The sequence below is a fragment of the Coturnix japonica genome, chromosome 19, assembly GCF_054131305.1.
Source record: "Coturnix japonica strain WE chromosome 19, WE-NBRP24, whole genome shotgun sequence".
NCBI classification, from domain to species: Eukaryota; Metazoa; Chordata; class Aves; order Galliformes; family Phasianidae; genus Coturnix; species Coturnix japonica.
This window is the reverse complement of record NC_140681.1, coordinates 12,694,448-12,980,147: the sequence shown is the minus strand read 5'-3', so window position 1 is coordinate 12,980,147 and position 285,700 is coordinate 12,694,448. Positions and strand designations below refer to the sequence as shown.

Below are 285,700 nucleotides of genomic sequence, written 5' to 3'. Positions count from 1 at the left end.
GCATACCTGTGGCCTTCCAAGGGTAAGCAGGTGTTTTTTCCTTTGTTTCTGCATCCATGGCTGCTGTGTTTGGGCTTCTATTCCCTTGCTGCAGCTTGGGACCTTGCTACCCTGTTATTATTTCTGTGCTTTCCATTTTGTTATTGCGTTATAGATGCACTGATCGTTTAAAAAGACGGAACAAAAGTTCATGGTGTTTTTTTTGCCAACTCACGATATATTCAGTTAATAACTGAAGCAGGTTATTGATCTTGGAAGTTAAGCCTACGCTGGGTGAGAGCAGCGCCCTTTTTGACCCAGGAGCTGGCCAGGTCAAATAGCCCAGTTGGACCTTAGAAGACTTGCTGATCCCATTTTTGAAGCTATCTACAATGAATCCATTCACTTGTTACGGCACTGGGGAAGTTGTAAGGCAATCAAAGCTGAATACTTTCCCATCTATCTCCACTTAAAGTTTTTCTTTTCCTTTTTTTCCCTCTTTACAAAACCTTTTCTGTTTAAGCTGCTGTTTTGCTTTTTGAATGCCTAAGAACTGTGTAATGGAAGTACAAGTTAATCATGCTGAGTACATCGATTCTGACTACAGTTAATAAGGTATTTGCGTAACCCCGGTGACTCCAACAAGGCCCATTGGGAGTTCTACCATGCCTGCTACAATTTGCACAGACAAAAAAGTATTTGAGGGAAGAAAACAGGTATTGGCAGGAAGTTAATTAGCATGAAGTTAAGCGTATTAGGCTTCATTCAGTGAGACGGTAAATTTGGTGGCTGGGTTCTGACCCACTGCAGAGAATACTTAGCCAGAAATTACAGGCTCAGCTCTGAGCTTTGACTGCACTCAGGTCTGAAGTTCTTACATGGGGTGCAGGAAGGAGGTGAGGAGACAGCAGCTCTTTGGTAGGATATCAATCTGGTGTTTTTTATGCTGATACTGGAAACTTGTGAAAGTTTAATATGAGATTTGTTCCATTTAAACATATAAATTCATAAATTAGCTTGACATGAAAAGCCCACTTTTGTTCCTTTGAGACTTTGTTCTGAATAATATTTCTGTGGTTATGAAATGCCAGCAGCTCAGACAGCTGCCTTCCACCCAGTGTGCTTTAAGCCAGCGGATGCCTTACTGGATATCATTTCTATTTCTGAAAAATTAAAGAGTACCTGAGAGGTTCTGACTGCTACAGAATTCATAATGGTTCAGTTCTGCACTGACTTCCTAACTTAACGAGTGCTTATGAACACTGACAAAACTTTGGATAGAGGAAAATACTCTTTCTCAGGAAAAAATCCATCATGGGGTTATTCTGAAATCCCACGGTAATGAAGTTTTGAATGTAGGTTTTGTGAACCTTAAACAGAAACAAGTTCCCATTAGAGAAGCACCAAAAAATAGTGTGGCAAATAAATTAAAAGGAGGGTCCTGGTGTAGTTTGTTTCTTCTGAGGGGTGGAGCAAGAGCCATTAGCACTGTGCACTAAGCTGACTGCAGAATGAAATCAAGATATTACTAGCAGATAGGTGTATAGCTGTCTTATTGCTCTGCCTAATATAAGTAACAGTAACAACAGAATGGCATGAGATGAGAAGGCTCCTGAGGGAGCCCCTTCTAATCCAAAGTGTTGTGAATCAGAGGGGTAAACTCTCAGATCAAGGGAAGATTAAAAAGTCATGAAAATAACCCACTGAGATGAGAACAGCTATACACAGGAAAACACAAATAATTAGTTAATTAATGAGCTTTTGAAAAGTTCATTTGGCCACCAAAATACCAAGGAACATAATCTATACGCTTTCTATTCTTTTTGTTGCTAGAATTAATTCAGCAGACACGCAGATCGGCAGTGCTAGACAGGTGGTGTATCAGCCAGCTCCCACACAGTTATCATCACATACTGTGCAAGCTGAAAATGCAAGGTTTCTGTTATAAGCAGCCTTATTAATAAATAAAAGCAAGGAACAGTTTATCCAGCTCAGGTTTTAATTAAAGAAGTAGTGAATTCTGGGACCCCCTCTGCTCACAGCCTGTTCACTGCACATTGTGTTCCTTGCTATGAGACTGACTCCAATCTCAGACAATCAAAAATGTTTCAGAAGGGCTCTGTTCCCTCCTCTAAATACCAACACAATGCTATTCACCTGGCAACTAAATAGACAAACTTCTCTGACTGGCCTCCAGATCCCTCTCGTGCCTTTTTGTCAGGGTGCTCCTCTTGGGAACAGATTTCCCTGTGCCTCACAGAGAATAACCTGAGGATGCTGAGTGGGCCTGAGACACCCACAGAACAAATTTGCTCTTTCTGATAGCATTCATGTGCTTAGCTTTCCACTAATAGTCTTCTAGTACTCTGAGTTGCGCTGTGGGTTTATTCTTTGCTATCACCCACTGACTGCATGCTGCTGCTAGGCCCCTTGCATTCACTAACATGGTTACACTGATTCGTTTAAATGGGTTATATGGGCAAGTAATTCATCTGGGAGGTAATAGGTGACAGATGTTTTGAGTTGGGCTATTTCTCACTTAGTTAAGCATTTCAAGCATACTAATGACCATTGGGATTCATCCTGATAATGTGCATACACATACATAAATGCCTTAAAACAACAGACATTAAAGCTGTCTCATCCTCCCAAGGGAGGCAGTTGGACTTTGAGAAGTATGGGGGGATATCTTGCTGAGATGCATCTCTCTTGATGGATGGCAAAAGATTTAATGTTTCTAGTTTAGTTTGTACATGTGAGGTCCTAGTGCCATGATACTGATAGCACTTCACAGTTTTCTTGATATTTAGTATTGAATACATGGATTTTTGTTGACTCAACTGATGTAAAATCAGATTCTTGTTAATCTGAAATGACAGTTGGATGGTATCTCAATTTTGCTTGTGATCCAGCTGTCTACTCTTTGCATTTGAGCTGTATATAGGATGAAAATCTGTTTACTTCTGAACCTAGAGATTTAAAAACAAAACTTGACAGGCAGAGATTATATGATAGGGGCTGGGGGGGGAAAGGTGCTTGTGTCACAGAGCAGGTCAAAGTACAGCCAGTAAGAGGACTTGTGTCCTCTTGGAGATGTTCAGTACCAGGTTGGATGGGGCCCTGGGCAGTCTGATCTGGTGGGTGACTCCCTGACCCATTGTAAAGGCGTTGAAAGTTGGTGATCTTTGAGGTCCCTTCTACCCCAGGCCATTCTGTGATGTTTAGTCTCCTTAGATAAGTTATTTACTGAGTGTACCGATGTTTGGAATTACTTTCTGCTCCACAGAGGGGGTCTAATTACTCTAGCCTGCATCACTGGTGAATTATGAAGCCATCTGTATCTCATGAACATGACTACCTATAAATTCCATTCTCTCCAGTGTAGTTCTATAATAAGGGGGGTGGCATATCTCATAGATGGGGAAGGATGGAGAGACATTCCTCTCTTTAAAAAAAATTTAAAAATCAGAAACAGTTTTCTGGCAATGCAAATGATCAGAAAGATTATTTCCTTTTACCCCTGCTGATGTGAAATATGTCAATTAGAACATTAACGTTTATTTAGTTCAGCAGATGATTTTTCACTTTGCCTTATTTTTTAATAATCCCTTTTAGCTGCCTGAAAGAAATGTGGGATATTGATTTATCCCCTGAGCCAAACTGGTGACCACTGAATGAAATGTTTGCTCCTATCCTCTGATCTTTTGCCCCCCAGACTAACAGTGCTGTAAGCTCTTACTCTCAAGAGACAAAAGCATTGCAGAAAAAGGAGATTTTATATATAATATAATGTTATAGCTTCCAATGTGTCCAGTACCTGGTGTGTATAGGGCATCTGATGCTTCATTCTAGTTCTTGCTGCTGAGAGACCATCAAAACTCAGTGGTACAATTGAGCTCTAACCATTATGCTGGAGATGCACTATCTTTTGAAAAATAACCGGAAGGAGGGGCTGCTTTTATGCAGTCTTTTATGTGAGAAAGAGGTTAATGACAATAGAAGTTTCCAGGCATTAGAGTAGGAGGCAAGGAGATTGGATTCTTAGCTGAAACTGCCTGATCTGAGGCAAGTAGGGAGCTTGCTTTGGACCTTTGTGTTTTGAGAGGTGAGAGGATGCAGATTTATCACCTCATAGAACATGAGAAGAAAAGTCTGTTTCTGCTCCTGTCTGCAGTCCCTTACAGCCTTTTAATTTGTTTATTGCTGACTCACTAAGACCAGTGCTGGGCTGACATTTTCCAGGACAGATTTCTGAAGCTGTGCAGTGAGTTGGCACTGAAATAATTGGCCTAATTTTTCAGAAGTGACGAAGATCCCACTGACATCTTCATTACATCCTGAGACTTTTAAGAAGATAACAGTGGGCTCCAATATCTGAAAAATCCTTTTACCTCACTGGAGACTTTTACCTCAGGAGGAGCTTGTGAAGATTACTGTGTTCCTAATGCCTTTTTGAAATCCTTATTATAAAGGTTCTGCAGGCGAAGAGTAAGAACTGCAGTGGTGCTACAATACCATCTTCAGTGGCTCTGTTTACTTTCCAGGCTGAAGCCAATGCTGGGCAACCAGCGATACCACTGATGAGAACTTCTGGGGGATTAGACTATAGAGAATGAACCACCCACAGCATTTATGTACAAAAACTTGCATGTTCTGTGATGAACTGTTTTGTACTAAACGTTGTAGTGATAATGCTAAATGTAAATCTGATTTCAAAGGGATAATTATGCCTTCTTTGTAGACCTAGAAGCCAAAGAGAAGTAACTTGCCTCAAATGTGAACAGAGTATGCTAAACTGCCTTCCTTCATATGGATGAAGGATATTGAACTGGAAGTATCATAGTGAAATAAATAACAACTTCTGTGAATTTCCAGCCAGCTCTGAGTTATCTATGTAGGGTTTATTTTACTTCCTTGCATGTGAAATAGTTTCTTTCCATTGCTTAATTTGCACAACTGAGTAGAAGCTTCAGAATTTACATGATCTAAGCTGGAGAATTCTTGTTTCCCGCTTATAGTTTTTGGAAACCAAGATATTATTTCCAATCTGTCAATTACTATTTATATTCAAATAACATTAATTAAACCAATGGACGTCTATTCCCACCACTTTTCTCAAGCAGTCTGCACTACAAGCAAATCACCCTTCCCGAAACTTGAAAAACCAAACACAGATTTCTCAGCAAACTTGGACTGAACCATAGTTCACTTTTAAAGGCAATTATGAGGATTCCTGACAGAAGTAATATTGTAGTTGTGATCTCATTAGTAGAAGCAGCAATGGTAAGATGACTTGCAGTCTGGGTGAACTTAGTGCCAAGGCTAAACTATTTATTTTCAGTAATATCCATCTTTCAAAGAGCAGATGGTTTAATTTTCTGAAACAGCTGCTAATAAATAGGAGAAGGAAAATCAGAGTTGGACAATGAATTGTTACCCACCCTTCAAAACTCAGCAGGATTTAAAGGTATGCAAGTATTTCAACTTCAAGTAATAGATTTTTCTCTTCCTCAGACTAAAGTACTTACAGCCTCAAGTGGTATAACATAATGAAGTGTGTAAAATGGCCGTGTCTTCAAAGTTAGTTGAAAATACTGAGTTTAGTTGTGCAGAGTGCCAGAATTTTGGATCTTGATTTTTGTGGTTAAAACTTTAAGCTTAGAAGGTGCATCTGTTAAACAATTATATGGTGTTTTCCTTTGTCACTGCACCTCGTAAAGACCGTTTGCCCCCTCAGTGCACATTCTCTTAGCTGGTTCTGAAGAGTTAAGAATGCTGTTCCCAGCAGTAGCAAAGACAAGACCTGTGCTGCTTTCTGCTTCATGTGCTGTCACTCATGACTCAGGGGCTGATGAGGAGGGTATTGCTGGTGCCTATTAGGATGGAGACATTTTTCCTATCCTGTTCCTTACTCTGTAATTTTTGGTAGTTCTTGGCCATGGAGCAGAACTAAACAGCCCACATCTATACATCAATTCAGCCTGTAGCTGTAAATGATGTTCTTATGATTTAGAACAAATCGTGGACTCAGAACCACCTTTGTAAAGAACGAACAGTACTGAACAGGGCATCCTGGAAGCTTTGGGTGTTCTCAGAGTAGTGCATTACCTCATGTAGTTCATTTCTTTTTTGCATCCTTATTCTGGTTGGAGATTTGAGTGTTCAGGAGCATGGTGTGTTTTGTTTCTACTTTTATTTGTTGCTGTAGGGAAATATGTAGGAAACAAGAAAATAGGTTCCTCCTTCTTACTCTGTTCGGTGAAATGTCGTTACTCAAGAGAAATCTGTATGTGTTGAATCATTGCTTCAATGGAGTTGAAAGTGTTTATGTAGTTTTTTGAATCAGGATTTAGATTATTTGCACTTTAAACATCAGTTGCAGTGGATGAAGATTCGAGGTTTCCTTCCTTACAAGCAGTGAGTTTTTGAGATGACACAGATTTTCAGTTGTGTTGATCTTTTCTAATTAATATTAACCATGAGACGCCATCACTGAGTTGAGTCCGAATCCAGTGGACAGATTTAGATCTAATGTGCAAAGTGTCCTTTTCTTCAGAGCGGAGATAGTGATGCCAAATTTAAATTCTCTTTCAGCAAGGAAATAGCAAACACAGACTGCATCATTTCTGCTACTCCTTTTTGCCAGAAAGCCATATGGGAAATTGAGCAACAATCCTATCTAGATACTACTTGCCTTCCCAAGCATTTAATTTTGTGAATTGTGTTTGCCATGTTTTTAAACAAATTGTATCTAAGACCATAATGCTAGCATAGACTTTCATTCTCTCTTCTGGATGCCTTTCTTCAGCTTAAATGAATAGCAATCTAAACCAGTGAAGAGTACTTTAACCTAAATAGCATGTTTCCCTATCAAATGTTTATCTGTGCTCCTTGATAATAAGCAAACCTGGTACAAATGAAGATATTTTATTGTCCATTAATCCAAGTAGGACACAGCATCAACCAATGTTTTAAGGCTTTACTCAAACAGCACACTAAGGCTGCTCCTGATCACTTCTTCATACTCACCTGAATTGATTAGGGGTGTTTAGGAAAATGAAACTGGGATTTTTAGCTGAGAGCAGTTCTGTAGAGAGGCACTCCTTCCTTCTGAGAGTCAATAACACTGTGATTTTCACTAGGTTGGTTAATTGCATCTCTCTGTATTCTGCCCACTTAGATGACAAAGCATGTTATGTGTGGAATAGAGCAGTGACACACCCAAGTTTTAATAGCACCATGGGAAGAAGGGCAAGAGATTTCAACCAAATTACATGCCATAGGTTATTTGATTCATTATTCTCAATTTAGGGCTTTCATAGTTGGGTGCCTGTTATAAAAGGAAAAGGAAATTGGAAAGGGTAAGATTGGTTCAAAATGAGTATTGCAGTAAATTACACTGGGACTTCCTCTGCTTCGCTGTTCTCAAACGCAGTTTTGAAGCTCTGTGGATAAGCTGGCAGCATTTCTTCCTCTTCTTCCCGAGAATGAGAAAGAAAAATGGTCTTTAAATTGAGTAAGTCTAATTGCCAGAAGGCAGAAGAACACGGACCCAGCAGTAATTTACACTCACTGACCAGTGGTGAGAAGTGCAGTTTAGAGTGAGTTCTGTGTGAAACTGCACAGACAGACTTCATTAGGAGGAAAGCTCCTGCTGGTTAAAGCCATGTGTATTCATTCCTACTCTAACTCATTGTCTCCCTGTGTTAGCACACTTTTATTGCTCACACCGTTTGTGCAGTTCTGCACAGAGGTGGGTTGGTGGTTGGTGTGCCCTTCCCCAACTAATCTGTCCCTGACTCTTGTTCCTCATCACACAAATGGCTGAGAAATGGTTTGTGTAACAGTGAAGGTTAAGCAGTTAAGAAGTAGCCACAGATCAAGCCTTTGAGTGTAAACCCATTGACTCATTCCAGGGCATTTCATCTTATTCAAGTGTTTGGGCCATTTGCCCCACTGGCACGTACATCAGTTTTTTCATCCTATAAATTAATGGGATGAAAGCCTTAACAGAGGGTCTGGTTTTATCCTTCATAAATCTTCCAAGAGAAAACCAGTGTGTTGGCAGGATGGAGCACCTCGTGGTTTGTCAGTTTTGGCAATGTTTTTGATAAGAATATATGATGAAGCTGCTGTTTAGTCTTTCTTATTTTGTTTAGATAATCCTTGATTCTTCGTTGTTTACTTTCAGATTTTAAATGCTATAATGATCATTAATCCTTATGTACTGAATAAGACATTGTTTTACATTTGACCTTGGCTGAAGCATTTCTTACCTGAAACAATATGGAACTTTTAGTCTGTGAAGGATGTTTCAATTCTTCTGAAACAATGAAAATAGATGTCTGAATGCACAGCACTGCATGGAATGCATGATTCATTTTCTCAAGATACAATGTATATATTTCATATTCCAAAGTGACTTGACTTGGAAAAATAAACATCTTATGTTTGTCTTTAAAGCATTAAAAAGGATCAGTCGGATTTGTTACTCACCTGCTGGCTTCAGCTTTTTTTCCTGTTTATTCTCCTGTGATTTAGGGTTGTTCAAAGGTTAAATCTAGATAGCAAAAGTAGCAGAACATAAAGTAACACCGCTGATGCATCACGAAGGGGTTGGCAGAGTGGAATAATGATTCTAACATCATGGTCATTTAAAAAATAAAAATGTAGGTCTTGATTTTGGCTATGGGACCCTATCAGTGCATGTGGAAGTGCCAGGTAACAGCACACATAGTCGACCAGGATTTGCAAATTCTTGTCTATAATAAAAAGTTCAGCTTCTGTGGCCAAACTTTTTCACAACTGCAGCCATATTTGGATATGTCTAAGTCTATATATAACTATTCTGTATATCTGAGTTCTGAGAATGCAGATATACCAAATATTTTACAATATTTTAATTTCTGCAAGTGCAGGAGATGGTTGTTGCTCGAGGGCACATCAGAAACAAGGTGGGGAAGCTGAGTGGAAAGAGGCAGATAGATTAACAGAAGAGCTAACATAGTAAAGTTTGTTCTCTTTTGGTGCTGTTTGCTTGGCATCCAATAGTGTCTGATTATTATTTGAATGGTGCACAGGCTTTTTCCTCTTGAATGTCATTGCAGGATGTCTTGGTCTATTTTGAAGCTGTTTTCTTTTGGTATTTGTTTTGCAGATTCTTCTCCATATCTGTGCATATTAATGGCTTTTATATCAGTTTGAATATACATCATTTGGTGCCACGGTGCAAAAGCGAAGAGAATTATAAGCAACAAGTTTCTCTAAGGAAAAAGTAGCAATCATCGTGGTAAACAATGATTTGGATGCCAGTAAATGGTGACTGATGTGTGCCAGCTTCCCTTCTCACATAGTTGTGGAAGAGGAATAAGCTGAACACATGCATGTGGGGTGTTGCACACCATCATTGCTGCTACAGCTTCCTGGTGCCTAATCTGAGACTCGTGCTCATCTCAATCAAAGTAACCATAAGTGAATCCTTTGGAGACTACTTGATGTCACATTTAAATGTGGTTCAGCTTATGCTGTGGCTTGAGCAAAGGGTTAGTAAAACATAGGAGGTTATGCAGGCGGGTCACCTCGAAGGTGGCCAGTGTGCTGCTAATTAAAAGATGCAGCATCCAGCCTTAGTGGTACCTCTAGCCTGAGGAATTGTTTGCAGCCCTGGAAATCCTGTTGTTTGTCACCAGTGCTTGGCATTCGAGATAGCCCTTTTAACCAGTGCTCAAAAACAAGACAGGTGGAGAGTAAAATGCCTTGGCCCTAACATCAGAGGACAGATCGTATGGCAGCATGCACAATTAAGAGCTAATATTCTCCATTAGAGGAGGCTGGGAGGAAAAGAGAAGTCTGTGAAGCTATGGATCTAAAAAGTGAGGAACACAGGGAGAGAGAAAGGAACATCCATCTACAACTAGTTTATGTTTCATTTCAATCTTTTTTTTTTTCCTTTGGCAATATCTGCAAAACATGGGATGCAATTCTGAAATGTCCTGAGGTTCCCAGTTTTGGTGCAAACTGTGTCAGATTCTATCAAAACTCTGCAAACATCCAGACCAGAAGAAGAAACAAAAAGATGCTCTTGCTTTAAACACAAGAATGTCTCCATGTCTTGGCTTCCCAGGAAGCAGGGAATAGCACATGGGAAATGCAGCCCTCTTATTTTTCTGTGGATAGAAGGCTGGAGAAGTAATGTATTTGAATGAATGCAAACTACTTAGAAGGGAAGTGCCAGAAACTGAAGTAAACAGCCTTGTTAAATTCTTGCCATCCAGCAAAGTGGGATTGCTCCCATCTTCAGTTTAAAAAGCTAAATAAATAATGAGGTTAGAAATTTGACTCTTTGACACCAGCGTGGAGCCTGCCTGCAAAATAACCATTGCTGCTTTTCTCTATGTACTCTTTTGGCAGGATTGCCTCATCATTAAAAAATGAAGGCTCATTTCATCCTATGAGCTGCCAACAGCCTAAGCAACAAGACAGCCCCTCTGTAGGCTTATCCAAAATGAATCAACCACATTATTTAGTTTCAGTATTTCTAAAGCTGTCACAGCATGAATTGACATGAATTACATTTAAGAACATTATACCAAGTAAAGAGTTGGAAGAGATTAAAAATCTCCTTTAAAAAGTTAGGCCTTTTTCCCCCCTTTTATTTCCGAGCCAAGCAGCAGTATAGAATTGCAGATGGTGAGGCTTCCTGCTGCTCACACCTCCACTCCGCCTGGGAACAGCAGGAGTGCTCACCCGCACTGGCAGCTGCACGCTTGTATTTAGTGCATGGCTTTTGTCAGGTTTGTTGTGAAGCTGCCCAGATCATGTTCTCCCTTCTTGGTGTGGAGAACTAAAGACCTTTCCTGTTAGTGTTCATTCCCTGTGGTGTCCCAGGACACACAACCACTGCTCCTAAAGTAATTCTTGCTGTGAGCCTGCACTGATGCCTGTCAGTGCTGCGTATCTTCTGCCATTATCTTATGTGAAGTTCTCTGGATAGCTGTCACCTAGCAGTGCAGCTGAACAGATCTTCTGTGGTGTGACTGGTCCATGAAAGTCAAAGTAACGTGGCCTCCTCAAAACTCTTCTCCTCAGGCTTCTGGCTTCCCTTGCAGTCAGTCCTTTCCAGGCAGAGGTGAAATGAAGCTGTTACGATTTCTGCAACTTGGACAACAGTTCAGAGAACCCCCTTGGGGTGTGGTGATGTCTAAATAACTGATTCATTATTTATAACACACAAAGCCTGGTTACATCCACAAACAGCTGCACTGGCATGTTTCTGAAATGCAGAAGTCAGGCAGTGCACCTAGAGAGCTTACAAATCATTCAGAGGGCGGCAGTGGTGCTGCTGCAGGAGCTGCAGCTTTGGCCTTCCCCATCCTTCTATGCTTTCTGCTGGCTTTCCCATCGTATCACTGAAATCCCACCTCCTCCTCCAAAAAAAACCCTTTAACCTGCTTTATTTGGTTAAGCAGAGCAAACTGTTCATATGGTACTGCAGTACTGAAGTTATACAGTTACTAAACATTGTAAGCAGCAAAGTGAGTACAAATCTCATGGAATAACTTCATAAAATAAAACAGGATGGGTTCCCTTGTTCTGATAATTACTGTGAACTTCTGTCACTGGTCTAAATTAATCCAAAAACAGAGTATGCTTCCGACCAGACTATTTTTATAATATTTCTTGCAAAAACTAATGTGGCATGTTCTGAATATTAGCAGGTACTTTCTCACCTGATCAGAAGCTACCAACAGAAAAGTATGAGAAGCCAATTTCAGTTCTAAGTAAACTAATTCCAAAATTGACGTTCCTTGCAGTACTGGCCCATGGAATTCTCTGGCCAGTTTCCCAAACTCCTAATCCATTCAGAGAGCTTATGAAAAGGATAAAGAACAGACGCAAACCCATGAGTATAATTTCTTTTACTGCATATAAAACGTAACCAGGCTGTAAGAGACTGGGAAAAGAATATTCTATTCCTGTGGGTGTGAGAGGTTCGTGCTTTCTCTGTTAGAATAAATCAAGAGACCACAAAAGCAAGTGAAGCAATCACTTTGAACACATGTGGATTTAGCTGATGTCTGTATCTGAGTCATATCTGCACTGTTAGGAAGAGGGCAATAGACGTAATTAAACTCTGTATAGTGTACCTTCCTCTAACATTTCATTCAGGGTATTGGTAGCTGATCCTTTCTATGCTGCAATCTCTCTGAGCAATCTCTTATGTCTGTGAACCCACCAAAGTGGATTCACCATTTTACAGTTTTTTTTCTGAGTGGCAAACTGCCTGGACCTCCCCTCTAGCCCACATATCTTCCCATTTCAGATTGCCTAATGATGTGTCCTTAGAGGGAAATAGAATAGTCTGTGATATCTCCTTGCTTTCTCAAGGGGAAGTTTTTCTAGTGCGATACGTGTGATTATTTATCTTAGTCGTAACACCTCCATGACCTCAGTGTGACAAATGAGTCCAGCTGCAATCCATTGCTATACCTGCGGCCATAGGGGAAAAAAATCCATCCAGATGAGACTACTAAACAGCTTCACTAAATGTGGACTAGTCAATAAAACTGCCTTCTTCTACAAAGGAAATTTCCATTTTTCATGGAAAAACTCAAAATACCTCTGTGTTTTGTCATCACATTGTCAAGTCTGGGGGTTTGGTTTTTTTTACTATACTGTCCTCTTTCTCTGTTCCTGAACTGTTTTGGAGGAATTTAGCGCTACAATGTTAAACTGAATTCTTAAACAGTAAGTTTTCATGGTTTTAGCTTCAGAAGTCTTGTGGCAATTGTAAAAGAAATAGATACAGTAATCTATGGCAACACAGTCTACTGAAATGTTAGCAAGGTTGTACTGCGTGGGAGAGAAAGTAACTGCAGCTGGTAGACTTGGGCAGCAATTCCAGTCAGTAACCAAATCATAGAAAACTCAACGCGTTTCTGACCCTACACCAGCATCCTCTTCCTTCTTCCACATGCCCCAGGCAATATTTTCCATTGTCCCCATTTTTTTACCTTTCAGATTTACTTTCTGACTGCTTTTTGGATGCTAAGTAGTTAATTTTTCTAGAGCATTTGAAAATCCAATTCATTATTCCCAACAGCCTCAGAATTTTCAGGCTAAACATGGGAGAAAACTGATTATTTTTAGCTAAGCCAGTAATTGGAAAAGTGATTACCTGTTAGCATCTCCAGTTTACTGCGTTCAAGAAGAGGAAAACATTGACCTTTCTACCTGTCATCGTGAAGTGACTCACGGCTGACAAATGCTTGAAGCTGATGCGAGCTTTTTGCAAGATAAATCAGTATTGCAAGTCACCCTGCTTTATTTTTGTCTCAGTACTTCCGATGGGCCCACAGAAGAGCCTCAGGCTTCTCCTGTCTCTTTCAATTACTCACTGGGTGCAGCCACGCTGCCTCAAAATAACTTACCAGACCATTTCTTGCTTTTAAGGCAAACTGAGCTCCCACGACCATGACCTGTGTCTCTCAGCCAGCACTTGGGTGAAGGTGCTGGCTGGGCACCAGGGAAAACTGCTGAGACACGGCAGGAAAATCCTCCCCAGATTCACTGTGCTGTGTCTGTAGCCCAGGAGCTTCGCTTGGCCTTTGCTGAGTGTCCAAATGGTGGTGGGTGGGAAAGCTGAAGGTCACCAGCATCACCCATGGGTGCTGTTGATGTCATCTCTCATTCGGTGATGGATGTGGCTGGGAGTTTGGAAAATAATGGCGCAGAACAATTTGTGGTGCCAGCAAGCAAGCATAACTTGTGGCGTTGAGGTGATGAAGCCATGCTGTGTCTTACAGGCAGCTGATCTGAGTGGAGTGCCCTGTTTTGTTTGCAGCAGGAACCTGGTTCTGAATGGGGGAACTTCCAGGTGTGATGCTCTGCTCAGCTCCTTTTCCCTTTCCCCACATCCAGTTTCAGCTGTAGCATAGCGCACCAAGGCTCAAGACCTCCCTTTGCAGTCAAGGTGAGGGATTCCTTGCTTAATTTCTTAACATACAACTTAATTGCAAAGTTTTGGCTATGACATTAAGCTTGGTTTGGAACTGATGGTACGGTAATGGTTTTAATTTTAACTCTCTGCTTGAGAAGCCTGACTCGTAAACACTGGCTGACGGGCATATCTTTCATCTCGCTGACAGTAAACCCATCTGTCAAAAATTCCAATTAATGTTCAGAGAGGGAGAAAAGTAATGCAATTCAAATTAGGTTAAGTCATTTGAGTTAGAATTTGGAAGTTTTTCCCTTTGAATATCTAAGATCTTTAAGGTGTTATTCTTCGCAGGTAATGTCCGGTTGCAGTGAAATGATGTCTGTCTGAATGCTGCCTTTGTGCCTCTAGGAAGGAGTGACCCATTCAGGGCTTTTGTTTTTAATGTCCTTGCTCACGGTTCTGTCTTACCAGTCAGCAGCAATGCCTCGGGCAGGGAAGCTTCTTGTTTCTTGGGGTATGTCATTCACTGGCATTTTGCAGTTCCCTCGGTGAAAATACGTATATTTCTTCCACACATTCCATTAGCTATAGATATTTGAAAGCTTCTTAATTACATTTTAAAAGACATAAAGTCAAATGCGCAGCAGGTCAGCAAGAACTCTGCACATTCTGAGGAGTGTTTTCAATATTCACAAATGAACTTGTACAGCCCCCACAGAAATGCCTGAATAACCACATTGCAATGGCATTTGAACATACAACTTTGACATGCAGAACAAAAGACAGGCATTTTGCTCATGCAGATGTACTAAACATATACTTGTGATGATGTATCAGTTGAGAATCTTTCTATTCATATTCTCACTTGATGCTTTTCAAAATCAGTATTCAATCTTAATTTGGCAGTTTAAGAGATCAATAGGCAAACAGTTTTGACTTCAGTTCACTTCCCTTTTGCACCAACCATTACTCACACAGACGTAGGAAACGCCCCTGAGATGACAGCATGAATGTGAACGGGTACATTCGTAGCTGGACTCTAAATGCAAAGAGCTCCTTTTCTCCCTCTTCTCAGTGCTCTGAGAGAAACACAACTGCCTGATTTTTGTCAGCCCTGATTCAAGTGTTTTTGATAAGTCATCTCTTTGTAATAGGGTGTCATACCTTTAACTGTATCTATTTCAATGTCAATCGTGAAAGACTGGTAAAAAAGCTGATATTACTAGCCAGTGTTTCTCCAGTGTTAGCCAGCTGATGATATGAGCCATGTGGCATTGGGTAAGAAATGACAAGTGGGTGCCCTTACATTTGGATGTCTGCTATCTGCATGGCTGGGGCTTGCTTGAACGAAGTCACTGTAATAGAAGAAAACGAAATGTTTATTCTCAAGCACGTTTTATTGCGACAGAAGGAACTGCTATGAAGTTTTCAAGTATACAAGGAAATAGGTTTTTTTTTTGTGGTTGCGGGTTTTTTTTTTTTGTTTTTTTTTTCTTGAGATTCGGAGGTGTTAGGCTTAATATAAGGAGAAAAGATTACTCTATGCAGCATACACAGCATATGTGATTCTTATTTTAATATAGTGTGATGGGGAGGATGACGCGCTAAGCACCTCCATTTGACCTGCTTCAGATTTCAAGGAGATCAAAAAAGGCTTCTTGGTGCCTTGGGAGAGGTTAAGTACTTCACAATAAAGGCAGCCTTTGTGCAAGGTGTACATATTTATTGCAGGAGTTTCCTACATAAGTATTTCAGAAGCTCAGCTTTAGTTTTACTGCTGACATTTTCCCTTGCATTTTTGTTCTTGGTGATAACCAGAGCTCTGCACCCCATTACCTCCAGTCCAGACCCTGCATTACATTCCAAATGTCACTTCTGCTGTGAACAGAAGTTGGCCTTCGCAGCCCATAGACATACTGATGCAAACCCTACCTGTGCTGTGGTGTGGAGCCATTCACATTCGGGTGTGACATTGCAGCTTTGCTGTTCGTCAGGGATATGGTCACACTACCTGGTTCACGTTCTTACTTTTTCTTTCTGGGCATGTTTTCCAGGCTGTCTCACACAGGTGAATCTCCCTCCTGTGACCTGTGAATGAGTCAGTCTGGAATTCCGTATCTCTCCATCAGTGCACAGGTAGACTGGAATATCTTCCAGCAAAGCTCTGCTGAAAAAAAAGAGTCTTAATTTTCATGCAAGTTTTTTGATAAACAAACACAAAACCCAGAGATTCCAGGTGTGAGATGGAAAGCATTTATACCTGCATTGAGCATTAATCATGTCCAAGGTCTCCTGGAGTTAGAGGCAAAAACAGGTGTGCTTCGTCTCTATAAGGATGAGCTGTTTCATTAATAATAATGGCTTCATACAAATGAAAATAGTAATCGATCTAATTTACATTATTAGTATGTAAATTATTCCATAGTGAACTGCACAGAATGCAATTAGACTAGCCACTCGAAAGCCTTGTGATTTGTCTGTGTGTTCTTGCCCTTGGTGTGAGGTACTCGCAGTACAGCTGGCTAATTCTTAACTGGTGTTTAATTTCAGCCAAGAGCAGCACTCCTTTAGCAGGTGAGGTGTAGTTTAAAAGGGTGTTTTCTGCAGCTCACCAAACTGCCAGTGAGGGAAAACACCACAACAAGAGTCAAGGAAACCAAGCGGGCCGAATTCAAACATCAAATCCTTCCCATTGCAGTAAATTGTTTAACATTCAGAAGCTGCAATGGGCCAAATGTTGTTCCTAGAATAATTCTTCTGTTCTTGTAGGACAACTGAAGGCAGAGTCTGATCCAGAGCCCTGCTGTTAATCACCAAAATGGTAAAGAGAACCCAAAGTTAGGAATGTATTAACAGTAAATGAAAAACGGCTTTACAAAGCGAGGTGGGGGGTGGATGCATTTGCTCATTATGCAGTAAATAACCCAAGCAGTTAACACCTTTGCTGGTTAATTGCTTTGCCTTCTGTTTTAGACCAGAAGTCAGATTTGAATGTAAATTGGGGTGCCATGTTCATCTGTACCATGTTTTAATGACTTTCTTCTACACTTAAACTACAAAAGCCACCTTCTCACTATTCAAAATTTCAGCAAGGGATCACAGATGATCTGAAATTCATTATTAGCCATTAAACCAATACTTCAGATCACTGAAGAACAAAATGCTACTGCAAAGACTATTTGCTGTGCAAGTGCTTGCGGAGCTCTCTGCTGTCTGCAGAGCAGGCTAATGAGGTATGGGCATGTTTATGAAGGACTGTTTGTAAGAGATCTTTCCAAGCACTCCGCTCAAATCTTTCTAATTGGAACATTTATTGTGCTTTTACAATAACAGTGGGGGTCTTAAAAGAATAATTTTATTATTGAAGATTCATTTTCAGATCAGAGGGATTTTTTTTCTTTTTTTTTCTCCTGTGAGTATCCACAAAGGTTGGTTGAATTACTGCAAATGCTTTAGCCTGGAGGAAAGCATTCATTTTTAACAAATTGTAATTGCAGAACACGTTTCCATGACAGAGCTTTTGCACCATTCATCCCTTGAACCTATTTTCTTATTTAATAATTTTATAAGATTTTTTTTTTTTCTGCTGCAAATCCTTTCAGATGTGCCAACAGCATGTGTACCCTGCCACTCCTGGGACCCATCTTTGGTTGGCAGTGAGTAGCAGTACCTGCCAGGATAGGGGGAACCTAAAGCTCCACAGCACGGTGGTGTTTGGGGGGAGGCAGCAGTCAGCCTGGCCAAACTTCCCCCTACTCTGTACTGTTCGTTCTTATTAATCACGTCCAGAATAGAAGTGGCCCTATCCCAATATTTTTATTTTCCTGTCTTTCCTGGGGAAGTTGAAGATGTAAGGAGAAAACAAACCGTTTTTTGGTGTGTCTATTACTAGCTCAATTCCATCACAATCTGTGCCAGGTATTTCCAGGTGCTTACGCAGGGCTCACCAACCTGCCTCAGTGTGCAGATGTTGTGGTGACTGCATGCCAGCTTCCTGGAATGCTTTCGTTCTCCAAGTGGGTTACTAAGACAACAGTTCCACTCAATTCTTTAACAGAAATTCATATTTTGAATGATCTTAACCAGTCCTTCTGCCACTCCTTGCATTTCTCCTGTCATTTGTAGCTCCCACATTGCCTCAGGGTAGTTGCAGGGTGCTGACTTGTTAATTATACAGTCTTTCTATTCTCAGAAATGCCTAATATGCTGGCAGATGCTGCTGTACTCAGCCTCATTTAGAACTGGTATAGGATATTGGTGAAGGATGATTACTTGATGGCCGTCTCATGGCTCAAAAGGCAAGTAGTAGGTTTCTGGTACATGTTATGTACAAATTCATCACAAAATGTAGCATCACATTGTGGTTTCAAGGCATGATAATTCCATTCACTGACACACCATTCCTCGTAATGTGAAGGGGAATGAAAATCAGTGGGCTGAGAAGAACTGGAGTTAACGTGAGGGGGATTTCAGCTTACTAAAAAACCTGTATATTAATGATCCTTAAAGAATCCATGAATGTAGCTCTGATGCAGCATGGCTGAAATTAAGCATTCATATGTAATGTTACCTTACTTTGGCTATTGTTATAAACTTTGCATTAAGGGTGCTCCATAATAACAAAGATTGTTGGCAGTAGAAAATCTTAAGACAGGAAGAGAGATTAGATCAAGAAAACACCCTAATCTCATGAATCATTACTCCAGGGCAAAATGTAATGAGTATTTCTTTAAACATGAGCTGTCTGCGCTGTGGCATCCATTTAACACCATACCATCACGTCACAGCTAGAATTTCTTAACTTTAATGAAATCCTTCTCCCTGCTCACACCACCCATGCTTTTGATTAGTCTGAAGGTATTCACAGCTACACTCAGTATCGATTTCCCTATAAAGACTGTTTCTTGGGCCCTGGGGAAAGACAAGGGAGCAAGTGACGCTTATTGTGACTGAACAGATTTCAGATTGATGGGCTGCTCTGCTATGACTAAAAGAAATGATGGGCACCTTGTGGTATCAATCACTTCGTGACAGTCTGTCTTAATTGCACTATTTTAAAATCTGTATAGAAAACTCAGCTTTCAGGGTTAAGCCACCCTATTGCTTATCATCCATCCTAGCAATGACATCTATGTTTTCAGGACAGAACGTAGAATAAAAATGGTGCAGAAGAGCAGATACTCTACTGAGGTATTTTCCAAGTTTTGTGGCACCTTTGCCTTTCGAGCAGACACAAACAAACTCCCACACAGAACATCACGACAGAAGCGTCTCTGCAGTCACAGGTGAAAATCTGGAGCAAACGAAATAGCCTCATTTGAAAGAACAATTGCAAGAAAGGGATCTGAGACACCGTATTTATCCACCTGATTGCATATGTGTGTTTACGTGTATCTACATTGGAAAAGTAGTCTGACATATTCAGCTTTTACTTCCCCACTGGAGTAATGCAATTATCCATTTCACTAAATAAATTATGGCATCTTTTCAGCTGCTTACATTTTTTCCTCCCAATCTCTCATTTGTAACTCAGTCCTGAACATGAAGGATGCTGATCACTGGAATCTTGCTAGTTCCCCACGGCAAACCAGGGTTGCTGACTTCCAGCCTTGCCAGCCAGGAGACAAATGGAGCTCTTTGTCTTACTGTGTTCTCTTTTGTTCCATGAATTACAGGTTTGATCCAAATCTCATTAAACTCTCAGTGTGTGCTGGATCATTTTCCTGTTGAAAAGCTGCTGAACTCCATTATGTGAGCTGTTAGGAGGGGGTGAAAGCCTCCACCAGCTGTGGTCTGAACTTGGTGTCATGCTCCTAATGCTCCTTAACAACTGATGAAAGGCATCTGCAGAACTGTGATAACATCAACATAGGGAAATCATACTACATATCTCCCATCTCAGTCCATTCCTGACAACACTTACAAGGTGCATGCACTTACGAGTTACTGTATGATGCTTACATGGAAAATGGCTTTGTTGGTCAGAAAGCTTTTTGTGCATGGTATGGCTGCTTACCGTTGGAAAAATGAAAGGCAGCATGTTTTCTTGGCTTGATGGATTTCTGTTATCTCTACCTGAGAACATTCCAATGGCTTTTTGCCATCCTAAGCAGGTTAAAATTGCTGTCCTTGTGGCTGAGGTCTCAGACAGTATTGCTCCCCACTCTGCCCTCTGTCCATTATATTTTATATATGATGGCATTTTATAGTTGCTAATGGTGCATCTGCTGAAGTCTGGTGTTGCTAAGTACACACCAGCTCAGTTTTTCTGCTTAGCTGGTAGCATTAGCTGAATGTCCTTAAACACTGTCAGAAGTGAAGTCAACATAAATACATATAATAATTTTTCTGCCTTTTAAATTATTTTTTTTTCTTTTAGAACTCAAGGTTAAAGTAAAACACACTCAAAAATTACAGAAAGATAATATATATATACAGAAAGTTGGAAAATGTTGCCTGGAATTATTAAGCTTGTCTGGAGCTGCGTTATCCATTAAGAGATGTGCAGACCTGGGTGAAAATGGAAATCAAAGCTCCAGTCATAAACTGTCTGATTCTAATCAGTAACTAAGAGATGGTGCAGGACCAGCCCTGTTCTGGGTCATATTATTGCTCTGAAACTAAAAGGCCTAGGAAGGTAATTTGCAAAACAAAAGAAATACTTAGTGATGATATTAAGGAGGGAGCTGGGCATTAAAAACCTTCAGATTCTCCCAGCAGTTGCAGTCCAGGCTTGAGAGATGGCATCAATTCCTGCGCATATTGAAATGGACTTACAGATTCCACTTGATATGTTGCATTCCAGCAGTGCTTTCAAGGAGCTGTTAGCATTGCCACAGTCAAGTTGCTTAATTTAAGATGGATACACACAGAAAGAAGCTCACGGGGGAAAAATGCTGAAGAACTGAAGTCAACAAATTAACAACTGACTACACTTTTAAAGCTAGAAATCTCACAACTGGACCTTTTAAAATGAGTAATTGCACATATGTGTTTTTCTCATGAAAACGGCCAGTTGGCAAGCATATTTATGAAAACAGTATGAGCAATTAGATTTGCAATTATATATTTTATTGTATTGGCAAACATTCCTCCTGCAGTTTGAAACAAAGAAGAAAATGTGATGAGTAGCTTTAGGATGACACTAAATATTACACATAAATGCTCCTTAGCAAATCTAGCCCAAGCAAATCTAATGGAAACCACTGATTTTCATAAAAGGAAATAGCATTCGGTTAAAGTTTAATGTTAAGGAAATGAACTGTCACAAAGTATAAGGCTTGAACAGACTGAGAAGGGATGACAGCAACGCCTGTTTCAGGCCCAAATGCTGCTAAAATGCCATGGTAACACTCATGCATTATTTATTTCCATGACTAAATATAAGTACTTTTGTTACCCTGAACTGAACCACAATTGGGAATTAGAGGGTGTGGATATTTTTTTTCTTCCCATGAAGCTCATCAGTATTACCAATCTATCAGTGTTACCAGGAAGGCTTGCAGTTCACCAGGTGCTCTGACCCTCTCATGCTCCACATCACCAGCACTGTGCCAGGCCAGGTATTGGGGACAGAAACCAATGCCTGTGTTTCCACCAGCTGACAGATGCTCTGCTGGTCCTATGAGCAGAGGAAAGACCTTCGAAAAGATGCAGCAAGCTGCCATAAAGAATTATTCACCTATCCAGATCTCTCTGAGGAATTTCCTTACAGTGAAGCTGGCAGAAAATAAGGTTGATTCCTAGGTGCACTGCCCTGGCAACTTACAAGTTGTTACTTGGGAACCTCCTGTATTAAAGTTTTAGATCTCATGTGAATTCCTGCAGTGAAAGGTTATTTGTGGACAATTTCTTGATGTCCTCAGTTTGCAGCATGAGTTGGGCTTGGCAGCCATGAGGATGGCTTTCAAGGCAAAAGCTAAAGGCCAACGTGTCCACTGCTGCAATATTATTCAGCTTTAGGGAATGGAATTCTGCTGGTTTAGATTCACTGAGAGTCTAAGCAAAAGCTTTCAATAAGATTACAATAAGCTGACACTTTTCTCCGTGAAGAACTCAGAACAAGTACGACTGATAGAGAATGAAATGGGCCTCAGAATTACTCATCAGCCATCCACAGAATCAGGCCCTGAAACAGCCACAGCCCGAGCACAGCAAGCACCACTACATGAGTCAGGCCATTAATTCATAACATCACTGTGGAACTGCTTTACACTGGGTTCACAGATATGGTTCTTGGTGAGTCAGGGCTGAGGCATCTTAATGGTCAGGGTCAACGGCCACCAAGAGGAGATTTGGAGATGTGCAGGAGAGAAATGACTCCTCATAAGAAACCTGTGGGGAGGGATGGGATGCAGTGCCTTCTTCCAGGCAAAGTACACTGCCTGATCAGGCAGGTGCTTTCTTACTGCCATGCCCCAAAGCCAGGCGCATTTCTGGAGCTGGGTTGTCCCTTGCCCTGCTGATGGCACCTTACAGCCCCACCTAAAACCTCCTGTGACTGCAGTAGAATGCAAAAATTCTGAATTCTCATCCTGTACATTGCAAAAGCCTCCTTCGAAGTGTAATAAATGGGCTCTTGGAGGAGCCTGGCAGTTAGGTACACAAATCTCCCTGGAAATTCATTAGGAGCTGGCTTCCTTAAGCTATTCTAGAAAGCCCAATATGTACCAACTCTTTCTGAAGCATGAAAGTGATGCCCAGTTCTGCAGCAGTGCCCAGAGCAGAACATGCTGCCAGGATTTCAGTCCTGCTTCAAGCTTTGGCAATCCAAAGGGACAGGTACTGTTGTTACAGCAAGATTAGACAACATTTTAAAATGACTTTTTCTCCCCTATTCTTTTGACCCTAGCTGGTTTTGAAAGGAAAAGGTTGAGGTTGAGTGTATAAATTCCTGAGGACTTGCTCTGAAAGACAACAATTTGCATTTCAATACAGTAAGACAGATGGCACCTTTAGTTTGATCATAAATTGTACATGAAATCCTTCCATCCAATTTCCTGTTGTTTACTGAAATGTATGGAAAAAGACCAATTAGGAGCTGAGTAGGTAATTATCAGGATGGCTGGTTACTGGCTAAAGCATAAAGTAGAAGAAGAGAGCTGTATCTGCCCAAACTACCCACACTGTACAGGAATTCAGTAGTTAAGCTTTCAAAGGATAAATGAATACAATCTATTTAAAGGAAAACTTAATGTAGTCAAAGAATGACCAATACCAAAACATAGCAAAAATGCACGGAGGATGTACTCTTCTTCAGCTTGCAGATACTTGTTTTACAAAGAATCAGTTGGATGCAGCCTGGCCTGCTCTGCTGGCCCTGAACCTCTCTGTAATTGTAATTGTATATACTGTATATTCTTTTTAATAACTTACAGCCTTCTACCTTAATGCTTTTCACCACTTGAATTCACACAATATTAATATCCACTGGACGTTTTTGATATTTTTGTAAACTCCTTAATAGAGGAGTGTTAAAATGAAGTGATAGATGAGTCCAGCCACGGATGCCAGAGTTAAATTTGAATTAATCTTATGTTTAAATGTCAGTAAGGAAATAAATACGCTGCTGACAAGACAGGTTAATGTTGTGCAGTGCGTGTCTCTCAAGTTGCATCTGTTGTTGTTTATGAATGAGTGCTCTTTGTATGCTTCTGCCTGGGCTTTTCTCCCCTTTCCTGCTCCGTTAGTCACTGTGTATATCCCCATTTAGAACAACGGATGAGTCCCTGGAGCCAGCTGAGCTGTGGCAGGCAAAGTCACCTGTGTTAATGAATACTCATTTGAAATAATTTACATGAGAGATGCAATTTACAATGTTTTCTGTGCAAATTGCATGAAAATCAAGGATAATTGGGCACTGAGTCATTCCTCTCTATTCCTTGGGGAAGTAACTGCACGAGGAAGGTTTGTGTATCCCACCCAGTTTAGTCAGATGTCCAATTTATGGAAGCTGTGTTAGAAACCTCATAAACTTTAGGCAAAGGTAAACAAATATTTTTTACTGACAGTCAGAAAAACCTGACTCCTTCACATTGCTTCGGAGTGAGCTGACATGTCATTGAAATTAACTCTTTGGCAACCATCTGCTATTTTAGGCCATCTATACCAGTGCTGGAGTATCCTCCTGTAAACCTCAAACCACAGCCCCTGGGCAGTGTAAGCAGTGTGATGGATTCCTGCTATTGCTGACCTGGAGTGTGGAAACCTGCCAAGCCCTGTAGCTTTGAGAAGCTTTCCTCTTTTCTGCACCAGACTGTGGGTGCAGTTTAGGAATAGAGACTAGGAAGCACTGCAGCTGATATTGCCACTGTATCAGGAACTGAACCCAGCCAAGTTGCCTTAAATCTTCATTAAGACTTCGGCTTCTCTGTTAGTGCAAACGCAACTAATAAATCATGTCTCACAAAGGAAGGTCAGTAGCGATGCAGTTTGAAGCACTTGCAGTTGCTGGGTGGTTAGCAGAAATTTGCAAAACATGTGCTGCAAAATGAACCTCTCGCCACGTGGTTGTGGAGTCATGCAATAGTCTGATCACTACCGCAGGAGTGAAAGAGAAATTCTAGATTTGTTCCTGTGTAAGAAACAGAACAACGTGCTGTCCTGTGTCTGCCTCATTTGAGCCAGTCTTTGCTCTTTAACAGCTGTTTTGAATTTCCATCTTCAAAGTTCACAAGGAATCCCATAAATATGGGCTGCCCTTTCAAAGAAGTGGGGAGCAGGTTCTCTTATGTGGACTGAGGGTTCCCAGTTGTACATGCAGGAGGGGGTGACGCAGCCTTTTGTCTCAGCTCTCTGCAGTTAGCTGTCTTCTCCAGTGCTGCAGTGTAGAGCTACTGTGATTCAGACATCATTCTTTCTCAGTATTTTGTCTTTCTCATAAAGGGGACAAGCTTGCTTTGGCTTTCCAGCACACCACAAAGCACAACTCTTCTTTCACCAGCTCCATGCAAAGGGATTGACGTACTGGGAGGATAACGCAGTGAATAGAATCCATCCTTCATACCTTCCCCTTTCAATAGCTCCAACATGCGTGGCTCAGCGAGAGCCCTGGCTTTTCCTACCTGCAAGTCATGCTGCAGTGCTGAATGATACTTCCTTTTGTGTTCATTCATTTTATTCAGGTGCCCAGTTCTGGGAAATGCTCACACAAATTTCACTGCATAACTGCACAGTGAAACCTTAAAATCCTGCCCCAAATCTACTGATTATAGGAGGCAGCACAAAATATATCAAACTCTGCGCTGCGAACTGACACTGTTTGATGTCTTTTCCAAATGCCATCTGCAAATACTATAATTAGAATATACAGTTATTTCTACCTCATTTAACAGCAACAAAAAAGATTGAAAAAAACTTTCAGGCATAAATTTTCAGTAGACACGCAGCAATAAAGGCTTAAATATGCACTGAGACAAGATAAGAGTTTGCCTTGTAGACATGTTGTTAACTTAGACATCAAATTATCTTGACATTAGCTCAGTAATTAGTATTTAGGGTAAAACAATGGGAAATAAATTTCACTAGAATCAATCACTATTGGAATATCTACAAATGCCAACACTGAAGTCAAATTTAGAAACAGCTCATGTTTAAAAATGTGATATAATGTTAAGAAGCTTCCACCTGAATTTTAAAGTGGAAGTCTTAATATCTGGGTTTAATCTGAAACTTGGGGGATGGTTTTCTTGCAGCAATTTGAGTCTCAAGGAAGCCTTTCACTGTCTCCAAAAAGGCTGCTTTGTCCCAGGGGTGTCAGTTTACCACCAGTGACAGTCAGGCCATTTGAAGCTTTTAGAGCTGGATTTCACCCCTTGACTGCAGAATTGGCCAAGAAATGGACCAAGAGATCCGAGCATCCCAAGTCCAAGCTCACAGCTAGGAATAAGTCCTCCCCATGCCCACGGTACAGCTATGCCCCATCATGTGTTTTGGGACCTACTCTGGGAACAGTGTTCCTGTGCTGGCTGGTACAGGAAATACCAAATATGCAGCCAGGAAGGCTGCAATTACACAGGCTCCATCACTCCAGCTCCTCCACAGCCAAAGATCAGAGCAAGCTGTCAGTCCCAGAGCTGTTCTTTGATACACTGCAGGCTCTGATAAATTACGTATAGGAACAGGAAGGATAGATGGTGACCTCATGACCTGCCACTCCATCCTGCTTAATCCCCCCAGCCATGTTCTGCAGAGGCAGGAAGGCCCCTTGATGTATGTCTGCAGGAATCCGACAATGAAAAAGTTACTTAAACGTAACTAACTGTCACTGAAATACAAAGCAAACAAAATGAATGTTGGTTGTTCAGTATCTAACATTGCCCTGTGTTCACTTTGCTTGCAGATTCACTCGCTATATATTTATTTCTATCTTAACATGCACTGCGTTGACAGTAATTTTGTTAAGGACAAAATATTACAGTCAGAAGCAGGGTTTCAGTAAACAGACACATTTCATTTGCTGTTCCCTCCTCCTGCTCCTTTTTCTGCCTCTCCCCTCCTTGCTCTGCACAAAGCAAAATCACTGGAATGAGTAGCGCAGAGGTAAGATACTGCCAGAGCCAATGCTACACTGCTGCTATGCAAAATTACTTGCTGGCCTGCTTAATGGATTATTTATTGTCATTAAATATTGATTATTGGCTGCTCACTCTGACAGGCACTTATGGTGTGAGTAACTCTGTGCCCGTGTTCTGTAATGGTGGGGTGAACTGCTCAGTCTCACGAATCCCAGCAAGGAGATGTGCCACAGTCAGGTGACAAACCCAATCCCTGCATTGCAAAGTAGGGTAAATTCCAAGTAAACTCATTTTCTTTTTTCAAAGTTAAATAGGCCAAGGTTTGCTTCATAATCCAAGGCACCTACACATTTTGCTTTGCAGGAAAAGAAGACAATTTCAAGGTTTGCAACAGATAAATAAAGCGAACAACAAAACGAAGACAGCGCTTTTTTTATAAGCAATGATCCCTTTTCATTTTTGCTCATTATCCATTGCATTTCCACGGCAAAAATAAAAATGAAATGTCAACAATTTGCCTCACACCAAAGCAGAATTAGTTCCATCTGTGTGCAGGAGGACCAGAAAATGCTGCTTCCTCCCAGTGGGCTCCGCAGCTCCCCTGCTCACGGTACATCCCAGCCATCTTTGCCACATGTCACCTTTAGGCTGAAACCACATCGCGGACACAGGGATGACACGCTGCAAATAGAGAGGGGGGAACGTGTGTTCTTTGTAAAATGTCAGTATGGCATTTGGAAAAAATGGATCCCTTCATTTTCAGTGAAAGCGCATAACAGCGATTTCTGTTTTCGGAGCCTTCAAAGGCAGGCAGCTCATTGCAGGGCAGTATGGCAACATGGCACTGAGGATGCAACAATGATCCACTTAAGCTATTAACAGCAGCCTGGTACTTCAAAGTGACCCCTGAAATAAGAAGCGTAAGTAAATAACATTGCCATTAAAAGGAGAAGAATTTACATATCAAGGAAAGCTTATTAAAAAGGTTTTGTACAGTTTGGAATAAAGATAATGGGGCAGCATTTCCTTATAGGGAGTGCTGACTGTCCATGGGCCCCCAGGGAATGGGGGAGGACTGCTGTGAAAACAACAAGAGAACGCATTTGTATCAGTATTGAAAACCTGGTCCACAGTTTTGTTTCATAGTGATAGCAGTGGGCTGAAAACCCAAACAATGAGATTTTCTGGCACATTCTTGAAAGCGCATTGCACACATGGAAATTAAAATGCATTTTCTCTTTGAACTATAGCGCGTGTGAGGGATTTGGGTTGTTCAAAGGAGAATCATAAGTGGACACTAATATCCTAATTCATCAAAGAATGAGCACAGGATTAGGTCTGCTGTTACTTAGCAGAGCTCTCAGGGATGTGTGTACCTGCAGGAGTGCGCTGCTGCTGACCAGCTCGGTGGGATGTGGCTATGGGCACTGGGGGGATTAAAAGCAGAGCCTGAACTTGCTGAAAAGACACCTAAAGTGTCTCTGTCATTTGTTTCTCGTCACAAATGTCACAAAGTAAATGCTCTTTTGTTTCGGAAGACACTTCATTTTTCCAGCATTATAATCCCTATGGTACTTGAGATTGTGAAATATGTTTGCACACTGAATGCACGCTGCTCTGCAAGGAGCAGCAGGGTGGGAATCTTAACTCCTTGAGCTTTCAGCCAGGACCAACATCCAACCAAATGGTGCCAGGGGACTGACGTTATCCACGTTCTTGGGTACAACACATTTTAGAAGATCACATTCCTTGGCGATTCTGAACTAAGGTTCATGTGCTTTGTAATATTCAATGTCTGAGGACATTTTATCTGAGTGCAAGAACTCATCTCAGAATAATCTGATTTCTGGGGTATTTTGGTGCATGGGTGTTGCAGCTTTTGCTGCTTCTAGCTGTGTTATTTTATGTGTTCTGTAAATTAGTGAAAAGGAGAGGGAAATGTAAATCAGTAAAGTAGACTCTGTTACAAGGACTGCAGGGTTGTCTCATTTATCCTAAGTGAATTAGCCCTTCAGCTAGAAAGTCTTATGTTCTATCTCCATAACCACTTGGTCAATTAAAGTCTTGTAAAACCTTGCAAAGCACAGTCACCTCTTCAAGCAAGAGCAGGAAGCACCACACTGATCCCAGAGCAGAGCAGCCATCACTGTTGTGACTGCTTCCAGACTGAAGGAGATGTGCGTTTAAATCAGAAAAGGGACATTCTCATTACAAGTGAGTTTTGTAGTAAGTGAATGACCAAGTCAAAATAGGCATCATTCCCACCTTGCCCAGTGCTCTGCTCCTGCTGCTGGTTGCTCTCCTTGGTGAGCTCTGCTCTGCTCTGCCTCCTCTCTACTCAGTATGTCATTTGGAGGGCATGATAATTGTCAAAGTCATCTGGCTGACCTCCTCCTCAGACTGCCTATAATTGGGATGCTATTAAAAGATGTGATGAAGAGATGAACGATTCCTCTTTCCAGGACACTGTATTTATAGCGTACCGCTAACAGGTAACCTACGGAGAGCAAGCAGGGTCACTGGAGCCCCAATGCTTGACAATGTTTGCACGTTCCTGGAAAAGGAGATGTGAGGCTGCAGGAGGGAACCCCCGGGCCCGGTGCCAGGAGCTCATCCCTTACTGCAGGCACACAGAGCCTGGAAAATGCAGCGCGTGTTCATGTGACATTGCCAAGACGTGAAGCGTGCCATGGGACACTGCCCTGAGCGCAGGGCGCAGCTCCGGTTACCGGCCGTCAGGAGATGCTGCGGCTGAGCCTGTTGGCAGCCGTTCAGGGATCCGAAAGACTTTCTGGGAAACTGATTTTCCTGGGAAAAACCGCAGGTCGGAGCGGTTTCCTCAGCACTTTAGGGAAGGGCTGAACCGCTGCCAGCCCATCCTCCTGCAGCCGGGCTAACGGGCACGGCGGAGCGGCGCGCACCGAGCAGGGTAGTTCAGCGCAACCCCCCCAAAAGAGACAACCCTCAATTAGAGCCCAACTGGACATCGGGGCTCAGAAGAGAAGCGAGGGAGGACGCGGGGCGGGCACTACTACAGCCCTGCCTCCAGCCCTGCCCGCCGCGGGGCCGGGGCGCTCGGTGGGGCGGAGCGGAGCGGAGCGGGCGCGGTTCTCTCCGAGGGTGCTGCTTTACCGGTCGGGTTGTACGAGCTGCCCCGGACCCCTCCAACTTTCCCGGAGCAGGATGGCCTCCAATTTCAACGACATCGTGAAGCAGGGCTACGTGCGCATCCGGAGCAGGCGGCTGGGGGTGAGTGCTGGTCCCATCCCAGCGGCACCTGCCTCGGGGATTTTTTTTTTTTTCTTCTTTTTTTCCCTTCCTGATCGTATAATCGTCTTTGTCTTGTTTTTGCAAACTGTGCTCTCCGAGTGTCTCCACGGGGGAGGTGAAAATCTAGGGGGAGATGAATCAAGGCATCTTACATGCATACATCTACGCGTCGCATATGTGCTCATATATGTATCTGTATGTAATATGTGTGTTTTTACTGTTCCTCTCCCGGTGGCCGTGCTGCTGCCGAGGGAGCGGGGCTGCAGGTGCCCTCGGGAATGGGGAGCGAGGGGGAACTTCGGGCAGGGAGGGCCGGGGCTTTGCCTTGCGGTCTGCGGCTGCTGAAGTCTCGTTGTTCCTGGGGTGGGGTCGTAGCACATCGGGGTTTTGAGCTCCGTGTGGGACGGGTGGAGACATTGTCGGTACCTTTTAGGGCTTTAAAGACTATCACCTGAGAGTCTGGTAAAGTGAAAAATCTCCAGACCCCCCATTTCTCCTTTAGTTCCCTATTTCATTTTAAACTTAAGCCTGTTCTTGTGCTTCCACGACACGCTCCAGGTTTCGGCGGTAGCCGCCCGATAGGCGATAGCATCAGGTGCCCCTTGGGCATCCACTGTGTCCCTGCAGAGCCACTGCACGACCTGCAGCTGCACCTCCTGCTCCTTCCTGCGGCGATGGGGCTCAGCCTGGAGGGACGCTTTGTGCCTATCGAGTGCTTTCATAGATGAATCTGCACCTCGGGACAGGAAGGCAACTTGTTTCTTGTGTTTACTGACAGCTGATGGGTTATTAATTTGGCAGTTCTGAATTGTTTGTGGCATGAGTTTTACATCCAGATTTATTGTGGGGTGTGTTCGGTCTTCAGGAAGTTTTTGCTGATGACAAGCTTAGTAGAACCTACAGAGTTCATCTCCCTGACTTGTTTGGAAAGTAGAAAGCTTTTTAATATGTTCCTGCTCCAAAGGAACATGCTGTTTTTCTTGTACCTGTATTTCTGGACATTGTTCTTTAAGAGCCATATCATTCAGTGACAGGTGGAGATAACGTCATTCTGAGAAAGCTTGTAGTAAATCTGGCAGGATCAGTGTACCGTGGCCATCCTTCCAGCACTGATCACGTATTGGCATCCAGTTTGTTCCTGGGTGAATAAAAAGTAAGATTAAACTTTGACACATCTCTTCATACTGTGACAGGGAAACCCAACAGGAACATGAACAACGTGCATCTACTCTGAGATGAGTGGAAGTCCTATTAGCACCTCTGGCTTCCCTTTATGAAAGCTTTCCATAGTACTTTGTGGTGGTGGTGATGAGCAAGGTGCAGGTGCTGGATCTGTGAAGAAAGGGGTGCAGAGGAGCAGCTAGCTCAAAACTGAACCTCTTTTGAAGGAAAACTGACAATACTGAGAGGCTCTGTTTGTAATTCCAAGTCCAGTGTAGGCTAATTAGTTTTGTACCTGGACTGTTTGTGTGCACTTTAAATATGTAAATTTAATTTAATATTATTTAATAGAATAGTTTCCATAGTAACATTTGCATCACGTGTGTCTTCCACAGAGCCAAATATATTCAGGAGAAAGAGCGCTCTTCTCAATTCTTTCCATCCTTATAGGGAGAAAAATTATTCCCTCAGCCAATGATCTCTCTCAGTGCTGTTATTAGCGCTGACATGGAGGAGATTGTGTTCTAGGAAACTGCTGACAGTGCAAATGCACGACCTCACGGAGTTCTGTGCAACATAACAGATCAGCTTTGTTCTGTGGGCAGCGCTTCCACCAGTGACCAGCAGACCTGTGTTTGTGGAGAGGAGATAAGACGAGATGCTGTGCCGCACTGAGTGCTTTTGCCAGCCATTACCTTTCATCTGATAAAGTGCTTTGTGTCGATGTACATGAAACACAAGTTGTTTTATGGCTTCTGAACCTAATAAAACATTTTTGTGTGTGTGTCATTTCTGTGTGACACAGGTGTGATTTTTTGGGGGCTGGGGGATTATGTTATGGGGATGTTTTCTCTCTATCTAGTCCCTGTGTTCTCATTGTAAGGACAGGTGTGTGTAGTGCTGGGGATTACACCTGGGCTTTCATTTTGGTTGAACTGGGTCAGCTGAGCATTCATTTAACAAGACTCAGATCAGGAATGGATCTGTGAAATAAAGAACCTTTGTTACACCGATGAGCCTGGCTTATCGAGCTGCTGCTGTTCTCACATCTACCTGCTAGCCTGGCTTCAGCCTATGTGCTTCATGGCAAAGTCTTCCTCTCCCCTGAGCAAGCAGGCTGTGGTGCTCCAAGGAAGTGGTGGTGTAAGGAAGCACAGGATACAGCACGGATTGTACTGAGGAGGTGTGTTGCTGGAATGAAAGCTTGCCTGAATTGCTTTGATAAGAAAAGGGCACTTGTTGCTCATGGGAGTTGCTCACCTCTCTCAGTGAGCTGGGGGGCTCCTGACAGTGTTTTTGTTGCAGTCTGACATTTTTATTGAGCTCCCTGTTGTTACGGCCTGGCTTGCCCCTGCAGCACCCTCACTTTCATTTGGGGTTCTGAAAGCAGCGTTTCAATTTGTGTAAAGGCTGCAGAAAACAGAAGCTGTCCTAGGGATATCCCCTGCTGCTCCTGACAGGGTGCAGGCAGCTGGGAGTGCTGTGTCTCCCAGGGAGGCAGCGATGTCCCTGAAGCAGCATTGAGCATGCTGATGGCACTGTATCAGAAAGTGCCCTCCTCCTGTATGGGGGGTTGAAGACGATGCTGTTCCCCCTGGGAGAACCCGGGGAGCCCTCAGTCATTTGGACTGTCCCAGACTCGTGATGTATGGCAGACTGCTGGAGTGAGATGCCATGGGGTCAGCTGTCAGCCCCTGGATCTCGGTGTGCCAGGGGCACACGTGGAGTGTCCTATTGCATGAAGTGTCTGAGCTGTCTGCAGCTAAAAGTGCAATAGTGCTGATCAAACAAAAGCACCCCAAAGAACCAGCTGAGACGTTCTAGTCAGGCACAGAGATGCTGCTGATAAGGACTTGTCCATGGCCAAACTGTACAGCATCCAGCTTGGCTCCAGTCCCTTAGCTGGAAGACACTGGCTTTTGGGAGCCTTCCATCCTCAGCTTTCTTGGAATCTGCACACCTTCTTCCTAATGAGGGTTTTGCTGCTGTGTGTGGCTGCTCCCCAGCAGGGCAGTGTACCTTTCTGAGCAGTGTGTTCATCTGAGGCTGGCATGCAGCACTATACCTTTTTCTCCCAAGTTTTGTCTGCTAGGAATGAATGTGTGTGCCTTGTGCTTTTTTATTTAATTACAACTTTGACTGCCAGGTTCCAGAAAGCACTGAAGATTGTGTGCGTCTAAAATCACAATGGAAAATACTGAAATAATTTGGGTCTGACCATTGAGATGACCGGTGTTCTAAAAAGAAGATGCCATTTTCCCCCCTTGCAAAAGCAGGGTTATTAAAATCAGGGCAGGCTAGGACAGCATGTGCTGCTGAATACTACACTTACATTACTGCTGCATGACAGAAGTACTTAAAACAGTCCTCACAATTTGTGGCTTGTTGGAAAAGCCTTACATAGCATTTATCTTTCTAGAACATATACAGCTGCTAACCAGCTATGTTGGAGGTTTACCACCCGGAACAACAGTCTGCACACTAACTTTCAAAACTGGCCATTACTTGGAGGTATTCTGATATATTTTATGGTTGCCATGATGTTGTGATGGTGTTTCCTGTGTATGGAGGTCTGGGAGGCAGCTCTGCAGTTTGCGTTACTATCACATTATTACAGACTACTAAAAATGCTCATCTGGGAGGATCCATTGACTTTAATGGAGCTGTGCAAACAGCTGAGTATCTGTTCCTAAAAGATGCATGTCTCCAGAGAGGCATCCTATATGTTTATCAGTGAATAAAGCTCCCGGAGAGGAGGAGAGGAGTAAAGTGGATTTTTGTTAACCTAGCAGTGTGTTTCTTGTACCTCAGCCTGGCAGAGAAGTGCTGCTAACAGCTCAGTGCAGTGTCCTGTCTCAGAGGTATCTTTGCTTTGCATCATCCAGGCATGGCTCAGAACAGTTCTTGCAGCCATATCGGCTGAACAACACTTGTAATTAAATCTGCAGCCCGCTCTTGGTGTGTGTGTAACCCCATCTGCTGGAGGCACCTCCTTGTCATGTGTGGCATGGTCAGATTCCAGTGTCTTGCTGTGGGTCCCCCATGGAAACCTGGGTCAGAGCCAGGACAAAGATCTGAGCAGCTTCACTGGGTTTCAGCAGCTCGAGTCTGAAAGTGCAGTTCTGACAAACTTCTCTGTCCACAGAAGGTTCCCAAGGATGCTGAGAGCATCTGACATGCTCCTGCTGTCTCATCCAGGGCTATTCTCTTGTCCTGCTATAGGAACAAATGTGTGGCCTTCCCTTCCTCACTGTCCTTAACCTTGCTGATGGGGCTGCATAACTGGATCTTGCACCTTTCCAATCCACTTGGGTGTGGATAAATGATTTCTTGTTGTGAGGGTGGCCTTGGGCGACTGGTGAGCTTTACCAGCAATGTGGTTGCTGGGTGGGACCTGCCTTCTACAAGTGGAGGGAAGGAGGGAAATCAGGAGTTGTCCTTCTGATGGCAGTGGTGTTGGTGGCATTGCTTTCAGTGGTGCGAGGATCTCATTAATGCAGGAGAAAGCGTTTGTGTGGGTGCTGCTCTGAACACTCTTCAGTGCTGATCTAAATCAGTTTAACCAAATTCAGCCCCAATGGTAGAGAAATTGGGAAATTTTACCTCCAGCTGAAACTTTTGATTTTCCAAAGCTGAGAAGAAATGAAGCTTTCAGTGTTCTCACCTCTTGATTTCAATGGCGCTGATTTCTGTGGGAACTTCAATGAGAAGAAATCGGAGCTGAGCATGGAAAATGACATGTAGTTTTTGCAAGTTGTGCATGGCGGTGTTGCTGTGAAATGCTGTGGGAGGAGAAGTGGGACGGGGAGAGACAAACTGCAGGACTGGAGCCATATGGTTCACAGGCTGGTGCTTGGGTGAGTGCGCTGGAGAGTTAGCATGGGGGGTCAGAGCAAGAGCTGTGAGAACTGGAAACCACAGTGATAGGAGACAGGAGAAGTTTTCTGCCTGTATCTATCTACGTTTCAAGCATCTTCGGTAATGACACTCCAGCATTTACCTCTATAGCTCCTTTCAGTCTGGAAGTATTGAGACAGAATAAAATGAGCAGATTTCGTATGCACCAACTTCAATGTGCAAGATATTAAGCCTGTTGGATTCGTATTTTTAGAAAACTCTTAAATAAGGTGTTGGAACATATTCACAGATACAATTTCTTGCTGCATGGAACTTGGTGGTGGCAGGGATAGGATTCAGGATGATGCTTGGAAAGTGTGAGCTTGGACAGGTGTCAAGTGGATGGGACCGGGCTCCTTCTGCGGTGTGCAGTGGCAGGGCAAGGTGCAATAGGCACCAACGGGCACCTCTAATTCAGACTTGAGCAGTGTGCCCTTGTTCTTCTGCTTTTATCTCAAACAGTTCCCTTAGCTTTTGCCAGATGTTCCCCCAGCTCTGTATCCTCTCCGTTTGCTCTTTTGTTGCTAGACTGTGTTTTCTGGGGGTGATTGCATTAACTGTTACTGAACACCGAGGGAGGATGAATGTTACCTGATGGTGCAAAGTTTGTTGCATACAGCTGGGTGGCACAGGGCTTATGGGGATGTATTTTTAGAGCTGATCTGATCTTCAGAGAGGTTGGAGGAATGAACCCCCACTGCATAGTGCTGATGTTAGGAGTGAAGGAGAACTGTGGAACTCTACCTCATCTTGGGACTATGCAGGGGACTTTGAGGCTGAGTTGAGGTGTATAGAGGATGTATATCAGGATGAGAGGAGATGCACATTGTTTGTTGAAGCAAACCTGTGATGCTTCCTGGAGCTTGCAGAGAAATTAATTGCTGTATGGTAAAGAATGACAGCAAGCCAGAAATGGCCACTTATTGCTAGTTAGGGGATTGCAGGGCATTTGTCATCCTTGGCTCTCCAAGTAGCACATATCAAGCCTCATTAGCTCCATTTCCAGGTGGACAGGTGGCAACAGGTACAGCTGAATTGCTCAATTCTTCCACTGATGTCTGGAAAATTAAAGCCCTTCTCTCATGTCTGGCTCTGGCTGATGGCAGCTCACTGTTGAAGAACATATTCTTCTGAGATAAAGGCTGCGTTTGTGTGCACCTTCTGCATTTCTTTTCTCATTTTGTGCAGTCTTCAGATTGCAAGTCCAGCTGTGAAGTGCAGCTCTGACAAATGGCTGAGTGATATGGGAGGCTGAAGCAAAGCCTGTTGCTGGGGGTTTGTGAGTGAGTACAGTTCATCTGCCAACATGGAACGAGTCCCCCTGTGCCTTCTGGACAGTGGAGCTCAGGAGAGCATCCCCCTAGCACTGCATATTAGCATGTGTACTGATTACAGCTCTGGGTACTTTGTAGCCTCTTTGCATCTGATGTACAAATTAGTGAGCTTCATGATCTGTTAATGAGCTATATCAATGCTATTTCCCTCTGTATTCCATGTAATTAAAGTAACCAATCTGGATAGCAGAAGTGGAGAGGAATTCCAAACCAGAATTCACTACAGCAATTTCAAGTTATTAAGCAATTGTCTAATTCTGGGCTAACACTGGGCTGCACTGATGGCCTGACCCAGTAGGGTGGCCCATCCAGCTTTTTCTCCCTTCAGCAGTTAAGAGTCCTAGGCTGATTTTTCACCTGTCCGGTTTCATACCTAGAATTAACTGTGCTTAGATATAAAGCTTAGCAGATGTTAAAGGAACCAAATCAGACAGTCTGACATTTTTGAGCTGTCACTGGCAAGAAAGGCTTTTTGCTGTAAATGCTTCTTGGCATATGGAGGCACTCTCCTCAGATGGCCCAGTGGCACAAAGCTGACCCCCTTTTGATGCAGACCACTCTGCTGTGGAATTTCTAAGTCCATGAAGGAAAGCCTGGAAGGGGAAGGATGCTTTGGGTAATGCTCTTTGTAAAGATACTGCCTCCAACTCACGACTTCTGCAGTGATACCACTCTTTTGTTTTGTGCACAGGTCTTGGGGGCAGTTCTGGACAGTGCAAGAGTTGGACTTTGTAACTTCAAGGGAAAAACTTTGCATTATTCAGCAATATTGTGCAGAGGGACAAGGTTACTATTTCAATCCCTATTAGCAACTGAGGATGAATTCCTACTGTAAAATATTGTTTTGAAGATGTATGCTCAGTGTGAAGGAGGGAAATTTATCTCCAGAAATGTGTTTCTCAAGGGAAGGAGAAATCTAGATTGTTTTCTTTCATCTCCCAGAGAGGATTGCTTGATGTAAGCCAACTTTGATTTATGCAGTCATTATAACCTGATCACAATGAATAATGCAATATAGCTTACTCATAACACACTAACGTTAAATAGGTATTCTGGGAATGGGAAATTGTGCCATTGCCAAGTACAGCTATATCTTTACAGACAGTGTAATCAATTTTACTGCTTATTTTACAAAGCCAGAGAACCAGTCTACGTCTCCCTGCAGTATTTAGGTCATGCTAAGCACGCTTCGGCACAAGTAAGGTATGTTTACAGCTCTGTGGCTCTTTCTAGTAATCCATCAGTTTAAACACAGGAATTAAGATCCAGACTCTTCATACTACCTGGCTAATTCTGTGTGATCAGCTCCACTCTGTAAAGATCTTTTATCCAGAACTCAGTCTTCTGGAGACTCCCTAATAAAGTTGATCCAAGATGCTCAGATTGTTTCTCCATTTGCAGCTGGAGGTGCTTTAGTGGCTGAGCTATCTACTGCTCTCAGGTAATGTGACAGCAATTTTTTGTCCTATAAAAACATTCAGGAAATACCATGATAAACTTATTTGGTTTTGTGCTGTGTCTTTGCCAGATTCTCTATTTCTGCAGGCTGTTGGTCATAAAAGATAAGTTCCTAGTAACAGCCCAGGCTTTCTGGTAGTCATCTCAAGCTATATGATAGCACTTTCATCTACTGCTTGTAAAAAAGCTGTTTGTGTTTATCTGACAGCATGTTTGGTGTCCCTATAAATGCAGCTTATTGGAATTCTCTGGTTTGGGGCAGAGCAGAAAAACACAACAGAGGAATAAAACAGGGCAGCTTTCCCAGGGGCTCACTTCTTGTTTGCAAAGGAGAAATTTGCCAGATGAAGTTTGTATTACTGACTCCCTCTTACAAAACAAATAAGGGGGTGGGATTGTCTGCTCCAAAAGAAAATGCTCTTGCTTTGCTGTAGTGTATTGGACGACAAAGGTGAAGGGATCTTAATGTTTTTACTTTTAAACTCCCCTGTCCCACGGTGTGAAAAATAGCTCAATATTTAGAGATCTGGGGGAAGGCTTTTTCCAGAGACTTTTTAAAAGGCTGTTGCTGAGCAAAGTGTTGAGGAGTAGCATGAAGTTACTGCAGACCCAAATGTAAATTTTAGTTGCTGAATTCAGAGGTTTGTTTCCTGTAGTAGTGTTTTCTCCATGAAGAAAAGTTGACATTTTAGGAACTCAAAACCTAGCTCAGTTCCTGGCTTTTCTGCTTGCTTTGGAGGCGGTGAGGTGATGCTCCTGTCTTCTCACAGCCATTCCCAGGGCAGAACAGGCTTCAGGACTGTCACGTAGCACAGTGAGCCTCTGGTTTCAGTTTCCATCTCTGCATGAGCATTCTCAAACCACATCTGAACCCTGGAATCAAGAAAGTCAAGAAATTATTCCACTGTGCTTGGCCAGATGCTGACCCCTCCCAAATGAGGTTACTACCACCTGTGCCTCCCAGTGCTCTTCCCCACTGGGAGCATGGGGATGGCTGAGCAGACCTGCCTGGTCCCAGGGCACAGCTCCGTGAGGCAGGAATCCAGATACTCAGATTGCATCGTTCCTTTGAAGTCACTCCTTGACTTCGGTTGTGGTAATGATTTATGTCAGCTGATCCTTAGAGCTAGAAATAGCAATGATTTGCCGTGACCTTGGATGTGCATGTTAGATCACCTGCCTGGGTTTCGTATGATCCACTTCATGGACAGCCACATTATTTCCTTCTAGTTTCATGTTCTTGGCTGTTGGAAGCTGTAATTTTTAGAGACCGTAGGAAGTAGATGCTAATTTTTCTACTTGAATTAAACTTCAGGTTAAGTGTCTTGTAAGACCCTGCAGGGAGAGCTTTGGGAGTTTTAGGTGTTACGCAAATGACAGCACCCACTGTTCTCTCTCATCTCATCAGTTCCTGATTTGCTGCTTGGATTATCTAATCACTGTCAGTGCAAGTGCTTGGGATGGAAGTAATTAGAGCAGTACTTCTAACTAATTCCTATTCATGTCGTAGTAGTGTAAATGTTGATTTGAGGGATAAGTGAGCTAAGTATTCATGCTGAATAGGCACCTGGGAGCTTCTGGGGCTGCTGCTTGTAGTTGCTGTCAAAACAGCTCCAACAGTGTAAACAGTTCACATACTGTTGTCAGTGTGAGGAAGTGCTGACAAGCCTCAGACACATACTCCATCGCAGTGGCATCAAAGACCTAATTACTCGCCCTGTATGTGCTCCTAACGGGGTCTGTGATTAGCTCTCTGTCTTGGGCTCATCAACAGCTCTTCTGTTCATTGGTGCTTTCAGTGCTCTGTTATTGCTTAGAGGTTGGGACTGTGCAGCTTCTGCTCAGTTAAGGTGGTGCTGGGTGTTCCACTGCAAGTTATTCACGTCGTAGGATCACTGGAATGATACTGTGATAATAGATACCCATTGCTGATGGCAGTTTTGCAGGTTTTAAGAGAGAACCCGCATCTTCTTTCTGAATTTATTTACATAAGCTGTAAGGCAAGAGTTAACAACCACAGCACTGATGTTAATGGGATTCTAAAATATACATTCAGACAAAAAATCTGCGTCACCTCTAACAAAAACAAAATACTTGACACTACTTTACCTACTATTGCAGCCCAGTATGTAAATCTTATTCGCATGCAGTCTCTAAACACTTTGTCTCTGTGTTTCCCACACCACCCATTCATGGTGGCTGTTTGCTGCGGTGAGGGATTAATTGCATCAGTCAGTGGTGTAGAGAAGGCCTAACACGGGCTGTTGATATTTCTAAGGTTTCTGTAGCTGTATGGTTTTAAAGAACTCAAAACTCCCTCTTATAAGACTTAAACATCTTTCTATCAGTTTAACATCCAGGAACCCTGATGGCGCAACCAGATTGCACAGTCAGGTAGTACACAAACATACAATTAAGTTGTGCAGTCTGGAAGGAGGCAGTTGTGTGACAGATGAGTAATGGCATTTCATTAGACCAAGTGACTGCCTAGATAACATGAAGGAGAACTGAGTATTCCTGGTTACAGTCAATGCCTTGAGAAATGCAGGCAACCTTCCAGCTGGTGCTGAGCTAACTGTGCAAGCAATACTTCATTGTCCACAAGCATTTGTATTACAAGTGGATTACGAGTGTAACTTGGGATAAGACCCAGTAGTAATGGTATTAACAAGGTGATGGAGCCTGTGCAATTACACAGGTGGTTTGTTAATCTACTGGAGCAACTACATAATTGCAATTCAGTACTTACGAGATTAAATCTTGGCTGTGGACTAAGCTGCTCCCCTGTTCTTTGGGGAATAATTCTTCTGATGAGAATGCTGCCATTAGATGCAAAAAGAGGCTTTCTTTTTTCTATGGACTGTCTTACAAATAGAGCATAAATGGGAGGGAGGTGGGTCTCAGCCATGTTTATGTATTCAAGCAGGGTTTATCTTAAGTGCTTTTCCTAATTCAGGACCAAAACAAGCAGCATAGTGCCTTAACCTGGCAGGACAGAACACAAATACTCTGGCCTTACTTAGAGATGTCAAAGAAAGGAGAGAGCTAATGCAGGAGGAGGAGGAAGTTCAGGGAGGGGAACCTTTGTGCCCTGATTTTCCCCCATTTCACTCAAATTAGTATCATGAATGTCATTTGTTCTTCATAGGCATAGTTAACTTGGGTTGGCTTGACTTTGTTCTGAAGGCAGTGATGTTTTGTATTGTGTTAGAGAATTGCTGTACTGTGGGAGCAGAACCAAAACACAAAAACTGAGTATATTTGATGCTTATTTGGCTCCTTTGCTTGTATGTAACAGGTGGTTGTTTGTTTGTTTTCCAGCTTTTTTTCCTCGATTCTGTTCTAAATCCAAAAATTAGTCTGGATTAGTTGCTCTTGAGCTACAGTAACCAATTCCAGTAACACTAATTTACAATCACCTCCCACACTTGTACTTATGTTCCCAGCAGCATTTGCAAGGTTGCACTCCTGCCCAGAGGTGGAATGAAGCTTTCTTTCCTTGGACAAGGAATGGGTGTCCTCATGCAAAGCAGAATAATAAAGCTGGGAGGAATAATATGATTCCCTGAAGAGCAAGAAAACAGTGGAAGAACAGACAGCTGGTCAGCTCAATCATTTTCATGCGCAGAAAGAGTTACGGCTACTTGGTTGTAGCTACTTTTTATGGGCATTATTGTTAGTGCTGGATACATTGGTTTAGGAAACCATCCAGGGATCCGGGGGTGGAGCTCTCTTGTCCGGTTGCTTGCTGGGCACTGGTTTGGTGGGAGGCAGTGAGACGTTCTGAGGGGTCCCATCACTGATCAGTCCTTTTGTGCTACCCTGGGGCTCTGCCAGAGCTGTGCACTACTTGATAATGGCTGATAGGAATTTTTCTTTGAAATCACACTACTTTTAGTGGCGGTTTTATTTCTATCTTACCAGGTGTTACTTCTGAATTACTGATTAAATGTAGGCTGTGAACAGTTGGCAAGGCTTAACATTTTTTTATCCTCTATGCAGACAGTATGTTATCTAAGTTGTGAATGTAATAAGATGATAGGAAGTGCAGCACAGCTGAAGACTAGGTGGGAAGATTGCAAGAAAGGAGACAGGAGTTTGATAAATGAATTGGTGGGATGCTGCAAGTGTGCAAAGGTGTTTCTTCAGTCACTCTGTGCAGACAGAATCTCATCCTAGTGACTTGAGTTTAAATATTTGGACTTGGAAAGCAAAAACAGTTGTCAGAATCCTGTATTCCTCCATTAAATGATCTGTCCATTCAGTTACCCACTATTTGAGCTCCTTTTCCCTGTGTATCCACACTTATTCTTTTACATAGTGTACATACACAGAGCTTTGCCGATCTACTCACCTGATGGAGCTTCATTTCTTGTCTGCTTTGTGTCTGTCTTAAGCATACAAGACTGGGATAAATAATGAATTAACATTGAAAAGCATATCATTTGTTTGTTTCCTAGAAAGTCCTACCTGTACAAGCAGGATGGCTGCAGCTTTTTTCGTTAGCACCCTTCATGCAAGTCATCCTCTGTCTTTGTAAGAATTTATGACTGTATTGTAATTCAAAAGAATTATGATGTGTCAGTTACCTTGATCTTCATTTTGTCAGAGCTACTGAGAGCCATTAATTGTAGTTCCAGAGCAGAATCTGATTTATAAGTCTAACTTCTATGTAAATGTTAGTGATACTGAAGTCAATGGAGATGCCAACTTTATTTTCTTGTGTTTCTAGATTTACCAGAGATGCTGGTTAGTATTCAAAAAAGCTTCAAGCAAAGGGCCAAAGAGGCTGGAGAAATTCTCAGATGAACGAGCTGCTTACTTTAGATGCTATCACAAGGTAAGGCCTGATTATATGCTTGTCTGTCAAACTTGTTTTACATACAGTCAGGAATAAGATCTGAAGTTGTCACGTATTAATTGGCCTAATAACTCGAGCTTTCATTTTCTACAACCAAGGTCCAAAACCCATTTGAATATTCCTTCAGTAAAGTAAGGGGTGATCAGAAAGTTGGGTACCAAACAGCTTGGGTCTGGTATGTGTAGGAAGGCACTAGACAGCTACAGAAATGATGGGCAACGTGCAAATCTTTCCTGCAGCAGTGATGTGAAAACCTTTGCTAAATGCACTGATATTAAAAGAATGTAGCTTTCCCTCTGATCACTTCTCTGGAGTTCTGTGTGCATTTCATATTCATCTGAGAATTTACATGTGTAATTCTCCTGGGCATGGAGATGAAAATGAGAAACCCTTTAATTTATAATCATTGTTGGCAAAAGCTTAATATATTAGAAGATTAGGATTTATGTGCATAAATTGCTGGGAGTCAGCGAGCACAGCTCAGCTCGAGGCTGATCTGCATTTATTCGCTTTGACATACGTTTAGGAGGAACTCTGGAGGGAATACTGAGTCTGAATTCAGACTTGTCACTCTGCTTGCCATATAATTTGTAACTGATTGATCATAAAACCTGTGGCTATTTGTAGTAAGTCGTGCCCATAAATACTCCATCTACATTTTGATTAAGGAACTTTCAGAAGTAATGAACAGTATGTATGAGGGTAGCACAGTGTGTATAAGACAGTGTCTAGCTTTCTGTGAAATGCTGCATTTATATCAGCGTGGCTCTGTCAATCACGTGCAAAAGTATATTTCCTCCATTGTACAAACGTAACATATCATTGGGTTCAGACCAGGTAATAGATGTGAAATCCAAAAGGAATCTAAATGAGGTTAGATTTCTTTTTGAAGAGAAGCTGAGGCTGCCCTCTAGTTCTAAAGCCATCAGCCAAGGAAGTTGATGGGCCCTGCTTGCTTATAACCAACCTTACTTGAAAGGAAGCTAATGAATATTAAATAGTGTTCTCTGGTTAAAATGTGTTAACTTACTAAGAGCACATCTGGCTTAAAATGGCTTTATCCTTTTTAGAAAAGCTTTGTAAATGTGTGAAATTCAAAGGTGGGGAATGATGCAACTTCCATCAAGATTAAATGGGAGGTGTTCAAAGAGAACGTGCCACTGCCGTTCTGTGCTGCGCTGCAGTTGGACTGATTCTTGTAAAAACAAAAACCCCAAAACATAATAATTAAATGAAAACAAAAAGAAAAACCATCTCGATATGACAGTCTTCAACCAGCACCATCTGACGACAGTCATGTGTAACTTAGGAAGTGAAGTTTTGCATACACAAAGAAAATTACTGTCTTAATTTGGTTCCACAAGGGTGAGAAAATAATCAGGATCCAAGGTGCAGAATCTGGGCAGAGAATTGCCTTTCAGGTAACTGTTGGGTTTACATTTGGTAAATAAAAATAATCATCCACAAGTGACTATACGCTTTAGCACTGTCATCTTGGAGGAAAGAAGGAATCTGTGTTTCTCCAGGTGATTTTGGCCTTTGCAGTATACCAGGATAATGCTTAAGATTCCAACACAAAACCAACTAGTTTTGTACTTCTGATGGGACCATACCAATTCCTCAAGGGGGATCTAAGTTTTGATCCCATTGTATTAATCTTGCCTTGAAGCAGCAGAAGCAATTTAAACAGTCTGTCTAGTTATGGAATAATCCAGTTGGAAAATTGAATTGTGTCATTTGTAATTGTTTTCCAGGCTTGCTCAAGCAAAACCGTACTGGTGGCAAATTAAATGTTTAAAGTATGACCACTCTGCTTATAACTGACGGTTAAACATTTATTTTAATGGATGCTATCACTTAACTCCCAATGAAATGTCTGCTTTGAGGCAGAAGAATGAAAGCAACTCGTTGGGGATGTTTTGGATGTAGGCATACATGTATACAGCTGATCTTATGTCATGAATGGAGCTGGGCTGGGATGGCTGTGCTGTATTTACCAGTGAATATCTCCTGGGATATCCTGCCTACAGCCCTCTGCTGGGTGAGTTTCCATGCAGCTGAGACAGAAACATAAAATCCTTAATTAAGATTGAAGCCAAAGATAGATCCAAACCACTGAGTGTGGCAGTTGTGTAGGCAATGAATACGATCCCTTGAGTTCTGTTCTGAAAGGCTCCCCATGTTTAAGAATTATGTCCTAATTCAAAGAGTTGTTTGAATTCACAAGGCTGCCAGGGCCTTTTTCAGTCAACTGTGTGTTTGGCACATTACAGGAGGGGATGGTAGAGAGGAAAAACACTTTTCAGAGTGTTTTTGGCCATGGTGAAGCTCTGTCTGCTTGTGCTGTTGGTGGGGCAGTGAATGTTTAATACTTTATCCTGATTCAGGATTCCTACCACACACCTCTGCAAGTTATTTTGGTCTTTAATCAAATGTACTTCAGTTGGTGTGACTGCTGTCACCTTTGATGTAAAGGAGCCCTGAAAGCAAGAGGGAGGAAAGGAGTGTGCCAGGGAAGGGCTGCAACCTTCAATAGAATAACATTCCTCTTGTCCTTTCCCTGTTAAATACTGTTAGGGGCCTGAGACTTGTGGCTCATCCAACTTCTTAGAATTAAGTTTATAGATGTACACTAATTTTGGACAAAAAGAAACCTAACAACAACAAAAACTTATTAAACTATGACAACACTTTTGCAAGTCTAACAGGAGGAGAATAGCAGCCTCGAATACTGGCAGGTGCTTGGTGTCTGCTCCTGACTCCTTTCCAAAGCTCAGGGAGGGGAAATTAGCTGTCTGCCACTTCTTAGTGTGAATTTGGTGCATATGTGCCAGACAATTTGAACCATCTGTTGCATAAGTGAGAGCAACAGGGAGGCTCTTCAGGCAGCTCTGGTAATGAGGGTACTCTTTAGCACCTTGCAGGGTGATGCAGCAGGTCAGGCACCAGACAGTCCTTGACGAGCTCTCCCTTGGGAGCATGGGTGTGCACTGGAGGCTCTGCAGCAGGATCTGCATTTTCCCATCTCATGGCTAAAACATGAATCACAAATGATTTGAGGATCAGATAAATTAATGACACAATGTTATTGATTTCAGTACATCCTCAAGATAACTCTCAAGGGATGCATCACATGCTGTGTTATTTGAGCGGGCTGTGGAACAGGGCTCTCAGAAGGAATGTATTCGCAGTGTGTGGCAGCCGTGCTTTTCAGTACAACCATTCAGTGTTCATAGAACACATAAGGTGATTCCTGGAAGCACCTGCCTGCAGTGTGCATGCTGGGGTTGCCCTCCTTTGCCTTTCCCTGATCCCAGCACAATGAACTTGGAGGTAGGGACAAAGTGGTGAGGAGAGGCTTTAGGTTAGAGTCTTGTAACAGCATTAAATAATGCCTCATTCAAATTAACTGCTGGCTGGTATTCTAGAAAGGAAGAAGAGACCACCATGAATACTGTGAAGGCGACAGATAAGGGATAAATGATGTTTCTGATAATCTGCACTGCCTACTTTGTACCACAGTGTGGTTAGAGGGAATGTGGCAATAAGGAGCAAGTGTAGGAGAAGGCTTAATCAAATGAAAATAAATGTTTGTGCTCAAAGGATGAGCTCTGGGATTTCAAGCATGAGCTGCATCTTGGAAAATCTCTGTTGGAATATATTGCTCTGCCTTTGAGATTGCTGTAGGAAAGTGCTTCTGTGTAACTATCTGGTCTTTCAGAGAAATTTATGAGGAAAGAAACCATTGCTATTCTCACTTCTAAAACAGTGAAGCCATTATGATCACGCTTATATTTAACAATTTCTGAAGGGGAATGTGGTCATGCATTATGCTGCCTTCAAGTCAGGACACCCAGCCACGTGCTTCTTTTCCCTTTGAGTTTTGCATAACTCCCTTATGGCCCAATGAAGTGACTGTAGCATAGAGCGGGGTGTTCTCACTGCAGAGAGGAGAAATGATTGCTGTTATGGGCTGCAGGGTGAGGGAACTAAGTTGTGGTAATCCTTTCTTGACTGGTAGAACAAAGAAGAAAGGAAGAATGCTGATTTACAAATATGGCTGTAGCTTCTGTCCTACTGTGTGTGGATCTTACTGGAATGACCAAAGTGGGGTGACCAGCTGGTTCTGATGTGAAGCCTTAGACCAGAGAGGATTCACAGGTGTGTGATATTTGGCAGGAGGAGATCTCAATCCCAGTGGCCAGGCTCACAGATGAGCTGGCAATGAGACATAAGCAAGATTGCAGAAGGCTTTGGGTTGGCAGGGGTGAGCTGAGGTTGGAGTCTAGGTAAAAAAAGGTGTGATCAGAATTTGCTCCTTCTATGTACAAACACAGCAAATGCTTTAATCTCATCCTTCTCATCTTTACAGCAGAGCTTTGAACATCCGCTCCCGTCTGGCCCAGAGGTGCATGACTCAGTCTGAACACAAGTCATTAGTGGTACTGCTGGCTGCTTGGTTTGTTTGTTTGTTCCCTTTCAAGAGCCAGCAGCCTCCCATGCTCCCCAGTGCTGTGTTCCCTGAGAGCTGGCAGGGAGCTGGGGCAGTGGCTGACCAGTCCTGAGCCCCCAGCTGCTACTGGAGCAAGGAGAGTCAGTTTTCTGTATAAACCTTCCCGGTTCACACTGATGAGCATCCCGGGATTCATTACAGTAGAGACCAATTAGTGTGCTGCCCAACAGCAGGAGTGTTAGACACCAGATTTTAGGAAATGAGCTTTCAATTAGAACAAATCCTGGATAACTAAACGATTCATTACCAAAATATATGGCCCAATTCTGCTTCTTCTGGCTTCTGTACTCACAGGTACTCACTCGCTCACTGGTGCCAATTTCATTAGCACATCCACTTGCAGAAAATGTGCTCGCTGTAAATGTCAGGGTAGTTATTGCCCTGAACAAGAAGTCGAACTTCAGTTTCTTTCCTTACTGCATTTGAATACTTCCTGGCAAATGAGAGCTGAACCTGGCAGCTGGCAACTTGAGCCTGACCTGTCATGTACTGAGTACGATGGGAATGAGCCATGACAGATTTGTCATATTTAACAATGAGTTTGTCAGTGTCTTGTTAGCACTGGGGGATGTGCTTCCAACACAGGATTTCCTGGAAGAGAGAAAGATCCTCATGCAGAATTAAGCACGATCAGGAAGTCATGGTTTTGACACTTTTCAATATCTTGAGCCCGGAGGCTATAGAAACCTGACTCCTAGATTTGGCAGCTCTGCAGAAGGCTTGATGTGTTCCCTATGGATGCTTCTTTCATTTTGTTATTCCTACAGAGTGAATTTCCAGACCTTAGGTGTGTTGCTTATCTGGGGGATAGGTTGCCCACTGGCTGCTGCCCCTTCCAGTCGCAGATCTCCAGGGTCTTGCCTGAAAGTGTGACTTTAACAGTACATATTCCCTTGCTAAAGCTGTGTGTGAGGTAATAGATACGTGTTCATTTTTGTTGGATTGAAAGAAATTCCAGTCAGTTTTTGGCAACCAAGCAACAGAAATCTGTGTCTACAAGTTTGAGGATTCATTCTGTGAATATTTAAAGCGAACAAACCTTCCAACTACTGGAACTGTGATCTTTTAAAAAAATATTTTGTTTTAGTTTTTTATTGTTATTTTCTCTGTGGGCCATTATAACAAATCACTGACTTTCCAGAAATGCAGTTTCAGACACTGACTTTCCCCCACACTCAGTTTTGTCCTTGTGATGGAAGCCGTGCTGGAACTGGACTTGCTCCACCAAATGGGAGAATCTTTCCACTTTTTCTCTTCACCTCCTTTTGTTTCTACTGCGACAGGTCAGTCTTCTAAATGTCCTGCCTGTAAGTATTTCTCAGACTGGCATGAGCTTCGATTCTACCTGCATCTTGTTTAGGTCAGCTTGTACTGAAGCTTATGCGGCTGGGAGGGAACTGAAGAATGTCTCCTTCTCCATCCAGGCTCTCCAAGTAGGCTGCATATGGTGATTGATGTCAAGGCTGTGTTTCCTTAAGGGCAATCAAATATTCTCTCTTTGTCCTTTGCAGTTCGATATCATTCTTTTTTCAGCTTCTCTGGTCAATAGTGGATATATATCTTTTAAGGTCCTAATTACATCTCCAAATCGTTGGTTTTTTTTGGTGTTTTGTTTTGTTTTATTTCCCAGGTCACAGAGCTGAATAATGTGAAGAATATATCACGAATGCCAAAGAGCACAAAGAAGCATGCTGTTGGGATTTACTTTAACGACGACACCTCTAAAACTTTTGCTTGCGAGTCAGGTGGGTAAAATGGCAATGCACATGAGAAAACATAAGAGCATCAATTGTAAAATCATAAATGTATTATACCTACACACAGATTTTCTGGGCATTTATACAGAACTTGAGGCAGATGAGTGGTGCAAGGTATTGCAGATGGAGTGTCTTGGGACACGGATTAATGACATTAGCCTTGGAGAGCCTGACTTGTTGGCATCAGGAGTGGAGAGGGAGCAGAATGGTACGTACGTTGACTTGTTAATCTTTGGTTACTTTATTTTATAGTCATTTGGACTGCATATGAGAACATCAAAAATAAATCGGTACCCAAAATTGCTTTTTTGGTACCAGTCAAGAAACAAACCAACCCCCCCCCCCCCCAATCCTGTATATTGTTGTTTTGTTTGTTTTTGTTTTAATTGCTACCAGAAATAATGAGCATGGTAATAAGGTGCTGTAATTCAGGGCTTTAGAATTGTTTTGGAATAACACTTTTCCTCTCAGGCAGTTTAGATGGCCTTGTAGATGGAAACTGTATTTTTGTTGTGTTTTCTTATATTGTGTCTGTACAACAGTTTCAGCCTCTGACTGAGGCTATTTATCAACACCGTTAAAGCAAATAATAAATAACAATAATTGCATGCAAAACCCGAGCCCTCAGCTACTTCACTTTCCTATGCAAATTAACTAATTATATGCACAAAAAGCTCTTGCAATGTATTTATTCATGCACACAGTTGTATTAATTGTTTGCAAATATCAGGATTATGTTGGTGCAGTTCTATTCTGCATCTCAACACATGCCCAAATGTTTGATGCCCTTTGAGTGCAGTGTTTTGATTGCTGCAAACATTGAGTTTGCTGAGATATTGCAAGGAACTGAGTCTGTATTTTTGAAATAATTGTTCAAAGAGAAAATCAGATCTTTTAATAGAGGTGGAAAATAGGGAATTCCTTTAATGACTTCGACAGTTAATGGGCAGGGATTTTAGACTAACCTTTTGTTTTTCTCCCAGAGAGATTCAATGTGTATTTGATGCCATCCCCTAACTTAGATGTGCATGGGGAATGTACCTTGCAGATAACATTTGAGAATATCTGTCTTTGGGACATCCAGAATCCCAGAGTCAAACTCATCTCTTGGCCATTAAGTGCCCTTCGACGCTACGGGCGGGACCCTTCTTGGTTCACCTTTGAAGCAGGGAGGTAAGTGTGTGTTCATTGCAGTGCATCGCTTTCCTCCATCATTCTGAAGCAGTGGAGAAGGGGCTGCTGGTTTTTGTTAGTTGTACTCCTCTTTTCCATCTATCAACAAATGGGTTTATAAGAAATTTGAATGCAGTTCCTTCTTCTAGAGGTGTTGTTCCTTATCGCTTCCTGCAGCTTGAACTTAATGAACTGAAGTCTTTGTGTGGCTGAAGCTGGAGCACCTGTTGATTGAGCTAAACTCCCAAATCCTTTTTAAGGGCTGTGGTTGCGTTATTTTAGATAAGCACATTAAAGAATTACAATCATAAAAGAGAAGTGCATTATACAATTAACTTATCTGGAAAGAGAAGAGGCATTTAAATGTCCATCCCCTGTACTGCTGAAGAATTTAGTTCTCTCAGGAGAAGGGATATGTTTTTAGTTCTCTGATCGTGCATTAGCTATGGTAAGACATTGCCTTTGGGATGCTGAGTATAATGTGTTTGGGGTTTCAAGTGAAGGACAAAGCTCATTACAGGCAATATTAAAACGCTGAAAGGGGAAGAAGGAAAAGTAATCCCCTCTTTTAAGTCTAAATCTCAGAAATCTGGGTTTCGTGCATCAACTCTCTAGAGCTCATGCACTTTCAAGAGCAGTACTCACCTGAGTCTGTGTTTGGCCAGAGTAATACTGGTGGGGGTTAAAACAGTAAGATTGTGCTAGGGCTGTTAAAGCCCATGTAAATAACTTTGTTCAGTTCTTCAACAACATTCTTTGTTACATACCGTTTGTGAAGTAATGGCACTGGAGCTGCATGGGCAGTTATGTGCTGCAGATCCCTGTGAGCAAGTGAAAAATCTCACATCTGGATCCCGTCTGCTCTCACTTTGGCAGGATGTGCGACACAGGAGAAGGACTGTTCATCTTTCAGACACGAGATGGGGAAGCAATCTATCAGAAGGTTCACTCGGCTGCTCTGGCCATAGCAGAACAACACGAGCGCCTGCTGCAGAGCGTGAAAAATTCAATGGTACGGCTGTGTGCTTCACTTGCTATTTCACATCAGTGAGCAATGCTTTGGTGTGACTTCCTTTTGATTCACAGGCAGTAAGCAGTCGGAGTGTTGCTCTAAGTAAATTCTTCTCAATTATTATATATTTAGGGTAGTGTTTGTAACTGGGATTGCTTTTTGAGGATCCAAACAACAGGGAAATGTATAGTCCTTGATTTCTGTGGTTGGAAAACCATTGCTGTGACTTAATACAGAGATGATGAGCTCCCATCAATTCGTAGTTTCCTTTCTCATTAACTTCTTCTAATTAGTCACCATCATGAGTTTGTTTAGAAACATTTCTCATCAATCTATTTACAGAATGTGGCTCATGCTCAATTTTTTGTTTGATAATTGATGCCTACGCTTGAAGGATGATTTGGAAGGAGTTGTATGGTTCAGGTTAACCTGTGGGAGGGAGGACTACGTTTTTATCTGATCCCTTGGTGGATGCCTGTTTTCTACAAGTGCTTCTTGTGTCTAAAACTCATTTTATGATGCTCATTACCCCTAAAAAAATATAGGAGTGTAAGATGCAAAGTTAACATACAAACTGAGAACAGATTCCGTGGGATCTCCCTGTGCAATGTCAAAAGAAGGCAGTTTGATGGCTCTTGCACCTAGCATGTTTTCAGGTCTTATTGCCTTTGTTTTCTCATGAATCCTATGGAGTGAGAAGGAATCTTCTGTTCATCCCATATCACAATCAGTCTCTACGTTCTGAGAGTCTCACACTTTCTGGAATGCATAAAATGTGCAGAATGGACAGTTATGGAAGAGCCTGTCCATAAGCAACTTCTCTATTCCAGGCAGTACTAATTGGTTCATGTAGTCTGCAAGGAGAACTATGTCTTTTCCCTTACGTGAAAAGTGCTGCTGATATCCATATCCACATCTAATCCTTTCAGTAATTTTACTGATTTCCTGAACTTGAACAGAATGAAAGTCAAATCTGCCATAGGAAGCTGTTTCTCTTGACAGTAAAATGAGGAGGAGCAATAGAAAATGATTTCTGAGTGTTCTGATGGACTCTGTGTATCATATAACTGCTTCAGCCCAGCATGCAGGTGGATGGATAGTTCTGTCATTGCTTGTAGAGCAGGTGAGCAAACAAGTGAGAAAGCACAGAAGACTGAAGTCTGCTTAGGGGTAATACAAGCTACATATGTCTGTTTCCAGCAGGGAAGGGACTGGTTGGTATGGCATTTTCAGCTACCTTCTGGCTGGTGTCACCTCAGTAAAGCCATGTCCATGAGGACGAGTACTGACCCAAAGCCTGTCTTGTTGAATAATGCCCCAAATTCCCTGATTTGAGACAGATGGGAGATGATGTAAGCATGCTTCAGTAACCAACTGAAGCAGATTAGAATTAGCCTAGTCTGTGTCAACTTACATAGCAAATATTTGTAGCACACCAACATCAGATGGGACAGAGCAGCCTGCTAAGAGCATGAATTCACTTAAAAAAAAAAGAAAATAAAAGAAATAGGAATTCATTAGCTTATACCTCCTGAAGTGAGTAGGTTTTCAGGCTATTTCATATTAGTGGTTTTACGTTCATGTAATAGCATCTTTAATACACAGTGTCTGATTGTATGCTGTAAAATCTGTTTTACAAGCTCCCATACACTCAACAGATGCACAATTGCTATAGGTTTCAATAGAGAGCAGCTGTACAGCCTCAAAAGATTTTTCATGATCACCGTGTCCAACCACAACCCCTAAATCCAGTTTCATAGACCTGAGAGCACTAAACAGGAAGCAAGAACATATTCCTGTTGAACTGAAAGCCTTGTAATTTAAGATCTGAACATAATTGCTTCAGACAAGTCCATATGCCCCTGAATCCAAGTCTCCCAAGCCTGTCATAGAAATGTCTGGTCCCAGTGTAGTCAGGATTAGTCCCTTCTCTTGGTTTCAAGGATGCTCAGATTTAGGAATTTAGACAGAAGATCGTTACATTAATGTAGAGATCAAATGGCTGCTTTTGCTGATCACAGGATACCTTGTGAGGGTCATCTTCATTGTTCAGGTTGATTGATTTCCTTGGTACTTTAATTCTGCATGAACACTTCCAAGAGGAGTTTATATAGAGGTTTGCACTTCACCCCCAGTGGGCTGAGCTGCATCAGATTGTTTCTGTTTCCAAGAACTATTAACCCTGTGTGATTTTATTTATTTATGTATTTATTGTATTAGTGAAGCTAGAGCAACTATTTACAGAAAGATAAATAAGAGATGGGAGACGCTGGTGGTGAGACATGAAGTCTCCTCTGAGTGGCTTCTGCTTTCCCCTGGCCACTGCTACATCAGTGCTGGGCACTTGCGAGCTCCTGGGATCTGAACAGTAAAGGGGAGTTGGATGTCCCATGCTGGTGGTGGAGCACATGGAACTGCTGAGTACTGCTGAGAGTGTGGGCTGTGATGTCTGACACCTCCCCAGCAGCCTCATGCTCCATAGCTCAGTGTGTTGGTGAAGCGTGGCTGTATCTGCCTGTGGGTGCTGCCAGGCTTCTAGGAATGAGCATGGTGGGCTTCCTTAGCCAGAGCCTCACCCTGATGAGAAGCTGTTCTGGTCAGTGCCAACTCACCTTGTCCAGCTGCTCCTTTTCTGCATTGCCAAAGAAATGAAAATACCTATTCAAATTGTAGGCATATTTTCACAAACATTTGATTGCCATGATAACTGACAGGAGTAGTGCTGTGACTTGACTGCTGTCATCAATGCCTGCTCTCAGTTGAGTTGCTTTAGAAAAAGACATTACAACCTGATGTCTCACTGAGAAATAACAACAGTGAGCTGCTCTGTTCTGGCTGCTGAAGCCTGGTGCTCCAGAGGGGGATGTTTGCAGGCAGTTTGCCCACAGCAGGGCTGACTCCTCCTGGCTCTGCAGCTCAAGTGTGCTGCTGTTCTGGGTGTGTGGCTGGGTTACAGCCTGGTGTCATCTCTGAACATTTCCATAGAGGTTCATAACTAGGAGTGGAAGTGCTAAGATAGATAGGAAAAGAAAAGGAGTCAAAACAGCAGCCATGTCTTAATGCCCTTTCATTTCTGACATTTACTTTTATTAATAGTTACCATTCTGTAGCTTTGTTCTTTTGAATTTGGCAAGTGTTACTTAAACAATTGTTCCCATAAATTTTGATGATATGGATTTGCTTCACTGGGAAGAAAATCCCCTCAAAAACACAGTGATGCTCTGCAACTGGGGGTCCCAAGACAAGGGTTTCCATAATGCAAATTACTTTAAACCGGTGCATTCTGCAAAGTCTTGGAGAATTGCACTGTTCAGTCTGAAAGAACCCATCTAATCTGAAATTATCTTTCTTTTCTTTCCTTTTGGAGCAGCCTTCCAAGCCACCTTGGAAGAATTTTTCTCTTAAGCAGGCAGTGGTTTTGCCTCGTGCTAGTTTTGCTGATTGCTAAGAAGTGAGTGAGAGGCTGTGGATTAGGTGCCTTTCAATTAACAAGTTATTAGTTATATTAATGGTATGTGGAATTGCATGTCTTGCTTGACCCTCTGCTTGTAGCCACTGCTCATGCATGCTCCAGCACGGAGTTCTGGCTGGCTTTGACCTGCCTATGGTGCTGGGTGCCACTGTGGAATAAAGCCAGGCCATTAGCAAAGCTATTCCTGCTTTCTCGGTTGCTACAGAGATACAGTGGGCTAATTGTGAAAATGCAATCAATCATCGTTACAGCTGCTTTTGCTCGCAGTCTGAGGTGTTTTGATGAAGCGTTATGTATTCAGGACATAACATATTAATTCTTTTCCCCAGCTGTGAGCTTTCTAATTCTTTCCCATGCTGATTGAGTTCAGGTCAGGCAGCTCTTCTGGCCCTTCTGTGTCTTTATCTTCTTTCTCTGGCAGTGTCTATTTCTCCATTGATATCCTCCTGGGTGTTGCTGTCCTTCTGGAAGCTGGGCTGTGGTTCAAACTGCCCAACTCACCCAGGAGTGCACCAACCTACAAGTGCCGTCAGTGAGGAAGCACATCTTGTTCTGGCTGTGGGTCCATCATTGTTTGTTTCCATGGAGCTGTTGAGTGTGATGGCACCACAAGTGATGTTGGGGCTTCAGTGATGGAGCTGTGATGAATACTCTATGCAGCGGAGGTGGCAGCTCATGTTGTGCAGTGACTCACACCCTGCCAACATGGGGGTGGGTGTTCTAAGAGCAAAGGTTGATCTGGGTTTGCTTTTGTTTCTGTTTTGTTTTCCCTTGATGTTGCAGGCACCACATCCTCCGTACAAAGGGAGTTTGAAGGTTGTGGCCCCTCTAAAGAACCTCAAAATGGCTCTTCCATAACAGGCAGCTCTCTTGTAAAAGGTTCTGTCACCTCAGGTTTTGTGAAACTACAATGTAAGAACTTGCTCTTTTTCTGGAAAGCATTTTTATAAATAGAAAAGATCGAGTACAGGTTCGGCATCTTCAAACTGATGTTTTTCTGAGCTTTGGAAAGAGAATTTTAGCTGTACTGTGAAGTATATGATAAAACCCAGATGCTATCAGCCAGCATATGCATATTATTGAATTCATGTGAATTCAATTCATGTGAAACATGTCTAATCGGGTTCTTGGGGTGCTGAGGTTGTACGTAGCTTTGGGAAGCTGCTTACATAGTTGCTACGTAGCTGTCAAAGGAGGAGTGTTTTCCTGCCTCCCACTGAACCTCAGTTTCTGTTGCAGCTGCTTGAGTTAGACCTCCCTGCAGGGGCAGCGGTGCTGGCACAGGAGCAGGGCAGCACGAAGGTGAGCTCTGGTGTGCAAAGCAGCGTGACCTCCTAATGCATGGTGTGTGCCCCAGACTAACACTGAGTCAGTCCCTGCTGGCTGCAGGGTGGGCAGATGGACAGAGGGAGACACTGTGCTGAAATGCCATTAGAAATCTTTTCAGGCAGTGGTTGCGCTATTCCCTGAGGACCTTCAGTGTGCACAACTGCCTCCTTCACATGTGTTTACTGCTTTGCAGCTTCAAATGAAGATGAGCGAGCGAGCCGTGTCCCTCAGCACCATGGTGCCCCTGCCCCGCAGTGCCTACTGGCAGCACATCACACGGCAGCACAGCACCGGCCAGCTCTACGGCCTGCAAGGTAAGGTGGGGCTGGGGAGGGCTGTTGGCAGTGCTGCTGAGGCAGTGCAGTGTGTCTCTCCATCTCGTTGAACACTGATGCTCAGTCTAAGCCAGTTGCCACTGTTGTCAAATAAATGTAGGGAAGTGCTTGTCCAACCTGAGCTGGAGAGCTGGGCATCAGAAGGATGCTCATCTTGCTTTTCAGTGGAGATGTGATTCATGTTGTGGCTTTATCTCTAGATCTATGTCTGTGATGGGGCCCACAGGCCCACTGACCCAAAAGAGGGGAAAGGGAATGAAAGGGAAAGAAATACAGTGGCAATGGTTTGGGGAGGAAAAGAAACGTAGTTTAGTAATTGGGATTGGTAATTGGTAATAGGTGCTATTAAATCACTTAATTACAACTTAACAAGATTTGAAGTGGCTGAAACTCATAGAGGATGGTGATGAACACGTGTACAGATGCTCCCATTAAGTCACGAGGTTCAGAGCAGATGCTTTTGCACTCCTTAAATCACAGAGGTGAGGAGCTGTGGTGAGGCTGGGTCCACTCCTGGTCCTGGACTTGGTCAGTGGTCTATGCCTAAGGGATTGTATGTCCACAATCTAAGATAGGACCTTACTGAAGCTAACAAAGCCTTGAACAATGACTTACCGAGGGTCCGTATCGGCAAGGCGGCTCAATGTGAAGACGTGAGGGATCTCTGCGGTCACACCTCGAGGTGATGGGGTCCCTCCGGAGGGCTCCGTCCCGGCTGCGGTCCCCGGGGGCCATCTAGCGGCACGGCGCTCCTCGAGCTGTGGGATGGGCTCAGCTGGGGCTGGTGAGCTGGGAAGGAAGGGTCGGGGGTCCTCAGAAGAGGCCCAAAGAACAGACGGGACACATGGTGCAGCTGGGGCAGCCCGGTGCTGCGGGGCAGAGCTGTGGCTGGCTGCGGCTTTCTTCCCGCAGGGTATGGACGGATGGAATGACTCTGCACTTGGGAAATCTTATGGAGATGGTGGATTTGATTATTGATTTATTTATGGCAGCCCCTCACAGCTGAGGAGGAATAATGTTAGATGCTTATTTTACGCGTTCAAACAAAGCAGGAGGCTCCGACCTCTGCAGAGCGCGGTGTGTCAGCGGTTGTAGTTAGAAATCCCCGGGGCTTCCATTCTTATCCCTCTCACAATCACAGCTCCTCGTTTTGTCCCGTTCCTTGTTTCGAACACTAGAGGGAGCATGCAGCACGTGAAAAGCCCAAGCAGAGCCTCTGCCGTGTTTCGGGCTGAGGAATAATGCAATAGAAGCATCGAGCCCATCACGGCACTGCTATCGCTGTGCCTCACTGTGTTATTAGTTCTTAGTGCAGTCGTTCAGTACGGCATAAACAGACTGTATGGGTACAGGCCACTAGTTTTGTATTTAGAAGAACAGCTTGCTAGTTAAAATGGAAAGCGGATCCTTGGAGGTTGGTAGTCATGAGAAAGCAGTAAAAGGCTGAAAAATCCTGGTTCTCAAGAAGAAAAAAATAAAAGTCATGCAGATGATGTAATTATGGAAAGATACTGAAGTTGTTGTCTCTTTTGGCTGTCAGGGACTATCTCTGTGGCACCCCGAGCATCCCCATTTAGAGCACATTGCCCAAAGCTTCAAATGCTTCAATTCATATTGAAAATCTGAGTGGAGATGTTTCTGAGATGGAGCAGCAGGTTAATTATACCTATCCCTACATGAAGGATATAACCTGTAGTTCACAGAGTGGTCTGCAGTGAACTGAGTATGATCGCTGTGCCTCACTGAGCGTTGTTCTGTTCTTCCCCCTGGCACACACCAGATGTTTCAAGCCCTGTGAAGCTCCATCGGACAGACACCTTTCCAGTCTACAGATCAGACCATCGATAAAGGGCTGCCAAGAACTTTACAAACTCTTTGTCTTCTGACAAGCTGCCCCGGTGGATGACATGGATGATGCAAAACAAGGATAGAAACACTGAGAAGCGTGGGCTGGATGAGGAGTTATTGCAATACAAGGTGGTGTGTCGTCTTTTGTTTTGTTTTTCTTTCAATCTTTGCCAAAATTAAACTGATTCTGTAGAGTTTGGGCATGGGAGCAAAACCATCCCACCCTGCAGTGGTTCTTCTCTATCCTACAGCTGGACAGACAAGTTGCTCCCTGAATATTTCCAGATGTTTTTGTATGATCCCTATGTTGTAAATAGACTTTCCAGTCGTAGTGTGGTTTTGTCCTGTCCATTTCAGCTGCCATCCTTGTTTGTAGTGCTTATCTTCAGTTCTTATCATGACTGTTCAGTATAAACCCCAACCTTTGAAATGGTGGCCAGTTTTAAGCAGCTATTGGATTCAATCTTTTCCTGTTTGAAACCCGGTTTGTTTCTTTTAAAAGCACACTCTCTGTCTTCTGTTTCCTGTATTTATTTCCATCCCTGTAAACGTTTGAAATAAAAACAATTCCCATTTAATTGTGGTTCAGTGCTTCGTATCGTCACCATCAGCACAGTGAGCAGAGCTGTGAGGCCAGAGGGACAGTAAGGGGTGGGGGGATGGGGTGAGGGTCCCCCCTCCCATCTCTTCTGACATCTCCCCTCCTTGAAGTGTGGAGGAGCAGACTGAGCAGGACTCTCACAGCGCCACACCGCAGAGTTTCCTGTTTTATGACCACGGCCACAGCACGCACTGCTGCCATAGGGACACCTTAATTTGGCGGAAGAAAAAGACCTCCAAAATAGCTTGGTTGGCTGCTGCACACTATGGCCAGAAACACATAAGGATGGCGGATAGAAGGTTGTGATTATTCTGATTACAAGTGAAGCCCTGCATTTAACATCATAGTTAAATCACTAAGTTTTGCTTGCTTGATGGGGGGCATGAGTAAGTTGTTTCAGCATTTCTCTGAGCATAGCAGCTGTATTTATGTGAGGTTGGCTTTTTTTCCATGTTTGGACTGTTGTTGATATTCAGAATTAAAGTTGTTAGTATTTAATTCCGCTTTCCTTCTCGCACCTAGCAGCAGAAAAGCATGATTAATTAATATTTAAGCAGCTGAACAACTCTTGAAGCTTGTTACTCACAGCCAGAATGTTGTTAAATTAAATAATCACTCAGATAAATGAATGCAGTAAGAGTTGTATCCGAGTCCTGTTGCTGAACAGATCTGGAAAATGAATAATAATAACAGTGCTGCCTCGGGCGCTGGGGTCGGGGGTCGCAGTGTGGTATTTCTGTGTAGTCATTAACTTTCACGAGGGCAGATTGATCTTCTGTTTTCAGGAACAGTAATGAACCGTTTTCTCATTTTTAGGGAATGTTCTGTCATGGCCTGTAGCCACGTAGGCCTGAAAGAAAAGCTGTTTTCAAACAGGAGGTTCTAATTAGAACTTGGGCCTCAGCTGCACTGATTGCACTACGCTTCCTTGGTGGATTTATAAGTGCCAGGAAATTAACTTGTCAGGGAGAAGGTTTGTGTTGTTGTGGTGTTTTTCTCTTCAGTATGTAGCCTATGCACCTTTCTGTTTCCTGACACACCTGTGAAAGGGTCTTAGCTTCAGACACACAGGCTGTGTGGTTCTGGGTTTGGGTATCTCCTCAGCTCTTTACCTTCTCAATACTCTGGAAATGTTAGAAATAGAAGGTGTGAGCTGTTTGTCTTGTTCTAGGCCAACTAAATTAAATGCATGGCCCCTCTGTGGAATGAATGCCTGCCCTTTCTCTCATTTATCTGGGTTGCCATTCCTTACTCTCCTGTCCTTTGCTTTTACGTTCTGCTGAGAGCTTAAATCCAGCATACAGTCTGCAGAGGTGGACAGGTTGTCTCTGTGTAGTGCATGAAATCATGCTTGCATGAAATTATAGCTTCTAATAAGATATTGTCCACGCATTGAGATCACTGGATAAAAGTAATTACCAAATAGGAGAACACTGGCAATGAGAAATTCACTTGTTAATTTAATTTATCGTATCTCATTTCTTGACTGAGCGGAGGGCTGAGTTTTACGGAGTGAGATGAAATATCTGCAGACCAAATGACATAGAAAGCCTTTCTTGCTGAAGGCAATGCATGCTTTTGGAATATATGGTCCATAAAACTGAAGTAAATAGTTGCATAAATATTTATTTCTCCATAAACATGTAATGATGCATCTGAAAGCCACACAGTATTAATGATGCATGATCTCTATTTTTGGCACATTTAGTAAAATTAAAGCATGTCTACATTACATAGGCGAAGCACATAAATACAGCTCTGCAATGCAGGAGGGGAAAAGATAGCAGTGTCAGATTGATAGCTGCTCTGCCAGCTGTGAAGGATGCGGAGCTGGGGGACCTCTCCAAGCTGCAGCTGTCCCTTTGGTGCCATTGAAATCTGACCTACTGAAAAAACCACACTTGAGTCTGGGGTCTGTGTCACCTGGGTAGAGTTTTGTGTTAGGTTTGGTTGGAATTAGATCCCAGCTCATCTTTCTGGGGCTGTTGGTGCAGGCCATCCAAAAGCAGAAGCACCATGTGAGGGTGGCAGTCTCTTTTGGCGTTGGTGCTGAGTCGTGGTGTGAAGCTCTGCCTGAGTCAGAAGAGAAACAAAGGGAAGGTGGGTGATAACATTCAGGGATGAGTTCTGAAAATAAATCTTTGCATCTGAGTCACTGTCGAGAGCATTTCTGGGTTTGTGTGTTACTCCAGTTTCAGATTATTTTAAGTTTCGCTTTGTTCATGCCAAACAATAGTAGGATTGCCTGTTAACTTCAAACCAATTAGGCTTGCGTTGTTTTATCATTGACAAAGGCTTTTTCATGCCAAGTGGAGAGAATTTGGCTTGGAAAACACTTGCTGTCTGTAAGATAACTGCAATTAATAACCCCTTAGGTAGAGGCATTTGTAGAAGACTGTTCTGTGCTTTTGTTTCTATTCTTTCCCTGGGGATGCTCCTGTGGTGCTGTTTGTTTTACAGAGGAGCTGGTATTTAAATGAGAGCACCAGGCAGATGACATCAGGATGGGTTGGTTGTCTTCCATGTCAGAGCTCCTCCAGGCTCACTCCTGGAGCTGCACAGCCCCAAATAAAACCTGACATTTGAGGAAGCTCAGGTGATGTTTGTGTTATTTGCAATAGTCACCTCTTGATTCAGGCTTACACTGGGAAATCAAACAACTGAGCTGCTCAAGGCAGCAGGAATCCTTCCTGCTGATACTGCTGGGCTGGGGTCAGGCAAGCCTCTATTAGCACCCTTGGGATTGCATCACCAAATGGCAATGGCATTACCAGCTGTCACCTCTGATGTCCATGTGAGTATTAGGTCTGACACACACAATATAAGAAATCCAAGTCCAGTCAAACTGAGGCAATCCTTGGAGTGGGCAGTTCACGCTGCTATTTTGAATCTGTTTGAATCTGCTGATAGGCTGGTAATGCTTCTTTACCTCTTATTTGGTGTCATCATTGTGCTAGCTAATTTCACCCACCCAGTGGGTGAATGTATGTACTGTGCAGCTCCCATCCAATAATCCACCACAGGCCTCCCTGGAAAACCAGTCCCTTCTAGCTCTGTGCTGTCAGACTGTGTGTTCCACCTTGTATACCCCTGTTCTGCAGCTGAGTTGAAGACTGAAGAGAAATACAATACTGGAGCCTGTCTGGCTTCCAGCTGCTGTGACAAGGGGAAGTTTCCTGTTGCTTTTATTAAGTAACCATTATTTGAGCCCAGAGTGCTTTTATTGCCTTTGTCAGTGGCTGCCAGGCAGGCAGGGTTACAGCTGCCACTCTTCTCTGAGCAACATAAACCTGCAGAAAGCAGGACAGTGTGAAACCATGACAGAAATGTGGAATTCCTGCAATGCTATCTGATATTAAAGAAGAAAAAGGAGAGTTCTGTCATAGCCCATCAGTTTCACCAGTTGTGTCTCTTACACAGAATTGTGCCCACTATCAGCATTCCCATTTCTGAACACACTGCAGAGAAATGCCCACTGATTCAGTGTGCTGTGATTCCCAGCATCTCGAGATCCTTCTGTTCCATCCCCACAGCTCTGTAGTATCCTCTGTATCAGGTGTGCTCAGGGCCATCCCCTTGTCCCATGGTAAAACAGGGTAATGCAGGCTGGGGTTCCAGAGAATGAGCCCCGCTATATATGTGTGCAGGCTGGAAGCCCCAGGAATATGAATGTTGAGTTACTTGTGTTATTTTACTAGCATTGAGTACAGCAACACACTGATCACTTAAATATCCATTTCCATCCTTCACAGCACAGCCTGAAGATAGAATTCATTCCAGCAGGGAAGCACCCTCAGGAAATTCAGACCTGTTGGCAGCAGGGCTGAGTATAAAACACCTCTGGATCTATTAGTACGTGTGTCATTTCTGATGAGAGTCTTTAATCACCCCCACCAGATCAGGCAAGACAGGAATCTCCTGTTTTTCCTTTCCAGAATGAATGGTGCAGAATTTTATTGTTGTGTTCAAATTTTCACTTTATCATTTTCAATAGAATCAGCTCTGAGTATATCCTATATACTGTATACCAGTCTGACCAGTAACCAACTGTTACCAGTAACCAACTTGCAGTAGATGTAGCATACAATATGTTTTTGTGCATGGTCAGACATGTAATGAGGCAATTCAGCTGAGGGGAATGCTGAGCCATGTAAACCATCACTACCCCATGGAAATCTGCAGATTGCCAATAATTTAATAAAACATGTACTGCCTTAGATCAAACACTCCTCCCTTTGCTCTGCAATGAAACTGTGAGATCTGAGCAGAAGGAGTGCTGAGATACTGTGCTCTCTGAATCAGGAAATTGCTGAGTACCTACAGTCATCATGTGCTTCACTTATTCTTGGTAGCGGGGTGTATTTGTGTTTAAATAGATGTTATGGTTCTGATTGTAAGCAGGAAATGAAAAATAAAGTAGAAAGAAAATACCCCAATAACTATGCTGGAAGAGAAAAATAAAAGCAGATGATTTCCAACTGATGTGAGGCAATTGCTACAAAGTGGGACACTGAATATTAGAATATAAAGTGGAAAATCAATACCAAGAGCTGCTCTTGCTGGTGGCATTGCTGGGTCAAGCAGGAAAGCTGGGCTGCAGGCTGATGGCTACAGCACACGCAGCTGCCCTGTGTGTTATGAGCATCCTCAGGGTGACTTTACATAGGAAGCAAATGATGCAGTGCATCACTATGTGGTACTGACACCTTTCAAATCACATATGCTCAATATCTACTTGCACTGGTTGCAGAACCAATGCTTCAACACTAAATTCCTATTTTGGTTGCTATGTAAGATGCACAATTGATGTCCTGGATACTCTTCCTGTTCCCTTTCCTCCCTGCTCCAACAAAGCACAGCAGATGGTTACATTTACTGCTTCACCTCAGAGCATGGAGGAAGGTGCTGACTCTGCTGTTATGCACCAAAATCCACATCTGACCCAAAGGACTGCAGCAAGAGCAAAGCTCTTAAGTATGAGAGAGGTTGTTTTGTGTTGTGGTGTGCATGTGTAACATGGTGCTGTTAGCTGTGAGAGGTACTGACATCACATAAGGAGCACTTCCATCACCAGTGTGGAAGAGAATAATTTTTTGGGTCCTGGAGCCCTCCTTTGAGGACACTCAAGTGCCCCATTCTCATCTCCTAACTGCCAAATGCCTCTCCAGGAAACTCACTTTGAGTTCTCACATTAGAACTCAGTGTTACTCAGAAATAAATGTTCTGCTACTGGGTTCTCAGGGATCACTGCGGACGGCTGCCATACAGAGATGCTATCAGCTTCGGATAAATGCATTGCAGTCCAAGAAACGTGCTATATGCTTTGGCTTTGGAAGCTTTTTGGTAAATATTGATGATGCTTATTCAGTATAACACAAAAAGTTCAGTTTTTTAACCAAGCTTTATCAGTCTCCCAGAAATATTTCCCATTCCTTTAGACTGTTTAACTATATGCAGTAAAAGAACGTTTTTTTAAGTACTTGAAATGCCTCATTGTTATACACTGAATAATACAGAACAACAGAACTTTGTCTCTTTCAAAGCAGAACAGTGAATTTTGCTTGGAATACTTCTGATTCTTTTTGAGGCATCTAGTTGCCAACATAATGGGTCTCAATGGGGATTCGTAGCTATGATTGCATCTTTCAAGCTACAGTTTAAAATTTGGAAGTCATACAACAAAATGTTTTTGCAGGCTCAGATGCTTCAATCAATAGTCTTAGATGTGATCAGGTGGAAGCCACAGAGACCAAAATTAACTATAAATCCCACCAACCCGCAACCTTCAAGTAAAGTAACCCTGAAACATTTCTTGCTTTCTTTTCTGAAAGTGAAGGCTAACTCTTGGCTCTTTCTGTGCTGCAAGGACCCAGTTAGGTTTGGGAGTAAGAGAAAAATCAGGCTAAGGGATTCAGGCAAATCTGAGGGAGAGGAATGGTGGAATGTAGCATGTGGCAGACTGTGCTGAGATTACATGGGACAGAACTGTTGGGGTGTGTGAGCAGAACTGCCTTCAGGCAGTGGCTGCATGTTGGCTGATCTGTCTGTCCCTCCTGAGAAATCTGAAAGGGAGGGAGGAAGTATTTCTGTGGGATCCTATGGCTCCTCACTGGAATTTCTTAAGTGTTCCCTGTGGCGTTGCATTTTACTGTGGATCTCTTTAAGGTTGCTTTTATCAAGTAAGGACTTTTGTCTGGTCATGTTTAACAAGGATGGAAGGAGGTGTCACAGTCCTGTTGGACTTCAGTGTGATCTGAAAGAACAAATCTGACGTTCAGATAAAGCTATGTAAATTATTAATGGAAAGGTAGTTAGATCTGTTCAAGATAGTACAGGCTGACATAAAAAACTAATGTATTTGGAACTGGCAAGAAAGGAAGTAACTGAAGGGTTTTGTTTTATTTATTGCTATTCTTGCCTCAAATATATTAAAAAGATGAATAACGGTGATGAATTCTTGTGAATTTCATCTGGTTTTGGAGAAATCAGAGCTAGAAGCTGCAGGGTGCAGCGGGGGAGACCTGGACTCACCCAACTTTCAGGTATTTCTATTGCTGTCTGTTCTCAACTGCACAAACTGTTGTGTGCCTCAGCCTAATGAAGTGTACCTGGGTGTCGAAGCCTGATGGAACGCAGTGATTCTCAACAAGTTCTACAGTGAAGTCATCACTACCGCCCAACTGCAGCCTCTGTTCTCTTCTAAGCGTGGTGTGTGGTACAGAAAGGGCAGGTGATTACTGTTTCACCGCAGAGTTAAATATATTTGCCCTTAAGTATTCTTGTAACAACCAAGAGAAAATGACTCATTTTGTGATTCAATTAGGTCCTTAAAGACAGTGATACTGTGCAGTCATTTCATTAAGCTTTTGGTTTTTAACTTAATTAAATGTTAACGTGCAGAGCTAATTCCTCATATACCAGAGAGAACTGATCAGAGAAAGACTTGTATCTTATCTTCAGCCGGTGTTGGAGAACAGCAGGGTACAGCTGGATCCTTGACATAACTTAGTGCATCAATAAGGCTGTTTTACATTGGCCGGAGTGCTTTGCTCAAAGTCATTTTGCCACCTTCAGACCTCAAAGTTCAGCTTACCAACACAATCCCCTTTCACTTTGATCCTGCCCTGATGAAGGATTATTTGTTCTAAGTAGGAGACTGTTCAAAACTAGGTGTATGGGAACTGCTACATTACGGCCTGAGCCAGTGATTGAGCACCAGGTGAAGGGACACAGCCAGCCCTGGGAGCACAAGGTGAAAGCAATTCACCTATGGGACTGGAAGGGGTGGAACCAACTTCTGCCCCTCTCTAAGCCTCATTTAAGGGCTGGCTGCCACAGGGAAGGCACACTACCTGGAGATCCTTCCTTTAGGAGTGTTCTGTGAGCCCTGGTCCTTGGGATAGGTAAGCAAATCTTTCTTTCTTTAACTGGGTTGTGCTTATCTTTGTTTTTTGGTTACTTTAGGACTGGTTACCTGCTGTCACCTTCCCCTATGTTGGGAAAGGAGACTTTGTTCAATACGTGAGTGAGAAGTACTGCAAAGCCTTCTGACTTCTAGTGTTTTTGACTTTTGTTTCCAGTTAACCAGAATGTAATTTGAAAACGTGTACAATTTGCTCTCCCACGTGGCACTTCTTGCTTGTTATGAGTTTCCTCCTGCCCTGAGAATGTGGCCCCTGCCCAGCCCTAATGCCTTAGCAGTCTGATTATTCATGACAAATAGGAAACTCTATGTGGAAGGGAGCAATCCTCCCAAAGGAGCTCAGTGGAGAGCTGCTTTTCAGCTCATTTGCCCCATACTGCTCGCTTCTTGCTCAGCTGTGCCAACAACGTTAACCACACTGCTACCACAGGAGGAAACCATCTCTTATGGGTTGGGTTTCTTTTTTTTACCGCTGTGGTCAAAGAATGAGACAATAATGAGTTGGGGGGGTTGAAGCAGAGCCTGCTGCTAGGGTCGGTGCATACCTGGAAGCGAAGTTCTCAGAGCCCACTGGCTGTTGTGTGGTTGGAGACTGTCTCCAGTGGTGTTGCTGATATAAAATGTATCTCCCTTAAAAAAAGGAAGCTATTTTGGGTCTTTAGGAGTGAATTTACGTAAAGGGAGTTGGTGCTATAGCAACCATTCATCTGAACAAACGTTCTGCTGGGAATATTCAGGCTCTGACTTTTGTCGTTTATTTTCCTGTAGAGGTTCGGCTCAAGCTCCTGCAGCTTTTGCTTTCAGAAGAAATCGGTGTTTGTCTTTAGAGATCTGCTTTGTTTGCTGGTCCTGCCTTCCTGGTTTTCAGACTTCCCAGAAAGCCCTCTGTTATTAAGGATCATATAACAGAATATCATTAGCCTGATTGGTTAACACATATGGTCTTCAAGGGGAAGATGGGGTGAAAACGATAATCAAAGTAACCCACACCAAAACTGCTTCGGCTTGTGGTTGATAAAGTACAGCTTTCATTTCCATCCACAACAGCTTCTTCAATTAACACATGAGCAGTTTGGTGGTGGTTTGGCCCCCAGATAATCGTATCATCTAAGTTAAAGTGGTTGGGGATGTTTGTATACATGAATGAAATAGTAAGCCAAGAGAATGGCTGCTTTCCTCCTTACTCAGATCAGATGCTCATGGCTCCCTCAGAGCTTGTGGAACAAGCTGCCCTGTTTTGAATGCAGATCTGACTTCCATTTAAAAAATTTAAGGGTAAAAAATAATAATATTCCCTCTTCCAATATTTATTAATAGATGACTCTGAGATGCAAAAGTAATGAAGAAATAAGCTTTCATGTGCAGCTGCATCTCAGAGGTCAAGGCAGAATCTGAGTGTCCAACAATAAGCTCAGGGGGTTCCTTGGGAGTGAAACAGCCACAGTCTGAGCTTGTAGGGATGAGCATTGTCTGCATGTTCATCCGTGGTGAATGATACAGGCTCCTAGAATGCAAAATATTTGCTAAACTTTCATAGGGAAATGGAGTGCTATGCTGCACCTTTCTGGGTTCAGTGACTAAAGGGATCAGAATTCATTTTACCATGCTATGAAGCAGCCTATGGAAGTAAGGATAAAGGTCAGCTGGCTTCCCTGTGGGTGAAGTCAGGCTAAACATCTGAAGTAACTAAATCTGCAGGATTACAACAGTGAAAGAGTGAAGGAAGATCTCTTATCTTCAGTTTCATCCACTCTGGCCATGCTCTGGGGTGGCACTCCTCAAAGGATGCCAATTAACAGTTGGTTCTACCTTTTGGAAGATAGATTAACTTGGTGGATCCGATTCATTCCTATTTTGTCACTGAATGCCATCATTACTGAAGATGGGATTGTTCCTTGAGCTCCCAAAGGGCACAGTGTTGCTTCATTTCTATTTCTTGCTATCAATATGTTCAACCTTGTGGTTGTTGTTATTCTTGTGCCGAAGAAAAGCCATTTGGATGTTTGACTAAGAAATGATCTTAACAAAATGTAAATTATTCCGGAGGGTCCATCTACATAAGTACGTAGTAATCTACTTCTTAAATATGTAGCAGAGTCTTTCCCCTGAGGAGACTGTGGAGCTGCGAAAATATGTAACGATAATTAATTACTGCCCAAGAATAGATTAATATTGCATGGTAGGAATAATAAAACAAACTGTGTATAACTAAGTGGTGTCTGTAGGGTAATGCAAGCTGAGAAGAGGTATCAGACTGTGGCAGTGTTATATTTAATATCCCACCAAAAGGAAAGTGTGTTTTTCTATTTGAATGGCATTTGTTGCACAGCAAAGCTGTTTATTGTTGTAGTTCATATTTTGACAAATGAAAACGTTTCCGTTTGCCTGAGAGAGATGGCTTTGCAAACAGCAAAGCGCAGCACTAGGCTGGAGCTGCTGGGAGGTGTAAATGTTTCCCTCTGTCCTACACATTATCTCATGAAGGTCATTCAGAGAAGGAAGATCCCTTGGTGCTGTTTCCCTCCTGCTGTATGAGCTGTTGGCACTTTGTTAGCAGATGGCTGTGTTCATCTGCTTGTGTAAGGCAGAGGGGACCTGGGATAGGGAAGGAGTAGCTGGTGAGTCACCTGTGTGATTTTTAACAGATATCCTCTGAAGTAGAATATTTTTTCAATAGTTTTTTTCCTCTGGCCATTAGCAGTTGAAGATGCAACTTCTGTATCATTTGTTATGTGCCCATAAGCTGCTGGGAGAGTGGAATGAATATATTTACTTGATTATGTAGCATCCTATTTGTGCTTTGAAGTTACCCATTTATAATAAGGACTGGTCTTAGTGTGCACTAAATACACATTTGTGCGATTGAGTGCATCACTGTGCCTCTCCATGCCTGCAGTTATTCATGATCATATGATGTAGTGGCTGGAGCAGGAGGCTGCAGGACTGCAGGCATTAATTCTTGTCCCAGCTCCACTCTTGCTTCATCATGTTAGGAAACCATTGGGAGGGGGCAGAGTTGACAGTATTTTGGTGGTGGAAATTTAGTGCTGGCTATTGGAAGTTACCTGAATGGTTGCACATACATGGCATCTTTTAACTCTTCTTCAGAAAACAGTGCTGCATCCTACAGGGCTTCACCCATAGCTGGTCACCTACAAGGTCAGGTACGGGGGGTGTTGCTGACTTGCTAATTTCTATTTGAAAAATGGAGGGGAATTAATTCGGAGTAGTCACTTTGGCCTTTTTTTCTAATAAAAGAATAAGAGCATGCAGGGAATCATCTGAAAGTGTGGGGTTTTGTTTGTCTGTTGGCTTGTTTTACTGCTAGTAGATCTAGGTTGTTGCCAGACAAAGCAGTAGATAACTGGATTTGAGCTATGGCAGTCTTTTTTCCATTGTGACCTTATTTTCCTCTACTGAAATATTTTCATATACAGCAAAGTGGAAAAAGTTTTTTCTTAACTTTGTGATTTCCTGTTCCTTCTTCAGCTTTTGTAATAACATGTCACTGTGTCAAGACTTGATTAATTCAATAATTTAAAGCAGAACTGGATCTGCCAAGAGGTTGCCAGTATGCTTAGATTGATATTCAATTACTTTTCATGTAAACACCAATGACTCTGGTGTCATTACTTTCTAAGGTTATTTATGAAAGAAATTTCTTAGTGCCCAAGCCACCCCGGTGGGTTGCTCACATATATGGTGCTGTGCTGATCAGAATGAAGTATGGAACACTTGAAAATTTGCTCACCAAAAGAACATGGGACCCAAAACTTCCTACTGCAAAGAATGCCTTAAACTTCAGAACATCAGAAACTTGTGTTAAGTATTCTACAGGATGAATGAAGCATGACTGCAGTGTCCCCATTGCAGTCTAGCAGTAAATTACCCAGATGTCTACCTGATCAAATGGGTTGATCTCTATGTGGTCTCTAGCACATGATGTAAAGCAGATCTGAGCCCCTGAGCTCCTCATTCACATCCCTGAGCAATTCTCTGAATAGTTCCAATATCAGTAATGTTTCCACAGTGACCCTTCAAAGACTGAATCTTTCATGTACCCACAGTGACCAATATGGTCTAAGCAATCCTCCTCTTGCAAATCCCACTCGAGGGAGATCTTTACAAATGTCAATTTAGCACTTGAGAATAAAACTGAATATGATCAAATCTGGTAACGGTATTCAGGATGTCACCAAAATGTCAATTATAAAAATAATAATTAAGAAAGTTTTTGACAAAGTTATTCTGCTTGTGGAGAGGAAGCGAAAGGGATCAGAAATGTATGTGCTGTGTATTCTGTGGTTTGGAAGGGTAACTGCTGTGTATTTTTGCACTTGTTGCTTTTGTCATAGTGAGGACCGTATGTAGTACTAATGAGACTGAGTATTGCCAGCTCTCCCACATGTCAGTGACAGAGATTTATTTGCTGTGGAATAACAAACCATCTTCAACAGGGCTGAAAGTACAACAAAAAATCATGGTTATTCTGCAGGTGGGATCATCAGCCCTTGGCAATCCCAACATCAGGTGTGAATGTGTGTAGGCCTTTTGCTGAGTGTTTGGCAAAGGTGATTCCACCATCTCCTTGGCAACTCTAAAACCTCTATAAAGCATCACTGAGAACTTTTTCAGCAGTTTGCTTCCTAAGCTCACCACAGCCTTCATATTTCTTACACAAAAGTTTGAGAGCTTCAGCCTGGAAATATAGTTTAAATACCTTTACAACTTCAGAATTAACCCTCTTATGTGTATATGCTGACTGTTCTGAAACTCCTTGTCATGAACCTCTGAGGCTGGATCTTGGAATTGCTTTGGGAGAAAAACTGAAGCACAGTTTCATTTTCAGGTAGCTTATAGCTTTCATTAAAGCCTGTTTTCCCCAAACTAAGGGTGTGTGATGCTTAGGAGATGTAGAATTCCTCCTGAGCAAGGCAGGTTGCCAGAAGTTTCTCATATCCAGAAATATCTTCTTCAGAAGGTGTCATCTACCCAATCAAATGGCTTCATTTAATTACCATATTTTATGAATTAAAAATCTGTGTATAAATGTGAAGCTTAATGGAAATTGAACAGCATACACAATGAAATGCAAATGACTTCTCAAGTACAGCACTGCACTTTCCATTTTCCACTCAAGTAATTTAGAAACCATTAGTTTAAGTGAGAATCTAAGGTAAAGCGCATCCACGTGGTTACAACGGTTCCTCTGAAGGCTGCACTTGTAATTGTCTGAGAAACATAAATCCCTAATTGTGTTTCTCTACTCTTTGTTCCTGCTGGTGTAAGTGCGTTTTGTAGATACCTGCCTGCCAGATGGGTTTAGGTGATGCAGGGCTGCATTTCCACCTGTGCTGCTATGTAGCTATTTTAAATTAATACACTGTCTACAATATATATTCTAAGTGCAAAATGTGACTTGCAGGAGTATGGCCACCAATATTTAAATGTCAGTTATATATGTTCTATATATACACACAAACACCCAACTGCTACTTTTGTACTAAAATCTGGACAGTTCTCAGCTGCGAATGTAATATTAGGTATTGTCAGTGGAAAGCTGGAACACGCTGATTAATACTTATTCTACCTGTCTATCTGCCTTGGGTAATGTTCATTTTCTACTCCTAGTTATGCTCTTGATTTCATTTAAAATTAAATTACTGTGCATAGTTAACTGGTAAAACTTAAGCATCTGAGTGAGTTAAGAAAAAGTAATGGAAAATTTGATTTTAAATTGTGAGTAATTTCAGTTTCCAAAGCTATCAGTTTGGTGTGCGTAGTTTATTATATTCCCAGAGATGAATGCACTTAATGTGCTGTCAAGTTCAATTTCCTCACGTCTTTTTTTACGCAAATTACTTATCACAAGGAAAAAATGTCAAATGCCATTTCCTCTGTGGGCAAAGCCACAAGGCTGTTAGTAGGAAAATCTTGTGGTTTGGTTTTGATGCTGGCACCAGCAGTGCTATCACTATTCTATTCCCTCCTCCAGTCACTCAGTGCAGTCACTCTTTGCTTGTTGCTTAGAATTTATTGTGACAGTTCTATTCTATTCTGGATTTTTCTTTGCCCATCAATATCCTTCAGAAATTTTGCCTTAATAGCCATCTGTCAAATATAACAAGCAAAATTCACCAAGGCATGCCAGAGTTGCAGGAAATATGTATTGTCACATACAGTTGATGTGACTTGCAACTATTCTAGTCACCCAACCCAAGACAAGAAAATATCAAATATTTTTCAAGGGTAAATGTCTCAGGGTGATTAATACCAGCTGAATAGTGTATTGCTTTGGAATGGTGACTTGCTGGAGTTGTTTGGATTTGTTGTGTTTCTGTAAATTGGTTTTCATCTTTAGTGAGAACTCAAACTGATTTACTGTGTGCAAGTTGGATTTGTGTGAGAATCAGGTATTGGATACTACTGGCCTGGGCTTATTCTATCTGAACTATATCTGAAAGTGCATCATCAGGTACTTTCCATTAGTGGAAGATTTCACACTTAAACCATCTCCTGGTTTGTTTGTTTGTATGCTACTCTAATATGTTGTGGGTTTTTTTTGGGGGGGGGAGCTACTCCTACATGGAACCATAGCATGACTTGGGTTGGAAGGGACTCCAAGTATCATCAAGTGCCAGCCTCCTTGCTGCAGGCAGGACCACCAGCCTTCAGATCTGGTACTAGCCCAAGGTTGTCCAGGGCTCCATACAAAAACAAGGCATAGAAACAAAAACAGGACTTGTGTAAATTTGTTTAGTGAGAGCTCTGAATTCATTAAAAGATCAGATTTGGATTTCTTCTCTAGTTTTTCCTTATTTACATATGCATAGCCTAGCATTTGGTGCATTGGTGTTTGATCATCTAAAGAGGGTAAGTTTCATTTAATGATGTTCTCATTAAAATGGACAAGTTCCCAGATATCAGAGCTGAGAACAGGTTTTCAGGTGTGTGGGTCTCATGAGGGCTTCTTAATGGCACCACAGTTACTCAAAATGGAAGCTCCTTGACTTGTAACATTCCGACATTTCTAAAGAAATCATCTGTCTTCTGAAACGGTGGTTTAACTTCTGATGCTTCAGTGGGAATGCAGTCCCTAACAACCTTATTCATAATCACTTTGGAAAGAAAATGGCAAAAGCACAAGAACTAGCAAAGAGCGATTAATTTTTCGTGATTATATTCTGGCTTTGTGCTGTAGTTGCTACTGCTGGAAAATCATTAATAGCTAAAGAAATATCTTATGATTTGATCTATTTATATCAAAGCTTGTAGCTGGATGAGGTTCAGACACTCATTAATTGGAACATAACCTTTGTGCTGCAATCAGCTGGCCTTTCATTACTGGTAACAGAATTGTCCTGCAGACTTTGAAAGTAAGAAGAAAGTATATTTCACTGCAGATCCAGGGCATTCAGTCATACAACTGTTGTGTTTAACTGGATGGTTACTGCAGTGCCCAAATATACTTCATTTCTATTTAATTTCACTTGGGTTTTTTACTTTTGTTTTAGACCTTAATTCCTAGTTTATAATATGAATAGATACATAGTTAGCAACTGAACTGCTGCGCTCCTGGTAAGCATGATTTAGAAGACACTAGAAGATCAAATTCGAGAATTATCTGTTCTTTGACACTGCTTTCCTCAAGTAAGTTGCCTTCAGAAATAAGCTTCTGTTGTTCAGATTGCCAGCAGCAAGATCAGCCAGCACAGGAGCTTAAATACATAGTAATTGTCATAATGATTCTCTCCTGATTTAGGAAACTCTTGTTTCCAATTCTGTTCTGTTTAATGTGACAGAAACATTCTACAAGTGCTTTGAAGCATGAAAGCAATGCTGTTGCTGGACTTCTTGTCCCAAGTTTGGATCTTTCATGGCTGGTGCTTGATGGTATAGGCTATTCAGGGCACGAAGTTAAAATGTGCATTTGCAGCTACAAGTGTGTTCAAAACTCTTGTCCTTGAGCAGATATGAGACAGAAGATGGCAGCCTTGCTTGAGGCACTGGTTGTCTGGCTGTAGTCAGAGGATTTCCAGCAGGGAGTATAACTACTCTGAACCTCCAGCCTCCCCTTTGAACACCGATCATCATACAGAAATGGCTGAAAATGTTAACATTGTGGTTCCCTTAAAATGTCACTGTTTAAGCCTCCAGAGAGAGGTCCCTTTGCTCACATGGAGCTTTTGAGACCTATTCTAGATACAAAGTTTTTATTGATAGTGGTTTTCTCAGACAAACTCCTGGTTCTCTTTCCTCCCTCTCTCCTGTTTCTTAAATTCAGCTTGCAGAAGAAAGTGAGTATGTTCAAGCCTCTGTACTGTTTGGCCTTTTGGTGTTGCAGACTCAGAGCTGGTAGCATACAATGAAGCTGAAGGGAACCAATTCTGTGCTCTTCAAATGGGTGCATTCATATGGTGACTGATGAATATGGAAAGGTCAGAAGTGGCTGAGGATTGAAGCAAGCTGCATTTATTCCTAGCGCCTGCATAGATATTCTAGGGCAAAGTTGTCCTTTCCATGTTCTGTAACTGTTTTGTGCTTATGAAGCAGTTCTTGCCTTTTTCATTTTTTCAGCCTTTTTCTTTCTGTTGTTTCTTATACTGGTTCCGCTTCTCTACTTCACAGTTCATGCCAAAGACATTCAATCACCATACACTGAAGTATTAGAATTTGGATGATATGACTTAAGAACTGCTAAGGCTCATCATTCCTTTGTATAAAAAAAGTAAAAACTACACAGTCGTGAAGCTCTGCTTATAATCCATCATTGCTGTGTTTCTGTCATTCCTGTTTCCAGGGGAATCTGGTTTTTTTTGTTTTTATCCAGCACCACCTTTAAAACATGTGGTTGCTTTGATTTTTGACTTCCTCTTCTTTGGAAAAAATGTTTGAGGTGCTGCTGTCAAATATTTCTCCTATTTTTTTTTTTCCTTTTTGTTTTAAATCTTTCCTTCTTACCGTGTATTTCAGAAAGCATCCTGAAATGTTTCTATGTCAGTCTGACCTTTCTGAGCAGTGGCTGGCAGATAAGTGTTCCTTGATATCCTCTAACCTAATAATCCAGCTACCCAAAGTGGGTTTAAACTGAAATCCTGGTTCCAGTAATAGATTTGTTACTTTAAAATGTACAAGAGCAGGTCATGGAGTCAGACTGGAATACCACAGACACCCAGTACAGAATTTCTTCCTGTCCCCTGCATTACACTCCTCCCACTTTCTTTTCCTTCCACTTTTGACTGTGTGCTCTAATAAAACCTAAACAGTGGTAGAAACATAATGCTGTGGGGAATAGTAGCTTCTATAAAGACTTATGTGCCATTTGTAGACATTCTGGTTTATTGCTGATAGGAATCTGAGGTTTTATTCAAGGGGGTTGATAGTATTGTTTGCTTACCGTATCAGTCACTGATATAGGTAAGGGTTTGTGTCTGAAAGGGAGAAGGGCCAGACACATAATCAGCTAATTGGCAACTTGCTTAATGTTCTGCCTGCTTAACTTCATTATTAGAGAAAGGATCCCTTGCAGTGAATATTGATGTGTCTAAGCAATCAATAAATGAAACATTTAATTTTTTAAAAATCCATTTGTACGGCGCACAGTCATTTAATTAATTGTACTTAGGAACCGATTGGGATTGATTAGTGCTCATTGTACTTAATGCTATTTTCTCCTGTTATTACTCAGTAACATTGTTGAAAAAGGAAAAAAAATAGGGAAAAACTTCTGTTTTAGGAGTCGTTCCAGTAAGCAACAATACTGTCAGAACTTTGAGGAGGTTAATGATTCCCTGAACAGCATTTCTATAGGATTTCTCCCAGTTGAGTGAAGAGGCTCCAAAATTGAAATGAGAGAAATTTCAGAAAATGCCAAGTGGAAACTGATGTGATAATCAGAACTACGACATCTACAAGCATTTCAGACCTGCCGTGTGCATGGAAGTTGCTACTGTGATGCAACAGTTGTTGTGGCAATATTCAGCAGATAATAGAAGTGAAGTTGGTAATAAGTGATATCTCATTTTTCTTTCATAAATGTCATGACAACAATTTTAAGAATAGATAAACATGAAGACTGAGCTTCCTGGGTATATTTATAATTCACAGTTACAAACCTAGTTTAATATTTTTGTTCTTTACAGTAAAGTTAATATTGTATATTGCTTAGATTCCAGAATAAATTATTTATTCAGGCTTTTAATTCAAGCATGGTCTGTTCCAGTAACATTTATTGTGCTTTATTTAAGACTATCTTTAAAAGATATATAATACTTTAATGATTTCTGTTCTCATGTTCTTTAAATACCCATCACTGTAATTTACTTGAATATACACTTGGTTATCTTTCATGTCAGAAATGAAATGCATTAGGCTTACTGAGTTCTTATTCACATCTTCTAAGTACCAGTCTATTTCTTTCAGCTTTCCCAGCCAAGCAATATTCAGCACTGTAGGTTGTGTGTTAAATTCTCATTTAAGATCCCTGCTGCTTGAATACAGGTTCTTGATTTTATTTTCTACGCTATGTTGATATTCTCATTGCTTAATAACAGCAGATTGAACAGACATGATTATTATGTTCCACTTTTAGAGGGCAGGGGAATGAATAGGAAATTTCACTACCCATTAAAATATATACTGTAATCAGACACTAGAAAAATCTCTTCCTTGACACTACCTAGAGAGATCTGGAGAAATAATTATGCATAACAATGTCTATAAAATTCCCATATCTTATTTTTTTTTTTAATCTACAGTATAAATCAAGGAATAAGTTATGAAAAGGGATTGATGGTCTTTGGGACGTGTGTCACATTCTTAGTTTATTGGTTACAGCTGGTATATGTAGTCAGCTTTGATGATCCCTCTGTCTATCACTATGCTGGGGGGGGATTACATAATTTTCCCTTTGAAATGTTCTACAAAGGACTCAGAAGGTCTCATGGGTACCCTTCTGTGGCCTTGCAGGGTTTTTATAGGAGCAAAAGGAGTTTTCCATTTTAAAGCTATTAATTTTAATTGTATGAGATAATTGAGCTATAAAATAATACCCACATAGGATTGATTTTCCTCAACAACAGAGGGGGAACAAAGAGTTTCTTCATTCACAATTAACAAGTTAAATTCTTTAGCAAAGTAGAAACTTCTTCAGTGTGCTTTGCATGTGACACTGTGAAGGATGCAAATGTTTTGTCATGGTTAGGAAAAGATTGCATTTGAATATGAACTGCCTTCTTGAGAGATACCCTCAAAATGGGTTTTTATTTCTCCCATTTGATGTCAGATACCTGACAGAAACTGGTACTAAATGCTGTCCATAAGGCAGTGGGATTTTATACTGTTCTATACCCTGGTTGATATTTTCTCTGTGTATGTTGTACAAGTGGGCTGTGGTCTGTCTGCTCCCTGTTCCTGGCTGGGAGCTGATCTTTAATTTCTTTGTTCTTCCCCTACTTCCGTGGCAGTAGGATCCAGCTTATAATAAAAAATAACTGACACAGAATTCATCAGCAAATCTGACTTCAGAGTCTTCAGGATACAGCCTTATGTTCTTCCATTAGAAAAGCGCTTGTTCACCTTATTGCCTTCAAAATGCTGCGGCAGAAGGAGTCTGCTCAGCATTTCCCTACCTCCCAAAATGATGTTTTTACTTTCCATTAGCCTGCTGCTTTTCCCCCAGCCCAGGAGATGTGTTTAAATGATGAATCAGTTTGATATTTGCCAGAAGAGGGTTTCTCCTTATGTTTCTTACTGGGAGGAGCTGGTTCTGGGCCAGCTGCTTAGCAATGCTCTACAGCAAGTAACAGTAAGAAGTATAGAAAGGGTAAATACATTTCTAAGTGTAAAATCATCAGTTCTGGAGTGTAAACATTCAATAGGGCCTGAAAATTGATAAGAAAATTTTTCCACGTGTTGCATCCATTAAGAATTTTGGAGGCTTATATAAAGGAGATATATATAACCTCCATAAGACGAGGTTAATTCTAATTCTGAACAAGTTGTATTTGAGTGAATGCATTTCTATTGCCACATCTCAGGTTATGCAAGGGTTACATTACAATTTACAAAGTGCTTATTTTCTTTGTGAAAATCTTGACATCACATTTCAAACAAAAATCTTTTTATTGAAGCACAGCAGATGTATCATGTACCCATCTTGAATCATCCATTTTACTTGATGTTCTGAGTGTGTTTGGTTCTTCCTGCAGCAACTTGCTGCACTGCAGCCCTGACCCTCCTAGAAGAGCAATTGGTTTGGCAATATAGCACTGCTGACTTTGTTTCTTAAACCATCTGTGAGTACTTTCTCCTTTCCCTTCACACAAATGGCTTGTGTACTGCATGGGAGGAGTATCTTTGAGCTCAGTAAGTAGAAGAATGATTGTATTTAAGAGGATGTTTTATTGAAAGTGAGATAAGGAAAAAGGTCAATAACCTCAGGCAAGGAGGACTGTTGAGAACACTTGCTTGGAGAGAAAGCAGGATGGACACTGTTAAACTCAGCAGGAATCCTTGGCCTCAAATGAAAGACCAAATGTGATTGTGGGAAGGTGATTGAAAAACCTAACTATCAGCTGTTGGGTCTAGATATCCTACTGAGCTTCTTTCAAGCCCAAATGATTGCCAGGTTTCTTGGGCTTGTTTTGTACAGTGAAAGATGAAGCAGTTAACGCTGCCATTTGTTGTGCATTCCCAGTTCCTCTTGGGTTTGCCTGACCTGTTCATTTTTCAGAATATTGTATTCTGCTTCTGTTGAACTCAATAGAAGTTTTATTTTTCTCCTTAAAGCTGTCAGGAATGCAGACTGTGCATTTCCTGATTCCATCCTTTGCAGGCAGAAATTCACTTTGCTATTGAGAGGAAAGTAGAGTTTTTGTCCTTTTTTTATTTCCTTTTTTGCATTTTTTAAGCATTTTTCATCAAGAAATTTGCTCTAGCCAGAAGTTTTAGCTAAGGTATGCATGTAGGTGTAAAACTCATAAAATGGGGATTTACTAAATAAATGCCACTCAGCTCCTTTAATAAATTTATGCACTGTGCATGTGCAGCCAAATTAATTAGAGAATAAAGCATCTATTTGCAAACAAATACTTCAGTAACTAGGAGAGAAAGCTGAGGATTAAGGTGGCCAGTTCTCTTAATGGTCTTCCCAGGAATAAATGTTCCAGCAGCTTAATTTCCTGAGCTGCAGGTGTGTTTTCCAGCCTATGAGAAGAACTTGAGCAGTTTAACTGTTAATTTTCCCTGATCTGTTCAACTTGGGAACAGCCCAAATTCTTTCTGTGCTCCATTCTCATGGCTGAGCATCCTTCACTCCGCATTAACCTATAGTTTTATTCTACCTTGATTCTTCAGTGTATTTTCAAGAACCAGGAAGGGCAGGTGCATTTCACAAAACTTTTCCAGGGCAAACTTAAAATGGAAAGTTCTAAACATTTATTCTTTTTCTCTCTTGAAAACAGCTCTTTGCCATGTGTTGCCATCAGAATGGCCTAGTATAGTAGATGCTAGCAACCATGGCTGTGTGTTTTAAATCCACAATCTCTTCAAATGCTGTTGTACTAATTTGGTATTTCCTCTTACACCTGCCTCATCAAGATGCAAAACATTGAAATACCGCTGATTAGCTAAAATAAAATCTCTCTTCTGCCATGTTAGCACTGTGGGAATCTTCTTTAAGCCTAACAGTGCCATTCTGGATGAGGTGGTGTTCTTAACTTAAACTTTTCCTACATATGTAAATATGATTAACTGTGGTTCTGCTATGAGACTGTGCCAAAAGCATAGTTACAAATGAGTGGTGCTAAGGATCTAGAGGCAATTCTGTGATGCTCCTGAGGTTAAAACAACTTTCGCTGTAACTAAGAGCACCCCCAGCAGCTTTCTGATATAAAGCATTCAGATTTACAGCAGCTTCCTGGAGGCTGCCTGTGGGCTACTCTGTTGTCTGGAATATACCCAGTTTTCCATAATGTTTTAACAAAAAAGACAAAGACATCCAGGGGAGTCCAGCAAGAGGCTGTTCACTGTGCCGTTGTGCTGTCTGTTGCAGAACAGCTCCATGCCCCAAGCAATGGCACTACTGGGCCCATTCTCTTCTGCAGGTCGCCAGCTTTTCCTCAGTCCTGCACTGCTGCAAGCATTATAAAGGTGAAGTTAAAGAATGTTTCTTGTAAAAGCTCATCATTTTGTTCTGTATCCTTCAGCTAAAAAAAAATAAAATCATAAATTGTTAACGTGGAAGTGCTGTCTTGGACCTCTTAAAAGCTAAGCAGAAGAGACCTCTAGCTAAGTAATGAGCTAATGATTAGTGATGACAACGAGTGATGGATTAGAATACTCAGTAGCAGGCTTATTAGTAACTTAAAAAATGCTAGGTATATGTATTATTTTCTTATAAGTAGCCAATGCTTTGTTCTTTTGAAAGATGCTTAGAAATTTTCACTTTTCTACCCAAATGGGAATCAAGACTACACAGGTCTGAAGAAAGTTGATGCTTATTTGTGTGGAATAATGATTTCAAATATGGCTAAAGGCAGAAGTTAAAGGTTTCTCTCATTACAGTTCCACCCCAGCAGCAAGGATCCAGGAGTGCATATGCTAACAAGGAACTGGACAGGTCTAGGAATTCCATTATACAATATTTTGCAGTCTTATTACAGTTACTAAATAAGGGAGGTCCTGGGGTGGTGAGTGTTTTGCAGTTGTCTGTTGCCTGCCTGATGCCGCCTGTGTGGAAGAGAAGCAGCTCAGAAGACCTGTGCCCAACCAGAGCTATCTTTGGCTTATCAGTAGACTTTTTCCTGCTTTGGTTACACTTTTTCATTAAAAAGTATATGTGGTATCTGAAAATGGATTTTTTTGCTTGACTTGGGGAATTCTGGACATGTGCTCCAATGTCAGGGATCTAATATCTGTGTTTGAGTTTCATATTCCCTTGCATATGTTATGTCCCATTATGGTTCCCTTTCAGAGGCATGCTTCAGATATATTCTTCACATTTCATTTTCACAAAGAAACTATTTTCCCTTGTTCCTATAGATAAAGACTCCTGGCATAGTTTCATCTTCTCTAACAGGAGCTGCTGATGCTGGATTTAAATTCTTTCCTGCTGTGAGTTGCCAGGCAACTGCCACACAAATTCACCTGCAGGCAGCTGGCTTTGTCCATTGTCCCATTCCAGGGCAAAGAAGTGAAAACTCCATCCACACATCTTGGATTTTATGAGCTGAGATGATTGGGGCTGGAAAGTGTCAGCAGGTGGGCAATGTTCACCAGTACTCATCTGGCCTAGCTCAGTTTGTGATTTGAGGTTGGGTTTTTGTGCTTTTGGTGTAGTGTGTCTCTTGGTTTGCTTCAGCATTTGTAGATGTTCTTGAGAAAATGTAGGACACCTGTCTATAATCACTGTAAATCAGCTCATGTATGTACACTAGAATGTTTTCTGAAGGTTAGAGCTTGCTTAAACCAGAGCTGTTCCTTACACACTTCTAGTGGAACTCAGGTAGTTTACTACAAGTCATGAAAATCTGTCCTTTATCATAGAGTTAAAATCTCCAAGAAGGCAGATTGAATGAGTAGCTTGTTTCACTGCATTGTCATCAATTGCAAAGGCAGTCCAATGTGAGAAGCACATTGTGCCTTTAGGAGTGAAAGGGCCAATGAACTGCTTCCTGTGTATTCTAGTTAGAAAAAATGAGGTAGGTGTAGGTGGTAAAACCTTTTTGTGTGTATGAAAAGAATGTTAGCTTTATCAACATAAACTGCTCATGGGAAAATATTTTAAAGTGCATGGAATTAATTACATGAAAAACATAGGAGCCATTCCATGAAGATGTCCAGGTAGGAACCTGTAATTAAACCAGAAAGAGGTCACAGTGATGATAATGTGCCTCCTTCCAATTAGGTTTTGTTTCTGCTGAATAAATAATTGAGGCTCTGAGCTTGTACATCTATTTAGCATTAAGTCCAGGACAGACTTACAGAAGGACTGAAAATGCATGCTAAGAAAATGGTTATTACACCCTTGACTTTGGCACAGTGTAAATAAAAACTGATCTCAGTGGAATTAATGGCTTAATCTCTACTAATTTAAGGCTTCTCTCTCTCTCTCTCTCTCTCTCTCTCTCCCTCTCTTGTTTCTAAAGTAGATTCAGACACAGGGAGTATTTGAGCTATGAAGTCAAGCATTTCACTAGTAGGTAATGGGAGTCCAATAACATAATAATTACTGAGGCTAAAGGTGCTTATGAGTAAGTGAGCAGCTCGGATGGTGGCTGAAGTTCTTTGCCAAGGAGTGCAAAAAGGTGAAAGAAGTCTCTTTAATCCCTTTGCCATCTTCTCACCAGGATATTCTGCAGTGCAGCAGGTGTAGTTGCAGTGCTTTGCTTTCCCAGATGACCACCCAGCTTCCAGAATATTGACCATAAACTTTTCAACAGCCTAGAAGCAAAAAAAAAAAAACATCCCACAACATTCTTTGTCATCAGCAGATATTTCTTCTGTGTTTTGAAGGAGGAAGAAAAAAGATTTGTTGTTGTTGTTTTCACATCTCTTAGGAAATGATATGGGCATGAGGAAGGGTTGTGATGGGAAAGCAGCGGGTGAAGACAGAATGGGGAGTGGGGTGCTGCCACAGGCAAACTTGTTTAAATGCACAATTCATCTTTCAGGAGTCTCCACCTTTATTGAGTTTGTTTTGTCATTCATTAAGGTGCAGTGGAGAGGCACAGGGGTCAGACACTTTTCTCTACCAAAGGGGTATTTATGAGCTTTTAAGTAAAAAGAGAGAAAAAATATTTTATTAGAGGATGGCTGTCAGAAGAAAAATTGATTCCCTGTCTCTGTGTGAGAAAGCAAATATGTCCCTTTCATCTTAAATTGCTGCACTGGGCTCTGTGAAGTCCAATTATTTGACAGAAATGATTTAACAAATAACTGAACAATAGCAATGAAGGGGAGAAGGTGAGAGGCTCTGGGGGTGGGTGAAGTTACTGCAGGGATGGAGCCTTAGGCAGCAAGTGATGAAAAACTCAGAGGTGGAGCAGGAGATGGTCTTGGAGGACTTTGTACTTCTGGAGATTTATTTGGCAGTAGGATCTCTGCTTTTCACATTTAATAATAAGATGTATTGTTATAGTCTCTGGCTTAGAAATGAATTCTAAACCAGTTCTGAAGCATAGCTGAAGGCTTTATCTATACATTTTAAAAAAGAAACTGTTATTTTTCTTAAGCTTTATTGAAGTTATAGCCTTGCCAAATTGTCCTTAAACTCCCCAACCTGAAATGGTGATTAATGGGCTGAGAACAAGAGAGGCTTAAGCATTGCCAGTGCTGACTGCTTCTCCGCTTTTATTTACCAGTCTCTGGCTTGAAAGTTAGGCATGTAGTTGTCCCAATCAGAGTGGTAATTTAATGATGTCTGCTTAATGAAGTCACCCAGAAGAACAGTGGATGGGCTGAGAAACATAACAGTGAGGGCAAGCTTGTGGTGCTTGTCAAGAGGGACTGTGCTGCATCAAGGTGACTGGGAGCACCTGGTGGCTTGGCCAGAGCTCTGATGGTCCAGGTGCTGCCTGCCTGGCTGCATTGCTGCCAGTGGGCATATTCAGTAATAGGGTATATTATTCTGCCTTCAATAATAGGGTTTATTATTGAAGGCAGAAGAATTCTCCAGAATTATTCTATGTCTACAATAACTCCATAAACTGCTAATAGAAACTAGCAGTATACCTCAAAATTCAGGAATAAAGAAAACAGAGGGTTTTGATGTTCATCATAATCGTATCTCCCACCAGACTCAGTGGGTTGTTTTTTTCTAAGCAAAGCAGTTCTGTGCTGCTGTGTCAGAGTGGCTTTATCAAGTCAAACTAACATGAATGTGCCACTGAGCAAGTGCTAGTGAAACAAATGGCTCTTCCCTTCTATTCTTAGGTATGAGCTTGTGTGCTCATGGAGAACGGGGAGTAAAGTTTATTGGAATGGAAGATACCTTCCTTGGTCCTGACTTCTAGTAGCTGTTTTGTCAAAATGTGCAGCCGTTGACTGGATATTCCCATGTCCCTCATGTGTGTCCACAGTCAGCCTGTAATAGGACAGAGAGAGTAGAAAGAGAGCAGGGAGATTAAAAACATAGCCAGGAAAGTGTGAGAAGAGGGAAAGTAATTTGCTTTGACCTAAGCCATAAATCTCCAAGGCAGTAATGACCATCTCTTGACACTCACTGTGGCATTGATCAAACGCTCTGTCCCAAACCTTTTCCCCCCTGAACCCTGAAGCCTTCCCCGAGTGTCTGTGTCAGGACTCCAGCCATGCTGTCAAATACCAGCTGTGAATAGGTAACTAGAAGGTATCTTCTATCTTAATGTGATTGCTTGTCATGCTAATTAGGAACACCATCCTTATTTCTCTAACACAAATTATGCAGTCCTTAGATCACACACAGAAGGTGAGGCTCAGCTAACCTAAGGGATTTGATCTGAGCGGATAAGGAAGGAGGGACACTGATTCAGTGAAGGAAATTCCGACCTCAGTTCACATTTTCAGGGCTGAGTTTGGCAGCAAATATTGATTAACATACAGAGAACTTATAGCAAGAGGAAAAAAAGCCCAAGAGAGCTGGCAGCTGACCTATGGGAGTGCTGGGAACTTTTCTTCTCTCTGCATGGTGCAGTAATAAGTTTTGCTTTTGTGAAGAAACAGAGTGGGTTTCTTTTTAAGGTCACAAATGAATTTTAAACTGAGGGACTATTTGGGAGGGAAAAAACTTATTCAACATGCTGACACATCAGACTGTTAGTTCCAACTCACACAGTTTGTGAACAAGGTGGATTTCAAGATTTCAGGGTACAATTCCTGGACTTATCACTCTTCTTCTATACTTCTTTTTTATTTCCACTTGAATGAGTTTCTTCTGCAAACTGGTATTCTGGATGGACATCCAGCTTAAACATATAGTATGGAAATGTGCACTGGGGGACTTGTTTCTTGAGTCAAGCAGCACACCAGTGTTGAGCAGTGCTTTTGGTATTCCAGTCTCTCTTTGAAAGATGTTCAGATAAACAGACTTACTTTTTTTTTTATTATCTACTGAATGATTCTCTCCCAGCTCTGCCCTGTCCCCCTCCTATCGCAGTGCTTTCAGAGCAAGCTGTAGCCCTGTGCAGATAATGTTTTATCACAAAATGCTGACAGATCCTTCATGCTGCCTGTGCTCATCTCTGCTGCTGCACTCTGAAATGCTGCCATTATTAAAGCTGCAGTAAGAACACATAATTAGCCTCTAAACCAATCCTACCCTGCAGTGTTATTACATTCTTGGTAATGCATGTTTTCCTTTCAGGCACGTCAGGCTGAGCCACTGGGAAGCAAAATTAAAGCAAGTCGTCTGGCCCTCAGTGTGCATGGGTGTGCAGGCAGGGTCCATCCTCAGATGTGGAAACAGAAACAAAAACTTGTTTGCTGAGGAACTAGTAATGAAAAGTGGGGGGACCAGTGGTCTGACCACTTGTTCTGAGTTCCGCAGCCCTTTTATGATCTGCTGCAAGCTCAGATTTGTCTCTCCCAGCTTGTTTTCAGTGCAAGTGCGGTGCATTTTCTTGTTAGGGCCAGGACTGTTGAAGGAAGACTCGGGGAGGCTGTACCTTCTAGCAATAATAAATTGAAATTGCTCAAGAGTTACACACGTGTTATTTATTTGTGCTATTTAATGCTAGTTTGTTGTGTTGCCTTGACATGATGAGAATGTGTCCTGAAAAGCTTTTTGGTTTGATTCATAACTAGCATCACCATGATGTAGGAATGTGTGCAGGGGAATGGCACTGCAGTATGTCTTTGTTTTGTACTGAAATTAAAATAATGCTGCTATGAAATGCTGAGCAACTTCCCTGAATTGCTTGAGTGGATTTCAAAGAACTGTAGTGGGTATATCCTGATAGCCTTCATTATCATCAACACAAGACAAATCTGTCCTGAAATAAGGCTTTGAAATAAAAGACCTGTCCTTTAGAAGCATGTAAATAGCCAGACATTGCTCTGCAGGCTTGATTACAAGTCTTCTTAAGATGCTCATAAAGTTCAAGCAGTAGCTTGTCAAAGTGAATTTCCCTCTGTGGGTATTACAGGTGAAATAGGAGCTATGTCCCGTGGGCTAGGCAGAGTGATAATGAAGAATTCAGAATGATGGATGAATAAAATGATGGATGGAGAGAGCTGAAATCATTTTGATGCTTTCTCTGCCTTTGCCATGTATTGAGAACAGATGTATCTGATGCTAAGTGGGATAGAAAATGCTGGCTAACACTGCAGTTTCATTGTTCAGAACTCAAAGCTACGCTGGGCTTTGGTTTTTGATTTTCTTCATCAAAATTAACAGTGTGGCACGGCAGGCTTTGCTTTGGTTCTGTTTTCCTGTTTATAGCTGTAAGTGATACATTGTCATTGTGATGTTGACAGCTTCCTCGTTGACTATAAGGGATTATCAGCATTTTTTAAATCTTACATACAGGTCCCATTCTCCACCTATAAGAACTAATATTGAAAAGGAGCAGTGGGAGATAGATTTCCTTCTTTGATATCTCCAAGTCACCAAGAGTACAAGTTTTCTTGTTTATTTCAGATATCACTCAGTTGGCTGATCACTGTTTGCTGTTTGTGTTTCATCAATAGGAATGACAGATTTTTCTTCAGATAATCTCTAACCCATTTTATTTTCCTGCTATGTGCGCTCTCATGGCTTTTTTCACACATAATTCTTTTCACCGGATAAATTTCAACTGTGTGATTTATAAAACAATTTTTAGCTGTCTGAAGTATAAAACCCTTCCCCTTCAAAACATTTCCAACTTGATGCTCGTTCAGATGGAGGAATAGGAAAGCAGAATATGACCAGAAAAAACAAATCTGAATATTTGCAGCCTGTTCCTCAAAAAGAAGCATCAATAACACTTTCAGGCATCGCTCCACAATAAATCATTTTGAAAGGAGCATTATTGAGGAAATTGTGATCAGTCACAACAGGAAAAAGCAGCTATTCTCCGTGTAAATATTGGTCTTGTGTTATTTATTTCCCTAGACCCTTATTTCTGTGATTCATGGTTGCTCTTAATAGGATTTTTGAACATTTAATAGTAGATAGTTTTATAGTTCTACACTGACTAGTGCCTACTCTGTGCACATTCCCAGTGAGACTACAGAGTAAAGCTGTATTCAATGTGGCACAGCAAAACAATTTTTTTCTTAATGAACTTACCAGTGCCTCGGCTAAGGGAATCATTTTATTATGGCTTTTACTTCAGAAGAATACAGAATAAAGTCCATCTTTTTAATTAAGCTTAGACTCAATTTAACAGCAGGAAGTAATCTTGACAGCATCATTATTGCTACTGAACCAACCAAATGAATATTTTGCATGCTGCAGGCAGCATGGCTGGGTAGTCTATGCCTTTCCAGGACTGCTGGTCTTTCCTCATGTACTGCTGCAGTATGAAGATCAAATGACTTGAAGCACTCCAGTGTTCCCAGAAAGCATTCCTGGAGCTCCTTGGTATGGCTCTGGAGAGAAGCTCAGTAAGTTGTGAGTTCAGGGCAAGAGCCGTTTGGGTGTTCAACCTGTAGCTGAAGCCTGAAAGGCTTCTGAGACTTTTAAGTGCAACTTCAGGTTATCTTTGTAACCTGGAACACTCATGTAATGTCATTGACTTTTGTATTATGGTATAAAGCTCTCTGGGAACAGTCAGGTGATGCCCCTGTTGCATTAGGATCACCAAAGATCAGGACTAGTAACATCGTTCTGGAGACATAAAAAAACACAACTAAAAGCAAAGAGACGTTAGATTTTATGATGTTCATAAAGTTCTGAAGGAAAAAAAAGCAAGCTGGTTGGTATTACCTCTGCAGTAGTAGTTGAACAAATATCATCTGAAGTGCATGCAGAACAGAAAACATGTCTATCTCGGATGCATTGTGAAATAATGATCAAACATAGCTATTTTGAATGAATTAAAAATAAGTATGTCTGATACTTCTTCCTTATGTGTGGTTGGGATGGCTGCCTATGCTTGCTTGTTCACATATACTGGGCGGCAAATAATAAAACTTGCTATAGAATCAAATTCAGCTCAGTAAATGCATCACTAAATGAAGGAACCTGTCGTATTTCTGTTGTCATTGTCTCAGCCCAGGATAAGATGCTCACTTCTTCCTTTGATCATCAGATGTTTTCTGCAAAACCTGCACAGGGAAGCACTGAGGGAAAACAAGCTACATTTGTGTTCTCTAATGAAACATGAATGCAAGAAACAAGCTCCTTTAAGTCAGTTCTAACAGTTAAAAAAAAATCAAAGTTCACATCTGCTTTGAAAAGCAGCATATGCTCTGTGTTGGGTGACTTAATGTTTCTAAGCAGGATGTTGCAGAGGGAATGTTGGTGCTTATGTCTGAGGAGGAAGGGAACACACTAACCCTGTGACAGGTCATTTGATTCTGACTGAAGACACATTTGCCTCTTGTTGCTGCTTATTGCCTTTCCCCATCTCCACCCAGATTTTGCTTCCAGTTCTTCCTGGTAACTGTAGGGAATTACTTGGCAGGACAGTTGTTTCATTCTGATGTGCTGCTGCTGATCAGAACCACTCACGTTTCACTAATCAAAGCCACACAAACCATCAAATAGATTGCATTTTATCCATCTGAAATCTTTGGAGGGTTTGTGGTGGCAGATATTAAACCAGCTGAGGATTCATTCTGCAGCTAATAAAAACAAACAGAAAGAGAAACAGCAGCTTGAGACTCCCAAACACCTGAATTAATAAACAATACAAGTTCTTCGTGTCTGTGGGAAGATGTCTGTTAATATTAGATGTGTGTGTATGGATGGCTCGGTGCTGTGATGCTGAACTTCCTCTGAAAGGGCTGTGTTCCTCTTCTAAAGCACTGGCACCCAGCTGAGTGTGGTGTGAAGTGAGAGGACGGATTGTGCTCTCCGCCAGGCAGGATAATTTGCATTCCTTAACAGACCACCTATGGATGATGCCCTAACTCGATTCTGAGGGGCTGGTTTTTCTTATTTTCATTTTTTCAATGAACAGTGGGAGCTGAGTGAAGCAACGTCCTGCTGTACTTCTGCAGAATGAGACGTGAAAGGATGGCCAGAAGCGAGAGGAGCAGAGAGAGAAGAGGGGGTGGGGCCAGGAACATCAGAGCAGAGAGAAGGAGAGGTTCCTAGAGGCAGCAGCAGGGGAGGAAGGATGTTGATTATCAGTGTGGTTTGACCAAAGGATGTAGAGAGAATGCAGGAAAAAAAATCCTTGCATTGATGGAGATATTTGGGGTGCTTTCTTGTTTTCTTGTTTGGTCAGCCCCATATGCAGTAGTCACAGAAGAAAGAAGTGCTTGCTGCAAATAGAGTTAATCTGTAATAAGAAAAAAGAGGCTTTGAAAGGGAAAGTAGATGGTTTTGATTTGGACAGGATGGCTCTCACAGATATGTGACTTTAGCCTCAGACACTGGGGTAAAGCTTGTACCTGCACCTGTCCTGTGAGAAAATGTCTCTGTTTTGAAAAGAAACACCTAGGAATCTGGAAGACGGAATTACAGGCTTGTACGTGATCCTCTTTTCAGCTAAATACTTCCTTTGATTCCTCAGATAAATTTTCCAAACTCCCTCTGAACTGCCTAATATTTTAACAAAGGCCTGGATGTTCTGCCTGTCCTCTGTAAGAATACTCTGTATCTCTCTTTGTTCCTTTTTGTAACTCGTTCCTAATTAGTAAACTGTGCTCAAATGGCATTGATCTTCCCTCAACCTTCATGCTGCCATTAGACAAGGAATACTGAAAAGAGCCTTTGTGAACATTTTCTCTGCAAATATTGCTTCCCATATCTGCAAGTTACCAAAGAAGTTGCAGTCTGCTCTGGGGAGATGAGTGTGGGACTTGTCTGATGAAATACAGAGACTGCACGTTAATGGATTCCTCAGGACAGAATGCTTTGCAGTCAGGGCTCTTTTATCCTGCTGTGGTGACAGAGGAAATAAGATAGTTCTAAGTAAAATATGAAACAGTAACATTTTAATTTCCAACCCACACAGGAGATTCTGAAAGCATCTCCTGTACATTTTGAAGAGGGTACGAAATCAAAGTGTTCCACAAATAAATTCTTCTCACAAGATACAGTAATTGGCACATTACAGTCTGAAATCTCTAATTATCCCTGCCTTGGACGTGTGTGTATGGAAAATGTGGCATTGCTCAGGAAGAAAAGGAAAAGCTTTCCATCCTCTGTGGTTCAGTGTGAAAACCAACTTCTCAGGTGTTCTCCTGACCTAGATCCAGAGGGGTGTAGTTACTGTAGGGTTGTGTCTCAGTTCTAATTAATCATTGTTTCTGACAGTGCATGGTAGTATAAAATCCTGAACAAAAGTGTTCACTGTATTTACCATTCTGGTGCAGCACCACTTTCTATTCACCTTCTCTTTCTCGTGCCTCTGACTCCTTCAAAGAGTTTTTTTGCTCGCCAGACTTCCCCTTTTTTTGAGCCTCCCCCACTGCTGCCTAACGCCTTTTGCTCAGGTTTGCTTTACTTTGTCTAAGAAGCCAAATCAATATTTTATTTATTCTGAATTTTTCCTCCGGGACTTTTTTTTCCTTTTGAACAAAGTGCAATGAATTATTTCAAAGGGACCCTGAGAAGATCAGTAGCCAAAGAGTGCTGCATATTTTATGTGAATTTTAGGCAATATCCCTGGTCTGCGCAGGGAGAATGACTAAATCATTTGTAAAACCTGGCTGCAGCGTGTCACATCTGTATCTAATGGGTAGATAACTTATACACAGTGATGAGTAAAAACTGGTTCTCTGCCCGATAGTGTGCTCTCGTTTGTGTTATTGGCAATTCCTACGTTACGCTAATGGGCAAATGTCAAGAGCAGAGCAAATTCAGATTTATCTTTGCTTGCTTGAAACTCATTGTAAAACCTCAATGAGCATTTACAGTAAGTCGTTCCAGGCTTCTCAGCATTACTGAGAACAATGAGCTATGAGTGAATGTCCTGTTACTACATAGTGTACTGAGCTGAAATGATATCTCATCAAATCCTCACTAAATCAAAGATTTATTTAAATTAGCAGTCTCAGATCAGAGAGGAAACGAAAATGGAAGCAAAGTAATCATATGTGAGAGTGAGAATGTGGCAATCTGTTGAATGCCCTGTAATGCTATGGAAAAAGCCAGTTTCTTTTACTTGGGAGTGCTCCTTTAGTAATAAGTTTGGCAAGTAAGAGGAAGCATCTGATTTTTATTACTTCTATATAAAAGCACTAAATTATGTTTAGGCTTGTATACATACCTTATGTTTATGATTTTCAATATAATACAAAATGTGCTGTGTAGTAAATATGAAGTGTCAGAGCTTTCCATTCCACTTGCATAACCCATGCACTTATGTGAATGCATGGTGCTAACAGCTCCAATTTCCCTTTTCCTAACGTCAGCAGTAGACTTTCTACAGTTGGTTTGTCTTCTTAGGTGTTATTTATGTTTTGTTTTCCTGCCAGATGTATCATTCACACATACAATAAATACCAGATAGCCCTTCCAGTCTCCTACAGTCAGAAGAAGGTAAATATTTCATTGTTTTCTATAATAGTCACCAAATCTCAAGAGAGGAAAATGAGGAAGGAGAAAGTCAGCTAGAGACCCTAAAGGGATTTTCCTTTGCCATGAAGTTGCACCAGGGAGGTTAGGTTGGATATCAGGAAAGGCTTCCTTACAAAAAGGGTTGTTAAGCACTGGATTGGACTTCCCAGGGAGGTGGTTGAGTCACCATCCTTGGATGCATTTAAAAACTGTTTGGATGTGGTGCTCAGGGACATGATCTAGCAGAGGGCTGTTAGTTAGAGTAGGATGGTTGGGGGTTGGGTCCCATCAGAAACTTCTCAAATGGGGAATGCACTCCTGAATTTTGTTATACATTAGGTTTAAACCCTTTTCAAAAGGTTTCCTGCTAATCTTAAGATTCCTTTTGAGTAGCCCAGGACTTACGCTGTTTTATAGCCGTGCCTATTTGTTATCTAGGTTCTTTTCTTTTGTTATTGCTGCCTCCTTTGTCTTCTTTTACACTCTGATAGTAACTTTCATGCGGACCCAGGTCTGTAATGCTTCTGTTCACTTCAGCTCAAGTCTTTACTCTCTGGCTTGATGTGCTTGCTCTTATTTTAATGACAAATGCTTCATTTTGGTTGAACATCTGTCTGTATTGATTTTTGCAACCGCTTATTTCCTGAGGTTTTATTTTTTTGTGTGTGTGAGTGCATCTCACACTGTGCAGGAGTTGCCAGAAGAGCTACTTACCACCAGCCATGGGAATTTCATATAATAGCCCTAAAGCAGCAGGCCGTGGTTGCATGCTAAGCTCTGCCATTTACTTCACCTTCTGGAGGAGGCCTGGCCTCTTTCATTGTCTTTCCTTGGCAATGAGAGAGCTCTGAACACAAACACACAGGTTGGGCTGAAATTAGTGGATGTCATGACATCGCTGAGCAATTTTAGCATTCATTGCAAGAGGGGAAAAAGGAAAGTGATTGTTTTCTGCTGTTGAATCATGTCCTGTGCAAAAGCAATCTTCACAGTCTCAACTTCCCACGTAGAACTATTTTCCTGTATAGAAAATTTTCTGTGTACAAAACAGAAGCCGAAGGAGCTGGAATGCTGACAGTCTGAAATTCTCAAATGGATGCTGAGCAGTAAGCTCAAATCTAATAGTTTAACTCTAACACACACACAGAGATCTGCTTCTGGGCACTGCAGTCTGCAGAACTCACTGAGTTGCTGCAGCTGCAAAAATAATGTGGTGTACTTGAGGTTTTGTTGTTGGTTTAGTTTGTTTTTTTCCTGGATGTCATGTAGGCTCAGTGTTTTGTAGTATTACACATATAAAAATCTATGTAAATCCCAGCGCAGTCTCCTTTTTGTTGTGGTCATTGAGTACTTAATATTTGTGCTTTGCTTTCCAACTTTAAAACTGGGACCATAGTGGTTTTCTCCTTTACTGGGATAATGCGAGAAAGCTGTGTTAAAAGCACTGCCTATTCATAGCCTACAGCAATATAGGTGCACAAAAGAACTCCATTAGGTGAATGCACACAGAGATGCTTGCTGTTACCAGACATCTCAGCTTTGCTAAGCCAGAAAATAGTGAAGGCCAAAACAGAAAATCTATCACAAAGAGCAGAGGGGTTTCCTGGCAGAACAAGAGCACGAACAAGCCAACAGCCCTACAAACAAAGTGAAGATTTATAGCGTCCTCCCCAGCAGATATATCCATGAAGCAGAGTGAAGGACTCCTCCACACCACCAAAGATGTGATTAATGCCTCATTAAGAGAGAAATGTGTGCCCAGCACTGAAGGGGGAGAGCTGCACAGGACTGTGGGCTTCTTGCACCTCCAGTCGGTTCCATGTTTCGCTGGGCTTTGCTCCTGCCCTTCACACGCTTAGGAACAGCATTGAGGTGGTAATTCTTGTTGGGAGAAGGCACTTTGGAAGGAACTTTGCAATCTGCATCCATCTCCATCTTTTATATGCAGTTGGCTTGTGCTGGTGCAGCACTCCTGTCTCTGCAAACCAGGGGAAGTCCCTTGTTAATTTCTTGCTGTTTCATGAGGAAAGAAAGTAGATTCTTGTTGTTGTTATTGGGTGATATAATTGTTTGTTATAAATAGCAGTAGGTAGTGGATTTATATGACTTAATTCCACCTGTAAGATATCTGGCAGTAACGTGAAACCTGGAGAAACAATCAAGATTTGGGCTTCCTGATGGCTGCATGTTAGCATGTGCTCTGTGTATTCTTCAAACTCACACTACCAATTTTCTCCAGCATACTGAAGACAAATTGTGACATGGTAACCCAGAAGCATAAGGCTTTTCTACACAATTTCATGAGTAACTCTCTGTAATAGTTCAGAGTAAACCAGTTGAAGCTGGCAGCCACAAATCACTGCAGCAGTATTTGCTAGCAGGTGAAGTAGCCTTATTTTGCAGACTGCTGGTAAATCTCTTGGAGGTTTCCTCTGCACCTCACTGCTAGATGGAAGACATAATTGGTGCTTGTGATGGACAGGCCCCTAAAAGACCAAGGGTTTGCAAAACTGCTATAAAATCAATAGGTACAGAATTCTGCAAGCACTAAATCCCTGTTTGCTTGTATGATGGAGGCCAAATGCTTTCCAAACTAAAATAAAGAAAGTCATCATGTAAAAGAAATTTTGCTGGACTAAGTTGTAACCCAAATCATGCAAATAAATGAACTCAAAGTAGGGCTAGAAATAGTGAAGAACAAAGCCAAGGAATTAGCTATAATGCAAATAGTCCTTGACTTCAGAGGATTAGCACAACTGTGGTTAGCTCAACTAATTACAGAAACTCATTTAAGCCGGAGAAGTAATGGGAGTCCTTTTGGCCTCGGGTTACCCAGAGGCAGGGGGAGTCAGTGCTTTGAAAGGCAAACCACCCAAGGGCTCTGATGGAGGGGAGGATGGCCAGGTTGCATCCACCAAGGATTGGAAGGTGCTTTGCTGCCCAGCTCCCCTCTGTGGTCTTTCCTTTTTGCATTGTGTCTTAGAGCAGCAACAGCAGCTGGGTTACTCACCCTTGAGGACTTAAACCTGGGACGATTTGGGTGGCTAGCACAAAAATGCTGCATTTCATTGGCCTCCTGAAGCAAACATAGGCTGACAGCTTGACATACGTTATTAAACGTATTAAATGATGTTACTGTTAAATTTAAATTGGGTTTTAAATTAGAAAGTGACACCTACTAACTGTCAGTCAATTAGATATTTATCTGAAGACTATTAGCATGACATTTCTTTTTCTTTTTTAAGTATATATATATGTACATAGCCCATGGATCTCACTGAGGACTGAAAAGGTTTCTGCATTTTGTTCAGTGAGGGCAAATACACACAGCACACAGCAATAAATGAAAAATGAAGCAATGGATTTGCTTTCCAGAACATTTCCGGTTCTATTAATAAAGTATTGATAAAATCTTTCTATTTATTCTGCTCTATCAACTATGAAAATTAAACTTTTACAATAGTATTTCCATAAAGTACTTAATGAAATAATTCATGTACTTCCTATCCACTTACGGGCCTGGGTTTATTCCATCCAGAACAGAAATTCTCAGCTTCATCCCAGCATTTCTACTATACGATGCCCTCTAAAACCTCAAGAGCTTTAGGCTGATTTTTCAAGCTCAAGGGTACAAAGAACTGTAGGACAGTTCTGGCTGGAAAGGACCTCTAAAATCACATTATTTGATTGAAGGCACAGTTTGACTTCTGCCAAGGTGTTCCCTTTTCTTTAAACAATACAATTTTCCATGGAAATCAGTTCTTCTAGCATCTGTAACACGTATATTGCTTAAAGCACAGTTCCTGGATAATAAAACAAAGAAGTTTCGTTAGATTAAAAAGCAATTTGAGGTGATGAGTTTTGTACTGAAAGCTATGTTATTAGGTCTTGTGTTGGAAGTATGGACTATTATTACTTCTAAAAATTAAGTATTTTTTCTCATTTCTTCCTATAGGGAAACTCATTTGAGGTCTCTGTGTTTGTGACTGCCAAAGTAACATAAAGTAAGAGTTTCAGGAGAGCTCTTTTTGTAAGCAATTGCTGATGACTTTTATTTTTACATTTATGGTAGAAAAGGGAAAAACATGATGATGATGGAAGACATGTCAACTCTGATAATAAGCATCTTTTCCAAGAGCAATTGACAATATTAAGGTTTTATTTACATGTTGAAAAACATCAGCCAGTGATGCTGTGCAGGCTTTAAAAGGTGAGTTTTTTCTCAGCTTAAAAGCACTTTCAATCTCATTCTATGAAAGGAAGCTGTGGTGAATAGAAACAGGGCATGTTTTCTTCTGTTATAACCACAGGTAATTATTGATATCTGTAAGTAGAGACAGAGGGAGCAGCTACTCCCTACCCTGGAATGGTTTCCTCAAGGCTTTTATCATGGTGCTGTATTTGTGAGATGCAGTCATGTCCATCCAGGTGAGAGAGCAGCTCCCATCTGGTTTGTTGGTCAGTGCTGGTGTCTGTGCTTAGCCAAATGATTCCACTTACTAACACAGAAAGCAGAACTTGGGGCCAAAGTGCTAAAATGAACAAAGCAGTGCAGAGTACACAGAGCACCTTCAGTGTTAATACATCACATGTTAAACTGATTACTTGTGCATGCAATGCTTCCAAACTGTCCTGTAGGATCTTCTGGGAACTCCTCAGAGGAGGTGAAGTTGCTGATCCCATCTGAAACCTTCTCATGTCCCTCTAGGATGCAGTGGGGGAAAACTTCGGATTTATTTTGTAGGTTTGTGGGCCCCTCTGGAAAGGTAGTGTGCAAGAAAGCCCAGCTGAAGTGCCTTTATTCTAATGTATACAGGAGGAGTTTGTCCAGTGCAGCTGCACATCTGTTGGAGGTAGTAACTTGATAAAATATTTTATCATAGTATTCCTATAGCATAAAATGTCACTGACCTGGATATTGAGCACCTATGCACTAGTTTTAACATTCAGATGGTGTTACTATTGATTTTGTAATCACAGCAAAATTGCAAAATCTCTGGAGCATTCTAAACTTCATTAACATGAGTATCTATGGACCTGAATTAGTACAAAAGGTTAGTCTTAAGAGCTCTGAATTACTGAAACTACCTTGAATCCTTGAGGTAGATCATGGGAACTACCACTGCTGCTTTAAAATCCCATTCAAATATTCATAGAGAAATCGTGTAGTTGCTTGTGAAGTGCAATAATAATCCTTTAATTACATTTCTGGTATATTTCATTTGAAATTATTTCTCGGTCTCTTTCTGAATGTGTCCTATAGTACTTGGCAATAGTAATACAAACACTTCACTTTGTTCTGTTGCAAGATGCTGTCAGAGATCTTTTGGTGTTCCTCCCAGAGGCAGCGAATTAAACTATCAAAGCACAAAAGGTACACTTCAGTTACACTTCAGTTATGCTTTCTATAGCCAATGTAATTTTCCAGATATTAAACTGCTGAATTTTTTATGCTGAAAGTGCAACAGAATGGAAATGCAGACACTGAAAACAACATATGATTTCTACAATGGGATATTCTGACTGATGTTCTAAATTTTGTGCACAAGAATTCATATACCTGTATAAGGGGGAAAAAAAAGAGATGAGATATAAGGGAAACCAGTGTTGTTTCCAAACAGGGCGTTCTCAGTGAGGAACAAAGCCAGGATATGAGAGTTATCAGTGCAGGATACTTAAAAGGACTGGCTCAGGCTTAGTGTGAGTGATGTATTGCAGTTCATGATATGAATCCTTCACTCAAGGATGTGTCAGAGCTGTAGCCATTTCATCTGATAGAGGGTGAAAATGGCATTAACTGAAGAAAAAATTGTTTTGAAAGTTCCAAGCTGCTGCACATTAGCATTTGGCTTTGAAGTTGGCCTTCCTTTGTACAGGGGTTGGACCAGATGCCCTCCGGAGATTCTTTCCAAACTAAATTACTCATGTTCTACATATTCCACTGAGGAAAAATCTTACAAGTGGCATTTCTAAGAGTCATGTTTCTTTCTCTGAATTGTTTGTGAGAGGCTGTCCTAAGATAAATTAATTTGGAGACTAACATAGTGATAGGAAAATGACTAATAGAAGAGAACAACAGCTTTGTGGGTTTTCCTTCCTTCCATTAGGCGTTGTAGTGTGTATTTTCTTCAGGCTGGCTACCTTGAGAACTGTCAGCTTTATGGAGAAGAATCTGTTTTTGTCTTCTACAGCACTGCTACATGCATTGCTGCACTCACTCCTCAGCCTGTGATCCTCTGCTTCAGCTCAGGCTTTGTGAAATAGATGACTTCTGTCAGTTAAGGAGAAATCAGGAAACAGGAAGGAAAATGACAATTCAAAATAAAACATCCAATGTATTAATAAAGTTCATTCTTTGAAAGTTGGTTGACCCACATCATGAACTCTTTTAAAACCAAAATGCCTGAGTGACACAGGGTGGAACATCAGCGAGTGACGAATGCTCTTTGTAAACGCTGCTGAAATGTGAGGAGAGTGATTTCTCAGCACTCATAAAGAAGGGATATAAAAAGCAAACAGCACTCTGTTAGCAGAGATACGGCAGATCTAAGGCAGATCTATCTTCTGGAGATAAAGCCAAACAGATGCACAGTCCGGCCGCTCTCCCATCCTCTGTATACAACATTGTTGCCCAGTTAGTTGTCCTCATCTAACCTTTCTGATTTAAACTACTCAATGTGATTTTCAACTTCCTCATTTCAAACCAGGTCGAAAATAGATTTACTGAGTTATTGAATTTGAAAACAATTTCAGCAGACTGCAGTTCCCAGATCAAAAACCGATGAAAGGATAGGGTTTGTGGGAAAAGGGTGATTTAAAAGAGGTCAGTTAGAGTGTGCTGAATAGGGTGTGAATGGAGATGGGCCGTTCTGAGTATTCCAACAAATTCTGGAACTGTTTCTGGTTGCAGCATGACCTCCTCCAGGAAGCACTTCTTGCTTTCTGTTTCAAATTATTTGTATACCTTCATAATGATTTGATGTAATTGAAAGCCTAAAGCTTGGAGCTGTCTGTATGTGGGGACACAGCATTCCCTGCTTTGCATTCTGCTGATGTGACTGAACCTTACGTTGTAAATTCCATCCATTTTACAAAACTCTTGTTGTCAAAACAGTTCAGACTCCAGTTACCAGGTAAATGAGACTATGGTAAACTGGCAGCAATTGCTAAACTGATCTGTGAAATGGTTTTAGGTAACAAATCGATTGTAGAAAATCACAATTAGATTACAGCTATTGCAGAAGTAAGAAACTGGATCAAATTCATTAGATAAATTATTCACTGTGAATCACTTTTTCACTAGTACAGCTTACACCCCAAGGGAAAATACATTACAGAACTTTGCAGGGGAGCTGGAGTACCTTCTTTTGAGTTCTAATAAAAGGTTTTAGATGACTGTAGGTGCCTTGGAAACCTCCTTGAAACAATTGCAATCTCAGTTCATCACACCAAAGGCAGCAGAATGTAGAGTTATGGAACAATATAGAAAGATTCCTGTGGGAATCAGCTCCCTCAATTCCCCTGGCGCTCTACCAGTACCTGTGCTTGTGACGTTGGGAAATCTGCAAATCCTATTGCATTTTTATTATTATTTTTAATAATCCAGGAGATTACAAGAGAAAATGAATAGGAAATGTTATGAAACTTAGGAAGGTGAGCTGTGAAAATCAAGGAAATATATTATAGAAAAAATAACGAGAAGTCTGTGTCTGTTCTCTAGGCAGATGTATGCTGTTTCTAAATGTTTTAGTAGCATTTATCTTTAAAACAACAACAAAAATACAACAAGCAGAGGTTTGGTGCAACTGAGAAGGATATGAGGATTCTCACTTCTAGGATTTAAGGAACAGTTCTTTCCAGTCAGATTTTCAGAAAGGCTGCTCTCAGTTGAAGGACTGTATGAAAATAAATTGCTCATGACTGCTGTTCTGGACCCAAGGTTAACTACTGTAATGTAGAGCAGACTGAGGAGGATGTTGTGTCCAGGTCTCCTCAATTAACCTCTTTGTCTAGGAAGGAAGCATCCTGCTAGAAGCACTCAGCCATTTGAACAGCAGGTGATTCATGGCAGCAGAGTATAAGGGGGAGTGTGAAATAACCTTTCAAGGAAAACCATAAGTACACAGAGAAGGTGGAGAAATCGAGGGTTAACTAGAGTTCTGTAGTATAAGACAGTTGGGTAATGGAAAATAGCACAAACTGAATATTCATAGGACAGCCTTTGGTTTTCTGTGTACTGAGTCCACTACCCTTCATGTGTGATTGATTGTCTGGGAGTGTATAGTCACCTGCCAGCAAGTGTGGTCTGAAATGCATCTGGGAGTTCCTTAGAGGAGAACCCTGTTATACAGAGGGTAATTAAAGTCTGGAACTTCTCATGTGCTGCCCAGCAGAACAGCTGCTGTGCATGACCACACATCCACCTGAGAAACAGAACATTTATTAAGGGCTGTGTATCTATCCTTTCCCTTTTCCCCATCATAACAGGAGATGTACCTTTCTGTATTTTCATAGCTATAGGCTGTAATCCCTTCCCATTTTGTAGCATTGCAGAAACTCAGACCTAGGACTGCCGTTTGTAGTTGCCAGCAGCAGAGGATACAAAGGGAGAAGGAGTTATTGTATCTGCTGTTGTCAGTGTGTCTCAGCTGGCAACAATATTGCTTCCAAATTGGTAGATGTTTGGGTTACTATGTATACAAACCATGTTGAGCTGCAGAGATGGGGGTCCTTTCTCCAAAGAAGGGGAGGCAGAGATAGAAGTTCACTGATGATGAAAAATGGTTATGATTTCCTTTGTAGGTAGCACACGTCTTCCTCTCTAATGAGGGCAGCATTGCTATTCCAGACATGTATTCTTCTTCACTCATCTGTTAAGTCTTTTGCATGGAAAATTCCCTCATTTTTCATATCACCCACATGATTCCCTTCTCCATTCAGTTCATTACTGAAGATCAGGAGGAAACACAAATCTTAAAGCAGAGGACTTCAGCACAGCTTTCAGGCCTTCAAGAGTAAAATAACAAGGCCAATTTTTGATTGCATTTAGAAATTTGATGCTAATTGTGTCAGCTGAGTGAGTTGAAATGATGAAAACCAGGCATTATTGAGGACAGTGACACATCAGAATTACTGCTCTGTAACAACTTCACCTGAATAGGGATCAGTTGAGTCATGGTCCCTTTCCTTCTCTTTGGGTGACAGCCTTCGTGCTGTAATGTGGCTGCAGTGTGTCCTCAGAACCTTTGTGCTGCTGTGGGTTGTTGCGCGTTTTCTTCATGAGCTGAAGAAAGTCAGGATTTTATTTATTTATTTGTTAACCTTGTCTGTCCAAAAATAACAAAATGTGGGGTAGGAAATGTTAGATTTGATTGAGTTTCTCAGAAAATTCTGCAGAGCTCAGTCGCTTCTTACCAGCCATTGACCGCTGCAGCTTTGTGTATTTGCTGCTGAACAAGGCTCCAGCTGCCAGTCCCTGGCTAATTTATGGCACAGCACTTTCCTGCTTCAAGAAGGGCACATATTTCTTTGAAAGAAGTGATTTGTATTTCACACTTTTCTGGTTTCTCTCCTTGCAGCTTATATTTGCCTGGTACTTTTTCTTTTTCTTTTTTTTTTTTCTCTTTAATTCAGAGATGCACAATAAGAAAGATCTTGGTAGGCAGAGGTCTGCAGACTCCCAAGAAGTGCACCACAGAAAACCAAGCTTCATTACCCATGACTTTGCCCAAACTGGTCTGCTGGCTGCTGGGACCACTTCCCAGAGTTGAAAGTGGGGATCCTTTCCTTCATGAAAGAACAGTTACTCAACTTCTGAAAACAAATAGACAGGTAGAAGTAGCAAGCAGGAGACAAGTCAGGTCCTTGCTTCCATGGCTTAGGCATGTAGGGGCTTTGTAGGGTGCCATCCTCCTAGTAGGGCTCATCCTCTGCCACTGCTGCCTAAATACATCCACAAACCTGCAGGGATCTGAGAGCTCCCATTTCAGCAGAATGATTTCTAACTTTGCCAAGCACACAGGTCAGAGGCAAAACTAATTAATGTCAGTGTGCTGCAGACTCTTCCCTAATGGATCCCCTTCCTCCTCAAATTAACCTTAAATGAAGTGAGTAACATATTTTGCACATGGATCATTAGCAGTGCTGTCTGGCACATGAGAGTCTGATAATGTATTTCCTCCCCATTTCAATCGGAATTACCCAAAGCTGTAGCACAGAAAGAAAAATGAAGCCATTGATACTAACAGGTTCTCCATAAAGCAGCCAGCAGTTGAACCACGGCCAGTGTTGCTGTTTTGCTTCACAGTTGTGTCACTGAAACACATCCTGCCCACATCCCATTTGCAGAAGCTCTCTAACATTGAAGGAATGGCAGAGAGAGTTAAAGAGGTTTTAGCATCAGCTCCATCTTTTCTTCCTTTCTGAGTGCACAGGACAAACCTTTGCAGCACTTGGAGGTACTGTTTGAGGCAGGTAATGATGGAGCAGCTTGAACACCAAGGAGCATGAAGACAGTTGCAGGTTTACAGCAAGTGGCTGCTGCCCAGTCACAAAACCAGAGGTTGGTTTTGGTTATGAACTGTGCAGGGTTTGACATTCTAATTTATGTTCTGTATATTAGAATTGGATTAGCACTAAGATACACTGCCCAAGCTGCAGTTGTAGCAGCCGGTGCATTGCAGAAACTTAGCCCAAAGCCACAGAGAGCTTTTTCCTTGAAAATAGCTTCCAATTAATTAAAATCTTCACATTGCAATGATCCAGCAGCATGTGTCCTTCCTCATCAGCACTGAAAGTCACTGTGCCACTGCAAGACCCAAAGCATCACTGCATCCTGCTGCAGGCTCACACACAGATCAAGGTCTGAAAGCTGGGACAACGCTGTGTCTCCAAATCCCCCTGGTGCTTCATTTGACCTGGGATATTTCACCACAGGTTGCTGTTTCTAAATACTAAAATATACTGTAATATTTACTTCTGATGTGGATTTTAAGGCCTGATTCAGTATGTACCAGCTATATGTGATCATGCAAAGATAGTCATGTAGTCCTAATCTGGTTGTGATTAACACTTAATTAACATTTCTCCCATTTAATTTTGTTTAGAATTTTCATCAGTTTTCCTCTACTCATTATTTTGGATATTCTCCCAGTGTTGGATGTTTGGAATGATTTTTGAATAGCTTTAATAAGCTGACTTCTACCGTGTTCATATATTCATACCTTTGTACAGTCAATACTCAGCACAGGTTTAACTGTTCCCTCACCCACAAGAGAATGGCCCCACGCAATTCAGGTTTATTTAATAATCACAAAAAATAGCATATGAATATTTCATAACACATCATTTTCACTAAGAATATATACAGGCTGCATGTCTGTATCATCAGATTATGCAGCGAGCAATGGAAAACCCACATTCTGTGTATTTTTCTTAACAACTTGCTGAAATGAGAACACCTGGCAAGGTTAGAAATCTGATGCAAGGGAATTGTTTTCTTTCATAGTTTGCACTCTTGGAATTTTAACTTGCATACCAACTGTGTTCGTGTTTTTTAACACTGAGAAAATATATTATAAAAGGTTTGGAATTTTTTGCTCTGTTTCAAGACTTTTGAGTTGTCTAAACCAGGGATGAGGTACCGGCAACAGCTTGAAAGAAATATTCCATTATTTGATAGATAGGAAACTACTGGGAAGTATTATTCTTTTCCCCAGGGAAGAGTGACTCAGTGCTCCTCGGCAGTGAGGGGCTGAAATGTGGAGTTTCAGGAGTTCCTCCTTTCCTACTGTATTTCTCTCCACATCTAATTTAATACAGCCAACATGAGCCTCATCACTGCTGTCCTGTAAATAATCCTCTATCACAATCTAAGAAACTGGGAAGGGAAGTCAAGAAGAAAATTAGTTACGGGAACTTAGTTGTATTGTAAGCATCGGGCTTAACACTTCAGGCTTCCCCTGAAGTGTTAAATATGCACCAAAAGATGTTACTTTATCTGTAACAGTGTGGCATGTACTTTAATTGCCATCCTTTTAGTATTACAGTATCAGCAAACAGAGAAATATTTGGAATTTTAATAAGGGAGAGGTTTCCTGAATATGTTGCATTTATGTAATAAAGGGCTCTTTTTGATGAGGATTAATGCTCAAGTAAATACTGTATATTATTTGATTTTGTAAATATTTCCTTGCTCATTCTATGTGCTGTTTTATGCAATTTTTAATGGAGCCATCAAAAATATTTACAAATCTCCTTTGGAAATGGTGACTTTTGATGCTTTAATTTCCCCATGAAGTATGGTTGGCCTTCATTAGAATTCAGGGTTTTAAGACTCTTGGATATAATCCCTCTATAATTTACATGGAGCTTAAAGCTAATAGAAACTGCAGTATATGGTCTCTCTGAGAACAAGTGTTTTGTTCATTGTTTATTGTGGTTTTTGAAATCCCGGTATGTTGCTCAGCACAGGGGATGTTCTGTGGTAGAACCGCCTCATGAAAAGTCAGTTTGGTTACGTGCTGCAGATGTGCAGAACAGATTGAAAGAACCTATAGAAGAAACAGTAACGATTTCATAGGCTGCTAAAGCCTGGGGCTTTACTTATACTTCTTACTAAGGGACTTGTTTCTGGAATAGTGAAGACTGCAATTCTACCTGATGGAGGTTAGAAAAATTCCATTGCAGTTGTCTTGGGTAAATAGTATTTTAGTTAATACAGTGTTAATTATTTCAGTTATACTGTGGCTTAGTCCTGAAAATTGTTAATAATTTTTTGTGGAGTACTAATTACCTCAGGTCATAACTACTGTGCAAGTAGTTTGGAGTATCTGGCACTGCAGAACATTAGAGGTAAGCTGTGTTATCTCCTAATTTTAAACAAAAAATGTAGAAGGTAAAGGCATGAGAAACATCTCACTTAACCTCCTAGTATAGGCAACCTTTGAGATTGTTTTGGACTTTTTATTTATTTGTTTCTCTATTTTTGAAGATGGAGTCTGACGTCATTGCAACCAGCAAACAGGCAGAATTAATGGAAAATGAACTCAAATGAGAGAACAGCAGATATCACATCCCAAACCAGTGCATATGTGATTTATTTTTAAACTATCGGTTAAACTGTTTCACTCTGTATTTGATCATTGAAGATTTTATTATCCCTTCCTTAATCTCTATTCTTCTCTGCACTGCCATGCTATCAGTAGCCTTCTGCACATACCAGCAGAGTTGACTACCCATGTCAAGATCTTCAGCGTAGGTTTAAGAAGAACATTTTGCCCTCAGGCTCCTAACAGCACATTGATTATACAAAAGCTGCTTCCCCTGGCAAACCTGTATGTGCACTTTGTTTCATGCTGTAATTGGGAAGTGCTTGCCTTCTACCAACTGGCAGAAAGGGATGTAGGCATTACCTCCCCCATCTGCCTCAAGCCCTAAAGGAAAGCTCGAGTTCTTGGAGCAGCGTAGTTTGGGAAGTTTTTCCTACAGACACAAGCTTCACAATTCCATTCTCTGGGCTGCAAAGACTTTAGCTGTGATGGAAACCTTTTGACTGTAATGATGGAGGGAAGGAAATCTCTCATTCACCAACCTGCCCATTGAAACCTATGGGACAAAATGCCTTCAAGGCTGCTCACAGATATAGCTAATTAATTGTACTGATTAGTGTCAGTCAAACATGGTTGTAGTCAACTGAGAGCTTATAAAGTGAAGGGGTTAGAAGGAAGAACTGGTTGTGTAAATGGATCTCACCTGTGTTTAAGAAACCAAAGTAAAAATAGAAGCTCTCTTTGAGAAAATCCTTTTACTCTCCTTGTGTTGGCTTTGCACAGCACAGTGTGGGGTTTGTTAACTCACTGTATGTTCAGCAAATATAATCTCCAGCCAAGAAAGGAGTTTCAGCATGCTCTTAACATCAGGTACCTGTCTAAAGTGATTTTTTGAATCAAGGGCTGGATGGAGAATTGCTGAGAAATTGTGCAGGAATTGTTCTTTAGATGTTTTTCCTGTTTCTTTATTTCTTTCTTATGTTTTAATGTTGACTTTGTTGTGACTGAGATTTATTTCATGGATTTTCTGAGTTTCAAGGGCCTGGACTTCCATACTGGGTGAAGCAATGTTTCTATCAACAAATTCCATTAGTACAATAATTATATTTAGAAATAATGTGTTCTATTATTATTATTAATTCATTCACATTAAAGCTCCACAAGTATCATCATGGAATTTACTGATAAAGTGTATTTTATTCTTGGCTGAACAATTTAAGGAGAAATGCATTTATACTATTCAGAAAGAAATCATAGACAGGCTTTATAGCAGATTCATACTGATATCAAATGAATTCCACGACACATTGAATGTGGTAGCCTTTAATCATAGGAAACTGCAAGGTTCTGCAGCTGCATAAATTAGGGACAATTAACTAAAAATAAAAAAAGTTACACACATGCAGCTCATTATTTTTAATTTGAAGTTTTCTTTAAGCTGGCACCAGTTTCTGTCCCATACAGCAGATGCCAGGTAAAAAAATGGAAAGAACACAGTAGTGTTCTGCAAACAAGCAAGACGGGAACAAGTATATGTTTTGATGCTAACATCAAAGATGGGAAAGGGCAGTTTTCCTCTGGAGATTTGTCCCCGCTGTCTCCCAGTGAATGCACAAGCACAAAGCCACATGTCAGCAGGTGATACTTTTGGTGCACGTTATAAAATCACTCTGTCTCCCCCACGTCCTCTCACTTTGTGATCATCTATTCCGATGGCTTCTCTGCACCCTGCAGAACTCCTGCTGGGAAAGGTTCTGCAGCCATCTTGCACTCCAACACAGAAGTGAGGTTTGGCTCAGCAAGGCTCAGAGCAACTGTGTGGTTCTGGTGGCTTTGGCCAGACTGGATCTGTGATGCAGACCCAGCCCTACAGACCCAGAGGGAACACCTTGTGCCTCCTGGGGGCCCACACTGCTCTGTGATTAGCAATGTGTTGCATCCATAGGCTGTTCTACTCTGAAAAGCAGAGAATATGAAAACAACATTTCATGCATTACTTGGTAGAGCTAGGTCTGCTTGCTTTAGAATTTGGCATCTCAACAGTGTGGCATCAATATAACATCAATAGAGACATCTTATTTTCTAAAATATCCTTGCATTCTAGTCCAGGAATCCTCCTTAGAACTGCCTATTGCTATATGTTATAGGATGCAAATGACATTGCAAAGATGAAAAGGAGGGGTCATGAATTATTCAGAACAACAGAAGCAGCAGCTGCTATGTTTATTAGTCTCTAAATTGAAGGGTGGAGAATTGTAGGGCTTCATTGACCTTAGAGGGGAAGAGGAGACAGTTGGAATAGATGGCTGCCCAGTGTCTCAGAAATTCAGAATCTGTATGGCTGTGTTTAATTTGGTGATCCATACTGTGCTCCCTTCTGTTAGAAACAAGAGCAACAAATTAGTGGTTGTGAAAGTCTGCTGCCTCCAACAGGTGGAGAAATATTCAGCCCATTTCAAATGACAGAACAAATTCTCATTTAAAAATAACCAAAGCCAGCCAGGAAAATATTTTTGTATCCATGAAACAGCTCTAGGGAGAGAGAGAAAATTCAGAGAGCACAAAGGCTATGCAAAAGTTCTCTTATCGCTTCTGTAGAGCAAACTGTATAGTCAGAAAGAACTCTGACCTTATATATCCAATAGAGCATTATTTAAGCTATGATTCACTCTCTAACATAGGGCTGAAAAATTTCTTTGGGTACAAAGAAATCAATACCAGTAAACCAAATGTTAAAGAGCTCAGCACTTATTCAGAAACTTAAGCACTATTTACACTCCTGGGATAAACCCCAAACTCTGATCATGGCTGTTTTTCAGAGCAGATTTGTGTACATGGCTGGGTGTTCGGAGAGGTACACTGTTGATTACTGAACCAAACAAGCCCAGGTAGTATTTCTGTGATTCACCTCAGTGATGTGATATAAATACCACATATGAGCCTTTTGGTTTCATTTATAACACTGCACCCACTTGGCTGCCTTGCTGAGATTTGTTCCATTGCCTCCAATTCTGTGTTTATCAGCTCTTTAAGCTGAAACTAAAAAGCGAACACACAAAGTGGTTATTTTGTGAAGGAGGGACTGATGGCTCTCTTTGTCAGTAGCATCTTACTTTTCCTCAGCTCATTTTATAAATTACTGCCTGCTGTGAACTGGACTGTTTATCACTCTCATCCTCAGCAGTGCTTTCTCAGCCCGTCAGTAGCTATGCTTTGCCTTCCCAATTTGTTTAGGCCAAGATTTAAGATAGACAGAGACCGCTGCTCTTATAAATCCTGATTTCATTAGTGATGAAGTGCCTGGCAAAAAGTCCCTGTGATGGATTCTCTGTGCTCCATCTCCTATGCAGTCTAACTAGGCCTCCAAGGGCGCAATGAGCATGGGATGGCCAGAGCCCACCGAAGTGCGATAATAAGGGCTATGGAGAAAGTGGTCCCTGCGAGGCCTCATTATGGGCATTTCTGGGGCTAAGTTACTGCTTCAGAGGGTGGAAAAGGCATTTTTATGGTGACTTCCCCAGAATAAAATGCATCATTTCTGTCTGGATCTGTCTTTCATTTCCCCTATAATAGCATCAGTGTAAGACTTGCTAATTGGTGCATAGCGCAGTTTGTCATACCTTTTGGTAACGCAGCTTAACACTGAGGCATAACTGTCTCCAATTAACTGATGAAAAATGACATCTGTGTAAACGTGCAGAGTAGAATTTTCCTCATCTGTCTGAATGAGGTATTTTTCCTCTGTAGTTTCTTTCACAGTTGAACTAAAATTGAGGGATGGGATGAGTTTTAAAAACAAAACAAATCAGAGACGCTGTTGCTTGCACCATGCAGATGGATGGGTTAGTGTGGCTTGTATTCCAGTCGGAATGTGGAAGTGGGGAAGATAGATGTTATCTATCCTATTATCTGAAAAGTAATATCTACATATTATCTACATATATTGTTAAAAATGGGTATATATCAGTATTTATACAAAATAAGTTTATAATATGTGCATTTATATAAGATCAAGTGTTTATTGCCAGTGTCTCTGGCTAAGCCTAGGTATCATTTGCCCAAATCCTCAGTAGAATCAGTTGAATTCGGTGGTCAGATATTTTTAATGACATGTATGACCTCTATAAATACAAAACAGATACCAATAAGCATTTAAACATGAACTTTTGTAAGTGCATTTTCTGTCTGTTCTAACTTGTGATAAAGATGGCTTGAACCCTCAAGAGGAATTTTCTTCTGCTTTCTTTCACATTTAGAAATAAAATGGCCCAAATAGATGCTATGTGAATTTGCAACTAAATTACCATCTGCTTATGTGAGGAAAAAATTGCCTGGTTGTAGGGACTTGGGTTAAGATGATGCATTTAATTGTCAGGAAGTAAAAGAGCAAACCACATAAAGAAACAGCAAATTTCAGCAGTACTCAATATATAATTTCATGCTATTTCCTGAGAGTTCAGTAGGTTCTGTGGCTTTCTACAAAATTCAACACATCATTTAGAGCAAACCTGTTGAGGTGTTGCGTTTATCAAGCATAACAAAATATCATTTGTCACGCCCCCCATTGTGGCTGCTGATATACATTGGGTACTTTTCTGTATTGTAATCATTCCTACTTTCCTCGGTGACTTCCTGCATTGCCAAACGAGCTGTTCTGTGTTTTACCTTCATTATATCCTTTACAAAATTGCATGTTGAAAGAACTGCTCAATCTTAAGGAGATATTTAGTAATAAAGAAGCCTCATGTTAAACCGAGTAAGAAATTTCTGCAGGTAAAAGCTGCCTCTTTCATAAACTAAACCATTTGCTAAGTTGGCAGCAGAGGTCTTTTCCATTGGGGATCAGTCCTATATTTTGCTAGGTTTGCACAAGAATAAAATCATGTGAATAGCATACTGCAGAGCCCTAAATGAACCCCTAGCTGGCTCCTTTTCCTATCACCCTCCCCAGCTTTCCAGTGCCTCTGTAAATGTCCACCTCTATCTAAACAGAATGTAATGGTTTCAGAACTCTCTTTCACACTGTGACTGTATATTTGGGAAAAATTTCCCATCACGGTTGCAGCATCAGTGATCAAACTGTAATTGGTTGTGATCCTGTGCTCCCAGTAATTGTGTCTCCACTGGCTTGAAGGTGGACAAAACTTCTATTAGACCCTGAGGGGCTCAGACATCGACACAGTCTTTCTAACTGAAAAAGATGAAAAGGTTGAGGCAGCAGAATGCTCTTTAGTATACTGCTCAGCAGGAGCAATATTGCCTTTGAAGAGATATGCTTAATGTGTTCTATTTACATTAAGGCTTAGTCTCTGTTGGCAGCGTATGGTACAGGCTTTTGCTTTAGAGGTGGCAGAGGGAATTTTTCCCAGATGACCAAACAGGATGAGATATTTTCTGTGATCTTTTCTGTTACACCCATTCTTTCCAAAGTGGGTACACACATCAGAGAGAAATTCTTGTTCTGCTCTCAGCTGTTCCTCAAAAGCTGTCACGGTGCCTGAAATCTGCTGGGATCTCAGATCTCCTTCAGAAATACCCCTAAAACTTCACCTTAACTTGAACCTGAGGTCTGTTTTTGGCAAAGATCCTGTATTGCTCTGGGAAAAGAAAGAACTTTTCCATTCGTATCATTTCTATTAGGAGAGTGCACTAAAGGAGTTGCTGATAGTACACAACGTCCTCCTGCTCTTTGTGAGAAAGTATTGTTTTTATTTGTGGTAAATAATGTTTGTTCTATGAGTTACTTCAGTTCAACCTGTTAGAGTAAGCAGCGCTCATCCAGGCAGATCTTCAGAACAAAATCACTTCAGAAATTTCACAGTTCTGAAGCACTCCTGGAAAGGGAAACTGCATATTCTTATTGCCAATTCAAATGGGTGAAAATAGAGCCCATCAATCTCTGATGGTCTTCAATAATTCATGAAATTCCGTGAATCAGTAGGTAATTGGCTCTTACAGACAAGCCTCTGAGCATTTTTCTAGTATTCAGGAGTTCCATGGATTTATGCCCATGCATATAACAGTTACTGCCTTTAAACACTCCACTTACATACAAATGACCTTTTAACAGCACCTCTGATTGATTTGCAGTTGGTAAAATAACACCCCCTTACTTCCTGCTATTTAATTTTCCTGACGGAGCAGCCTCTCCCAGGTTTTCTCAGGGGATTGTGAGCAAGCGATTCTCAGGATTATTGTGTATCAAATTGCCATCATTTCTAATGAAGTAGTAAATTAGAGGTGCTGAGTGGATAACAGTAAATTTGGATATTCCTAGCTGACTTCAGCATTTGTCAGTCATTCTCATATCTGTAGTTGGATCTGAAACAGGGGAGGCGTTGAGCAGGGAGAAATTAGATTTTTGTTTGTTTGTTTTTGTACCGGTTTAGACTGAAATACATTGGAAATGAATGTGTTCTTGTGCTTCTGAGAACATACACATGGAACAGTGTATCTTACTGGAAATCCAGGACAAATTAAACTCCTCCTAACTCTCTTTTGAAAATGGTATCAAGCTGTTAAAGCATGTGATAGTTTTGACAGATGAGTGGTTTCTCTCCTAATTTATTGTTGAGCAAAACTGATGGTAGCAACTATTGAAAAAAATCAGGGGAAAAAAAAAAACACAAAAACACCCAAAGGCATAAAACACCCCATATAAACTTGAAATAAAAGTAATTAAAATGACCTTTTCCCCTTTAAAAATTATTTTGCAGTGAAGCACAACCTATTGAAGTTGTTCTATTACAGGACGGTCTTCTCCATAAATCCTGTATTACCAGCTCAGTGATTTAATCAATAAGACTGTCTTAATAAAAATGCTAATCCTTCATTCAGGTAGAGCAAGGCCCAGCAGTGTTGAGTAGAACTCCCAAGCTGACGTTGTGACACCTGAGTCCTGCATCAGACCTCTCTCCCACAGCCAAAACCTGCATGCCACCCAAACACACTCTGTTCCTCTTCTGTGCCTTGACTTGTGAGCAGTGTTGTAGCTGCTGGATGTAGGAGCACTTCATGGGAACTAATCTTTGCACAAAGGCTGGGGTTGGAGAGAGCAGCTGTATTTCATATCTACTGTTCTTCATAAGTTATTCACAATGGTGTCAAATACGATTGCTAATAGAACCTGAGGCATGCTGTTAGAAAGGTACATATCAGAGGGCGTGACAGCTTAACTGGGGATACATTTTCAGTTCCATCTATTGCAGAACTGGAGTTCTCTTCAAGGGGAACAACCCGCATTCATAAAACATGTCACTGGAAAATGAACTGGAGGCACAAATCAAAGCACCTGCCCCAGCAGCTGTGGGAGAGCTTTTCCTCTTTAAAATGTGAGCCCAGCTGGAGTTCCTAATGAGCATCAGTCACAACAGCATTTAGGGTACATGCCCACTTTTCTTGATGAGACACCAGAAGCAGATTTATTCTTCTTCAAATGAGCTGTTAGATAATGCCTTCCTGTCTGTATATTCACCTGAACAGTGCGTGTGAATATGTGTCCCATTGGGTAGATCTGTGTGGTATGAATTAATCAGCTTGCTCACTGGGGATGGCTGACTTGGCTGTAGCGTCAGAGGGGAGAAGTTGCATCCACGAGAACTAAGCAACTGATGGGACAGGCAGTGCCTCTCCTAAAAGTCAGTAAATATATAAAGTTTGTATTAATTCTTAATTCATAATCACTTTTGATTTGTAAAGTACAGTTGGACCAGTTACTAGCTTAGTGGTTTTTCTATCACTGTCTCCAGACCCGAACTGAAGTCTCCAAGTGGTTGCAAGCTGATTCAGAAAAATTCACTTTAACTTGAGATTCTGACATAAACAGCCCTGGATCTGATGAAAAAACACGTACAGATTTTTCTCCAACTTAATGAAAATATTTTAGAGTTTGTGGGACTGTCTTTGGGAGTCTGATAGGGAATTTCTGTAGGATGAGGGTGTTTTATCCAGATTGGTGCTGCTGATCTGGTATTCAGTTCTGCAAACACAGAAATGTGTGACTGATATCAGTGAATCTACTCATGCAAGTAAAACTGCTCTCTGATTCTGCTGTTTGTTGGATCCTAATTAATGAATGTGTTCCTGGTTTGGTAAATTAAAACAGAGTAGAAAATTGCTGTTGATACAGTTATGTCAGGGAGTTTTGCACTTAGTGTTCAAAATTTCATCTGCTTCATTCAGCTCGCCCTTCCCATGCTGATTATGCCACAAAATACCCATTAAATTGAGCTTGTTGTCTGCAGCATTGATATACAGTCCCAACAGCTGCTGTACAAGCTAGAGATATAGTCCTCATCAACATTTCACACGTAGCATAAACTCAACTGATGAAAACTGACTCATCCGTGCTCACTTAAAAGATTAGTGTTGTACAACCTTCCTTAATTACTGTATAATCTTGTCTTTTAATTCCTTCCCTGCCTGACAGTATCCAGTGTCTCCCATGCTGTAACACAAACCCTTCCATTTCTGCTGAGCATTCAGGCAATCAGGAGTACTGAAACTGTCAGTGAAAGCTCAGTGAGCAGTCTGTGCAGTGCTGTATGCAATAGGCATCAAAGAGCTTTTCGTGGCACACAGCTGCCATGCAGCCCCACCATCTTATACCCTACAGTCTTTATCCTCTTGCCAGCAGGACCTTGTTCTGGTGCCGTCACTAATTGCAGCTTGGTTATGGAGCTAGAAAATATTTGCCAAATTCTGTTACTGTATAGGTTCAGGACTATTCAACCCATGCATTGCTCATCCCCATGCTTGTTGCACATGCATCTTCTCCTGCTTCCTTCTACCACAACTTTCCTACTGCCACAAGCATGAAGTTCCCTTCATCTCAGGGTAAAAATCATCTTAGATCCGGGATTGATTTCTTACCAAAACCAGTGAGGAAATACAGAGGAACAACATTTTGCATGTGTTGGCCAGACTGCCACCGCTGTTGGTGACTGACAACAGAAAATGGAAACTGTACATTGGTTTTTAGACCCTTCAGAGCAGCAAACTGATGCAAGTCCTGTGCTGGGCTTTCTCTTCTTTTTGTATTCACAGAGAAGCTTTAAGGGAGTTGGTTTGATTCAAAGATGAAAGTAGACTTTTTTTTCTTTCTGTACAAAAGGGAAACGTTTTTACTTTGGAGGCTGAATACATAGTCATGTTGTGAAGAGGGATTTCATTGTGATGAAAAGAGCATTTTCCATTGTGAGGTTGAGGGATATGAGCCATGAGGAGCAGTACAAATGGGACAGGGAAGTCCCACTCCTGATTCTTGCCTGCCTGGTTCTAACTGTACACTGCCAAACATCACAACACTGCTCAATTAAAATAGCAGCAAGGTACAAACTCCTAGCAAAAAGCACTACCCAAACTTATTAAAAGACCTTTCAAAGGATAAGGGATTTCAGTAAGAAATAGCTCATGTGATGGAAATAGTTCATTGTAAGCCCGTGGTATCATGCTTGCATTTGCCTGAAGTGTATCAGCATTGCAAAGGACACCACTTGAAATACACTTAGCAGTGCAGAGCAAAGATATTATTAATAGCATTAAATGAGTACAAATGTTTTCAGCCAAATGTCACAAATCCTACCAAGTGTGTATAGAACATGCTGGTTTTGCACAAGGGTTGAGATTAATATGCATGACCTTTTCCTGACTTGCCTTTTGTCCTCATAAATTCAGCATGTTTGCAAAACTGGCACCGTGGGATTTGTTTGTGATTTTGTTTACAGCGAACACAACAAAAGTTACAACCCTTTTTCTAGTCCTAGTAGCCTCTTAAATAATAAATACTGAAACAAGCTGTATCCTCTCTGCATCATGGCAATATTAGAAGGTTAGATTTATTTACAAGCAAGCATCCATCCTTGTATTAGCTTTTCCATTCCAGACTGCATTCATAGGCCAAAGTGGGAAAGTCTAACTTGAAAAGCAGAGGTGGAATTAATGACGCTGCACTCAGAGTGCTCACAGCCAGGGCTCCCTGCTGATTTTCAGCTTCTAGTATCTCCTGGTCAAAAAGACACGCAGGCACAATGATAAGGAGTCCTACATCCTACCAGGCATTCATTTCTTTCAAGCTTTTCAACTCCATGGAAGCCAAGAATATTATTTCAGAGGGAGAAGCAAAAGCTGCACTGAAAAAATTATCTGTTCCTTTTGGGAGTGTTTTCCTACCTCCTTGCAATGAGCAACTAACAGACGTTATTAATCTGTCTGATTTGCATGTTTTGTATTCCTTTTGTATTTGAAGTCCATGTTGAGTATTTGTACAACTGATCCTTTTGGGAACAGTGATAATCTCTGTGCTTGTGTGTTGTGAGCCCTATGGTTTGAGTGATGTGCATTGTAGAGCATGTATTTCATTTTGCTTGTTGTTAGAGTAAGCTTTTGCCTATCCGTAAACACTGATCTGTAAACACATACTTCGGTTTTGGGGTTCTCTTTTTCTATACATTGATTTTCTGACAAAAACCAGCAGGCATCCAGAATAAATTGCAGCTTCTTTGTGGAAAAGATAGAAAAATCCAAAGCAGCAGAGCCCAGAGATTGGGATGGGGCTGATGGAGTAAAGTCATCAGGAAAGTACTTCCAGCAGGCTTTCCAGAGCCTGGAGCTGTGTGATGTGCTGCTCTGCTGACTCCTCCCTTAGTAGCACCCTATATGAGAAAAAGGAGTAAATGAGGGTAGCACCCCCAGATCTTTGAGAATAGTTGAGGAGGCCGCAATTTTGAAAGCTGTCAGATGATCCTTGCTTGAGGCTTGACTTAATTTTCTGATAAAAGAGTTGTGACCTTTTCAAATATTCAGAACTCAGTTTGAGTCTCACATGTCTCTGCTATGGCAATTGCATAAACCACTATCTAAGGACCCTGCTATATCCACAGTATTATTAGATTTCAGAGGTGCATCTGAGAGAGCTGTGAAATACTTCAGGAGAACAAAGTTCCTTCAAAACACCTTCTTTTTGTACAAAACAAAAGCCTTTCCATTTAAGAGTGTCCAAGACATGTGCTTTCATTAGGGGACAGTTTCATGCTTAAAGCATAGTTGTGACAGATAGCAGATAAAAGATACAGCTAAGTAGGGGCAGGAAGGGAAGGGAGTTCCATTGCATTCATAGGCAGACATAAGATAGTGCTGGAGCTCTGAACTGAGGAATAGGTGCAGAGAACCACCACTTTCTGTGTCTGTTCAGGAATCACAGTTTTTCAAAGCATTCTGACCAGAGGAGCCCTAACTTGCTATCCATAAAGAGTACCTGAAAGACTAGAAGTTAACTTGAAGTGTTTGTCAGTTCAAATGTGAGCTTTTACCTTGGTAAACTTTTCCCAGATGGACTTATACTAACATCCAGATTTTCAAGTGAGAGTGCTGTACTGCTTTTCTTGTTAATTGTTGTGAGCTATACCTTTTAGTTGCCCAGCCACCTTGTTTTGAGTATTTCTTGCAACTGCTTTGCTCCATGGGCAGTTACTGGAAATGATGGTATGGAACTGGTATCTTTAATAATTTCCAACAATTCTGATTGTCTCAATCAATCTGAATTTTAAAAGCAGAATGAGAACTAATCTCTAAGTGGGATGGATCAGAAAGCAATTACCAGATTTGCTCCATTTCATTTATTGAGAAAGCCAAGTGAGCGTAGCAGTAGCGCTTTAGGTCAGTGAGGTGATGATGGAGCTGTGTGATAAAAGCCAGCTTTGTCTGTTAGGTATTTCTACCAACAGGCTTCCTGCCGACTCCTGAAATGGGGCTCTCTGCTCCGTGCTTTACTTCATCCTACTCCACGTTTCAGAGCAGTGAGATGAAGAACGCTGAGATTTATCCCTGCATCCAGCTAAGTGTCCCACTCACTTTCCACTTCAACTTAATGGTTAATCTCTCTTTTGGAGTGGCTTTGAGTTTTTGAAGTGTTTCTTCCCACACTTTAGATACTAATTAAGCATTTCTAATGAAATGTCATGGTGATCCATTGTACCATTCCTTTCTGTGAGCCTGATCCAGTACAAACTCCGCTTGCTAATGTAGCTTGAGACCAGCAAGTAACCCCACTGAGTAGAATGGAACCACTTGAGTTTATCCACATAAGTGCTGTGCTGGCTTCGTGCCACAGAAAGCTACTGCTGTATTAGTATATAGAGAGGACAGAAATGCTGTTGCTGGTCTCTGGAAATGCTGTTGTTTTGTGAAGAGGAAGATTTCTTGTATAACGGGGGTCATGTTGTGTCCCATGCTGTTCTTGCAGGTCAGTGTGTTTCATATGGATAACTCCAAAAACAAAGCAGGAGAATCCAATGTGCCTTTTCAGTGCTGAAACAACCGTATAAGGATAGGGATGTTTATTCACCAGGACCTGGTGTGTATCCCAGCCCCTGGCATTTCTATTTTGATATGATCTATACGATTAATTTGTGTTAATGGATTACTGGTAAATATTTATATCCACATAGATAATTTGTAAAGAAGGGGAAAAAGTTTAAACCTTTTAGCACTACTTCTCCCTGGTTTGCAAAGCTGAAGGTCATTCAAGTGCCTGAAGATGAAACTGAAATTCACATTTGTACAAACCATTCATATGAGCCAAAAGTGAGTTTAGAATCTGCTTGTTACTAATGACTATCATACACTTGCACAGCCAACTACTGCAGTGAAGTCTTTTGCACATTGTGTGAAGAAGTAAGTGTAGCAGGAGGGGGAGAGGTGCCAGAGGTCACAAACCAGACGAGGGTTGGAACCCTGAGCAGATTCCACCATCCCTTTCTTCTGATGCCCTACCAGGCTCACCAGATCCTCCAGTTAACAATTTGGCTATAATATATTGTTTTGAGACCTTGCAGTTATCTAGGGATGAGTAAGAAAGAGGTGACGTTGCTTTGATGGGCAAGATGAGGCATGGTTATGGAGCACCTGCCAGCACCATCAGCAGAGCGGTGTGGGTAGGGGCCCTTCCCTGTCAGCCAGAGATGTCCAGCTTCCATTTCCCACAGTGCCTGCAGACAGCAGCCGAGCAGGGCTTTCAATTTGTACTTGAAGTGTTGTGAACTGCTTTACAGACAGCAGTGTTAATTGCACACTGATCCCTGCAAACAGGCAAACACTGCCCTGTGTCTCCTCAGGACAAAAAAAATAAATAAATTAAAAATAGGGAGAGAAAATTTTAATTAATTGCTAACAACACATTGTCACATTCTACAAAATTACAGCTCTAGAATATTGCGCTCAGTGGGACCTGCCATTTCACAATTAAAACTAAACCATTTACTAAAAGGCTGTCATCATGCCTGTTTAGTTGCCTAATTGCTTTGTCCTTAGTATGTACTCACAGTTACAAGCCACTTTTGCCAAACTAAATTACAAAGCATTTATTACAAAGAGCAGATGATTTTCAGAGCATCAATCTAATTACTCTCATTTTTCCAGTAACAAACACTGTAATTGTTATGGGTTTTGGTTTCCTGCAGAGCAGCCTAGAGGCAAACCTTGTGCACTCACCCTGCCTATAACCTTCCCTTGCCCAGCCTCATTACTATGCAAGAAGATGCTGAGATGAACAAAACTTGTATTTGTTTCCTTGAAACATCGTCTAGCAGGCTGTGTCCTTGGAGACCTGGGAATGATTGTAAACCCACTAACAAATAAAAAGAGCAGTTGTGTCACATTTGGTCTTTATCATCTTAATATTAAAGCTTTGAGAGGGCAAAACGTTTAAGTGTCCATACATGTTGAGAGAGTGGAGTTTATTGGCCAACTGTCACAGAGCGAAGTGAATTCAATGTTGTATTCATTCTCAGGTCTCATGTCAGGAATAGCTGGAGCTTTGTGTTACGAAATAAATATAAATAAATAAGTAGATTATGTATAAGTGACCTAAAGATAGCATTTTAGTTCCATCTCAGTCCACAAAACAAGGCGATGCTCCAGCTTAAAGGCTAATTAATTTTTAGCTGATATTTTTATTGTCTGTTATAGGAATTTTACACCGTCCCTGAATTAGCAGGGAAAAAAAGGCTTGGATCAGTAGCAATGTCATTTCATGCAATTTATTAAATGCATATGGACTTTTAGTCTTCTAATTTGATTTTCTCATCCATTTTCATCAAGTCCTTCACCTGGTCTCATTCAACCTTCTTTAGACTTGATGAAGAACATGCAGTTAAGAGGCATTGATCACAACCACTTCCTGTGCTGTTCAAATAGAGGTGTTGTGGTGGCTCCTTACATCCAGCTCTGGTGTGCATGGGCACCACTGGAACTGACAGATCCTAAGATGTCGTTGAGTTCTGTGGTGTTTCTCCACTCTGTTTATGGCAAGGAGTGTTTTCAGTCCTTCAGTTCAAAAATTCATGTTTTTTCTTGTTTCACTTTAAATAGCAAGCACAGGTTCTTAATGCACGTCCATTTTTTGACATCAGCAGAACAGGTCAAACTTCACCTAAGCATCTGAGGGTCTGGCAGAGCTGGTGACCTGCTATTACAACAGCATCTACAGGTATGATTAAATTATTCACTATGGCTGAACCGATACCCAGATTAGATATATTTTTCTCTTGAGGGACTACAAAATGTACCACTTCACACTTTGCTGCTCACTCTGCCCAGCATTTTTGAAGGAAGATTCTGCATTTCATTGTTCGTTCCTGTTAAGGTGACCCTGGTTGGGGTAATTTATTCCAAGGCAGTTTAGAACAGCGATTTTTCTAGGAAATGCAGGAGCTCGAGCTCCATGCTGGGGATTTGGGGTGTGATTCTACAAGCCCTTTGCTCTTGGCTTCCTGCAGAGTTGGCTTAGTGGTGTGAAGGAAATGTGTGATGTTGCTAATGTAAGAATCCATACAGAGTGCAAGCAGGCAAAGGAGATGGGCTGTAGATTGGAGCAGACTCAGAGTAGCAGATAAATTTGGGGTTCTGCTTGACTATCATTGCTTAGATCCACAAGTGAGCCTCCTGTACTTTTGTTCCACTCTGATCTGTTGTAATACTGCCAGGAGATAACAGCACTCACATTAGCACTAATTGTACCCAGTTTTACCCCTTTATCCCTAGCATTACACAGTAAGCCTTAATTCCAGTTGGATTTTTTGGTCCATGCATACTCTCAAAATAGGTTTGTCTCACACACTGACACCTCTCTGCACACACTGTGTTTCCAAATGACTGTATAAAAACTGTAAGTCATAGCTTACTGCTACTGCTGAGATGTCAATCCTAAAAATGTTTTTTCTGGTGCCTTATTTTCCCCCTAGATTTTAATGTGAGCAAACTTTTCCATGCTCTCTTATCTTTCATGAAAGAAATAAAAATGATGGAGAGCGAAATAGTAAAGACCCTTCATTGTGCACTGATTATTGCTGGACACACAAAAAGCCATCAGATTTTTCAAGGATCTGAGTGCAATTGCTGAGCACTGTAAGGGAACTCATTTGGGCTTTTCACTGGTCTTAAAAACATTTCTAGTCCTCATTTAGTAACAAAAAGGAAACAGCAAATGTTACCCATGAATATGATTTGTAGCACATAATAAAAGACTCTGAGGGTATCAGTTTATTCTGACTTCTTATGATCTTTTGTACGTCAAAACATATTATTCACAAATATTTTGGCTCTTATGAGCTTTTATACATATATATACACTTTAGTTTTTCTCAGGAGTAAAATTCATGTTATCATTATTTTTAGTATATTTTATCCCGGGTTCTATTCCTTCCCAAGCTGATTTTTAGAGTGCATGGTTTAGACTGTCTGCGAAATAGTGGATAGTCAAAAATATTGCTTACAGTAAAACCCTTCATGATCTGATTGTTTTTATTGCCATGAATACGCAGATCAAAAATGAAAGATTTATTTGCTGGTAAGCTTTTCTTTAGGGCTCTGCTGAGCAGTTTTTAGTGACCTGGCAGGGCTCATTGAGAAACAATTGCTTTCGAACACATCACTTGACCTGTTCTGTGCTAAGAGTTCCAGGCTTACAAAAATAGCTAATTCCCCAGGAAACCAGAAAGTAAGGTTGCTACTGAAACCCGCAAGGTGCCATACAAAGTCTGGTGTCCATCTGGCTTAACCATGCTATTGCTAAGGTTCAGAACATCCACAGTATTTCTGTTCATTATCAGTACTAAGTTTTTAAAGCTGCCAATTACTGTACAGAGAAATTGTACAAGTGAGTTTTTTAGTGGGTTGCTTATGTTGATTTTTGTTTCATTCTTTCTTTGTGGGGTTGCTTGTTGTGTTTTATTAGCTTTAGATTTTTAACCAAGTCCCCTTACAGTGTTTTTCTTCCCTTTTCCAATTTCCAATTAAAGAGGCACCTTCATGAGATTTGGATTAATCTACCATTAAATGTTACTGCTGTGCATGAGAGTACAGAGCGTTTAGTATTGACCTGCTTTGTTTAGAAACCAATAATCTGAAGAGACTTGTGCCACAGTAAAATAGGCATAAAACAGAGGGGAAAGCAGACTGCAGCTCTCTGAGATGCATTCTGGGAAGAGAAGAAATGGTTGAACAAAGGCATCTGAAATCTCTGCAGAGAATGGGAAGCAACAGCTTCTTTGGAGATGAACATCAGTTCTGTGTGCAGGTCAGCTACATCAGTCTTATCTTCTTTAGTGAGAAGCATCTGGCTGAGCAGCCTGCACAGCTCTGCCCCAAACAGTTTCTGAGGATGGTGTTTTCTTGGCGAGAGTCACCTGGGAGAAGATGAGGCTGGAACTTTAGAAGAGAGCAGAGGAGTTGTCCTTTTGTCTGCTAGGCTATTGTGCCCAAATCCAGCTTGGTGGTCTTAGGTGTTCTTCACTTGTATGATGTTCTTTCTAAAATAAGGGCTTTATTGGCTTTGTCTCCTTATTGAGATGAGATTGACCTAACTCCTGTGAGGCCTGGGTCAGTTCCTCAGCTCAGTACATTTTCCTTTGCCTGATCCTTACCCAAATTGTGAGGTGTTTCCTTTTTCAAATTTTGGCCATCTTTATTTCCCTCTTCACCATCTCTAGAACCCAGGTTCCTGGGTGCCCAGATATGAGATACTGCAGTTGATTAACTCTACATTTGTCTGGTGTTAAAGGATTCAGGGGGTATTAGAGTTTTTCATACCTGCATTTTTTAATTTAGTTGTACCAATTAATTTTTATTATATTTGCCTCCTGGAGAAGAGTCTTTTCCACACTGCAGGAATAACTACTTCTGAATAACAGAGCTTCTTTCTGCTCTTACTGAAGTCAATTGGCATCATGTGTTAACCTTCCAAACTCTAAAAAGCAGTGTCATAAGTCTGAAATCAAGGCTCCCTGTAGGATGAGGTCTTGTCTGATTTATTTTCCAGCTGGTGCTGGCACATCAGCATTGCTTAGATTACCATGTATTTCACACATCCAGCTCTGTTGAGATACATAGCAGATGAAATTGTCTTGGTTTCATGTAACAGAAAGCAATGGTGTGAAAATATAAGATGTGATTTTTTTGGATAAATTGGAATTAGGGTAGAGAAGACAGGTAGGAATACATGATTCACCTACTAGGAACACACCTTCATATCTCAGATATGAAACAATATCTTGATAGGTTTCCCTGAGAACTGAAGCGACAGTTTAGAGTGAGACCAATAGCTGTGGTTAGGTAAATGTCCATGGAAAGAGAAAGAGAAGGAAATACACCCAACCCCTTGCAAACAAAATACAGCAAAAGCAAAAGAAAAAAACAAATCACTTCATGACCCTTTCTGCACATTTTGCACATTTCAAAACTAATTATTATAACGAGGCCATAAGTGAGATGTGAAGGTTGGGGTCATTTCTGATTATTCATTTCTAGGCTTAGCCATGCTTCTCATACTGAGTTAAACAATCTTGTCTTTAGACCCTGGAGAGCCAACTTTCAGGTCTGCCTGTACTATCACAAACAGGCAGTGAGCACTGGCACTAATTTGGCTTCTGAATATGCTTGCTGTTCCTTCATAATGTTATATCAGAGGTGAATAACAATACAGCTTCACACTAAGTTCAGAAAGGAGCCTGAGGGCTCAAGAGTGCCAACCACAAGTCAAGATTAATGTAAATCTTATCATAAAAAATGTAATGCAAGACAAATCTGGTCTGGGCTTAGGTTATTTATGACTGGATTGCTCAGAATTTATAAACAGTGTTCAGCCGAGCTGGAAGCTGATGTCCTTCTCCAATGAGCTTCTCTATGTTGCATTACCTAGTGGAGTATTTTTAAGCATCTCTTTCATCAATGTGGATATTAAAAATAATACTTTTCTTCCAACTTGTGCAGTTTTAGTTCTGAGAAAAAATTGATTTTTGAAATCTTTTGGTTACTTTGAAAACCAAATATGGGTTACATGCAAAGAAAGGAGCAACTGTAGTGTGTCCAGATTCTCCTGTTAAGAGGAGCAGGAACCAACTATTTGCTGCTTGCATTGCCAGGTATGAGCTGGTAGCCGCTGATGCCTACCTTTATTCCAGCAGCCAGCATGGCAGTGAATCCCTATGTAAACTGATCAATCCAAGCTACATCTTAAGAAGTCTCTGTACCATTCCTCCCTCCATTTGTCTCTAGCATTTCAACTGCTCTCATTACTCTAATATTGACTTCTTTCCAAGTAGAAAGAGATGTATTTTTTCCCACTACTTTTCCTAGCTTAGCTCCTTCAGGCTCTTCATAGAGCTGCCATATCCATTCCTTGTTCTCATGTGCTCTTGAAATTGTGGTGGCCATTTGATCACTGCTGGATTCTGGGGATGGACTGCCCAGCACAGAGTGCACAGTGCTTCCTATTCTCATTTATATTCCTCCAGCAGCTCACTGTATCCGAGAATCTTGTTTGCTTCCTGCTGCTGAGCCTCTACAATGAGCAGACAGCTTTAGGGATTTTTCTGTAATCACTTATAAATCTCTTCCCTGGTCAGTGTTCTACAGCACCTCCCCATTGAAAAGACACTTCCAGTTTCTATTACACTTGTACTGTTAGGTTTGAACTCAGTATTTTACAGCAATGATCTGCAACAGATCTTTTGGCATTTCAGTCAGTGAGAGGCAAAGGACTTGGACTCCCATGTTTTTCCCAGTGCAGCCCTTTCAGCCTACTGACAATGAATAAGGTGGGGGAAAACTGTCAGAGAAGAAAATTTATCACAAAACAAACAAACAAACAAACAAATACCATTTTTGAGAAGAGGGAAATATTTTTTCTTATGGGAAAAGCTCATTTGATCTAAAAACACTTCTAACTCTGGTCAGCAGTTTTATTCAAGGGTCTTGCAAAAGTATTTGTGTGCGTGGCTTCCTCAGCTCCTCATGAGAAACTGTCAGAAATTTATTCCTGGGGCTGATATCCCTCCTGAGGGATAAAACTGCAGTGCTGCACCTCCGGCACCTCCTCTACATGATGGCAACTAGAAAAAATGAGTTTCTAAAGGCTGACCTTGTGCACAGGAGATAAAACTCAAATCTGTAACTCAGATACAAATTCTTTTTTGCATTCATTTGGTCTGAGCAAATGAAAATACACTGCCATGTATTCTCTCTATTCTGACCTGGCAGAGGTGCCATCTGAAAAGCTCTTAAATCGATGTAGCTCTGATGCATTTACCTTATAGGATGAAATTAAAGTAGAATAAAACACCTACATATGATAAAGCAAACTGCCTGAGTCAAGAACACCTCTAGTAGCAAACCAGCAGAGACAGACAACTGTGCTGTGAGTTTTTAGAAAGCGAAGTACATTGATCACTCTTCAGCTGACAGCTGACACAATGGATTAAGAAATCTCTGCTGATATCTTCCCCCATAAAAGAAGGCCTCTAAAACTAAAGAGGAGAATTGCCAAACTGATAGTGAAGGTAAGAAAATATGGGGATTAGAAAGGAGTGAGAAATGGGGAAGAAAATTCTGTGTGCTGTTCACAAGGAGATGTGCTGTGCATTCTTCTCAGAGGCAGAACTGCATGAAAAGAGCAGCCTAGTCAGAACAAACATCTGATGGAAATGAACATCTCTGCTACCTGATCAAACATCCTTCATGAAAACTGCACAGCAAGAAGTGTGAGATAGTGTTGAAATAGCATCTTTTCTCTGCCTTCCTGTTCTTATCCCTATGTTTATTTGTATAAATACAATCTGGCAGGTTTCTAACATAGATTTGTTGGCTTTCTTCAGCCGTGAACTGTTCACTTTGAAAGAACTTATGAGACATCTCAAAAACAAATTATGTCATTTTAGCATAGATCGTCCTTTTCCTCAGCTCTGCACTTCATTGGGCAACTTCTCAGGCTCAGACAAATCCATGATACAATGTGAAATGTCAACCATACGAGCCTCCTTTTCTACTCCTTTTTTCAAAGGGTCCAGAGACAATCAAGAAAGCTGAAATTACTGCATTCTGACAGTTGTAAAAGGTCACCTAGTTAAATTAATTCATGTTACTTCCAGTGCATCCTAATATGTGGGAAAGAAATTAACGGTCATCTCAAAGTCAACAAGAACCAATGATTCCAAGCCATGAGATTTGTGAAGAAAGTGACTACAAGGTCAGCGTTGTCACTGCTGCTCAGAGGAACAGGAGGCTGAACCCCAGCTGGCCAGAGAATATGTTATTTATTGAGACAAACCTTCAGGGTCTGCATAGCCCTGTGAAATCAGCTTACATCTGATCCATTAAAAACAGCTTTTATGAGAATTTTTTTTTAATTGTGAGCTTATCTCTTTCCAGAGCTTGCTGTGGGAGGGAGACACATCAGAGCAGCTCTGAAGGCCTGGGCTCACAGGGCTACTCATGGGGCTCAAGTGGGCCATGTCTAGACACTGAGGCACTCCTAATTTCTCATAAATTAAAAGATCAAAATCTCATCACACAAATATTTAAATAGCCATGGAAAAGGAGGGTTCATTAACTCTCCATGCAGTGCTGTACTTGGCCAGCCACTTCATATGACAGACTGTTAGGATGGCAGGAGACAAGACAGCAGAGGTGTTTACTGTTTCCCTATGAGGCTGCTTGCATCTGCCAGGGAAAGCTCAATGCAGCCCAAGCTTGGCCTTAAAAGACACTGCTCCAGGAATGCTAAATGGATCTTTTATACCTTGGTATTTCCCTATCAGAGTTTTATGTGGGTTTGTAGGGAGCAAGTGAGATTTTATTGGTGCTCCTTAGTGAATTCTCCCCTAGAGGCATTCACTGCACAGGGATTAACAGCTTCCTAAATCGTTTGCGTTCTATCATTTGCTATGATAGAAATGCACTCACAAACGTCATAATTTAAATATAAAGCTTGCAGATTTCTGCTTGGTTTCGTGCTTGACACTTTCCATCCCCATGATCGCAGTCACAGCCCAGTTCTGCATCATTCCAAATCTGAGTTCACCTTTCCAGAGGCCATACCTGTACCTGTCCAGATGAGGTTCCATCAGCACTTGCAGGCATACTGCTTCCTCTGTTACTGCCTGCAGCTGTCTGGGCTGGAGATGAATGGGTTTTCTCACCTGGCGTGCAAGAAACACTTAAGGCTTTGCTGGGACCTCAGATGTGCTAATGAAATGCAGTACATTCATTTTCATCATCCATTCTGCTGTTGTTCCTGCACTGAAATGTACCAGCACTATTTTGGGGGTAATATCTAGATTCTTTGCTCTTGACCCCATTCTCACTGCATAGCAGAACACTTTTATTCTTCTTCTCTTTTTATTTATATTGTTAAAACGTCTTTTACCCCTTCATGTCCTTTGGCAAATTCTAACTCAGCTTGATTTTGGAGCAGTTTTCTACATACTTGCAATAGGCTTTTTTCAACCCATTCTGTTGGAGCTCTTCCTTTCATTTCCCGCTGGTTGGGCTGCAGATTCCAGGCTGATTTTGCACCTTTGAACTAAAGCAGTTAGCCCCGTGCTCCATTTCCATTCCCGAGTTTGTTATTCAAACATGATCATAGCAACGCTTCTCAAACTGAGCTCCTTTAGATGAAAAAGGTTTTGACCTGTTTTTCTCTTCCCATTTTATTGACACCGGTGTTTTGACCGGTCTTATTTTCTACCACCATCTTTTCAATAACAATCAATAAAACATGACTGCCTACCATTATTGCACATGACAATTGCTGAAGACTCCAAACACAAATCTCATTGCTGGCCATGCTTTTTTTTCTCTCTCTCTCTCAAAAAAGAAAAAAGTAATAATAAGAAATGGAATTGCTGGAAAATTATACCAGCTGGTTCTACTAGAGTTTGTCCCTTCCATCATAGCAACAGGTAGCTCTGAGATTCTGTGGTCATTCTTCATCTGGGATAGTAGAAGGTCATTTCTGCTTTTAAGGCAATAGAATAAAAATAAAATGTTCCTGATTTCACAGTTCCACTTCAGGGAACAAACTCATTCTGTGTCTTTTCACAGTTATCATAATTCTGATTTTATCAGATGTGCATTTAATTTCCTTAAGTAAATATCTAAAGGTCACAAAGCATTCTGGCTGCTGCTTGTACATGTGTTTATGGATGTTTTCTTTTCAAATTAAGCTGACATCTTGATGGGTAGCAGATGTCTGATATCATAACAGTACATATGGGATCATTCATGTGCCAGACCAAATCATCAGATGTTCTTGGGGGTACAGGGAAGAGACCAGGGAAAGGAAACTCTCCTTTACATCCTACCTGTACTAATGCTCAGTGAAGTGCATTATTTCAACCTGAGATTCTGCCAGACCTTTTTGGTTTTGCATTTTAACTATAAAATCCATTATTCAAGTTCTCTAATTTCACCTGGCTCTTTATTCTGTCTGTTTGTTGGCAGGCAGCCACAGCAACTAAAAAGGCTAAAAAGCTTTACAAATGTAAAACACAACAAGAGGAAAACTCCAAGTTGTGTGATATGGCAGCCAGATACTTGACCCTTACATCAGGTTAGCAAGGTGTGCTGTTGAAAATCCTGGATGAGCGGTACACAGAATTCCTGTCTTGTGCCCTGCCTTTGGAATCTGGGCTGACTTAAGAGGTCATGGAGGAGTTTCAGTAAAGGTAAGACTGGGCCCCAGAGGTCTGCTGAGATATGACAAAAGAGTGAATTCTTTACAATCGAATGCGTTACAGTCTGCTTGGCAATCCATCATTTTATAGTGATCATCAGCCTGTCCTGGCTCAGGCTGAAGTGCCACAGGGCAAATGAGCAATGAGATGAATGGAGTAGTAGGTGTGGAGGTGATGCCCTGCTGCCCGTGGGGTGCAGCCATCACTCACACTGTGCCACACACACCTTGCCTCCACTTACTGCCAACGTTAGGGAACATCACTCACTGCACGAGACAGCTGATGGAACGGTCTTTAGAAAGAGCTAGAGGGAATTCCTCAAGGCAGCTCTTTGGCTGATAGGGATGTTTTTATCACTAGTGCAAATGGAAATCTGAAAAATATTGAAACCTCAGTCTCCATGGCGAGCAGATGAGTCATTTATTTGCCCATCATAAACAAAAACTGGCTCCACTTGCACTGAAAACAAGAATTGCTCAGCTCTGCTTGAGCATATATTTAGTTATTAGTATCTCTGCCTTACTTTGCATCTTATGGCCATTGGCTGGGTTTTACTGCAGTATTAGAGCTGATGTGAGAACATCACTGTGCACAAACAGACAGTGATCAGAAGGAGAAGTCTTCCTCACAGCCTTTCATATTTTTTATTCATGCAGCAAAATGAGATCCATGCTTCACAAAGTCCTGTAGGTTATTACCATGTGCTAAGCTGTGAACTGCAAACACAAGCTGTTCTTAAACAGGAACAAAAAGTAAAAGCAGATGGTTTCTTTTAACGTCTCGCGGAACTTTTCTTGAACACAAATGTATGTTTTCTCCTCCCCAGCTGGCAATCCCCACATGTAAACGATCTGCTTTTACTGTTTCAGGAGACTCATTTGACCCCCTCTGTTATTAAAAGGCACATTACCCTTAAAGAGAGAGGAGCAAATAGAGCTTTAGAAAATAACTTTTCTTTCATTATGTATTGGAAAATGCATGTGGAGCTTTCTTTCCTTTTCTTAAGAAGGAAAGTTCATATTTCCACACATGGTCCCACCAAAAGTGGGAGTGGAGAGCGAGAAAGCCTGATGAAGTACTGATACATTGCAAAACAGACTAGGTATGCTGTAGACAAGAAACACTGTAATTTCACAGGCATTGCTGGTGCAATGTTAATAAAATAAGAGTAAATCCCAGCAATTAGAAAATATTCTCTTGTTGGATGTTTCTTGAAGGTGCTTTTGTGGTGGTTTCTCAGTGTCTGCTTTGCCAGATGATGTTGATTTTGACACTTACGATACTTGTGACTCTGCTATAAGTCATTTGGAACAGGCCTTTGTTAAAAGACCCTCAAAAAGTTTTAATACTGACTATAATGCAGATTAGCAGCAGTTCTTGCTTGAAAGTATTGAGAGCCTGGGACTGAGGGCACTCTTCTGGGAGTCCTCTTTCCACATGAAACAACTCTGAAAATAATGAATGAGGGAAGAGAAAAGAAGACAGAAGATAATTGGGGCAGCTTTGGATGTACTTCAGTCTCCTGTTATTCATGTTTTCTTCCATTTGGGAGATTGTTTACCCTGAGAATTCAAATCCTGTTACCAGCTTATTTTATCAGAACTATCTTTAATACTACAGGCTGCTGGAAGAGCCATTGTACCCAAGCTGTTATTCTCCTTGCCTTTCAGCACAAAGTGCTGCCCGTAGCAATGGCAATAATCCAGAAGAATTGTACTCTTAAGGGGAAAGCAGGAAAGTCTCAGGATAAGATGTGAGGTTGGGTGAGTGGGTCCTGCGCCACTGACGGGTGGCACTGGGGACTGTGGATGTTCTGCAAGCATCACTGACAAATGTGCTTGAAGAGTTGGGATCTATTAAGTAGAGAGCAGGACTGACTGCATGTTGTCTTGAGCTTGAATTCTGTAGTGGGGACATCCATAGCTCTAGAACACAAACTCAAAGTAAGTGTCAACTCACTTTTTTCAAATAGATGTGTGCTTCTAACCAAATTATACACAGTCTTCCTTTTCCTCCCTTCCAAAGATTAGCTCATGTCAAGTTCTGGCAGCTCTGGTTGCTGCATCATCTCTGTCTGCTGTGATTCATTGCTTAGTGTGAGTCACAGAGCCTTGTAAGGAAGGGGAGCATGGAAGCTGATTTCTGTGTGTCCAAATAGCAGAGAAATGTTTGAATTACAGATCACAATGAACTGCTAATTGGCCATAATGTAAGCCCCTTCTAAATGGACATTATTAATATTGAAATAAACAGCTTGTTATTTTTCAGACCTGAATGCCAGTCTTTTGAAATGAAAAGCTAATTTTAGCCTGGGAGGCAAGCTCTATGTTTTAATCTGAAGTTATAGAGCGAGAACAATAAATGAACACTTAAGGTGAAGAGATATTTCCCTGCTGCAAGTTTACTTGTGATGAGCTACTCTGCCCAAAGGGAAATAAAATTAAACTGTAGCTTTGATTTAGATCTAGAAGAAGTCCCAGCAGAAAATCTGACTGAGGAAAACAAAGCAAGAGACCACTCTTTGAACTGAGCAAAACACCCAGTTAGGAAAAGCTTTTGTAGGTATTGTGTATATACAAACGTAATATTGCTGTTAAGGCAGTGCTTGATCTACTATAACATAACTAAGAAAAGAGCTTTATTGGGAGCCATGAAGAGCTGAGACTTCTCTGTGCTGACACCTTAGTCAGTCCTGCAGAGTATGCTCAAAACTCAGATTTGTCAGAGGGGTGCTGTTGTGGCTGCTTGCTGTGAGCGGATGGAGTCAAACATCACTCAGCTTTGTCTTCTCAGGATGCAAGCAGAGCTGCCCTGGGGTCAGCCACCCCTTCTCTGTCTAATGCTTCATGGGTCATTCACACTGGCCAACCATCTATAGCTAAGGAATGGATAAGAAAGCGTTTTTTTCTTTGCAACATGCGTATTGCAGCTAATACTGAAGGAAGTGTCTCTGAGTTCAGATCATCAGTTGCCACAGAGATCAGGTTTGGATTTCCTGTCTGGCAGCGCTGCACACCTCAGGAACAGGAGAGGACAAAATCCAGATCTGCTCAAGCTGCTTATTAGAACAGCGCTTTTTAATTCACAGAGATAAGCATAGAAATGGCATAAGAAAACATAATCAGCCCTTAAGCTCCCCATTGCTTGTTTTTGGTGGTTATCAGATCTCTGGCATCAGAGTGCTAATTTGATTACACAGTGTCACTAACAGCATAACTAAGGACCCTACTCATGTAAGCAAGGATTTCATGAGATTAATCTCTACGTTAAAATCAGGAACCCCCTGTGGCTATGGTGAGGGAAAACTGCACATTTTAGGAACTCCATGATCTTACAGCCGACGTGCATGAACTCCTATTGCTGACAGCAACATCTGTTGTTAGGGCGACAGGGATGCCAGTCCCATCCACCACCTGCCGCTGCTGCCCCCCCTGAACAGTGCAACATAATTCCAGACCCTGCTGTTCATGGTCATCTGTTACTATATATCGGTATTCATGTATGTTTACTACTATTTTATGTAGCATGCTATTGTGCAGCTGTCCTTGCTACTTGTAACTGCATCTGCAGGTGAGTGGCTGAGCTGGGGTCTCTGCTTTCAAGGGATTTCAGGGGAGGATGGGCAGTTGCCAGAGAACTCCAGCAAACAATTTGCTCTGGTGATTATATTGCAGAGGGTTTCAATTTGCCTCACTGAATGTGTTTTTATGATCTGCATCAGTGCAATCATACTGGTGATGAAATGAAATAATTAAAAAAGGTATTATCCACTCTGCACTGCATTTACGATTAACACAGTAAATGAAAATCCAGCCTTTTATCTGACACCAATTGGTATTGCATTTTTGAGCAAAATTGGACTTCTTTTGTTTTTTTTTTAAGCTTAAGCATATCTTTTTCTTTCTCCCTTTCCTTCTTTCTTCTGTTTCTGAATACCGGTAAATTAAAGATGACAGGAAACTGGAAATGCTTTCAGAAAAGGTCTTGAAATTCATGTCAGAGCTCGTAAAATGGGTGAGAAAGAGAGAAATGTAACCCGTTTTCTGTCATATTAGCATGACAATCAAGCAATTACTTAGAATGCTTCAAACATATTTCAACATTTTTTTGGGGGGAGGAGAGGGCAGTCTGCATTGAGGATGTATTCTACTCTAACCTCAGTTTAGATGGCCATACACAAAGTTGTATTATCCCTTCCTCCCAGAAAACTGCTGGGAAACAACGCATTTGGCAAATGACAGTTTCTTCATTCTGTACTGCAAATTTTTTTGCATGAGTCACCTGCAGCGTGGTGCTGTCGGATGGGAGGGCTGAGAAAGGAAGAAGCAGCAGGATGCAATTGCACTTTGCTGAAAGCAGTTGTGAAATAAAATGAGAGAAGTGTAGGAAAGATAACTTTTGTGCCTACAAAATACCCACATAGTTCTGTACTGCTGCAAGAGAACTACCTGTATTACAGAGAACAAGCAGCAAATGCATTGTATCCGAACAGCAAATCACTCTTGACCAAATTCTGTCCCCACTACAGTTAGATAAGCAGTTCCCCATGGCTGGGCTGAATTTTTCATAACCAGGAGAAAATCTGGATTTTTTGGGATAGGAATTACAAATTTCCAAGGAAGAGAGCAATAATAAAGAGGTCCAGGGAGTATTCTGTATAAAACTGCCATATGTTCTGGGCTTGCTATATAGAAATCGTATTTCAGATTCTATTATAAAGCACAGTAAAGTAATAAAAAGTTAGCTTTGCCATGAGACTTGTCATTCTGCCTCTGCCCAGAAGCAGCAGCAGCCCCACAGCCTCACTCTGGGTGCCATCATCTACCAGCAGCAGCTTGGCTGGAGCACACAATGCAATCACACTCCTCCTGATACTGCACGAGATAAGAGGAAGTGACAAACAACATTAAGTCCAAAGGGTATTTTTCATTTCCATTTAAATTTCTGTAGCTTTTTGGAGTGATTAAACTCTGAAAGAAAGCTTTTGAAAGGGGGAAAGAAAGTCGAGCTCCTTTCTGTACTGAGCAGTTCAGTGGAGGAATAGCAAGGGTCACCCCGAAACAAGCTGCAGCCATAGCAATACATGCTGAGCTGCAGTAAGCTGAGCCTGTCCAGTCCTTCTATAAATGATTAGAAGCAAATCTTAGCCTCGGTCCCTTTGGTGAAGGAGGGCTTTGGGGAACCTTCCTACACTGCTACACCTGCCTGAAAAATTATTTAGTTAATTGCACAGGTTAAGTTGCCTGTTTGGTTTAAAGCCCCCAGTTATTTTGCAGCTCTAATTGCAGAAAAATAGTGTTGTTTTCAAACACACTCAGTTTGTGATTGTATTTGATTGCCTGTAGAATCCTTTGATATGTGGCAGCCTTGGAGCTGGGCCTAATCCTTCTCACCTTTGGCTGTGTGTAGGACATTGGAAGTTTTGCTGAATGGTGGTTTCAGCACATTTGAAATTTATTTTATTTTATTTTTTGACGGGAGATAAAACTTTTTTTTTCCTTTATTTTAGGGCTGTTGTAATAAATCTATGCATTGTCTCCACAACTGCTTTATTTCTTCACAAGTTTTTATCTATAAAGGGCAAGAACTTTGGCAGGCAAGAAGCAATAGAGAGCTGTCTATGCCAAAGGAGCTGTATTGACTTATTCTGCATGGTGTGTTTGGCCCCAAACCCAAACTCTGTGATTAATTATTCTCACTTGCAGATCTATAGACCCAATATAGGCAAGAAAATGTGACAGCAGTCACCTGGAATGCAGCTTCTTCAAGGTTGTGGACAAAGTCATATTGCTGCACTGTAGCTCTGTCACAAGGATACAGCTTTTCTAATACTGAGAATCTACTGCTCAACTTAAAATGACAGGTCATGCCAGCTTGGGAGAATTCCATAGTTTATTGGTAGGTAAACTTCATAAAAAGCATCTCCAAATTCATTTTGATACAAAAATGTTTTACAGATTAAAAGCTGTTAAATGTGAAAATAAGATTTGCCACATCAATCATCCTCAATAGAGAAATGCTGAGACCTGGGGAAATAACTGGTAATGAAATCATTCTCTTGGAGTCCTTTGAGAGGGGCATTCTGGGGCAATTTTATCTTCTTTGCTCTCATGGTTTCCTATTTGACTTTTACTGCTTTAGGTATTGGTTAGGAAAGAAGGAACATGAATGCATGTTTGAATGATTGTTGTGCAGTACTGCTAAATCCCACTAAAAATTCCAGCAATCAGAATTCATATAAGGAATTGTTGCATGTATAAGGAACCCTTGGTGTCAGGATGTGTCGTTTTGGCCTTTGGACTCTTAGGAGTGCCAAGGATACTCTGATTTCTGTACTGGATATTTCCTGCTTCATTTGAACTCTGCTGTCTCCATAGCACAGGATTTTTGTCTAACAAAACCAATATGAAATCAGCTTCAATTGCCAAAGGTAACAAATGCAGCCTTCATGAAGCTGAAAGCTTGCTGGTCCGAGCAATGTGGATTTCACCCAGTGTCATACACTGTATTCCATTTTCCACAAGTATATTATTTCTCATCAATCTCTAGATGTAAAATTATAAGTTTCTGTTATGATGACAATGATTCTCTTCTGAACACTGATAAAGCTTTCATCCCATAAAAACCTAATGAAAAATCAAATCCTGTTTTCCCACAGATGACAGCGTAGCACATTCTCTAATTTGGTCTCTGTCATCTCTCTATGACACATTCCTCATCTTGATTCCAAGTGGATGAGGCTGTGATAATGAGCACCTGTATAAAGCAGAAGAAAATGCCGCTGATACTGAAACAAATGAGGAACCATCACGTTGTTATTTTCTTCCTTATGCCACGTTCTGTGTGAATCCAAGCCCTGAATTTTCGAGGATTTTTAGGGCTGAAGGACTGTCAAAGAATTCACTAGGAAGACTCGTGTCATTAAAGCCCAGCACATGCTCAGATGCTTTGCTGGTGTGAGGTACAAGCAAAACTGTTGGGCGAAGACTGCTTCAAATAAAGTTGTGAACATCAGTAGAAGAAACATCCTCTCAACCTCACATTTTCTGCCTCAATTGTCACCTGCAAAATCAAATATCAGTTCCTTCGCTGAGGTTTTCGATGAGGTTGTCAAATGTGCCAAGATATTTTAGGTTGTAGGTACTCATTCCTTTTTGAACTGAGCTCTCTTTCATGAAGAACACCAAAGGGCCCTCAGATGACAGCAATGTTCCATTATATTTGGGCTCTATTTTAACAGCTACTTGGAAATCTAAACCCAGTCACTTGAAACTGAATTTTCTATATACCATATAAACCTGAGACAGTGAAATTGCTCTGTAGTCTGTGCAGGAGAAATAAAATTGTTTTGGCCCTTCAAGCAAAAGCCTCTGGACCTTTCCCTTTTCCTGTCTCAACCTCAGCTTATATTTGGGATTGTAGTCTGTTACTATCAGTGCAGGAACAACTGCAGCTTGGAACAACTCGATCTGATATTTAAAAAATGCTTTTATTATTTTTAAAATGATTATGTTATACAAGTAGAAAGAAATCTCAATGGGCTGAAATGCAGAGACATGCATTCTGTTCTGGCTTCACTGACAGGAACCTGATGTTTACTCCCAAATTCAGCACTGAGTTGTCCAATAGCACATACCCAGCAAGCAGGAGACATGGCTGGGATTCCAGAAAGACAAAATACTTCTGCAGTATGCTTAGATGTAACAGATGTATTAGCTTTATGCTCACTAAGGAACAATAATAGGAGATCAGAATCAGCTGCTCAGGATGCAAACCCTCCTATAGGCATTTCTCTCTGAGCAATAAGTACTGGTGTAATGGTAATTTATCCATCAAACAGGGGCTGCCAGCAGAAGCAGGATCTGATTGAAATGAGTTGCTCTTCCCTGGCTGTGTCGTTATGAAAGTGAACCGTAGCTGGGGTCTCTCTGGGCTGAATTGAAAAAAAAAAAGAAGCAGTTTTGGAGCACAAAAGGAAGGAAATGAACAGGAAAAAAACATTGTATTTCTGTTGCCATTGACTTTAGAGCTCTTTTTATCCATGAAGTAAACGCCGATTGCTGCTCGTCACAATAGGCCGTGCCTACTGAGATGCTATCAGAGCTTGCATGACTGCTCTCTGTGTTCAGCACGGAAATGCAGCTCTGCAGACCATGCCTTCTGCTTCTGAAAAGTGCCATCTACATGCTGGAATGCTGGCAGCAAATGCCAATGTATATTAGTCCATCAGACCCTTCACTGCTGTGTATACCAAGCCATTATCGATATTTTCCATGTTCACCCATCCCACATCACAAACCATCTTCCTCCGCTTCCTTCTCTGCCTCATTAAACCCAGTGTACAAAATCTAGAGAACTCTAGATAGGCTTTAAATCAAAACGGTTAGGGAAAAGGAGAAATTTCCATGATTAATATAAACTATTTTAAAGCTGCCTTGCTATAGCCTGATGGCCAAATAACTTTCACTGTTCTATTGTGATCTAGATATTAAATAATTTATGTTATGCTGATTCATTTTCTCTCTAGTTAGGGTTACAGCATTTTTCCCTAGGAAAATGCCGAGTATGTCTAAATTATGCTCCCTTAGTATCTTATGCGATTTAATAAAATTATATTACTTTCCTAATTGAGCTTACTCATAACTTGCCTTAAATTCTATTATACAACAGCAAGTACTGGAGCAGACACTTTTAAGGGACAAACTCCAAGGCAAGAAAGAGTTCTTGAAGGAAGAGAGCTGAGCATAAGGCACCACCAATGCCCTGAGTGCTGACTGTGTGCTCCCACACGTGCCACTGCATCCAGTGCCATGTAACTCTGATATGCTTCCTACGATCAGTCCTCAAAGAGACTCCCAGACTACAAAAAGGTTTCTACCTGGTGTTATCTCTAGAATACATGCACTTCAAGACTTAGGGTGAGGTTTTAGTTGGGAAAGGTTTCCTATTATCTACTTTCTGTGTTAGGAATGGAATTTGAATGTGAGCAGTGGGAAGGGAATTTCTGATGGCATTATTTTTAGCGATAGTTTTGAGGACAGCTGTCCTCAAAGATATGCTTTCCTTTAAACAGCATATTATTTAGGATCAAGGGAGAAAAGCTTTTGTTCTCAGAACCCCACATCTAGCACTAAGGAGCACACATATGCTTTCCCCCGATCTCTCTGGGTAATCAAGGAAATACCCCTCTGTGCATTGGAGTCTGCTGTGTTTGAAGCTGATGGATGCACAAACACTCCTTTTTTTTGTCTGCACATTACAAGATGGAATTTCACAACATACTCATAAAAACAAAGAAAAAAAGGCTGTTAAAAAAACATCACAATGTTTCCCAGTCAACAGTTTTTCTTTCATTTAGGTGAAGTTATGGATAAAAACTTGAAGGGAAGCATAGATTTCAATTTATTGTTCTTCTTAAGGCAGTTAAATATTCCATTAACTGTAAGCTAAGGCATAATACAGGAGGTGAATGATGGAAGATTAACGACCTGGCTTAAAGGTATGCATTAAGGCCTTTTATTTCAACAGCATGGAGTGAGAATTCCCTGCTGAACTAAGTTCAAGGAAGGGGAAAAAATATATGATGCTTATGAGAGAAAATGTTTTTCACTGTTAAAGAAAACTTAATTCACATCTCAGCTGCACTGTGTTTTTTAGAAGAGCTATTAAGTTTATTGTCCCACTTAATATTTATCTGAAGTGGTACCCAGCCACCTCATCCGAGGTCATTGACCACCCTGCTGCTGTAACAGGGCTTCGACTACATCTCAATTTCTACCCAAGGGTTTTATATAGTAAGTGCTTTGCTGCAGCTTTACCCCTATAAGGGATTCTGGATAACATAAATCTTTGCCTGGGGTTCTTCTTGATCACTTGATGAAGTGAATTGCCCTTGCTCTTTGTCAGGGGCTTGTTACAGCCCTGTCACACAAAGCCCCACCAAGGGGAAGAAGGCCCAGAGGTGCTGCTAGAGAGGATGCTGTGTGAGCCTCAGGCTGCAGCATGGGGAACCACACTGAGCTCAGCACTTGGATTCCTTGTATCCAGGAGGTAAGCAGGGCTCTCCACCTGCACTAGACTTGCACAAAGCTGAGGAGTTGCAACCAAGAGGTTCATGTTCCCCCTCTGTGATCTGTAAAGAGCCAAGCTGCTGTTTGGGGCTTTTTCTAGGGCTGAAATCAGGTGAGGCATAGCACAGTCTGTGTCTAGACTAGGTTGTCTTGTTTAAATGTGCAAGGGCAAAGCGTGCAGCACTCAATCTTTTCCTTTTCCGCCCATGAATCTCTGTGAAACCTGAAGGGATGCTTTCTGAGGTGGTTTCCTACTGTTTGGCAAAGCTGGCTGGCAGCTCAATAGCATGATTTTGTTCAGCGACCGCAGCAAATTATGGAGGTACCAGAGGTAAACTTTTATTATAACATGGCACTGAGTTTGATTTATCCATGGAAGGCTGAATTTAAATAACAAGCTTTAGGCTGTGAAACCATGATTTTTTGTTAAAGAAGACTTCATAACATCTGTGAAAAACATGAAATAAGTCACGCTTTGCTGCCAGTAGGTTCTACACTGTGAGCTTTATTTTAGCAGCCGCGTAAAGCATATTTACTTTAAGCCCTAAATTGAGCGCAGAATCAGTACTAAATTTTCTTTGCATGCTACAGCAATAAAAAAAAAACTAACAGAAGAGAAAGAAAAACCAAGTTCACAATGGTTCACTGGTTTTGTTGTCACTAAGGCAAATGCAATGCCAGTAACACCCAAAATAAAGCAGTTCAAACTCTTGCTGGTTCCTCTTTTATTAACATTAGAATAAGCAAAGGAAAACCTTGTGGAGCTATGGCATTTGTTAGTTCTACATTCCAGGAAGCACAAAGGTCCAAATAAAAAGCAAAAAGAGTTTTGTAACACTGGCATTTTAACAAGGAGAGACTTCTGGAGGTGTTTGGTGACTCCCAGATGAATATCACCTGTTTTGAGATTATCAGCCTGCCTTGATTTATTCCACATGCATCCTCCAAATCCATATGTAGCAGAAATGCCGAGTTAGGGCCTGAAGCAGTGATGGAGCAGCTGGTGGGAAAGCAGGGTCAGCCCAGGGCAGCTCAGGTGTAACCAATGCACATGAGTGACCAGAAGGGCTGGAGCCAGGATCTACCCCTTCCAGCCCTCATTTAAGGTATCATGAAGGTATCTCATTGAGGATTTTTGCTTACTGGTACTTCAAGGGTAAGTCTAACCATCCTTATTTCCTCTGCTTTCTTTATCTGGCCAGAAGGTTGTTCAGCCTTGCTGTTTTCATTACTTGTTTTCTTGTTTTTCCTATGGACAGTTTCTCGGGAAATCTCATCCCCTGAAGAGTAGGGAGATTGCTATAAATGAATCTCTATCTTAATTTTACAAATGCTGTTATGTTTCAGAGAGGTAGCAATGGTTGTGAGGAGAGGCAGCAGAGCAATGCTAAGGAAAGACAAAACCATCCTCTGAGTATTAACTAACAAGGTATGGAATGAGAATTTCATAGAATTTCATTTTTAACATTAACCTTTCAGTAAAACTCCTAATGATGAAACTTATACTGTCAACTAGACAGTTGGGCAAAGGGCTGAAGAATTTTGCTTAGAGGTAATGCTTACTAAAACCACTGCCCATGAATATGCAAAAGAGCTCCTCAACAGATTTATTTACAGATAGATGGAAACTGAAGACCTTGTTGGTCCCTCAGTGGCTATAATGCCTGAAAGTACATTTTTTCCCTTAAATTTTTTATTTGCTATTAACAATAAATCAGTAGAAGCTTTCCTATTTTATCAGAGTCATTTGAGTTTAAAGCTCCTAAGAGAAACACTGAGAGAGACTTTAGGTGTTTTTATCAATAGGATGCTATGCTTTTCCACACTTTCAAAAAATGAATTTATATTCTGGTGTATGTGTGTTTCTGCAAATATAACCTATGCTCCTTTAATTAGAGATGAGTCTTTACTGATATATTTATTTTAGCGTGTTTAGAATGATAGTGGTTTTATACCCAAATACCAGAATCAATTTTTTTAATCAGGGCTCTGGACAGAATGGGACCTCACTGGAATCAATCAGGAACTGTTGGGATTGAAGTTTGTCTGTGGATGATGGTTAAACGTTCGTTTGATCATTGTGTTGTTCATCTGCATGAAATAGTATTATTTGGCTTGGAGGAGAAAGTGGCATCTGTTAGATACACTGACTTAGGAACAGGTAGAGAACATGCAGTGGTTTGAAGCAGGGAAATGTCAATCATTTTTAATTCCCAGCAATAGTCTGACATGGATCTGGAACCAGACCATCCCCAGGAGCAGGTTTTATCTCTCTGTCTCTCTATTTTGAGCTGGAAGTGCCAAGGAAAGGGATGCCTTTGGGTTGTGTCTGTCAGAAAGCTCCACAATATCAACAGCTCCACTGCTCTGCAGGCTTCCTGCAGAACTGTACAGAACAGAGATTCTGGGGAGGCTCTTCTGGCCTCCATGTCGGGAATTTTGTATGTGAAGGAATCTCAGGGAAAAGCTTCATTTAAAAACTGCAGTCACTTAGTGTTGCTTTGTGCAGGAGTGTGGACCTGTGGTTTGGACCAGTTTTAATTGAGTAAAACTTTAGGTCAGCTGTTTCTCTGAGGAATTTTCAGTGCATGCAGCAATATTAAAAATGTTCTCTAGAATCAGTCCATTTCAGCAGACAGGTGGCTGAGAATAGAATGACAGAAGGATAAAAGGCTAAATGATATTGACTGTTTCTCACTGCTTTGCGCTCTCTTTCTCTCACTCAAATTCTGTACTAAAATACCAGAGCTTTAAGTTTCAGATATATTTAGCACTTGTTTGCATTCTATTTAATTAGCTTGCACTGACTAAATACAACCTCATTAATTGCTAGTATTGTTGTAATGAACTGCCATCCATTGATTGACTGTCAGAGACATCTCAATAACATGACTGTGGCTGGGGTCTGCAGTGACATTGAGCTTGGACAAACAACTAGGAGGGCAATTTATAATCTCCATCCAGAAGTCCCATATTTACATCTAATATCATAGACTTAAAAGGGGGGAAAAAATTGCTATTCTGTGGCAGAAGAGCCTTTGACATAAAATCGTTTGGATTCACAGAACTGTGGCTGCAGTGAGAATTCATCAAAAAAAGCTTTTTGCCTTTGTAATGTTGAAGTCTGTTTAAAACTTTGTTAAACTCTGGATTGCAGCAGAGGTTGGATTGAGTCTGAAAATGCACTATGATCACACATTGAAACTAGAAGTGATTCAATAGGAATGAATATTAAAAAAATAAAAATCCCAGCATATAAAGAGTGGATAAAACATGAAGTAAAACAAATCTTCAAGGTTAATCGGCCCTTTAATTAAATGAATCATTTGGTTTCCTTCAGTGTCTTTACTTGCACTCTCACTTTCTAGTCTCCCTTCATGTTCTTTCTTGTGCAGCCAGCAAAAAAGCCGCTTTGCATTGTAACAGCTCTACCTTCTGAGCTGTGAGTGAAGCAATGGAAGATGTCCCATGTTCAAACTTGCATCTTGTTTTCTAGATCTTTTCTATGGCAGCTTGCACAAAGCTGCTGCTGGCTGCTCCCGATTCCAATAATAATCAGTCATCACCTTCCATTTAGGACCTCAACTAGCAGATAAAAAATGTGCTTTGTTTAAGATCTTAAGGAGCATAAGGGAATGATTCCATTGGACATGTGGATACACCATGATTATTTTTCCCCATAGGTTTGATCTAATGTTATTTGGCTTTATTTAAGCAGGCTGCAGGATGGTCTTGCGACTGCAGTAAGAGAGTGGGGAGTCATTACACCAAGGCTGTGCTGTCCTGCTCTGTCACTCGTCTTCAGCTTTACAGACAAAACATCCTACATCCTGCTTCTGACATTGTCTCTGCTCATCCATTTTTTACCAATGTGGGCAGAACAAGCCTGTTCTGACTACCATCCAGCAGGCATCCTGCTTGCTAGCTAGTGAAATTAATTGCAAGTAACTGTCACAAATCCAAACAAGTGGTATTCAACCCTTTATTATTGCAGATCTTTGCTGTCACTCCTTAATCAAGTCTTCATTCATAATTCTACCCCTTCTGTTTTGTTTACGTTCTGGGAATGATGGATGTAAACACAGTTTATGCTCGGCAGTTACTTTGCATGAAGGTTGAAACTGTGGCAAGCAGCTTGTGGGGTGTTGAGACCTGACAGAAAGGAAACAAAGAAAAGATTCCCTGGCACTGTGGGAAATCAGAAGCAAGCCTACTTGTGCTGAGTTAGCCTTCTCCTTGCCTGCTTCCTTGGACCCAAATTTAAACCAATTTCCTGCTTTTCAAGGGACAGTGTTGCTAAAATTGTTCTTTCTTACGTTGCTTTATGATCCACTGCCTCTGTCTGGAGCTGAAATTAGCGAGTTTACAGCAAGTTCACTTCTTGGCTCCTTTCTTAGGCAAATGCCAATATTTCCATTTGTTTCAATCTTGTCCAGCGCAATCGGGGGAGTGATGTAAGGGAATAAGTCCTGGAAGCTGGTGTTCTTTTAGGGCATTCTTAACCAAGGAAGAATGACTCCTTTCTTTGTTCCCAAGCAAGAAAATCAGAAGCAGCCCTGACACCTTTAGGGAATTAGATAGTGGTTAGGAATGAACTTATATTTTCTTTTATGAGACAGAGGGAAATTGCCTCTCTTTTTATCTTAAACACAGATTTCCACTCAGTATAATACCAAATTTTGTTACCCAGCAATGCCTTGTATAGGCCTAACAGTTAGTTTGTAATTGTTTTCTCCTATCTATGTGACTAATGACATCTATGTGATACAGGACTGCACTAAGAAGTAAATGAGAATATTAGGAGTTTGTAAGTGTCAAGAGCTTTATATGTAGAATGTGGAAATTAAATTAGGCTTCATTCTTCCAGAAATGTATATCTTGGCCCTTGTTATAATTCATATATTTAATTAAAATGCTAATATATTTTGCAGCAGTTGTAAAACTATTTTAAGAGAAAAAGAAATTTCTTTCAGGGCTTTATTTGGCTTCTGAATTAAAAGATGTAGAGATGCAGAGATGAAAATAATCAGGTCTGCTGGGACACTGGTCAGAGCTTATTATTATGAGTTCATTTTGGCCTCCAGTACATTCAGATTAAAATATCCCCAAATTGAAGTTTCTTTTAATGGTGGTCAAAACCAGAAGCATTTTCCTGATGCTTTTCCCTTGCTCAGTTGTAGCAACTGCAGTCACAGAATTCTGCTCCAAGTTTCATGGATACATTGGTGTGGGACTCTGGGATCCATCTCCTTTATCGCCTTTAATGTGGTTGAAAGCAGAGCTGTCTTTCCAAAGACACTGTGATTGGGATGACTTAAGCTGACCTGTTCCAATTTTCTCTCCTTGTAAACTCCATTTAGTGTTAAAAAAACAATTCAAAGGCAGATCGTAGGTGTCATGCAGCTCCTCTGACCTTTAAATCAAATTTAGTTTTTCACTCTGTAGTAGGCCAGTGAGCAAAACTTGACAGCTTAATAAAGTGGAAATCTTAGGCAATAAATCTAAGAATTCTTCCATCATTCATGAGAAGGGAGATCAAAGCTTTGTTGTGTTGTTGAATAGCTCCCAAACAAGAGCTTCTGAAACTTGGCCAGAATCAAAACTTGCATTGTCAGAAGTTAATTCTCCTGCATTAAATAATATATCAAGAAGAAGCCTGCTGCCTGCTTTATCTCTGGGACAGCCTGCACAGCGTGTAACAGTCATCTTGAATAAGATCAATTAATGCAACGCTGTGATTACATTATCAACAAGGAGCTATGAATTTCAGTGCTTGCCCATCGAGGCAAAGCTCTCTTCCCCCAGAAACGGGAGACATCATGCAGAAATAGATCTGATCAAATTGGATCAAACAGTAGGTTAATGTTACTCCCCATCATCTGTATAGAATGTAGTTTCCCTGCTCTGAAATGGCAGTGAGGAGTTGCTGTCAGTCCATGCCAGGAATATCATGGTGAAGTTATGTTTGAAAACTGCTGTGCAGGTTTTACTTCGGATATGAAGCCACTAAGTGGTAGAAGGTCTTTTTGGTTAAGAAGGAGCAGGAATGGAGAAAGGTACATACCTACATCTCAGTAGGGGATTGAGGCCCAAAACTTAGGGTTTAACACAAATAAAATGTTTACATGGACCACTGAAGCAGCCGATCCATGGAGATATTTGGACTTCATGGGATTCTTTCAGTTTTTTAGAGCACTGTTTGTTTTTAAACAGCTACAGTTGGAAAAAATAAAAATAAAAAATAGAAAACAAAAAAAGCACCTTTTTATTACAGAAAAGTAAATGGTCTGTCAGCTCTCCCTGCCTTTCTACAGTGGAATGCAAATAGGAGAGAAGGGCTTAAGTTTGTTCTTTTGGATATTATTCACGGAATAATAATAGATGAATTTGCTCCCAAAGTGAAGATAAATTATTTCAAATTGGTCCTGTATTTAAATATGTAATGAACTGATATTTTGTCACGTTAGCTTATGAAACTGCTGGGAAAAATCTGAGGGTGAAAAATAGACAATTAAATGGTTTCTTTGAAAACAAAAGAGGGATTTGCATATCCCTGTAATGATGAGTTTGCAGTTCCTTCAATGAGTGTATGAACAAAGTGTCAATGGCAATCTGCAATGTGTCTGAGATCCAGAGCACTTCAGGTTACAGGAATAAGAGCCCTTTCTGTTACTGCTGTCATCTGCAAAGACAGATGCCCCAGGCTGGGAAACAAGGAAAAGTAACAGATAACCATTTCCTTTCATGATGTCAGAACTGTAATTCCATCAAATATTTGGCTTGCAAAAAAGGACTGAAGACATGCATATAGTGGATGCTGCTAAAGGCTCAGGATTCATTGCCTTGGGCATTTGCAGTAATTGTAATGTATTTCTGTCCTTAAAAAAGGAGATACTGCAAGAAATGGGATTTTAATGGCTCCCATGGCATGTTTTAGCACAGGCAGGTGTAAGACCAGGCAGAGGAAATGCTGCTCTGGGACATAGCCCTGGCTGAACCAGTCCTATGCACCACAAAGGCAGAAGCTGCAGGAGTTCAGTGAAACCAGGAGGGTGTGTTGGGGCAGATGGGCTGTAATTTCTGTGAAGTGATGACTGCAGCAGAGAGGATGGATTTTAAGGAAATCAAGAGGAAAAAAATCTGCTGGGTTTTGCATGGTGCAGTAGCACATTCAGATACTGCAGCGCTATCTGGGCAACTCAGTCAGGACCTGCATGTACCAGAGCAAAGCAGGCAATGAATAGCTCTCAGAATTACAGTGCTGATGAAAAGAATCCCAGGATAAGATGGTTGTGTGCAGCTTGCTATGGTGAACGCAGTAGGGGCAAGGCAGGGGCAGACCAGGCAATGTGCCCTGAACTATTCACTTCTGCAGTTTGAGGAGGGATTTGCTGATGTCTTTGTGCCTTAGAAATAGAAATCCACTGTCTTGCTGTCACCGCAGCATTAATACCTGGGATACGTTTCCACACAGACATACAGATGATGGATATTCTGTGTCTTCACCAGTTTGCCTTGCTAATCTTTCATGGTTTCCTAGGCAATGAAAAGGGAACGAACGTACAATAGACCACAGATTTTCATTTAGTTTGTATTCAGCAGTAATGAAAGTGTCTATATTGGCAAAGAAAGAAATAATGTAGACTCAGAAAATAAATAAGATACATAAAGAAGTCAGCCAATAGTGGTAGCCAGAACACATAATTTTCAATCCCACATTACAATGAAATAAAAACAAACAACCACAAAACACAAAGCAAGCCTTCCCCAAGCAGAATTCTTTCCAATTTTACAGGGGAAAAAATTGTTTCAGATTACTTCAGAAGGACATTTTGGCTTCTGTTGTCTCCCTTTCCTTGATGCCAGATGCATCAACTATTTTTGACACCAATATTTTCTCAGATAAACTACTGGTTTCTTAACTGTCATTCTCACTGGAAATTCTATACTGTTTTCATCTTTGCTTTACTTTCTTGCATAACTTCCAGGCATTGAGATGCTGACTGCATTTGAAGGGTCATTTTAAAGCATTAGATTTACAGAATGTAATCAGATCTAAGCCCTTCAGGTCCATGGAGAAAACAAAAAGATAGATTACTGAAAGTGAGATCTCCAGAAGTCATTCAGAGGTGCACTGCTGATGTTGCTGGGCCTTCTGCTGAACAGCTTAGCCATTTCCAACATAGCTTGTTAGCCAAGGCTTTGGAAAAGGAGAAAATAGAAGTAATCTCAATGGTTTGATCCTCATGGTGTGTTTTATGCAAGAGTTTGTACTAAATTGCTGCTACATTTGCTCTAAGTAATGAGCTTCCAGGTAGACTTTTGATTCTTACTCTTCTAAGGTCTACGTGTTGTGATGGACAAATATTGGCTACTCAATGACCTCGAAGGTTCCTTCCAACTCAGGTTATTCTAGGAAATGCTCTGGGTGCCAAACCCTACTCCTGAAAACCCACTAGTCAGACTACCTAAGAGGTGACATCTTGCAAAATACAGCTTCTGCTCTTACCTGCTGAGGAACTGACTCCTTCACAGGTTAACCACCCCTGCAGACTCTGCAGATAAACACAGGTCTTGGCAATGCACCATAGTCTTCCAATTATTATTACACATGAAATGAAAATTTCATGTAACTACATTATAAAATCGGGGTTGGAGTTGGTTGAAGGTTTGCTTTTTTTTGCAAAAGTACCATCACTTAGTTTTCAAAAGTACCGTCAATATTTGTTCTTGGTAGGTTGTTTAATGCCTGAGGCCATTATTTAGTCTTTAACAACAGTGTTCGGGGAATACAGCAGCCAGCAAATGGATGGGCTTTCTTTTTTTAGATGTGATGTATCATCACTGATTTTGCAAAATATAAGAAGTGAGACTGTGTCACAGTCGGCATTTCTTGGTGCATTTGAGAAATGCCTGATACCGGAGTGTAAACTGCTGTAAGCTGACAGAAGCGAAGGATTTTTCATGTTTATTTCCAAAATTATTGCTCTAGGCTGACACTTGAAAAAAACAAATTGCCAACTGTGTAGAACGGCTGTTTTGTGTATAATACTGTGAAAAGATCTGGTTATTTCTCTGAGTCTTCTGGTAAAGTCTAGCGTATTCACAGCAGGTAAGATTTATTGGGCTGTTAATTATTTTAATGTGCCAAACTGTCTGATCTATACGAAGAGTCACAGATGTCAAGCCTTACAGCTAAGTCTTCTCTTTCATGTCCTTTGCCCAGTGACACACAGAGAGGAAACGGGTCGCTTCAGGAGAGAATGCAATGCAGCCCCAGATATTGTACCTGCTTGGAAAAGGAAGCATTGCATACTTCTCCAAGATCTGGATGAAGTGATTTAGCTGCAAGCACTAAGGAGTGACCCCTTGGATTTTTAACTATGCCAGCTTCCCAGGGAGTGCAGACCTCGACCCTGAACCTGCTCCTTGCTCAGTGCAGGCCATGATCTTCAGCTGATTTGCTGTCAGTGCTGCAGAGAGGAGGCTACATCGTGCTGCCAGCCGTGCCTGTTGGTATGTAACCCCTTTCCCTGAAAAAATGCACACACATCAGAAAAGGAAATGAGAGGGTAGTGGGGTAATACTGTCAAGAATTTTCCTTCTACAGTTAATTGTAAGCCAGGTAGTCCATCAGCTTTTACTGATCCTTGGGAAACTCCATGTAAGTGCACAGCTGACAATGCCTAGTGCTGACAAGTCAGGTAGAGGAGCCCCAGCCATCTGGATGGGCTGTGGATGAGAATCTCCCCAGCTTCAGAGGCAGTTTCCCATAGCACCGTCTTTGCAGGGCCTTTTCCAATTGCTGGCAGAGATTCAGACTGTATCTGAGTGTGGAGAAGACACTCTTGTACCTGCCATGCTGAACCATCCTGCTCTCAGCAGCAAAAAAACAACTCTGGCAAAAGGAATTTGAAACCAGTGTCTAAAACAGATTAGCTCAGAGTAGCTTAACTAGCAGAATATATACGTTTTTGCTGGTGACGTTTGCTAAAGGATTGCTCTGTTCTCTGATGGTTTTTAAAGCAGTAACAGAAAAGTTCATTCTGCCAAAAAATGCTTCAATGTTGTATTGAGCTGGATAGCTATTACAAATTCCTTTGCTGTAGTTATGCCTTTAAATCTCTCGAGAGTCCTCTGGCTTTGAGGTAGACATCCATTTTGTATGCAAGGCACTACAGTCTCTTGCAGATATGTAAAACACAGTTTCCTTGAGGATATTTTCTCTCGTTTTAGCCTGGCTCCTTGAGGAAATCCTCACTTTGGGAGTGGGTGGGAAGTTTACATGCCTACATCTGTCCTTCCGTGTTCCCTGGGTGCTGCCATTGTTCTATTTCAGTTTTTTCAGGCAAGTGAGAAAAGTGGCAGTGGGAGTTCATGGCTTATTAAACACCAGAGAATCTACAGCAGCCAGCAGCACTATAAACACTTTGTTATTGAAAAAGCTTTACCGCAGATATATACATTCCTGAGCTCTAGAAATTCACTCATGACCTGGGAGAGAACAGCTTTCAAACTCTCAGCACAGCAGGAGATGCACCTGAGGCCATACATGGTCCCTTATTGGAGAGTTAACTGGGGACTATTGGATACTGGAGGCACTGTAGGAAAGAAATGGGCTGGTGGATTGCTTCAGTCCTCAGCATTCAGGTATCACTGTTGACAGGGACTATGAGAGGCTGGATAAAGCCAGGCTGCTCAGAACACTGTGATTGTGGCCGTGCCAGGCTCCAGGGGCCTCTCTGCTGGAAAATATTGCAGGGGATCAATATATATCAGCAGTGTTAACTCAGGAGGTGGTAGCTACCTACAGAAACCAGCAGATGCAGATGACAGCAATCCTTGGTAGAATTCAGGCAGAGTTATTTAATCAGGCGATACAAATCCATAGGAATCAAAATTTATTAGTTCTAGCACTCATCAACCTGCCCATTTCCCCCCGCCATTTTCTCACACTTGGACTGGATTTAAGAGGCTGCTTCTCACAAAGGGAAGAACACAGACCTCCTAATACCAGATTTACAGTATATTCCAAATTCTTCGAAGCTAGAATTTTGTTTGGCTTCTACAAAAGTTATGTGCAGGGCCATGGCATATTTCTTCCCTGCCTCATTCCCTCACCAGGCAGTAATTATTTCAAACAGGTTTCCTCACTACCCAGCCATACTGGTCTCCTGCATCATTCTGACTATGGCACTGAAACACAACTGGAATCCAGTTCCTCAGACCTACAGAATCACAGCTAAGGAATTTTCCAGGTCAGTGTGAAAGTTTTTGTACTGACTTTCTAAAGTGGAAAAACTGTTTTTGCTGAGCAAAATACTTCCTGATTTAGTAAAGGCAGAAGCCGTTGGAGCTCTCAATCCTGTTCTGGATGTTACCATGCTGGGCCCATTCTCAGTTCTGTCTATTAACTGGTGGAAACCAAGTGGATAAAATAATTTCAGGGTGATTTGTTGAGTCTCTTAAAACTTGGTACTGTAAATAACACCTGTGAAGTAAGGCTATAGCTTTGCTCTTCAATGAAGTATCTATTCAGTGTGGATAAGGGCACAGGAGCCCATCCCAAGGAGTTGGAAAAAGGCTGTTCCTTGCAGTATTTGTATCCAGTGTGAAATTTGAAAAATACCAGTGTTTGGACAGTACCACAGGAGTACGAATTCTTCAACAGACTGGTTACAATAACCTGGAATTGCAAAAAGTAGCTTTCATGGTGTCTAAACTGCATCTCCTGTTAACTGGCTACTTTTTTCCTCTGTGGATAAGAAAATGAAGTCAGGGGCAACAGCTGGTGTGTTTTTATGTAACTTTTTCCTCTCTCTACTAAAGTGTAAGCTATGAGTTAGAAATGCAACGTGGAAAAATCTGTCACAGTTTTATTCTGTGAAAGAAAAAGAAAAGGTCTTGAGAAGAGCACCTTGACTTCAGATGGACCAAATTCAATCGATCACCTAGTGATTATTTAAGTAATGAAGGATCTACAGCAACTGCGCTGTTGTAAGTAAAATCATGCTTTAGTATATAATTTTAGATTAATTTATGAGGAAGACACAATGCAATCCCCACAGTTTGGAGAACATATGAACAAATCTGAATTTCTCATAATTAAAGTAGGTAATAAAGCAGTACTTTAATAGAAGGAACTAATGGTAGGTGGTGTTTTTTACAGGTGCATTCTCCAAATCATCCCCAGTATCGCCCTTCTCACCTAAGATGGAGCTATGATTTTATAACAGACCTCTCTGAAACGTTTGCTGGTGCTTCAGGAGATGAGCACCCTGCTGTGCTCCTCTAAAATAGATCAGTCATGGAGAATTGGTAAGTTCATAGCAGATCCAGTGGTTTTTATTATCAGATTACAAGTGCAGTCAGCAAACAGGGGGAAAGAATGTCCTTAAACAGGAAAATGTATGTTGCAATTGCTGTGTAATGATGTTCAATAGCAAATAATTGCATTCAAAGTGCTTTAATGCTAACTGCCTACTTTAAAAGATACCTAAATAGAGTTTACAATTAAATTATAATTATTAGCAAACATGAAGTAGTGATTATTCTCAGAGAGAGGTGCACATTTACCCTCGTGGATTTCTAGCTGCTCTCTGTGACTCATAGTTAAGGGTGATTGTGCCCCTGTGTGTGTGGAGGATTGAGTGCCTCACATTTTATTTTGTAGTGTTTATACAAAATACTGTATGTATTTCTGCTGAGCTGTCACGCATGAGTATGGGCACATTCAGCAAAAAACAAGGGAAAAACATCTGTTCTCTTCGTGTGTGCTAGAAGTCAATGACCGTTGTATAGGGAAAAAGAGTTCAGTTATCCCACTGCTGCCAAACAGCTGACTGCTGGAGCAACACAGGCTGGCAAATGTCAAGATCTGTCTATTTAATTCTAAAGAAATACCAGCTGTTGGTAATGGTGCAGCTTTCCAGCAGTGTGACTTTTGTTGGGAATAGATGGGTGGGCTGTGCTGTTCCCCTTGGAGGTGGGAGGGTGCTGTGTTTGATGCTGAGGAAGATGCACGAAAGGGGAAAGATGGCACATCCGGCACTGGCTCCCATGCAGAGCCAAATTCCAGCTGACTCTGAACCAAGATCACAAGGAAAAATCCTCATTCCTTTTTCCTTGCCTTCTGATGGAAGACTCAAACAGTGTCTGCACCTGACCTATACTGCTCAGTTCCTAGAGGAATAGCCATTTTGTAGCAAGACGTTTTTGAGGCTGAGATTCATGCGGTGTTTGCTGGCTTCTGCTGTTTGGTGACAAGTGAAATTGCAGAGGAAAATAATCACTTCTTGTTGAGACCTAAGAGATGCCCTGCAAGTAGCAGCAGCTGTGCTGAGTTGTTGGAGCTGGCAGGACTCATCCATCTCTCCTTTTCTTACAGCATTGCTTATTGCAGGAAGACTTGACTCCAAACTACAGAGAGAATTCCTACTGAAAGTGGGTGCCTCCATCTGCCCCTCTGTTTGGTTCTTGGGCATCCACCTGCATTTCTCTCCCCGCAGCACAGAGCACAGCACCAGCAGCAGCATCTGTGAGTACAGCACATCCAGACTCAACAGCTTTGAGTCTTATTCCTTAGCCTGTTTTCTTAGTGCTGACAGTTTGGTAAATGTTGTTTAGTGCATTTCTTAAGTGTAGAAAGTGTAATATTCACAGTTGTATTATATTCCAGGATAGAAAGCTACAGCACAGGAGATGCTTCTACTGCATGAAGCCGTGTTTCCTGCTGTTTTCTCACAGCCCTCTACTTCTGTGCTGGCACTTGCGTTTAAACTTGCCCTCACAGTGGATAAACTTCAGGTACTGAAGAAGAAGCCTGCAGTTCTTGGGAGCTGGTACAGCCCAGCACTGTCAGCAAGCAGTATGTGAGGCTGCAAGGTCTGCTCCTCCCAGCTTATCCAGATCCCTCTGGTAAGTGTCACCACTTTTACTCGGCATAAATGAGCCTCATCCTTTGAGCTGTACTCAATGTAAATCAAACCCATGACATTAATGCCAGCAGGTGGCTGTTAGTCCCCTCATTGGCCTGAATGGCCTTTTGCTTCTTTACATACATGCAGAAATCTTGTAGTATGTTTTTAACACTGCAGTTTTATGACAGATCTCATCTGTGACATCAGATCTGTTCCTCCTTCCTCTCTTCTTCCCTTTCAAACAATATGAGAATGATCCATCGTTGTTCTCTTGAAGCAGCCATATGGCCAGCAATATGTTACTAGATGTACATCCTTTTCTTTTTTCCTCTCTCATCAGTGCTATTATATCAGGAAATCTAAGCAGTCCCAGTCCTTTGTGCAGTCTGGGAGGGGGCTGGATCCTCTGCCCAGTCACATGGCTGCTGCTGTGAATGTACAAGTGGAAGTATCAGCTTCAAGCTTGCAGTGCTTGACATTGCTAGGGTTAATCTCTGCCCTAACCCCAGAAATGATTTAGCTAATAGGGATTCTGAAAATCTCAGTTTTATTTATAAATGGGATGGTTTAATTATTTATTATCCCTGTTTCATTAAATGTGAAACTAAAACACTTCTGCTTGTGGAAGAACAGACACAATCCCTTGTGGAAGATAATAAATATAATATAACGGATCTGTTTGCAAACAAAGCATCCTTTGTCTGGATGTTCTTTTATTTGCATCCTTGTGATATATAAATCTTTGTCTTTCTGCTCTGATGGAAAATGATTTCATTCTCTCTGTCTCTCTTTTCCCCTATTCCTCCTGCACTGTCCATTAGCACCATCTAAATCCCTCACATTGCATTAGAGGCTTGTTCTGTTTGTAATTAGGCAGTGATGTAGTCATATGTAACACTGCGTTTGAAAGATGCTCTCAGCTACATTTGAAAGCTAGATATTCTGAACATGGTGCATTAGGGTTAATTACCTAATAATTTACAGTATTAAATGCAGCTGTAGACACTTAAATTTTCACTAATTGTGGTACTGAAGAACATAAGAATTTACTCATATTTGAGCACTTTGGCTGTCAAAAGCCTTCAAGGCATTTGTATGTCCTCTCCTTCTCCTTGGCTTCAGTAGCACATAAGCAGCTGTAGGACATCACTGAAAGAACTGGGATGTCATCATATTAATTTTAAAACGATTTTCTTATTATAATTCAGATTTCAAAGGTACATCAATTGACTGTTATTGAATTACAGGATGTCAAATGTATTATGCTATGGAGGTAATACTAATAGGGTTTGATGATGTCAGAAAGATTGTTTTGCAGGTTTCCCGGTGCAAAGATAAGCATGAACTGAGAGCCAGAGAAACCCCAACTCTACACCATCTCAGTCTCCTTCTTGACACTGTACTACAGCATGGTGGCTGTGAAAATATTCAGTGTGTTTTTGACTATGACAAATAACTATCTCACACCTTGTAACAAGCTTGCACCTCTTTACTTCTAATAGAAAAGGGGGGTGTGCAAAAGCATTAATGGCATTTATTAAACGCAAAGGATTTTAAGGGCTCACCAACCTTCCAGATTTCTGAGCTGAGCTTCAAGCAGCACTGTCTGACATCTTATATTCAAAGAGAAGCAAATCAAAAGAAGAACAACTTTTAATATCTAAAGTTACCTAGAAAAAATATCCTAGAAAGCATACCGAGGCCTTGAAAAGTGCTAAGAGCTTTGTTTCAACATATTATAAAGCTTTCATCGTTAAGTACCAAAAGGCACTAATTCACAAAGACCCATGGCAGACAAAACTGTTAAACTAAGGGTGATTTACTGAGAAGAGAGCTCAGCAAACCACGCAGTCACTTCACCTTTAAAATACTGTTCTTTCATCCACTGTTGAATTGTGCAATCTTTATATTTAAAGGGAAATCAATATCATTGATTACACACAATAAAAGCTATTCCATAGGACACCATTACTAAATCTAGCTGCTGGAAAAATATTTCTTTTTGTAAATCAAACTAATAAAAATCAGTTTGGGTTTCTCCTAACTAGGCACAACTACAACACACAATATAAGGAGCAGAGTATTGCATATTCTACCAAGGAAACAAACAACACTGATTTGAAAAAGCCTCTTACATCCCTGCTTGTTTCTCATGCATGCACCTCTCTATAGCCAGCAGTTTGCTGGGAGCTTGTATTTAAGTGCAACATTTGAACAGCTCTTGCTCCTCTCCAGAAGATGCACACAGCAATACTTACAGGAGGGGCACAGCCCCAGCACAACCAAACTGCCAGCACGGTGCAGTTCACACAGGCACAGCCCTCAGGCTCTGTCCCCCTGTGCCTTGTCCCACAGTACTTACACCCAGCACATCTTATACTGGCAGGCAATTCAGCAGTGCTGCTGCTGCTGGAGCTAGAGGGCTATTTTTGTGTTAGCAGCACCATTCCACCTAAGCACCAAATTTCTCTTATAATGGTTTTATCACAGTCTCACTCCCTCTGACTTACAGTTCTAAATAGTCAAGGGGTCTTTCTTGGAGAGTCTTCACTTTTGCAGTACTGAAAAGATTATGATGCTCAAGAATTTATCTGGTAGACCAGTTTGCTGTTCACAATTCAGAAGGCATAAACACTGCCTACACTTCTCAAGTTAATTTAAGTAAGTTGGATTTGCTCTGCCACCAGTTTAAATCTTACCCTAAAATTAAATCAGTCTTCATTCAGCTTTAAAATGTGCTAAATTGTTCAGATGTTCTAAAACTCTTCTTCCTTAAGGCTTCCAAGTGAAATTCTACATTTATTTAATAAAGCAGCCAGGATTTACTATAGTGGTAGTGGTAAGCACTTTTTACTTTCCTCAAGATAGATTGGAGTTGACTGTATACTTTTTTTTTGCTACAGCTGCACAAGTTTACAAGTCACAATTGAATTACCAAACTGAGGAAAATAAAGATTATTCCTGTGGGTGCAATGCAGGTTGCAGACTTGTTTTCTTTTAAAGAAGGGTTTAAAGAATTAGCAATAAATGTTATCAACTGCAGCTAGAAAATGATGCTGACTTATTACTTCGTGGCGATCCTAAGGGGCAGCATGAAAACCAAATTCCATAGTTGAGGTTTCCAGAAGAAAAAAAGAAAGAAAAGTATCCAACAATGCCTTTTGAACACCCTACATTTGGATTTACAGTATAGGCAAAAAGACTGAGCTTACAGAGCTCACAGGCAACCCTGCCTTGCACCTAAAGCTGCACAGCCCTGCAGCACCCAAATGGCTACTCATTCACTTACAGTATGTTTCTATTGCCACTGGGAAGCTAAAAGATGAGGATGTTTCTACTGACAGCCTCTCCTAATGGCACCTTCAGTGCAGACCTCCAGCAACACACACACCCCAACAGGCGAGGGCAACACCGAGCCCTCCTCACCTGTCTCATGGAATGCTGGAGTGAGTGCTGTGCTGATCTGGACAGGCACTGCTACTCCAAAAGCATTCCCCTTTGTATCTACCACCCAATAACCAAGTGCCTTTCAGGATTCTATGTCTTAGCTATGATTGACATTGACAGGTACAAAAACCTCACCGCTTTTTTCACCAAATATATGTGCGTAAAATTCAATACAACATACTTACACAAGCTGGTGGTGTGGATTACAGTCTGCAAGCCAGAATTTTAAAATCAGTTTCTCAGTTTCTAACATTCTCATTCAAAGTTGTATGCCCTCAGCAGCCTAAGAGACCTACAGAGAAGTATCTTCCATACTCATGCAGTTAAATAATTCCTGTACAAAATGTACATGACAGCTGAATCACGCCTGGTGAGTCACTATTTATAATAGACTAAGCCTGGACTATCTGACTTAACCTGTATTGAATTCAAGACAGCTAAGATAGATGGTCTTGGCTCTATCTTCTCCAGAAACCTTTATTCTTCTTGCAGGAATCCAATTAAGTGGGCAACAAAAACCAAAATGCAGGACAGCACAGTAGAATTCTCTCTTCTACAACACTACCACCTTAATATTCTCATGTTTTATGTAATCATTCTTCAGGTCTTTTCTTTATTTGGGTCACATTTTTGCTTTCAGGAAATGAACCAGGGTCTATTTCTTACAAAGAAATGAGCAATGCAGTTTCTTTAAACGCGTAAGTCAAGTTATTTTCTGCCTTTTTATCTATCACAGAATCATAGAATGGCCTGGGTTGAAAAAGACTTCAGTGATCATCCAGTTTCAACCCCACCCCTCACTATGTGCAGGGTCGCCAACTACCACCCCAGGCTGCCCAGAGCCACATCCAGCCTGGCCTTGAATGCCTGCAGGGATGGGGCATCCACAGCCTCCTTGGGCAACCTGTTCCAGTGCATCACCACCCTCTGAGTGAAAAACTTCCTCCTAAATAAACTAAACCTAAAACTTCCTCCTAATATCCAACCTAAACCATTCCCCCTTGCTCTATCCAGGTTACAGTACTGCCTCAGCAGTTCTTAGATCACTTCCAATTCCATATATATATATATATGTACACACACACACAGAAAAAAAAAATAATATATATGTGTATATATATATTTTTTTGGAACTAAGCTGAACCACCTTAAATCACAGTTTCCTCTAACCAGACTGTTCAAGCCACATCTCCATCATCCTCATTATCACTTATATAATGGGGACTAATTTTATCATTGTTCTTTGCACACATTCCCCCTTAGAGCTCTTGGGTAGGAAAGGTTTCCCCTCCTTTGCCAAACAGCAACAGATAAATAACTTTAGCTCAGCATCTAAGACAATGTCTTTCCTCAGAGGAGCCATTTCCATCTGCACAACAATAGCACAAAAAATACGATGTTGTGGCGTGTGCCAACCACTGCATTCTGTCACTGGGGATCTTCATGTACGCACTTTGTGTCATCTGGTTAACAATGCCTTTAGAAGACAAAGAGTTTTAATATTATAAAGAGTTCTTGCAATATGATGGGCGACTGTAATGAATTGCTAAGGTAAAGCATATTACCAACTCAGAAACACTTATGAAGGGAGGAAGAAATATATCTGCTTCTCTGCCTGAGCCCATATTTCCTATTAATGGTTCAGCTTCTTTCTTGTGATTGTGTCACACTGCTTCTTGCATTTATCTTCTCTATCCTAAATTCTGCTTGCTAAAGTACTGCATCTACCACAGACCCATCCTTCTGGGGGCATGCAAAAACAAAGTTAAGCTAAGGTTGAGTTTCAGAGCACTTTAAAACTGTCTAGTTTTTCCAGGAAGATGAATGTAGTAACAGAGATCTAAATAATAAGGAAGAGGAGATACAGCAATATGCCCTTCATTCCAAAACAGCCTTTCAACAATTGCTTTATGTCAGAAGAAAAGAGCAGCTCAGCAGAATGAATGGTGTGAGCAGCAGCGATGGGCGGTCTGAGCTCAGCTGCAGAGCTGGGCCTGGGAATAGGGACAGAATTGACACCTCCAGTGCTACCAGAAAGTGACATAATGCAAAATAGGTACAAATAAATGAATGAATAAATGGCCAGCAACTTCTGCTACCTGGCTTCTTTTAAATAGCACTGGTTTGGTCTCCACAGCCATGTGCCACTTCTGTGTTCCATGCCTCCCAGGACAGAGCTGCTTCTACATAGGGTGAATGTAGGAGAAGAGAACAACACCTGCCTCTGCTAATAAATATCACCTGAGTGGGGAAATAGGTTGATTTTTTTTTTCCCCTCTCCCTGTTTCATAACCAAATACAGGTACAAAAATAAATACAGAAAAAGTTGAAAGTAAATAGAGATCTCATTTTAAGGAGATAATAAGAATATATGCTCCGCACTTGGCCAGAAACATTTCTCATGTGCTCACCCTTTTCTGTTCCAGCCGCAGAGCTGATGCTGCAGCACAGACATGAGAAGATAGAGAAGAAAGGCAGCAGGTCCCAAGCCCAACTCCTTCTGCATGAGGTGACCTCCAAGCAGCTCTTTTGGGAGAAGCTCCTATTAACACAACAGCAGCGTGGGACCAGAGAACAGGAAGGAGCTCCAGCTCTGCAAAGCAGCTTTAGCTGTGGTTCGACAGCCACTGCTGCTCCTTCTGAGACCTTTAACCAGGCAATGCAACCTCACACACCTCACCCTGCTGCTCCCAGCAACTGCTCCATGCTTCTCCCCTTCATCAGCAGCAGACCTGGGCAGGAAGTGCCATTTTAGAGACAGAGGAGAAAAACGTAGGGCATCTCTATCAAATTTCATCTCCTAATTGAATAATTTCCCAGACTCTGGTTCAAGTTTAAATAACTGCTAACGATTCAGAAGCAAAAGGAAACATTTTGCCAAGGGGGAATCAACAGTATATTAAGAGCTGAGTATTATTGCTAAAGGCAGCTTTTAGAGATCGTAAGTTTACAGACTGAAGGAGCTGGATACATTTGATCATTCCAAAAAGCACACAGACACTTTTAGTACCATTCCTCTTCCATCTGTGCAGGAACAGCTTTTCAGTTGTGTTACATGCGGATCAATCGGTAAAGTGAGCTTTCAGATTCCACTGATCTTATACAAAATAGAGCTGTACTGCTGTTCCCCTCTAAAATCAACCCCTATGGAAAATAAACTCTCCATCGTAGCATGCATGTTATGTGCTGCAATCACAGATTTTTATGTATACATACACATTTATTTGCTGTAGCATTCTGATCTCTCATAACGGAGATTGTCAAATGGATTTGTTAGAGAAGTAAATCATTTGCCTTCCTGCCACGTCCTTCCACATCCACCCAAACTGCAGTGCTCTGTGCAGAAACTATATGGTCTCAACCAAACGACCTCAAGGCATGAATATCCCTTGAATTCCACGTATATTTTTTGAGCAAGAGGAAGGGAGGTTTCATTAGCAGCTCATGAAAATCATTTTCAATTCGTATTCAGATTAATTGCACTGGAGTGTAATGCTGATGGCAAAACCTAAAGCATAGACCTCATCCAAAATCCTTTGGAATCAATGTGATTCTTAACATTAACTTCCTTGAAGCCAAGATTTCTGCCTAATTGCTTTCAAATATAATGCAAAGGTTATTTCTAGATCACTCTGATTACCTCTAGGATTCCACCAGACTGAACTAGGACAGCTCTCCTGCCTCCCAGGGCACTTTCTGTGAATCCCAAAAGCTCAAACTTTGCATATAATAATTAAATCCAACAAAAAAAAATAGCGTGAAGTGACTTCCAACATCCAAAGGTCAAAAATTCAGCTAACATATATTAATCTTTATTATGTAACGATGACATAATTAATGAGTTTATGAGGTTCATATGACCTGTACAAAAAACCAAAAAGATATTGCACCAAGTGAGGTACCGGCTATTTGGATTCCAGGTTTGTTAAGCAAACGATCTAAAATTATGTACAGTTGTGGAGTTAAGGCAAAGCCAGATGATAACTTGAACGCAACAGAAGGTTTGAAAAAAATGGGCATAATTACAAACAAGGGGACACACCTCCAGTTAATAAAGCATCTGTGTCTAAGGAAGGGATCCCTTAGGTTTTCATTATAGCAGTTATTATCAATCACATTAATTAAAATGGAAGAGTAAGTGTGAGATTTCCTGAAGGGAAAGCTGTTCTGAAAATCACGCCTGGATGATCACCTCTAACCCTGATCGGAGTATTTTGCTTAACGGTTGTCAGCTGCTCTTGTTTCTGGAAAAGGAGAATACCTTACAGATTCCACTAAAATCCAGCCATACCCTCTTAGCTGACAAGATGCAATCATTACCGGTGACAGAGCATGGATATATGGGTGAACCATCCAACACACTACAGCAGGGAAGAATTCAAGTCAGTTACTTAGCATAAATAATTACTTTTCTCAAGACAATGGAATAACTCATGTTAGCTAAGTCCCAGGGACAGAAATGTGTACGACCAATATATCAATAGACAGTTCTTTGGCAGCAACACTCTTGATTGAAGTCTAAACTCAAATTCTGCTAAATTATAGACCTGGTTGCCAGCCGTTTCACAATTAAAGAAAATCCACTTCTCTCATGAATCCATAAGTCCAGCAAACAAAATCTGAATAAAACTTGCAGGCAGCTTTAGACCGTAACATTAAGCACAGGTATTTATCGTCTGCTTTAGTCTCAATCCAAATATATTGTATTTAAACACATAAAATTCTCTGAAACTTCACATGTAGTTCAGATGAGGCCAAAATCCATAAAGAAAATCCATATTCACCCATGAAAAACCAATAAGGAAACATCAATCCCACGATGACAGAATGATCTTCGTGTAACAGAGGCAATGACAACTCCACAACTGGACCAACGTCACAGGAAAATTGACTTTACAGGGGAAAGACCAGAAAGCCAGAAAATGTAGAATACTGCCATCCACCGACCAGATTACCTTTCTCCAACTTCAGGTAAACCTTATCCTCCTTGTCTAGATAGAGCAGGACTCCGTTAGTGGCAGCTTCACGAGTGACATCCTTGTCCCCAGCAAAAGCAGAGATGACTGGCTTCCCGTTGAGCATCAAGTTAACCTGCATGAGAAAAAGCACTGAGAAGCTCTAATTAACAGCAAAACCACAGCAAGTATCACTGAATATTAACTAGAGTGCCAAGGTATGTTGTGGACAAGCCCTTTTGTTTCCCAGCCTTGACATGCAGCTGAATGCAATCACTGGGACACCATCCCCTGACTGCAATGGCTGGAGCTCAGTGTGAAGGGTAATGAGATACTGGTTGCATATGCTGCTAATTATTGACCAGGCAGCCCTGTCTGTGCTCACTGCCTTGCAACATGGACCCATGAGCTCAGTTTTGCTTCACTTTCCCCACTTCATTGGTCACTCAGACACATACAGCAAAGACAACATTTTCATGTAGCACCATTTGGCACCATGATTGGCAGCTTGGTGATGAGATGTTACCAAAACAGGCAGAAATGCTTCATATCCCACGCTGTCTCATGTAGCAGAAGATCACTTTTCAATAGTACTTAGGCAACCAAGTGAAATTTGGAGATACCTTTCACTCGGTTCATTGCTTCACACCCCATACTTGCCCAGATACTTGGTTCTCACAGCAAACCTATTCAGTATATCTTAGCTGAGGATCCTGCCTCATTACAGCTGTTCAGTTTAAATATATTCACTCTTCAGCTGGGAGCTGTACACCACCACAGGTTGCTGTAAACTAAGCTATTCCTCTTTGAAAGTGTGAGAAATACTCCTGTGTTCAGGCTGGATTCTATTGTGAATACACCATTTAATAAGAAGATTGTATAGGCATACCTGGATTGTTTGGCTCTGGTAGACTTTAATCACGTGAAAACTGAAGCTGTAAATTCCTTTTCTTGGTGACACAAAGACAGATTCCAGCGTGAAGAAGTTGCCCACGTTTACTAGGATCTACAAATAAAAAGTACAGATGGGAATTAGCATAGGCAGTCAGCACTACTCAAAACACACCGACTCTCAACTGTAGAAACTATTCACCCAATTTTCCATCTACATCTATGCTTTTTTATTCATTGTTCTATCAACTTGCATTGAAATATTACACGTAAAATGGATGTTTAGTTCTATCTATAGTGCAGCCTTCCAATAAATAAGCTGAAGGGGAAATCTTTCCTACTTTGCTACATCCCACACATACACGATCTTTATTCTACACATTTAGAGAATGTTAGGAAAAGGCATTTTTGTTCATCACCCCCCCAAAATGACATCAAAATGCTGCTTCTGGGAGTGGCACGCTGGTTTGGGATAGAAAGCAATGGCCAATTCTACAGCACCTTTTTGGAAGTTCAAAGCTGTAAGCAAGAACAGGTGGGAACACTACAGTTCATTCACAGCTCAATCAGATGAGCTCCAGGAGTGCCTGGTGGATGAGCACCGTCTGGCTGTGAGCCTTTGCTGCCTTCTTTATGTAAGCACTCCTCATGATTTGGGTTTGGTTAAACAGAGGGGAACACACCAAATAACTGCATCATCCATATGATGAATATCTCTTTTAGTATGTACTTTTTATTTTTCCCACTTAGTTATACTCTAATTGATATTTCCAGGCTCTTTTATGCCAGACCCAGCCCTGGAAAGCCATGAGGAATGCCCACAAAGTTGGGGTGATGCAAACAGTCAGCATAAAGCCGTGCAATAAGCTTGGCTCCAGCTGCCACCACAATTTACTGTTCTTTATGATAGCAGATAGGGATTAAAGCAAGCTTCAGCCTCAGTTACCTGCCCCAGGGCAGGAGTTCCTATTAAATACATGCTGCTATCTGTCCCTTAACGCAAATAAGACGAGAGGGGCTCTGTTACGAAGCTGTGATTTTTAGAGAGAACTTCAATGATTTCTCCCTGCAAATCGTTCCTCTTTCTCCTCTGGAAGGCTGCTCACACCCAGTCAATCCCCGCGAGCTGTCCTGTCTCCGGGGCCGGGGAGGCAAAGGGAGAACCACGGAGAGCCGCGCGGTGCGGTACGATGCCCCTCCCGCTGCATCCCAAACTCCGGTGGGAAATAACGGAGGACGCGGGGGTTGCGGCGGTGGTACCTGTTGCTCGCAGCGCGGCCCCACGGGGGCTCTCGGCTCACCTGGTCGAAGTAGATGATGCGCGTCTTGTTGCTCATCTCGGAGGGCTCGTGGTTGGTGCTCCTGACTGCCGAGAAGGCGACCTTCGAGTTGGCCGCCCTCACCGAGATGCCCAGCGGGGAGGAGGACGAGCCCTTGGCGTCGGTGGTTGGGTTGGAATCACACACCACCAGGCACTTGCCCTCCAGGACGATGGGCTCCGTCTCGTTCTGTGCCCGCACTGCGGGGCCGCCCAGCGCCAGGGCCAGGAGCACGGCGGGCAGCAGCCGCCAGCCCATGGTCCGCACCCGCGGCCGCTCCGCGCCCCGCTCCGGCCACCGCGCACCGCGGCAACGCCGCTCTGAAAGTCTTCTTTCTGCCGGCTTCTTCTCTCTGCCGCTCTTTTTTTTCCTTCCTCTCCGTCTTCTCTTCTCCTCCTCCCGCCCGCCACCACTTGGTGCCTTTTTTTTCTTCCCCTTATTTATTTTTTTATTTACCCCGGTCCTTTCGCGAGCTCTGTACAACGCGCCACCAAAAGCAGCCGAATACTTGCCGGTGCACCCCTTTCTCCCCCCACTCTCCACATCAAAAAAAAGAGTTATAAGGAGAGGGGTAAGTGTTGGGGTGGGGGGGGAAGAGAGCGGGGAAGGAGAGAAAGGGATGAAAGAAAAAAAGAAAGGGGGAAAAAAGAGCCCGCAGGTGAATTATTGATGAAAGACGCGTAACGAAGAAATAAAACCACTCGTCGTTGCCATGATTGCTGCTGCTGGGTCCGTGCTCTGAGCTGGAGATTCGGGGTGCTGTGAGCGGAGAGGCTGGAGCTCACCCCGCTGTCTGATCCCGGTGCGGGCTCCGGCTGTCTCTGCCTCTCTGTCTGCCACAGTCCCCAAAGAGTTATGTCACAATCCTGCCCATCCCTCACCTAGCTGGGCTCCATTAGGAGGGACTTTCCTCTCGGAATTGCCCCCTAAAGACACGCACGCTTGTCTTCCCAGGCAACTTTTACGGCAGCTGTAAAGTCAAAAGGAAAGCCACAAATCAGTGCAATGTCTCTCGTTTTCAAAAGGAGGCGGGGATAGGAGTTGCAGCCTGGTTGGGAGGCAGCATCTCAACCTGCAAGAGTCTCCCAGGGCACAGACCTGCAAATTGCTTTGCGGTTCTATTTTGGCACTGCACCGGGGCACACAGCCTCAGAGCCGGTGTCCCGTGTCAACCGCTACGAGCAACCTTCATTCACTTCTTGTCCACCCCTGCCCGGAGCTGCCAGACCCATCTGGAGCTACTGGAGCTGCAGCCACCAGCACTGCCTGCCACCTTCAGTAGCCATAGAGCAGCCACAAGGTCCCCTTAGCCAGCAATAAATACAATCTTCTATCAAATTCTGAAAGCCAGATGCAAACCTTAAGGAATCCCTTCACTCAGACAAGAGTGAAAAAAGAAATTGCACTGTTTTCTAGGAATGCATTGACATCCTCTTCCAGTGACACCAACAATGATGAAGAGTCAAGCTGAGAAAAGCCACTTTGTGTAGACAAGGAAAGAAAACGGGAAAGGAAACAAAGATTTGCATCATAACATTATTATTATTATCATTATTTGGTAGAAGTTGGAGCTGCAGATGAAAGGATTTGTGCCCACACACAGGAACACTTGTCTGAGGAATACTTGCAAAGGACTGTGTGAAAACACTAAGATTCTGCCTCATACTGTTCTGTAAATAAGTACATATGTATTTACAGGGAAAAGGAAACCAAAATAGAGGCCAGCAGGTAAGGTGGATTTTGAGCTGAAATGGGAATAAAGACTGAATAATTTCTGGAAACAAATTACTCTTGGCATTCAAAACCAGGAGCATCGCAGAGTAACTCTGCAGACAGAATCTTTTCTGAGTGCTCACACATGGCACCAAATCACAATTCAAAAAGTAGCGGTGGTGGGGAACCTCTTGAAGGTAAATAGATGAAGCACTGAAATGGAGAACGCAGAAGTGTCTGGGCGGTCAGGCTGTTACCTAATTGCTGATGGAAATAGAAGTTTGCTGGGATGCTTTGGGAAAGGCTAATGGCAATGTGAGCTTTGGATTTAATTCATAAGTGGTGAGGTTAATGATCATCCTTATTTTATCTGACAAACAATTTCTTAGTATTGATCCACTCCCCCTAACTGGAATTTCTTTCTTCCTTTAAAAAAGAGCAAAACAAATGGCAGCAATGTTCAGGAATGGGATTGCGATGAGATTCAGCTCACAGTTCCCTTGTGCCTGGATGCAGCCTGCACTGCCCTGCTGACCCATCCCAGCAGGGAAAGGGAGCAGCAGGGCTGCAAGCAAAGGCAGACACGGGCTCCAACTGCACTGATAGGGCTCAGTGTGTGGGCTCACACTTTTTGCTGCCTTTTGCCATTCTTGTCCATCTGTCTGCTGGTACAGGCTAACTGCCCTCCTGCACAGCTGGCCCCAGGACCTGCAGATAGCTTACTGGTTGCTGGTTAAATGCAAAACCAGCTCACCTGGCTAATGATTCTAATGGGCCATAAGGAGATTCAATAAATATTTTATAAAAGTAAGTTCCCCTTCATTTGTTTAAACAGAAGATGTATGAAAATATATATATGTGGCTGGATTGGCTAAAATATACAAAATGTTTTGCCCATGAAGCAAACAGATTTAATTTCCCTGGCACTCTGTTACTAACTAACTAACTAACTAACTAACTAACTAACTAACATTGCTTTGATGACTCTAATGTGGAAACGGAATTTAGAAATTCCATGTGAATCTTAGAGGTGATTTACAAAAGAAAGTCGGTACAATGTCCACCTGTGTGTGAGGGTACAAACGTTCAGCTCTGCTGACAGCGCTGGCATTTCAGGTCTTAATTCAGTATTTCTCACCCAGCCAAACCCTCTGTTTGCTCAGTGCTGCAGACCTGAGCACAGAGTGCACATCAGGGCTGGAGATGCTCCTGGGCAGGTTCTGCAGTCACAGCCAGCAGTTTGTTGTTGCTGCTGCTGGTTGGAGGTCTGCAAATTATCCACAGTTACACTGAGTCCAATACACTCAGTCCAGACTCACATCAGTGTAAAGCTAAGAGCCTGCCAGTTCGCTTTACTTCTTTATAGGTCAATTGTTCACAACTTCAATATGTTGGTAAATTTCATCATCAGTCTCAGCTGGGGACAACCCACAAAGAGCTTGGCTTTACTTGTGTGAATTTTTATTCAAAATCTATCCAGAAAATCTCTTCCTGACTGATATGTGTGCCCAGAATATTCATAAAAAACAGAGCTTTTGTGGACTAAGACCAAAAAATCACCTAATGCTCATACAGACATTAACACCTCTATGGCAAGTACTCAAAGCTCTACAACTTGTAACAAAGTATATTAAATTCTTGGTTTATTATGACATTTCAGCTCATGTCTAGAAAGAAATCAACAGCAACAATTCCTTTTTGTGTTTTTAGCTAAGTTACCTGATACATTTTGTGCCGTTTTAGGAAATAAACAATTTTTGAGGCACTCTTGACCTGTGCAATGGTCTCAGATTTTCAATTGCGTCTGAATGAAACAGGAAGCGTGCATTTTGCTAAGGTGGAATAAAATCAGATAGGGTCAGAAAATAAGGGAAACAAATAGCCTAGCAGGAAAATTGTTCTTTTCTAGTAGGAGGGAAGAGGAAGGAACTCAGTTTACTGCCTGCTCTGACCTTCAGAACCCGTTCCCCCAGGCAATGCGGGCACAGAACACACAGGATGGAGTTTGCAAAGGATTCAATGATCTGCTGGCACTCAATTTAGCTTACACTGTTGAACACATTTTGTTGATACAGTTTGCTAGCATGATGTCAAGAAAAACCCAGAAAATTAGATAGCGATGTGGTGTAATTTAGTGCACCTCCTTTGACATCAACAGAGGCGCACAGAATTTGTCCCAGAGAAATTGCTAACAAAGTGGCTTTCATAGCAAAAGCCAATGAGGGAATAGTTTGCCTTCAAGGATGTGCCCAAGAGAGTTCATTAGGAGACTGCCCATTGGCTGCACTGCTTGTTTGATGTTCAGAAGGGAGAGACTGTACTGGAAGACTTGTGATGGTACTCGGAGTGGAAGTCATGGAGAACGGCTCAGCATTAGGATTTGTAGTGCTATCTATTGAAATGTGCCAACTCTAACAGAAAAGAAAAGGCTGTCAAGAACAATAAATATCTCTTTGTGATAGCAAATGCTTTAAAAACATGCAAGGAAGAAAGCAATACTCTAATTTCACAGCTAATTTCAGCAGGGCTGTTCCAATGACAGCTGTACTTCAGCTCACAGAGCGCAGGCAGCACAGCACTGCTGAGCTTGAGTAGGGCAAGAGCAGTAAATCCAGAATCAAAATGATTTTGTTTGTTTTTAATTTCCTTAATCAGCTTAAATCCTAACAGCAAAGGAAGGCATCAGATTGTTTTGAATGGCAAGATTCCCATTAACAAAGTTCAATGTGAGCAGTGCTGACAGCAACTTGGGATGTTAGCTGGGAAGTATTTACCGCCTGAGAGAAGTTTCTGCTTTGAAATGAGTCAAGCAAATTTCTATCATCTATAACCACATTGTTCCAGGTCAAGTCCTGGTTCAGGAAAATTTCTATGAGTTCTGATATAAATATGTTCATCAGTATTTAAACTTCATGGACAATAACCATCTTCTTTTTTTAGTGCAGTGCTTATGACAAATGATGTCACCATAGCATCTGCCACCAGACATTTCATCTTGTGCAAGCAAATGAATATCAGCTACTTTTGCTTCAAAACACACTGCAGCATTTTTATATTGCATCCATAGATTTGAAATCTGCATCTGGAACCTTTTGTCTGAAATGGCTCCAGTTGTACTTGGGGCAGCATTTACCTGCTCTGTCGTTTTCTGTTGAGTTTGTTAGTGATTCTCCTCAGTCATCAATCCCAGCAACTTCACCACAGGAGGGAGTATTTGCTGAGAATAGCTTCAGGCTTCAGTTCTTCTACAGCTACTGCCCTACAGGTTCTCTTGGTTCTTACACAGCTGGGCTGAAACAAAAATGCATACAGCATCTGATCCACAACCTTGCTTCATTCCATTGAATACTGAGACCAATTTTACCAAGCAGGACGGCATCCTTATTCAGATTTCACACTTCATAATATGCCAAATGTAAGCTTGGTGCCTTTTGCAGGGCAATAGTTTTAGCCCAAACTTACAAATACTACAGATCTGGTGGGCAGATCCTTGTAGGAATGCTCCATCTGGGTTCACTCCTGGAGCCTCACCTCACACATGGGCATTTGTGGCTGCAGGTTTGCAAGGTACTGCTGTCAGCCACTAAGGAAGGGTTAAACAGAAATTGTCTGCAAAGACATTTAGAACTTGTCTATATGAACAATGAGGTGTAACAACTATTATTCTATACAAGCAAATACCATTAAAACAGAGCAAGAGACCTGGCTCATTGAGACCTAGGAAAAAAAAAAACCACACACACCAATATGATGCAAAATATTATTTTGGGGGAAAAAGAATGTGGAAGGGAATGAGCCATATTTGTTTCTTTTTGCATATAAATCAGATGAGCTCTGACACTGGCAGACACAGAACTAATATCTTGTTTGAGAAAATGGAAACGTGCCTCCTCTGTAAGCTCCCATTCCTTGGGAAAGCTTCGTGTCCTCTGGAGGGGCAGAGCTGTTTGCCAAGAAGGTATTTGGTCATTAATTTTTTAAACGATTGCTCCAGGATATTCACGCAAAGACGGAGATATCAGCTACTGTGTAGAATATATTTTTAATTGGAAGAAGCCATGCCAGCTGAGCTATAAAACAAGTACAAGCTGTTAGATATAATAAGAGAGAAAAGAGACTGGGGAGAAAAGAGAGTCAGGAGAAAGAAAAAAAATAAGAGAGAAAACTACTTAGTTAGAAGAGTCTTCCCAGGACTCCTGAGCTGAAGTAATGGCAGAAAAACACGAAACTTATCATGACCATCACGAGTGCTGTTCAGGGATGCAGGGATCCGGGTACCATGGAAATGGCACTTGTATGCAGGGTTATCTTACATGATTCACATATAAATGAAGATGGTTCCAGTTTTGGAGCAGGAATAACACACATCAAATACTGCTAGTGTTGTTTATGATGTACATCTGTGCTCCAGGTAGTGCACTGTGATACAGAGATGCAAGAAATTAAAGAGGAATTGGATTTTCCTCTTCTAGCCAAAAAAGGGTGATCTTCAGCTGTAGATCCTGACACAATACAGATGCTATAGATCCTGCTATACAGACACTACTGACTTCAGTGTCAGCCAGGTGTCACTATTCTGATGCTGACTAGATTCAAACATTGCCACTCTCTATCAAAGCCAAAATATTGTGAGAGTTCGGCAGGCAGATACACAATAAGTCACAGAACACACATTTTATCGAACAGTGCTGTTAAACTAATAGAGAAAATGTTTTATCAGTGGCTTCATTTGACTATTTTCTGCTTTCAGTATTCGACCCATCCCTTTCTGTCTTTGCATTTACAGTCTTCCATTTCTTCTTGTATTTTTGAGCTGCAAGTAATTATTCCAATTAAAAATATGGAAAAGCCAACAAATGCAACAGAAGTGTTTTCACTTTTGAAAGCCACCAATAATTACTTTGACTGTGCATTACTCAGATGCCTCATGACGTGTTTTTATTCGGCTTCTCTGACTTTGTTCTCTTCCTACCGATGCAAATTTTACACACTGATTGGCTTCCACAGTATTTGATCCAAAGCAAATGATGTTTTACTCTACTACACTGGGGGGAACCACCTACCAGGTTCTTTCTCCATTAAATACTGAAGCTGCAGGGCTTTGGCAGCTGAAGACAATCAAGATATTTTTGCTAATGTATTATTATTATTTTTAAACTACAGAAAAAACATAATTAAAAATTAGATGACCATACGTAAATTTATTCACTGAAAAGTAACAGCTGAAACTCAGGCAGAAGACTGGCTGTCAAAGACAAAAATAAAGAGAGAAACCACAAAATATCACAAGTGTCTCCATTCTAAACACACAGGTATCTCTAGGTACATACACACACAAAAGTGAAGCAGTCTTATAAGTGACCTGATACCACTTGCAAAACCACACATTATAAATCGAATACATCTTTAAATTGAAATACACTGCTGTACAAACTGTATGGAATATGCACCTTATCAGCAGGGCAACTTTCAAAACAAGTAACTTAAAGGTAGTTTCCTATACTTCACTCTCCCCTTTTTTATGAGTAGCGTTGTCTGTACTGCATGACTTCAGCACAAGCCTTCCTAAACTCACTAATGAACACAGATATCCATCCAAACAGCTCCTGAGAGTCCAGGTCTTGTGGTTCCCCAAATTTTACCTGTAAATTTAAAAGAGAAAAATATTTAACTTTAATATCATTCAAATAAATTAATCTGTGCCCGAGATTGTTATGTAATGAAGAGAGCAAGAGAAAGGCTGAATACTTCATTATCATTATTAATCAATCAGAAAACTTGGAGCTGGACAAAATGTCCATTAAACTGAGATCCAAAAACACCCAAAGCAGAAGTGGCCATGGGCATTGTTATTAAATTACCACAGTAATTGTATTTCCATATTGCAAATTGCAGCTGAATGTAGATAGGCAGGTTTGGACAGCTATCTGTCATTACCAGCGCACCTAAGATGCTCTTGGGAGCAAATCCTCTGCCGGGAACTTGGAAACTCACATATAATCCAGCCACAAAAACTGGCACATTAACCAGCGATACCCGATTAATGGTTTGGCCTGTTGTGTTCCTAATTGCACCTCCTGGGTGCTCCAGGTTCTTGATCTTTGGCACACCTCTCCACTCACCTATTGAGCACCATCAATTAAACAGCAATGAGAAGCATTTCCTGGAGCTAACGACCATCTGCCAGAAGTTGATAGCCCACGGCTATTCCACAGGCAGTTACCTCCAATTTATTGTTAATTCCATAGAAGTGTCGCATGCCAAGGTCATTATGGATTTTATAAGCAGAATATGAAATCACAAAGGTAGGCCTGCGGATTTTTGTTTCATGAGCAATGTGATTTCCCTGGCTACCTACAGCCCATTTCTATGTCAGATAGTCCCTGGGTGAGTCTTCCTAGTACAGTTCAGCCAATGGTCTGGGCTTTGATCACCCATCCCGTTTTATATTTGCTTTATATTTTTGCTGCCTCATAAATATACAAAGTGATCCGCCCAGCAAGAACATTATTTGGAAGAAATAAATCCATTCAAAGTGAGAGAAACATATAAAATGTCTACCATTAGAAATAAGGGGAAGGGAGGGAAAAAGCAGCTGGGAGAAAACTTGAGATTCTGAACATCCACCTTTCTACACATGCACTTTTGGACCATTAACACTTTAACATGTGAGCTATAAATCCTCAAGAAGAATAAAAAACAGATTTTCCTCCAAAACATTTCATCAATGTTAGATACGATTTTTTTCTCAAGCTCCTGTGGACAGTATCACTATGAGCCCCACGGAACATGGGAACAGCTGCATTTTTCTTGTCTTAAGAAATGTATGTTTCTTTCATTGCATTTTAGTATGAGACGTACCAGCACACTGCTATAAAGCTTCTTCATTTCTTCACATCTTTTTGACAGCTGGGATAGATCCCCTTCATATTTCTGAATCAAATCCTGCAATAAAGTAAAATTTCTTCATTTGGCATAGGAGTGTAGTATCAGAGCATATATTAAATAGTGAAAACAAGATAATTCAAGTTAAAATTTTCACGTCACAAAAATTTCATGTTTTGCAGAAGATAAGCACACATCAAGCACATAAACTGCCTTGCAATTATGAAGGCATCAGAGACAAAAAACAAAACCCATTGGGCACTGCCCAACCGTTTTGTGAGCAAGGCAGTATTCAAGAAGCAGACACGGTTACTAGCACGTCCTCAGCTGCTCCTTCTGCAGTGCTCCCCAGCCCACCTAACTCTGCTATTAGAATGGGCTGAATCATCTTAGGCCAACCTATAATCACAATTCAGTCTAGCTTCTGGATGCTGTTTCTCCATGCTATTTTCCCTGCTGTCCAAGGGCAGAGGGAGTTGCTACAAATCTATATATGCTATGAAATTGCTGTTATTCCAAAGTGCTTATTGAGGCTGACTGTGAAGCTATCTGCTCCTCATCCATTCCAGCCCATTTTCCTGTGAAGCAAAAGCAAGCGATACGGAAGCTCTGAAATGGTATTTCCATGCCTCATCAAATGCTATCAGAGAGAAATAAAAGGCCTCTTTTCCCTGGGTGCTCTCAATCCACTTGTCAGGGCAGGATTCTGCACAACCCAAGGAGGTTACTGATCTTTTATCTCCAGCCCAAGATAAGGTTGAGGTAATGTTACCTTTAGTTCCCTGCAGAACTGTGACTCCTGGGGAGTTGCCTTGGCTGTCCTGGGTTTGATAAGCCGCCTGCACTGAGTAACATTTTCCAATTCCTTTTTAAGAACTAACAAAGGAGAAAGAAAGCAAGAAATTTCATGAGCGTGCAGTTGTGTCCAAAGGAATGCAAATGTCTTATTTAGAAGAGACATAGAAAGCAGGAGACTCTGGGTCTATAATATGTTCATCTAGAAATATTTAATTTCTGTTTTAAAATAGAAGTCCTTAAGGGAAAGAAATACTACGTGATCACCCCACAAGCAACTGCAGAGTAATGAAGAGGTCAATAGTGTGGCTATGCAGCAGCTGTAAATCTGATGTTCCCTAGCTTTAGGAATTAGCTGTGAAAATAACATTCTTCCAGACTACCTTTTTGTACAGAAATTTCAGGTTTCTGTTAAAGACAAAAAAAGAAAAATTCCCCTCTTTGTAATAGTAAGAAATGTTGGCAGTTGGCAGAAAATCCTACAGCAGATTGCCATCGTGAAAGCTTTGGCTGTATGGAATGGGAGGAGAGGGCACAGCTTTGGATGCAATGACTCAATCCTGAACTGGCTCAGGCTGCTCATGAGCTCTACACACTGCGTGAGCCCCAGGACATGCCTTGAACAACCTGGTGTGAAGGGCTGGATCAGAAGCATTGCGTCCATCTCTTTCCCTGTCTGCTCTGGAGAACAGTACTTAGAAGATAAGAGAGTGCCTTTGGTCGCCTTGCATTAGATGCCTGTCTGCTTCCCCGAGCCCAGCAAAACGGAGACAAGCGTTTTTCAAACCACAAGCTGAGAGCAATGGTCATTAAATCGTGTTACGAGAAGCTGAGATGGGAATTAGCCTGTGGTGACATTTGGTCAGTGTCCATGCCACATTTTCAAAAGACAGATTTTTATAAATATTTAAAACAACGTAAGTAATTTCTACCCATGTAGGTATCTTCTCTATCAGCCCTCAAAGAGCTCACTCTAATATCCACTGGCTTTGCCGGTCACCTTACTGTGCTGTTCAAAGTTGCAGATGTCTCCCAAAATCTGCCTTACATCTGAGTGACTTTATTCTGTCCTCTCCTACTGACTCCATTGGTGTGAGATTCCTTTCTAGAGATGGACTCCAGTTTGGTTCAAAGACATTCTTGAACTTCACTGCTGAACTGTGCAAAGGTTCCTCCTGCTGCACTGGCTGCTCTGAGACAACCTCACCTCAGTAACAGGGACAGAGTGCTCATATTGCTCATATCTCTGGTTTAAAATAAACTCTATTTACCACGAGCAGTATATATATATATATATTGTATTTCTGAACCACCTGGGAACACTTTACTTTCTTTTTAAAAACTTCACAGTAAAATGACAGGCTAAATATCACCATAGCAACACCTTACCTCAGTATTTGTATATTTACCTCTCCTTACAAACTACAGAAGTACAATAAAAGCCAGTTCCAAACGACTGCACAAAGTATGAAAATCTCTCTCTGAATTTAGAAACCACATTTACATACCATCAACTTCAGCACTTAGGCCTTTCATGGAAGCTGGAAAGGAAGAGAGATGGAAAAACGCATCGCTAAATATCATTCGTACTTTAGGATGGAAGTTCCAACAGAAGTTGAGGGATTCCATTATTTGGTGGCTTTTCTTCCCCTCCCTCCTCTTACCATCAGGAACAGCTTCAAATTCTGTCAGTTCCTGAGAGAATTTCACCAGATCAGGCTCATGTAAGGAGATCTGTTCCACAAGGGCATGGAGCAAGGTGAACGTCCTCTCCTTACCCCGCAGCAGAGACAACTGCAAATAGAATGGAGCAGTAACTGACAGACCGAGCTCATACACATCTTTACAAAATACAGGAGCAGCAGAGATGTTGAAATCTCCTGGGTAAATCTGACAAGAATAGAAAACACAATGAAATTAAACGTCTCCTTTTCAATCTGCCGCTTCTCAGACACTCTCGATTAAGATCAAACTTTACGCTTTCATATCCGTTCACCTTCATTGTGTTCTTTTGTGTTTTCTTATTCACACATTCTTAATAACTTAAGGTATCCTAAGTGACTGCAACTCATTTTGGTTCTCCAAACGGAGCCATCATTCCTTTCCACGTAAAAGCAGTGTGCTGTGTTTGTGAAGGCAGTGAAGTTCCTTAATTGAATCAGGGAAGATGCGCTGTGGCAGAAAATGATTTTGTTGGCATTTTTCATTATGATTGATACAGTATTACAACTGTTATTAAAAAAAAAGGAAAAAGAAAAAAGAAAGTTGTGTCTCAGAATTGCCACTGGAGTTATAAATCACTCACTCACTCGTATATTAAAGTCCCAGATGGAAAAGATATCTTACAAAAAATATAATAATAAAATAAAACTATATATATATATAAATAAACAAAATCCTCCTCTCTTCTACTTACAGACCAGGCATAGATGATGTTTGTTCATAGAGCACATCTCACAGCAGCCACCTCCCTCCCAAGCCATTCACCCAGAAGAGCACTGGTGGGTTGGGGGGAGGGGGTGTGTTAGAACTGTTAAACCAGGCAATGTTCCCTCCCTTTGCATTCGTTCATTTATTTATACTCTACTTTTGGAACCTAAAATTACATGGGCTCAGTTGTTGCAGAAGAGCTTTGTGTTAAAGCAAAAAGAAGCACTAAAGAAAGGAATTACTCCACTGCAGAAGGAATGCTGTGTCTACAGCCTACAGACAGTGAAATGAAATAGGTCTGTATGACAGTGCTCTGCACAAAGCTGCAAAACACTCTGTAAGACAAGGGCCTGCAGCTCAGATGTGTCTTCCGGCCAGGAGATCTCAGTATCAGGACCATCAGCATTTTGATGCTCTCCCTCATTAGAAACACAGCACATTCAGCACTGCAGTGCCCCCACCCAGCCAGTGCCGCTGTCTGAAATGGAGAAATGCATCTTGTTACAGTGCACATTACAGAATACATTATTGAACAGGAGTTTGTTTCTGGTGTGACCAAGAGCAGATGTTAAAATGTTAGCTGCTCATTAAAAATGATTGCCTTTCTCCTCACTCAGGGCAGAACAGCGTTAATGCTAATGGCTAACATACATTATAGTACAATAACTTAATTAAAAGAAAAATATTTACTCACTTTGGTCAAAGATGACAATCGAAATCCTTTTGCCTTTTCTTTTCCCGCATTTTCATTTAAATGGTTTCCAATGGCTAAAATGTACTCCAAGACAGCAACAAATTTCTGGCTGGAGTGCAGCTGCTTACTTGCTTGGATTTTCTGGTTTATTAGCTGAAACACAAACATGTAAGTAGAACAATGGTGCCCATAATTGTTCTTTGCCTTGCCTCATTGTCCCCACCTGAAGCAAGTCACACTGTTAATTTCCTATCAAGCTTCCTCTGGGAAAGACCAAGGGCTGTCAGGGAGGAGCAGTTCTGTTCCCCAGCAAAGCAAAGCTGGTGTTGGCACAATTGTCTGAGTTGGAGGTCAGATCCTCTGTGGCCACCAAACTAGCCCTGCCAAGAGAACTTCAACCTCATCTCTCAAAATTCTTCAGAAGAAAAAGTGTGTTGTTTGAATGCGCCAGATTGCTCCAAATGCCAGGCATCAGGGGAAGCAAATAGCCCGAAGTGCAGCAGAAGGTTCTCCAACCTTCACCTCTCTCTTGTTTACACCAGCTGAAGACTAATCAAAATTCTTGGTACAGTTTCCATACAATCAAATTTAGCATCAACTTCTGCTTTTGCAGGGCTGTCACCTCCCTTCTGGGGCAACAGACACAGGAGGTGGATTTGTTTCCATCAAAGATATGATCTATTTTTAAAAAGTCTGTAATTTTTTTTAACCTTTTTTACATCTGAACAGTATCACAAAATGGTACTTTTTACATGAGGCTGCCTGGCTTGTGACTCTATTAATTGCTCATGTTACGAACAGTGAAATATCTTGCTATATCTTGCTAGTGAAATAAGAGATCCCCTGTCATACAGCTTTGAAAGGCACATCAAGGCTTCTAGTGTTTAATTGATAGATTTTGGCAATGAATGATGAAACTGTCATTACTTACAGGCTCCAAATCTCCCATGCTCACAGGCAGTTCACGTATGGCAAGCAGGAGATCCAACCTCTGTCCTAAGTGGGGGATTTTACACATCTGCATAGAATTGAACAGAGAAGGCTTGTGGGGCCAGACACCATTAAAGTCAGTGATGCACATTTCTCACAAGCAAGAGCAGTTAAATGTGTACAGTTTTATGTCTAGAGATTTTGGAAATCTATTTCAGAGCAACTGGTTCTTGTTCTGGGAGGAGGGGAAGACATGTTAGTAGGAGATACAAAATGGGTTTTACAGATCTCTTTATACACTCTTATTGTCTCAACTCTTTCTCAGATAAACCTTCTTACAAGAATTCTTGTTAAGACTGTAAATTTAAGTGCCCAAGAACAGCTCTTTGTAGTGATTTTATCCAGAAGAGGGTGTTAGAAATAGCAGTGTGTTTTAACACTGTGCCTTCCTACCTCTAACATAAACTGATCAACTATATGCAGCTCTGAGGGGCACCCCCGGAACAACTGGTACTTCTCTGCATCCTTTGGTGTCAGCATGTATCTGCAAAACAGCAAACAAAGATCAGATGTCCTCACCCTTTAACACTGCTATAATGTCATACAGTCATTCCACTCCATGCATTAGAACTAATTCCAATTTCTTGTTTTACATATTACACGTTTATTCATTAACCATTTATTCTTTATTGATATTTCAACCAACAATGCAAGAGAAGCAACAGACTGCAGCTAGATCTGCATTTCTGGAAACATTTATACATGCACAAGGCTTGACAATAAGCCAGTAGATTTCATCTGCAGATCTACAGACAATTTACAATGCCATGGGCTATTTTGGAGAAGGTAAAACTGTAACAGAAGGGAATTAATGCTACACTTTCCAAAGAGGTTCATTAATTCTGTGCATGATACATATGTGCATTCTTTTCATTTACTGGATGAACAACCATCTGACAACATTTCAGAAGCACCTGGTAACGATGCAGACCTTTATGCAGTTATGGCTGTGCTCAATCAGCTTTTCTCCAGCAAGAACTTCTTGGAAATACAAGCAGAGAAGAGCAGGCTGTGTTATAGGGCGGCTTGCTTGAGGCAAACTGTGCCCACCCCACCGCACACAATGACATTAATTCCATATGTTCCACATCTGTTCTACCTGTTCCCATTACTAAATGCAGAAACAGTTCTGCAAACTTTAACACTACGAGGATCAGGCCAGAACTATAAGGCCATAATTAAACTCACTCCACAAGGAGTAGGCACATCAACAGCTAAAAAAATAGTACTTCTTCGCTTTCTTTGCCAGTATCACCCTTTTCTTTCCTGAGATCCTTTTTATCAAAACACTCAATTTTCTCATTTTCACCTCATATTTTCATAATAATGCATGCAATGAAATGGCATAGCTATCACATCCCTTGCATGGGGACTGGCAAGTGCAATGGAAACCTCTCTGGGTGCTGCTCCTTGACTATTCAAAGAGATACACTCTAAATTTCACATGCCTCTGAAACGTATTTCTTTCTGTATAATTATTATTTTGGTGGTGGTGGATTTTTAAAGTTAAAGTTCCCAAAATTTAATGTAATTAATTTTAATTGCAATTTTAAACCTGCAAGCAAGCCTCTGTCACTCAGAAGTACTGATACCCCACAGTGAAGCTTCTGTAACACTGGTTGGGCTTCCTTCTGTGTGCAGCCCTCCCATTTTATCTATGGTCAGGATAGATCTGATATCTCAATAGCACCCTTCCTGAACTTCCTGTTATTTGCAGAAAAATTCGCTTTCTCCAAAACATTGCATTTGTAATAAATAAACAACTGAATCCTAAAGATTACCTTCGTAGCGTCGTAATCTGTTCATCTGTAAGCCCACCACTCTCCTCATGTATAATGTACAGCTTTTCTTTCAGCTCACTTGGTTTTATACGGAAACTTTTAAGAAAAATGCCTGGGGAAAAAAAGATCCTCAGATTACATGGAAGAAAACGCTGTAGGGAAGGAAAAATCCCCCACATATTTCAAATTTACTTTTCAGATTTAAAATAAAACAAAAACAAAGAGCTGCTGTTAAGACTAAATTATAACTCAGCCTTCATATTTCCTTTAAATACACGTGGCAGCAGACAAGCAAAAATGCACTCATTATAACATAGACAGAGCTTGAGGCCAAGTATCAAGATGCTGTTATCAAAAGGCACTCAGATGTTTATTATTAATATTATATATTTTTATTGCACTCAGATTTACATTCAACATATTTTTTCCCTGAATCCAAATATCCTCTCTCTCTAAACATACATACGTATAACTGTAATATGTTAATTTTACAGTACTTTGGTGGATGAAGAAATTAAGATTTCCATTTGTTTGGATTTTGATCCTTTTTGCTTTGTTTAATTTCTAAGGGTTCCAAAGAAACTGATTGGAGATTGTGCAACAAAAATGAACGTAATGTAGTAAACAAAAATTAATTGCTGCCCGTTTCCATCGTTACCACCAAAGGATGAAGAAGTGAAAAAGAAAGCACAAAGGAGTGAACAGAAGGCATCAACAGAGAAAGTAAGAAGCTTTAACTGCTTCCCAGTGAAACTTGCCCTAGAGGCCCTACTAACTCCTCTGAGCCCCACAGGGGGTTGGGAAGGAGAACTCAGGAGGGATGTCTATGACTTCCCACATTTCTGTCTCCAGTCCTATAAGAGCTCAGAGATTTTCAGGTTATAGGAACATGCTGTGGCCTGAATCAGCTAATAATGGCTCAGGAGAGTGTTGGCCAATGGAGTATATACCTCTTATTCTTCCTCTGACACACTTTCCACCCCTTTAACTCCGTTAGAAGATCTAGCATTAGCGCTAAGCCTGGAAGAACTTTCCCTTTTTCCTTCCCATGCTTTTTATTACTTGTATCTTTCACCTCCCTGTGCCTTTTCAATCCTAAATCTTTTCAGGTAGGATGAAATCTGCAGTCAGCGACAGAGGGAATAATCCACAGCAAAAGGTTGAGTTTTACAGCTACAGCCTTTCCACAAACTGTCCATGAAATGATTTTCTTGAACAGTGTCAGTATTTGAAATGAGCCACTGAATAATTTCTAGTCATCACAGTTTACAAATGTCATCAGTTGCTAATTAAAGCATTCTCTGTAATGAAGAGGTCACACGGGGATGCATCAGCTCCTTGTCTCCCTTGCATTAGTGCCAAGAACTGGATCTCTAATGGAAATATTTGTGGAACACATTCCACATTAGTTCCTAGTCTCACATTCATAAGTCGTTGTACCTGTCATTGTTACAGCTGTTGAATGTTATTCCCACAGTACTTGTGAAAACCAAGAGGAAGTAGATGAACAGCGATTTGTCTGAACATGGTGATTCACCTTTAAACCAAATCCAAGTCCTATTCTTCTACAGCGTTCACACCCCTTTTGAAGCAAGCAAGTCCCTGCCTACGTTCTAAATTTTCCTTCATTCCAAAAACCAATCAGCATTTTTCTTCAAAATTAAAATTGACATTTAAGTAACCCCTGCTCCATTTCTACTCATTTCTTTAGTTTTTTCTCCCAAATCACCAAATCATCACCATATTTCAAGGTATTTTCTTAGGCAAAATAAGGATTTAATGTGGAAAAATCTCTCACACAGAGAAACAAGCACCCATCAAGTCACAGGAGCGGATGTTTTGATCCCTAAGTCAGTTTTTCACCCACAAGGTTTCAATTTTGGATTAATGTCCACCTCCCCAGATCTTTTCCTTTGTTAAAGGGGAGGTGTTTTCATGTTTCTCTCTTTCCGGTACATTGCTCTCTGTGTGAGATAACTTAGCTTTTATTTGCATTCTCTTCTACACAAGGTTTGAACTTGGTGTGTAGATCTTTGCCCAGTACCCTGATTTTTCTTTAGAGTTTGGACACTCACTCAAATTCTGAAGAGATTTTCTCCTGCTGCCATCTTGGAGCTTCATCTTTTCAGTGATTAATTTAAGAAATGTGGTTTGCAGCTCTTGCAGGGAGATTAATCAGAACTCTGAGAGCAGGAATAACTTTTGATCTGAGAACTGTCCACTGAAATAAGAATATGTCAAAAATCTCATTGATGGGACTTTAAGGATAAGATTAAGAAGTGGACATAGAATGTGTCAGTGAAAGAAGCTGTAAGAGGAGCAGGATCAAAAGGAAGAATGGTGCTATTTGCAAACCAAATGAAAGAAATTTCCTACAAGAAACTGGAATAATTTTGCAGATAGAAGTGCTATTACAGCATTCTTTTCATCTAAAACAGGACTTTTGTATCACTCACTTCCTTTTAATCCTTCAAATTTTCAGTCTGCAATTGCAATAATTCCAACGAGTTCATTCCATTTAAAGTTTTCTGTTAAAACTTTCCACAATCTCCAAAGTATATCCCTTCTTATCAATATTCATAAAGCTGAAATCACTATGACTTCAAAATGAGCTCTTTACACATGTAACATTTCTTAAAACAGCACTATGTTACGTAATAATAATAATTATTATTATTATTTGAAAGCCATCTGTGCAAAAATCAGAGCACTCCTTGCAGACCAGTTTCCATGTTCTGGAGGTTGGTGGCCCTGCCTGTGGCGGAGGGACTGGAACTGAACCAAGAGGCCTATGCTCACAAATGAGTAGAGTGACAGAGAGTTAGCAGTGATTTAGACACAATACTACCTCTTTTACCCACCAAATGGTAGAAATTATGAATAGAAAATGCACAAAAATGGGAGTACACAATTCTTACTTACTGAAGTTATGTGCAACTTTTTGATCTAACATGATGTGTTGATTCCCTGAAGGTTCATTGCCTGAAAACACAGCCACGTCCTGGATCTGGAACTGCTCGCACAGTCTGGATGCATCTATCTTTTTCTTGCCTGAGTCACAAGAACCCCAAATGGATTTTTGAATCTAAAAACATAGGAATGACGGGGAAAAGAAAAAGCCAGAAGAACAAGATCACTTTGTTCCATTCCAAACATACAAAGGGCATTCAGGTCATTTTCTGGCATAGCTGAATGTCTAGAGTAACTATATGTCTAATCCAGGCTACTACTAGTATGAGTATTATTATTATCTAGTAGTTACTGTCAGTTTCACCCTTACCTTATCACAAGGAACAACATCCCAGTGAAAGGCTTTGGTTCTCTTTGCCAAAGGAGAAAGGCTGCAGGGCTGGAAGAACGCAGGTGGGGCTGGTGGCACCTCTGTCCTGCTTATGGGAACTGGAGTAGATGCTGATGCTGGGGCTATGTCTCCCTTCACAGGCTTTGTCTGTGGGCTTGAAGGCTTATTCAAACCAGTTGTTGCAGCACTCACATTGAAATGAAGGGCCTCCTCTTGCTGTTCATCCAGAGCTACAGTAACATTCTCATAATCAGCTTCAGAGGAAGTGTCTTCTTGGGATTCCTCCTGGGACAGAGAGCCACCCTTGCACAGCTGACAGTACCTTTCTATGAGAGACACCCATTCATTCTGGAGCTTGCTAACATCCTCTGTCCTGTAATTTTGGACAGTAAAGGGTATTCGAAACCTGAAATTGAAGAAAGTCATATGTAAACATAAGGAAGTGTAAATAACATGCTGACTAATACAGCCACAGATATTTCTTATCTAAGCAGAATGCCATTCAGCACCTTTACTTGCCAAAGGAGCCCAGTGCTGCTGACTCTGACCTTTTCAGACAGAGTTAATTGCTTACATGTCTAAGGTTACAGAGCTGAAGTTTTGCTACACAGTGACTTTGTGATGCAGTCACCTCATAATTCCTCTTCTCCACATTGGGGGAAGGTGAATGGTGCGCTAAGTCTTACCAAGCTTGATGCTCAAGCTGGTCAGAACCTCTTCACATATCTGTCTCATCAATCAATTGATGTGGTTCTTCATTGTCTCCTAACATGACCACTAGATGACCTGTGAGGACACTTTCAGTGCATCTTCTCAATTCTACAATGTAGTACTATTGATTCCTCATTAAAATATTTGTCAGACCACTGCAAGACTATGGGGGGAGTGACCTACAAAAATCTGGTGGTCTTATTTCTCCTCTGCTGTTTTTTGTTCCAGGGCACTGAGATTGTCTGTTGCCTGACACCGTCTTCAGTTGTTCTGCTTTATCAAAGTACTAATTACCAATAATACTTACAAATATTTGTGTTCTTTGGTCTGGACTGAAAAGGTACCACTTTCATTCTCCTTGCTGATGCTCATATTACCACCTGACAAATGAATTGTGTTCATTGTAGAGCATGCATTCCTGCTCTCTGCTCCCAGACCAATGCAATATAAAGTCAGTTCTCCTTCACGTAGTTGTACCAAGTACCTGAAGGGCAAGGAATGAAGATACAGTTAATTTGTTGCTGTCTACTTGTTTATACAATTGTTGCCTTAATGCACTGTCGTTAATGTATTTTCTATTGTCAGTAAGCCTCCACATTTTTCTATCCTATTCCTCCATGACAGCTGATCCTGCTCCCCCTCATTCCCACATCTCACTGAGGAGAAAGCCAGCACAATGCTCTCCACTGAAGGGTTTCTATCAGGAGTGACAGTGCCCAAGTGTGGGCAATACCTGTTCTAATGCTAAATTATTCCCTGCAGAAATTGCCAGACCATACATAGTTTCTTTTGCAGCAGAATCTATTTCTTCAGTCTCTTCTAAGATTCAGCCCTGCTGTATATGGTAAAGGCCTCACATTCAATAAGTGTGGGGCTTCACCATACATGTATTTTGTTCTTATTTCAGAATTTGCATTCTCATTTGTCCTGAGGTTTACCACATTTCTGTATCATTCTGGCAGTTCCATCAGGCCTGCCTTTCCCTTTGCTCTAAGGTGTGGCTAGTTGTTTAAGGTTTTATATGAGGAATTTAAATGAGTTTTGCAGCACCAGAACAATTAAACATAAAATATGAATTGCATCTACTCCTACATAAATAGTCAAAGTGATATGAGCTGTTAACAGAGCCGGCTGTTATATCCACCTCTCCTTTCTTGGAAGCAGGGACTTCCAGTTCAAATGGTCTCCAAATGTTTCCACCATTATTTACTTTGCCAAAATAAAATAAAATAAATAAATGAGAGGATAAACACCAAGCGGAAAGAAACAAGGGTTTTGCTTCATTAGATAAATATAAATCAATTTTTCTTTGTTAAGGAACTTATTAAGTGTTGAAAGGTGAGAAATGTTGTGACGCATTTGTGGGCAGTGCACAAGAGACATTCAGCAGCAGCCTTTTAAAAACAATTGAATCATTTTATGTGAGCTGTGAAGATTTTTTTTGCAATAATTGCCCTGTGCAGATAATTACAAGATGTGTTTTTTTTCCTCTCCCCTCCCTTGATAGTTTGAGCCATGTTGGACCACAGACAAACAGAGCATGTGTTTTAGAAGGTGGCTCAGAAAAAGATACGGTTCATACTTCACCCATTCAGTGGACATAAAAGCATCCTGCTGCAAATCCAGCACTCCTTCATGCACCACGTCACACTCTGCAGCTCTCCCCAAGCAGGGCTCCTCCAGCCTCCTGCATGAGTTACTCTGCATCACTCTGCTCAACAGGTACATTATCTACAAAACAGGCGGCAGAGAGATTGTATTTTCCATAGTAATCCCCTCGAATCAGACATCAGCAGGATTTTTCTACTCTAAAAACAATAGACAGCACTGTAATAAGCACCCAAATATGTAAAATTCATGTATGCGGAATAAATAGTGTCTTTCTATGATGCTGAACTACTTAACTGCAAGTCATTGTTATGCCCACGGCCCTATCAGTGCAAGGAGAATGCACCTTGCTCTGGAGAGATTAATGTGAAACATGATTTTACTTTCTGAATATGTGTACTAAGCAATCTAAGGCACTTGCGCAGAAGGCTGGTGCTCATCTCACCTCTTTGGTTTCTCCAGTTTCAGTTTAGCTTAATCACAGTAACTACTTGGAATATTTGAAGGAGTTGAAACTTCAAAGTGAAATTTCTCAGAAAACGTCAATCAAAATTCAACTGTGTATGGCATCAGTTCTGTTTCACTGATTTACTATGGTCTCAAACCCATTGCATCCAAAGGGCTGAAAAAAATGCATCCATTTTCATCCCACATCCCGAGCTGGCTGTACACCTGCAGTTTCAGTGGCCAAACTTTATCCTGAACTGACATTTCCTTTGTTCAATGTACCACCCATCCATAGAATAAAGACATACTACTTCTTTGATTGTACAATATGCAACATAACAATTCCCATTAATGTCCAGATCCTGCCAGGTGCTAGCATAACATTAGCTGTTATTTATAGCAATCTATCTCCAGCAGTGTAAAAACCCTACCTTCCTTTTATCATCAAGAGACACTGCTTCCAGCTCATAGTCTTGTCTCCCATGAAACACAATGCTGAAACGTCTTCTTTCAGAATCTTCACAGGATTTGACTTGTGAGAAAGGGAACTGCTTCTTAATAATTCCTTTTTCAATGTTAAAAATTGTCTTTGTGTTGAAATCAATCTGGAATAGAAAGTTCTCGTTACTTGATTCCATTGCATACAGAGTTGGAACAATATTATTAGCCAATAATATGTTTGGATCATTCACATCATGCAGACCATGCTAAGCAAGTGCTACTGCTTTGTCTTCATTTCTGCTTGGAAGCTGAAAACCTCCAAAGCAGAACCATGCTTGTTGTCATCTCTGACTTTAGAAGACTGCTGGTAACTAAAGGACTGCAATGAAACTACTCTGAGTTTCCAAAATGGCATGATCCATGGCTCTTATAGCTTTCTCCAGTTTTCCATCAGGTTTACGTCTAATCAAGACATCTTTTAACTCTGAACATCTGTGGATACTGCAAGAAATAACGTTACACTTTCAGCTAAGATGTAGTAAAGTCAAAGCACCCTTTAGTACATTCAAGAAGAAAGAAAGGAGCTCACAGAACAGAGTAACCAGAGATGAAATGCACAGTCTGCCAAATGAAACTTTCCCTGTAAAAATGTTTTACCATGCTTTACACAGCCTCAGTGAAGCAATAAAACAGAAAGTCTGCTTGTCAGAACCGTGGAAAGATAGTCATCAACACAGTAAAACCAACAAATCCTGTGAGCAGAGTCAGTCAATAAGGTATTTTACCTTCCCAGCTGCGTTTGCATTTGAGTAAACAGCCAGACCAGGGAATGCAGAGCTCCCCACACAGCCCAGCTTGTCAGTTCTGAAAACTGCAGTCCTCCCTTCATACACCAGAGAGGTACAGATTTAGGATCAAAGCTGCATGTTTCCTTAAAACCACTATTAGAACCTTTCAATACAGACCTGAAGATCCCCCCTTTGCCAGTCTTGTCACATAGCCCTGCCAGAAGAGAAGGGTGTAATTTGTGAAGAGCGTGTACTATGCACTCAGCAATGAACAAGCACTGACACCAAATTAAGTGTCATTTTTAAATTAAATCCCTCACACAATGCTTTGCATCTTCAACTGGAATGGAGTTAAGTGGATGACTGCACTGAAGTCGATGAACCCCCTCCGGTTCCCACCTGCAGAGGCCCTGGTGCAGGAAATGAAACCTAAGATGGATGGCATCTCTTTCAGAGATATTTCTTCAGAAGTATTTGCATTACCTGCAAGATTCGTTTCTGCCACCGATAGTGTTTGTATTTGTAGATACTATAGTTAAACAACGAGCCAGTTAGCAAATCCTGGGAGTCCTGAAAAAACAGAACAGAAATCAGCACGAGGTCCATACTCTATTATTTCTGTCCACTCAGATACAATCATGTTGTCAGGTGAAATCTCCCTCAGTGAGCACTGCTCAAACCAGGCTTTGTAGAAGTGCTCCATGTGGAGGCTGATGGAAGCACCCTCCTGCTCTGATTTCACAGACACAAAATGCCCACAGCTCCTGCTGAACTAATGAAGAGATCACAGATTTGGGTGGAAAATAAAAGAGAGAGCAGAGAAGAGGAAGATGAAGCAGAAAAGAACAGAGTGCATGCAGTTGCACTAGGGACATTCCCAGACACATGACAATGAGCTATTTACTGGATGCAATAGCAAACAAAGTCAGTCTGTGATTTAAATAAACATATTTACATGCCCTACATGCACTGAAATGGCACGTCTTTGTTCCTTGCTGTTGTGTGAGGGTGTTTGATACCTGATCTCTTAACACTGGCTGTATGGTCTGCTTGGATGGGGACTACTTTTCTAATCTTCACAAAAAAGCAATGACAAGAAGGTCATGAGTCAGACACTTCAACTGCATTTATTTCCTATAATTAATCATCAAAAAACATCAAAGCAGCAGACATAGAAAAGGAACCCTTCCTCTTCTTATTCTGAGATGTGCCCACATAGTTCTATGCCTCTGAGCTTAACATTTTTGCATCCTTTCTCTAAAATGTATGCCACTTCTTTGTTAGGATTTGTTTTTGCTTCTCCTCCTACTTTTATCCAGCCAAGAAATTAAGGAGCAGTTTAGAGATTTCTAAAAATTCCCCAAATCACCAGATTTATCTCAAAATCAACCCTAGTTTCTACTGTGGAAAAAAAAAAAAAATGCTATGATTTCACTCCTTGCAGGAGATGATCCCATAGGAGGGTGGTTCAGAAACCCAGGCTAGAAAAGGAAATAATGAAAGGTTCTCCAAAGAGTTCTCTGCTGACCCTTCTGTGGTGATGATGGAGAGAGACTGCAACCAGAGAGATACTGGACTGAGAATAAGTAGAGAAATAGAAGGCTGATTTATTGATGTACAGAACTATTTTTCAGGGGATAATAAAGCTCCTGTGGACACATCTGCTGGATTCAAACTACTTCATCCAGGTAACGACATGAATGTAATGACAGCACCTATGCAAGACATCCATGGTACAGAACGCAGCTAACCTGACTGTGGCAGAAGATTTTAGCCAGACACATTTGGTTATAAACTGGAATGTTTGCACAAAGGGAGACTGCAGCTTAGAAAGCAGGACAGACATGCTCCTAACATTCATCCAGGCTTTCCAGAACATGCTTGTACATTTGAATGGCTTGCAAACTAAATCAAAGAGTGACCTTACCTTATCGTTGTACACTTCTTTCTGTGCCAAATGCAAAGCTCCTTCAATGCTCACTTCTTTATTTTTCACCATGTTCATAATTTTGAGGATTTTTTCCTGGCTTAACTGGAGAAAACAAAATCAGATGCTTTTAGAGACTGTTTTCATTTGGCTGTCGAGGATACAGACAGCTTGTGATAGTCACAGCCACGCTATCTGCCACAAAATTACAATTCCGCTCATATTTTATGTTCTATCCACAACCTACCCAGTAAATATAATCTTCCTTTGAAACCTGATGAGAGTCCACAAAATATCAAATACCCAGAGGCCTTTACAATTTTAGAGGATGGGTGGTAATATCTGGAGACAGAACTGCCAGGAGGAAATCTTCTGTGTTAGAAAACCTGGCAAGAAGTGAAAACATCAATTCTGCATGCTTACCCTTAGCATAAAGGACTGTACACAAAGAACATGAAAGAAAAACCAGACCGATAGAAATTTCCAAGATGAAAAGGGGAGAAATTGGTATCTACTACCAAGTACAACCATCACATGAACTTATCTAAATACATCAACAGGCAGACACTACACTTCCCCTTTCTTTTGCTCAAAAAATAGAGGTTGCACTTTCAATAGGCTTACACATACGATTCTGTGTTACTCTAAAATGAAGAGCGTGGGGATTGTTATGCCAAACAAGAGCTGAGCAAGGGAAAGGGACAGTGAAGCAACCATGTGCCCAGGGCTACAGTCACTCACACTGTGAAAGCTCTTTCCCAGCCAGACTTGGAAACAACAGGGAACGTCTCTTAGTTTTCTTAATACATAAAGAGAAATGTTTGGAAAAGAGAAGTCCTTTTGCATGTTGCAGATTCAGGAAGGTGGGTTAGTCTGTGTGACTGCTGGCAGTTAATGCACTCCCCAGAGAGCTCACAAGGCGCAGTGCTCGGTACAGGTTATTTTCAACAGGACCTTGTTGTTTTACTGCCTCTGTTAGCTCCCTCTGCACATCTGTAGGTGACGAGGTGGGAGGGATGCTTCAAAAGACAACAGAGGCAAAAATAAAGGTACTTTTCAGCTTATGAGATCAGTCAGAATTGTTTGTCAGACATCTGTCTGGCCTGCTCAGGCTTTTGGCAGCCATGTGTTAGAGCAGTATTTTACTGCAGAGACCTGAGTAACAGATCCTGACCTTTATGGCTCTGTGCCTGCAAGGCTTTTCTTTCTGTGAGTCACAATTTGATGTGATGCTCATTTTTGTATTTATTTTCAATGGTTTTTTGTTTTGTTTTGTTTTTGTTGCAAAGAAACAAGTTTTGTCAAATTATCCACTGAAATGCCACCAAGTCAGATTGTATTGTATTCCCTAATAGAAAATGACCAGTGCAACCAAACAGAACATCTTTATGCGAGGTTTGATTAAAAAATAATAATAATAACATAATTAAATTTAATTAAAAAAGGCTAAGAGGAGGAAAATCACTTCTTTGTTATAAAACATTCACGTTAAGGAAATACGTGAGATTGCATTGACAATACATTCTTTTGCCTGCCAGGTTAAAGAAGTCTGTTTAATGTAGATTACATTTTCATCACCCATCTAAAATTCAGTATGGCCACTCAGCTGCTTCGAAAGAAAAATCAGTGCCCACAATTGAAGGAAGAGCACGGGGCTCCAGGAATTCTTGCACACCCATTACTCCACAGGGTCGAGTGTTCATATTTTTGGCCTAAATACAGTATAAAATGTGTTTAGTGGCAAGATAAGAGATTTCTGGCTTATTCTTGGGCAGCTGCCCCTGCATTACTTAACTGACCCCTTCCAGGGCTTCCTGCCACTCCTCACTTCACAGAGTCCCTAACAGGTGTGGTGCTGCATGTACCCTGAATGTGATGGCAAATATTTCTGTAAAAACCTAAGAAAAGTCTCCAGATCTCCCGAGCATTAACCAGGAAAGTGGAGCTGAAGCCATGTAGTGAGGAGTCATTTACAGCTCATTGAACAGATCGACCAAGTCATGCAGTGCATGGGAAACCACTCAGGCATAGGACAAGCTGATATCCTTCTGTGCTTGTTCCTACACTCGCTCTTGCACACACACACCAGCTCACCACCCCAGCTAATCAAAGGGTCACCATGACCCCTCTGCAGTCAGCAGAGACCTATGGGGGCCTCCAGGTGGCAATTCAGCACATGTGAGACCCACCTCTTTTTCTCCTTTACCTACAAAGGAATGTGAGCTACGTGATTTTGCTCAGCTTGTTCTTGTTCTGTGGACCATAATAATATAACAGTACTAATCTAATGCAGAAAGAAAACACACATGGAGATGCAGAGCTGTCAGTCAGCTCCATGCACGGTAGGGTCACAATTACTGCAAATAGCAACATGACTCGGTGAGACCTTATTTTGGGTTTACTTAGGTGAAGATCATACCTAACGGGCAGTGAGCTCTATCACTTCCCGTGACAGCAAAGCCAAGTCATGCAGAAATCCTGCTCTGTACAAACGAGGAGATGTTTCCATTCTAACCCAGTCAAGCTTTTCATTGCCATTGCTAAGAAGTCATTACACTTGTCCTTATTAAACATTAACAGCGTGAAACATTCTGCTCTGCTTGTTACAAGTAGTAAGAGTCAAACCAGCCGTAGCTGCTGCTGTACTGATGGCCCTGCTCTGCACTGCACAGAAACAGCACTCCATCAACACTGCCAGGGTCAGCCCTCCAAGAGCTAAGGGGACTCAGAATGAGTGGGGAGAGCCAAGTCATGACTGTATTCCTTTACAGAGGTCTCATGAATTTCTTGGCATTAATCTGACTGAAAGCCATTTGTCCACATGAGAAACGTGTAGTTTCAGCACACTTGCCTGATGTATTTTTGATCCAGCACAGAGCAATATTTTCACTCATTTTGAAGTTCAAGTTTTTAAACATAGAATTTAATCATAGATTTTGGTTTTCATCTACAAAAGCAGGTTGAAGAGGCTTAGAGGTAAAGCCTCTGAGGGCTTTCTGCTCACTCAGTGCCTTCCAGCTACAGTACACAACACTTTTGCAAACCAAATACAGCGCAGAAACTTAATAAGTGCCAGGATACGATGCAGTGATGGACCTCTTATGAAATTTCAAGTAGCAGCTTCCTTCTCTAAGCTGTGACTCCAAAGAAAACAGGTTGCTTTTTTTCCTTTCTTTTTACACTGCTTTGCTTTATTGTGGACATTTTACTTTTTCCCATCCCCACGCAGAGCACTGCCTGCATGCTGAACGTGTCGTTTATGTGATTTTAAAGACAGCAGATGCAATCTGGGTTGCCCTAGGAGTTCCAGTTCAGAGTTACCAACATTCAGCTCCTTACAGATTCACCATGTTGAAACTTGGCCCAAAATGTACCACGTGGATCCATATGTTTGCAGGGGAGTGGCAGTTCTTATAACTGAGGGTATTAAAAAAAAAAAACCAAAACCAAAAAACCCCTTCACTTGTAATTTCAATGCAATATCAATAAAGATGACCGATATGACATTTATATGTGGCAACACCATCTTCTGTAGCCAGTCATAGCGACAGACTAATATTATTTGTCAAACAGTGCTGCTATTCATCAAATAAATTATGCGTCTGTAATAATGTTTTGCATTATTTGTTCAGATCTAGAGCTGTCTGAATAATATCTGTCAACATTTATTCAAGGAAGGTATTAATCAAATAGTAGCTTGATTTCCCTACAAACACTGGAAATTCTGCCACTTTCAGTAGGAGATAAGGGAGCTCAAACATACTTTAATTCAATTTATTCTATAATGCATTAGTGATTAAGTACCATAACAACAAAAAACATCCTAAAGAGCTAGCCTCAAAAATATGTAGGAATCTAGAATATGAACTGGAGCGAAATGCATGCAGCACAGCTTGCAGTACGAAGTAGCACATCTCAACTGGCAGTTCTGCAGAACCTGCAAGCATTTAATTCATAACAACAGCAGAACCAAGGATACTGAACTGCCTTACAAATCCTCTGCCAATCCAGCCAACTCTGCCATGGCAAGGAGCAGATTTTGAAGACCTACAAGGTCCAGAAAGAAATCAGATTTCCTTTTTATCATCCAATGAAAACAACCCATCTCCAAAGCTATAGGAGCACCTCCTGAGCCTGTGTACATGTCTATGAATAAATAGATGAGAAGACACAGAATCCTTATCTAAATTGAACTGATCTGTTGACATATATATATATATGTATACACATATATATACACACATATATATACATATATATGTATACACCCAGTGAAAATCTGCTTTAAGCTACCTCAGAAAAGAACTGAAAAAGAAAAATCATCGAAGAGAGGTGGCCCTTAACTAAAAGTCTAACAAAAATTGGATGGGAAAACCGTGGGGATGAAGTACGTGAAGGTGGTTGCTAAAACCAAGTGGGGTGGAAAAGCTAAAGGGCTGACAACTGTTCCATGGTACTATCAGCCCCCAGAAGACACAGATGAAAAGTCTCAGGCAGACATATAATCAAATTTATAAAAGATTTCACAAACACACACAAAAACCCTTTGAGATGTTTTTCTCAGGCTCAGTTCAGCTTGGCAGACATTTTGGTGAATATACAACCTGAGCTTTGTGCTTTACTGGGGGCACTGGGGAGGGAAGGAAAGGAAAAAGTAGCACCACCTGGTTATGGTTTCCTGTTCTCTGCTTCTCATTGGTGTAAGCCCTTTCTGGCAGCAAATATTTGGCTATTTCCTACCCTGGCCTCCCCAGCAGTACCTGAAGAAATAAGAGCAATGACTTGTAAGCTGCACCTCAGGCTGTGCTTAGCACATGAGTGCTAAACAGTAAACACGTGGGTATGTAGATAGCAAGGAACAGGATAACGCTTTAGGACTGGGTTTGTGTCCTTTCAAACCCACTGTCACCAACAGCTTCTCCAGCTAGACCCTCGTCCCTCTGCATGTCAGTAAGATGAACAGTGCAAAATGGGACACACAATTTTATTACATTTCAGTTGTTATTACTTCAGGTGAAACCACTAACATCTGTCAAGCTAGATGACTCACTCTTTGCATGACCTATTACACTGCCCTCCACAAGATTTTCCAAAGCCATACACATCGAAGCTGAGGGAACCAAATGCATAAACTTGGCCTGTGCCCTTTTTCCTCTGTGAGAGCCCTGGGAGCAATAAAGAGGCTTTGTTCTCACTGTGCCATCACCCTGGGTTTGCCTCAAGCCTCACCTTGCAAACCTTTCCATGAACATCTCACACTTCTCAGTGAAAAGTAAGATTGTGCAAACAGGGCAGGATTCTCCTCAGCTCTCCCATTCTTCTCAAAGCACACAGGAACTGCAAGCCATGCAGTGCTGGGAACTTGCTCAGAACCAAGCACTCCATCACCTGCAGCTCACACATTACACACCTGTTGCTTCCACCAATTGCTCTTTAACCCGGGGACTCTCCACCAGAACTTGCTGCAGCCCTTCCCAGGGAAAGGGGAATTTTCCACCACTTATTTCACCAGACTTCCACACATTCAAGCAGAACGCTACAAAAACTACAAATCTTGCAGGAACGCTCTGACAAATTCAGTATTGCTGCAAGCTGATGTATTTTCAGTTTAGTATGTCAATCTGATCAAATACCAATATGATTACCAAAAACCGCATTTGCCTACAATGCAAAACACTTTTTTCCCACTCTCCTATTATCTTATGGAAATTCTTCCTCTCTCACAGCAGCAGAAAGACTGCTTTACTCCCTTTTTGTATCAGAAAACCCTTGCACATTTCACATTTGCCCAGTCCAAAACCACACAGTTTTATACCCACCATCCACAAACGCTTTCTCATCTATTAAACCAGACCAAGCTCACACCACATAGTAACCAATTACATTAAACACTCTACTGCAAATTTCCTACCAACAAAATACAAAGACACTGTCAGTCTCCAATACTCCACCTCATCCATTATGCACATTGAGCACTCCCACAAGAGCCATCACTGCTTCTGCCTTTACCTGTGAAAAAGCATCCTGTGTTCTGGTGTTATCCATGGCTGTGGAGATTCTGTTGTTTCACCAGCATCCCATTGGGTTACAGACTGTTCATTAACCAAACCTGCTTTTCCCCAGCACCGCTCTCTTCTGTTTTCTCTGCCTCTCTCATGAAATCTTGCAGCCCACAGTTTTTATTAAGCCTTACTTCCCTTTATGCTGAGAACTGAAAGAAACATTACTTCCTTACGGCAGCTCTGTGAAAAGACAAAGAAGTTGTTTGCTTTTCTTGAACCGATATTTACGTTCCAGAAACTTCCTGCAGTCGCTGAGCCATGAACAGCAACATTCTGATCTAGTGCTGCACATTGCATCCATCTGAACAGCCAACGCGTCCCTTCCCAAAACAAATTCCACATTAGATGTAAAAAAAGTTTGTCTGAGGAATTGCAATTACGAAGCTTGATCTTCACAGCCATAGCTCCATGCACAGCCATAGCTCCATGCACAGCCATAGCTCCATGCACAGCAGCCACTGTTAATGTATATCTTCAAACTCCAGCACGAATACACACACGTTGGATCAAAGCACAAACACACCTGCAGGTTCTCTTACAAGATGGGCTGTAAGGAAACAGCAACACTTTAAACTGTGCCTTTGTGATCTGTATTGGAGGAAGAAAATCCAGCAATTGGAAGAGTGAATTATCAGGAAGACATTCCTGACATCTTACCGCACATCTGACAGGTGCTGGTTAGCAGGTACAGACAAAATGCACATTGGTTTCCCCACCTGTAGGTGGTGACTTCTATCCAGACACAAGAAACCTGAACATTAGTTCAGAGGTTTAAAGCTCTGAGTGGATACAGCCCACAGATTCACTGCTGTTTGGAATTCCTTGTGCTCCAGCGGCAGGTAAAAAGTACATATATATACGTATTTATTTCTCACAAATTAGATTTGGAAAATTGTGCCAGGAACTGAAAAAAAGTATTTTAGTTTTGCTGATGGGTCTCATTTCAGTTTCATGGCACTGGAAACAATTTTACAAGTAGGAGAAGAGGAAGTTGAGATGTTCTGTTCAGAAGGGGCAGCAAAGAGACCACCTGTGGATCCAGGCTGCCCCAGCTCTGCATCACTGCGTGGATTAATTAAAGAATTAATTAAAAGAAAGGTCAATATGCAGTAATAAAAACAAATTTCTAACATTTGAATTAATTAAAAAATACGTCCTACTCTCTGACAGAACATTAGCTTAACAAAGGGCAAAAAAGTAGCATGGCTCAACTACATCCAGCCCTTCTGAAGAAATACCCCATAAGGGACTGCCTGTCCTTTGATGCGTTCAGTTCTGACTGCTCTATACCATGCATGACAGATTGAAAATTTTCCACTAAACTGGAGAGTGAAATGATGGGAAGCACGTTTCTGTGACAGATACCTGAAGCCATTTGGTTAAAATAAAATCGCAACTAATTCACCCAGAACAAAATCTGTAATATCAGCCTATTCCCCCTTAGAGATGTCAGCCCCTGAGGAACGGCCATTTTCTTTTGGAAAGGAAGAATTGAGGAACTTGTTTTATATAATGGGATTATGGCAGTGTAGAACATTTTAGAATGGGAAAATGACAGGTTTCTTTCACGAAGGTTCTGTGGTTACCAGGTTTTCCTCCCTCCGCTCTCTGCTGAGCAGCCCTTTCTGTGAGGTTACAAAGTACCTGAGGAAGCAATCAATCAGATCAGAGCCCAGTGCTACTTACAGAGCAAACGTTTTCAATTAATCTGAAGTCATTAATTACACCTTTCTTTAATAAAGGATCTGGAATAATTTTCTTTCCTTCTTCTATGTTAAATGATTCAAACATATGCCAGGATTCTGTTTTGCAGCAAACACACGGGAACATCCTTTACTTAACCAAACCATTATCCAGCGAGGAGGAATACAGTGCAGAAAAGGGTTTCAAATCAACAGAGATGAGCAAGGCAGCCTAAAACCATCTTTTATAAAGAGGTTCTTTTTTTCCTGTGGAATGGTGTTGGAAGAAGAGGAATCTGGATGCCCCCGTGGCATAAAGTGGGGTTCAGCCTCAAACAACAGTGAGTGCACCAGGGCAGTAATAGAAGGAAAGTGAGGTGAGGAGTTGTGTTAGTGGTGAACTGTGGAAGAATGAACTGGGGGAAATACAAGTAATTGGAGACAGAATAGTTCCATTTCCTAAAGGGAATAGGAAGAATGGATGTGCCAGAAGCAGTAGAGCATCTACTCCAAGGGAAGCATGTTGCAGTTCCAAATCTCATGTCTTAGACTAGCTTAATGTGTGCAGGAAGGAACTGTGTGAGATACAGAGTAAAGAACATCCTGGCATTCAGGTCTGACATGAAATTTGGAGCTGAAATGTACATTCTCCTCTTCATTTGATGTGATGGATGGATTGACTGTGCCAGGAAGTACTGAATAAAACTGGAAAACCAACTCACTGTTTCAGAAGGAAACCATTTTTTAAGCTTTTTTTGTCCTTTCCTCTTTCCCCAGTGAGAACCCAGCACAGGAATTGATGGCACGTCACGTTTTAGGTATTTCTATCTGACCCGATTCTGATCCTGCTTTAAGGCAAGAAAAATATTTATGCAAGAAAAATATTTATGCACAACAGACGATGCTCCCCTGAACCGAGAGATCCCCTGTGCATTGCATGCAAGAAAGTAAAGGAGGTGGGGAGATGAATGGAAGATTAACAGTTTTAAATGAAAACTGACAGTGTACGAGACCACGAAGCTAAATTCAACTCGAGAATGACATCTAGTGATGCTCAGTTGCTACTGCAGTATTATCGCCCATCAAACCTGCAGCCAGGCCCACGGTGCTGAACTGCTTCGCTTCTCGAAGTGGACTCCTGAGGTCACAGTAACAAAGGCTGCCCACAAGGTGGCACCAGACACTACCCTTATCTCAGGCTGGTAAGAAAAGTGGGCTAGCAACGAAGTTTAAGACAAAAAACATACAGAAATTAGACACCCTAGATTTAGAAGGCAGTCACATAATCCCATCATATTCACTGCAGAATGCCGGAAGTATTTCATTCCTCCTGCTTTGGTATCTAATTAACCAGTAAAGGAATGATAGCTCACCAGGTATGGGTGTAATATCCCTAGCACTTATACACACATTATATATGTTTAATATAATGTTATTGTGTATTATATTATCTGCATTATATGTTATATGCATACAAATATTTATATACATATAAAGCAATATCTAACAGTAGAAAACAGAAGAGAATAACAACACAGATGCAGAGTGACCGGGGGCAAGTGGAAGTAAGAGGGGTTCGAATATTCCCTCTTTCTACCAGATCTGGCTGGGTAGCAGCAACAACCTGCCCACATCATGGAGCAGACTGATGTCAGCCTTCACCTGGGGTTGAATCCTCTCTATTCCCCGTGCCAGGAGCAGGAAGGCTGCTCAGCATCTTCAGAGGTTTCTAATCCATCAGCAAAAGCGTCCTTGGTGAATTCAAATGAAATCTAATTACTGCTGCCCTCAGAAGTTAAGGTGGGAAATGGATGCAACCTTTTCACAACGGTACCTTTTCTTATCAAAACAACATTCAGTACAAAAACTTAATGTCAGCTGTTTCTCTCACATTAAATGGGAAAATGCGCTATTCAGAAACACCTCACTATGCATCAGTAAATACAAGGAAAGATGTGTAAATGACCTCGTGCATTTGAACTGGGGGAAGAAGAAAAAAGAACAAGAAATGCTGTGAGTCTAACGAGGCATCAACTCCTGCCTTCAGTGACAAATGGATACCAGGTTTCACAAATTACATTTGCTTTCTAGCACTACTTGGCTTTCCAAACACAAATGATTCTGTTTCTAACAGCAAACATTCCATACTTAGGCAGCACGGTTTGAGGAGAAACACACAGCTGATACCACAGATCTCAGAATCCAGAGAAGGGAGATGTTCTAACCCTCTCATTTAAATCTCATTCTGTCTTTGAAGGGTGAAGGGCACCAGCATGATGTACCTGTGGAGTTGGTTTAATGGGCACATAGGCTTTTACTAGTCCTAATTACTGCTTAATCATAAGAACTAACCAAAGGTTGTGTCGCTCTGCTCTAGAAACTATTTACAAAGAGAATGGAGGTAAAAAACATTGAAGATGAGTTTCTATTTACAGCCATAGGATGGTATTGACGTCACATCTGCTGAACACCAAAAGAACAGAATAGGAAAGACTTGGACCCAATGGACAAGACAAAAGTTAGGTTTAATCAATGGTTAAAATTAAAGGATATGTTCTGTCTGAAACAGCCCAGGAGCTCTCATCAGAGCCAGAAAGAGGAAACTACTATGGTAGTTTCCCACTGGTTTCAGGAAAGTCCCATACTCTGAAAGGAGAACTTAATGAAAAGCCACTTTTTATTGTGACTGTTTTCCCCCACAGTTTCTTTTTCCTCTTTTTTCTTTTTTGTCTGCCAAGGATGCTGCTTTTGTAGCCCTCAAATGGGCAGCCACACACATAGATATGATTTTAAGCAGCCCAGGGAGCAGCTGAGAACAAGTTCAGCACATGGCGCATCCTTAGGACTCAGCATTTAATAATAGCAGAAAAAAAGATTTGATTTCCTAATTAGTTTTGTTTTCTTTTTGCTGTCCTTATCTGTGCATTTCACCTGGATGGAAGCAACATGGGACTCCAAGCACAGCAATAAATGGAGGCCATCCTGCTTCTCTCCCAGTATCATCTGCGTATAACACCTGATATCATTGAACTCTGTCTGTATTCAAAGTCTTATGGCCACCTACAGGGCCTGGAGGGAGGGCAGCCAGCTGCATTAGCTGAACAGGGGTTGGACAGCCAAGTGTACACAGTGCTCAGCCACAGCACAGCAGGACAAGGAGGTTTATGAACACAAAGGCTGCAATGTTTTCCAGAGAGACAACGGAAATACTCCAGGGATTCTTGGCACCAGCGAAGCTGAATGCAGCTGGCTCAATCACGTCTGCTTGTCTTTCAACCTGTGCACTAGAGGATGAAACTGATGCTCAGTATTATCAGCCTGAAACACTTAAAATGCACTGAACATGACAAAGCACCTGCAGGTGCTGCTAAGTGCTTTGCAATCAGGTCCGCTTTGTCTCCTTTTGTACCTGGGTGAGAAGGAAAATTGCATGTAACCTCCAAAAGTTGAATCTGGTTAAACAAACCTTGTAACTGGCTGAAATTATAAGATACTCATCTAAAAGCCACTTCATTGCAATCACTACCAGACGTTCCTTCTCCTCACTAAGCACTAAGGCTGGCAGGCTGCTCCTGGTTCCAGCCAGAGCTGAATGGAAACTGAGCAAGTCCACTCCAAAAAAGTGCAAACTCTCCTGTAGCTGCATCTCCAGAAAATATGATTGTGACTATTAGAACAGCCTGCCTGTTTTGCATGACAATGGACGTGATCAGTAACTATATCTCTGCAAAAGCAGTAGAATTGGTCAGCTGAGCAGAACAGCCCCCTCCTACCTCCTGAGAATGAGCCCTAAGGAGTCTCTGTGTTGTGCAAACACAGCTTCTGCCAATCTTTGCAAAGACCTTGGAGTTGGTTGGAGCCTGCAATCAGATCCATGATGCTCAAACTGACACTTTTTAGTATCTAACGGCAAAGCTAATCATGCCATTAATTCATTTTGATATATAACCTTCAATTTCTGCTTTAAATTGTACCTCCATGTTAATGGCAGCTTGATTCCTGCTGACAGATGCATTCACAAAATCATAATGAAATGTGTTTAACAACCTCTTATTGTCAGGTTCAGCTGAAAGACGGGGAAATCTGTAGCAGCCTTTTAAAACAGTGCAGTGGGGCATTCTGGAGCTGATATTTACAGAGCAAAAGCTGAAAATTAATGTTTGGCCAAGGCTAAAGCACCACGAAACAAAGAAGAGAGTCATGGCTTAGAGATCATGTCCAGTCAATCTGGATACTCCCAGTACACCTCAGCCCTTGTGTCTGGACTCCCAGGACTGGATCTCATTGAGCCTCCTTTCACTCTTCTGCCTCCTTTTACAATTGATGCATTCTTCTTCCTGCATGTAATTGAATTTCTTTTAAGCAAAAGTTCTATTTTGTTGGGGGTTTTGTGTGTGTGCGTGTATGTGCTTTATTATTAAACAAAAAGTAGTAGGCGTTTCTACAAGAAAGAAGTCCCTGTCAAAAACGCCTGCCAGGTTTCCCTTGAAGAAAGATTCAGCTGCAAACTCTGCTGGATTTTTCTACCTTTGAGTCATTTCTCCAGCTGATGGCTATTTATGGATGAAACCATCACGTTCAAAACAATACATCATATATGATGATTCATACATGCTTTATACTGATCATGACTCAAATCTGGTTTTGCATTTTAACTAGAGTAACAACTTCATTTAATTCTGAATTCCTAACACAAGTAGCACAGCCCATGGCTGCATCCAACCAGGTGGGGAAAATAGGATTCTAATAGTTCAAATTGCAAAACACTCCTGGGAATTGGTTTTCTTGTGGGTATCTATAGCATAAATGCCCCTACACCAGCAGGTGACCCAGAGCCAAACCCAGGAGGACTTTGCCTCAATGGTGAGTGCTTCTTCTCACAAACAGGAGCTGTGCCTCCCATCCTGCTCTCAGCCCAGGAGGCTCCAGCTGCCGCTGCACAAGACACTAATTCATTTCAAGCTCTGTCCTTCGTAATGTCCCATCACGTCCACAATGGCAAAGCTCAAGTGCAATGAAGTCAGAAGGCAGGAATACTTCAGGCCATTGGACATGCTTCCAAGGAAACCAGACCTACATAAAATTTCCATTCTTACAAACTGAACAATAGAAGAAAAGAAGAAAAAAGAGGCAATTGAACTTGAAGAACCCCATCCTTGAAGGCTGAACTACCACGGATTGCTTGAGAGTGATTCAGCTACAAATTAACTTCCAGGTAAGCAAGCAGCTGAGGCTCCAGCCCCTGGAAAAACCCTTTGCTGCCTATACACAACAACGTGCTTCTGAAGTGGGGGTGGAGGAGAATAAAAGCCCCATAGAATCAACTAGCAGGAGCCAGAGCTACACATCTGCGCTTTGCTTTATTTGTGAGCAAATATAGGAAAGAAAATTAACAAATCCGAACCATCTGGAGGCACCATCACATCCTCATCCTCATCCCGGGACCAACGCACCGCGGCGGCTGCATCCAGCAGGGAGCGCTACGCGGGTTGCGCTGAGCCGCGCTGTCACTCAACGAGCCGCCCGCTCGGCAGTGGCCGCTGCTCGGCGAGGAGGATGGAGTAGGAGTTGGTTTTCCTCTCACACGTGTATAAAGCCCTTGGGGGGGGGTTGTCGGTTTTATGTTGTTTTACCTTTCTTGCCATCGAAGCCCTGAGTTGCAGCAGCCCGCTCGGCAGCACAGCGGGGGCTTTCGGCGGCAGATTCGGAGCCGGCATCGTGCTGCTGCTGGCTTCTCTCTTCAGAAGAAGCAGCTTGATGCCCGATTTTAAGTTCAGTTCCTTCCGAGGCAGAGCAGCAGCTGGGACTGACACGAGACTCACTGTAAATGAAGATTCTTCTTTTTAGGTTTCTGCTTGCAGAAGTGACCAACAAGAACTCCTGCTTGATTTTGCCCCTCGTGCATTGCAGCAACTTGGAAGGAATCGTTTTTCCTTTTGCTTTTTTCTTTTTCCCTTCTTCCCCTTCTTTCTTTTCTTCTTCTAAGCTTTGCTCTGCCGGCTCTGTTATCTCCTGCAAACCTGGCTGACCATGAACAGCACACACTTTGCCTTTTCATTTCAGCCTGTGCTGCTTAACGTGACCGAGGATGTCAATGACTCAATTCTCAGCAACAGAAGCAGTGATGGATTTTGTGAGCAGGTCTTCATAAAAGCTGAGGTCTTCTTGACTTTAGGGATCATCAGCCTGCTGGAAAACATCCTCGTCATTCTCGCAGTGCTGAAGAATGGAAACCTACATTCTCCCATGTACTTCTTCCTCTGTAGCCTGGCTGTGGCAGATATGTTAGTGAGCATGTCAAATGCCTTGGAGACCATCATGATCGCAATCCTGAGCAGCGGCTATTTGGTCATCGATGACCACTTCATTCAGCACATGGACAATGTTTTTGACTCAATGATATGCATTTCTTTGGTAGCCTCAATTTGCAACCTCTTGGTTATAGCCATTGACAGGTACATAACTATTTTCTATGCTCTCCGTTACCACAGTATCATGACTGTGAAGAAAGCTTTAACCCTAATCGTGCTCATTTGGATCGCCTGCATCATCTGCGGCATCATATTCATTGCCTACTCAGAAAGCAAAACAGTCATTGTCTGTCTCATCACCATGTTCTTTACCATGCTCTTCCTCATGGCCTCCCTTTATGTTCACATGTTCCTGTTTGCACGCCTGCACGTGAAGCGCATCGCAGCCCTCCCTGTGGATGGGGTGCCCTCCCAGCGGACCTGCATGAAGGGCGCTGTCACCATCACAATACTGCTGGGTGTCTTCATTGTTTGCTGGGCACCTTTCTTCCTTCACCTCATTCTCATCATTTCTTGCCCGATGAATCCATACTGTGTCTGCTACACTTCACATTTCAATACTTACCTGGTCTTGATAATGTGCAACTCGGTAATCGATCCGCTCATTTATGCCTTCCGGAGCCTGGAGATGAGGAAGACTTTCAAAGAAATAGTATGTTGCTGCTACAGTGTAAGCGTGGGACCGTGCATGCTGTGAGCTCCTGGCTTTGTGTGGGAGCAGAGGAAGCATACAGTAGGTGTATGAATGTGTACATGGATGTAGATACATAGCAGCTTCATTTTAAAGCACTGTTTGAAGAAAGGGCATGGGAAAAAAGCTTCTATTGAATGCCTTGATTTATGCTTTTCAAGGTGAAACAATTCAACTAAATGATTTGAAGCTATTTAAATAGCTGTAACAAAGTGAAGTTCGAAGCAGCTTGCAAAATAGATGAAAAAAAATATGTGAAATAAGGAAAAATAGAATCCTGAAAGTGAATGTTACCCTACAGAGAATGGGATAATATTCCGTCTGTCTCCTCCATCTGCACCTGTTGCTTTATCTCTGTGCCTCTATCAGTGAAGTCAGTGCTTCTTAAAAGATTCCCTTAGGAACCTCTCTGGAAAGCTCCTCACCCACAATCAGATCAAAACACTGAGAGGTGACAGCTTTGCTCTGATGTTGCCACTTTTTAATAAGGGAACAGGCTGACATTTGTGCTGCTTGATATAAAGCAAATCAAGAAAAGTCTTAAAAGGATGGAAGCAAACCATCCCCGGCACTGAACTATGGCTTCTGTAACGTCAGCTCAGTGAGAACAAACGACTGTATGACAGTTGGATTTACACAGCTGATGGGTGGGAGTGACTCGTTTGAAGACGGCAATTCCATTCCTTATTGTGGGACAGCAGTATTATATCCACAGAAGTCTTTGAGAAAGTGGATTGCACTGATTAATGTATTTGGTATGCTGACCAATCAGATGTCTCATTTTGATAATTATTATCCAGTGATATTCCTCCCTTGAGGATTTCCAAGTCCAGGGGAGGTCTGTAGACAGAGCTGAATATAATGAATAGCTAAAATGCCAAATCACTTTACACAAAGCTACAGTAAATCTACACAGACTCTTTGGAAGCAGCCATTCGGCCGAGTGAGGTACCTGCTTTACAGGCAGATGTGGTCTGTGCACTGATTAGTGTATGTCCTGAGTCAGTCTGTTTTTACTTAAAGAGCTTTAACCTGACATCAGTGGATGAAGACTCCTGTGCTGAAATCAACATGTCCTTTGCAGTCATTTTTATGTGCAAGTTGTTGGCATGTAAAGCAAACATCTTCAGCTACAGTAGTTCAATCTGTTCCTCTCCTGGTAGGAAAAAACCACATGAGGGGCCCTCAAGTAGCATCTCATAATGGAGCAAAGGCAGACATGAGTTGTGTGTATTACAATGTACAGGCTGTGTTGCTGTCATCACAGTGCCACACTAAGAAAACTATAAGCCATGTTAAAGTCTGCTTAGCAGCCTTCTGATATCTTGCTTCTAGTAAGGGCAGTTGCCTGAAACCCTCAGGAAAACAAAGTCTATTGCTTTCAAGCAGCTAAAAGCTCTCATTTGAATGTAAGTCTTTCTCTCATTCTTCCTTCCATTGCAATTGCTGCATTGTTAGTTCTGGGGCTCTCACTGTCGGTCCTGCAGACCAGAGCCTCCCAGTCCCTCCTTCCTCCAGTTCTGCATTCATACATCATGGCCTGGCCCAGCCCCCAGCTGACGGGATTTTACTGCTGCTCTCACTGCCCACAGGAAAGACATGTCGCACTGGTTCCAAACACTGGCCTGGAATATTTGTTTGAATATGTTTTATTCTCCTACAACACGTATAGAAGACATGCTAACTTTCTAATCCTGTGGAGCTTATCATTTCCATAGGGTCAAGAACCATCTCTCCCTGTGCTCCAACCCCATTCTTCTCATCAGCCCAAACCGACCTCACGTTCACCATTTCCCTTGCACTGATCACACCTGAAATTCCCTTATCAAGTTCTCATCTCCTCCCATAAAGCCATTCCCCAGCCAACATTCCCACTGTTCCACCACTCACCTAACGTCATGAATACATGTAAAATAAAAGAACTGTTAAAAATAACAACCCACACCAAGGTCCTTTGGGCACATAGCAGAACAGGTATAGATGGCATTTCTGCCATGGTTCAGGTGGCAACCAGAGAAAAATCCCAACAACCAGCAGAAAGCTCAAGCTGAGTGCTTTCAGCCCATATCTGCATCTCACAAATCACAGCTGGGCAGTAGTAAAACCTGTTTTGTTGGCTCCAGTTTTTGCAACAGCAGACGTGGTACATTAAGATGAAATCAGCAAAGAATGTCTCATAACAGACCTTTCCTTACTGTGCAAAACTATACCTACTTGTAAAAATCCCTACCTGCTGTCACTATTATGTACCTTAATTCTACAGAGCATGGTTTGCCACGATTTCCTGCCTCAGGTTATTGTGTATTTAGCTCTTCTTGTGCCTCATGTCTTATTTTTCTTTTTAAACACAATTTGAGATGAGACTTTGATTCACGCTGTGCTGCACATTTGAGCAAAAAATAAATAAAAAGGTCTGTTGAATAAAGCAGTCTGAAGACATCACTCAGGATCGTGTTTGCTTTTGCTGGAGCACCACTCCATGTCAAACCACAGTCTGTGTGATCTGGTTCACAAGAGCAGAAATAGAGTTCAACACTGGGAAAAAAAACCCTCCTCATTGTACATAGCAGCCACAGAGACAGGAGTGAGAAAAGGAGCTCCTCCATCCTGCATGCAGATGTGATGCAAAGAGCCCACAAACCCCTCCAGCACCTCTCCCACCACTTCCAGCACTGGGCACCAGAGGCTCAGCTCTCCCCCACAGGGATGGATTTGGGGTTCTGCTGTTTCCCTTTGAGTAGGGCAAGAAATGGCAGAGATAACACCCCCTTCATGTAAAGATGCAGTTAGTGTGGATTCATTGATTCCATCTCTTTGCACAAAAATCAGTTTGCTCGAAGATTTGTCAAAAAAAAAAACAACAAACAACCCTCATATATTCAGACAAATACCTGAATTCTCAGTTGCACCAGTAATTCACCAAGTCAGCTCTGCACAGCATGCTCTGCACATTAAAGCCAGCCTCACCTCTTTGATAAAGTACTAGCACAGCATATGCAATTTTTCCATCATTAACTGTCTAAGTATTTTAGAATTCAAAACATTTGTCCTAATGGATAAATAACAAAACTCAGGCACAGAATTCTGCAGTAAGCCAGTCATTGCTTGGCCCACTGGTACAAATATCTTGACTGTCAGAGTTCAGGCATTAAAATACAGCCCTGTTTTTTAAGTTTTATAAAGGACATTAAACAACCAAAGGCGTGGAGCAAGGAAGATAGAGCAGATTCTCCATGCTAGAGCTACAAGTGAAGCCCTTCTAGCACAGGGTAAGCTCATAACCCAGAGAGCTGCACGTCACTGTGGTTTTTGGCTGGGCTGGAAGGGAATGGGGTCACAGAGAGCTTTGAAGGATTAAGGCAGATTCCTGTAATATTCACACTATTCTGAAAACACTGATAACAAAAGCAGACCTGCTCATTGCTTACTCAATCACATCACTTTGCTTGCACCAGTAGAGATCACACCTCCACATTCTGCAACAGTGATATAACACCATGGAAAGCACAGCAATGGCAGCAGAGCACCAAATTCCTAGACTGCAGCAAATAAGGGTTTGCTGAAATGCAACAGCCATAGAAAGAAAGAGGAAAAATAACTGCTTACCTCCAAAAGAAGGTAGAACCATAAAGATCCCTAGCAGGAAACGTATGCCAACCCTTAAACGAGGGCTGGAAGTGGTGGATCCTGGCTGCAGCCCTTCCATCACTCAGTTGCACTGCTTACACCTGAGCTGTGCTGGGTTGGCCCTGCTTCCCCACCCAGTGCTCCATCACTACTTCAGACTTTGACTCAGCCTTTCTGGTGCAGGTGATCAAAGCATACTTAATATCTGTTGTGCTTATAAGCTGCTCCTTGTGCCAGAGCTATATGTTTGTTGTAAGCAGTTCTGAATTTCTGAGGGTTTTTCAACTAGAACGTTTAAAATAAACCACATAGAACACATATTTCATTTCTCTGTTTATGAAAAGCAAATAGATTTTGTTTGAAGGTATTTCTTTCTCTTGTGATTATGAATAAGAAGGCATTTATAAAGTCAGATTTACTCTGAAGAGCCTCAAACCCACAGTTCTTCCATTTCAACTGTATAAATCATAAACAGTCAGTATTCATCTTCAAGCACTAACTGCTGCTATTTCTAGTGTGCTCTATACTCTTCTATTGAGTCAGTGTCGGAAATAAATATTCTAGGAAAAGTAAAACATATAGAACAGTTCCCTTTCACTGCAATGGGTATAATAAGCAGCATGATACTTTCAACCCATTAGTAATGTAATTACCACGGTTGTGAGGATGCACTCTGGGGGTGAGCTGCAAGTGAATCATAAAGCCAGAGGCCAAGCATAATGGACCTGGGGCTGCGTTCACATATTAGCTTGAATTAAATGTGGCCAAATCCACATGTATCATAAGGAACAAATACTTCTTTAGACCTGCAGCTTCTCAAAGGTACCAAGAGCTGCAGGTAAAGCCAAACTATTGCAGACCCTCAGCCTCGTGCACCTGCTGTTACAGTTTCCTATCCATGCTAACTCACTCATCACAGTTCCCATTTGCACAAGCAGTTGGGCAACAGTTTCAGGGTTTCTCTACCTTCAAAAGCTTCACTGCTGAAACACTGAAACCAAAGGAGCCCTTACATTGCGAGCAGATAATGAAAGTGGTGAAAAGGAGCAGCTGGGGGCATCCTTCTGAACAGTTGTTTCCTGTGATGAGGAAAGGCAGTGAGGGTGTATTAGCACTCATTTCCTTGGGGGTTCATACTGTACCTTAACAGAGTTTTGCATGAATGTCAGCACACGTTGCTTAAAGCAGTTGGGTTACACGCTGAGAAAAGCATCTAAGTGTGATTTGGAATAAGAGCATCAAGAGAGTGCTTCCCCTGCTGCAGCATGAGCTCCCATCCCAGGGCTGCGTAAGCTGTGGCTGCAATTAACTCCTCTGTTCCTTTTGTAATATCTTATTGCATGATGGTGGCTGTTCCTAAAAGCTAATGGCATGAGCAGGGAGGTTATTTTACTGTCTTCCTCAGTCACTGAAGACTTTTGCACACTTTTTAGAAAATTCCAGATAGAACACTGCTTCCTCAGACACGGCAGGAGCTGCTCTCCTCTTTGGCTACAGAGGGAGCTGGCAGGTCCTGCTGGTGGGCACACATTCATCTAATTGCTGGTTTTGCTGAGGTGAGCACTGATTACATTGTTCCGTGTTCAGGGACCAAAAAACAGGGCAGAGTTTTTGGAGATAACTTCGTTTTGATCTCTACCCCAGGTAAGTAAAGTGAATCTGCATAAAACTCTGCAGATCTTTACCTTTCCAAATTAGCCATTCAATAATGACTAGAATTCTGAAGCTGTGAGTTAGAACACATTGTACTTGTAAGGGTTGCACGAAAGCCCAACGTAACCTTAAAACTTCAGTCCTTAAGGTAGCAAAGACCAAATGACAGCATTGCTTGGAGAGAAATAGCCACCCATACAAATCCTGTATGACAATGCTTGTACAGTGGAAAACAATGCACTCTCTCTTAATGAAAAGGTATTCAAAAAGAAACTAATTATCTCAGACATGAAGGATTTTAAACACCATGTTTTGACCTAAGTGCAGCTTCTGGAGCTGAAGAGTAGTAAAAGTACTGGAAGTCCCCATGTAGGAGAGATGTTAAAAAGCAGCTCAATTATCTGAAGAACAATCTGTGAAAAGGCAATCAGTTTCACACAATGGTTTGATTTAGGAATGCAGACCTGAGGATGAGGCTTTGTTTGCCTTATTTTTATCTTGTAGACCAGAAAAACCTTAATTGGTACTGCAGGCTTTCTTACTTAAGCACCAAAACATACCAACCTCAAGTTTCCATCTTTGAAGGTTCTGCAAGGCTCAGGTAGAAGCAGGGGAGGGATTGGGGGGAGGTTAGGGGGGAAGAATGAATCTGAATTACTGTGAAATAGTAAAAATAGCAGAGCTGGCAGGGAGGATATTTTGCTCAGGAATTGTATTTTCTGGATTGAAACAGCCCAGAGACACTCAGGGAAAAGCATTTCCTGGGGTAGCTGTGTGACAGTCGTGTGGTTTGTTTTCTTAAATACAGTCCCTGTGGTAGTTCTCCTTAATTAAAAATTATTCCAATATACTGAAGTAATACTTTACTTCTAATGTGGCAATTACTCCCAATTTGCCGCATAATTGCTCATCAGGAAAGGCAAATAGTTCCCAAGGCATCTACACAAATATTGCCATTTAGAAAATTACTCCACTAATATCCCACCCGCTGTTTTAACTTTCCGGAATCTGGTAAGGGTGCACAGCACCAAAGGTGATGGCGTTTCTCTTCCTGAAGAGATGGGTACATTGAGAGAGCTCTGTATACAGACAGCGGAATCTTCTCATGATCAAAACCACCCCTTCAAAGAGCAGCGAGCCATCAAATTCTGAATAAAGGAGGAGATGGAAGTACTTTGTGCAGTGTTATGTAATGTGCATGTATTTATACACACACAGGTTTTCCTTATGAGGACACGGTTTGAACCACTCAGTGACGATTCATAGGAAAGCAGTCAGGTTTGTTCTTTGTATGTATGAAAGTGGAACTTGTTTGTGTTTCTTCAGCAAGAATTCAATCACCCTCATTCTTCTGCCTTAAGTTACATCTGTCTAGTTTGAATCAAAATGTGAAAAACGAATGAGATCCATGGCTTTAAAATGATCAATTTAAAACAAAGTGGCACCGGGTAAACTGCAATGTACTTAGATTAATACTACCTGGCTCTTCTGAGAAGCTTACATTTCAAGTGATCTTTTCTAGAGCCTCTGTTAATCCCACTGCTGATTAAAATGTTATCATCTTATTTTGTGGAGCTACAAAATACAACTGTTCTAGTGGAGAGATCAGAACACCAAAGCAATTTCCGCTTTGATTTTTCTCCATTTGAGCTCCTCTGTGTATTTAAAGGCACGCAGGGGCAAAATTTCTTCAGACTGCTGGGAACATTGAGTCCTAAAAGCACTGAGTAAGTTGACCATGAGCAAAACCAAACTGGACCTGCTGAACATCCCCTGGGTGGTTTGATTGCAAACTTAACCCAGCAGGTCAGCAGTTCTGAAGAGCTCAACATCCAATTTTGCAATAACAAAAGGAGTGAAAGGCCTTTCAAGCAGCTTGGCACAGCCCCACAGCAGAGCACAAACCTGCAGTTTGAGCTCCCAATGCTGCTTGTTGAAGCCTGGCAAGGATGACAACTTTCAATATACACTGCATTTTTTGGCCTGCGTGGTTTCCCAAAGCTCAACCATGTGCCCACTGCAGTGCAGTAATACCACAGGCAGCTCAGCAGGGTCAGAGGCACTCAGCAAAAGCATCACCTTACAGATGGGCTGTGTTCAAGCAGGTCTGGTCAGCAGTTCAGGCAGGCTGCCTTCTCCACCTGGCCAGGAGTGCTCAGATACAAAACCACTGTGCTACTGTTTCCCTGTCATTCGTGCTCATAAGCTGTGGAAGCAAATCAGCATTAGGAAGCAAAACAACATATAATTGCCGTAGACATGTACTGCGAAACAGCCAATTTGGCTGCAATTCAAATGAAAAATTACTATTACTTTGCCTTCATTTGCTATCTTCTGTATCAGAGCTTGTTATTAGTCATATTTCTGGTGCACAGTCCAGGAATAATTCAGTTTAATACTCAGCAGGAAGTGGGTATGTTGACATAATAACAACAGTGTATATAGTTTGGTTGAATAATTACTTCTATTCAAGGCAGGAAAGCTGTGGAGCCATCCTGAATCTAGATGTGACAAGATCGGGCTCAGACAGAAGCCACCACCAGAGAGTCACTTGAGTGAATAGGATAATAATCATTGGATACCACTCTGTATATTAAATGGCAATTAGAGAAGTTTCTAATTACCAAAAAAACCCCACAGATAAATGACCTCTTCCAGTCAAGCACATGAAAATTGAGGATTTCTTGGCACCACACTGTGAAATTCCGACAGGGCTTTTTCATATGCTGTACGAGTAGAATGTAGCTCCCATTACAGTGGCTACCTTCAGACCTTCACATAACTCCCAATAACAGTAAAAAAAAAAAAAATCCTGAGAACATCACTCAATCCCAAAGAAATAATTCTTAGTAGAAGTGAAAATCCTACTCATTAAAAACCCTCTCCTGAACAGCTGTTGTGCTCAGGGCTCTTGCACCTTGCTGCCAATGGCCTCCCCAGCCCACTGTCAAAAAAATCTTCTTGCTCTTCAACAACACATTTCTGAAACAAACAAAACTGCCTGCGGCTGATTACCAAATACCATAAGAGAGATGTCCATGAGGAATGGATAGGATCGAAGACATTTTTAGCACGTCAGGATTTCTTATTCTCATCAGTAATTTCTGCCTGTGCAGCGTTTACTGTGCTGGTAGATATCAGCCTTACCTTTCCCATACTTTCTTCATGAAGCAAAGATCTGTGTGTTGGTTGTGCTCCAGCTGCTCTCATTTATAACATGCTGCTATAATTCCAGGTTTGTGCTTCTAATTCTAATGTTCTTGTTAGAAAAGGTGTTACTTTTTGACAACAGATGATCATTTTCTCTCCAGGACACTCCTGCAAAGCAAAAAAAAACCAAACAGATGCTGCGAGGCTCACAGTGTTGTTTCTGAACAGCAGAAGGAGGTCATCCAATTTTCTCACACCGTGCCACCCTGCTAACTGGCTCATCTCAGAGATGCTGTCATATAAGGGATGCCATGATGCATTTGAAATGTTTTGTTTTGTTACATTTTTCTCCGGATAACTAAAAGTAGGAAGACAAGGTAAATAACTGCCATTTCTATAAGTGAAAGCAGCTTTCCTACAGCCTCTCGAACTGCATGACATTTCATTTATAAGGAGGACTTTGTTCTTACTGCTGCCAAACAGCAAGATCTGGGAGCAGTGCAGAATGGGGAGCCCAGCAGTACCACCAAGTGAATGCACACGATGTCACCTTCAGGACATTAGTAATGTAAAAGAGAAAGGTCTGAGTAATAAGTGGTGAATCTATCATGCTGAAAGTACTGCAAGAGATCAGTTTAAGGCCAGCCCAATTTGATGACTACATTTTCCAAGAGTTCCAAATAGTTCAAGTCATATGTAGTGAAAGAAGACTTTTCGTGGCACCTTCAAGCCGAACACTACATCAGTAACTATGAAAAACTACAGATGGGGAAATATCTGCAGCCATTTGGTTCTGTTGCACAACATTTTGGCTTTGCTTACACCAGCAGAGGCCTTCCCTCAGCAGGGAGAAGCTTTGTGTCCTTGTCCCTTTGTGGATCCCCTCCTTTGAGGAGCCCTCATTCCATCTCAGTGACAAGACCCTCCAGCACCAAGCTGTATTTCAAGGCATGCTACTTTAAAAGTTAGCCACCAAAACCGAGTTATCTGTTATTTTTCTCCATCTTTTTACTCACTAATCTGCACAGTACTTCAGTATAGCTTTCTGAGGTCTTTCAGAGTCACAAAAGAATTCTAAGGAAAAGAAAAAACAAAACACCTCTTTTTCTATTTTGTAGCATTCGAAGATAAGCAGTTTTTCATGTGAAAGTCGAGTGGTAGGCCTTCCTGATATCTTCTAGGTGGATGGAAACGTCCCAAACAATAACATTTTTTGTTTCCTGTGCAGGTGACGTAAGAGATGTTATGACAGGCTGCAATCTCAGCCACTTGCAGTAACCATTTAATGCTTTAATTTTTTCCATTATGTGTAATTTGGGACTCCTGGGCAGAGAAGTAAGCAGTGCATGGACAACCAACATAGCTAAAAGCTTTGCAATTAGCCGAGTATGTAGTTCAGTGCAATTGACATTAGATTTATAGTTTTTTAAGGCAGCTCTTGAAGCAGCATGTAGCTGTTCCCTTTTACAATAGTTTAAACCTTACAACCATCTCCAGATTCCCACTGCAATGGGGAAGCTCTGAAGCAGACTTCTCACCATCAGTATCACTGCAATGATTTTTGCCCTGATGTTGTGATGAAAGTGTCAGGAGAAAAATGGGGATTTTGATTTTCTGTCTTATTTGAAACCAAGGTCATAATGAGACACTTTCTAACCCTGAAATCCCCATCCCTGTGGATGACAAAGCTTTACTAGAGAAGAGATGCAGAGAAGTGGTGACTTAATCTTCTGACCCACTATCCTGTGCCACACACATACATAGAAGTCTCAAGAAAAGAGATGAATAGGTGTCGAGGTGGACGTGCACATCTTCTGGGCATTCCTCTGTGAGGTTCCCTTGAGGTGTCTTGATTCTGAGCACTGCACAACATCCATGTATGTTTGTGTTATCTACCACTGCACCAGCTTTCTACAGTGTTCATTATTCTTTTTGCAACCAAATTGATCATTTTGCTGCAGGTTAATGCTCTGCTTTCATGCACTGTCCCCTAGTTGCCACAGACTTCTCTTTTCAACCTTTTTCAGCCACAATTTCCATGATTCCTAATTTGTTGTCTTGATTGCTGAACTTTGATTTTTATTATGAATTATTTGGCAAAGTGTTAATGAGCTGTACAGATGGATCTGGAAATGAAGGGCTGAGTCACTTCCTTAGACAAGATATGCACACTGTGTGTCAGACTGGAGAGCCTCCTGGCTCCCAGCTGCTCTCCCAGCTCCCTGCCTCCATGTGAAGCCCTGCTTACATGACTGGCAAAGGACAAGAATCAGCTGGAGTGCCTTGTCAGCCTCCCTGCTGCTGTGTGTAACAGGAGTCCACCCTGAGAACCGGAGTTAATTCTGAAAGATCTTGTGCAGTCTTTCCCATTATTTAGGCAACGCGTAGTTGATATGTCAGGGGCCTCCTTCAGAAGACAGAGCACTTACCAACCAGCAGGGCATCAGCCTCAGGAAATGACACATATGCTGCAAAATAAAAACCCTCAGGGGAAAAAAATATCTGTCTTGCTGAGGACCTGCCAGAAGCTGCAGCCCATCATAGTGCTGGTTAGCACAAGTAAGATCGAGCCTGCCAGTTCAACCCATCTATCGGACTTCTGGATGCCAAGCTGAACTGATTCACATTGATTTGCATTTACATAGACTTCTTCAGTAATTCCCAAACCCTCTTGGGAAGTTCAGCCCCATGACTTAAAATATTCTGTCCTATTCCCTTCCTTCTCCCTGCTCCCCATAACTCTTATGAAGAACAGCACTGTGTCACCACAGCTCAGACTGGGACAGCGATGCACATTTATGGCTTTTTTCTGAATTAAACAAGTCAGAATGAAGGAGGTAAAGGCAGATAAATGAGAATGAACTCATAATATTTAGCCACATTGCAGTTCCAACAGAAATAATACCCAATATGTGATGCGGTGTATAATTAGATCTGCTTTCAAATAATACTGATGTTTCTAACAACCTAGTTAGTGCTTAGTCATTGATTTATGCAAATATAATGGTTTTATTCTTGTTAATGAGTTTTGAGAGGAAATGGCAAAATATGTTAAAATTAATTATGTACAAGGAAAAATACATGTCAGTGACTGCACTTTTACCAGCCTGAATCAGAGCAAGCACACAGATTGAAGGCAAATCAGGCAGCTCTGGCACACCTCAGCCACGGAGCTTTAGGGCTCTCGCTGGGAAAAATTAATGGGGTTTGACTCCTATTTGATTGAGCGGGGTCTGAACTGCCTGTTGTTGGTCTAAATTCCTTCTGAGGCCTGAGTATGGTCAGAATTTCACAGCAAACACCTGTTGCTGGTTTTGCCGTTGCTTTTGGCAAAGATGGGATTGGTTCTACAGAATATGAAGTTTAAAAGGGAGCTGTAAAGAAAGAACAAACGAAATCTGGCATATTTTTAAGATCAGGAGAGAATGGAGAAGAAATGAGTTCATCAAATCTATGGTAAATATACATAAAATCAACTCCACAATCTGATCGTCGCATAGGGATTATCAGCAGGGAAAGAGAAATTAAGCCCATGTGCACATCGCATTCTTAATCAATCAATTTTGCCAGACTCAGCCTAGAATTGAAATGATCTTGTCTGCGTACGACTAAAGGTTACCTCTTCCTCAATTCAAAGGGGAAAATGTATTCATAAAAAACATACCCATTAGCTCCACAACAGTAAGCACTCTGTGCATCCAAAGGAGTTTCTTAGTCAAAGGTAATATTGAGCTCTTACCTACTAACTGGATAGCTTACGATGTTCAAAAACAGTTACTCCATTTGGCAGCAAACATTTCTTGCTTCAGCGTTGAGGAAGGAGAGGCTGGATGGTACTCACGCATTAATGACTATGTTTGCTGCTCTATATATTTTGGTGGTTTTAATTTTCTGGTAACTTTTCTGGATATAATTTTAGAGAGTCCATTAACTCTATAACGATGTTATTTAGCACAGCATTGTAAACAGTCTCCAACATGATGTACTATCATTTCATATAGATCTTTTTATTCAGCCCCAAAGCATTTCAATAAAGCTCTAAGAGCACTAGCAATGGCAATACTCTGGCTGTGCATCACCATGGTAATGGCTCAGAAAATAGCTTTCATTTGGGGTCAGAAACATCAAATGTTTTAATAGAATGTAAGTGCAGAGTTCATCACAATACAGCCTAAAACCCTCATGAGCTAACTATCATATCCTCAGCTCCTGAGCTTTGTACAAAGGGCAACATTTAGGCTTCCATGTAAACCATGTAAATCCATGACGATTTATTTTATCAGTTTTTCTGCTCTGGTGTTTCTGTTCTCATCAGCTGTGACTTGCGGTTGGGTGATTCACTGTCTTCATTACATAGTGGTAGTAGTTAACTACAGGAGGCTGTTAAGTGTTGGTGATAACTAATGTTACTTCAGAAGGAGGCTGTGAAAATATGAGTTATCTTCCTTATAAAACAACACATTCTATTCGCAGTTTTTGTGTGCTGATCCAGTTTTCTAAGAAAATAAAGCAGGCACATGTTTGGGCTCACAATGAATTAAAAAAGTTCTTGTTGAGGAACAGTTCTGTTTGCACACCTTGCTTCGCATCCCCTCTCATCTCAGTCACACTGCTGAGATTCCCTGCCTGCTGGAACACCAGACTGATGTCCATTTCTGGCTGCAGTGCAAGAAACTGGTTGGATTATTTTTCCTTTCCAATATCCAAGATTTGCCTGAGAACAACTACACCATTATTATCACACATTGTTTACCTTGCATATTGATTGAGGAAAATATCGTGCCAAAGACTGATGTAAATTGCAGATTGCTACTCTAAAGCATTAACTCAGTCCTGCTCCCAAACTAGCAGTGCCATTATAAGGTAGCACATTGTACCATTAGAAAATTGCAGTTATCTGAATGATGAAATAACATGACACCCAATGTCTTGTGCAGCACTGAATGGTGTAAGAGCTCTGGTTTTCACTGTCCACCCACCCACTCAGCACTCTTTGGACAGTCACTGGCTGTTGCTGATGCTTTCTAGCACTTCAGATTCACTTTCCAAAGCAGGAAAGAAAGACAAATTTGTGAAGGAAGAGTCCTCTGCCTCTGTTTACGTGCACATAAACCCAGCCACTGCAGACTATCGCTCTACTTTTCAAGTTACCAAGAACTTTAACCTCTGCGCACAGAAATGTGCAACCTTTAAGTCCTTTCATATTAAGAAAGACACAGGGATGGTAATGTTACAATTCCTGTAATATTTATTAAACCTCGAAGTACCACTGATTTTTAGAAGAGAAAAATCTTTGGTTCTGTTCTGTGGTCTTCAACAAGGTCCCAGGAAGCCAAAGAGTTTATCTGAAGGACATTCTTGTGCCCTATTGATACACAAGAAAAACATCAAGCAGGTGCCTGGCAGCCTATAGAAGTCAACAGCAAGTTGGACAAGGTCGTTTTTTCATTATCATCACTTTTCCTAACAGCAAAGTTTTCTTCCTTTGTTTGGAGCATTTCTAACTACAAAAAAACAAGTGTACAATACATGTCCTAGTTTGTGAGCACATAAGGTTGCTGCTTCAGAAATGCTATTCAGATGCTGATAACAAGCTCAACATAATACAGGTTCCAGAGGAAATGATTTCAGTTTTTACCTTCAGTCTCACTTAGAAGATTTTATGTAGTACTTTTAAAGTATTTTCTTTAGCTCCGATGGCATATATGACAGCACCTATTAATCTAGATGGAAATCATATTTCTAGCCAATATTTTACATCATTTTTAAAAAGTTATTGCCAAGCTCAAATGTACAGCCTGGAATTTCATTTTGATTGGTATTGTCCACTGAAGTACATTCTGAGAACAGATCATCTCTTCGTTCCTCTATATAGAAGTCTGAAAAGCCCCAAGGTTTTTGAGGTATTTCTCGCAGCACATGCTGTTTGCCTCAAGGTCGGGCCCCAGTTGCCCTCTTTGGCAGCCCACGCTGAGCCAAAGGTTGGCATGTGCTTCCAGCAGCATGGTTTTATATCTGCTCTCCACTATTGGGGTAAGTTCTAAGTGAGTGAATTTCCACTCGTCCAGTTCCCCCATTCCTGATGGTGGTGGGCAATGTGGAGTTGCTCAAAGCAGCCAAAGCTGCAGCTCTGCAGAAGCTGTCCTGCAAGTGCATCCTCTGCTGCCTGCTGGGAAGATCATTTTCCGAGGGAAAGAGCTGTAAGAGAATGGGCTGTCAAAAAGATGATTTCTTTCCAATCTCACACATGCTGAGTTTCTTGTAGGTGGCTCAGAAGGTGTATCAGACAAGCTATTGATCTGAGGACAGTCAGCTCTGAAAATGAAATGTCTGGCAATGGTGTGTGAGAAAATGTATTTACGCATCACAGCTGGAGAACACTGTAACTAATGCTAAAAGACAGCTGACCCCATTCTTAACAAACATTCCTAGTTGCTATTAGTTTGATCATATTCAGCACTGATGATGGCACTCCAGCACTGGGCAACAGTGACCTGTTTAGAAATGACACTGACGAAGTGTTTTCAGATCTCACTGAACTCACCATTTATATTCTCCATTAGCCACCCCTCCCTGGCAGCTCGTGACAAGATTCTGGCTCTTGAAGCAGTTTTGCCCACTGTTCCCAGCCTCTTTCCCTGCCACACTGCTCCTGGTTCACCCACTGTAAAAGCAGAGCTGCTGGGAAGCATTGCCCGGCCTGGTTTCATTCCTGGTGTTTTATGTTCTGGTTTTTATTCTAGGGTGTTCGTGAGTGCTGAGTGAGTGCCCTGATTTGCTGCTCTGACGATATGCAGCCCCTCAGAGCTGCAAAAAGACCAAAGGTTTTATCTTTTATTTTTCTCCCAAATTCCTCAGTACGATTCATCCGCACAGAGTGGACAGAGAGCAGCATTACAAATGTCTGTATAACTTCTGCCTGTCCTGCTTTCCTGTCACAGGCACCTGCGAGTACTTTATCCCTAACAGAAGCAGAATTAACCACCTCTGTGCACCACTTTGTCAATGTGTGAAATACTACACAATAGCTTTTAGCAGCAATTATTCCAGTATGAAAAATTCCAAAAGATGTTTGTTTTTCTTCCATTCTTTAAACAGCTTTTATTACAATTTTTATTACAATTCCCATGGAAACTGTGCTCACAACCACATGCCTAATGTTTGTGGGCTCAAGAATTATCCAGCAACAACTCCAAACCCCAAAGGCTGCATGGAAAGGATGAACTCACGTGGGCTGCAGTCAACAATTGGTAAACACCAACATTTATTTGCTTTATGAATGAGAACAAAACAGAACTGTTTCACCCAGCGGAGTTCATAGCAGACAGATATATTATCAAACCTGTTTTTCCTGTGCAATTCCTTTGCCTGCAGTCCTGCCAAAGGCAGCTGTAAGCTTCTCTGTAAAAGGCAAAATTGGGTTTTGTAACATGAAATATGAGTACAAAGTATCTTACCTTCAGGACAACAGTATTCACACTTTGACAGCACCTTCTCCAGAGCCATCCTTTCCTGGTTATTTGTTGTGCATGTAGCATCCACTAAAGATCTGACACTTCCCAAAGAGCTATGAACAAAGCAGGCAGTGCTACAGGATGCCAATTAGGAAAACACTCCTATTTGCTACAGCTCAGTAATTCTGAACCCGATTAAAAACAAAAGGGCCTACCAATATATGATTATTATTATCTTAAAGTTATTTCCAAAAGGCAAGTGACCAGCCAGTATGTGGAAGGTCATGAACCAAGAAATCACTTGGGGTTTCAGTACGAAACTATGTAGTATCTCAGAGGGATAATGAAAGAAGCTGGAAATAATACAGTCAAAGGCTTTTCTCCCTCTTTCTCTCTGGTGCTGAGGATACTCAGTGTACCCTCCTTCCTCCAGTGATTCTGGAAAATGCATTTTGGCAGCTGGATGCACATCTAAAGGATATAGAAAGAACCTTCTGGAGCAGTAAAACACACTGCAATTTAGTTGATATCTGTCCATATTCCCAGCAGATACACACATGCACCAGGCCTGAAATAATAGTGCTTTTTTCTCAGCAGAGTTCATTAGTCCAGCACAACACACAACTGCTACATGACTTTGGGTTATCTTGGAATTCAAACAGGTTGAGCAGTAAAATGTGCCACAGGCCTTCTCAATAATAACCAGCCAGCTGACTCTTTTACCAGCACATTCACAGAATGAACAGCAGCCAGCACTTCTGTAAGGAGAACTGAGGAGTGATGCACAAGAACTGCCTGGATACTCAGTTACATTTCCCTTAATGGCCCACATCTACCCCATCTTCAGTCCAGATGAGTTTGCTGCATGGTTGCTATTGAAATAACCGCTTTGCAACACCAAGTTTTCAGAGCTGGTTTAAACTGAATGATGACTCACAAACACATTGCACAAGCCCGCTCCCAAAACAAGCCAAGCTGTGAAAAGCCAGCAGTGCCATCCATTGACTGAACTTCATACAGCACATTCTGGGCAGGGGAAAACACCTATCAATGCACAGGCAACACCCCTGTATTCTACCTCCTTGCAATTGCACATGGTTTGCCAAAGTCTTTCTGCAATGATTTCTAATTCCAAACAAGTTCCTACAATGCCTGCTCTCAAACAACAGCTGCCAGATATGTCAAACGACTTCGCTCCTCCTGGCAGAATGTCTGTGTTCACATCTGTTGGCTCCTGATAGATGGATGTTTGTGCCAGCTAACGAGTGTCACAAGAACATGACAAGTCACAGGGCTATCACATGGCCAGCGCCACAGAACAGACTCTTTTTCTTTTCTCTTTCTGAGATCACATAATGAGCAGCCCCACAGTGCATGACCAGAACCAGGTACAGTAACACGGCGCTGGCAGCACAGAGTGGTGGAACCAAGAACAGGCTCCTTCTTTGGTGGGATCTCAAGGCTGACAGCTCTATACAGCATCACTGTCTTATAGTGGTCCCACTTTACAAAACGGCACTTGAAAACATGACATACATTGCACTAATCTTTTCTAAGTGATAGGTTTGAGGCTTTGGAAGAATATTCCTTGTTTTGGGGATTGTTAGACATCACAACGATGTTAATAACTAGTTTAACTTTTAATGCTCTCTAGCTCTTAATATGAGACACTTGCATCTATTCAATGCTTCAATGCAAATAATATTTTTATTTACGGTTTGGCCATTAAAAGTAGTTACAAATTTGGTTGTATCCCAAATTCTCTACTGCTCCCCAGTGCTGGCTCTGTAGAGCTGGCAAGACAACTGGCCATCTTAACCCCCATTAATAATGCTTCTGAGTGCACCCTTTTCCTTCCTTATGGGTAAAACACTGATTTATATTCAGAAGCAAAAAGGTAAACTCACTTGCATGTATTAGAGTACAAACTGGTTGTGTCACTCGCTTTGAAAGGCTGGGTCCCAGAGCAGCAATATATAACCAGCTGAAAGACGTGAGAAGAATTGCCAATAACCTCATACAAATAGGGACAAATGGCTGCGTTGGGTCATTCATATCAGCCTTTTCTGAGTACACTGAAGATTGAATATCGCATTGCACCGAGTTCTTTGGCCAGAATCTCATTATGGCATTATGAAGCGAGAGGTAGAAAAGAGAGTATCTGGCCTTGACTGTTACTTGTTTCATCTAAATAAGCTGATGGTTTGCTTTATAGCAATACTGGTGAGTAGCAAAGGGCAGGAAATCTGCACTTGAGAATCTGAATCACAGGCTGCAACAACAGAATATTATCAACTATTTATATAGCTTTTAAGTGAATAGTGAAGTGGAACAGAACAACCATTTTTTGTATCTGTGGAAACAATTTGATATTGCTGAACATTTAGAAAAACAAAGACAAAACATCTCTTGCCTAATCTTTCCTAAGCTAAACTATGTTCATTTGTGAGTCAAATCCAAAGGTAAATATAACAGAGTATGTGCAAATCTCAGTGTCTGTGGGAATTAGCAGAGGTATAAAACAGCCTGGGGAGGAATTAGCAAAGCAGTTTAGACATTCAGCTTCCAAATTTGGCCCCACAGTTTCTGACTTCACAAAATATGATTTATCTCCTAATAGTAGCAGCAAACATACAAAAATCACTAAACAGGAACAATTTGCATTCCTCTCTATGTTATATCAATAAATAAACACACTGCACTTTTCCTGGGCTAGTTGACTTCATCTGTTACATAAGTTTGAGGGCTCCTTTCCAGAGACGTGGGTTGCATCGATAAAATGATACAGCAACAAAGTAAATAGCCACGGATATCTGATCCCAGTGCCACACCCCAGGAAGCTGAATTCATTGCCTGCACCTCCCTGCAAAATAAATATCAGTGTAAGGGCAGAAGGTGGTAATGTTTCCACAGGCTGCACTCCCCAGCAATAGAAATGTTGTGCCCCTTTAAGGTCATCAAGAACAGGGAGCAAGATCTGCCTCGTCTGTGCAATTCATATTTGTGCAGAGGATTCCTCAGATAATATATGTTTTCTGTATTTCATGTGTATGCATTTTGATGTATAAAATAAACAATAAAATCTGGACTGATGTTATTTAAATTCATGTTCATCTTATCATCTACCCATATTATCTCATTTTCATAATCTAAGCAACCTTGGAACATGATGTGAAAATGCCAGTGTATTAAAGGACTGAGCCTCTTAAAACTCTACTTCACATGCCATGCCCTTCATTTAATGTAATATAACAAAATTTGCTTTAGCCTCTTTTCTGAATGAGGTTCGTGCTCAGTTCCCAACTTGTCTCATTATATTTATGACCCATGGCATTACTACATTTATAATAATACTAAATGATAAGCTTCCATCACGCATCAGCAGCTGTCTCCCACTCACACAGGAACCAATTCCTACTTGCCCATTAGAAGGCATTATATTTTGCAACTACAACATTCAAAATCCCTGAATCATAAATAGATGAAAAGATCTGAAAAACATATAATGAATTTGCCCCCAAACCGTGTATAAAACTTAGAATATTTCTAAGGTTTCTTCATCACCATTTGACCGATCCACCATTAAAGGTTATCTGTTACTCAACTACTAATCACATTTAACCTTACAAATGAGCTAAACTCCTGGACAAGCTCATTGCATCGCCCCACAAGTGTCCATGGCATCGTTTATACTGATATATATATATATACTGATACTGCTGGAAAACCACAATCTGAACTACGGATATTCAACATGGATTCTTTTTAGCACCAATTTCTAGTTACTGGAATTACATACCATAGAACACTTCAGTTCTGCCACTGTTTCTTTCTACAGCACCATAAAAGCACCAAGAGAGATTTTTGCTTCAGAAAGTCAAATTATGGAAGGAAAAGTATAAAGGCTCTTAAATAGATTCCCTGATATAGGACATTCCTCCATTAATTCATTATATATTTTCTGATAAAAGCATGACAAACAATCCTGAAACAAGTTATGTGAGGATCCCAGAGGGACCTGCACATCCAGGGTGGTGCAAGGTGTGTGTCTGTGCTGAGGCACATTCATGAGCTGCCACTGAAAGTTCAGTTTTCTCTTTTTCTTGGCTTCTCTGTGCTTGTAAATTCTGTTTATATTAAAATATCTTAAGCAGGAGTGTTTGTTTGTTTTTCAAGGAACATGTATGGTTTGATGTTTCTGGTCTTGTTGCTTCCTGCTTCTAAGCAAAATCTCCCACTGAGATTTTGGAGACAGCAGACAGCCAGACAGTGCATATAAAGCTGCCAGTTCATCTGCTTTTATGCCTCATTAACTGACCTGCTGCTCTTTTCTCCACTGTCCCAGGATTTCTAGACACCTGGCAGCAGTGTTACACGTACATTGCACGAGAATAACACCAGGCAATGGCTCCAATGTATCTGCCAGAGGGCAGTGTCCTGTGCATATAGAATGCCCTGGGTTGGAAGGGACCTTCAAGACCATCTAGTTGCACCCGCCTGCAGACCACCTCTACATCACAAGCACCAGCAATTCAGAACATGTTGGATTATAACACCTGCATTTTATACCTACATATTTCTTGCAGGAAAACCTCAGGCAGAAATATGGCTCTCAGCAATTTCTTCACACGAAAAACTTGTAGCTGTGACTTTGGAACAGTAACAGATCAACATACTAAATAAGCAAAATTACCTTGGGAGGAACTACTCCCCTGCAAAGCAACCAGAGAGAAACTACATCTATAAAGAAAGAACTAAGCACAAATCCCCAGAACTGGCAGCGCTCTTTATTGTGCCCCAGACAGACTCTATTTTAATGCATGCAAAGCTCTCTCACTTCCTGAAAGACTCCTCGAAACCCATCTGTTCCGTGGTGCATCCTACTCAACAAAGCCTCCCACCACGCTGTCTCAGCATTGCACAGCTCAGTGTTGTCCTCTCCAGTTTCAGCTTGTGCTCCCAACTGCACGCTCTTCCGGAGGGAAAACCTCCCCTTCATCTCACACAGTTCTCCTATTGTACTGCCCTGTCTGCTCACACCACTCTAACAGCCTGTATGAAGAGCAGAGGCTCAGTAACCAGGAAAAGAGACACGCTTTCTTGCTGGAGCTCAGCACCCAGACGTGCTGTTTGTGCAGTGATGTGCTCACACAGCACTTGCTGTCCCCTGGCAGCATGCAAGGCATGCAATCGCCATTTCATAATGCTGTGAGTGTGGCTGTGAAAAGCCCTGGCTCTGTACAGGCTAATGCCAACTTAACCAAGGCCTTTCTAGTTTAAATATAGGGCAGTGGTATCTCCTGCCAGGCACATCGCCCTCCACCAACTGCATCACTCCCTGGGGGATTATCCTTTGAAGGTATTTTAATGCTTACTTTTCCTGTTAGAGTTATGATGCAGAAATGAGGTTATCCATGAGACCTCAGCATTTGCTGCAAGGCCTGAGGAGGGCTCAGAGATGCTGTGAACCTTTGGGGCTGGAAGAGCTCTGCAGTTGCATATTCTGCCCTGCACGATGAGACCTGGCAAATGGCTGCGACTCATCAGCATTAATTGAGTGATAAATTAAGTGGCTTGAACTGCAAGTCCATACACTAGAACTGCAGAAACAAGGCTTTAGCCACATCCGTGCCTGGATGCACACACAGACACGCAGGCTCCTATTCACTGCTGGTGAAAAAACACAACTAATGATGGTGACTGTGTTGATAAAACAGCGTTCTGTGGCTGAGAATTTGCATTAAGCAAATCTAGTGTTATCGCATTCTGTATCTATCGTGGTTTCCATGGGAATAAATAGGAGGCATTACTTTTGGATCCCTCTTACAGCCAGCGCTCCCCATCTGGGTCCTGTCCCTTTAAAGAGGAGGGTACCCGCTGTTGGGGGCGGGTTTAGGGCTGGTCATGTTGGTGCTGCCGCCCGCCCGGTTGTTCCGCGATGTTCCGCCTGCTGCGCCTGGGCCCGCATTGCCTGCCCGCATTGCCCCGCAGCGCTGTGTCCCGCAGCGCTCTGCCCGCCGCTGCCTTCCATGCCCCGGGCAACCAGCAGCGCTCCGGTCGCCCTTTACTCGGTCCGCCTCCGCTGTGCTGGGTAACGCTGCGAGCCGCCGCCGGCAGCACTGCTAAGGTAGGGGGCTGGGCTCCAGCCCGAGGGGCGGCTCCTGTTCGGTTCCGTACTGAATGTGACCCTCTTTTGGGGAATAATTTGCGGTGTTGGGTGTTAAAATGCCGTTCCAGCTGCTGAGCGAGTGGTTCTGGGTGGCTTTGGCACGAGGTGGGATGATTTTGGTTTCCTCGTGCGGCTCCGGTCAGTGACTCCGTATTTAAATCCCATAGGATGCTATTGGAAAACGGCGCTATTTCTTGCTTTACTATAATGAAACTGAGGAGTGAGGGTGACATCAGAAATACTGCTGTATCAGGGCTGGAAATAATTGGATTGATACTTAATAATAATATGGTACTCAGTGCTAATTAATACTTTTCTTTTAGGATGCAGGATCCCCTGGAAAGGCAGCCACGGATCTCAGTGGTGAAAACAAGAAACTCAACAAATCTCAGCAGCTGAAACAAGTCTTCAAGCAATATGGTGCTGTAGGAGTGTCATTCCATGTTGGAATTTCATTAATATCCCTAGGAATCTTCTACGTGGCTGTGTCAAGGTGTGCTTTGTACAGTGTCTGTAATGGTTTAGACAAGGGCAATATCGGACCATTGTGTTTGTTTCTAAAGAGATGTGCTCTAAGGCTGTTTGATTTATATACACGAGTCCTCTGCTTTTTGTGTATAAATGGATCCATAAGTTGATCCAATCTCCAGTCAGGTGTGAGTGCAGATAGATGTGGTGGGCTGCTGAAAACAGAGCAGAGGCTGCACCAAAGTGACTGGCCAAACTAGATGAAAGAATTTGCTTTTCTGCAGAGGTATCTCCTGTTCTCATACAGTAGCATGGCATGTAGAGATAGAGCCATGTGAAAGTGCTGGAGCTCAGAGATAAATGTATTTTACTGGGGGATGAACACAGTTTAAACTGCAGGAGGCAACAGCCACTAAAACTTGGGATTAGACTATCCAGCATTTTCTGTTTTAACCTTAGAGGAGTAGGATATTGTGTATATGATTCCAAAGGGAAGCACAGGAGCTTTGGATAAGTCTGTTTTGTGTGAGGAGAAAGAGAGGAGAAACTGATTATTTCCTCTAGGGAAGGTGGTTCATGGGGCTGAGTGTTCTCTGTGCTGCAGTTGTGTGGCCGATAAACTAAGAAGATATTTGACTTTTGACACGAATCTTGACAATTAAAACCAAAATGTGCATCTGAAAGTAATGCATGTGCTGTTGTTACAGAAGTAAATGGGGCTGTTAGTCCTGGAGGAACTCATTTATCATTTATCAAAACTTAAAAGTAGAAATTCCAGAGTTGTGCTGTGTTAAATTCCCTGAGTAAATAGCACTTTAGATTCTTCAATGTGCACTTTTAAGATAAACTAAGCAACCTTGTTTTCTTTTTCCCCAGCGGTGTGGATATGACTCCAGTTCTCATCAAACTTGGTTTCAGTGAATCATCATTGCAATCTAAAATGGCTGCTGGTACAAGCACGTTCGTGTTGGCATATGCCATTCACAAGCTGTTTGCCCCGGTACGAATCAGCATCACTGTGGTTTCTGTGCCATTTGTTGTCCGATACTGCCGGAAGATTGGTTTCTTCAAACCTCCTGCTCCAAAGCCATGATAATTCCTTATTATTATTATTATTTAAATGTTTAATATTCTTGTTTTTCAGTTCCTTTGAATTCATGCTAATGACCTTCTCTAGCATTTCTCTGGCTTGTTCATTCAGGTGAATGTGAAAAGTGCTGTCCTCATCTTCTTTCCCTTTATAAAAAGCTCTTGAAGTAGAGTCTGGTTTGCACTGCAAGTGCTAATATAAATGCCTGACAATGTGCAGTCTCTTGCAAAAACCAGACGTAGAATCCTGGATTTATTTTCTAGATTTTTGGATCATTTATGTTTTTCATGCCAAAATGCAGTTGCAGTTTCTTACTGTGCAGCTGGGAAATAGAGTAAGATTCCTAATAGTAGAATACTAGTTCTTCCATGGACCATGTAAATAGTTCTATTGGTAAGTAGGTGTATGGGGATCTAAGGTGCTATGTGAGTGTTTCTTTTATTGCAGAAGGTGTATGTTATGATCCCAGTCCTGCAATCCAACACACATTCCAAACTAAATGTAGTGAGAGCACCTATGTGCTTAATTACTGCACAGAGATCATTGTTTTAGCTAGAAGAGGCAATGCACCTCTCTGAAATCATGGCTCCTTGGTGGTGCTTCCATATCGCAAGATTTTGTTGTTTGAAACTATGCTTTTCTGACCTTTCTAAGGTCTTTTTTTCTTTTGCGTTTTAAATCCTACAGACTCATAATGAGTCTAGTGAAATCACTGTAACCAGAATTACCTCCTATTGAATGTATTCCAAAGATAAAGTGAAGCAAAGTATCGGTGGTGTTGAGACCTGGCTTTGTTATTGGGCACATCTTGTTGGTCTCTCCTGGGGTTTTCTTTTTAAGCTGGCTGTTAACTATGGGGGTGTTCTGCTCCTGTGGGTGAATCTCTGATCCTCACCTGAAGCCCAGATGTTACAATTCACAACTTCTCAAAAGCAATTCTCCTGCCTTTGTCTGATAGACTGTGGAGTGTTCCAATTCATGGTGTAATTCAGTTCCTTATTTGGGCAGTGTTCTTACTGAACTGTGTCCTCATGTAACCACTTTTCCATTAACCTAAAAATTGGATCTCAAATCTGTGTATTCAGCTTAACGTTGTATGCTAAACGTGGGTTTCAGACTTCAGACTGTGCTTCTGTGAGGTGACTGAAGCCACATCTGAGTCTGTTCTCCCTTCCTCATCTGTTCTTTTGACATTGTCTGCCTCTGTACTTGTGCTTATCATTTATGCCATGGTGGCTCTGACACAGGTCTGTTTATACAGGATTCTGAACTAAAACGGCAGAGAGCTACTCTGATCATTGAAGTATTCTTTTGCTAAGTTGTCTTTTTGAAAAGAAATACTGCTTGAGGGAAGGAGGAATGAGGCAGGTCTTTGTCACGAGCAAGTTATTAATGCTGCTCAGACATTAAACTGCATCCTTAGTTCATCAGTGTGAATATTATATTTGTTACTGGGATGGAAGTTTATTGCTGGCTATTCAACAGCTAAAAAGCTGCAGGGACTACATAGCAAACGGGGGGATGCTGTGTAGTAACATGCAGCCACCACCTCTAGTTTTCTGATCCACAGCCTGAGGCTGGATGGAAATAATTCATGCTTTGCACCTCTTTGAAATTTCAAGTCTGACTTTGGCATTTCTTGCTTCATTTTCCAAGAAACATGTTCATTTCTATGAGTTCTCTCACTGTTCAGGTTATTGTTCTGTCATCCAAGGGTAACTAAAGGATTCCATCATAATCAAATAATGACAGCCATGCTTTATTTGATCAGTAATTTCTAGCAAGTAGATCATGTCCTGAAGCTGATAAAACTTTTTCTTTCCTGTTCCTAGACTGTTTCTATAAAACAAGACTCATTTAAAGCAAACGTACCTGGAAGTTATTAAGAGGTACAAGCACTATAGGTTTTGTTGTGGTAGTAGGAAAACACTTCATTTAAACTGTGACCTGTAAGGTAAAGATGGTTGTATAAACTACTGGCACTTTTAGATGAGTTTTTGCTAAATATTTTACAGTGATTTGAGAATATATTTTGAAATGTAGAATTTTTGCTTGTAAAGGAACTTTTTAAAATAGTTTGTAAGGTAGTAAGAGACCTCCCATGGCTCCTGATAATGACAAAATAAATTGCTTTCTCATAGCATTTGCTTCAAGTGTTTTACTGGAAAATACTTGGTTTGCATGGCTTGTTTCTGAGTGGAGGAATGAGAAAGAACTTCATGACAGATTACAAGCAAGTTTTACCACACTCTTGAGGAGTTAGTTTGTTTAAAAACCAGTATCCTTTTCAGAAATGATGAGAAAACCTGTGAGATGCTTTGCCATTTATGTCTATGGTAGCTATGAAGCCCAGGTTCTAATCTATTACTTCTGCTTCTAATAATTTCTAAATAGAGGGGAAAAGAATTGGAGCCCAGAGTATAAACACCAGAGAATTGGAAACATGGATTGGTAAGCAGCATGCTTTGGTTTTTTGTTCCTTGTTTGTGGTGTGTATGTGCACCTCACCTATGACTATTACACTTCAGCTGCAAAGAAAGAAGCAGATTTAGTTTTTAAGTGACTGTGAAACTCTCGTGAGGTATTTAGTAACACTTCTAGTACTTTCCTGAAGAATAATAGCTGCATCTACTTCCACAACACCAGCACTTACAGCAAGAACTTAATTTATATCAACTTACTTCTGGACAGAGCTAGAGTCTGTGACCATGGAGGTAAGTCAAGATGTGCCTAGTATGACAGTAATGACAGGAAGTTGGAGGCAGCCAGCACCCAAGATACTATGTATTGTAAGGAACCTTACCATGCTTTTCAATATATAAGCAATCTTTATTTAGATACTTGAGCGCTCACATATAAGACAAAAAACTAGAGACAAAATGCACACATCATTCATTTTTAGGACACAAATGCATTCACCTCAGTTTCAGATTACACCACAGGTATGATACCCTTTAGCAGCCCAGTGAGTTCACAGGCAGGTATCTCTGGGATATTGCACTGTTCAGTAAGATAGAACCATCACTGTCTCTTGTTATTGGAACAATGTGCTATAACTATGACAGACCATACCATAAAGGCCTTGAACAGACCTTGAATACTTACATGAATAAATCTGGCCCACATGTAGTTATTTTTCAAGTACATTAAGTATTCCACAACATCCAGCTAGAAGTCAAATAGATTACGTTGCAATTCAAGGTCAGTTCAAGATGATAACCAACCCAAAACTTGTGTTCTTAATTGCCACTGGATTCCAAGACCTGCTCTTCTTACTGTATTACAGTAGTCACAGTACAAATCTCCTCGTTAGTCCAATGAGATTACCCTTGTTAAGACTATATTCTGGATGGGGCGGCAACATCACTTCCTATTGTTGGGCAGCTTTGTAGAATTTGCTGTAATCCAGGGATGAACAAGTACATCCTTCAAGGGCAGCCGATGGAATGGGTTATGTTTCAGAAGCTTTGAAATTAAATCTCTTGCACCTTCTGTTACAAATACTGGATACCTGAATTCCACCTAAGAAAAGGAAACAAGACAAAAGATGATGCAATATTCTTTGGCACTAATCAAAACTGGAAAGCAATAGGGTTCTGCCCCTCAAGGTACAGAGAGCAAAGAAAACTGTCAGCCTTGTGGGCTATGTACCTTGTACCCAGTAATTTCATCACAACTGTGATTAAAACAAAGCTCTCACTGCTTGCCAAAGTTCAGCTACTGTGCTTTTCTGGGTGCTCCCAACATAAAACCTCATTGCTGGAACCTCTCAAGTTTACAGGACTCTAGAAATATATAATTTAAGTTTTTCCTGATACCTCAAGCAATTAATATTTTATATACCAGAAACATGAAAGTAGTGAAGGAGATTGTGAAGGATAAACTGCTATATGAAAAGGTTGGTGTTCAGATACAGGTAGAAACAGAACAGAACCAAGCAGCCAGGAAAGCTGTCTTTATTGTAATTCTACTCGAGTCACTTCAGGATAGCTTTAGGGATCTAGTTTTCTGTGTATCTCGTTATGGCTTTCCTTCCCTCAAAAGCAATATTAAACTTTCAAGAAGACAAGAAGTGAAACCAAAATTCACCTAGTCAAAGTTATGGTACATACCCTGGAAATAGCTCTGTAGGTTTCTTGATATGTTGCTGCTTCAAAAGGTGGCTTTCCTACAAGGAATTCATAGCACAGAACCCCCAGGCTCCAAATATCCACCTTTTCATCATGTGTTCTTCCCTCAATCATTTCAGGAGGCAAGTAGTCAAGTGTCCCACAGAGAGTTGATCTCCTGAAGAAAAGCACAGAGTACAGTGTATCATTTACCCTTTGTGGCTGTTTGTTAGTATTAGCATCTTGATTCCAGTGTTCTTATCTGTATCTCAGTGTAGTCTACCCCAGATAAACCCAGTATCTCTGGAATTCCATCAGTCATTCTTCTAGGTTTGCTTTGAAGTATTCTGATCACGACAGGCAGTTTTGCCCTTCCTTTTCGCCTCTCCCACTGGCTCACAGGTCAGTGAGGCTTTCTTCATTGGGTGCAGTTCATACTAAGGAAACATTCCAGGTACAGCATGAACTGAAGTTCTGATCTTCATTTCAGGGACCACTGTAACCCTAAACCAGCGCACTAACACCCTTGTTTCAGGTTCAGTAAGTTGTCAGATACACAAATGGAGAAGCAGGATAACGTTCCCTCTATGCTACGCCAATCAAATATTAAGAGCTTGACAGCACTGGCCCAATTATTAAATGCTCCCCCCCAGTATTTCAGTAAGTTGACATTTACCTCCATTGCATAACTAAGTTTGGCAAGAAAGCTAAAATTTTCATTACAGAAGAATTTCACTGTACAAGGTATATACTGTGTTCTTACCTAGAGGATGGAGCATGCACAGACCATCCAAAGTCTGCAATTTTTAACTCTCCATTTGAGCCAAGCAGCAGGTTTTCTGGCTTGATGTCCCGGTGAATCACACTCTTGGAATGACAGTATGATAGGGCATCTGCTAGTTCTGTAATGTACTGCAAAGAAAACAGGACTGTCAAATATGAAGACACTGATGCTCAAGCTTTATTAGCTACAGTATAATATTCCCTAGTTATAATTAGCAGTTTGGAGCAGAAAAATTGTTCCTTGCACTCACAAGCAACAGATGTTGCTTGAAGTGACCACACAAATTACAGTGCTGGGCAATGCTGAACATTATTCATTGACACTGAAGTTGTTTGTCCTCCCAACATATTCCTAAACAGGTTGCAAGTGCATAAGCAAGCTAGCATCCAAAAAGTTAGTTTTATGCAACTGAAAATTGCTAGCTCTTCAGGAGAAAGTTGCATACTTCAGGTATGCTACACAGGAGCAAGCAACGTACAAGCAATTAGAACAACCTACAGTTGCAGTTCTTTGTTCATCGAATTTGGTGTGCTTCTGTAGCTCCTTGAAGACTTCTCCACGAGGTGCATACTCTAGAATAAGGTAGACTCTTGTAACATCATGGAAGTAGCCATATAGTCTGAGAATGTTGGGATGCCTGCAAGAAATTGAAATGCCTTCCTGAACATATTTTCTGTGAAACAACTAATTCATTCAGCAAGTTGGGCTTATTTTACAGGAAACAGAATACCAGGAACAAGCTTAGACTGAGAAATTGCAGTCATCCACTTGTAAGAACTGGCCAGGTGCTTGGCTTCTATGTTTGGGTTCTCTTTTCTTTTTAGTCCATGCGGTGGTGGGGCAGGGGCAGAATGGCAAGAACCTTAACAAGCAGTTTCTTAACAAGCAGTTTCAAGGTGTCATGTATTACAGAATTGCTTTTCTTCAAGTGAGTTTACTTTGTTTTTTAATTGAGCATAAACTAAGAAGAGGGTAACAAGTTATATTACCTGAGATGAGATTGTATTTCAACTTCTCTTCGTAGTTGATGTTCTACACCAGCATCCTCAAGCTGTGCTTTAAACAACACTTTCAGTGCAAGAATAAATTTACTCTGTTTTTCACGTGCCAAGTACACATTGCCAAATTTTCCTTTCCCCAGAGGACGACCAATTTCAAAATCATCAAGAGACCACTGTCTTCTGCAAAAGGAGATAGAAAGTTACAGAATAATGCTTGAGTGTATCAGCAATGTTCCACTTATATGCTGATAGACTTTAGTCTTTAATGGAACACCACCAAGAGGACAAAACATGCATCGAGACTTCTCAAAGGGAAACCTTCTCTCTTGCTTCTAAAGCATATGCATAGAGATACAGCTACATACTGCAGCAAAGCCAAAACTGTATAACTAAGCACATTCCAACGTACTTAATACAGATACATTCTAGATTATCAGAACTGCTTTAAAGCAGCCATACTGCAAGTCAAACTGCATCCAAAGTCGGTCTCAAGCCCTCCTGCACATAGGAACACATTTTTCCAAGTGAACACCATGTTGTTACAGCAGTGATTATCAGCATTCTCTCACAGGAAAAGTTGCTCCTTTTTGTGCCAAAAGCTTTTCTTCAGATTAAAGTAATTTATTGTTCCTAAAGATTGCCAAAGCAAAGTAACCCTCCCCATAGTTTCATTAATAAACATTGTCTCTATGAAGGCCACTGTTCTTAGCAATCAAGAGGCTCAAGTAGGCAGCAGCTTGGCTGCAACTTAGTTGTAGCATGAACTGCTAGACACTGAAAGCACAACTAACAGCTGTAAGTTTTTAAGGCACATAACTTACTTTTTAGTGTCTTCCTTTTTCTTTTTAGTAGGCTCTTCACTTTTCTGTTTAGAGACACTGTCTGCTTCAGAACTCTTTGCTGTATACAATCAAATAGAACAACTATAAACCACCAGCAAATGCAAAACATTCACAAGGAATAAGTCTGGGTAGTATCTACAGCAATTTACTGTCTATCCTCTGTATTTAAAACCTAGCATAACTTACCAGTGGCAAAGCAGCAAAGCAGTTAGAGCTACTTTATCAAAGTGTAACTTCAAATGCTTTTTTGAAACTCATGAAAACTTTAAGAAGTCTTCTCCCCACCTTCTCCCTCCTGCTCATACAGTGTTCTTGTGTATCAGATTACCATGAACACTGGAAAAAAACATGATGCAGGGATACCAATTGCATGTATTCAAAGTTGACTAATGAGCATCTGTAAATTTTCAAGACTGGAGGAACACTTCTATTAGCTCCTCTAAATCCTTAATTCTAGCAACAAGGACAGTACAGTAATATCTAAGATGAAGTATGTGCTGCTTTTCTCTTTCTGGGTGCAACCATCTATTATTCTACAGGACTGTCTAACATGTCGTTAGTGTGAGCTTTACATTTTCTGTCCTGCACTCTTGTTTGAATTCTCCTGAGTGTCACAAACACAGAAATGTATCATCTTTGGAATTACCAGGTCCAGGAGCTTGTTGAGGTTTTTCACTGCTCTTGCTTGGAACCTGAGGCCCAGCAGTTGGCTGGACTGGAAGTTTTGGTCGGGGCTGCTGTGTTGTCTGATTGTTAGACAGTTTTTGGTTTGACAGTGAAGAATTTTTTTGTGATTGTACAGGAACTCGCTGGGCAAAATTTGCAGGACACAGAACACGTTGCAGTTGAACTCCACTGTTCAGTGGCTGGCTCTGGGCAGAACTCTGAGACACAGGGACACGTTTTGGGCCATCCACAACTGGATTCGCTGCCTTCAAAAAACAACAACTGCATATTAGTAATAGAATAGAACACTATAACCTTTATGTCCCTGTACAACAGGGTTAGGTACAGGTTGCAGAAAAAGATAAGGAGGAGAAAAAAACCCAGTATATTAAAAGGAGATGTTAAAATTACTCTGATCTTATTTTTTAAGAATTGAATTGACTTGTAGAAAACTACTGTCTTGTTAACAACAGCTTATTCATAACTAGACACAGAGCCACCAAAGTCTAGATAACAGTGGAAAGCTCAGACCAGCCTTTACTATAGGAATCCTGTTCACATTCAATGCTTTGAGTCACTGTTCCCTTGAGTGCTATGTATTTTAAGATGCCTTGTGCTACTACAGGAGTTCATCAGAACAAAGCAAGTTTAGGATGGTTCATTTACCTGCTTTTAATCATTTTCTTTCAGTCAAGGAAGGAAATTTAAACTAATATTTAAGTAATGCTTAGTAGCTCTAGAATTAAATTCAAATGCTAATGATCTGTTACTGATGCCTTCACTCCTCTAGGAAGACTTATATTCTCCTTTTTTTTTTTTGATCCAATGCATTGAAAGCTGATTTTAAACCATGCTTCTGCTACTTTAAAACCTGACAAGGACCTGTTTATACTTAAATTAGAAGAAAAGAATGTCCGTGCTTCTGTATACAAAGATATGTAATCTTAAGGCATACACAAGGATATACAACATTAAGGCAGCACGTCCTTTGCAAGTCACAGCCTGTATGTTTTTGCTGTCTAATTACATGATTAGGGATTAAAAACTGCACTACTAGGACTTCCCAATTGAATAACTGGATGCTAATAACAGCAGCCAGAAGCTCAGTCACACCCATCAACTCGATAAACGTCTCACCTTAATAACACGAGAAGGGTTCCCAGGACAGTTCTCTTTTATCTTCTTGTCCATAGTGCCCGAGAAAAGCAAGATACACTTTCACCTACGGAGAATGAAACAGAGAACAGGGCTGAGCCGCTCCTCGGACGTGCTGCTCTCCCTCTGCCCCCTAGGCCTCACGCTAGGCCTCACTTCAGGCCTCCCCCGAGTCCTGCCCGCCCCAGCTTCATAACGGCCGGGCCGTACCCACACCACCCGCCGGCTGGGTTACCCTCGAGGCAGGTAAGGCCACAACACAGCACCACACGAGGCCAGGCCAGGCCCGGCCCGGCCCAACGCGGCCCCACACTCACCTCGGCCCGCGGCCGCTACAACTGTTTGAATTCAAACCTCCCTCCCTTAAATAGCCTTTAAAATTCCGCCCCCTCGCCATTGGCTCCTCTCCCGGCATCCGCGCCCTCCGATTGGCCGCTTTTCAGTCCACCCGCCCTCCCATTGGCTCTCCTGACTCCCCGCTCGTCGCGAGGCCTAGACTCGTCGCCGTGAGCTTGCGGTGCGCATGCGCAACGGCGGCCCGCTGCGTACCCGCGTCGTCCCGACCCGCCCACCCTTTGGGCGGCGTTTACGTTACATACGTACTTTACGTACCGTCTGTCCGTCGCTTGTTTCTTCCGTACTCCAAGTGCGTGGATCGAGCTCACACACTTTCTCTCCGTAAGTCTCAGCCCGGCCGCGGTCTCTCGTTACGCAAATCGCGTTACGTCCAGCCCACCCACCTGTGGCAGCGCTACAACTCCCGCTCAACGAGGCCTCGGGGGTGAAGGGCTCCAGGTTAGTGCTGCATCCAGCCGGGCTCACACCTCGATCCTCCTCAGCGTCACCTGGGGCTGAGGGAGACGCGGCGCTGCCACCTCGCGTGAAGCCGAGTGGGAGCTGGGGGCCATTGTGTGCTGAGGTGCGACGGGCAGCAGCAGCAGGAGGAGCATCAGGCCTCAGCTTCGCACGGCGCTGCTCCACGTGCCCTTAACGAGCCTTAAGGGGGCACCAACCCAGCTCAGCACGAGGGGACGCCCGGCTGTTGGCTGCACAGCGCCCGGTGCTGCTCGTGCATTGCGGAGCAGCTCGTGGTGCTGCTCTGTCTCACAGCACTGAGGGACCCGCTGCCTGAAGAAGCGATTGAAGGTATTGAAGGCAACTTATCAGCGGCTCCGCGTCCTTAACGACCCGGCTCGAGGGCGGTCCCGGTGTGTTGGTGTCGACAAGCGGGACACCATAGGGAAAAAGAAGATGTCCGGTCGTCGCGTGGCTGCAGCGTGTGACCGACGGCAGCTGCCGCGGGGCATGGGGAGTATGGGGAGCATGGCAGCTCCGCTGCTCGACCCGCGGCCGCTACGGCTGCCGTTCCTGGAGGCTGACGTGAGTAACACGGGGCTGTGGGTTGGGTGGCGGTGGGACATGGAAGGGGCTGAGCTGGTGGCCCTAAACACTCGTGAGGCCTGTGTGCCGTGATGCCCCATGGCAGGTGTTGCTGTGTCCGGCAGCACCGTGCAGGTATTGTAGCCCAAACACAGACTCGCAGCCCCCAGCTGTGGTGCTCGTAGCAGCTCTACGCTCCGATGGGCAGCACGGGGCGGTACTGGGCAACGTGATGTAGTAAATGTGTATGTTTGGTGGCCCTGCCAGGCAGGGGGGTTGGAACTACGTGATCCTTGAGGTCCCTTCCAACCCGGGTCATTCTGTGTGTCTACGGGCCGCCTGGGCCTGCTCGAGGCTGTGCCCTGCCCGACACGTCACCCCACGGGCTGCAGCCGAACCGGGCCACGGTGGAGGGGGCGTTGGATCCCGGGATCCCCGCTGGGCTCCGCTCTGCAGCCCGCCCCTTCCCCACCGGGCGGGGGGTCCTTTAACAAGGCCGGGGTCCTGTTAGAGCGGCCCGTCGCGTCCTTAACGCGTCACCGGTGACGTGACGCCGCCGTTCTCTCCCCTAAGAGTCGGCTCCAATCGATGTGCGGGCGCTCGATGCAGCAGCCCTCGCGGAGGAGCGTTCTTCGGTCTCGGCCGCCGCCGCCGCCTCCTCCTTTACCGCCGCCGCCGATCGATGCGCTCAGAGCTCCGGTCGCCATTTTAGGGGCAGAGCGAGGGAGGCAGAAGGAAGGGTCGGTAGGTACCGGCGGCCTCGTGTCGTTCTCCGCGTTCGGCTGCGAGGCCTCGGCTCGTTGCAGCGCAATAATGAGCTGCTCCCTCCGCCCGGCTCTGCGCTGTGCCCGCCCCCATTCAACCCCGTTCCCCACACGCCCCCTCCCGCTCCGTCCCCCTGCCCACTGCTGCCAGCAATGGGCGCTACCAGCCCCATAACCCAAACCTGCTTTTTTTTCTCTTATTTTTTTTATTTTCTCCACGTTATTTCCTCCTTAATACAATCCTTGCTCCTTTTATTCGTCGGGTATTTGTATCTGCAATAAAGATGCAGCAGATTTCTCTTGTTTTCTCTGTCTTTCGTTTCTCAGTCTCACCTAAAGTTTCGGTGCCATTACTGCTGATACATTAAATAAAAGCTTTAATCATTTCATGCGACTCTCTTGTATGTGACTCTTCCTATTTATTTATTCCAGGCCCCTCCGAGGCATTCCTTGCTCACAATGTATAGGACAAAAGTCAGCTTGAAAGACCGTCAGCAACTTTATAAGCTAATCATTAGTCAGCTCCTGTATGATGGATACATAAATATTGCCAATGGTTTAATAAACGAGATCAAACCACAGTCAGTTTGTGCGCCATCTGAACAACTGCTGCATCTTATTAAATTAGGTAAGATGGGGTTAAAGTGAAAGAACTGCTGTGAAGTTTGTGCTCCCGGATCCTTGGATTCAATCTTTGTGAGTGGTGTGGTGTTACTGAGAATGCATCTCTTCTGTTTTCTATGCCTTTGTAGTAAACCACAGAGTTTTTATATCTTTATGTGTAGCCTGTGTTTCGTTCTTTAGCACTGTGAGTGCTAAACGGGATCAATAAGTCTACACATTTAATAGAAAGTTAGATCCATTACTAAGGCACAACTCTGTGTGGTTGTTCCTGGACATGTTGGGAATGGAGGAGTAAGTCCTTCCATTGGCCACCCTCATTGGCCTTTATATACCACTCTGAAGGAAACAAGCTTCACAGTGTAGGATCTTGGCAAAGGTGTGTTTCTTGTTCTCTCTGTTCGTCTTCCTGAAAGTATGAATGTGCTGCAGAAAGTAATCAGAATTCCTGAGCTGCTGTTGGAACAAGCCAGCTGGGTTACTGGAAGAGCCCTAACAATGACAACATGTCTCCTCTCTATTGTAACTGAACTGGTTCTGCTGCTTGAACTAGTTGATTTCTATGGGTAAAAGTGTGGAGCCTCATCAGTCTGAAAGAAGATTACTAGGCTTGGCAGTCTGCAGATGAAAGCAGAACAAACTTTTCTGTGAAGCTGGGCACTTAAAACTTGTCTGTCCTTGCCTTGGTGCAGCTTGCAGTGCTGAACTGGCTGTATATGTATATCATGTAGATGCATATTGCAAATCAAAATGATTCTTTAAGATGGGTTTCAAGTAATAATTTTCATTATTTAGTATTTATTTTTAATATTTTTTTATATCTTTATTCTGTATTTAGTCAAACTGCCTTTCGCTCTTCATGTATTGCTGTTCTACATGTAGATCTGTTCTCCTAGCTTAGCTTTGTTCAGCATGGGCTTTCTCTCCTAAATCCTGAGCTTCAGACTACCAAAGAAGTGTGTAGGATAGATATGAGCATAGACTGCCTGTCTAAAGAGGAGGTAAGCCTGGTTTAAGAATGTCAACTTTCTCTTTTCAGGGATGGAGAATGATGACAGTGCTGTTCAATATGCAATTGGACGGTCAGATACAGTAGCTCCAGGCACAGGAATCGACTTAGAATTTGATGCAGATGTACAGACCATGTCTCCTGAGGCTTCTGAGTATGAGACTTGTTATGTCACATCTCATAAGGGACCGTGTCGTGTAGCAACGTATAGCAGAGATGGACAGCTAATAGCTACAGGATCTGCTGATGCCTCAATAAAAATTCTTGATACGGAGAGAATGCTGGCCAAAAGCGCTATGCCCATAGAGGTAAAATATGACTTGAATCATAGTCACTGTGTGAATTCTTGAGCTGATGTGTCTGTTTCGTGCCATGTCTGTGCCTTGTGGCTGGCTCAGTGGGTTGGACTAAATATCTGTCTCAATGTATTTCCTATTCCAACAATGGCTTATGAAGTACCCTTGAAGAACAGGTAGAAGACACGGAGCAAGTGTACCTGTGTCACCTTGCAGCATTCTAGAGAGCTGAGCCAGAAATTGCTTCTAATAGATGTTGATAATCTCTATTACCATGCAAACAGTTTGGTTATGAATCTACCTTCATATCTGACCTTCACAGCTCACAGTGGCTGTTTCAGTACTGTTTCACAGAGCACATATTTGCTTCCTTTACTTTTTCTCTAGCATGCTTATCTGCCAACAGTTGAAGGGTTTTTTTTGGGTTTGTCTTGAGTTCTTTTTATTTTTTTCCACTGAATGCACACCAGATTTACTACATGATCCTTGAGGTCCCTTCCAACCCGGGTCATTCTGTGATTCCCTGCAGTACCTTTGTAAAGATACTGGGATGTTATTTCATAAGAATTCATAACTGTATAAAGGTATCACGTCTTCAGATAATTAAGATAAGTGATAATGTACCAAGTCATATGTCAGAAAAGGTAGTGATATAATCACTCATGCAAGTGAAAATAGTACATTCCCTGTCAAAGGAGTGTTCTGCCTTCTAACTCTAACTTGTTCAATGTTCTTTGTAGGTCATGATGAATGAGACAGCACAGCAAAACATGGAAAATCATCCTGTTATTCGGACTCTGTATGATCATGTGGATGAAGTTACATGTTTAGCTTTTCATCCGACAGAACAGATCCTAGCATCTGGTTCAAGGGACTACACACTTAAATTGTTTGACTATTCAAAACCTTCTGCCAAAAGAGCCTTCAAATACATACAGGTTAGATACAGTCGTCCAATTCAGAGCAACCAAATCTTGAATGTGTGATTATTGAGGTGTCAGTGAGCTGAATTGCATCAGGGTATGCAAGTGGTTGGGTACATAGGAGTATGCAGCTGCAAAATGTGCAGACCTGCTAGTAATGCATTGTGAGTTTGTGCATAATGGATAGCTATACCTATAGGTGTAGTCTTAGAATCTCATGGATCTAATATGGATGGCTCTGAAGTCAGCTGCATTTTCTTAGTTCTGGAGACAAGTTTGTGATTATGTGGTGGCTGACAAAACCTGCTGCTGTTGTACAATATCTGACGGATGGGCACAGCAAGCTGTTCTAGGGCAAAAACTATGGTACATTTCAGTGTGACCTGACAAATAATACACAGGGTGTTTTCTATTCTGCAGAAATAGAGCATGTGCTGATTGATAATGTAGTTTATTTTTTAGCATTTTAGTGCCACCAGGATTGCCACTTCAATTTTTGCTTTTTCTTTTTCAACTGACACCAATTATGTATTTTTTGATCAAACAGGAAGCAGAGATGTTGCGCTCAATCTCTTTCCATCCTTCCGGAGATTTCATACTTGTGGGTACCCAGCACCCTACTTTACGACTCTATGATATCAATACTTTCCAGTGTTTTGTGTCTTGCAATCCTCAAGATCAGCACATCGATGCCATATGTTCAGTCAATTACAACGCCAGTGCAAACATGTACGTGACGGGCAGTAAGGACGGATGCATCAAACTGTGGGATGGTGTTTCAAATCGCTGTATCACTACTTTTGAGAAGGCACATGATGGAGCTGAAGTCTGTTCTGCGATTTTCTCCAAAAATTCCAAGTATATCTTGTCAAGTGGAAAAGACTCTGTAGCTAAACTGTGGGAGATATCTACTGGTCGGACGCTGGTCAAGTACACAGGTACGTGGCAGCTGACCCTCCAGGGACCTTCTTTATCACGTGCTGGCCAGTGAGCAGGTGGTGTATGAAGAATGAGATGTTACTGCTGTTACTCATAAGGAGAGACTGCTTTTGTGAGGATAAATGGCCCCAAAAGTTGAAAATGTACAATACTTCCAGAAGAAAAGCTGTGTCAATGTCAACCTATTTAACTTGAGCAATGAGTTACATGACTGGGGTTAGCTTTCGGATAAAACAGTCATGTGCTTAACATCTGGGGTCATAACACGACTGTAGAGTGGGTGCTGGTGGAAAAGAACCGGATATCAGTGTTAGGATGTGTGCAGTCCTTGTGCACTGGCTGTGTTTGCTGCCAACCAGCAGGGTGCAGCACCTCCTCGATAAAGACTTGCAAATACCCGGTGGGATGCAGCAGTGTATTCCTTGCAACATAAATGTGTAAATGGGAAACAGATTCTCTTTGAAGGGAGGGGCAGAGGTGTGGCTGAAGTACATCATGTGGCACGTTAGGTGGCCTGCATGTTAAAACCAGAAGTTATTAACAATAATGAGAATCTGTGTTTTTGGGTCGCTGGGGAGAAAAACTAAAAGTGATCTTATTTGGTTTGTATTTTACTTCACATATTCAGGAGCTGGTTTGAGTGGACGTCAGGTGCACAGGACACAAGCGGTCTTCAACCACACGGAAGACTATGTGCTGCTGCCAGATGAAAGGACCATAAGTCTCTGCTGCTGGGATTCGAGAACTGCTGAGCGAAGAAATCTCCTTTCTCTTGGGCACAACAGCATTGTCCGCTGTATTGTCCATTCTCCCACCAACCCCGGCTTCATGACCTGCAGTGATGACTACAGGGCTAGATTTTGGTACAGAAGGTCAACAACAGATTAAGGACACCTTTATAAAAGAATGATTATCCAGATTCCTTATATCATCTTCTATTGATTGTACTGCCAACAGATGCCTAAGTGAGAGCTACGCTGTGTCTGGTTTTTGTTTTGTGTTTCTGATTCTGTCAGAGGGCAGAAAAATACTGAAATACTGAAACTGAAGTTTTGCCCCACGCTAATTTTTTTTATTAGTGTGCGTGGCATTAATTTTTTTTTTTAAAGTCATCTCTGATTTTACTCAAGGAGTTGGGGTGTGGAATAAAATCCTTGCAGGAAGGATTAAACTTATTCTCCTGTCTTTCTGAATCCTGTGAAAGATAATGTGACTAAATCTTGCTCAAACTGGGCAGTGTGAGCCGGTTTTGTTCTGCATTGTATCTGTGCAATCCCCCTAAAGTCTGTTTAAAGAATGGATTACACGAGCGACGGTAGAACTCGGCGAATGTTTTAATGAAGCCTTAAGCCATCTTCGGTTCCGATTCACGCTTTGAAGCTCTTTTATATCTTTCAGTTTCTTTCCCTCAGTTGGCCAAGTGGGCCTCTGATTCTGAGCCGGTTTTGTGCCATAAGAATTTGAAACGTGGTTTTAAATTGTTTAGATGAATTGAAGAAATGGTGTTCTAGTTCTGATATTAAAGTTCAGACTTGGAATCTCGTCTTCTTTACAATTTATCTTAAGTGTAATCTTTAAAGTAAATTCAAGGAATATCCATACTGAAGCTATTCAATGTGGCAGTGCTGCAGCATATGGAAATGAGAATAACCTGGCAATAGAGTCCCTTTAGTAACTCCTCTGAGAAACTTGTAACGTTGATTTTCTTCATATATGTATGTCAGAAATGTAAATGTGCTTCATTTAGGAGTTCTCATTCCGTCAGTCTGTTAGACAGGAATTGAGTCACTTTGAATTTAAAAACAGTCTCATTGTTTCTTCTACCTGTTGTGTCTGATAGTCGGAGTTTCCCAGATCTTACTGTGTTCATTACAAGTACAGAGCAGCAAGAAATGTGTGCTTAAAACTTCTGTACGTTTGGAAATTCATTGCATGTTCTTATAGATGAGGTTTATTATCTGGTCTCTGTAGCTTTAAGAGACCCTTTGGGCATTCCATCTGCAGCATAGTGTGGTACAGTGCTTTTCAGATTCACATTTGGGAATAAGTTTCCTTTAGTCATAAGCTCAGCACTTGCTTTCATTAAATGTATGGTTGTCACTGTTGGGTTCACTTTCCATTGCCACCAAGTATCTTGTCAAGGGCTGATAAGGATGCAGGTTTTTGTCTATATATAAATAAAGATTATCTTTTTAAGGATTATTTAATATATAACAAAGGAAGTGTATTAGTTTTCTATGTAAAAGCAGAATATTGGAAGGATAGAATTTGGGATGTGTTACAGTCTGAATCACTCTGTTGCACTGCATTCAAATCAGGCCATTTTAAACTTGCAGTGTTTAATGTTTCATTTTTGTTCTTTTAAAGAGCAATTTGATATTCTTAAACAATACTGCAGTACAGAACAAATGTATTAGACATAGCAATTCTCTGCATCAAATGCCTAAAACTATCTCATGCCTCCCATGCATCTAATGGCTTCTGCTGGCTTTTTTGGTGAATGAACAAGGAGAACTGGAGCTTGGTGGGAGGGAAAAGGGAAGTTATGGCACAGTCGTTAACCCATGCTGCACTGCTCAGCAAAGCAGCCCTGTGGTACCAGCACCAGTTGGCTAAAGGGAGCAGTGGTAGTTCTTTATTAAACTGAAGTGTTTCTTCCAATTCTGGTAACACAGCTGTCTAGAACTCGTTTGCTGTGGATCTCTGGGCTCTTCCGTTTTGAAAGCAGTATTTAGTCTATTAAACCAGTGCTGAAGTTGTTAAGTTAGCAGTGTTCTTGCTTTCACTTCAAGATTCCTTAATTCTTTGCAAGCTCGGTTTGCTTGTTTTGGTCTTGAAACACAGAAGTGGAGATGCAATGTGTTAAGAAGGAAACATCCTGAAATGAGCTCCTCTGTTTTTGTCTTAGCAGAACTTCAGTGAGAGACGATGCTGCAGAGAGAGAGAACAGAGTGGCATTTGGCTGCAGGACGTTCATGTTGATTTGATTAAAAGAGTTTGATTTCAGGAGGTATTTACAAAAAGCGGCCTTGCTTTTCCCAGCAAAAATCAAGTTATTGACTAAGTTAGTTACTGTGCTTTGTTACTTGACAAATCCAAGGGCTTTGGAGCGAAGTGGTTCAGGGAGCAGCTTGTAATCTAGCATGGCAAGATATCAAAAGCAAAACCATTTTGTTTAGGCTTCAGGCTGAGTAAGATGGATTCTGCCTGAAGTAAAAATGTTTGTATGCGGGGTATAATTGTATAAAAAGGCTCGAGGCCTGAATTGAACTTGAGTTCAGGGAGCTTCTGAACAACTGAACCAAGAGCAGGGAAGTCAGGTCTGAGTGAAAAGTTCAGAGTCAGTGAGGAGATGGGCACGGCTGGGACAGATAATCAATCTCTACCTGTTTCTGTTCCCCTTCCCTAACACAGGGGTGGAGTGTTTTTACTCAAGTTTCAGAACATTGAAGTTGACCAGGTAAATTGAGCCTGGCCCTTACTGAACCGGTCTTGCCTGCAAATGGGCACATTCAGAAGTGTCTCCAGGGCAATGACCTTCAGAAAGATGCTGTTTGTTGGTGCCTTGCTGCTCTTAAAATTCTCTGTTAATGAAGCTGGGGAGAAGAAAACCCAACTCTGCTCGATATTTGGAATGCTCCTTCTAAGAGCATTCTATGGTAAAGGAAAGGATGCTGCCATAGAACCACTCTGCTCTGCCTGGCACAGGGCAGGATGCTGTCTCTGAGTGCACCAGGCTTGGGGCAATGAGGAGTTATCTGCATAGAATTCATCCTCACGTATGGTAATACTTAGGGTTTTCTCAAAGCCACTTTTATGTATCAACAAAAATGATAATGCTGCTGAAAATACTGAGACAGCCTTGAAAGGCATGAAAAGTTGGCTTAGGAATCCTGAACTGGTACGATTGTGGCAGCCTTCTTCCTATCAAGGGCTGTGCAGCCTCTTGTGGTGTGAAGTTTTCTTGTGTTTGTTACACTTCTAAACAGAGAAATACGGGAACAGGCAGCAGAAAAGGAGGGTGACACTTGTGGCTGTGGTTAATTGCAGCAAGCTGGTGACAGTTCAAGGACAATTCCGCTTGCGGACAGACTCAGTTCTCGATGCTGGTAGGGTTTTCCTGCTTTGTTTTGTTTTGTTTTCCACCTTATCTGCTGTTGCAGATGCTGTATTTCATGAGAACTGCCTGCACGCGTTGCTGGGTGCTGTAAGGGCAGGGCTGGCAGAGCTGCGGGTCCCACACACAGTGACTGCACAGCGCCGGGGCTCAGCAGCACCTCTGCACCGCTCTGAGTGCTGCTGCTGGTGTGAGCATGAGAAGCAGCCACACTGCAAAGGTACGTTGCTTTGGGCTGTCTGAATGTGGCACAGAAGCGAAAAGGTTCTAGGGCAGGGTTTGATGGTTGGGCTCAGCATCAGGCTTGGTGATGCTGGAGGTGTTGGATGCTCTCATTTTGGGCAGGGATGCGTTGTACTGACTGTGCTTTTATTGTGTGACAGTTCATTAATGGGGAAAATGTTGTCATGGAGGGAGCTCCAAACAAAGCAGCAATGACTGTCTGTGAATAAACACAAGTGAAACAATGGATAGACAACCTCGAGGCTGCCCTGCTTTGCTGCTCTGTGATAACGCTGTGCACGCTGTATGTTGTCAGAGTCGTATGGGGAGCCCCGGTCATCTTATTGCAGATCAATTCCCGATGTAACAACAAAGCAGAAACAGATTTAAACTGCTCTCTGTGGTTTCACTTTTAGAAGGAAGCAATCTGCAAGGTTTGCCACGTGTCTTTGTGTATTCACGTTGTCCTAATGTGTTTTTAATAGACACGGATAAAAGAGCTTGCTGCTGTACGGTCAGAGGACTGAAGTCTTAATTCTTTATTCAGTGCTTTGATCATCCGACCATCTGCAAGTCTAACGAGCAGTGTAACAATGGTTGTTGAACCCCTGGTGATGGTCCCAATGGTGACTGAACAAACTGCTGCCTGGAAATCTGGGTACAGAGCAGAACAAGAGGAAGAAGTCAGTGAGCAGCCATGGGCTGTGCTCAGCATTTCCACTCAGACATGCAGCGATGGCAGAACAGTTTCTTATGTGAAGTCACCAGGGTCTGTTGCATGACATCTATTCAAAGAGTGTTTATTTCTGGGTGTGCTATTTCGAGGTTTCCTACACGACCTGCTGAAATCCATGTGATGGCAGCACCATGATTTCCAGCGTTGTTCCAAGTCCATCCGCAGCACACCCGGCCAAATCCAGGGGAAATAATAACAAGAAAAAGCCCTATTTCTTTCTGCTACATCCTTTATAAACTATTTATAAGAGATATCAGGCAGCGCTGTTCATTATGATATCTGAGTGCCATTCTAAGTGTGGAAGTGGTGTTTTTCCCACTCTCCGGACTTGCTGAAGCACCTGCAGTAGTTTTGCTGTGCCCAGCAGCGCTCCATGCTCGCTCTGTGCTCTGCCTTCCACCTTGATGTGGAAAACCATTCCTGAAGATGGATTCAGGGTAGGATCACACCCAGAGAAATGTGGGATTTCTCTCTTGCTGCTCCTGCAGCATCGTTCGCACAGGAAATATTGCACATCTTGGTGCAACTCACAGCGTGGTTAGTGTTGGCTGTGCTTGGGAAATAGCTCACTTGCTGCTTGGCAACATTTTCTGTGCTTTTGCCAAAAGAAAACCAGAGGCATTTCCTAAGCACCCGTGAAGTTAATCTGGAATCTGTCCACAAGTTGCAGCGCTGCTCCGTGTGTTTCTGGGAGCCCCTTCCAAACCCCAGAGCAGTAAATGAGCAACTGCTCTTTATTGCCTGCATGAAGCGCCCAGAGCAGGCACAGGTGAGTTACTTTGTGCCAGGATTCCCTCTCACTGGGATAATTGCAGCAACTGCGTCTCTGTTCCAAGCCCCGTCTAAAGGTGTAGATTTTGTTGATAAGGCATTTTCAATTCAACTTTTTCTATTTGAGATGTGTGGCTTTTCTAGTGAAGTGATTGTGGCCGCAGGAGCGCCTAATTTTATCTTGAAGCTGCTATGGAAAGAGGAAGGAGAACACTGCAGCCAAAGAAAAGCAAAAGCATAAAAACCCACATGATGTGAATGAGTCTACAGCAGTGAAACCTGCGTGTTTGCTTGGGCACAGCTTGCTGGGTGAATAGCAGCGATGGGTGATGCTAAATAACACTCCTGTTTGATAGCATTGAACAGCTTTTAATAATTACAGAAGCACGCCCTTTCACCCGCAGTTAATGGTTAGCTTTAATGGTTAGCTTTAATGGTTAGCTTTCCTCCTCAGCTCTCCTGCCTCTAAAGAATGTGACTGTTTTGCAGTCGTTTCCCTGGGTATAGAGGAGATTTGCTCAGATTTTGAGAGACTCAAACATGAAAATTGCAAAGTAAATGGAGACATTTGGAAGTACAAAAGAACATGAGGAAAAGATGATGCTACAAAAACACCGTAAAATCAAATAGATCCATTTCTGGTTCATCCCCACTGCCCCCATCGGCCGGCCAAGATTCAGCTGTAAGACAGAAAGGCATTTCCCAGGGGGTGAGGGACATCTGCGTGCCCTGTGCAGCAGCAGCTGCAGGCCAATAGCACATGCAGATAATTGTGCTACGTAATTGGCTCCCCCTGATCCCAGCAGCGCTGTGCTCAGGGCTCCCAGTGGTGCAGAAGGAGCAGAGCTGCTCCTGAGCTCAGCGGTCTCAGTTCTGCTTGGGGGATGGAGTAGCAGAGGCACTGAAATGAAGGTCAATGTAAGTACTGGATTATCCTATTTCTGGTGCATTTAATTTAACTGTGTGGCTTATCATGTTGGCAGTGGAAAGTGCATTTATCTGAGACCTGCATCTGCCAGAGCTGCTTCTCAGTGTGTGCTGCTGCTCCTGTTTACAGGTCACTGTCAAAGCGTTCAGTCTGAACTCTTGAAACACAGTGAGTTACCTGGGTTCAGTGGCTGGCAATTCTGTTTGGGGTGAGGGTTGGAACCAAATGACCCTTGAGGTCCCTTCCAGCCCAACCATTCTATGATTCCATGAGTTCAGCTGGAAGAGATTCCTCATTGGGAAGAGCAGCAGTAAGGCTGATAATAGTGAGATTATATACCATGATTACTGGGCAGTAATGTGCCTTGCTGAAAGGTTACATGAGTAGGGGCTAGAGGGCTGTAGGGATGCCCTTTGCCCTCTATGTTTCCTTGGAAGAACTAAAAGTTGAGTTTTACTTCAAGAGAAAGAGGATGCTGCACTTCTTATGGTGATAAGATGCTGATCATGAGGGTGCAGGTAACGGAAATGCTTTGCCAGCTTGAGTCACTCTGCTGAAGCAGTGTCAGCAGAACACAGGCTGTGTGCTCTCTAGGACAGGGACTGACCACGTCCTTGTCATGATTCTGCAAAGAGAACTGAAGCTCCAAAGCAGAAAGTATTGTGGTGCTGTTTGCTTTTAAGACGTAGTGCTCTGCTTTGAAACAGCGGTGAAATATTTGGATGAATGAAACCCAGTGTGTAGTTGCATGTCAGTGTTTTGCCCCAGTGCATGAGCAGAAGTGGGTAGGAGCTTGTTTTGTGCTAAGCAAGGGCTGTCTGGCTGCAAACAGCAGTGAATGTCTGTGTACAACAGCACAGCTGAGCTTCAGCAGCTGCGGCTCCAGGCAGGACCTGCAGTCACTGAGTGCCCCACGTTAACAACCACACAGTGCAGCACATGTAGGGGTGGGTGGGAGGGCATCTCTTTCATTTCTGGGAGAATATTTTAGTTTTCAGTTTAAATCTTCTCCAGAATCTTATCTTAACTATCATAGTAACATTTCTGAGCAGACAACTGCAATAGGGGAGATGGAGGAAGCTGGAGTGCCTGGAAGCTGTGGTGCTGCTGCTGATTCATTATGAATCAGAGAGAACAACCTCCCCTGGGCCTCTGCCATCCCCACTGCATCAATAGAAGCTCTGCTGCAAGGTGTGGGCTGATGGGCTGTCTGCTTGTGCACCCGGGTGGAGAACAGGCAGCAGTTGCTGTTTGTGGGTGTCCGCCCCATTGCAGCCGGTGATCGGTGGTTGCTCCAGGCAGCTGCTCCCACAGGGACTTCTGCCCGTGCCCTGAACAGCCACTGCTAAGCAGCTTTTTGCTGCTTTGTGTACCTTAAAGTCCATGCGTGGAAATAAGTGTTGTGATAAAATACAATTAACATACTAAAAGATTTAGAAAAGACTCAAAAAAAGGAAATTGATTGGAACGTACAGTAAAATCCTTTGGATAGCAACAGGAGCCAAAGGCCAGAAATACATACATTCCTTCTTGAAATGTCAGGAAATGGCAGTTTATTTTTCCTTCAACTTGGCGTGGAAGTGTTATGCATGGGAACGAAATCCTGACTGCACAAACAAGGGGAGATGGCTGCTGGCTTGGATGTAGCCAGGCTTTGGTCAACAGATTGCGTGGAGAATAAAGGGCTTGGGGAGAATGAGCAGCGCTGCCCTGTAATTCCCATCACTGCTCTGAGGTTATGGGGCTTTGGAGGTGTTGGGAGCAGTGCTGGGTAAGGCACCAATTATAAAGATGTAAATTACGGAGAGTGACTGCTCTGCATTAGACCAATTGGTCTAAAATTCAGTAGAAGTGGGCACACAAGAAACTTGTTCACCACTAACTTAGTTGAACCTGTGCTTCTGGAGGCCTTATGGTATAAAGCTGCTCGGTATGGCTGGCTGTGTATGAGCAATTAACATTGCAGTGATGAGGTCACAGACTCCCGTATGGGGGAGAGCAGCACCTTAGAAACAGGTTGCTGAGGATGCAGCCTCTGCCTTCCAGTTCTGCTCTCTGTCTTAGCCTCACTTAGTGAACAGAGGGAAGGGGCAACAGCAGTGTCCTCCAAAGTGCTTTCCCATGGGATGATGAACCACACTTTAAGATGTACTTCATCTCTGGGTAGTTTTATAGGGCTGCTGATAGGGAAAAAGCAACAAATGCCAAAGAAAAACACTTTGATCTCATCTGCATTGCCTTAGTGCTCGTTACATGTTGGTCGTTGTAAGGACACATTAACATGACACAATCTGCAGATGATGGTGTCAGACAGACCCGCTTCCGCTCTGCTAATAAAGGAAACATGCAGATCTCAGTGGCCCCAAAGCGCAGCTTCCTCCCAGTGAAGCATCCCATAAAGTCTCTGCAACCCTGGGAATGCAAAGCTTGTTTACAGTTAATGGAAGGTCAGGGATGCTTCTGCTTACAGGAAGGGAAGGGGCTGCCACAGTGATCCTTTACATATGTCCCGGGCAGCTGGAAGCAGAGCTAGGGCCTGAAGTGTGGCACACAGCCTGGTTAGGTGAGCTGAGCTGCACTGCAGGTGACCTTGTGCCGCAGAGGAGAAAAGCAGCCAACCCACAGAAAGCTCTTTGCTGACGGAAATACAGCACTTGCCAGTGCCAAAACCTGGCACATTGGGCATTGTTGTGAGTTTGTTACATTTCCTTTTACTGGTATTAGGTTCATCTTCAATAGCAGTTTCAGCTGTTGAAGCCATAGCTGGTGCTCCTGAGAACCAACAGAGCTTATACTGTTTCCTTGCAGTAGAGGAGCAAAGAGAACACAGAACAAGATGTAAAGGCGGACCTTCTGTGACCGTAGAGATGGGATTTCAGCAGAAATTCAGAAGTAATTTCAGTGCTGGGCCAACATTTGTGTTGGTTTTGCAGTGAGCTGCTGCAAATTTCTGCCTGGTTGAGGGCACTGCAAATGCACCGCAGAGTCTCTTTGAGGACAGAAAATGGTGGTTGTGTGTCTTGTGGTTTGGTTTTCTTGTTTTAGTTTTTGTGGTGTGATATAAGGATGCAAAAAGAGGATTGAGTTCAAGGGTTGAGGCCTTCCTGTAGTTGGGTGGTTACGAATTAGTGATCTATTTTCTTACTTGTTTCTGCCTTCTGTACAACTCTTTCTGAGGTTAGTTTCAAGAAGAAAGGATAGGAAAGATTCACTGAAATACTTTCCTGAGAAAGAAATGTCCCTGACTAATAGCAGGGAATGTTGGGCGGGGTGTTGCAGTTTTTGTTAGTTTGGTCGTCCATTTGGGATTTTGGGGGGTTGGTTGGTTTGGCTTTTGGCATTTGTTTTGTTTTTCCTCTTAGTTGTAACAATGTGTGAAGTGCAGGCACTGCCAGTGCTGCTCTCTGATGAGATTCCTGCCAGGCTGATTTCAGAGAGAGCATGTGGCACTGCCTAGAGAGAAAGCGGGCTGCCTTGTCCAAGGCAAGAAGGCTGCTTTAATCAGAGCATGCCATAAGGTAAATGGGGCTGTTGTTGTCTGTCTCTGACAGCTGCTGATGGACAAGTCCATGCATCATAACAAGGCCATTGTTCACGGCCATTCCCCTGAAGAAGGGTGTGCTGCTAACAGCAGGCTACTTCCATCAGCTGAGCTGACAAATGGGTTTGCTGCTGCTTCAAACCAGCTGTCACTTCACAGCAAATGCTCCGCACAAAAATACAAGGCATCATGTTTCCTATTTGGGTGCTATCTCTTTGGATGTTACTTGCACTTTCTGCTAAGAAACTAATGCTGGAACATCCAGTGGGAAGCAGTCGGTCACATTTTAAGCTGCCAGCAAATGCTATGTGTGAAAGCACTGCTGCTCTGGTTCTTTTCACCCTTTGCAGAAATGCCTCAGATGAATGAAGCTGCAGCTGCTTTTCATTCTTTCATCCCATTTGGAGTAAGCAAATATCCAAAATCAATATGCTAAAAAATAAAGCGTTATCACTCACGTTTGCCAGGCTTCATATAAGCTCAGCTGAGGCAGGTAGAGCAGCCCTGGTGATGAGGCTTGTAAAGTATGAATATTTGCTTTCCTGTGGATTTCCTGTGATCTGTCACCTCTATTCTTCACTGGCTTCAAGTACGTATATATATATATATAAGTGAGAGATGAGGTGATAACAGCACTGTTGGAGATGCCTCTGTGCACAGTGATGTCCGTGTCACAGAGGGGAATGAGGGCACTGTTCCAGTTGCCCTCACCTGAAGCTGAGTTCCCAGGTCCACTGCCCAGCCAGCAGAAAGAGCAATGCATGTGGCATCACTGTGCACAAGGTTGGCAGTTTCTCCCAGAGCTAAATGACACACGTTGTTGGCCTGGGATCTGTGATGCAATAGGAGTCAGCTCTGCAGCCTCATGGAGGGCTGAGATGGGCAGCACTGGAGCTGATGCCCTCAGTGCTGCTGCCCCAGCACTGCCAGCAGACTGAGCTTCTCAGCACTGCTGCTGGGTTTGCCTTCATTAGGCTTGAAGGAGAAAAGAAGTATTTAAAGGAAAACAAGTAGTGTATTTATTTCTTTTTCTATTAAGAAACAATTAATTACTAATGTGCAGCTGAAGCCCTCAGATAAAGGAGGCAGCAGTCAGGGAGGACGAGGTTTATTTTTGGCTGGGTGACACATTTCCTCTGGCTTCTGACAAACAATTCACAGAATGCTTATGGGGAAAACCACACATTTTTTCATAGCGTGATGCTCACAAAGTCCAGGTAACGAATGCCAGCCACACTTCCAAGACCCTTTGGTGGGAGAAGCAATGCAGAAACATACAGTAGAGTTATTACTTCTGTACAGCATAACAGACAAATGTTAGAGGCAGGTGATGCTCTGAAGCCGCTGCTCTGAGATATGGTCTTCAATTGAAGCCCATGCATTTTGTATCAAATTGAGATGACAGCAAAGGTGAGCACTGTGCTGGTGCCGTGCTCTGCTGTTGGTGTGACAGTGCTGTCTGTGTTCTCTCCCTTAGAACGCACTGGCGAAGGCTCTGTATGACAACAAGGCAGAGTGCTCTGATGAGCTGGCCTTCCGCAGAGGGGACATCCTGACAGTACTGGAGCAGCACGTTGTCGGCAGCGAGGGCTGGTGGAGGTGCTCACTGCATGGACGGCAAGGCCTGGCTCCTGCCAACCGCCTGCAGCTCCTGGTGGGCCCACAAGCCCTGCCACCTCCTGCCATCCCCAGCGATGCTCCAGAGCCACCCGTGGCCCCACAGAACATCTACCAGGTGCCCTCTGTGCCCAAAGGCACCGCGTCGTCCTCTACCTATGAGAAGATGGAGGGGTGGGTGACATCGCCGGCTCGGGCTGCCACCCTGCCTGCACAGGGGGTCTACCAGGTGCCAGCCTTGGCTGCACAGCTGCTCAGTGAGAGGACACGGAGCTGCAAGCAGCAGGTAGGTGTGGGCAGCATGGGACCAAGCACTGTCATTGAAGTGGTGGATGGGGGAAGGGTCTGAATGGCTGTTGGGTGGAAAATTCCGGTGTTACATCATCGAAGCCTTGTGCTTTCTTCAGCACGAGATTAAAGCAGAATCTTTTATAATAAAAGATAAACAGAGCAGGTGTGGAGGGAGTTCCAAGTGCAGGCTTTCATTCAGTCCCACGAGCTCTTCAGCCCTGGGTAGCTCTTTATTCTGTGTAAGAAAATCACATTAAAGATGTTAATTGGCAAAGGAAAAAAGTCCAACCCCAAACCCTTTAGTCTGAATTAATGAGCATTTGATCTCCAGGACGCAGCTGGCCGGCTTCCCTCCCACTGTGCTACAGAATGAGGCACTGGTTCCTTTGGTGCTGCAAATAGGTGCTGGAAAAGAGACATATTTGGTGAATCTCTGGTGACTGTAAACTGTATTTTCATCACTTCAGCTGCACTCCCAGACCTCATGTAGTGTTTCCATAATGGCAAGCTCAAACTGGGCATTAGTTGCCAAAGACCCTTGTGCATTTGCTGTGAGCTGGTTTCTCTGCACTCCTAGCCACAAAGAAGGCAGGGCACTTGCAAAGTGAAGTGAGATCAGTGCCATTTTCCACACTGTGCCAACAAACCAGGCCCTGAAAATGTCATCTATTTCTTCATTTGTGTGAGTGGCCCAACATTAGAGCTCATCAGCTTTTCCTGTCTCTGTATTTTCATGAGTCAGTGTCTTGCCTACTCTACCAGAGAAAGGGGGAAGGGAAAAAAAAAAAAAAAAAAAAGAGGAAAAAACAGAAGTTCTAGCTGCTTTTACTACTTCAGAGTTCAGCTTTGCCTGAGCTGGCTCTTGCACAATGTCCCAGCTGTTGCTACAACAACTGCATTGTGGTGGTCACAGGCTGCACACGGGGGTGTTGGAGCAATCGGGGCTGCCCTGCGTAGATCCTACCAGACAGCTGGCAAAGCTGCCAACACACTCAGCTGTTCCCCAAGCAGCTGAGTAAAGCCACTGTAAGTCTTTGAGGGAGATGACTGAAAGCAATAAACCAAACCCAGCGTGCTTTCACCCTGTTTAAAAACGCTGTCATTTTGCTTGTTGCCCAGGCTAACCGTGTGTTGAATGGACAAAAGTCAGTATTTTCAAGGTCAATGAAAGGTCTTTCCCAATATTCATCCCCAGTCTGTATCCTTTTGCTGCTGTTATTCCCGCAAAGAGTGGCTTGACCTGATGGTTCTGTGAGAGAGAAGTAGAAAATCCCCTGCTTTCTTTTTTTAACAGTTCTGCTTCGGAGAGAGTCAAAAGATTTGAGTGATAATAGAAGCTGAATTTTCTCCAGATCTTTTCCCCCTCTTGGTTAATAACGTTGATTCTCTCTTTGATTCATACGTGCCTGTTCTTATCTGAAATAAAGCAGAAGTGGTAGCAAAGGAGAAAATACCAAATCTATCACCATCAGTGCAAAGCTAAAGGCTGTGAATCACTGAAGAGCTCCTCCTACAGCCATGACCTGTTCAACTAGCTGAGTTTTCAGCGATATCCTGAGCTTGTTGCCCACTGCAGTTTTCTCATCATTGTTTTGTTTTGTTTTCCCTTCCCCTCCAAGCACCTCTTTACTCTCCCAAGAGCGTGTCGAGCTTCAGTGCCAAACATCACCAGCGAGGTGTATGATGTCCCATCCATGCAGAGCCGGGAGTCCTTACTCACACAGGTACGTCTTCCCTCAATCCCCCACAGACCATTGGGTCCCAACCCATCTCCCTCCTATAGAGCCTCGGAATGCAGATTAAGGTTTAGGGTTTAATTCTAGCATTTTCCTGTTTGTTTGTTTGTTTTTCTTTTTAATTTGGCAGAAAGCCATGTCTTTTTGGGGGGAAGTTCAAAACAAAGTAGCTCTGTTTTGAATTGGTTAGAAATTCAAAGAAATGTGCTTTAAACCTGGTTACGTTTCTTCCAAGCACCTTCAGTTTAACTAGCACGATTCTGATCTAGACTGTGGAAACCAGAAGCTGTGTAGTATGTGACCAGAACATCCCTGAACACCAAGGGAATCTTCAGGGGGCTTTAATGTGGGTTGAAACCTGATTCTTTTCCCTTTGGCCAGAGTGGTGCCACTCCACCTGCAGCACGGAAGGTCTCTGTGCTGGCCAGATCTCCCAAGTGCTTCCAGGAAGAGCAGCAGCTCTACAACGTCCCATCCAGCTCAGAGAAGGCTGGAGCTGTTATCCAAGATTCAGCAGTGGGCAATGTAAGTAAGACTTCTTGGACATGAGAGAATAATCTCCCATTAGTGCTCTGATGTTAGGCACATGTGCTGAACCTCTCTCCAAGGGTGTTTGCAAGCGAGGATAACAGGGATTGCACCAGCATGTCTATTTTAGACTTCGCATCTGCAGGTTGTGCACTGTAGAAAGGAAATAAAAATATGGGCCAGGCTTTCTGTGGAATCATTCTGTTGATATTACTGCGTACATCTGTACACTGAGAATTTAGTTTTGTTTCTTATTTCTTGTTTAAAGACACTGTTTTGAAATCCTATGTGCTCTGTTGCAGCTGTATGATGTCCCACCCAAAAGAGAAACTGATGTTGAAGAGAAGAAATCTCAGAAGAAGTTCTGGGGTCACTGTAACACCTTGCCAAACCCTCGCAAGTCAGAATGGATTTATGATATTCCAATATCACCTGAAAAAACAGGAATAAAACAAAACTCTTCTGTCCATTCCACAGAGAACCAGGTGCTATATGACATACCCCCAGCCAGGTACAAGGCACTAACAACAAATGCTGAAGCCAACGTTGTAAATCCACAGTTGTATGATATTCCACCAACACAACGGAAATTAACATTTCCAGATGTCCCTCTTTATGACGTTCCATCCTCAAAGGATGTTCTCTTGCAGCAGAATGGTAGCTGTGATGTACCCCCGAGTCTCCTGGCTTCAAATGCTGAGAATCAGATTTCTGGAGGGAATGTCTACGATGTTCCTAAAGGTTTGCCCACTGCTATCCAGTCTAAGAAAGGGATGGAGAAAAACAGCAACCGTTCTGGAAACCAGGCGTACCATGTTCCCCCACAGCTCTCAAGAGACACCAAACCAGAACATGACAGATTATCTGTTTCTAGTGTGGACAGCAGAAGCAGCACTCTTTCTACATCCTCAGATTCTTCTTCTGAGTCTTCTTCTGTGTCATCATCAGAAGAGCCTGCCACAGAAATTAAGCTGGACCTCGAGGTGGCCATAGAGACACTGACTAGACTGCAGCACAGTGTATCTAGCTCAGTTGCAAGTTTAATGATCTTCGTAAGCAGTAAGTGGAGATTACAAGAGCACCTAGAGAAAAACATTGAAGAAATCCATAGGGCCATTGATCACATCAAAGTGTCACTGGGAGAATTCTTGGCCTTTGCTCGAGCTTTAAAGGTAAACGCATCCTACCTCACTGATAATAATCTTCAGATCAGAATTAAAAAACAGCTAGAAATTCTTCTGAACTCATTCCAAATCTTGACAGAAACAAGAGAAGCTCTAAATAACTGCAACTGGTCTTTGGAGGTTTTGGTCCTCAAGAAACCCTACAACAACCCAGATGATCTCGATCGCTTTGTTATGGTTGCCCGCACGATTCCAGATGATCTCAAGAGATTTGTATCCATCATCATTGCCAACGGAAAGCTTCTCTTCAGAAAGAATGAGAAGGAGCAAGACATGAAGCAACCAAGAGTGAGCCCGGGATCTAAAATGCCAAAACAAATCATGGCACCAAGAAGAATAGAAATAGATTCACTTCCAGTAAATGCACCTGATAAACCCAACCCAAGTCAGGGCAGTAATGAGACGACAAAAGAAAATGTCACTGAGGACTGTGAATATGTTCAGCTGCAGGTTAGTAAGTGGGATTCTATCGTCCATATTCTTCATCATTTGCAGACACTCTCATTTGCCCCGTTTTATCTTTGTATCAATGACAACTTCAGTTTGCACTGCTATCTATTTTCCAGACCTATGTGAACTCAGAATTTTGATCACACACGTACAATGATCAGTAATTACAAGTAACAAAGAGAACCAGTATGAGATGATTTGTCCACGCAGCCAGTCAAAACTGAGACAGATTTGCTGCTTGTCTTTTTCAATTCATTTGAGAGTCAGATTTTTGTCTGTACATCAGCTTTGTTTCTTAACCCAGTAGATCTCTCTTTGCCCATACGTTTCACTTGGCAACCCTGACATCATGATACAGGTAATACAGTGTCTGGATGCTCACCTCTGCACATGGAGGTGTATTTGCTTTCCCTGTTCATTTCCCCACATCTGGAGGTTTTTTAGCCCCTGCTGTAAAGCCGTGCAAAAGATTTATTTCCCTAAATGTAATTAACCGCTCTAAAGTCCTACGGTTCTTTATCTCTTTGCTTTTGTGTCTCATTTGGGGTAAGGCTGTGACGGGTAATATTTCAAAGTAATGCACCACTACAAGGACTGAATCTCATTATTGTACAGTTTTAATTATTCATGCCCCTCATGAAGTCATTACCATTAAAAATCAAATCTAAATGTTTTCTGTTATCCAAAAGCTTGGAGCCCAGACTTCATTAAGGATTGATGTTTAACTATAGAACATTGTCTGCCATCCATTATTAAAACGGTGTTCAGTGAACTTTTTTTCAGGGAAAAGGTGAGTGAAAAAACCACTTTGGAGCCAAGTACTTTGTGGAGAGGAAATAGTGGCCAAAATGATGGCCAAACAAGCAAACAAACGTGCTGGGCTGTGGCGGGGCAGCTATTGGTGTCCCTTAACCAACAGAATTCCATCTAAGTGAGGAAACATGGGAAGAATGTAAGAATGTGCTGTAGAGTAAAGTAAGAGCAAAGACAACATGCCACCAACCTGAGTCTGTTCTTTTGAACCCTCTTTTCTAGGTGCTGCCATCTACAAAAAAGAATGAAGTTCGAAGCCAGCCAGATTCTGCAAAAAAGGTTGTCGTTCCAGAGCAGTGCAGGCTGTGTTTCGGTGCCCTTCACAAGGCCATCGCTGTGTTTAACAACAGCCTGAGCAGTCAGCAGCCACCTGAAGTCTTCATATCCCACAGCAAATTGATCATTATGGTGGGGCAGAAGATTGTGGATTCTCTCTGCCAGGAAACACAGCTGAGGGAGGCTCGGAGCGACATTCTGCACAGCAGCAGCCGGTTCTGCAGCCTCCTGAAGAACCTGGCTCTCGCCACCAAAAACGCAGCAATCCAATATCCAAATGCAGACGCAATGAGGGAACTTCAGATTAAAAGTGATGAGCTGTCTAAATACACACAGCAGTTCAGAGCAATGTTAGAATGAGAGCAGCTTCACCTTTTATAACTGTTATTTGTATTTTGAACGATGGTCACAACTTGAACTTCTGTGTTGTTACAGTTCTTTCTTCACTCCCTTGGCAGCCAAAGGGCACGAGCAGCTCAGTGGTGCCAGCCCTCATTCCTCCCAGGCAGCCCTGCCAAGTTTCCTTTGGTGCTGCTGCACCTCCAGCAGGTGAAGAGCCACACTGAAGGAGGGATGTGTAGAATTAAACGTGTGCTCCCTTCCCTGCTGCTCAGACTTTGTCTAGAAATGTTCTGTCGGGGCAGGAATTTTTGCTGAGCATTTGAGCAAATGGTATTCATGTTTTATATATATATATATTTTAATTTCTACACAAGTCAGAAATATTTTCCTATTGGTTTTTGTTTGTTTGTTTGTTTGTTTTTTTCCTTCTGAGTATGTAAAGTCTCTCTCTACGTTTACCTGTGCACTGTTCTGTAAGCTGTGATCTATTACTGTAAGTTGTGATCTATTACTGTGTGTACCGTCAGCAGCAGCTCCCGGAGCACTCGACTCCAATCTGGTTTAGGTTCTTTCCCCAGAGCATTCCTTCCCTTTGCAGCTGTTTGATGCTCCAACACAGCGGACGCGTTACAGGACAAACTGCATCTCACTGCTGTTAGTCAGAAATGCTCCCATTACTGTCTGAGCGTGGATTTAACTCATGCAGAGCTCTGCTCCCCTACACACGGCTCTGGGGATCGCAGCTCCATCACTGCCCGAAGCCTCCAGCCTGTCTCTAACGTCAGTCATCGCGTGTCGCCTCCTCTGTTGATCCCTGTGGGCTGTTGCTGCCCCTGTGTTTGTATTTGTCTTGACTAATTTATTTAAAAGCTGTATCTGAATGTTTCAAGTCTGGCCTTTCTTGGTAGCGCGTCCCCGTGTCTGCACCCCGCCATGGGACGGGTAGGGTTGCAGGGTTGTTGCAGGGTTGCAGGGTTGCACTTGTGTCTGTGCAAAGAGCAGCTCCATGGCTGTCCCCCCATTCACATTCATTGTACGGTCATTTAAAGGCCGGCACGGAGCGCACCGCTGAATGAATGAATGAATGAACAAATAAATAAATGAATGAATGAATGAATGAATGAACGAATAAATGAATGAGCGCCCCCTGCTGGACACACCCGCTGTGACCCCGCCCCTTGACGCTGATTGGTCGGTGGCCGCTGTGACGTTTTCCGTCCAGGCCGGAACTCATTGACCGGAAATTTGTCGCCTGTTTTTGGGGTTGGGGTGAAGGCGGAAGCGCAGCGCGATGGGCTGCGATGGCGGCACCATCCCCAAGCGGCACGAGCTGGTCAAGGGGCCTCGCAAGGCTGTTAAGGTTGGAGCTGCCTTATGAAGGCGGCTGGGGCTTCAGGGAGGGGATGTGGGGCCGGTTGTGTAGGGCTGGGCCTTGAGGTTGGGCCTGCGGCCTGTGAGACAGGGCTGGGTGGAGCGGGCTTCAGTAGGGATACGGTATTCTCTGTTAATGCATCATGGTGTTGTGTAATGGTGGTTATTTGTGCTTCTGTGGCCCGTCTGATCGCGTTCTGAATGTGGCTTGTTGTCCTTCTTTAGAGTGCTCTGCTGTGTTGGATATAGCGCTGTCACTGGGGTTAAAACGAGGGGGAAGATGGTAGTAAACATCAGCAAAATGATACAGATAGATGAGCTTTTGTAATTCAAGTAAATAAAGAGCGCTTCTGCTCCATGCTGGGCTGTGGCCATACCAATACATGATACCAATTGAAGTGGCTTCACATCTCAGCCTTCATCTGTGGTTCAATATTTCATAAATTCATGTTTTAAACTGAGCTGTCAGGTCTCGCATTGATAGCCCTCAGATTTGCTTTTCTTGTTGCTTTTGTTCCTTACAGGGACTGAAAGTTGGTTCAGTGGGTCTGAATGTAACACTATGGAGATGAGCGCCATAGATGTTAACATGAAGTGTAAACGCCATAGATAACATGAAGTGTAAAAAAAGGAGTAAATGAGGAAAATGAATAGATGGAGGTCCCAGAAACTGAGAAAAGACCTAGAGTTAGAAAGCTGGGCCCAGGATGTGGAAACAATTCCAAGGGCTTAAAACTGATCATGAGTTTTTGCTAATGTTGCTTTACGGAGTAACAGAGAGAGTAGGTTTGATGAGATGCCTGGGGATCTGAGTAACACTTAAAGTGTTACGTGAATTTATACATAAATAATTTGCAAATAGAAAAGCTATTTTAACATTATGTTGTTGTTTTTTTTTCCTTCAGGTTGACAAAACTGCTGAGTTGGTGGCGAGATGGTATTACTGCACTCTGAGTCAGGAGAAGTTATGTCGCCCCATAGTGGCCTGTGAGCTCGGCAGGTATGACTTTGTGTAAGGTTCTCTGTATTATAAGGTACTAATTTGTGTATAAAATAAAGAAGGAATGTTCTGAACCTGAAATATGATTTCTAAACATTTTGTTTTATAGGTTGTACAATAAAGATGCTGTCATTGAGTTTTTGTTGGACAAGTCGGCTGATAAAACTCCTATGGAAGCTGCATCCCATATCAAGAGCATTAAGGTAAAAAGGTTTAACACTAAGGAGTGCCATGAAATTCAAAGTCCTGCATGACCTCAGTTGTCAGCTCACTACCTACAAAAATTGATAAAACAATAACCTGCAGTGGAAAAAATCTCTGGGACTGTTGTTGTAGCTGAAAAATCATTAGTAAAGCAGCTTCAGTCTTGTTTGTTTTTTACCTTTCAGAATGTAACAGAACTAAACCTTGTTGATAATCCAGCTTGGAGTGGTGATAAAGAAAGTAAAAAAGGTGACACGTATGATGACATCCAGTCTGCACGCTTTATATGCCCTGTGGTGGGGTTGGAAATGAATGGAAGACATAGGTCAGTACTGCTGCATTTCTGAATGTAGGTTATAGAAGTGGGTACAATGTTAAGTGGAATGTGTAGCAAGTAAAAAAGTTTAAATAAGTAATGTTGCAAATTGTGTTTGTCTTTATGGGGAATAGATGTCTTTCGTTCATTTCATTCTTGAAGAGGTAAGATGAAATGCTATCCCTTTCTGGAGTTGAATTATATATATGCTAGAAGAGTTAAGAGTAATGTTTACACTGAATGAGAGACTTAAAGGTTTGAGGGCTAAACCATGGGTGACTGACATGGATAAGGGGAGAAAGGTTGAGTGAGACCTCCTGTTTTAGCAGAGCAAATTGCATCAAGCACTGTATTCAAGTGCTGTGCCAGTATCCATGTTTTTATTATTTTGCTTAAGAAGGGCTTTCCTTTGCATTCTAGTTTGGGCAAATTTGGAAGTTCTTTTTCTGTGCATTTTAACTCTTGATAGATGAGAGAGGTCAATTTCATGACTTTACAGCTGTAAAGTATTTCTTCCTTAAGTGAATAATTACAGTTATTCGGATAGAACTGAAGAGAGAACCTGGAAATTAAACCCACTTTCCTCAGGGCCACCGTAGGGCAGTTTTCCTTCATGTGGGGATGATGGAGAGGGTTAAGAGTTGCTCTCCCTAAAGAATCTGAAAAGGGTGACATTATGAACTTGCAGATACATATTTTAGACACACAGAGTTTTATTTTAAAAGATCTATTGTCTTTTCTTTAAAGGTTTTGCTTCCTGAGGAACTGTGGCTGTGTGTTCTCTGAGCGCGCTCTCAAAGAAGTTAAAGCAGAAGTTTGTCACAAGGTGGGTTTTTCTTAGCTTTAATAGCAGTGGGGTTACACATGACCCACAGAGATAGATGGGCATGTGTATGTACATATATATTTTATATATATGATTTTGCTTCATCTCAAGCTGAGATTTGTAGTATAAATGCAGTATGGGAGATCTAGATATATAGCAGCTCTTTTCACCACCATGAAATTCAGGAGAGCTCTTTCGAAACAAGCTATTCTTGTGCATTAATCTCACCTATAAGCCTGCAGACCAGTTTCGAAAGCCTGCTAATATGTTAACAACAGCTTCCCAGAGGACTTTGCAAAGAGATGCATTAATGGTTTAGGAAAAACTTTTCTGAAGATCTCTTCTTCAGTGAGTGCAAACAGGAAGTCTGCAGCCCTCAGCTTTATCTACTTTCAGCTGGATAATCTGAACAAGATCATGAAGGTCATATATATATTCATGTGCCACAAGATGTATATCAGAAAATGCTGTGCTTCGTAGAGCTGTAGGAAATGATCTTCCTTTGCTCAAAGCAGAGGGTTCCTTCCTTTCTAGATCTCCTGGATTGGCTCATCGGAACCCAAAAAGTGATAAAACTCTTTCTGGGAAGTCCCGCAGCCATCTCACTGCTCACTTCTCTTCTAGTTTTTTTTCTGTGGCAGCTCACAGAAACAGTAACACAGTGACAAGCTTGTGGTGAAGTGTTTGGAAGAATTGAATGCATATGTAGACCTTGCCTTAACCCAAGGAACTGGAAAAACACCGGATTAAGAATTCAGTCTCCCTTGGTTTCTCTTGGCAGTATTTGCTGCTGTACTGGATTTGGAAGGCTTTGTAGAGCTTGGTTGTATGGAAGATGGAGCAGTCTTTCCATCTGAGTGCTCTTGGGAAAAAAAAATAATTCCTCAATAGGAGCTTTACATGAAGTAGTGGTACTTACAGGATGTTTTTATACAGACATGCATTTTTTCTAAGGCATATTTTTGAGGTTTTATAGAGCAAAGCGAGGAGGTTGCACTGGGAAGATGGGTTCTGAAACGTACAGGATGTGACTGTTAAGAGGAAGGAAGAGCAGCGACTTTTGTTCGTGATAAAGGCATTTGATGCTGATGAGTGCTGAACAGCATGAAGCCCTGACTCAGCAGCTGTCTACTCTGTCCTGCTTCCTGCCTGCTGTTGTTCAGGAAGGACTGTATGTGGCATGAAAACATTTGCAGTGCTGGAAATGCCGTGGTTCTGGAATAATCAAAAGGGATGTCCAGCTTCTGAGGTTTATAAAACCCACTGCACATAGGAGCCAGAAGGCAGTGAGAAGCACAAATGAATGGTTACAGTATTCCTTGCACTTTGTTTAATTAGTTCCTTGCTTATGACTGTTGTACAAACCTATTATTTTAACCAGGTTTTTCAAATGTAGTCTCTTGCTTCTCTTTGGAGTTTATTTTGGAAGCATTTCCGCATTTAATAGACTTTCATACATGCCAGAACTAGTATCTTAACTATTAAAGTGTGTGCCATATAGAACACTTAATGGAATGTTTAACTTAGATATGGAGCTATTGACCGTGTTCCTCAGGCTTTTTGATACAGAAATTGTGCATATATCTTTCAGATACGTGTTAATGTGTGTGCAGTATGTTACAAAGCACAGTGTCTCCTTGGACCACAGTCACATTGCCACTTGGTGCTTAGAGCAGCGGTTACCAAAAGCTAGTAAGCATCAGTTGCTGAGGTCTCAGAGCTGTGTGTGTGTTACTGTGTGAGAGTAGATTGAGCACAGTTGTGAATGGCAAATGGTTTTGTAGTGCATGTTAAATGCTTTCATGGTTTTACTACTTGAATTTTTTTAACTGTTGAAAGAAAAACAAAACTAAACTAAAATAACACTTTAAGAAATTAATGATGTTATGATGACCCAGTGATGGCTAAAATGATGTTTCTTAGTGATTTGAGAATGGCTGGATTAATCAAGGCTTTTATATGTGTGTAACTTTGTGATTTAAAACATAAAATCCTTTCGGGAAGGAGGTTCACTCACCAGTAGCTTCCTTCAGCTGACATTTGTTAAGGTTTAATTTCAGTTTTCAAGAAGACAGCTTCTTGTACTTTTTTTTTCCCCCCCGTTTGATCAGTTTCTGCAAGCTGAGCCAATGTGAAAGCAGTGCCTGTCAAATTTCACCTCCTCATTCAATTCAGAGGTGAAACACAATTGTTCTGCATGGCAGTGATGAACAGCGTAAGCTAGGTACTGCTTTTCCTACAGAGACACCAATGACGAATGTTACTTTTGTGCTTTTAAAACCAGCCTGGAGTGGAGAAGTGCTGGGAGTACCTTGCAGCAGGATGGCTGTGGTTTGGAGAGGAGTTGTTACGTGTTTTGTTCCCTCTAACATATGCAGAGACCCAACAGCATCAGTACTGGTTTCAGAGGGATGTTCAACATGCCCAGCTGAATGTGCTGAGTGACTTGGTTTTTTTCCTTCCATAAGGAGAACATTTTCAGCAGCAGTCAGTCCCAGGGTAGGCCGTGAGCTCCACATGAGGCTGAATCCAGGCCTTTGGGTTAAGTTTAAAAGTTTCTCTGAATAAATAGAGACAAGATGGTCCTTCTTTAGGTTAAAGTCCATTTGATAAACATTGTTTCCAAGAAACTTGTGTGGGAAAACAAACGCTACAGTTCCAGGAAATGTGTTTGTTCTGCTGCAGGGCATTTGTTGATTCTTTTTTTGTTTTGTTTTGTGTGTTTGTTTTTTTGACCAATATTTGCTCTTTGAGTGAGTTTTCCTGCAAAATGAGTGCTATGTGGGGTGTATGTTGAAGTTTACATCTAAATTGCTCATAGATATTTCTTTACAATTGGTAGTTTCTAATCAAGTGAACTAATAAGGAACAGGATATTTTTTCCCATCAGAGTTAATACAAAGAATTGAAGCTTGTTTGGATTTAACAGAATTAAATTTTTGGCTGCATTTTTGCAAAAAATTAAAAACCTTTTAAAGGAGGAAAAACTGAGGTGACTTCTCAGAATCCATCACCAACTCTGTTCTGTTTCCCCATCAGTCTCCAGTCTCTTCCATGGCACAACTGAAAGAATTCACTTAAGAGCCCTTAAGGAAGGGAAGGTGAAGCTCTTACCTGGAAGAGGGCTGCATCCTCATTCTCTTTATGTTACTGTTCCCTGTTTTGACTTATGAATGTTGAATATGAAAAGCCACTTCCTTAGTGCAGGCTAATTAGAACTGCAGTTGGTTGCAAAGGATCTGGGAAATGAGATCCTTATCCTGGATGCTTCTGGGTGTTATCTCCAGTTATTGTCAAGATTCAGGAAAGCTGTGGGGATTGAAAAACAGCTTTTCACTCCATTTTCCTTTGTTCCCTGACCTCCTGTTTCCATGTCTCCTGGCCCTAAACTCCTGCAGGGGATCAAAAAACAAAGACTTGTAAATGTAAACACACGTTGCAGGACGCCTACTACTGTTACTGATGCAGACGCCCTTTTCAGTAAGAGCAAAGCATGGACAGTGCACGAGTGGTGTTGCCATGCTACACGATGAAATTAGAGACGCAGCTGGCCATGAATAACAGTGAAATGGGCTGTGTCTGAAACTGGCTGTCACCTGCTTCTCTGCAAGCTCTGCAGCTTTAGTGACAGGTTTGTTACTCAGAGCTATCTGTTTTATAAAGCAGACACCAGACACGACTTCAATTAACTTGTTGTATTCATATTTCATCTTTGTTCGGCCATTACTTCCATTTTGTTACTTTATACCACTTAGTCCTCCTTCATTTTCAGGTACAGACATAAGGAATGCATGTTTTCCAGTTAAATGGGTCGCTTAGAAGATTATGAACTTCCCCCTTGTAACAGATGTCATTTTCTCTAGGAATTCATCCTTTAGCAGTTGTTGCTCTTGTTTTTACTGTAGCGAGTGACACTAACTGCTTATTTCACTGGTGAAACAGTAGTACAGAATTACAGCATGGGGGTGAGCGCAGTACACCAGGCAAATGGAGTCTATGGATGAAAACATCGATGGGTTCTCAGTATTTTGGGTATATGTTTACATTTCAGTTAACCTCAAACGTTCAGCTTCATGTTGAAATGGTTATCGTCCTGGAAATGCCAGTCATCTTCAATTGGGACCTCAGCCTGGTGCAGCACTTTCAGCCTGTAGCGTCTCTCTAGGCAATCCATCACGAGTGGATACTTTTCAGGCTCAAATTTGTTGGCAAACAAGTGAGGTGATTCAATAATCCACTGTAAATCCCCCAGTCCATAGACACAAATGTCTCTGATGTAATGACCTGCAAAGACAAATTGAAGTGTCTGAAAGCAGCAGAAAGCTGGATGGAATCCTTAAGGAATATCTTCGTTCTGTGGGGTTACTAACAGCTGTTACCTTTTGACTTCACACATTGAAATGTATCTAGAGGTTAATGGGGGATTTAAAACTTGAGGGCTGTTCTGATTTTGTGTTTTATGTAAATGGATGCGTATTATCTCCAGCCGCTCATGTGTCAGTGTTTATCTCCTGGTGGGACATGCTGGAGTTCTCCTCCTTCATTTGGATCCATTTTTAAAATGGATGAGTTTGCAGTTATGTATTTTTTTTTGCTGTCTTTTGCCTTTTTTTTTTCTACATGGTCAGCACTATCCTGCTTCCTTAAATCAGATTGAAGAGATTTAATTCAGTTGTGATGTATCTGACAAATGTGCTTGTTGAGTAACCACTTCTCACTCAAACTGAACGGTCTATTTAAGGCGTTGTTTAATGTAATAGAGGAGGGTCATCGAGTGTACAGAAACTTGCAAAATAAGAAAATATGCACATATGCAGTTCTGTTGTTACCCTGTTGAGTTATGGAGGTGTTGCAACTGGGAGAAGGGTGGTCATTGTGTGGATACTGTGGTGGTCTTTGCAACAGTGTGTCAGAAGGTTTTTGGGTTGGATACAGCAGAGTAGGTTGGGTGGCTGTTTTATATGATAATTTCAAAATAGAATTTGTTACCAGCGAGGCACATTCATTTATGGCTATTAATGCATAATACATAATTAGCAGTGAATGCAATTGTAGCTCCTGATAAAAACTCACGTTACCTTTGCAGCCTTTGTGTGTGGTTCCTTCTTGATCTTTCCATTTAATGGCTCGTATGTTTCCTTCCCAGTCTGCGTTTGGTGTAGCACCTGGAGCATCTTTAAAAGCATAAAGTTCTGATAAAAGATCCCTTTCTATTTATTTGAGGGATAATTTTGAGAACATGAGTTTTTTCATAATAAAAATTTACTTTTTAGATTAACTCTTCTTTAGCCTGATAGCGAATGGTCTGCACTATAAGTAGGACTTCTCTAGAATCAAGCTCCATTTCTTAGCTGTCATAGGATGGGCTTTAAGGAGCCACATCAAGACTGAGAGAATGACAACATTCATGCAGGGCAACTTAGACAAGGTGTTGTTAAGCTCTAAAGCAGAGCTCAGCTCTCTGTCCCATATCCCAGTGCTGTCAGTCCAGGGGTTACTCTTAGTAGAAATAACAGACATCTTACCATGCAGGCGGTTCAGCGTGACCCAGTAGTGTTCATCCGGACTGTACGTGTCTCTTGACCATTCCAGCAAGTCTTTTGCACGTGCATCAGTCAGTGTAAACTCTACAAATTCTTTAGTTAATATGTAATAGGCACTACCAAAATATATCGTCAAGTTGTATGGAGGTTTAGTTTTTGCATTCTTTGTTGGATACACGTATGACATTCCAGAACGCACGTATTCTCTGTAACTAACCTGTGTCCTGTGTTTCATGTGAAGTGGTTGGACTACCCCAGGAGTCATATTTTTACCATTCCATTTACTTTTGATATATTTTATAATGTCTTTGTTTGTTTTAATAGGATAATCTTGGCCACACAGGTTAATAACATAATTCCACTGGATTTTGGAGTGAACCAGATCTCTCATGCAGTTAATATCAGCTTGTAGCCTTGAAAATCCTCCATAAACGACGTTTTCCCTCTTTGAGGAAATAAAAATATTTTCAAAGCAATTTACAATGTTCTGTACAGCAGCCTTATAGTCTGTTGGTGACTTCTCATCAACATGTATGCAGTAAATATTCTGAGGCATATAAATGGCTCTTAGCAGCTTTACAAACATTTCCAGCTCCTTGTGAATTGTGATAATGTACGCCAGTGAGAAACTTCCTTCTTCATCTGACAGTGGTCTCGTTATAAAGTGCAGAGCCTTCAAAACCGTGGAACAGTTGCACGAGGTCTGAACACAGCTGAGTGCTGCAGGTTTGTAGGTGTTCTGACAAATGCTTCCAATTTTAAGAGCGGCAGTTTTCCCCATGAAAAGAGCTGAACAAAGTTCATCTGGGTAAAATCCACACTCTGCTCTATTGGTGCTAAATTTCTGTTCATCCGGCTCTGCAGAAAGTGAGTCCTTCAGGTAGATGAAAGTGCAGATGAACGTACAGACAGCAATGCACAGTAAAAATCCTGATTTTGTCGCATCCAGTGGGTTCATCTTCTATGATCCAGATACTGTCTTCTGATCATAGCTTAATTAGGCATGTGGGTTATCTGGAAGGAAGATTGAGACAGAGAAGGAGATAACCCTGCTGACTCTTTTCTTTCAGTTGATGACATAGTAGTAATGCTTTTATTAAGGTTGAGGTTACTCTTTTCAGTTGCTAGGACGGACTGTTTGCGTGCCCATGCTTCAGTGCACTGGAAGCTGTAGTTACAGACCACAAGGCGTTCTTCCTATGACAAACAAAATTAGCCAAAGAACCCCAAATGGCTTTGTATGTTAATTACCTGATGGTGGTGGGGGAGGGCCAATAATATAGAAGTTAGTTGTATTTTACAGTTTATTATTATTATAATAACCAAAAAGGGAATGCTAAAATGCAATCCACAATGTGCATCATTCTTTATCCTCATAAAGCCAGCAAGCATTTCTAATTCATTTGAGACTATTTTTTTTCCCCCATTCTCTTGATGTCTTTGTATTTGTGCTTTGGAAAGCACCTATTTTTTCCATAGTGATTTTTTTCTACATACACCTTTCTTACTGAAACAAGTGCAGCAGTCCTGAGTCCTCCAGCTCCCACTGAGGTCTGTATCCCTTTCCTAGAGAAAATTTCCCTGGAGCAGATGAGGGATCATCAGCTGTTATTGAGCTTAAGAGTCAAGAGATACTTTATATTTTAAAGGTAATTCATCTTCTGTTGAACCTTCTTTAGTGAATTTGTTTTTAACAAATTTTGCAATTGAACTTGTAAATATCCCACGTTTTGCATCATAATGCATTTGTCATTATATAAGAATGGAGAACAAGCATCTGTTGTAGAAGCTTGGAAGTAAAGAGACTGTTGCAGTTAAAGTAAAAAAGAGACAAAGAATTTAATTTAAAATGCATTAAAAATAACAGGGTTTGTACCAAGAGAACAGATACTGTGGAGTAGCAATATCTTAAGATCTATTAGGATGTCGGGAAGAAATGTACTTATTGTCCTTACCGGTATGTGCTGAATTCCATGCTGAAATAATGCCTCTTTTCCACTGAGCATTCCAGAAAGTGGATCTGTGTGTTTGGTGGAGGATTCTTCCATTTTGTGTTCTATCAGCGGTGCTTTTCGGTCTGCACTGAATGCATAGGCCAAAGAAAAACATGAGGAAATCAAGGCCCAGAGGAATACGTTGTGTTTTTTTTTCTCAGCTGCTCCCGAGGGGTAAATTTACTGTGTAAACAACTTGGGTTGTCCTTCAGCCATTTCCATTTAAAAAAAAGAAACCTTCAGCAACTCGAGTCCACTTCAATCTTTCAATATTACACAAAGAGAAAGGGAATGGCACGGTAAGGTGGAAGGAAGGATTTCTGCAGTAGAAGGACACGTGTGGTGCTGCAGGCTGCTACCAGCTGACTGCCAGAGCCAGGCAGGGATTTGCATAAGGGCTATTAGCAAAAGCAGAAGTTGGGGCAGGGAGTGTTACAGAAACACTGAACCTTTTTGGAGCTGAAGCTAGAAAAAAAACAGTTTGTTCTTAGTGAATTATTAAAGGAGGGACATTACGGTTGCTTTGAAGCAGTGAATATGATGAGATCTCTGTGGAATTTCACGTTCTGGATATAAAAATATCACTGAAGGTACTGGGCACTTACAGAAATATTTGGGACTTGCTTGGAAAACAGCATCTGTCCATACAGGATGAGTGTCCTGTCTGTTTTTCCATTGTTTATTATATATTGGGGGGGTTCTTTGTTTTTTTGTAACTCCATACAACTGTGGGCACGTTGTGAGGGATGGCTCCCCAGGGATCCAAGCTGTGACCGGTTTGTTCCATCCCTGAGATTTTTATTGCCCATCACATCATAACTTCCAGGGATGTTTCAGATCGTGAACTATTTACTATGGATTTCTCCTACTTGAACGGTGTAGCATCTAGAAGCTGTGTTTTATATAGCAGTATAATGACATCCAAACACTGCTGTCAGCCAGGAGGAAATAATTCCATCTCTAATGGTTAAATGATTCTGAGGAATGACTTGATCTTAGAGCCTTTCCAACGAGAGCAAAATTTGACATCCTGCAACCTCAGTATATGTTATAGAATGCACATACTGACTTTCTGCTTAGGTGTTAACAGTTCTGGGGCTGGAATTGTCTCAGTTAGTGCTGTTCTGAATGCAGTCTGTCACTTACAAGAGTCTCCTAGACCCAGCTCTGTGACCTGCTGTGAAGAGCTGTGCTGCAATATCCCTCCTGCCCTTGAAGAGCAAGATCAGTTCTTACCATTACAAACATCCACTGGCCGGGCTAACCCGGGCTGCCTTGCTTTTCAGTTTTCTTATCCTGGAATGCCGCTGTAGGTATTGAAACTCAGCCTGTTCTGTACTATGGATAGGTTTGCTAAGCCCAGAATAGGAATTTGTCTTAATTTTTAGAAGTGCTGAGAGTGGTGTTTGTCATTGAAGGGATTGTTAGACATCCTTACGGCTGCTGTCATGGAGAATTGTTATCTTAATCTGACTCCATTAAAAGTAAATTCTAGAGAAAAATGCAATTATACCTGAAAATAAGCTGGTGAAATATCGTCATAGTTTGTAAAAACTCCATTAACTGTATTTGTTGCAGTACATTTCAGAGTTAGGATGGGATCATTTCACAGCTCACTGTTTCTTCCTGCTGTAGGATTTCAGAATGCAGCATTGCCTCTCTAAACTTCCTGTTTTGTCTGTACCCTTTGAACTGGTTAATATTAATGTAGTTTGTGTGCCAGTAATTCAATGAAACAAATGGCTTATGAGTACTTCGTCTTCCAATAATTATATGTTGAAAGGGCTTTAGCTCTTGTATTTCCAAATCTGTTTATGTCTGTCATCTGAAAGATGTCTGCACTAAGGCCTGCATAAATGTTTCATTAGCAAGTGAATAGTAATTTAGTCTTTGAAAAACTTAATTGTAAAAGTGGTGTTTTAGTGCTTTTTACTTACTTTTTTCAATAAGCCTGGGTGAGTATGCTGATTCTGCCTGCGTTGTGACATGTATCAAGTAAATGAAAATATTCTTCTTCAGTCCCAGCTTGAACCACCTTATACATTGTATATCATTCTTATTCCAATATGACATCAGTATTTACCAATAAATACAAGGGTATTTGTGGAGGCATACCTTCCTATCAGTGGTTTTGTTGTTGGGCAGTGTATTTGACCTCAGTACAATTCCAGTCAAATACTATGACAGCTATTTAAACCATTAAGATACGTGGTTGTGAGATGCTAAGTTGGTTGCAACAGAAGTAAGCCACATATTTGTAAGTGTTGAGACTTTTGATGCAAACAGTGCTTGTAGTAATGGCCAACCTGTCCTGCACATCAATGACAGGGTAAAAACAAACAGACCTGACTGCAGGACTGAGTATTCTGTTAAAGTGAAACAATTTCTGAAGTGAAATTGTATTTCACAAAAATCAGACTATTTTGTGCTTTACTTAAGAGAGTTAAAAACCTGAAGTCCGAAAATATAATTTATTTCTTCTTACCTTTTCCAGAGTCAGCCAGGAGAAGGCAGCATAATAGAAATAATAGAGTCCCGTTGTCCTTCAGCAGCATTCAGTCAGCGTTCTTCATTCTGTTGCTTGTGTGGAAATTTGGTATAATTGAAAGGGGTTAAACATTAACATGACTCAATCTGGTTTCCTGCGATGCTTAGCATATTTATTCTGCAGCGGTGCTGTTCAGCTTCAGAAGAAACGTCCTCTGTTTCACAGTAATAAGAGAAAATCTGAGCTTCTCCAAATTTCTGGTGCCGCTGTTCAGAGATGGTCTTTTAAAGGCCTGAAATCAGACTTTCAGATACATAGAGTACATTGCTGATGATTATAAATAGTCGTGGTTTACCTCCGAGGCTTTAACCCCAGTGCTGCACGCAGAGTGTGCTGGATGATGAGAATGGGTGGGAAGGCCACCCTCCCTCCTCCTCCTCCTCCTCCTCCCCCCACTATCTTAACTGTTTGCCTGCTGAAACTTTCCAGATAACAGCAAAGAAGTATAGGAAGGAACTGCCCCTGGTCGCTTCTGGTGTCTGACACCAAACAGATAATAGATGAAATGTCATCCGCCCGAACTGTTCACTGTGCTTTTATTAGGACTTTTGGGGTTTTTAATAAGTGAAAAATTAACAGTTCAGATTTACTGGACTTGCAGAGCTGTAGCAGTGAGCGGGAAGGTTGGAATATTTTGGATCCTTACAGATAAAAATAGAATATTGCTCGGAAATAAATAGAAAAGCTCAAAATACATTAGGGCACAGCTGCAGGTACAGCAGATAGAAAATTGTCACCGACTTGAAGGGAAGCTCAATGAATAGAGGCTGCGGCTCAGGCAGTTTGCTGTAGTGGATGTTGTAACTCCTGGACATTGGGTGCAGAATGTGCACCCAATGGAGGAGAATTTCCCATTCTTCCCAGGTTATCATTCAGTCTTTGTCCCATTGTTGCTCAGTGCCAGAAATGGTGCTCACAGCTCCTGCAGTGCTGCCCTTCCAGTGAGGGGAATTCTGGAAAACTCTCTCAGAACATGTTTTTAGTTAACGATTACTGTCTCTTGTAGCTGTTAATTCATCAAGCTTTTGTGGCTAGTAAATGAATGCTGGCTTGGTCAGCATGTCTGCTCAGTGCCGTCTCTGAATGTTGCCCTGTATATAAACGGATGGATGGGTGGTGGGGATGCACATCCCCTGTTCTGGACGGAAGTGTTTTTAGAAAAGTGTCGCTTCCTTTCGTCTTGTTCATGTCTTCTATCATTCAAAGAAAATCAATGAGAAATTAGCATGGAGGGCTTGTTTGGAATCAGTGCTGTTCCAGTCATCCTGTCCTCAGGATGAAGACTAAATGGTCTGTCCTGGTTGTGGGGACTTCTCGCTCCCAAATGCCTGAGCTCATACTGAGCTGCTGTTTCCAACAGTAGTTCATTGAGCAGCAATGGAAAGACTTGGGCTGCTCTCCCACTTCCTGTGTGAGATCCACTGTTCTGCCCAATGCACTGAATGTTCAACTCTGCAACCCTTACTGCTCCTTCATAGCGTCTCACTGTTCATTTTTTCACTGTTCATCACTTGAGTTGCCTGTGTTTGTTGTAATTAAACAAATGGAAGGACACACGTGTGTTACTTTAATCCGTGCTACCAATACATGAGAGTACCTGTATAAACCTCAATTCAGAAAACAGAGGAGTGGTAGCAGAGAGGAACATAAATCAGAATGCAGAAAGCCTCTGGATTTACTAAAACTATAAATAAATTTTAAAAATTACTGAGATTTTAAAATGGAAAATGCCATAGTGAGTGTGCTGGGTGCTCTCCTGATGATTAAAAATTGTGCAGACATCTGTGTACTCAATCAGGAAACAAGTTACATGAAGCAGATTACATCTATAATCCAGCTTAATTAATAAATGTACTTTGAAAATGTAAAACTTGGTAGTGTTTAATAAATCGGGTGAAGGACAGTGAGATGGCAGGGCTGGGTTAATGAATAATGCCATTTTTATGGCCCCCTTGTATAAATGATTTGCTGCTCTCAGGCATCATTTCTTATATGACTGTCAGTGGAGGGGTGCAGTGTCACACTGCTTAGGTTGTAATCAGATGCATTCCTGAGGGGAAAAAAAAAGTGTGGAAAACAGCTTTGAAGAACTTGTTTTCATAGTTCTGAAATTCTTTGCAGTGCAGATTGGCATCGCAGCTGCTTTTAGGTGTGGTTATCAGCAGTTCATGATGCACTACAAAGCTGAAAGAATACTGAAAATGAGAAGCAGCAAAGGGAAAGGTTAGAGAACTCAAAGAGAAGAGGGGAACCAGAGGGGATGATCCTGGCAAAGGTTCACTGGGATGAAGGTCCTGACAAAGTTGTGATTTTTGTTCTCTTCTCTTGAAGTGTGGTGTTCCCTTCCAAGAGGAAGATGTGATTATCCTTAATGGTAATAAAGAAGATGTGGAAGTACTGAAGAAAAGAATGGAGGATAGAAGACTCAAAAGTAAATTAGAGAAGGTAATCTTATTTTGTATAGAGTTATTTTCTATAATGCAATCTGCTGTCAGATGCCATAAGTTTTTCTGCTGCTCTTTATACCCACTGGAGGATTTGCTTGCTGTGCTGTGTTGTACTTCAGTGCTACGTCTAAAAGCAGAGCTTGTTACATGCTGTGTGCATATTCCACTAACAGTTTGCTCACCTTGTATCTGATGGAAATTTCTTGTGACTAGGAGTCATGGCACTCTGCAAATCATGGGATTCAGGTATAATGAAGCAGGGGGCCAACAAATGTGGTCATTATCTGCAGCTCTTAACAGTCCTGATTAATGACAATGAATGTTCTCACTGCACCATTGAGGTCTTGGCCTTTTTTTTTTTAAATTTAAACAGGCAAAATGCCATCAAAATATCCCTACTGTGCACTCTAATGTGTGCTGCTGTTCTGTCAAGTAGCCATTGCTGTGTGGCACAGAGTTGCTGTCAAATGACAGCAGGGCAGTGAGCTGCCTGTCTTCCTGCCCATAAAGCGTAAAGAAGGAGCTAGCACTCTTCTCTAGCCATCTTTTATAGTTTCTCATATGTGCCCATGATGATATATATATAATATACATTCATGCACATTCATATGTACTATACATAATGTTGCCAGGTAAGGGGAGGTAGCTTTTCTTTCTAAATGTGTCAGTAATAACAAAGATGGAAGTGCCCTGAAAATAAGGGTGGGTTTGTTTTGTGCATTTACAGTGAAGAGCTCCAGGAGAGCCCGGCCTGCTGTCAGCATTTTGCTGCTCTACCACCACCTTCTGGCTGTGCTCTGCAGCAACATGTGCTGTGGCATCTTTTTCCCAGTGCATTAATCATGCTCTTCCCAACATGGGTTCTCCTAATTCCTATAAAATATTGAAGTAATTTATTTTCTTTGCGTTTGTCTGACATCCTTCAGTTATGTACTCTGAATGTGTGCAGTCTGCCTTTGTGATAATAACACCAATGGCTGTTCTAATACATCTTTCTTTTTCAGTTTGGCATTTTATGTAACCCAAGCCAGTAATGGGATACTTCTTGTTGCTGCTGTTTATGGGGTTTTTTTGTTTGTTCTTTTTTTTTTTTAAGCTGGACAATCATAAATTAACTTGGAAAATCTGGTCTGCAGATGCTTTTAAAAAATGGTGATTAACCATTCACACCTTTTCTTCCCAAGGAATTTGCAATAAAGCTTCCAGTTATTGCAAGTTACCCAGAAGGGATTTTTTAATTAACTAAATGAAAAGATGTGATATAAGATGTGGGATTATTCTGAATTTCTCAATGAAAAATATCTTCATTAATTACAGTTACTTTGTCCTGTTTAAACCCCTTCAATTTCCTGTCCCACTGTGTGGGTCTGGAATATGAGATTACACTGGTGATTATCCATCCTGCTGCCCATTGCAAAGCATACAAACCAAAATAGCAAAGCAGGATGGTTTAGTCTTGGTTTTCTTCAGGGTTTCTGAGTTTATCATTTTTGCCTTATATAAATAATATCAAAGCATGGAGCAATGTTGTGGAAGGAGCAGTTTCACTGTGTAAGACATAAAAATGTAGCAAACTGTGTGTGTATCAAACGCAATCTGGGAACTGTGTGTCCTGTCAGTGCATCATCAATTTCTGCTTCTGTTGTTTCAGAAGTCAAAGAAATGCAAGTCAGCAGAATCAGCTGCCCAGCAAGTCACCGCTGAAGGTAATTTCACAGCTGTACATTAACTGCACTGTTATGAGTCGTGAAACAGATCGAAAGTTTCAGTTTTTTATTTCATAGATTCTCCAGGTCCATCTAAAGTTAAGAGCACGAAGGACTGCATCGCCTCCAGTTCTGGGGAGAAGAGGCAAATCGTCTTCACCAAAAGTTCAGGTTGGTGGCTGTGCTTTCATTGCAGTGTGAAAATGCACAAGCTGATGACTTGACCTGTAGTTGCTTATTTTAGCTGCTAGTTTGTGTGTCTCTGGTAACATTTGAATAGGACTTCAGGATATATCAGTGTATCTACGATTGCCATGAAACTATGAATAAATTTGCCTCTCCATTAGTCCAAAGGACAGTGGATGCTCTATAGGAAAAAATATTACGTTTTTTGACATCTCCAGTTAGTACAGAAATACGGCTGTTTTTCAAGTCAGTCTGAGGTTTCGGGATGAAGAATTCAAGTATTGCATCCACAGGCAAAGACAATACAATCTGTTTAAAGAATCTAATAGTCATTTATCTACAGTTCATCATTGTGAGAAACAGAATTTCCATTGGAAGTGCTTTACCTGCCACTCACTGTCTGTTTTCATAAAGGTTAAACTTTTGAAAGCATTTAATTTGAGATCTATTAAATTGCTCTGGGATGTTTAGGAACCTAGTAGTTCTAATAATGTTTGATGTCTTCTTCTTTTCTAATAATTCAAAGGAGAAAAAACATGCCTTTTGAAATGTCAGGTCACTGGTTTGTTTCTGACAGCAATTATATTGACCAGAAGGGGGATAGAAGGAGAGAGGGAAAATAAAGACAAATCTGCAGAGTGAGGAATGCCAGTAGCATAGGAATTAATTTGTGAACATGGCACCCCAAGGTTTCTGGACTTCCAGCATACACATTCATTTTTTCAAATCTATTGTTTGGTAATTCTTTCCAGACAACTATTAGTGCCATTAAAAGCAGCATTCTCCAAATACATAAAAAGGGTCCGATCTGTCATGCTTTAGAATTGCATATAGAATTCTTATGACTGCATGCAGGAATCAGATAAGTGCATTTTCAGACTCCCCACTAGTTATTTACACACAGTTGTGCCCAAGATACATGAACCATATGGAGTTTCTGTGGGCTGTAATGCAGTAACTTGTTTGTGCAAGAGATTTGTTACTTGCTTTTTGAAATACTGCCTTCCTGCAACAGAGAAGGCTACGCAGTCAGTTAGAAAGAGCAAGTTTCTTTTTAGTTGGGTTTTGTTTGATTGGTTCTGTAGCAGTAGGTAAAATACACACAGAGAGATGGTATCAAAAACAGAGGGATGGGTGTTTCCTATCCCAGATATATATAAAAAGAAGAATGTGGACAATTGTTACTGGCTGTAAATGGCTTTGCAAAGAATAAAGGGAGAAGATCGATTCCCTGGGGAAAGTATTTCACAAGTTCAGCTTTGGTCATTTGATAGCTGATTTTCAGACAATACTTCAGAGTGATGGAATACTTTAATGTTTCTTTCTTAAAACTCAAGTTCAGAGCCATTTTTCTCTGGGAGGAATCAATGTTGTCAGTACTGAGTTACAGCAGAGGGGGGTTACATGAGTAGGATAGAATTGCTCTCCAGGATTTGTGGATGCGTTTTCAGCATGAATTCTATGAGCCAGGAACGTGTTACGGTTGAGCTCAATTATAGTTTTTAATGTGTGGAAAAAATGCATGTGCTCCTTGTCTGTATTAACGTAAATACCTTTTTGCGTTGTATTTTTCTTTAATTGTGAGCTGTTACATACATGTGATTTTATTCCTTTTTTTTCTAGCAGATGACAGAAGTTCATCTGTCCCAGGAAAAGTCACTAAGGCTTCTACTGCCCCTAAGAGATCCATTGCAGACAGCGAGGAGAAATCGGAGGCGTACAAATCTATTTTTACAACACACAGCTCAGCAAAACGTCCAAAGGAAGAGTGTTCCAATTGGGTTACTCATACCGCGTACTGCTTCTGAAACAATGATGAGCCTGATCAAAACATCTTCACTGCTTCCCTTCCCCGAGGCTTTTTCTGTACAGCTCTAATGCAGAAAGTAACTGTAGTTACCTGGAATTCACTTTGCAAGTTGTTTGTAATCTACTGAGGAGCTGATGAACTTGTGTTAGTTGCAACTTAAATAAAGTTAGGTAACCAGAGTCCATGTTGTATCAGCGTTCTGTAAGGATGGATTATTTACCCAGTGTGTTTTCTGTTGTTTCCCCAGTGGTATGAGGATAATGAGGGCAGGAGGATCTGCCTTGCTCTTCTGTTGATGTTTGCTGCAACTGTATTTGAAGTTTTTATTACATCAGCAAAGAAATTCAAGTTCAGTTGTAAGGAGAATTACCTCAGTACTTTTTGTTTAGCTGTTACTTTGCTGAAGAATGTGAGCTAAGGCCATGTGTAATACTCCTTCCCTTTTCCTGGTAGGTGGAGGCATACCTGCTGGCTTGGCAGGGAACTTTCCTGTTTATTGAGGCATTACAGAGATTGCTGCTTTTCCATCTGGCCTTCTCAGCTATTAAAATACATGTATGATCACCATGACTTGCTTAATATACCAATGCTTTGTATACGCTCAGGTTTATTTTCTGGAATCGATCATTTGTGCTGTTCCCTTTCATCAAATGGAATTCTGTTTGGTAGTTTGCCATCCTGACTTTGTGGATGGAGTTCTTAAAGTGTTTATGGTTTATGGAAGCATTGTCAGTGACTGATGAGGTCTTTTCCTTCCCTTTACAAAAAACAGCTGTGAAGGGATGTGATATATTGTTGGTGTGTGATGCAATTCATCGCCACAATTGACTTTTGTTAATGTAAAAAAGAGGAGGAAAAAACGGACACTTCTGTTGTTGGCAGGCTGGGGTAGGCAGTTGAGACTGGAACGTTGACTTGGCAAGTTTTAATAGATTCAAGCAAATAGTTTGCTGGAGGATGTTTGCTTTGTTGTGGTTTTCTTTTTGTGGGGGAGGGCAATTTAATTTTCTTTTAATGTAGGTGAATTTGAATGTTGGTGAAAGTTGAAGACTGCAGAAGTTTGAAACCTCCTCTATTTCTGAGATGCCGTGCAAGTCCCCGCAGCATTGCATCCATGTGCCTCTGCTCTGAGGAGTTCACAGAACAGTTAGTTCTGTTTCCATGAAGTTCAAGCTTTGGCCTTTCTTCTCAAGAGCCTAAAAAATCTCCAGTTAGTGTCAGTTGTATTACAGGGGGATACTTTTCATGTGTTGTGGAACCTGCCCACCAAGAACCGGTCTGAGATTCAACAGCTTCCTTCATGTAATCCAGTAATCATAACCTGGTCATGAAACCTGTTGCAGATAAGCACCAGTGGGCAGGAGCTGGAAGGCTATATGTCCTGTTGCGCAGTCCTGGGAGCCCTCTGTCTTTCTGCACACTGGCCCAGCATTGAGTACTTTCAGTATTTGTGCCTCTAAAACTGAAAATCTGAGGGTGTCTGTACATTCAGACTCCCTGGAGATCAGCCTGCTCTCAGTTTCAGTGCTGTAGCTCTATTCCCTGGTCTCTCAGATGTCTCTCAGAGTAGAAGCACACACAGCTACGACCCCAACAGCCACCAGGAGGACAGAACTGGAAAAGAAACGAGTAACATATGTGCTGGAAACAGTGGAATTTAGTGGCATCCTGCTGATAAAACTGGTCAGTGAGTGATGAGCTTCAGGGAGCATCACTCGTTCTGTAAGTATTTTAGGATTTTGTTTCACTGCTTTTTCTAGAAGTAAATGCAGAGTTATCCTCTATCTAGTGGGAATAAAGTCAGGGCTGTGTAGTGGGAAGATGCTGTTTGCTAAGGCAGGTTTACTGCAGCCTCCAAACATCTCTGCCTCATTCTCCAGCTTCCACACCATGAGATCATCACATGCCTATCAAATTGGCCAAGAAAAAGCTCTCAGTGTTCTTCTCTTTAAAACACGATGTTTGTTAGATTAAAATATTTCTTATTCATGTCCTATTATTAGCTAAGCTGAACGAACACAATTGTCTTTAAGTGTCCCATCTCGCTTGCTTTGCAGCCCAGACGCCAGTTACAGTTGGTATATTTTGCTCGAGATTTAGAGCTGTGGTGACCCCGCCAAGCAGATTCATAGCTGCGTGTAAAAATAAAAGGGCTGTGTATATGTTACAATCCACAGAGGGTCTGAAATCAGGACGTCCTAAGATGAATACAAACCGTAGACAGAAGTGTTTTGTTGGAAGGCTTCACAAATATGGAGCTGATTACTGCTAGACAGCGCACATTTCCTTCTGTAAGATGGGGCTGATAGAATTCCTTCCTGACAGCTAGGAATTATAATTGGGCTGGGTGGGTTTGTTCTGTGTTTTCAGCTTTAGCAGCCTTCAAAATGAAGAAGGAAGATGGAATCCTGATCCATCCGCACTTGATGGGAATTCTGTGTGTGAGCCAGGACTTCAATCTAATACCCATCCCAGGACTGGAGGTGCTGCTAACAGCTTCATAGCTGTGGTTTTGTCAGACATTTAACTCCGTGTGGACTGAAATATCTCACACAGGTCAGTGACAGCATTCAATTTGCAAACTGACCACGGCTTATTTGGGGGAAAGAACCGATTTCACCGTGACACTGAGAAAAAAGCCATTATCTCTTTGTGCAGTGTTTGTCAGCATCACTTCTCTAAGAGCTTTCACTCAAAGTTAAGGGTGCACTGAGTGAAAAATGTCCCCGTTCTCTTGCAGAGGAGACATCTCTGTTTTCCTTTATTCCTTCCCATTCGTCTCCTTTGATTCTTCTGCTGGCAGAAATCAGAGCTGTGCTTTGTGTAACAGCCATCGTTGATCAGGGGATGGTTGGATGTGGGGCTGTGTGTCCCTGTTTGCTCCTTGGGGCCGATCTGTGTGGCTGTCCCATTGGCAGAGCCTTCTGTACCCTCCCCATGTTCTGAGTTGGGCAGCAGATGGAGGCATTACAACGGGCCACAGCTCATCACTTCATATACTTGCCCTGGGACCTGATGGGGGGGTTTGTCAAGAGCGGGGTTCTATTTGCAGCACAGAACATTGGCTACTTGGTCTGGCTTTCTGTCCCACCCCATTGCTCTCTGCCCTTTCTGCCACCAGACAACATCCACCTCGATCCTTTCCGTGTAGGTTTTCCCCCCTGTATGGGGACGTCTTAATGGCAACACATGGGAGCACCAGGTGTCCGTACTGCTGTATGGGATCAGCTGTGAGCAGGAAGGAACGTGTCCTGTGGGCTGAGCCGAATGGGGAAAGAAACCATGCGCTGGATGGAAATAGCATCACTTTGGCATTCAGTGTTTCCCAAACGGTGACAAATGGCACATCTTGATTCCGTATTTCTTTTTTATTTTAAAATTAAAAGCAATTCCGTGGTGCCACTTAATATCCACTTTGCAGCAATGGGCGCTTTCTGCCGCATTAGCTTTGAAAGGGCCGCATTGAACAGATGGGTGGAGCTGCCTCCAAGTTGCCTACTAAGCTGCAGAAATGCAAAGCAGCCCATTGCTCAATTGTGCTGAGCTCAGCGAACTCGGAGGGACAAATTAAAAAAAGAAAGAGGGAATATCTAGTCTCAACCTGGAGATTTAATGGCTCCCGAAATGTGCTGAACTCTTTAGACTAAATGGGCCCTTTAGTGTGGTGTCAAATAAGTTAAAAAGCGAGGGAGCTTTATAAAGCGTGCCTCATTGTTTAAACTTGTTTAACTCATGTTAAGGCTAATGTACGTTTATTCACACTGACAAAGTGCTGAATTTACACAAAGGGGATAGTAATAATTAGGTCAGATACTTTTTAAATGGCAGCGGGGGGAGGGGAAGAGGGAGAAATACTTGGGCTTTTTCACACTTGTGAATGGAAATGCCGATGAGCAGCGACCGGGTCTGAACGTGACCCACGCGGTCGCTCCTCAGCCCGGATCGGGGCGTTCGGCCGGAGCGGCACGTGGAGCTGCTCGTGCTGCCCGTTATGGAGCTGCTCGTGCTGTTCCGTGCTGAGACCGATAAATGACACCAACAGTGATGAAAACTCAGTCGTTAAGAGAAAGAAGTTCAACTTTAATGGTCGCAGGTGCCCGCTTAGCTCTCCAGGAAAGGCGCAGTGCGGGCCGGGGCTGCTCCGCACGGCGGGGCTGCCTTCGTGGTAACGCGTTTTGCTCCTTTTTTGTCTCGGTTTTCCTAGGATTTGATCGAGCCCTGCATAACTCAGCGACCCAGAACCTGCTCGCCTCAGTAGCGGGCACGCCGGGCTGCTTGGATGCCTCCAGCTGTAGCCATTTACTTCCCCATTGGGATTTAAGCTACTCGTAGCTCGCTCTATTTGCCTATTTCCATTCTGGCAGGAATCCCCGTCCCGTCGGGTTGGCTGCAGCGGGGCGATAGCAGAGCCACAAGGCTCCGCGTCCGCAGAAGGGAGCTGCAATTCGGCTCAATGGCCCGAGATTGGAGAACGTGAACGCGTACCGCTGTGCTGTGAGTGTAGATGAGGGCTCCCCGAGTGCGGTAACCGGTCACCCCCGGCTAAGAGATGCGGAGCTGCAGCATGTGTCTGCTTCAAACCCAGCAGCAGCCTCTCTATGTAGGGGCACCACAATGCAGCGATTATTCCCTCGGTTCGTAGGTAACTTTTCTCCCCGTGGCTTCGCTCCGAAGCCCGACGACCGAGCCCGAGCTGCGCTTGGTTGCGCTGCCCATGCGGTGGCAGCAGAGGCCGCGGCTCGGGCTGCGCTGCCTGGGGCTGTGAGCTGCTGCCGGGCTGGGGGGGCTCGGGGCTCGGGGCCGGGCTGGGAGCTGCCTCCTGCCTCGCCCCGCCGCTTTGCGGCTGCTTCACGGAGCAGAAGCTGAGCTCCTTCCTCCTGGTTTGCTCGCACCCAAAGTCCCTCACTGGGTTTCAAGCCATCCCCGCTTTTCAAGTGTGATGATCGGCTCCGGGTTTCCTGTCACCTCCAAAAATGTGCGCTAATTACTCGTAACTCCAAGTGCCACTAAAGAGATGGCATTCACAGGAGCACGGAGAAGTTTGCCCAAGTGTCTGCCCTGGAGAATGTGTGATCACGGGGTAAATTGCTGGCTCTGGTGTCCTGTCCTTCTTTCTCATTTGTTTTCATATGAATGCGGTTTTTAAGCTCTTCATTTCGGGGAATGCATCTTCATTATGAGTGGAGAAATACCGACAGTAATAAGGAGATGGACTGCAAAAACGGGGAAACATCTCTAGAGGGAGAAGGCAGTGGGGAAACCGTGCCTGCCTTTTAATAGGGCGGCTCGGGTGCAAACAGCAGGATGGATTGGGCTGCTCACTGTGCTGATTTTTCAAAGAGAGTTGGTCAGAAAATTGAGTGTTTGCTCCGCAGAAAATTCCAGCGCTGTGGAGATTGTTTCCATTCCAAATGGGCACGGAAAGCACAAACACCCCCGAGTCCTGTGCTGTACCGCGCTGACTTGGGTAATTCAGCTCGCTCCGTTCCTTGCTTCATCCCAACTCTGCGCTGGTATTTTTCTCCCTTAAAAACAACCTGCTCACAGAATTCACGTTCATTTGTCTCAGAGGTGAAATGCAATAAAACATCTGGCTCTCTCATCCCCTTCAAAACACTGCAAACACTGCAGGATTTCAATCCCATCGTCTGCCCTCTTTCATACATTGCTCCCTTTGCAGAGCCTGGTGCTTCACAATTGATTCGGAGACACCCCCGAGTCAAGTTGCTCGTTGCTGAAGTTTTGAAAACAAAAGAGGGAAAGAAAAACCCGTCTTCTATTTTAGGGTCTCACAGCACTGGAAATGCAAACGCTGCACAGTGAATATTTAACAAGTGCATGAGAATCTACAAAAGTGTAAAGCGAATGCAGTGCAGCAAGTCTATTCACCTTGTTCAACTAGAGCAGCATTAAGACATTAAAAATAGATTTACAGATTTCATAATGCGATTGCAACATTCACACAGGTTGGGATTTTTAATTTAACTTTGAACTGGATAGTGCAGATTGCATGGGGACCAGGACGGACTATATTCTAATGGGAGAATTTGCCTTATGCAGAATTACCATATCAAAGGCAGAGAAATGACTTTTTGAGAAGATGGCACAATGATCTGTCTTGCTTGCAGGGTTGACATCCACACTGCAGCTGTTGGCTCTGCAGTCTGGTTCCAGGCAGTGTTGCAGTAGGAAGGCACTTGGTCTGCTTTCACTGTGTTCCTTGGTGCCAAGCCCGTGGTACCAGTGATGGTGACAGTCTGGCAAACTGGGTCAAGGAGCTGGAAGGGCAGGAGCAGGAGAAGCTGCGCTGTGTCTGAGAGATTCCAGCTCCCAACATGGGGTTACTTTGAGGAAAAATTATGTTCAGAAAGTAAGACATGTCAGTGATTTAGCCCTGCCATCCTCTTGTGCTTCTTCCCTGAGAGCTGCCGTTGTGCTCTGATGGAGTTGGTATCACTGCTAGTCAAACAGTATTGCTAGGAAAGGAGTTGGAGGCCAGGACGTCTTAAAGGATGTATCTGTATCACTGGCAAGGATTGATAGATGAGATAAAGATTCTGGGAGTGGAAGAGGAAAGCAGCAGCAAGGACAGCGGCGGGTCCATGTGCAGCTGTGTGTCTTATCATGAACATCCCTGAGTCTCTACCATCAGAGGTTCTCCATGTCTGAACTCTCAGGGTCACATTATAGAGCTGTTTTCTCTTAGAAGTGGAAGCAACATGTTTGGAAATATCAGCAGCCTTATGTCCCTCTGCACAAAGACACAGCAACCCTTTGCTGCTGTCACAAGCTCTGTGTGCTTTTCGAGGATGAGGATGTTGGCATTCTGTGATCACAAAGATTGCCCTCGTTCTTCAGCTGTGCCAGAGAAAGGTCCATATGAGAACTGAGCGATGGCATAGACAAAAGGTGTGGAGAGTGTTTATGCAGAATGGCTTCATGAGAAAGGACATGAAGAGATTCCACTAGTTAAATTGTAAAAGAATGAACGTGACTAAAGACAAAGACGGTCTATTCTAGGGCCGATCACGGGCTAGGCAGCTGAGAAGAAATCAGTATGTGAAAAGACAGGGTATGTAGCTAAAGATGAAATATGTATCTAGAAGCAAGGACGGCCTAAGGGAAAAGCAAGATGTGTAGCAAGGTGTAGACAAAGCTGCAAAGAAAAAGTATCTATAAGACTAACCACAAAGGTCAGATGAAGTAATGTCTAATTCACCAATCCTGAGCTTAACTTTTGCAATATGCATGAACTTATTACTGATTGTATAAATGAGATGCTGTAACACCTAATAAACGAGGCTTGTTGACCATGATAGCATGAGACTTGTCTCCCGCGGTTACTTCCAACAAATGGTGACCCCGACGTGATAAGGAAAAAAGGGCGCCACGGGTGAAGAACTGCGTTGGGTTCGGGTCCGGATTTCACAGCCCGACGGACGACGAAAGAGCTAAAATTGGAGCTCCGCGTCTCGAGTGACCACACAGGTGGGCTCGACCGACACGTGCTGCCGAAGCCTGGAGGGCTGCAACGGTACCGACGTGAGTAAAAATGGACAGGCAAGCAGCATATAATTTATTTTCCGCTTTTCTTAAGCGGAGACAGTTTAAGGGGATAGACTTGGAAAAGGAACTCCCTAAGTTATTAGTGTATGGGTATGCTAAAGGGTTATTTCAGAATCCGCATTTAGTGCATGATCTTGATGAATGGTGTAAATTTGGAGATGCAATTTTTCAGGGAATATTAGATGGGGAGAAAATGGCTAAAAAATGCGGGAAGTGGTGGCGTGTTGTTTATAATGATTTGTTGCAATATCAGGCAGAAAAGGAAGCGGTAGAGAAAGCTAGTGCTGTGCAGGAGAGGAATAAGAATTATAATGAATGGTCAGATTGCCCGGGGCCCCCTGCTGTGTCCACCGTAAAGTTGCCGCCGGCCGCCGAGCCTGCATTGCCAGCGGTTGTGGAGCCAAGTGCCCCGTCTCCGTCTCCCTGCACGTCTGTATCAGACGAGCCGCCTGCATCGACCATGGCGCTACAGCCGGCCCCCTCGACCCCCCTTTGCAATGAGCCGCTCCCTGGGGCACAGAGTGCCCTGGCGGAGGCCGTCGCGCGGGAGCGGGGGGAGGCTTGGGCTGCGCTGGCGCGGGCTTGTTTAGAGGCGGGAGACGGTGGGGCGTTGGAAGCGGTGCCACAGATGGTGCTGTCGGTGGGGTATTCGCCTAATGCTGCAGGCGGGACACAGTCTACTATCAGTGCTTTAGATTGGAAGTTGTTGTTACAATTGCGGTCTACGGTCAGTCAGTTTGGAGTAAAAAGTGAGCCAGCGATACAGATACTGGATTATATCTGGAGTACTCAGGTTTTGTTGCCATCTGATTGTGGGGCTATAGCTAGGTTGATTTTTTCGCAGCACGAACAATTGCTATTTAATGCTTATTGGGAAGAGATGTGCCAACAGAGAGTTGCGATAGTTAGGCAGCCCGGAGATCCGTTGTATAATGTCACCGTTGAAGAACTTTTAGGGGTGTGTCCTTTCATCTGGACGGAGGCCCAGGCTTTATTAGGACCAGTTAAATGTAGGGAGTCAGTGTATCTAGTCAGACAGGCTGTGGATAAGATCAAGGCACCAGGTGGGTTGTTGTCTTATATGGGAATCCGGCAGGGAAGAAAT

At 41.9% G+C, this 285,700-nt stretch overlaps 10 protein-coding genes and 1 long non-coding RNA gene across 29 annotated transcripts; 7 read left to right on the top strand and 4 right to left on the bottom strand.

Annotated features, from left to right (window-relative positions):
- Positions 1 to 29,539: 29,539 nt before the first annotated feature.
- On the top strand, positions 29,540 to 58,431 carry DOK5 (docking protein 5). 6 transcript variants are annotated; one of them, XM_085519817.1, is made up of 9 exons: positions 29,540 to 29,682; positions 42,286 to 42,393; positions 48,558 to 48,672; positions 48,773 to 48,892; positions 49,733 to 49,857; positions 50,734 to 50,869; positions 55,581 to 55,643; positions 55,864 to 55,984; positions 57,786 to 58,431. In XM_085519817.1, the coding sequence occupies exons 3-9, from the start codon at positions 48,616 to 48,618 to the stop codon at positions 57,851 to 57,853; spliced, it is 690 nt and encodes a 229-aa protein (XP_085375943.1). In that variant the 5' UTR covers positions 29,540 to 29,682; positions 42,286 to 42,393; positions 48,558 to 48,615; the 3' UTR covers positions 57,854 to 58,431. The 6 variants fall into 6 exon arrangements, with proteins under 6 accessions (XP_085375943.1, XP_015737581.2, XP_085375942.1 ...); XM_015882095.3 differs by having other exon boundaries at positions 49,668 to 49,857; XM_085519816.1 differs by having other exon boundaries at positions 48,752 to 48,892.
- An 88,433-nt stretch (positions 58,432 to 146,864) lies between these two features.
- Positions 146,865 to 159,086, top strand: LOC107323245 (uncharacterized). Its single transcript, XR_014935829.1, has 6 exons — positions 146,865 to 147,154; positions 148,783 to 148,896; positions 149,808 to 149,956; positions 151,026 to 151,175; positions 151,317 to 151,555; positions 157,431 to 159,086. It is a non-coding gene; the product is annotated as an uncharacterized LOC107323245 (long non-coding RNA).
- Positions 158,795 to 163,289, bottom strand: CBLN4 (cerebellin 4 precursor). The gene is made up of 3 exons (XM_015882107.3): positions 162,152 to 163,289; positions 160,849 to 160,965; positions 158,795 to 160,095 (listed from the first exon to the last, which is right to left on the bottom strand). The coding sequence occupies exons 1-3, from the start codon at positions 162,425 to 162,427 to the stop codon at positions 159,898 to 159,900; spliced, it is 591 nt and encodes a 196-aa protein (XP_015737593.2). The 5' UTR covers positions 162,428 to 163,289; the 3' UTR covers positions 158,795 to 159,897.
- Positions 163,290 to 169,063: 5,774 nt separating this feature from the next.
- On the bottom strand, positions 169,064 to 210,019 carry LOC107323232 (uncharacterized). Of its 5 annotated transcripts, none has more exons than XM_085519806.1 (17): positions 209,854 to 210,019; positions 186,681 to 186,785; positions 185,237 to 185,323; positions 183,956 to 184,129; positions 183,052 to 183,200; positions 181,777 to 181,953; positions 180,738 to 181,164; positions 180,380 to 180,542; positions 177,458 to 177,569; positions 176,070 to 176,160; positions 175,618 to 175,704; positions 174,687 to 174,839; positions 173,227 to 173,356; positions 173,071 to 173,103; positions 171,540 to 171,643; positions 170,744 to 170,827; positions 169,064 to 169,524 (listed from the first exon to the last, which is right to left on the bottom strand). In XM_085519806.1, exons 1-17 carry the CDS (start codon positions 209,914 to 209,916, stop codon positions 169,402 to 169,404), a joined length of 2,262 nt encoding a protein of 753 aa, XP_085375932.1. In that variant the 5' UTR covers positions 209,917 to 210,019; the 3' UTR covers positions 169,064 to 169,401. The 5 variants fall into 5 exon arrangements, with proteins under 5 accessions (XP_085375932.1, XP_032304474.2, XP_015737586.2 ...); XM_032448583.2 differs by lacking the exon at positions 209,854 to 210,019 and adding an exon at positions 205,033 to 205,124 and having other exon boundaries at positions 173,227 to 173,452; XM_015882100.3 differs by lacking the exon at positions 209,854 to 210,019 and adding an exon at positions 192,690 to 192,874 and having other exon boundaries at positions 173,227 to 173,452.
- On the top strand, positions 199,940 to 203,868 carry MC3R (melanocortin 3 receptor). Its single transcript, XM_015881722.3, has one exon. It carries the CDS (start codon positions 200,455 to 200,457, stop codon positions 201,430 to 201,432), a length of 978 nt encoding a protein of 325 aa, XP_015737208.2. The 5' UTR covers positions 199,940 to 200,454; the 3' UTR covers positions 201,433 to 203,868.
- Positions 210,020 to 223,210: 13,191 nt separating the features above from the next.
- On the top strand, positions 223,211 to 227,177 carry MIMS2 (mitochondrial inner membrane scaffold 2). Its single transcript, XM_015881846.3, has 3 exons — positions 223,211 to 223,437; positions 223,803 to 223,972; positions 224,824 to 227,177. Exons 1-3 carry the CDS (start codon positions 223,249 to 223,251, stop codon positions 225,038 to 225,040), a joined length of 576 nt encoding a protein of 191 aa, XP_015737332.2. The 5' UTR covers positions 223,211 to 223,248; the 3' UTR covers positions 225,041 to 227,177.
- Positions 227,178 to 227,845: 668 nt separating this feature from the next.
- On the bottom strand, positions 227,846 to 234,467 carry AURKA (aurora kinase A). 4 transcript variants are annotated; one of them, XM_085519803.1, is made up of 9 exons: positions 234,335 to 234,467; positions 233,577 to 233,661; positions 232,420 to 232,705; positions 231,753 to 231,831; positions 230,920 to 231,111; positions 230,429 to 230,567; positions 229,910 to 230,058; positions 229,150 to 229,324; positions 227,846 to 228,559 (listed from the first exon to the last, which is right to left on the bottom strand). In XM_085519803.1, exons 2-9 carry the CDS (start codon positions 233,628 to 233,630, stop codon positions 228,401 to 228,403), a joined length of 1,233 nt encoding a protein of 410 aa, XP_085375929.1. In that variant the 5' UTR covers positions 233,631 to 233,661; positions 234,335 to 234,467; the 3' UTR covers positions 227,846 to 228,400. The 4 variants fall into 4 exon arrangements, with proteins under 4 accessions (XP_085375929.1, XP_015737328.1, XP_032304548.1 ...); XM_015881842.3 differs by having other exon boundaries at positions 234,207 to 234,340; XM_032448657.2 differs by having other exon boundaries at positions 234,198 to 234,335.
- Positions 234,468 to 234,601: 134 nt separating this feature from the next.
- Positions 234,602 to 241,064, top strand: CSTF1 (cleavage stimulation factor subunit 1). Of its 2 annotated transcripts, XM_032448656.2 has the most exons (7): positions 234,602 to 234,974; positions 235,548 to 235,718; positions 236,171 to 236,366; positions 237,399 to 237,676; positions 238,405 to 238,602; positions 239,135 to 239,525; positions 240,155 to 241,064. In XM_032448656.2, the coding sequence occupies exons 1-7, from the start codon at positions 234,846 to 234,848 to the stop codon at positions 240,412 to 240,414; spliced, it is 1,623 nt and encodes a 540-aa protein (XP_032304547.1). In that variant the 5' UTR covers positions 234,602 to 234,845; the 3' UTR covers positions 240,415 to 241,064. The 2 variants fall into 2 exon arrangements, with proteins under 2 accessions (XP_032304547.1, XP_085375928.1); XM_085519802.1 differs by lacking the exon at positions 235,548 to 235,718.
- Positions 241,065 to 243,595: 2,531 nt separating this feature from the next.
- CASS4 (Cas scaffold protein family member 4) lies at positions 243,596 to 257,959 on the top strand. Of its 2 annotated transcripts, none has more exons than XM_015881833.3 (6): positions 243,596 to 243,863; positions 251,319 to 251,744; positions 253,369 to 253,473; positions 253,867 to 254,010; positions 254,316 to 255,647; positions 256,683 to 257,959. In XM_015881833.3, the coding sequence occupies exons 1-6, from the start codon at positions 243,840 to 243,842 to the stop codon at positions 257,094 to 257,096; spliced, it is 2,445 nt and encodes an 814-aa protein (XP_015737319.2). In that variant the 5' UTR covers positions 243,596 to 243,839; the 3' UTR covers positions 257,097 to 257,959. The 2 variants fall into 2 exon arrangements, with proteins under 2 accessions (XP_015737319.2, XP_015737321.2); XM_015881835.3 differs by lacking the exon at positions 243,596 to 243,863 and adding an exon at positions 246,148 to 246,290.
- A 379-nt stretch (positions 257,960 to 258,338) lies between these two features.
- Positions 258,339 to 277,633, top strand: RTF2 (replication termination factor 2). Of its 4 annotated transcripts, none has more exons than XM_015881843.3 (9): positions 258,339 to 258,438; positions 259,355 to 259,449; positions 259,559 to 259,652; positions 259,839 to 259,978; positions 260,717 to 260,795; positions 273,212 to 273,325; positions 274,979 to 275,033; positions 275,112 to 275,204; positions 276,843 to 277,633. In XM_015881843.3, exons 1-9 carry the CDS (start codon positions 258,370 to 258,372, stop codon positions 277,025 to 277,027), a joined length of 924 nt encoding a protein of 307 aa, XP_015737329.2. In that variant the 5' UTR covers positions 258,339 to 258,369; the 3' UTR covers positions 277,028 to 277,633. The 4 variants fall into 4 exon arrangements, with proteins under 4 accessions (XP_015737329.2, XP_015737331.2, XP_085375931.1 ...); XM_015881845.3 differs by having other exon boundaries at positions 276,846 to 277,208; XM_085519805.1 differs by lacking the exons at positions 273,212 to 273,325; positions 274,979 to 275,033; positions 275,112 to 275,204; positions 276,843 to 277,633 and adding an exon at positions 266,663 to 266,814.
- Positions 264,476 to 271,255, bottom strand: LOC107323093 (putative beta-1,3-galactosyl-O-glycosyl-glycoprotein beta-1,6-N-acetylglucosaminyltransferase 7). Of its 2 annotated transcripts, none has more exons than XM_015881838.3 (5): positions 270,818 to 271,255; positions 268,294 to 268,420; positions 266,321 to 267,352; positions 265,874 to 265,969; positions 264,476 to 265,079 (listed from the first exon to the last, which is right to left on the bottom strand). In XM_015881838.3, the coding sequence occupies exons 3-5, from the start codon at positions 267,294 to 267,296 to the stop codon at positions 264,853 to 264,855; spliced, it is 1,299 nt and encodes a 432-aa protein (XP_015737324.2). In that variant the 5' UTR covers positions 267,297 to 267,352; positions 268,294 to 268,420; positions 270,818 to 271,255; the 3' UTR covers positions 264,476 to 264,852. The 2 variants fall into 2 exon arrangements, with proteins under 2 accessions (XP_015737324.2, XP_015737326.2); XM_015881840.3 differs by having other exon boundaries at positions 268,294 to 268,415; positions 270,818 to 271,219.
- Positions 277,634 to 285,700: the final 8,067 nt, after the last annotated feature.

What these genes read in the sequence shown, in the direction of transcription:
- DOK5 (XM_015882094.3), top strand. Translation starts at nt 29,617, where the DNA reads ATGGCCTCCAATTTCAACGACATCGTGAAGCAGGGCTACGTGCGCATC. An exon ending in TCCGGAGCAGGCGGCTGGGG is followed by an intron (nt 29,683 to 42,285) that starts GTGAGTGCTGGT and finishes TTGTGTTTCTAG; the next exon opens with ATTTACCAGAGATGCTGGTT. An exon ending in CCAGCTCTACGGCCTGCAAG is followed by an intron (nt 55,985 to 57,785) that starts GTAAGGTGGGGC and finishes GGCACACACCAG; the next exon opens with ATGTTTCAAGCCCTGTGAAG.
- CBLN4 (XM_015882107.3), bottom strand. Translation starts at nt 162,427, where the DNA reads ATGGGCTGGCGGCTGCTGCCCGCCGTGCTCCTGGCCCTGGCGCTGGGC. An exon ending in GCATCATCTACTTCGACCAG is followed by an intron (nt 160,966 to 162,151) that starts GTGAGCCGAGAG and finishes TTTTATTTGTAG; the next exon opens with ATCCTAGTAAACGTGGGCAA. An exon ending in ACCAGAGCCAAACAATCCAG is followed by an intron (nt 160,096 to 160,848) that starts GTATGCCTATAC and finishes TTTCTCATGCAG; the next exon opens with GTTAACTTGATGCTCAACGG.
- LOC107323232 (XM_015882100.3), bottom strand. Translation starts at nt 192,725, where the DNA reads ATGGATAACACCAGAACACAGGATGCTTTTTCACAG. An exon ending in AAGAAGTGTACAACGATAAG is followed by an intron (nt 185,324 to 186,680) that starts GTAAGGTCACTC and finishes CTGTTTTTTCAG; the next exon opens with GACTCCCAGGATTTGCTAAC. An exon ending in ACCAAAGAACACAAATATTT is followed by an intron (nt 181,165 to 181,776) that starts GTAAGTATTATT and finishes CTTCAATTTCAG; the next exon opens with GTTTCGAATACCCTTTACTG.
- MC3R (XM_015881722.3), top strand. Translation starts at nt 200,455, where the DNA reads ATGAACAGCACACACTTTGCCTTTTCATTTCAGCCTGTGCTGCTTAAC.
- MIMS2 (XM_015881846.3), top strand. Translation starts at nt 223,249, where the DNA reads ATGTTCCGCCTGCTGCGCCTGGGCCCGCATTGCCTGCCCGCATTGCCC. An exon ending in CCGCCGGCAGCACTGCTAAG is followed by an intron (nt 223,438 to 223,802) that starts GTAGGGGGCTGG and finishes CTTTTCTTTTAG; the next exon opens with GATGCAGGATCCCCTGGAAA. An exon ending in TTCTACGTGGCTGTGTCAAG is followed by an intron (nt 223,973 to 224,823) that starts GTGTGCTTTGTA and finishes CTTTTTCCCCAG; the next exon opens with CGGTGTGGATATGACTCCAG.
- AURKA (XM_085519803.1), bottom strand. Translation starts at nt 233,630, where the DNA reads ATGGACAAGAAGATAAAAGAGAACTGTCCTGGGAACCCTTCTCGTGTT. An exon ending in ACCCTTCTCGTGTTATTAAG is followed by an intron (nt 232,706 to 233,576) that starts GTGAGACGTTTA and finishes TGTTTTTTGAAG; the next exon opens with GCAGCGAATCCAGTTGTGGA. An exon ending in AAAAAGGAAGACACTAAAAA is followed by an intron (nt 231,112 to 231,752) that starts GTAAGTTATGTG and finishes CTCCTTTTGCAG; the next exon opens with AAGACAGTGGTCTCTTGATG.
- CSTF1 (XM_032448656.2), top strand. Translation starts at nt 234,846, where the DNA reads ATGTCCGGTCGTCGCGTGGCTGCAGCGTGTGACCGACGGCAGCTGCCG. An exon ending in GCTGCATCTTATTAAATTAG is followed by an intron (nt 236,367 to 237,398) that starts GTAAGATGGGGT and finishes TTCTCTTTTCAG; the next exon opens with GGATGGAGAATGATGACAGT. An exon ending in AAAGCGCTATGCCCATAGAG is followed by an intron (nt 237,677 to 238,404) that starts GTAAAATATGAC and finishes TGTTCTTTGTAG; the next exon opens with GTCATGATGAATGAGACAGC.
- CASS4 (XM_015881833.3), top strand. Translation starts at nt 243,840, where the DNA reads ATGAGAAGCAGCCACACTGCAAAG. An exon ending in GAAGCAGCCACACTGCAAAG is followed by an intron (nt 243,864 to 251,318) that starts GTACGTTGCTTT and finishes TCTCTCCCTTAG; the next exon opens with AACGCACTGGCGAAGGCTCT. An exon ending in GTGAATATGTTCAGCTGCAG is followed by an intron (nt 255,648 to 256,682) that starts GTTAGTAAGTGG and finishes CCTCTTTTCTAG; the next exon opens with GTGCTGCCATCTACAAAAAA.
- RTF2 (XM_015881843.3), top strand. Translation starts at nt 258,370, where the DNA reads ATGGGCTGCGATGGCGGCACCATCCCCAAGCGGCACGAGCTGGTCAAG. An exon ending in GAAATGAATGGAAGACATAG is followed by an intron (nt 259,979 to 260,716) that starts GTCAGTACTGCT and finishes TTTTCTTTAAAG; the next exon opens with GTTTTGCTTCCTGAGGAACT. An exon ending in TCAAAAGTAAATTAGAGAAG is followed by an intron (nt 273,326 to 274,978) that starts GTAATCTTATTT and finishes CTGTTGTTTCAG; the next exon opens with AAGTCAAAGAAATGCAAGTC.
- LOC107323093 (XM_015881838.3), bottom strand. Translation starts at nt 267,296, where the DNA reads ATGAACCCACTGGATGCGACAAAATCAGGATTTTTACTGTGCATTGCT. An exon ending in CACGCTGAACCGCCTGCATG is followed by an intron (nt 265,970 to 266,320) that starts GTAAGATGTCTG and finishes ATGCTTTTAAAG; the next exon opens with ATGCTCCAGGTGCTACACCA. An exon ending in CACACACAAAGGCTGCAAAG is followed by an intron (nt 265,080 to 265,873) that starts GTAACGTGAGTT and finishes TTGTCTTTGCAG; the next exon opens with GTCATTACATCAGAGACATT.